Source organism: Apodemus sylvaticus, chromosome 12 (genome assembly GCF_947179515.1).
Source record: "Apodemus sylvaticus chromosome 12, mApoSyl1.1, whole genome shotgun sequence".
NCBI lineage: Eukaryota > Metazoa > Chordata > Mammalia > Rodentia > Muridae > Apodemus > Apodemus sylvaticus.
This window is the reverse complement of record NC_067483.1, coordinates 79622267-79906225: the sequence shown is the minus strand read 5'-3', so window position 1 is coordinate 79906225 and position 283959 is coordinate 79622267. Positions and strand designations below refer to the sequence as shown.

General features: G+C 46.8%; 10 protein-coding genes and 1 long non-coding RNA gene across 17 annotated transcripts; 7 read left to right on the top strand and 4 right to left on the bottom strand.

The window, feature by feature from the left end:
- The first annotated feature begins 8770 nt into the window (after positions 1-8770).
- Kcnj9 (potassium inwardly rectifying channel subfamily J member 9) lies at positions 8771-12721 on the top strand. The gene is made up of 2 exons (XM_052200669.1): positions 8771-9620; positions 12273-12721. Exons 1-2 carry the CDS (start codon positions 8771-8773, stop codon positions 12602-12604), a joined length of 1182 nt encoding a protein of 393 aa, XP_052056629.1. The 3' UTR covers positions 12605-12721.
- A 3012-nt stretch (positions 12722-15733) lies between these two features.
- Igsf8 (immunoglobulin superfamily member 8) lies at positions 15734-23509 on the bottom strand. Its single transcript, XM_052200675.1, has 7 exons — positions 23274-23509; positions 19417-19794; positions 18174-18635; positions 17109-17516; positions 16586-16999; positions 16154-16284; positions 15734-15990 (listed from the first exon to the last, which is right to left on the bottom strand). The coding sequence occupies exons 1-6, from the start codon at positions 23329-23331 to the stop codon at positions 16169-16171; spliced, it is 1836 nt and encodes a 611-aa protein (XP_052056635.1). The 5' UTR covers positions 23332-23509; the 3' UTR covers positions 15734-15990; positions 16154-16168.
- A 15106-nt stretch (positions 23510-38615) lies between these two features.
- On the top strand, positions 38616-62726 carry LOC127697461 (sodium/potassium-transporting ATPase subunit alpha-2). Its single transcript, XM_052200633.1, has 23 exons — positions 38616-38779; positions 43206-43310; positions 43492-43551; positions 45541-45744; positions 46228-46341; positions 46556-46690; positions 47539-47656; positions 49225-49493; positions 50307-50505; positions 50630-50739; positions 50928-51062; positions 51755-51944; positions 52037-52212; positions 56073-56209; positions 56678-56828; positions 56936-57104; positions 57305-57459; positions 57797-57920; positions 58111-58256; positions 58485-58615; positions 60589-60690; positions 60822-60913; positions 62040-62726. Exons 1-23 carry the CDS (start codon positions 38768-38770, stop codon positions 62066-62068), a joined length of 3063 nt encoding a protein of 1020 aa, XP_052056593.1. The 5' UTR covers positions 38616-38767; the 3' UTR covers positions 62069-62726.
- Positions 62727-114328: 51602 nt separating this feature from the next.
- Casq1 (calsequestrin 1) lies at positions 114329-124734 on the top strand. Its single transcript, XM_052200352.1, has 11 exons — positions 114329-114712; positions 116639-116723; positions 117652-117752; positions 118409-118520; positions 118854-118927; positions 119250-119380; positions 120617-120662; positions 121081-121135; positions 121344-121444; positions 122603-122677; positions 124134-124734. The coding sequence occupies exons 1-11, from the start codon at positions 114434-114436 to the stop codon at positions 124290-124292; spliced, it is 1218 nt and encodes a 405-aa protein (XP_052056312.1). The 5' UTR covers positions 114329-114433; the 3' UTR covers positions 124293-124734.
- A 3528-nt stretch (positions 124735-128262) lies between these two features.
- On the top strand, positions 128263-138021 carry Pea15 (proliferation and apoptosis adaptor protein 15). The gene is made up of 4 exons (XM_052200173.1): positions 128263-128411; positions 134456-134629; positions 135733-135888; positions 136055-138021. Exons 2-4 carry the CDS (start codon positions 134458-134460, stop codon positions 136117-136119), a joined length of 393 nt encoding a protein of 130 aa, XP_052056133.1. The 5' UTR covers positions 128263-128411; positions 134456-134457; the 3' UTR covers positions 136120-138021.
- Positions 138022-138344: 323 nt separating this feature from the next.
- Positions 138345-184993, bottom strand: Dcaf8 (DDB1 and CUL4 associated factor 8). 6 transcript variants are annotated; one of them, XM_052200166.1, is made up of 14 exons: positions 184852-184986; positions 183706-183778; positions 167284-167351; positions 160111-160763; positions 159047-159187; positions 157517-157611; positions 153771-153881; positions 148033-148105; positions 147322-147379; positions 146779-146886; positions 145128-145258; positions 141345-141464; positions 140703-140819; positions 138345-140105 (listed from the first exon to the last, which is right to left on the bottom strand). In XM_052200166.1, the coding sequence occupies exons 3-14, from the start codon at positions 167330-167332 to the stop codon at positions 139989-139991; spliced, it is 1773 nt and encodes a 590-aa protein (XP_052056126.1). In that variant the 5' UTR covers positions 167333-167351; positions 183706-183778; positions 184852-184986; the 3' UTR covers positions 138345-139988. The 6 variants fall into 6 exon arrangements, with proteins under 6 accessions (XP_052056126.1, XP_052056127.1, XP_052056129.1 ...); XM_052200167.1 differs by lacking the exon at positions 184852-184986 and adding an exon at positions 184682-184845; XM_052200169.1 differs by lacking the exon at positions 184852-184986 and adding an exon at positions 184532-184626.
- LOC127697206 (uncharacterized) lies at positions 140816-144305 on the top strand. Its single transcript, XR_007980424.1, has 3 exons — positions 140816-140932; positions 142787-142947; positions 143384-144305. It is a non-coding gene; the product is annotated as an uncharacterized LOC127697206 (long non-coding RNA).
- Positions 184994-191435: 6442 nt separating the features above from the next.
- Pex19 (peroxisomal biogenesis factor 19) lies at positions 191436-203563 on the bottom strand. The gene is made up of 8 exons (XM_052200172.1): positions 203472-203563; positions 201645-201754; positions 201077-201242; positions 200423-200508; positions 199820-199981; positions 197062-197238; positions 196182-196226; positions 191436-196019 (listed from the first exon to the last, which is right to left on the bottom strand). The coding sequence occupies exons 1-8, from the start codon at positions 203539-203541 to the stop codon at positions 195936-195938; spliced, it is 900 nt and encodes a 299-aa protein (XP_052056132.1). The 5' UTR covers positions 203542-203563; the 3' UTR covers positions 191436-195935.
- A 5868-nt stretch (positions 203564-209431) lies between these two features.
- Positions 209432-251834, bottom strand: Copa (COPI coat complex subunit alpha). Its single transcript, XM_052201095.1, has 33 exons — positions 251697-251834; positions 246014-246127; positions 244747-244820; positions 242769-242849; positions 240574-240650; positions 239279-239388; positions 233557-233666; positions 231169-231268; positions 229907-230042; positions 229337-229419; positions 227231-227381; positions 226230-226296; positions 225129-225204; positions 223130-223212; positions 220876-221015; positions 220360-220445; positions 220120-220258; positions 219125-219287; positions 218884-219030; positions 217999-218188; positions 217784-217879; positions 216163-216251; positions 215838-215961; positions 214373-214462; positions 214096-214205; positions 213328-213405; positions 213099-213167; positions 212526-212662; positions 212130-212316; positions 211937-212047; positions 211463-211624; positions 210143-210337; positions 209432-209858 (listed from the first exon to the last, which is right to left on the bottom strand). Exons 1-33 carry the CDS (start codon positions 251734-251736, stop codon positions 209799-209801), a joined length of 3675 nt encoding a protein of 1224 aa, XP_052057055.1. The 5' UTR covers positions 251737-251834; the 3' UTR covers positions 209432-209798.
- Positions 251835-251894: 60 nt separating this feature from the next.
- Positions 251895-268502, top strand: Ncstn (nicastrin). 2 transcript variants are annotated; one of them, XM_052201096.1, is made up of 17 exons: positions 251895-252044; positions 253318-253422; positions 258792-258915; positions 259368-259489; positions 259887-260032; positions 261367-261517; positions 261709-261818; positions 262226-262378; positions 262914-263018; positions 263145-263222; positions 264207-264379; positions 265585-265687; positions 265790-265885; positions 266164-266251; positions 266470-266624; positions 266887-267099; positions 267733-268502. In XM_052201096.1, exons 1-17 carry the CDS (start codon positions 251963-251965, stop codon positions 267853-267855), a joined length of 2127 nt encoding a protein of 708 aa, XP_052057056.1. In that variant the 5' UTR covers positions 251895-251962; the 3' UTR covers positions 267856-268502. The 2 variants fall into 2 exon arrangements, with proteins under 2 accessions (XP_052057056.1, XP_052057057.1); XM_052201097.1 differs by lacking the exon at positions 251895-252044 and adding an exon at positions 258464-258559 and having other exon boundaries at positions 253327-253422.
- Positions 268503-280341: 11839 nt separating this feature from the next.
- Nhlh1 (nescient helix-loop-helix 1) lies at positions 280342-280743 on the top strand. The gene has a single exon (XM_052201225.1). It carries the CDS (start codon positions 280342-280344, stop codon positions 280741-280743), a length of 402 nt encoding a protein of 133 aa, XP_052057185.1.
- The last annotated feature ends 3216 nt before the right edge of the window (positions 280744-283959 follow it).

The window sequence follows — 283959 nt, the reverse complement described above, 5'->3', positions numbered from 1 at the left end:
CAAGGAAGCGTTCCCAGGTTGGCTGACCCCATAGCTGGCAACAAAAGCGACTGCTGCTGGGGTGAGCACAAGGCTCCAGTGCACTCATCCTGCGCCCAAACTCAGAGCTGCTGGGGGAGGGAGAGGGAATGACCCTTCCCTCCCCTCAAACCAGCACCCACAAAATGCAAACCCCGCTTCTTCTGTAAGCTACCTGCAAAAACTGAGATATCTGAAGGGAGCTGGGGTTTTTTTCTAGTTTGCACCGAAGTGTGTGTGTGTGTGTGTGTGTGTGTGTGTGTGTGTGTGTGTGTGTGTGTGTGTGTTTGCTTTCACTGTGTGTGCATATGTGGAGATCAGAGACCAATGAGGAGATTATAGACATACACGGTCACGCCCAGCTATTCTGTAGATGCTGGGGATTCAAACTCAGGTCCCCACATTTGCTCAGCAAGTCCTTTGCCCACGAAGCTATCTCCCCAGCTCCACACCTAGGCTCTTTATGGGACCAGCAGTGTGGCCTCACTGCCCTCTATTTCCTGCCTCTGTTTATTACAATGCCACTGACATATTGGGGTTGATTTCTTGGAGGGCTGCTTTCATTCTCTTGGTGATATAAATCTAGGATCTTGGTGGGTAAATCTAGGATCTTACCCATTTTTCTGTGCACCGATGGCTTGTGAAATTTTCTTTTTTCCTGCCTCAGCTCCAGCCACACAAACAAGGAACTGAGATTAAGTTTAACATGTAAAGCCCAGGACCTGGAGGATCTGGAAACCAAGTGAAAGAGTTGTCGTCTGTTAGCTAGGTTAGGTTCTGGTCAGCCAGGATGGAGTCAGAGGGCTGGCTGACAACACCCAGAGGCCACTGTCAGCTCTGTGACTCTCCCTCCAGACAAAAAAAAAAAAAAAAAAAAAGGGCCAGCTCTGTGCAAACGTGTTCTTGCCCAGGAGTTTGGTTTCTTCTCTCTGGGCACCTGGCACCGTGGGACCAACGTGAGCAGTCACTTGGCAGGGCAGAGAAAAGCAAGCTAGCAGTCCCCAGGCTCAGGTGACAGGGCCAGGCCCAGGAGACAGGGATGTTGACTGGGGCTTTAACAGCACTGTTGATGCCAATCTCGGGCAAAAACCTGATATTTCCACTTGGAATGACAAGAAACAGCCAAGAGGACTGGAGAGAGGTCAGTGGACAAGGAGAGCCCTCTGCAGGTCTTGCTGAGTGATGCCAGAACAGAAGAGGGCAGCCCCTGCTGGACAGAGTTCTCCTGAAATGGTGGGGTGACAGTGGGTGAAGGTGACAGTGACAGTGCTAATGGCAGTGGGAGTGGCAAGGAGAAGGAAAAGGAAGAAAGAGAAAAACACAATGTCAGGCTTTAAATAACCCACCCTCTTGAAGTAGATACCATTTATTGTGGTTTTGATATGAAACAGCCCTCCCCAAAGGCTCAGGTATTGGAGATTTGGGACCTGGCGTGTGGTGAGAGAGGTGACTTTGTTGCTGGGTTAGGCCATGCAGGGACTGTAAGGAGGTGAGAGCTGTCGGAGGATGTAGGTCACCAGTGGCATTCTCTCAGATGTAGGTCTCAGCCTTCCCAGTGCTGCGACCCTTTAACACAGTTCCTCATGCGGTGGTGACCCCCAACCATAAAATTATTTTTGTTGCTACCTCATAACTGTAATTTTACTACGGTTATGAATCATAATGTAAATATGTTTGGAGCTAGAGGTTTGCCAAAGGCATCATGACCCACAGGTTAGGAACCACTGCTCTAGAAAGAAGCCACCTCCTCTTCCCTCTCCCTCTCTCCTTGCCTCTCTCTTTTCCCCTCCCTTGCGCTCCCCTTCTTCTCTTCTGTCTCCTACTCCCTGCCTCTCCACTCTCCATGAAGTCTGCAGTCCCCTGCTATCTACCACAATGCTTGATCTCATATGACCAGAGGAAAATGGAGGCAAGCAACCCTGGACTGCATTCCTCCTCTTTTAAGTGTGGCTTGGGTGTTCTGTTACAGCAATGAAAAGCTGGCGATACAACATGACTTGGCTAGTGTCTTAGATTTAAAAAACTAACATTTTCCAAACATAGCGACTTATGTCTGTAACCCCAGAACTAGGGAGGCAGAGGCAGGAGGATCCACTACAGGTCCGAGACTGGCCTGGACTATGTACTAAACTCCTGGCCCATTAGGGAGTCATAACAAGACTCTGTCAAGAAAGAAAGGAAGAAAGGGGGGTGGAAGGAAGGAAGGAAAGAAAGAGAGAGAGAGAGAAAGAAAGAAAGAAAGAAAGAAAGAAAGAAAGAAAGAAAGAAAGAAAGAAAGAAAGAAAGAAAGAAAAGAAAATGAAAGAGTGCAGGGGATGGAGAGAGGAGGGAGAAAAGAAAGAAAAATATATGAAGTTATTTGCTCAGTCATGCATCTGCTATCAGACAGAGTAGGATTTGAACTCAAGTCATTGCCTCTGAAGCTTATATTACCCCATACACCTGTCATAGCTCATGAGCACATTTCAGAAGCTTCTAGTCTTCTAATGTGCCATTGCTTCTTCCTGTCCTTTCTAGTGTGTCCTTGCAATGTTAAGGCTTAGGGGAATGGATAGAAAATATCTTGTGCATAGCAATATTGGCAATAGTAATAACACCAGCTTGAATTTATTTTTTATAGTTTTAGTTATTTAATTTTTGTATATGAGTACACTGTAGCTGTCTTCAGGGCTTCAGATCCCATTACAGATGGTTGTGAGCCACCATATGGTTGCTGGGAATTGAACTCAGGACTTCTGGAAGAGCAGTCAGGGCTCTTAACCACTGAGCCATCTCTCTAGGCCCTAGCTTGAATTTATATATCACTCTTTGCTTTTAATTATTTCCCTGGGGCTAGTGGCTGAAGGCTGGGGATGTAGTTCTGTGGTACAGTATTTGCCTAGCATGCATAAGGCCCTGGGTTCTATCCACAGCACTGACAATAAATAAATTAATAAATCCTGGAGGAAAATTAATATTAAAATATTTCTATTTTTCCAAAATGTTTCTGTACTGGCTGGTGCTGTGTGTCAACTTGACACAAGCTAGAGTCATCAGGGAGAAAGGGGCTTCAGTTGAGGAAATGCCTTCATGAGATTCAGTTGTAAGGCATTTTCTCAATTAGTGATCAATGGGGGAGGGTCCAGCCCATGGTGGGTGGTGCCATCTCTGAGCTGGGCATCCTGGGTTCTTGAAGAAAGCAGGCCGAGCAAGCCCTGAAGAGCAAGACAGTAAACAGCACCCTCCATGGCCTCTTGTCCTGACTTCTTTCAGTGATGAACAGCAATGTGGAAGTGTAAGCTGAATAAATTTACTCCGTGACCGGCGTTTTGGTCATGGTGTTTTGTCACATCAATAGAAACCCTAACTGAGATAATTTCTTAATTTGTATCAGTCATTTTGCAGTTGTTTTCAAATAACCATAATCACCTTGTACAGACATTTTAACAATTTGTTTATTTTATGTATATGAGTACATTATTCAGAAACATCAGAAGAGATTATCAGATCCCATTATAAATGGTTGCAAGCCATCATGTGACTGCTGAGAATTAAACTCAGGACCTCTGGAAGAGCAGCCAGTGCTCTTAACTGCTGAGCCATCTCTCCAGCCCCCTTGTTTGAATATTTTGTCTTGATTTCCTTCCTTCCTTCCTTCCTTCCCTCCTTCCCTCCTTCCCTCCCTCCTCCCATTCTTCCTTCTTTTCTTTCTTCCTGCCTCTCTCCCTCCCTCCCTCACATCCTCCCTTTTGTCCTTTCTTCCTTCCTTCCTTCCTTCCTTCCTTCCTTTCTCTTTTTCTTCCTTTTCTTTCAAAGACAATTTTCTCATGTGACCACAGCTAGCTTTGAACTTGCTGTGTTTGTTAGCCCAGGTTGGCCTCGAACTCCTGTCCTTGGACTCTGGCTTTTGTTCCGCCTTTTCTGCAGCAGCACTCTGCACCCGCACACATAGCACACATAACTCAGGAACCTTGCTGGATGCCACAGATGCTGCATTCCCGCATTCCCGAGGTGATGTAAAGCTCTTGAAGCTGACAGTACCAAATGCTGGCAAGGACGCAGAGCAGTGGCAACGGGAACATGTCGCTAGTGAGGCTGCGAAGTGGCACAGCCACTCTGGTAGACGGTTTGGCAGTCACCTGAGAAACTAAACATATCCTTCCCATATGATAGTGCAACCGTACCCCTTGGTATTTACCGCCTCCCCCAAAAGCTGAAAACTTGTCCAAATAAAAACCCTGCACACAGATGTTTATAGCAACTTTATTTGGAATAGACAAAAACTGGAAACAAAATGACTTTCCGTGGCTCAATGGACAAATGAATTGTGGTACTTCCCGGCTATGAGTTGTGGAGCTATAAAAAGACGCGGTGCAACGTTAAATGCGCAAGAGAAAGGAGCCAATCTGAGGAGTCACATACTGTATAATTCCAGCTCCATGACACCCTGGGAAGGGCAGAACCATGGAAACTGTTTTTTTAAAAAATCAGAGCTTGCCAAAGGCTAAGGGGAGAGTGGAGCAACTGAGGGAGGCAGAGAGGAAAACACACCACACTGTCATGGTAGACACACGTCCTTGTGGCCTGGTCCAGGCTTACAGCAAGAGAAACCACACCAAGAGAAAGCTCAGATGTGAACTGGAGGTCCGTGAGCATGCTATGCCACGTTGGGTTTGTAAGTTGTAAACAAGTTGAGAGTGGGGGAGACTGTAGATGCTAGGCAGAAGACATACGGAAACTCTTAGTGCCTTCTCTCATTTTATGTGTGTTTGTGTGTGTGTATACATTGTGTGTCTGTGCATGTACACGTGTGTACACACAGAAGTCAGAATCAGTGTGTTCCTACATCACTCTCCACCTTGGTTTTTGGGACAGGGTCTCTCATTCAACCTGAAATTCACCAGTTTGGTGGGGTTAGCCAGCTAGTGAGCTCCAGGCCGCCTCATGTCTCTGCCTTCTCAGCTGGGATTGTAAGTGTTTGCCACCATGTCCTGCATCTTCCATGGGTGCTGAGAATCCAAACTCAGGTCCTCAGTAATAAATAGGGCAAGCACTTTACTGATGGGACCGTCTCCCCAGGCCCCTCTCTTAACTTGTTCCTCTTGTTGTACAATTAAAACTACTCTTCTTTATATGTGTATGCGGCCTATGTTCCCAGCACTGAGGAAGTGGAGCCAGCCTGAGCTAGACAGTAAGGCCTGGGGTTGGAACACCTAACAAACAAAACATCACAAGTCTTTTAAAGGAAGAGCCAGGGCAGTGACAAGACACGTGACTCACCTTGTCTCAATCCAACTCTGGAATTCAATATGGCTCCCTCACCCATAAAAAGAAAAAAAAGAATAACTGTCTCACAGGATTGTCACGGGAATTAAATGAGATGCTACCTGACGATGGATTAGCAGTAGTTGCGTGTACCAGCAGTCCTGTGCAACTCTGCGCCTTTCCACCGACCATAAGCTGCTTCTGGGCAGGGACCTATTCATTTCATAATCCCCTCTACCTAGCACAGTGTGTGGCCTTCGAGCCCCCTGAGTCTGTTGGGTTGATAGTAAGAGATAGCCTCGACTTTTCTCTTCGTTGGACAATTTGAGGGTTTTCTCAACTTTTTGGTATTAGCAAAATACATCTCAAAACCCTTTTATGTACAATGCCTAATTTGGTCTGCATCCCAGGAGAAGCAGGCAGGAGAGGGCTGTTTCCCCGTGCCCACACTCTGAGACAGACAGAATTACTACGGCTTAGAGAAGTGAAGGGACCTCTACGGGTCACATGTATATCACTGACAATGACAGAGCCTCTGGCCCTGCCTCTGACCCCTACCTCCGCAGACCTCTTTCTCTCTGGCTGCTGCTTTCTGCATCAGAGATCTTTTCAAAAATGCAGTCTAGTCATGCTGGGCCTGGTCCATCCGAGAGCAGTACCTTCATCCAGTGGTCCTTGCTGGGGGTCATGCACTGAAAACTCTGAGATGGCCCCTGAAATCAAATATTTTATTTCCAATGCCTCTATTTTCCCAGAATGGGGAGCATGCCAAGGTTTTTTCCCCCCTTGCTTTCCTCCCTATAAAGAGGTGAGGAGATGACTCTTGATGTCCAGGAGGAGGGACTTTGGCTAAAAATAGCTGTGGCGTGTGGATTAGCCAGAGTGGTACCCAGGACTGGGAAAGGGAGGGGGGAAGCTGTGGAGCTGTAGCCAGACTGGTTGCCATAGAAACGAGAGAGGAGCAGGGGAACCTGGGAAGTGGGGATGACACAGATACCAAGTCCTAGTCTGAGCTGCCGTTACATTCAGGAGAAACAGCAGTGTCTGCGGCTCCCAGTCTCAGAGGGAACCTAGGGTATTGGGGGAGATGGTGTCAGGAACATGGACTCCAGCCCCCAAGGGTCTCTGCCGCCGGCTACTCTTCTCTCCGGGCTCTGTGAGTTGAGTTGTGGGACTTGGGGTTTGGGCCCCTATTTCTGAGCCAAGAGGGGTTTGGGTGGAGCTGGTTCCTGAGGGAGTTTTCACCAGACAGACCTCTTTGCAAAAGATAAGCCCCCTGTGCTGGCCAGCACTCTCTAGAGGGAGGAGGAACACTCCAGGAAACTGTGATCCTGGAATCTTACTGAAAGGGGTCACCGCATGCCCAAGACCCGTGGTCGGAAGAACTGGACTTATTTGGAGGGAAGAGGCAGAAATGAAGACATAGCTCTTCAGGTGGTGAACATTGCACACACCTTTCCTGTCCCGTGAAGAAGAGACCCTTTCTCGGGATGGCAACAGCTAGGGTGCAATCAGTAGGTTCCCTGGGCAGTGTTCTGGGGGTGACCAGACACTGTGGATCCTTCCCCATTCCTGGGCATAGATGGAGGTCAGATTACCTAAGACCCTATGAAGAATGTCTAGAAGCCCACCTGAAGCTAATACTAGGATGAAAGAGACCTGGGCTCTCAAGGTACTGAAAACTCACGGAGCAGTTGCAGAGGACACTCTGGACTGCACAGAGGGAAAAGCAGGCTGGCTGTTGGGGGAGGGGAAGATCTTAATCAGCCATTGCCAAAGTGTTCCTGGGGCCATGTCTCCTGACTTCCATGGAAAATAAGTGTGTGGGTCTCCTTAGGATACAAACTAGCTTTCTGTGGTCTCTCTCCTTCTACCTTTGATTTTATGGACACACACCCTCCAAAGGTCTGGTTACCACACACTTGGCTCCAAAATTTAAAAATTGGAATGTCGGGTTTGTGTTTACACATTCAGGCAGTTTCTCCCTAGGATCTGGTCAAACATCCAAACCATCTGAGATCCTTATGTCATATTTCTGCCCCTCCCATGCCTTCCATGCCTCCCCCGCCTGCCCTCCTGCCCCACCCCTCACCCCAAATGAGAGGAGAAGACAAATCCCAGGAAAGAGAAAGGAAGGTTGATGAGTCCTAAATCCTTGCTCTACAGACTTCTGTTCGTGTGATCCATATCTCTTAGGGGACCCTGTGCACCTAGGGTGGGACTCTGGACACCCAATCTCCGGGAAGATTATAACGCAGAGCGCTTCTCTGGGGGAAGAACTTGAAGCAAGGCCAGGTGGGTTTTGCTTGGAATCTGGGCTTTGTGTGGAACGTGGGCTTCGGGACATATGGCAGGAGTGGGCGGGGTTGGTGGTAGAGGAGTATATGCAAAACAGTGAACTGGGAGGGGCCGACGTGGGTGTTCGATCGATCGGTCTGATTTCTCATCTCTTAGGAAGAATAGGGTTTTGAGAGAGACTAGACTAGCGTAACTCTGGATGGCCTGATGTGTCCTTCGTCTTTGCTGTGGGCAGTTGTCCTCACGTGTGGCCCCCCAGTCTCCTACTGCCATCCCTTTTCCCAAAGCGTGTCTCCTTTGGGAAAGAGCCCCTGGGGGAAATGGGCTGGTATCAGAGAATCAGTGACCATGGTAAAGCAGTTAGAATTGCCAGCAAGAATTTCCTAACGCTGGGGACAGTCCACCTTTGCACGCCGGAGGTTTTCTGTGCAGTCTGCATTTCTTTCTCCTTGATAAGTCCAGGGTGGAGAAAACATGTAGCAGGAGAAAGAGTGAGGCCAGGGAGAAAACTGAGTGAACAGTCCTGGTATGACTTCAAAACAGTCTTCAGGTGGGCCCTCTGGTAGGATGCTGAAAAGTTCGGGGGGGGGGGATAATAGCCGAGGAAAGGGGTGTGGAAGTCCCCAAGGCAGAGAGGGCTTTGCATAGAGAAGGAACTGCAGAGAAGTCCACGTCTTCAGAACCCCAAGTGTCTGATCCGGGGTGCCTGTGAGGTGCTACATACACCGGCTTGAGGTAGTGATGCTGAGATCTAATATCTAATGCCTCCGTCTTATCGAACTGTGACACCCAGCTTGTGTCCTTTACCCTGTGTAATCCGTACAACTTTTTCTTAACTTTTGTTTTTATTTTACGCGTAAGCCTGTTTTGCCCTCATGTACGTCTGTGCATTACCCTCGGAGGCCAGAAGAGGGCGAGAGACTGGCGTTACAGCTGGTTGTGAGCCGACTGTGGGTGCTGGGAATCGAAGTCAGATCCTCCGCTGGAAGAGCAGCCTGTGAGCGCTTGAGCCATCTCTCCAGTCCCCCACCCCACCCCACCCCCGCCCCGGGGATGTTAGGGTTGTCGTTCCCAATCCACCAGTGGGGGAGGAAACTGAGGCTAAGAGACAGGAAGGGAGATTCGCTCACACCTCGGCCCTGAGTTCGGGCGGATCCATCAACTCGGCACACCTTTATTAAGACCCCGCAGGATCCCCGCTGCGGCCGCCATGGCGCAGGAGAACGCCGCCTTCTCTCCCGGGTCGGAGGAGCCGCCGCGACGCCGCGGTCGCCAGCGCTACGTGGAGAAGGACGGGCGCTGCAACGTGCAGCAGGGCAACGTCCGCGAGACCTACCGCTACCTGACCGACCTGTTCACCACGCTGGTGGACCTGCAGTGGCGCCTCAGCCTGCTCTTCTTCGTGCTCGCCTACGCGCTCACCTGGCTTTTCTTCGGCGCCATCTGGTGGCTCATCGCCTACGGCCGCGGCGACCTGGAGCACCTAGAGGACACCGCGTGGACCCCGTGCGTCAACAACCTCAACGGCTTCGTGGCCGCCTTCCTCTTCTCCATCGAGACCGAAACCACCATCGGCTATGGGCACCGCGTCATCACCGACCAGTGCCCCGAGGGCATCGTGCTGCTGCTGCTGCAGGCCATCCTGGGCTCCATGGTGAACGCTTTCATGGTGGGCTGCATGTTCGTCAAGATCTCGCAGCCCAACAAGCGCGCCGCCACGCTCGTCTTCTCCTCGCACGCCGTGGTGTCTCTGCGCGACGGGCGCCTGTGTCTCATGTTTCGGGTGGGCGACCTGCGATCCTCGCACATCGTCGAGGCCTCCATCCGCGCCAAGCTCATCCGCTCGCGCCAGACGCTCGAGGGCGAGTTCATCCCCCTGCACCAGACCGACCTCAGCGTGGGCTTCGACACGGGGGACGACCGCCTCTTCCTCGTCTCGCCTCTCGTCATCAGCCACGAGATCGATGCCGCCAGCCCCTTCTGGGAGGCATCGCGCCGCGCCCTCGAGAGGGACGACTTCGAGATCGTAGTCATCCTCGAGGGCATGGTGGAGGCCACCGGTGCGGGCGGGCAGGCTGGAGGGTGGGATCAGGGATACAGGGCAAGGGCAAGAAAAAACAGCCAGGGGAGGTGCAGAAAGATGGACAGAGAGTGGAGTGGAGAGTGACAGGCGGGAGCGGGGAGCGCGGGGGAAGGAGTGGAGATGACAGGGATGGACAGGGTGACTTTGCAGAGCCAAGAAAAACTTGGAAGAGTTCTAGAAATGGCACTAGCTTGAGGCCCTGGCCTGACAGGCACGTCACTTTGAACTGCACTTTACATCTTTCAATTCATTTAAGCCCAGCAAAGCTCCCGGAGGTTACTTCTGACTGTGCTTACTTTTCAGAGAGTGAGGAGGAGCCCCACACAGCGGTCCCATAAATAGCCCGCTGTCACAAGACAATACAGAGCACAGCCCGGGTTGAACACAGGACATCTGTCTTCAGCGTTTCCTGCTACCGTGTTGAGATGAAGGTTAAGCGCAGGGTTCTTGAAGCCCAGAGGTCCATAGCTCTGGAATTTCATTGACCTAACTTATTCCCCAGGAGGCAAACTTAGGGGGAGGGGATAACTAACTGGTCTCACTTCTGCCCCCGTTACCCGGTCTGCCCCTCTTAACTTCCCCCTGGTGTTGCCATTTCTAGCCCCGTTCCAGAAGGAACGGTGACGTCAGTACCTTCACTCAGGCCTACACTGTCACGAGCTTGAGAGCAGATAGGAAAACTAGTATAGGAGCAAAAACAGGTCCTTTAAGAGGTCCTAGCCCGCAAGGAGCAGAGGGAAAATGCAGGTGAACCAAGAGGCCACTAGGAGGCGCTGCGGCGCCGCTAAGGACAGACTTGCTCCCTGCGGCTAGCCTTTGAAACCCGGTTCCTGGTCTTAGGCAAAACCAGCTTCTGCTCCGTGGCCACCTCGGGTCTTCCCACTCCCCACTCTTCCTTCTCTCCGACTAGGTTGGTCCTAACCCGTCCCCCTCGCTCTCTCTGACACAATCTCAGGCAGGTTTCTAACAGGTTCCTTTTCCTCTGCCTTCTCTTTCCCCCTCTGCCTCCACCTCCCACCCATCTCTGCTCCCCCCAAGCCCCATCTCCGCTCCTCATGCCTTCTCTCTGCAGAGGCCCTGGTGGCCTCTTCTTCCCCACCTTCGCTGAATACATCCTATTCCAGCTTTGCCAAAGAATACCAATGTCCTCAAAATGTCTCAGGGCCAGACTTCCAATGTCAGAGCCTGTCTCTGGCTAGTGAATGTTTATGCCTCTATTTCTGAGATGGTTTGGGGGAGATTCTGAGGTAGGAACAGAATGATCTGCCCCAAGGGGCAGGTGCAAAAACCCAACCGAGAAGACAGGACACAGGCCCAGGGCAAGAACTGGGAAGGGCAGCGTATGGGGGATGGGAGCTTGTTTGACTTTTCTAGAGATAAAGCTGGGCAGGATGGTAGTATTTTTGGGATTCAAACTGCTTTTGAAAAGCAAGAATAATGAGCCAAAACCCAACATGATGACATTTAAGGGGAATAAATATAAAATTCTACATTTAGGCTTTAAAAAAAAAATCACTTATGTAAGCGCAGCATGGAAAGGCTCCGGTGGAGAAAGATCTGGGGGTTTTAGTTGGCCACAGGCTTGCTGTAGCAACGTGATGCAGCTTCCAGAGGCGTTTATGTAATGTAATCACGGGCCGCTTCACTAAAGCATCTTGGTAAGAGGCTAGAGATAGTAAGCCTTCTTTTATGCTTAAGATAAGGCCACAGTTGGAAACCGTATCGCACGGACACTTACCTGGGCCTCCCGGGCCATTCTGATTTGCAATGAAGATAGTAAACCTTTGGGGAGCCGGATGAAGGAAGACATGATCAGGAGTGTTCAGTCTGAGGAAGAGAAGATGTAAGGGAACCCACATTTGCACTCAAGGGGGAGTCAGGTGGTAAGGGAATGAAACCAAGAGGCACAGGTCCTAGGAGACAGATTTTATATTTATTTCATGTATGTGAGTGCACTGTCGATGTCTTCAGACACACCAGAAGAGGGCATCGGATCCCCATTACGGATGGTTGTGAGCCACCATGTGGTTGCTGGGAACTGAATTCAGGACCTCTGGAAGAGCAGGTGGTGCTCTTAACTGCTGAGCCACCTCTCAGACCCAAGAGACAGATTTTAGTTTGTGTAAGAGACAACCCAGAGCCAGAGAGATGGCTTAGCTTGTCACCACGCCTGATGACCTGAGTTGAATTACCAGGTCTCACGTAGTGGAGTCAACTGTCTCCCCGAGTTGTCCTCTGACCCCCACATACATCCATAGAGACACACACATGGAATACACAGTTTTAAAGATCCCGTCTGTTGGCACCATCACACGAAGACCTGCACTTTTAATGAGGTGTTGAGCTTTCAATCCTGGGATGTAATCAGTTCAGCTAATTGCCCTTTGTCTGGGAAGTCTCAGGGGTGGGTGGAGGCGGCTCTGTGGGAAACGGGAAGGTTACCTTTAAGGTCAAGCTTCTCAAAGGAGAGTGTGCCTCAAAGGGGCACATAGGCTGGCAAGTGCAGAAGAGGGCTGACCAAAAAGAGGGGACTCTCGGAAAGAGAAGAGGGTTGTGGGATGGCAGACAGGAGAAGGAATCCTTTGGCAGGGCTCCCTTTGACTAATGTCTCTCCCCCCCACCCCCCCAGGAATGACATGCCAAGCTCGAAGCTCCTACCTGGTAGATGAAGTGTTGTGGGGCCACCGATTCACATCCGTGCTCACCCTGGAGGATGGGTTCTATGAAGTGGACTACGCCAGCTTCCACGAAACCTTTGAGGTGCCCACGCCCTCGTGCAGTGCTCGGGAACTGGCAGAAGCCGCGGCCCGCCTCGATGCCCATCTCTACTGGTCCATCCCCAGCAGGCTGGATGAGAAGGTGGAGGAAGAAGGGGCTGGGGAGGGTGCAGGTGCGGGAGATGGAGCTGACAAGGAGCAAAATGGCTGCCTGCCACCCCCAGAGAGTGAGTCCAAGGTGTGACTGGTTTTTCTCCAACCCCCTGTGGCAGACCAGGGGGGCAGACACAGGTACACGGAGAAGCCGCAGAGTGGAGATGGGAAAAGAGGAGGCAGGCAGGGTCCCCAAGGAATGGCTTAAGTTGGGAGAGGCCCACTGAATCCAGGATCCGGTAGGGAAGGGCGAGGTCCTTGTTTGAAGAGAAGAGAGATGGGGGTGAGGGAACATATCAGCCTGTCTGTGTTTGACCTTCGCATCTGTTCATGGGTGGATGGATGGACAGAAGGATGAGCTCATGGGGGTTGATTGGGAAGGCGGGACAGAAAAAGACAGCCAATGGACAGCTTGGGTGGCGAGCGGATTGACAGTTGGTGATCATCACCTGCAGCACACCTTTGTGAGGAATCTACAGGCACCCCTTCCTTCCGGATATAGATAGGTAGCCTCAAACCATGGCTTAGGGAGCCATGGAGTCAGGGAGTCAGGAGGATTGCAGGCCCCACGCACCCCCTCATCTGGCCTCCCTGAGTGTGATATGCCTGCCTAACTAGACAAAAGTGGCCACAAAGAAGAGAGCACTGGGTGGAGGTGGGCATAGATGTGGGTGCCCTCCCCAGCTTTACCATCCCACAGCGATGGGTCAGAAAGGTGCCAATGGCCTTAATCCTCAGGTTATTGGCAAACAAGCAGTGGGGGGTAGTTACTGAGCAGGGGCCCTGGGGCAGGACCTGCGGAGACCCAGGGACTACTTTTCGAGAGAGGAATGAAACCTTGCATGTTCTGTCACAGAAGCAAGAAGGCAGAGAGAGAGAGAGACAGAGAGAGAGAGAGAGAGAGAGTGAGAGAGGCCATGGGAGAGACTTAATAAGGGGTTTTATGAGGGAACCCAGACCCCAGATCCCTGAGGCACAGTGGCAGAGGCTCGTTCAGAATAGTGATTAAGTATCAGGTGTGATATTCAAAGACCTGGTTCCTAACACCGGAGCACTGCACAGGTGGCGGTCAGAAATCCCCGACAGCAAGACAGCAACCGAAGGAAGTATGGCTCACGTTAGGAGCCCACACACGCGGTTATAGCCACAAGTGAGACGGCATTAGCAACCCGGAAGCCAAGGATTGAGTAAGGCAGCCGGGAAGGGTGGGAAGGGTGGGAGCTAGCCGTTACAAAAGCTTAACTCACCTGGATGGGCTTGTTAAAACACAGATTACGGCCCCACTCCCAGCACTCTGACTCAATAGATCCAGGACGGAAACCAAAAGTCTGCACAGTCTAACTAGTTCCCAGACCTAACAGGTTCCCAGATCACGGTGACACTGTCTGTCTGGGGACGGATGACACTTGGATGAAGCATCTAAGCGGAGGAGAGGCTGGAGGAGCTGGAAAGCATCCCAGGATCTTCGAGGAACAGAGAGAAACACGAAGGAGCGTACTGAGGAGAGAGGACCCAGGCCCAGGCTTGAAGGGCTTAGCTTTGGAATGGAAACGTCATTGGTAACTGCCCAGTGGCACCGAGACAGCAGCAGAGACAGGAGAAGGCCGTTTGGGGACCCCTGAGGAGGCAGAGGGGAGCTGCAGCTGACCGGGCTTCACCACAAAGGACCGACTCTCTGATAAGTCTCACAAGGCAAGGCTGACTAGGGGAGAAAATGGAGCCTTTGCGTGTACGTGTCTGATGTCTGCCTCCTGTCCTGCCAGGACAGGGAACCCTGGAGACACATTCTCACACCCCACCTCCACTGCATCCTGGTCTTCTCCCAGTCATCTTGGGATGGTGAGGGGACAGCAACTGGCAAGGTATGGCAAGGGACCTGAGGCTGGCCCCCTGGAGCTAAGGGTAGCCCAAGTGAACATGTCCTCTGATGGGATTGGTTCAAACCTTAGCTTTGGCTACATCCATCCCTGCCCTTGAATAAAAGTCTGCTGCTCTGTCCCAGGCTAAGAAGCCACCGGCATCCAACGGGGCACTGCGCCTCCCTCCCAGTGGCCACCTCAGAGAGGACTCAAGCTGTCCGTTGCCTCCCCCCTTCAGTCTAGCACTGGACTCAGGTTTCAGGACCAGCTGGGTCACTCTCAAAGGCGAGGTCCGTGAACACGTATCTGCTGTACACATTGTACACAGATCTCATGCACACATATTGGACCCAACACAGGGAACGAGCAGGGTTTGAATTCAGAGAAAAAAAGTGGAGTCTAGATAAGGGGGTGGGGTGCTTGGTACCCACACACAAAGTCCTGGAATGGAGGCGTTGAAACTGCTCCTGCAAGTCACCGAGATGCCACCACTGAGGGCACCCGCTGTCCGGGGCACAGACAGGAGACCTGTGTTCTAGCACCAATGCTGATTGTCTCTAATTACCTCTAGGACTCTCAGCAAGACATTACTTCTCTGGGCCTCAGTTTCCTTCTCTGAAAAAAACAAACAAAAACAAACAAACCAAAAAAAAAAAAAAACCCAAAATATGTGGCAAACTCAATAATACTCAATAAATTTTCAATTACTGAATGAAAAAGGTAGACTGAACACCACTCAAAGTATGAGGACAGATGAGACTTTTAGGATCGGAGAGCCCTTTGGGGGGGGAGCTGCAGCTAGCCAAGAGGCAAGCCCTGGCATCAGATGTGAGCAGATGAAGCCGCTCTGTGTACACAGAGGACACAGGCCCTCCCAACTGCTGCAGTCCCTAAATAGGCAGCCCGCTCAGCTCGCTGTCAGAGAATAATTAAGGTCAGGAGGAAAAAGACTGAGGCCCCAGGGCCTGGTGGGAGGGGTCTGGTCCGAGACTAGTTCAACCAGGAGGAGACCAGAGGAGGGTGTGCCCCAGACTGGAGAGCTCAGAAAGAGTTATCCCTGGACAGCTCTGTGAGAGGGGGTCAAAACTCAGCTGGAGCGCACCCCTCCCCTTCCCACGGTCCCCTTCCCAAATAGAAGCCCCATTAGGGGCTCAGCACAGACATTGTGGGCAACAGATGGGACCCAGGCATCCCCTCATGCAGTTGGTGGGTAACAAGGCCCACGAAGGACAGATGGTGTTTATGGTGGGAAGAGAGGCCTGAGTTGTCCAGCAACCACCCCCAACTACCCTCACACCCCCTCTACCCTCCACCCCAATGCCGCCTTTATAGCTTCATGGCAAGAGAAGACACAACAGGCCTTGATTTTATAAAACCAGTTTATTCACATCTTAGAAAAACTAGTTGGAGGACAGGAACTGGCCTTCCTACGACACGGGTGTGAGTCGAATGGCGGCCAGGAATCTTGAAGGAAGGTGGGAACAAGGGAGCCATGTCCTCCCACTCTAGGTGGGGACCGGTCAAATAAATTAAAGGTGGGCTGGACGGAGGGAGAGGGTATCCAGGCAACCAGAGGAAGGGGCGGCACTGGCTGGAAGACAGTTGACACCTGCAAGAACTGGAGAGATCACGTGGAGTAGGCTGAGGAACGGACTCCCTCTGCCCCTCACCCTGCTACGATGCAGCAGGATTGTGCTGGCTGCTTCTCCACCAGACGGAGCCCAGGTACAGCTCAGCACAGGAAGCCTGAGGAAGACGGGCCTTGGGGGTTCCTTTCTCACCTGGGGTGCTACAGATCACCGCTTCCGCAGCCTCTTCATAAAACAGCAGGTGATGGTAGCGAGGACGCTGGCGCCGGTAACTAGGGCGACTCCTGTACCCACCAACAGGGGCACGAGTAAGGTATCCAGAGCTGGCGGAAAAGAAGACAGGCTCTGATCAGAGAGTGCCATGGTCCTCTGCCTGCTGTCACGCTGGTCTCTGACACTCCCCCTCCCCCCCCAACCCCTCCCCCCCCCAGACTTTCTAAACTCCGCCCTCCACGAGGGAGAGCTGACCGCCATCTTTGCCTTCCCACAATCACTTCTCAGCACTCAGGCTGGCTTGGTGTCCTTCATGCAAAGGGATGTGGAAAAAAGACAGGGAGGGAAGGCAGGAAGATAGAAATGGGGCAAACATCAGGAGCAGATGGGCAGAGGGAGGTGGTCACTCACCATGCGTGTAGGGGTAGACTGTGACAGGCCCGGAGCGCGCACTGCCTGCCTGGTACCAGCTATAGTCGGCGTGCTGCACCCAGGCACTTGGGGCACAGTGGTATACGCCTTCGTCCTCGGGCCCCAAGCTGTGCAGTCTTAGCCGATGACTTCTGGGTCCCACCAACTCCACACTGACGGGGCCCCCTCCAGGCCGGACTCCTAGCTCGGCCACACCGTCCTGACCCACTCCTCCCACAAGCTGAGCAGGGCCAGAGCTCAGTTCGCCCTCCTCTGGTCTCTCCACCCACCAGCTGGCCGCTAGTCGCAGGCCTGGAGGGCCGCCTCGCACAGAGATGTTGCATAGCAGGGAGGCGGTCTCTCCCCGATACACAGTGCCCCCTGCTAGCCACGCCACGGCTTCTAGCACCACACCTGCAGAGCAAAGAACACGGGGCTTACAGGGTGAAGGCCCAGGGGCTAAGAGGTTAGGAAATCAATTCTATAAGCTCTCAGCCCTGTCGAGGGCTCAACATCTTCTTACCTTCTTCTCTCACATGCACAGGGAGAGGCCGGGAACGCGCACTGGCCGCTTCGCGAAGCCGGGTCCCAGACCCTCGAACGTAGGCTTTGGCGAGGCAGCGGTAGGTACCTGCATCAGCGGGCCTGGCAGCCTCCAGGCGCAGTCGGTAGGTTCTGGACGCTACTTTCTCCATGGCAATGTGCCGGTCCTCATAGCCAGAGCCCAGGCTGCCTATACCTTCTGTGTCCAGCTGGGCCACCAGGCGGCCAGGCCCAGGAGCCCCTGCAGGGGCCATCTCCCAGCCCACAGAGTATGCAGCATGACGGCCTGCTGGGGGCAGAGCCCCCGACACATTGCACAGCAGTTCCAAGGGTTCGCCTGGGCCAATCCGACGTTCACCAGGTCCCACTGTCACCGCCAGCTGGCTGGCTGAAACACAGCGGGATAGGGGGAATCACAGAGATGCCTGGGTCCTCACCTGTAATTCCTCTGTGCAGAAATTTAGAGGCCCCAGGACCTGAAGTTTACCCTTCTACCATAGCCCTTGTATTTCCACATCCAAGATTTTGAGCAGAGGAGACACCGAGAATAAATATTGTGTACAAGACTGCTCATTCTCAGGGCTGGAGAGATGGCTCTGCAGTTAAAAGCACTGACTGTTCTTCCAAAGGACCTGAGTTCAAATCTCAACAACCACATGGTGGCTCACAACCATCCGAATGAGATCTGATGCCCTCTTCTGGGGTGTCTGAAGACAGCTAGTTACATATAATAAATAAATTTCTTTTAAAAAAAAGAAATAATATTTATACCAGGAGGTGGTGGCACACACCTGTAATCCCAGCACTCTGGGAGGCAGAGGCAGGTGGATTTCTGAGTTCGAGGACAACCTGGTTTACAGAGTGAGTTCCAGGACTATACTGATAAACCCTGTCTCGAAGAAAAAAAAAAAAAAAAAAAGAAAGAAAAAAAGGAAAAAAAAAGACTGCTCATTCTCCGGAAGAGGAACCCTATAGTCAGATGGTGGCCACGGGGCACCCCTGTTGCCCACTGAGATGCCCCCTCAGTGGGATATGTGGCACTCACACAGTGTCTGCACATCCACGTGAGCCAGGACTGCCCTCTTCTCTGCAACCTGGACCCAGGAGCCATCAGGGTCCTGAATCCACTCAGCAGCTGTACAGTGGTAGGTGCCTGAGTCTCCAGCATGGGCACCCCCAACCACCATGCGGTACCGATCAGTCCCTTCCTTGCTCAGCCGAAGCTCCCCGGCGGCCAGCCTCTCTGCGTAGGGTGCTCCAGCCTCCACAGCCATGTCGGAGCGCAGTCCCACCACTTCCTGTAGAGTGGCTCGCCCCACTGGCGCCTCAGGGATAGCTCTCCCAAAGGACACCGACAGGTGTGTGTGTTTCTTTGTTTTGGTCTGAGCCAGGCAGCCCAGCGCAAGCTCCTGCCCCTCGTGCACCGTGAGGCGTGAGGGGGAGGTTGCAGCCTGGCGTCCTCGGGGCCCTGGAGGGGCGGCAGATACCTGCAGCTCGTCTGGAAGAACTGGAGAGAAAGGCTTCCGTGAGAGAGGGCTGAGAGCCGGCATCCCGCCTGTTTCCTGTGTGTATCCTATTTCACCACATACGGTGTGGACTCCGGGAGGGCAAGAACTGCCTGCTCTATCTTCTGTACCTCAGAGATGCCAAGCCTGGTCTGGGCGCATCAAGAAGCCTATTGACATCTACTCTGATGTCTGAGACTGACCCTGTTTTCGATACTCAGAAATGTCATTGTCTTCCTTCTCTAAAGATAAAGAGGCTAGACCTGATCATCCCAGCTACCCAGGAAGCTAAGGCAAAGGATCAAGACCAAGGTTCGTGTGCGCTGCAGAACAAGTTCAGTGCCAGTCTGGTCACCTTGGAAAGTTTCTGCTTTATCCCCACCCCCACCCCCAACCCCGCCAAAAGTAAGAAACTTCTGGAAAGACGGGCTTGATGGCACCGGAGCTGACCCAAGAAGATTGCCTGGGCTACCCAGAGAATTGTGGGAGAATTTCCACCAGTTTCAGGCCAACCTAGGCTAGTGAGTTGTAAGCCAGCCTGGGCTACAAGAGTGAGCCTTTAGACTGCTCCCTTGCTATGGTCCACACTGTAGGTTCAGTCTCCAGTATGGAGAAGACGGGGGGGGGGGGGGGGGGGGGGGAAGGGGAGGAGCGGGGAGAGGGAAGGAAGAGGAAGACAGAGAAGGAGGAGGACAGAGAAAGAGTAGACCTGACCGAGCTGGCTTATGCCTATATCCCCAGGACCTGGGAGGCTCTCTCGCCACCCAGCTCAGAGTCCAGTACCTCTCAGCTCCACCTTGGCACTGTAGTTGCCCAGGTACTGAGTATCCGTGGAGGGGGTGTAGCACTCATAAAAGCCAGAGTCCTGGGCCTGCAGGCGAGCAATCTTGAGCACCACGGAATCTCCCGTCAGGCGCTGCACCTGCAGGTCACCAGATGCCACACGGGGCCCAAAGACAGCGTAGGAGAAGTGGCTATCCTTGGTGCTGATGATGCCCAGCGACGTAGTTGGGGCCTCTGGTCTGTACATGAACCACTCGAAGTCTTGCTGGGAAGGGCCCTCATAGTCACTCACGTTGCAGGAGATAGAGACAGCGGTGCCGGCCACCCGGTAGAGAGGCCCCTTGGGGACATGCACCTGCCGGGCGTAGCACCTGGCTCCTGTGGAGAAAGGCAGAAAGAATCGGAATCTTTCTAGAAAGGATGGCTCCCCGTCTCGATCGGGCCAGTATCATCAGCACCATCCTTGACTGCTGCCTATGAAGGAAAGGGAAACCTAGGGAAGGTTAGAACATAGCTGGGAACAAGGAAGACACAGGACGCCAGCACCTCAGCACATCAACACAGGTTCAGATCCACCGGAACAGGAATGTGCTGTCTCTAGCTAACTAGAGGCAAAGCGCCTACGGGGACAAAAGAGTTCACCTGGAGTCTGGGGGGATAGAGCGCCCAGTAAGTAAAATGCTTTCTAAGCAAGCCTCAGGACCCTAGTTCAATTCCCAGCAAGTACGTAAAAAAAGCTTGACACGGTGGCTGGTGAGTTGTCACATAAGCTTGACAACCTGAGGGAAGGGAAGAGCGGAGTCCTGACCTACACACACACACACACACACACACACACACACACACACACACACAAATCATAATAATGAATGCAGTGGACGGCTTCCAAGCAATGGTCCCTGAGGTTGACCTCTGACCTTTACAGACACTCATATATATACACTTGTGTCTATGCATACGTGTGGGCCCTCAGAGGCATGCAATTGGAAATAATAAATAAAACCATGCCTGATCCCTGACTCTCCCGTTCTTGGCTGGATCTTTACCGCTCCCGCCCCGCCATGCGTGTCTGGGGGCTCAGATGTAACTTGCAGTTAAGGGATTCTGAGACTTTTGCTGGAGGGCAGCTGACAAAATCTTCCGGAAAGGCTGCTTGGCTTAGCTCTGTCACCTGGGCTAGACAATGGAGCCAGTGGCCCAGGCTGGCTGGGGTGCTGCACGGGACAGGGCACGGGCCTAGTCAGTCCTCACCACACAATACCCGCCCCACTACAGCTGTGCCATGAGCTCACTGCTTCTCCCAGCCCACAGGGCTACACAGGCAGCTGTGGCTTCTGGGGCAAGAACCAGGCTCTGCCCAGGCCTGGGGCAGAAGATCCCTTCCCCCGCCCCCAAAGTCTGTCAACCTTCTGGCTAACCCAGATGATGCAGGAGACACACGCCCCCGAAACAAAAGCTTTCATTTACATATGATTTGCCTATGGTGTTTTACACAGAACTCCTTTCTATAAGGAGACCCTAAACACCTGCCGCCCCTTCCTCCCTCTCTCTTTCTTTCTCACTCCCTCCACCCATTTTACCCCCACCCCTATCAAAACAAACAGCCGGTTCTTCGGTTCTTCGGCTCCTGTCTCCTCTCTACCATAGCGACTTCTAGGTACGACCACAGAACCCTAGAATGCAAGGGGGGCTGTCAATCATCTCACAGATGAGGGAAATGAAGAAACTCTCCCAGAGAGCACCTCTAGGGAGCACTACCACTAGCTCTAAACCCAGACGTGAGTCTAGAGCTCTCGCCTTGCTCTCCTAGCCAACACGGAAGTCCTGGCTGTGAGGAGAACTATCTCTCTTCTAGAAGAGAAAAGTAAAGTAAAATGTGAGGGTTCTGGCCAAGTCCCTGCCCTCTCCGGAGGCCTCTACACACCCCTGAAGAGGGGCAAAACCAAGAAGGCAAGACGCTTCCAAGGAGAGCCCTGGTTTACGAAACTGTAATTTCCAAGACTCCCTGGGGGAAGTCCACAGCTTGCTACTGGACCTGGAGGAAACCACCCAGGAGCCTGAGAGCCTGCTCTACAGTCCTTGCTTCTCTTCTTCTGGCTACGTCACGCAGAGAACACATGACCACCACTCAAAGCAGAGGCTAGAGTCAGAAAACCAACATGGGACCAATCCTTCCCTCTCCTGGGTCTCAGTTTCTAACTTTCAGAACTAAGAGCTTTCAGTTCTGATGTCGAACCCTTGAGTGTGTGACTCAGGCACATATTGCTCCAGGCATATTTCATAATCAGGAGGATGGTAACGGCAGCCAAGATGACACCGTCCTGGCTGCCCATGGGTAGACGCAGCTGAGAAGGTCCCCTCCCACCCTCCTGGCTCCACACAGGCTGATGCTTGGAGATCCCCATGGGAAAGCTGTCCCCACAGCCTCAGGCAGTAGGCTGCTACAAGGTTCTCTCCTGCCAGGCCACCTCCTTTCTAACCACCAGAGGTCTGCTTTGGAGTCAGATCCGAGTTCAAATCCGACCCCTGACCTCCCTGGATACGCCTTCTGGAGCTCACGGCCCTCATCTTGAAGCGGTCACTGTGCTGGATGCAGTGGGCTAAGATGCCATCGGCTCCTCTTCCGTCCCTGGGCCACACTCGCTCTTCCCAACCTCCCCTGGGCTCATTCCTGCTCCTTCAGGCCCACTGGGGAAAAGCCATCGCTAGGCAACCAAGCCCCACAGCTCCTTCAGCTCCTCCATCACTCTGCCTCCTGCCCTGTTCCCAAAGGAGAGCTTTCACCCCGAAGCCCAAGGACCAACAGCAAGGAACCATTCTGTATGACACCATGCAGTTCTGATATAAACCAGAGAAGGCGGCTGGGGTGCCCCACAGGCGTCTGCATTGACTATAGCACTTTAGAATCCCCATATGCATCCATCTCTCTCTCTCTCTCTCTCTCTCTCTCTCTCTCTCTCTCTCTCTCTCTCTTCTTTCAAAGGGTTCAGTCTCTCCTGGCAACTGCTTCCATGTCATATCTTTCTCAGACCACCTCCTACAGGGAGCCCTCCAAGTCAGACCCCAAACAATACCATGTTGGCAACCTCCACAAGCCTCAACACACACACACACACACACACACACCAGCCATGATGCAAGGTTGGCCCAGAACACACACCATCAAAAACACCCACCAGGGCAGACATTGAGTGCTAGGAGATCCCAGGTTTCTCCCGAGGCAGGGATGTTGGGCCCAACTGAGTCTGACAACCAGGCAGATATCTGGGAGAGTGGAAGAATGGCAAAGAGGGAACTGGCCCAGGGTAGAGACATGTGAGGGAGGAAGCCTCAGATGGTGAAATGCTGTGTTGGAAGGTGGGGGGTGGAGGGGAGACTTTCTTCAAAGATCGTGGTCAGAATCAGCCCCTGGGCCTCCAGCCAACTCTGGGCAATTATGAAGACCGCCAGGCACTGCCCACGCAGAGCAAACACCCAAAACCAGGCCTTGAGCTGAGAGTGGGGCAGAAGGTTGTCACGGTATTTAGGAGCAATGACCCCAGGCGCTGGATGTAACTGATGAGAAGTGGCGCCTGCCTCCGGAGGGCGGATGGTGTCTCAGGGGATACCTCAGTAGGTCGCCAATATGCACCAGCTAGGAGCCTAAAGCGAGGGCACCACCACCCTCCTCCCCATAACTGATTGAACAGGCAGGCGCAAAAGGAAGCGAGACGCCGAGCCCGGAGACAGTGGAGATACGTCTGATGGAAAAGTAGGGTTGCAGGCACCTCTGAAATGCTAGGAAGGTGGGCTGGTTGGCTGCACGGTATCAGGCACCTACCCGGCCGGGACAGGGACGCGGCGACCACCCGGCTTACCAAGTATTAGCAGCAGCAGCAGGAGCGAACTCAGCGGCGTGGGGCTAGGGACGCCCATCCTGCGGAGGCGGTTCTGGGGAGACTCCTGGGGGCGGCGTGGGCTCTGGGGGGCCAGGGCCGCGGGGGGCGCATGCCCGGGTAGGGGGGCAGAAAGCGGAGCAGTGAGGCGTGGGTGCGCAGAGCCCAGCCGAGCGGGAGCCGCCAACTCCCCGCCCTTCTCCCTTCTTCCCCTCCTCCCGCCGCTCTTCCCGCCCTCCGCTGCTCGGGAGACCAGTCCCGGCCGCGCCCCGCGGCCCGGCCCCGCCCCCGCCTCGCCCCGCCCCGGGCCGTCGCCAGGGCCAGACTTCGACCCTGATGGTGGCTCCGCCTCTGGCCGCAGGCTGGGCGAACCGGCGGCACCTGGGCTCCTCTACCCCCCACCCACCCTCTCTCAGAGGTCACCCCGCCCTGCACCTGCCAGCCTTTCCGGGAGAATGGGGTGCTTGCAGGGCCTCTGGGGATGCATGATTGGGGTGACTGTGGTTACGCACTCAGAATCCAGTTGGGTGATGTGGGCCACCGAGTCCTGGCAGCAAACCCTGTTGATTTATGTAGCCATGGCCTGACCCAGGATTTCCTGGACGTGAAGCGGACCCAAAGGGGCTTCAGAGTCCCGGAAGATCACTGGAAATCTGTTCTAATACCCGGTCAGAATGCAAAGCAAAAGGGAAGGGGGTTAGCCGTCCAGACTTCCTAGCTGGAAGATCCTTGTTCGGCTCAACCCCTTCAACCTCACTTTTCCCCCGCCACAAACGGAACAGAGATTGTAAACACTCAAGGAGTTGCGGCGATTATTAACTGAGATCCCGCACATACGTTTCTCGCACACGGTAACTAGGAGGGTGTTTTGTTTTTGCGTTAAGCTGTTTTCTACCAATTGGAGTCTCCAAAGAGAAGATATAACACACCTCTTTGCTGGGGAGGGCGGAGCTAGCCTGGAGGTAGGAAAAAGGAAGAGAAGCCTCTTCCCGAAGCAGTCTCCTACCGTGAAAAGGGCGGAGAGTAGGGTGGGGCCAGACTGGGGGAAAGGGACGACTCAGCCCGCAAAACCAAGGCTGTGAAAGGAAGTGCCTAGAAGGCGTCTAGATCCTTCACCTCCATCCTCTACTCGTCTCCCTCACCCCTGCTCCCCAGCACACGGCTTCCTATTGAGAAAACCGAGGCACAGACAGAAAAAGAGATCCAGGCCAGCGCTGACTTCCTATTTGCAGAGGAAGTATTCGTGCCACATTCAGCGACCACAGAGAAACGCTGGGAGTGTTTGGGAATCACTGGGGAAGTCAGAACTCGAACCCTGGTCTCCCAAGACTGCCTAGCAAGAAGACCTGCTGCTTGTCACCTGGATATATCCCAGTCTGGTTTCTTCACACTATTTCTCTAGAAGCCACATTGAGCTATGTGGAAAATACAAGCTATAGGAAAACTTTGGGAGAAAGCATTCTCCCTTTAGCTGGAAGTTGAGTGGTTTGAAAGCCAATCAATCATCATCACGACCACCACCACCATCATCATCATCATCATCATAGCAGCCATTTGTAGGATAGATAGACATAACACTACCACCACCTATAGATATCCTTTCTAAACTTTACAGATTATTTTACAAGGCAAAGTCATTTAACACAAGAGAGACCTGAACTTTTAAAACAGTTACGTGTCTTGCCCAAGGCCACACAGATTTTAAGGTAGCTAAAGTGTTATTTTAAGGCTCAGGCCTGGTGTGTACACCTTTAACTCTAGCACTGACAGAGGCGGAGGCAGACGGATCTCTGTGACTTCCAGACCAGCCAAGACTACCAAGTGAGATCCTGTCTCAAAACAAACAAAAGAGCAAAACAAAACAGATCCACAAAAACCTCAGGCCTGACGGTTCCCATATCTTCCTGTACTCCTCTAGTCAGCAAGACTTTCAAGGTCCCCAACTCTCAGGGATATCCTGTGTGTGCTGAATAAACAAGTAACAGTCAGCACTCGGTATACGCATTGTGGGATGGAGTGGGAGGAGCTCTCTTCCAGGAGCTTACCTTGTAGCTCAGGACAAAGCGACTCCGGTGCCAGTACACAGGGCTTAGGGGCTGGGCTAGGAGAACGCTTACACACCCCTCCCAAAAACTGTGCAGTCTAGCAGTGGCCAGCAGAGGGAGCCAAAGTCCAGGACTGACTCACTCCTAAGCTGCTTATGTAACTGGGAAAGTTGGGGGGAGGGGAGTAAACGCCAGGCACGAGGCACGCCACACGCAGTCACATGGCCCCACTGAAACCAAGGGGCTTCGCACAGAAAGGTGTTGCGCACACACCCAGCGGGGCAATGCTCAAACACACGCACATACGGCAAAGAGGACCAGATCAACGTCAAAGACTGAAGGGCACCCCGCACTCATCACAGACCTATGCAGTATGGAGACCGGTGTCCTAGGGGTGGGGTAAAGCAAAAAGGAAGAGACCTTTCCAGAAAGTCTCAAGGTTAGACTAAATCGTGGATAGAGGAAGCCTGAGACTGTAGAGACGTGGACACTGTAGTGACCGTTGGATGGCCACAACCCCATCACACCAGGTTCCCACCCACAGTTCCATGTACTGCCACACGTGGGCAGTCGTCGGTCACCAGCCTCGTTCCAGATGGTTATTTAACTCATTCTGCCTCCAGATGGCATGTGTATGAGGCATGCAGGTGACTGCTAGGTGTCATGAGTATCGTTAGAGGTAATTAAGACCCAAGGCCTGCCCTGAGACTGTTATAATCTGGCTGAAATGTCATATGCTATAGTCACAACCAAGGGGACAAGGCCCCTCAGAGAGACGCATGTTCAAAGACAAGACGGTTGAGGTGACATGTTCTGCCCCGTGCAGACTCTGTAACACGATCTGATTTCATTTTCCCCAGAACCTGTGAGGTTAGCACTTATCATCTCTATAGAAACCTGAGGCACGTAGGAGCTAAGGCATGTTAGACTTGCTGTCCAGTGTTGGATTTCTTGGAGTTCAAATTCAGATTTGAACTGGGATCCTCTAGCCTGTTGCACTGTGAAAGCAAATATTACAGGGGGGGGGGGGGAAAGAAATATAAGTCCAGCACAAACACACTCGCTCACATACACACACACACACACACACACACACATACACACACACACACACACACACACACACGCATACAGCTATAGAGACAAACTGACTAAACTAATAAGAAAAGGGCATAAACACACACATACTAGAACCCTCCCCTCTTTAATATGTGTAAACTCCAGCTTGGAGGAATACTAAGGACTGCACACAAGAATCTCTTGTGTTTGTGTGTTTGCAAAACCTTGACCTAGACTACACTGATGAACTACAGTTTCCCACCCTCCCCAAAGGAAAAGTTCTCTCTGTTGAATTGTTGAGAGATTACAGAAAGGGTCAGAGTCAACGGAAGAGAAAAACCCTACCCATCACCTGGACCACAAATTCATGCAGGGAGTGAAGCAGGTGTGTAAGCAAATACAAACACACAAGCACCATACACACCCAAACACATTCCCCAAAATGGCCCCTCTAGCACATTCCTCTTCCTCCTTGAGCAGGGCGTGTGTAGCCTTCTCCTGCCCCCTCCCCCCGTGTGTGTGTGTGTGTGTGTGTGTGTGTGTGTGTGTGTCCATCCCTGGTCCCTCCTCTTGCCCTGACAGCACTCAACTTCTAGTTCTCAAGCCCGGTGCCAAACGGGCAGCAGAGTTGTTCAAGAATAGAGGAGCCACTATGCTACTTAGGCCTTGGCATGACCTGGTTCTGACCCACTGAGTGGGCCCAGCCATTGCTTCACTCAGAATGAGTGCCAGCTGCTGCCCACTTTGGAATTCCACACATGGATCCCTCTGAGCTGGAATCCCCCTCAGCTTTCTACCCTGCCAAGTCCTGTGTTCAGTAGTCCTATGGTGTAGGTATCTGGGCTCCACCGCCACCACCACCCCTCAAGGCCCCAGGCTCCCTGTACTTGTGCTCTGTCCCCAGCCAGCTGAGAGGAAACCACTGATTCAGAATCCCATCTGGTGGGCATCAAAGAGCAAAAGCAGGCCTCACGCTCGCTCTCACTCTCTGTGAGACCCTGAGTGGAGTAGGCAGCACCGAAGTCAGGAAATAGCAGTCTAGGAGACAGGTCTGTGGAGCGGGTGTTAGCTGGGCCTCAGGGGTAGGAGGTGGTTAGCACCAGGTGACTGGCTCTGAGTCACCAGGTTGAGCAAGAGGCAGATTTGAAGAACAGGTCATTTACGGTTTGTCTGAGGGAGGCGAGGCACACCGGCTGATGCTGACTGAAAGGCTGCTTTGTGCTGAGGGCTAAGTACACACTAGACTTGCTCATTCAGCCTTGGAGGCTAAGAGCTGTGCTTACCTCTGTGTGTGTGTGTGTGTGTGTGTGTGTATTACAGCCAGGAAACAGGCGCAGAGAGCTTGTGCAATTTATCCAAGTTTGCATAGCAAGTAAACAGGAGCACTCACAGGCAAACGTGAACTTCAGAACTTAAATGTTCTGAACATATTTCTCCCCTCATGTATAGTGACCCGCATACATTCAGAGTGTGTGTGTGTATTATGGTATATGTGTGTGTGAGAGATGTATGTGCAGTGTGTGGGGTGGTATATGTGTGTGGTGTGATGTATGGTGTGTGTGTTGGGGTGTGTGTGGTGTGATGTGGGGTGTGTGTGTGTGTGTGTGGTGTTTGTGAGAGATGTATGTGCAATGTGTGGGGTGGTATATGTGTGTGTGGTGGGATGTATGGTGTGTGTTGGGGGGTGTGTGGTGTGATGTGGTGTGTGTGTATGTATGTGTGTGGTGTATGTGATATATGTGGTGTAGTCTGTGTAGCACATAGCAGGTGTTCTGTAAATATTTCTTGAATAAACCAGTGTAGTACTAGAGGTCCTGAATAAGAGGAAATAGTGCAGCTGTGTGCTGGGACTTTGAGGGAAGGAAAGGAAAAAGAATAGGTCTCATGTGCTCACGCCAAAGACTCACTTCTGACTCTAGGGTCTCAGCCCCTCACGGCCTCCTATATGAGGAAAGAGTTTTGAGACCCAGCTCCAAAGCACCCCCAGATGGAAGGGCTCCTCTGTTCTCCGCTCTAACCAGAACAGACGGCAGGGAGGTGTGGGGGGGGTGTGGGATGCACAGCCCGCCCAGCCAGCTCACCCGAGCTCTGATGCTCCCGCTAAGACCTCCCTGGTCCCTGTTGAGCTCTTCCTCGGCCCCTTTCCCATCAGCCCTTGCCTCCTACTTGTCCACCTGGACTCTGGAGGAGGCCAGTACCCCTTGGCTATTCTGGCCGAAGAGTGGACAATTCCCTTTTTGCTTGGTCCAACTGAAACAAGGATGGAATTTTTCCAAAGGCTCTCTATTAGGAAAGTAACGGAAAAACAAAGCCAGAAATAAAAACTGCAAAAACAAAGAAACAGATGGAACAGTGGGGGTGAGGACGCTGGCCACCGGAGCGAGTGTGAGCTGGGTCCCGGTGATAGGACAATCCCCAGTACACAGGCATGCACACGCACACGCACACACACTCCCAACATCTGCCCTTGGCACTAGGATGACATTTTCCACACTGCTGTATATACAGAGCTTGTTTCAATCTCCCCCTTATTTTGACTGAGCTTCTCAAGGCCACTGCCAATTCTAATTATTCCTATTCCTCCTCATCATCATCCTCCTCTTCCTCCTCCACTTCATCTTTTGTTTTTGTTTTTGTTTTTGTTTTTCAAGACAGGGTTTCTCTGTGAAGCCCTGGCTGTCCTGGAACTTTATAGACCATGCTGGCCTCCAACTCACAGAGAGCTGCCTGCCTCTACCTCTCAAGTCCTGGGACTAAGGTGTGTGCTTTGACCCCATCATTGTCAATTCTTTTTCTGCCTGGCAAGGCCCAGAAGTTCCGCAGACATTTGCAGAGTAACTGAGCAAGGGAGTAGGCAGTATGCGTGTGTGTGTGTGTGTGTGTGTGTGTGTGTGTGTGTCTGTCTGTCTGTCTGTCTGTCTCTGTGTGTGTCTGTGTGTGTCTGTGTGGGTCTGTGTGGGTCACTGTGTGGGTCTCTGTGTGTGTGTGTGTGTGTGTCTGTATGTGTGTGTGTCTGTCTGTCTCTGTGTGTATCTGTGTGTGTGTGTCTGTGTGTGTGTCAGGGCAGGGTGGTGACTAGAGGAAATCAGTTTTTTCTCCCTGGTTACCCCATGGCCTCTGTGGTGGGCACTTCTGTTTCCTCTGATTCTATCTCACCCTGACCACTTCCACCCACAAATGAGAGTTTTCTATTTCAGAACTCAAGCATCTGTCCCTCAAAAATCAAGCCACACTGCTTCCTGGGCAACCTAGTAAGGGCAGGCTCTGTGTGCCAGAGAGGGAAGGTGCCGGAGATTACATCCAGCTAGAGAAACTGTGCCCCAAAGGCTAGGACCTTGGAGATGGAGGGCAGACAGTAATATGCATGTTCCTTGAACACGTTTGTCCTGCAGGCTGAGTTAGTGACTACATAAACAGGCTAAGGAAACATTTTGTCTGATTAGTGGTCAGCCTGAGATTTACTTTCTAGGCATCTCCATTTGTGGACAAGAAACTCGTGTGTGGGGCATGGCATGGGGATGAAGGTGTAACCAGCTGCCAGCCGTGGTGACAGGGAACTCCAGTGAGGAGATCCCGCCACTCTACGTTGGCACTGTGTGTTGGCACAGAGGACCCTTCCTCTTGATGTTCCTGGCATGAAGGGACCATACAAAACAAGCATAAGATGTATGGTGTATGTAGGTGGGGCTGGTATGTCTGAGCTAGATAGTAAGGCTTTTGGGCAGTCCTGGCTCTCACATCTTGGTGACATTCATCCTCTCATTGGCCATTCCTAACTTCAGTTCCAGTATTTCTATAAAGGGAACCATGACAACATTGACCTCACTGTTTCCTGCTCATTGTCAGGAAGATAAATTATGGTGCACGGTGTGGCACATGAGCAGTGGGGTAGGCCCAGTGGACAGGAGGAGAGTCGTCCACACAGGGCCTCAGCCCCCATCCCTCACCCTCTCTCCTCAGTCACCCTCAGTCTTCTTTTCCTTCTACTTCCTGAAGCAATCTTCTTGGAAGAAGGTGGCCTGCTTCAGCCCCGGGCTTCCTCACCACATTCCCTCGTCAGTGTGGGTTTCAGAGTTCTTTCTGGTGCTCTTATAGGGTTCCTCTCTCAACCCTAGGTCCTTGGCTTGGTCTCGCTCTCCCTGTTTCTGGCTTCTCCACTTCACCATCTTCTAGACCAGTGCTTCTCAACCTTTCTAACGCTGCAACCCTTTAATACAGTTCCTCGTGTTGTGGTGACCGCCCCCCAACCATAAAATTATGTTCTTTGTTACTTCACAACTGTGAAATTGCTAGTGTTATGAATCAGAATGTAAATCTCTGATAGGCAGGATGTCTGATGTGGGACTTCCATGAAACGGTCGTTCTACCCCCATAGGATTATGACCCACAGGTTAACAACCACTGATCTAGGCCCATCTTTGGCCTAAGTATTGAACAAAGTTCTGCCTAAGACTCTTGGCCATTTGTCCTGCAGACCCCCCCACTTTGGTGACCGCTGCCTCAGTGGTCACCTCTGTACAGGTGACTTCCATAGCCCATGCTCACTGCAGAGCTCCGGTCCGGCCTCATCTACTCAAGGAGCCCCTCCTGCAGCGCAACCATACCACCTCAGTCAGACTAACTCATACCATAGTGAAGGTATAGCTTTTTTTCCCAAGCAAATTCTTCTTTCCTTCCTTCCTTATCTAATTTTCATAACTATGCAACACCTCCCACTCCTCAAGTCCTTCCTCCCTTGCCCTGGCAAGCAACCAGCTACAGAATCCTGACCATCCTGCTCCTCCATCCCCACCTCCTCCCCTGCCACGCCCTCTCCCTGATAGCTCCTATCTCTTCCTTCCAGCCCCACACCTCACGCCCATGCACACGCACACACCCCCCTTCAATCAAAGGAGTCTACCCAGGGTGCAATTTGAATGAGATTATTTCTCTCCTCAAAAACTTTAAATGTCTCCATATTGTTTATAGCAATATTTCTCAAACTTTCTTGGTGGTAAAAATACAGACTCCCACTCCCCACCCCCGCCCTCATGAATCAGAATCTTTGAGCCAGGCCCCGCTGTTCTGTATTTTTAACAGGCATCCAGGTGACTTTTAGCATCACAGGTTTTTATTTTTCTTTCTTTCTTTTTTTTTTTTTTAAACAGAACGCTGGCATTTAGGAAAACGCTTGGTCTGGCATTCAGGGCTCTCTGTACCCACTTCCAGGATCGACTTCACAGTCTCTATATTTTGGGTGCTTCTGTGGCCTCCGATGCCTGAACCCACAGGATTCCGTCTCGCTGAGCCAGACCTCTCCTATCTATCAAGACTCAACTAAAAGGCCACCTTCTCCATGAAGATCTTCCTGATTCTTCCAGCTGAGAATCATCTCTCTCATCTTGGAGCTGATGTCACCCTTCTGTCTAACCGTGTGCAATTGGCAGCCCTTAGAGCCGAGCTAACTTGGCCCTTTATCCTCTATGTTCTTCCTTGTCACCATTGCAGCCACTAGAACCAAATAGACTAGGTCTGAGTTCCAGATACCCCACTTGTGCCTCAGTTTCCCTATCTGTAAAACAGAGTTGGTACGAGGACTGAATTCACATGCATTGTCTTTACTTTGGAATCTGGGGGTTCCAGTCTCAAGGTACCTACAGATGCCACATCTAGTGAGAACCTGTTCCTGATTTGCACATAGATACTGCAGTGCTGCCCCTCCACATGGCAACAAGCAGAGGGAGAGGAAACAGGCTATCCACATCTCTTCTTACAAGAGCACTAAACTGCCTCTGGACGACCCCGTGCTTATAATCTTAGTATTCTGGCAATCGAGGTGATAGTCCCACAGATTAGAAACCTACATAGGGAGACTCCAGTTCAACAAAAACAGTAGTAAGCTCATGATGTAGCACCCCCATTGATTGTGTGATGATCTCCCAGGGGTCCCTACCTCCTAACCCTCTCACCCTGGAAGCTGAGATGTTAGCCTGTGGCATGGTGAGGCTCAGTGTATTAATTCCTTTTTCCTTTGCTCTGACAAAATGCCTGGCAGAAGCAACTTATTTTGGCTCATTGTTGAGAGAGAGAGAGTCTATCATGGTGGGGAAGATCTAGTGGGAGCGAGAGAGCTGCTCACGTTGTGCTCACAGTCAAGAAGCAGAGGGTGACAACGATGACGACATGCCGGTGTTCAGCTCACATTCCCCTCCCCCACCCTGCCCGTGTAATGGTGCAGCCCAACTTTACAGTGAGTTGTCCCACTTCCACGAACCTAACCTAGAAACTCCCAGGCACGCCCAGAAGCCTGTCTCCTAGGTGACTCTGGATCCAGCCAAACTGGCAATCACATACTGTCATGCACTTACACAGCTAGTGGCTGCAGTCTGGCTCAACTCTAGCTGCCCATTGGATAGCTCTGGGCAATCCAGAAGCCTGGGCCTGACCTCAAACCAGCAATCCTTGGGGTAAGGTCCAGACCTGGTACAGAAACATAAAACTAGGATAAAGTTCCTTCACTTATCCAGTCAGTGGGAGTAGAGGACTTATCCAAGTATTCTTGGTAAGTCCAGTAAGTTTCTACATTGAAACCCTCTCTTCCTTCCCTCGCAGACAGTCCAACACAACTTCTAGCATGAAGGCAAGTCTTTGCTCTGGTACTTGTGGGATAGGAGCATCCCCTGAGCATTCCCCACGTGGAAGGCAGAGCATGGGGCCATGGGGCTGGAGGAGTTGGAGTTGTAGGAAGATTAGGCAAATGGAGAAATCACAAAGCCTTGTCTAGCACCGACTCTGGGAAAGTAGGGTCAAAGGCTGGAGTGGGGGGATTTGGAGACTAAATGGCCTGGGGTTCGAAGCGAAGGGACCATACGTGTGACAACTGTGGCTCTGGGTCATGGTGGTCTTTCCAGGACTGGCGCAGAATGGGGCATACAGTAAGATCTCAACAAGTGCGGGTTGTGTCAGAAGGAATGCACACTGCTGACTGTACCGCATTCCTAGAGGGAAGAGATCCTGGACTTTAAGAGAACTCCCTAGAACTCTGAAAGTGCATTACATAGGAGAGCGGCCATGCATGGCTCAGTGTGCCAGATGTTTACAGGGCGCCCTGTCCTAGTTGGGCATACAGGATGCCAAAGGGGACAAGCAGACAAACGGAACTCTGTGCTGGGTGAAGAGGAAGGGCATGGTAAGGGAAGAAGGAGGCAGGCAGGAAGGAGGAGGCTAGGGGCCAGGCCAGGCTGCCTCTTGATAGGGAGAATGGGAGGGTGGGGAGCTCTGGGCCAGTGGCTGGGTCAGATCCTCAGCCAAAGCAAACCTACCTCAGGGGGCTGGGGGACCATTCCTTTCCCCACACAGATGGAATCAAAGGCAAACAGGAACCCTGCAGGGCCCAGCTGTGACCCCTGGCCCCAAACTCAGCAAGCCCCATTAACCCTCTCCTCCCCAACACCTTTCATATTTCCACAGTCCAAAAGATCTCTGGAAATAGGCTCACCTGTTACGTGCTCCCTGAATACCACCCACAAGATGCCAGATTCCCCAGTCCAGAGGATACCCAGACCCTGCCCCCCTCTATGGTCAATACCCCCTCTGTGCAAAATACAGAGGTCATCTTTGCTAATAAGAAAACAAGCAGGCCTTTCCTTGTTTCTATGCCAAGAGCTAAAGGGTTCAGACTCATTCCCTATACTCACACTAATTGAAGTAGACATACCTGTACCTACTAACAGACTAGGCAGATTTACTGCCCCCTCATCTCCTCTCAGCCCAGAGCAACTGCAGGCTATTGCTCCCCTAAACTAGGCATGAATAAGAAAATGTAGCCCAGAGTTTGGGGAGTACCAGAGGTGAAAGTAGTGTTCACGGGCTTTCTGGCACCCCTTGTTACCCAGGAGACAAATTAGGTGACAGCCTGTCCAAGGTCATACAAGTGGCTGGTGGGCCCACTGGGACCTGACTTTTAGGCAAGTGTCTATGACCCAGACACTGAGAAAGGCAGTTACACCACCCAGCCTGAGACAGCAGACACGAAAATCTTTTCTTTTTTAATATCCTTAACACCTCTACCTGTGTGTCCTGATAAGAACCCAATATGAACCTTTCTGGATCCAGAGAAGCAAGGAAAGCGAAAAGACAATGGGTCAGATGCAGGAATCTTCCTCTTTTCCAAATTCTATACAACGTATTTTGAATAATCCAAAAAGGATAACAAAACCATCTGGTGGGAAGATTAAAGATGGCAGACAGCAGGGGAGTCCAAGGAAAAGAGCTTTTAGAAGCTACACCTGAGTACACCAAAAAGACAGACCATGAGGAAGATAGAGGAACCAATATCAGGGAAGAGATGAGAAGAAAATCCACACTGTCCCTGTACTTCAGTGGGGAAACTGAGGTAGTAGCAGGCCTAGGGACAGCTACATCTGTGATGGGGAGTCCAATATTCCCACAGCCAGGTCACTACTGCCTGAGGGGATGTAGGCAGAGAGGTAGGAAGAAAGGGAACACAAAATAAGGACACCCTGGGCCTTTTAGACTCCCAACTAATTTTTTACCCCATGATGGTCTTTCTTTGAAAGAAAAAAAAGTCACCCACACCCCAGAAGGCTCCAGAAGTCTGTCAGCCGAGACAAGACTGCATTGGAAGGGAAGATGAGAGGCACAGGAACCGGGAGAGACAGGACAGCCCAGGGGGTTGGCAGCAGGAGAGGCAGGCAGGAGGGATGGAGCTGAGGAGTGGGGTGAGGGGGCGGGGGCTGGGGAGGGAGGGGGAGGGTGGGGCCTCTCCCATCTCTTCTTTCCCACCCTCTGTCCCTCCCACTCTCTCTTTCACGATCTTGAAACAACCTTCAAATCTGGGCTGGAGGCCCCAGGAGACCAGTCACTTAGGAAACAAAACTGTTCCGTTTACAAGTCCATCTGCAGCTGAGCGCCCACCCTCCCCCTTACACACTCTCCCATGGACTCTCACGTACACCCACAGTAATGCACAGCTTCCCCCATAGCACGCGCACGCGAACGCCTGCACACGGGCACGTGCACGCCACACACTCCTATGCAGGCGAGTAATTCGTAATAGATGGAGCACACGTCCAAGCAAGCACCGCCCCTGCCCCATCAACTTACAGGGGGAGGGCAGGCTCTCTCATCTTGTCTGAGTTGGCTTCTCAAACTTGCTGGGTAGCTTACGGTGGCCTTCTGATCCTCCTGCCTCTGCCTCCCAAGCATGTTCTACAACCCTCAATGTTAGGGGTCTTTAGGATAAAACCCAGGTTTCCATGCTTCCTAGGAAGTCACCCAACTTGAGTCACTTGCCCAGCTTGAAGCTCCTTTGGAATTAGTACTTGGTACATTCTTACCCACAGAATCGCAGACACGAGTGTCCCCTTCGGTCATAACTAAGCACTCCACTTACAAGCTAGTACATTCTCCTAGCTCTCTCGGCTCCCTACCCCGTACACACATCCTGACTTCCCAGATCTCTGCCAACCAAACACAGCTTGGGCTTTTTCCATCTTGTCCCTGGTGACCTCTTTCTACTACTCTTAGTTTTCTCTCAAGACCACTCCCACCTTCCCTTCCTGCCTCCCCTTTCTAGCCTCCTGATCTCAGGTCTTTCTGGTTTCCTCCTTTGATCCTTTCTTGACTCAAATGAGTCCCCCTGTCTGAATCCCCAGTTAGGAAACATGGGAACCAGAGATTAAAGGGCCAGAGGTCTATCTCCACTGTGATCTGGAGCCTGAGACAGACTCCCATAGTCCGTGAAGGGAGTGGTCAGGGAGGTGTGGGTGACAAGCAGACTGTAGGTGTTCTGCCTGCTGTCCGCTTGTCGCTGCTCAAGTACAGGAGCACAGTGTCCTTGGGGCTGTGGTCACCCAAATGCAGGGCATGGCATGGAGCCCTAGGAGGCTTTGCAAGCAGAGGAAGGACACAGCCCTTTCCGTTACTGAGCCTGGTTGCAGACAGCAGAACCAGGGTGTGGGAAGGCCTGGACAATCCTGGAAGGTGCCAGCAGGGGTGCGAGGAGGGGCAGAGGCCAGGAGCTCAGAGCCTTTCTCTTCAGTCTTACCTTATATCTTGAAGAGGCTAGGGCGATTACTCAGGAACTCTAGCCCAGGCCTATAGATGCTACTTACACCCCCCCCAAAGGATCATCTGTTCACCCCTGAACCCCACAGTTCTCCTAGCCTGTGGGTAAATCTTCTAGAGCCTTCTTCCCTAGCTTTATATCTTCAGCTGCTCTCTGTGCCCTTGACACATGGGGCCTGTGTTTATTTCCTTTCATGATTTTTCCACTCTCATCTACTCCAGACCCAGACCATGAGAATGGATCACAGACCCTGAGAAAAATCCATGCGTGCTTATAGGGCCTTCCTGCCTAGGCCCAGGAGGAAGCTGTAGGGGCAGGTAGGAGCTGACCCTCTGATGCCTGTAATGGAAAAACCTCAGCTGCAGAGCCGGAGGTGGCCGGCTATTTAGGGAATTCAGATGTGAGCCCTGTGCTCTGAGAGTAGATTTCCTGGACAAGAGGTCCATAATCCCTCTACAGGGAGCTCCCTCCAGGGCCAGAGGGGGCTCAACCCAGCCAGCCCAGCCAGCGGGTACCTTAGGCCTCCTGCCAAAGCCCCATTCCCTTCCTCCTCCTTCCCAGTCAGGGTTCTCAGACCTGCCCCCAGCTCAGCGGGTGTCCACTCGCTCCATCTCTCTGCCTTGAGAAATGGGGACACTGCAGGAGAACCTTGTCCTCTAACTGTTCCTAGCAGCAGAAATTTTTCTTCTCTCTGTCCCCTGCCCCCATTCTTCCGCTATTCATCAGATGAATGATACCAGCGCCCCCAGAGCAGCTGGTCTGGTCATGAGCTATCTGCTCTGTTCCTGTTTCCATTGGGAATAATGTTGAAGACATCTTCCCAGCTGGAGGTGGAACCCATCTCTCTCCCCAGGCCCAAGTTCCAGGGTCTCCCATGTCATCAATACAGGTCTGTTGCTGTGGAGCCTGCCTGTCCACTTCTTCCCAGAAGGAACGGAGGAAGGCTTTGTTCTTTCTAGTCCAGGCCTTGGTATCGGAGGTGATAATGACTTCTGCACTCTCCTGCTGCACCTTCCAGATTTGACTTCTCATAGCGGTCACCAGCCTCCAACTCAGACTCATCTAGAGCTCCTCTGTAGCAGCAAGGGAGGACTCATCTGCTCCACACACAGAATGGCAGCGACGCTACCCCAATGCCCGCTGTGCCAGGACTGGGGCTGCCTGTCCTGGCTCTTTCTCGTACCTTCTGTCCTTCACCTTTCCAACTGCTTCTAAGTGCCCAGACACTCTCTGGCCTTGAACACTGGGTTGCAGGTGTGTCAACCCATTAAAAGGCGCGTCACAACGTTGTCATCAACACCATTCATGTCATCTACAAACCACACTGGACAGCTATGAGATCACATTATCCAAAAAAAAAAAAAAAAAAAATCACGCTGGTTGGTGGTGGCACACTCTCTTAATCCTAGCAGAGGCAGGGGGAATCTCTGAATTTGAGAATAGCCTGATCTGTAGAGTGAGTTCCAGGACAGCCAAGGCTACACAGAGAAAGCCTGTGTGGAAAAACAACCCCCACCTCCTCCACACCCCCTCCCAACCCCGCTATAAAGTTATAAAGTATCGCAATGTTTGAAGTTTAGAATGTATTAGGCCAAATTCATAACTATGGCGGTGGGAGTGGGGGCGTATGTGGGGCAACAAGTTGGACATGCCTGGCTCAGCATCTCTGAGCTTTGGTCCCTGCAAGGAGCTTCAAACGCAAGAGTCATCTGTGTTCCTGTTCTAATTCTTTCTTGGTCACAACGTCCTTGCAGCCTCTACGGCAGACGAAGCAGGCTGTTGCTTTCTCTGGGAACTTGAATGTGAACTCAGGAAGAATCTGTCTCATCCAGTAAGATTGCTGAGTTCTCATAACCTTGCTTCCTCACCTGGAAATACAGGCATTTAGTCCTAAGACCCAGAGTTGGTGGCTCGAGGGGCCACTGCTTCTCTTTGCTGCTACCCCCTCCCCATTCCTTTCCCCTTGCCTCTCTCTTGGCTGTAGCTGTCATGGGATGGGGAAATGCTGAGAGGAGCGGAGGGGGACACACCAGGGACAAAACAGGACCATCAGCTGAGCCAGTTGCAAAAGGGGCGGGAGGGGAGGGGAGGAGTCCTCGGGGATCCAGTTTCAACAAACGTTTCTTTCCCCAGAAGGGGAAGGCGGGAGCGAGGGGGAGAGGGACCTATTTAAAGCTACCCTGTTGCTCAGACTGTCTCTGTCTGTCTGCCAGGGTCTCCAGCTGCCCCAGACAGGCGGTGTGGTCTTGGGATCCTCCTGGTGACCTTTCCAGCCTAGGTACCCTCAGCCACTCTGCCCCAAGATGGGTCGTGGGGTGAGTATCTCTCCATGATCAGGGGCCACTCTCTGGAGGGTGGAGTAGAAATGGGTAGTGGAGAGAGGGTGAGAGACGCTGACGGACTGTGGACTGCGTGGGATGGTTTGAACTTGGAGCTAGTCTCCCCACTGCACATGCATGTGGCCTCATTCCACGGTGCTCCTGAGCCTAGGGACTGCCAGGTCCTGCAGCCACCCTGCTCTCTGCCTCTCTCACAACTAGTCCAGAAACTACCCAAGTGCCCTTCTAGATCTCTCTGCTCTTCGCCCACTCATCCTCTCTCCCCAGATCCCTCCTCTCTCTCTCCACAGACCCTAACTTCCCTGCTGAAAAGATCTCTGGCACTGTTAGTTTTCTGCCGTTCTTGTTACCCACTGAAAATATCTGTTGCTCTGAGGTCCTCAGCCCAAGAGCACAGGGGCCAGCCTGTGGGCTGGAAAGGAGATGTGGAGCACCCCAACTCCCAGAGCCACCTAGCAGTTCATCACACCAGTTCTCAGAGCTTTGCAAGCCAAAGTCAGGTGGGACAGAGAAAGAGTATCCCCAGCCCTCACCCCAGCACTCCTCCGGATGTCCCCAGCAACACTGTCCTGGGCTCCAGGCCACAAGTTTTGGGGACCTTTCCAAAGGCTGCTGAGAACTGCCCCTGCCCATGGCATTCTGAAGCAACAGATTTGCCAATGAAAAGATTAACAGCCATGTCTGGGCGAGCAAAGACAAGGCTTCCAATTCTTGGAAATGAAATTCCCATATGAAGAAAAGGGACCCAATCCCTTCCCATCCTGTGCTTGGCAGCTTTCCTCTTGTGGAATACTGGCGGAAGAGGGGACGGAGGGAAAGGGCTTGACAGGCCATTGCAAAATGTGAGGAAGACAGTGCCACAGGGTGCCGTGGGCCAACTTCTGGGTCCAAGGAGGAGTCAGGCAAGGACATGTTATTGCACTAAGCTGAACAGCTGGAAAAACTCTGATCCTGGACACCAGGGGTCCAGAGCTAGGGTGGGAACTGGAAACAGAAGAGAGTCTCGAGTATGTGCATACATGCGTGTGTGTGTGTGTGTGTGTGTGTGTGTGTGTGTGTGTACAAGTGTCCACAGCCTTACAACAGCGTGCTCCCAGGAAGCTGATAGTGTTGCAGGCATGCACGGGTGAACCAGCACTATATTTCAGCAGAAAACTTTGTGAAAAGTCTACAGGGTCATGGGTGGTGGAGGGTAGGGTGAGGGCTGTAAGCCCGCCCTTAGGAACCTATCTACGGGCAATGGGTTTCCCTGAAGAGGTGTCGTAGTCAAAAGAAGGCACACTGTCCTGGCGCATTCAGCAATATCTTACCTGCTCCCCATGGAAAGTGCAGCTCCAGGTGGAGGGGCAGAACCTCTGAGAGGTTAAGGCTAACTAGGTCAGGCAAGCCCTAACTCCATCTAAGTGGAAAGAAAGGAAAGAGCAGACACCCCTGCACTCTGCTCTACCGTAGAGTAAGGTGGGCCCAGCTCACAGAATTCTTCCTACTTAGAAAGTAATTTGACCTTGACTTCCCCATTCAGAACACCTCCCCGGCATCCTTGCTGGGTCCATGACCTATGGCACCCCTAACCTAGTGGCTGTGCGTGACTCTGCTGGTCTGGTCTGGTCTGTTTAGCATGAAAAGCTGGGTTAGGTCTGGCAGCTCAGAGTCCCTGCCTACAAGAAAAGCCCTGCAGAAAGCAGTCCCACTCCCCACACTCAACTCCGGGTCTGCTTCACCTCCATTCCAGCCCACGGCTATGTGGCTGTGAAGGGCAGCGTGGGAGCAGGGAAGGAATCACACTGGTGGGAGGGTGCCAAGCCTCCTCCAGAGGCTGGGCTGGGGGTGGGGTGGGGTGGGGGGAGCATTGGCTGGTTTCCAACTACCCCCACTTTGTCCTAGTCTCTGGCTTTCTGAAAAAGAACTCTCTGTTCTACAGTATTGAAGAACCAAAGAGAGGGACTTGTGCTAGGGGAGGGAGGGAAGACCAGAGGGGGAGAGAGGGGTCCCCACTTCCTCTTTCTTTCTTCCCTGGGCAGCCACTGGCCCCAAATCTCCGCAGGCTCTTGGCCATGGAGCCTGAGATCCTCGCCAGGACAGGAGGAGGGGGGAAGGGCAGCGTAGCCCAAGCTTTGCACTTATGGGAGAACAGGGTGGGATCTGGGAAGAGAAAGCACCACATGGTGTTATTTAGCCCAGCCACAATTCCACATGTAAGAGCCAGCGCATTTCTCAGAGACGTGCATTTGTTTGTTTGAGACAGGATCTCACTCTATAGCCCAGGCTGGACACAAACTCCCAATCTTCCTGCTTCCACCTCCCGAATTATGGGAGTACAGATGTGCACACCACCAGTCCCAGCTCCATAAGGGGGCCTTTGATTCTCGTTTTCATGTTTGTTGTTTGATATCAAATGTGCAGAGGTTTTCCTGGACTCTGCTGCTTGGCCTCTGGCCGAAGCCCCCCACCCCTCAAGCCCCCAAGGACCACACTGGAGCCTGAACAGATGCTTTCTCAGATTCAATCCCAGTGTGGTTTCCTATCCTCTACTCAACCCTGCCTCACCAAGAGCGTTAGAGGACAGAACATTTCAATTCACCCAACTTAATGAAGCCTCTTGCATCACCCGGGGAAGGGAGAGGTAGAACTATTTCTGAGCTCTTCTCAGCTGTCCCGATGGCCATTTCAGTTTCCCCACGATGCTTGGCCTTCAGAAACTCATGAGCGGATTGCAGTCATGGGGATTTCAGATACGGATGAAAGCATGGCGGGTCGGTTACTTTCCTAAATGGTGCATGTCTGAGCAAGTCTCCGAGAGCACATCTTCTAGGTCATTGCATCTGGGGGGAAAAAGTGCTCTCCCCTCCTCCCTCGCCCCCCCCCCCGTATTGTATGCCCCATGCCCAGCACTGCACTGAACGGAACTCTGTTACCCAAGGTGCTAAGTTCCTTATGATCACAGCAGCTGTCATATCCCCCAGACTGCTCTGACTCTGACAGGTGAAAACCCATTATTCTGAGTACCGAGGACTCAGAGGACCACAGCTGCATGCGGGCGAAACGGCAGGTCCACACATGATCTGCATGTGCCCGAATCCATAGAACAGACACTCACTTCAAGAGTGTCAGCCCTGGCCACTGGGAGATAGTGCTGAAACAATGTACCACTCTAATGATGTGGGAGAGAGGCTGTCCCTGGGTCGAGGATTCATGAGAACTTCCTCTTCTTTCCACTCACCTTTGTGGCCAGCCAAAAAGCTGCTTAAAAAAATACTAAAAGCAGTATAGGGCAAAACCAGAACAGGGAAGTGGGAAGGGGTGGGTGGGAGAACAGGGGGAGGGAAGGGGGCTTATGTGACTTCCGGGGAGTAGGGGGGGGCAGAAAAGGGGAAATCATTTTGAAATGTAAATAAAAAATACATCGAATAAAAAAATAAAATAGAAATAGAAATGCAAAAAAAAAATACTAAAAACAAAAACACCCCCAAAATACACAATCTTGAAAAACAAAGTAAACAAGCAGCCTCCCCTTCCACCCACTCTCCTTTCTACCAGGTATTCATTCATTCTTTATGGAAAACACAAATCATAACCACGACACCAAAAACCGACTCCTAAAAACTCAGTGTAGACTTTAGGGTCCAGAGAAGAGCAAGAGGGGCCAGGCATAAACTTAGGTACCTCTGTATCCCAAGGGAGGTGGAGAGATATGGAGGGAGAGGACAGTATTTCGCATGCTATCAATAACCCCAGACCTTTCCTAGCTGCCCTCTCTCGCTTGCTACAAGGCTGCCTCCATTTGAATGGAGAATCCTCACCATCTCCCCAAAGAAGTTCCTATGCAACCCTGAAAACCTGTAGTGGCCCTAAAGAGAAGGGAAGACGGAGGCCTCAAAAGATCACTATTAAAAACATGGTGCTGAACTGGACACATGACCCAAGACTGGCCCTGACTTGCATGACTTCACATCTCTATTTACTCTCATATGAATTTCTTGACAAAGGGAACTCAGTTTTGCTTTGGGGTTGCCTGTGTTCAGTCCCAGGCACACCAGCCCAGCAGGTTGCTGAGGGTTCCCAGAATACCCTGAGCTCTCATTTTATAGACGTACTTGAACCTGTCCCTCCTATCCTCTCTCTGTCCATCATCTCTACCCATTCCATTCCCACCAAGCCTGCTTCTCCTCTTCCCTCCTGCGACTTTTAATCTATTCAGCACTCCTCTCTAAATGAAGCAGACAGTCCTATAAGGTACCCTACCCATCAACACAATCCCTGCTTGCTCCTAGAGCCCCCTCAGAAAACACAGGATGATGCTTTTCAAATGTGCCAATGGCAGGCCGTCCTCGGTGGTGACTGGTGTGAACAGGCTCCATCCAGTCTCCCTGATGGAGATCTGTGCCCTCCCTTTGTTTTCCAGGCAGGGCGTGAGTACTCGCCTGCCGCCACCACCGCGGAGAATGGGGGTGGCAAGAAGAAGCAGAAAGAGAAAGAACTGGATGAGCTGAAGAAGGAGGTTGCCATGGTAAGGACCGCAGGGCTTTCAGCAGGGTTGTGGAGCAGCAGCTCTGCTCTGCCGGTCACACACCAGCAGCCACGAGCACCCAAAGGAGCTTTGTACCCAGGCCCGTGCTCCTTACTGCCCCCTGTGCCCCGAAGTGTGCCTAGCCTCCTCTCCCAAAGTGTCTCCATTTCCCCTTCCCCAGGATGACCACAAGCTGTCCCTGGATGAGCTGGGCCGAAAATACCAAGTGGATCTGTCTAAGGTGAGTGGATCCATGAGGTGAGAGAGGCAAGCAGCTTCAGGAGGGAGAATCCCCTCCCCCCCCCAAACTAGAACACAATGCTTTTTGCAAGTGAGGGGAGCAGCCCAGAGATGAAAGACTTACCTATCATGGGATTAGTTGGTGGCAAAGCCACAAGTAGACTTGGGACCCCTGCTTCCTGCTCTTTCCCTGTGTATCTGGAATCTAGAATTCCCTAGAACCCAGGGCCCAGACTCTGGCAAAGCTCCGTGCTCCTCCTCCTGCAACTGCTCTCAGAGATGACAGGCATGGACCAGCAAGGTGACTCATCCTGTTATATACTTGCTGGCTCCTGCTACACCAGTGACTCTGTAATAAGATGCGGTGCCGACATTTCTTTAATCCTCACCATAGCTGTGTCAGGCATTGTCAACCTGTTTATTAAAGCAAGGAGAATCAGAAAGGGAGAATGACTTGCCGGATCTGTACCCGGGGGGGGGCCGTGCTCCCCACTTAACCCTGTGCCCCAAAGTGTGCTCAGCTTCCCTTCCCAAGGTGTCTCCATTTCTCCTTCCCCAGGATGACCACAAGCTGTCCCTGGGTGAGCTGGATTATATAAACAAATACAGGCCACATCAGATTGCTGAACTCCGTCATTAAAATTTATTTTACATTGTTCCTCTAAACTAGGTTCTCTGGCACACACCTGCTACCCTGGCTACTTAGGAAACTAAGGCAGGGAAGATTGCCAAGTTCAAGGCTGGGGTGGACAATTTAGAGTCTCTGTCACAAAATCAAATTGAAGAGGGCTACAGATGTAGTTCAGCGGTAGAGTGCTGTGTAGCTTGTGTGATGCCCTAAATCCAATCCCTAGTTTTGTTTTGTTTTGTTTTGTTTTGTTTTGTTTTGTTTTGTTTTGTTTAAATCTTCCAAGAGCTGTGGTAGTCAACTGTAGTTTTAGGTACTTAGGAGGCTAAAACAGAATAAACACTTGTGCCCAAGAGCTCAAGACTATGGTAGACAAACTATCAAGATCTTGGCTCAAACAAATAAAAACATTGTTGAGGGTAACCGGCAAGCCCAAGGCCAGCTTGGGCTATAAAGTAACTTCCAAGCTAGAACAATACCATCTCAAAAAAAAAAAAAAAAAAGATACAATGTTATGGTCAATATCCCTGACCCAATCCTTTCTGTCTCTTCTTAAACTGCTAGGCTCCGATTCTTTAGCCTTGTTTATTTTCTGTGACAGGCTTTCAACTCTCTGGCATCACTGTATATTTATTATGGTAGTTTCCTCTTTAGATTATGGGTGGGTGCTTTGATGATCTTGCCTGTCTCTCCATCCTTCCCAGTGCCCGGCATGCAGTCGGAGCTCAAGGTTCACTTACAAAGTAGCTGAGCCCAGGGCATGAAGATCAGTAACAAGTGATTCCTGCTTCAAGTCAGTAGCAAAAATTTCAAAAAGCAAAACACATACACACAAAATTCCAGTGCAATATGGTAAGCAGCACTCTAGAATCAAGCATGGGGGAAGAACCTGGATTCAGAAAGCGGCCTTTGATCTAGCCTGGTGAGATCAAAGAGAAGCAAGCCTGGCTGGGCTCTCTTTGGAAAGTGGTAGGTGATTGCCAAAACTGGGTGACACTCAAGGTCAAAGCTGGTTGGCTTTCCCAGGAGACCCGGAGAAAGGAAGGATCTGCAGGAAGAAAGGAGGGTGGTCAGACAGGGAATCTTTCCGGTGTGCTATTGCATGCTGTCCCAACGAAAACATCTATCAACCCAAGAATAACCAAGGTGGAGCCACAGGAAGGGTCCATTTTAGCCTTCAAGGCCCAGGTCTCATTATAGACACCCGTTTCTCTGTGTGGTCCTTCTCGGTGTTCCCACCCCTTGCAACCAAAGGAGAATTTCCTCCCTCCAGCTGAAAATGATCCTCGGGGATGCAGAGAGATGCAGTGAAGGTCGGGTTTGTTCCTTATGCCCACCCCCACACCTATCCTCACTCCCCAGGGCCTCACCAACCAGCGAGCTCAGGATATTCTGGCTAGAGATGGACCCAACGCCCTCACTCCACCCCCCACAACTCCTGAGTGGGTCAAGTTCTGTCGTCAGCTTTTTGGGGGCTTCTCTATCCTGCTGTGGATTGGGGCTCTCCTCTGCTTCTTAGCCTATGGTATCCTGGCCGCCATGGAGGACGAACCATCCAACGATAATGTAAGCCACTCGCCTGACCCCTGGACCGGCTCACAGCCCTGCCCTTCACCTCTCAACCCCAAACAAGGTGGGAGGCGTTCAGGGAACAAGATCACAGACCCAGTCAGTACCTCAGGCTGAAGAGAAGTAAGGCTTCTGGACATAGCTGTGAAGCACCCCCCCCCAACACATGCGGGTAGCAATCAGCAAGACAGTCCTCCCATATTCCTTCCGCTAATGGGCTGGTCTGTATCCCTGGGTCTTCACTCCTAGAAAAGACAGAGCCATGGGAACTCCCTTCATTGCTCCTTCCGTGCTAGGAGTGTGTGTTGGGAGACTGGGGGAGGTTGTCGATAAAGACTCCTCAGAACCAGTCTCACACTTGAGCTCAGCTGAAGGATGGGGATCCCACATAGGGTGACTCTGGGTGCTCGCCGCCACCAACTGTCACCCACCCCAGAAGGTGACAAACAGCAGGTCCCTGAAACTCTCTCTCCTTACCAGTTATATCTAGGCATCGTGCTGGCAGCTGTGGTTATTGTCACTGGCTGCTTCTCCTACTACCAGGAGGCCAAGAGCTCCAAGATCATGGATTCCTTCAAGAACATGGTGCCTCAGGTAGGTGCCAGGGACTGGCTCCATCCAAGTTGGGGCATAAGGTTTCTGAGATGGCCTACCTCTTTCTGTCTTGTGGTCTGAGGTGGAAGAAAGACGGGCAAAAATAATACCCTTGCCAGGACGCGCAGTTTTGTGGCTAAAGGGGTGAGGGTTTCTTCTTAGAGAGCAAAGGTAGAAATGAATGGTTCATGACGGGCTCTCGGCCTTTGCACAGCAAGCTCTGGTCATCCGGGAGGGCGAGAAGATGCAGATCAATGCGGAGGAGGTGGTGGTGGGAGACCTGGTGGAGGTGAAGGGTGGAGACCGTGTCCCCGCCGACCTGAGGATCATCTCTTCCCACGGTTGCAAGGTGAGGAGGTCACCTGGAGCAAGTGGTTGAGTCTGTACAGTTAAGAGAGGCCCATTTGAAAGTTTAAAAGTTAAAAAAAAAATTTACAAACATTAAGGTCTCCCCTGTACCTCCCAGCTATTATACGATCCTTCTAGCGTATAATGGCTACCCGCTACCTCTGTGTATCTGTGTTAGGAATGCTCTATGCCCTGGGATTTCTTTGACCTAGCCATTTTATAGCCATTTCCATGATAGAAGGCTTTACATACACTATCTAATTTCACTCTGAAAGATTCCAGGCCAGTCTGGGCTACAGAGATCCCTGTAGAGTAAATTAAAGCTTAAGGAAAGATAGATGAAGGAGCTGGGTGTGGTGGGTCACACCTATAATCTTAACCCTCCACAAGCGGAGGGTGGAAGCAGGAAGATGGAGAGTTCAAGGCCCACCCAGGCTGCCCATATAGAGAGGGTGTCTGGAAAAAGATGACGTACTTACGAGGGCCGCTATCTGTCGCAGCCTGATAACCCTGGGAGGTAGCATTTTTATAGACAGCCTTGGTGACGTCTCTGGAGTTGTGCAGAGCAATGACCCTGCTAACATTCCCCACTTTACAGGTGAACAGAGGCCTTGCGGGTTACGTAAACAGCCCAAAGGCATAAAAAAGTCAGGAAGACTCAGTCATCCAACGCAAAGGCGGGGTGATGGCTGAGTAACCCCATAAATATGTGATGAGAGTGAGTGTAATTTTGTCCCTCTTGTCATGAAGATTGACTGGCGTTGAGTCTGGCTCAGGAGAAGGCTGGCTGTATGCACACAGAACAGAACGGCTGCTGCCAGTTCAATGACCACACCCCTTCCTCCTCAGGTGGATAACTCATCCCTAACGGGGGAGTCGGAGCCCCAGACCCGTTCCCCTGAGTTCACCCATGAGAACCCCTTGGAGACCCGCAATATCTGTTTCTTCTCTACCAACTGTGTGGAAGGTGAGAAGCTAAGCCTCCCAACAAAGCTCCTCACCCCAGCACCGTGCAGGGAGGGGCTGACTCCTGAAACTGTACTTATTTGGCTAAAGCTCTGCATATACAGATCACTGAGGGTACTGGATGTTTCAGTAGTAGTCACCTCTGGAGAGCAGGACATTGGCCAAGGGCAGACTGACTGGAATTCACCTCTCTGCAGGAAGCTCTCAGTTCTGTTGATCCCCAGACTGAAAGCCTTCCACAAAAAAACGCTCAGATGGTGAGTCAGGATGCCCCTCCCCCAGCTGTTAAGCATGTGGGAGTCAAGTAAGTTCTAGCCGGTGGTTCTGGACCAGCCAGCGGGCTGAGTCAGGACTGACTCTGGGAAGGCATCCAGGGTCACAAGATGGTAGGAGAGGGAGTGTGCCTGGACCACAGACCTCTCCCAAGGTGATAACTTCTTGCATCCCAGCTCCGTGCCTTTCCTTCCCTGGCCCTCCTCCTTAGTACGTTGGTTCTTTGGGCTTGTTTCCTTCCTTCAGAGAATTGGAGTTACAATAAAAATCACGATACATTACATTTCCTAAATGTTTAATGTGCTGGGATTCTGATTTATCATGCCTTTCCCATAACTGAATGCATTTGAAAGGTCAGATAAGGTATCCCGACTGCTTATGCAGCAACTAGCTCTGAAGAGAGGACAGGGAAAGAATGCAAGTCACATTTGTGGCGTCCTTGCTGTGTAGCAGATGATAGTCAGAGTTAGCCCGTTTAACTACTGACTCCTCGGTAGGAGTTCAAATGGCATTTGAACCCAGATTTGGCTGACTTCAGCCTGCATGCTCTCCCCAGGGTACCACACATCCTTTCCCAAAGACCTCTGCAATGTCACATATTTTAGATAATCACAAGATTATTTTAAAGATTATAAATATATAGAGTAAATATATAGATATAAATATGTAGAATAAAAGATTGTTTTATTCTACATTGAGAAGATCTTGTTTTCTTTTAATTAAAAAAGTGTGTGTGTGTGTGTGTGTGTGTGTGTGTGTAAGGGAGCACATTCATGCCACAGTGCACATGTGGAAGACCTGCAGAACTTGGTTCTCTCTGTCCACCCTGTGGGTTCTAGGGTCATCAGGATTGGCAGGTAGGAACCCTTCCACACTGAACCATCTTACTGTCCCAAAAAAATCTTAAAACTAAACCAACCAACTGACAAAAAACAATAAGAAATTTACTTCTATTTATCATATGCTTTTGAAAAATATCTAGTATAAGATTGATTGCCTAAAACATTGTGAGCAACTTTTATTTCATTTATTAAGTCTCTTCTATTTGAATGTCAGTGGTACTTGCAAGATGTCTTCTCAGGCCCAAATATGAATGAAAATAATTTGCTATTGTAGTAAATCTAAGATTGGTGGTCTATGCAGGGAGGGGAAGCCCTGTTTACTAAAAGTAGTCTCCAGGGTCCGAGTCTTTGGCTTATTTACTTTGTGATGGTTTTATTTCCATAGAAAATATGATGAGACGTCAGTCACTGGCAAGCCCGGGGCGCTCACCCCCTGTTCTTCCCTTCTTGGCAGGCACTGCCAGGGGCATTGTGATTGCCACAGGTGACCGGACAGTGATGGGCCGCATAGCCACTCTGGCCTCTGGCCTAGAGGTGGGACAGACACCCATCGCCATGGAGATAGAGCATTTCATCCAGCTGATCACAGGGGTGGCGGTGTTTCTTGGTGTCTCCTTCTTCGTCCTGTCCCTCATCCTGGGCTACAGCTGGCTGGAGGCGGTCATCTTCCTCATCGGCATCATCGTAGCCAACGTGCCCGAAGGGCTTTTGGCCACTGTTACTGTGAGTGCAAGAGGCTGAATTGCCACCAGTGCCTCGGGCCTTCTCCCTGTTCGATACAGACAGTTGCTTATTGCTTTTTGGCCATGTTCAGCCCTTCAGGTCCCTGCAGTCACATAGCAGATGCCGTACACAGAAATTGCTCAGGGCGTGCCTGGGAGTTTTAAGTTGAAAATTTGGAGGTTGAGCTGCGTCTGAGCATTCAGTTTCTCTTTGGGGGCTTGTCGTGGTCGTGTTCGTCACCATCTGTGGGTTTATCCCCCGATGCCGGCTGGGGTTCATCCTGCCTCCTGTGCTAAAAAGACTCTTTCAAAGGTCACCAGGGACTAACTAGCAAATCCACCGACATTTCTCAGCTCTCATCCATAACTCTGCAACTGAAATGAATACTTCTGTCTACCCTCCTGCCCTCTGTCCTTCATCAGCCGCTGTGAAGTGTCACCTTCCTGGTTCTCCTGCCCTCACAGTAGCTCAGTGGCCGTCAAGCCCCAGCCTCAGCTTTCCTCATTGCTGCCCTCTGAAGAACCCATTTTCTTCTACAGATTCTGTTGTCCTTTCCACGTGGGTGGTTGTCACATCTCTGTACCTCCTCTGGAGTCAGATAGTTTCAATTCTCTCCCAGGCAGTTACCACAGATACGGTCTCAGAACCTATTTAACATGGCTAAAGTTGAACTATTTCCTGCTAGGTCCCACCCAATCCTTCAGGAATGGGATTAATGGAAAGGGATTAGATCTTCAGAATAGAGAAGGGTCATAGACACCTGTCCCTCTGGACTTGACCCTTTTAATTCTTCTCTCCTTTCGGTGTCCTTAGGTGTGCCTGACGCTGACAGCCAAGCGCATGGCTCGCAAGAACTGTCTGGTGAAGAACCTGGAGGCGGTGGAGACGCTGGGCTCCACATCCACCATCTGCTCGGACAAGACGGGCACCCTCACCCAGAACCGCATGACAGTGGCTCACATGTGGTTTGATAACCAGATCCACGAGGCTGACACCACAGAAGACCAGTCTGGTAATGGGGTACTCCGGAAAGGGTGAAGGGAACGTGGATCCTCCTGAGGGCCCTTGCAGCAGAGGGAGACCAGGGTGTGAAATGCCCTAACGGAGAGCCAAGCTCCTCCCTCCTTTCTTCCCAGGGGCCACTTTTGACAAACGGTCCCCGACGTGGACAGCCCTGTCTCGGATTGCTGGTCTCTGCAACCGTGCTGTCTTCAAGGCTGGGCAGGAAAACATCTCCGTGTCTAAGGTGGGGGCAGCCAGCGAAGGCAGACACAGATGGTTTAGGGGGATGTTTCCAACACCCCCTTGCAGATACCCAGTTTTCCCTTTCTCATCCTGTAACTGCCTTGGTGACCTCAGCGGATGCTCCGTCTCCTCCATCCTCCATCCCTCCCCTCCCCCACCGTGACACTGAATTCTATTTTCTCCTGGCAGCGGGACACAGCTGGTGACGCCTCTGAGTCAGCTCTGCTCAAGTGCATCGAGCTGTCCTGTGGCTCAGTGAGGAAGATGAGGGACAGCAACCCTAAGGTGGCAGAAATCCCCTTCAACTCCACCAACAAATATCAGGTCTGGCTGGGCTACTGGGACACAGAGAGGAAAAAAAAAAAGGAGACAAAAATGGGGCGTAAACAGAGACTCAACAGAGGAAAGTGAGTCCACAGAGACTCAGCAGAAAGAAGAGATGGGGTACATCTGAGGAACATGTATGCTTCTAGGTTAACCCCAGGTTGACCAGGCTACATCACCCTCCAACAGAAAACAACAGTTTATCACCTTCCTTCCTCTTCTTCAGATAGACACCCCCCCCCCCATTCACTGGTAATGGTCCTCCAACACTGCCGTCTAAATAAGTAAAGCACACCTCCATAATTCCTTACCATATCCCTCATGATGAGAATAGCCTCAGCTCTATTCTGCATACGCCATGGAGCTAAGTCCCCCAAGGCACTGGGGACTAGGGGATGCTAATGAAAGTCATCCAACCCCTAACACAAAGCCTATTCTAACTGATCGTAATGACTGTTTGTTGAATAAGTCACTGTTCTAAGAAGGGACTCTACAGAACTGCATGGATTTTAAGACTGGGGATGATAAACAAATACCCTCCACACATAGTTTCTCCTTTGTTGACAGTCTCTGGTGGGTAAGAGTTATGTTATTAAGGAGGGTTTTCCTCTAAGGAGCGATCAGACTCTGTGCTAAGCAACAGAGCCTCGCGATCATATGGCTCCCCTCTGTAAGGGCTTTTCCCTTCCCAGCTCTCCATCCACGAGAGGGAGGACAGCCCCCAGAGCCACGTGCTGGTGATGAAAGGCGCCCCAGAGCGCATCCTGGACCGGTGCTCCACCATCCTGGTACAGGGCAAGGAGATCCCTCTGGACAAGGAGATGCAAGATGCCTTTCAGAACGCCTACATGGAGCTGGGAGGACTCGGGGAGCGAGTGCTGGGTGAGGAGGCAGAAGAAAGGCGCAGGGCTAGGAAGGCGGGGCCTTGGTAGTGTCTCTAGCCGCTCTCACTCCTCCCTCTTGCTCCTCCTCAGGCTTCTGTCAGCTGAACCTGCCTTCTGGGAAGTTTCCTAGGGGCTTTAAATTTGACACGGATGAGCTGAACTTTCCCACAGAGAAACTCTGCTTTGTGGGGCTCATGTCTATGATTGATCCCCCGAGAGCAGCTGTGCCAGATGCGGTGGGCAAGTGCCGAAGTGCGGGCATCAAGGTACTGGCCTCCTTCTCACCCACCCCCCACCCGTGTCCTTGTATGCCTGGTGCCAGAGGTCAAGGGACCGACTGCAGCAGCTGCTGTCCTGAGGAGACACAGGCGCCCGGTGGCCTCCTTCCCACTGACCCAGAGGAGTGCTCCATCTGCAGGGAAAGGCGCATGCCTGAAAAGAGCACAGAGCACCTCTGTCTTTTGCCCAGCTCAGTGCTCATCTGCATGTGCCCCGCCCCCTTTCCCGTCCCATTCGAAGCACCTGTGAGCACTCCTAGCATGGAGGCTTGGTTATCTGTCTGCTCCGCTGCTGCTCAGTCTATCCATTTGGAACGGGACTAGTAAGCTCTTTGCCAGTCCAATGGGCTCCTCTCATCTCTCCAGATTCTCCTCCCTCACCCACCATCCTCCCCCACCCCCACCCCCCACGCCCACTGAATTCTTGTCCAAGTGCGGTCGGTCATTCCTTACTGACTACTCTCTTTTATTTGTTTGGTTTGTTCTTCATCCAGAAAATATTTGTTGCTTATCAGCATGCATCAGGCACTCCATCCCCGACATCTTCTTTTTCCAGTCACCAATTCTGGTGCCGTCACTTTCACTATCTTTTTTTTTTTTTAAACAATGCAACTCAGCCTGTCCCCTGAAAGCCAAGTCTTTGTATCCCACAGAGGATACAAAGATAAGTAGACACTGAACTACATAGCTCAAGATCTCTCTAGGTGGGGGAGGGGAGATGCTTCTAATCACATCACAGAGCAGTCACGAGAGTTGGGGGGGTCGTTGAGGATCGATAGGTCAGATGCCCTAATAATAAGTTATTTTAATTTTTTATACGCATTAGACATTACTCTTAGTACTATGCAGGGCTGCCTTCTGAGTAAGTAACCAGCATCTCCCTGTTGCACAGAGAGAGAAACTGAGGCACAGAGAAGCAAGGCCAAGACCACAGAGCTAGTAAGTTGCTAAGTCAGAATTTGAAAGCAGGCAGTCTATTTCTTAACCACCACAGCAGAAGACTCGGTGCTTTGTATGTGTGTGTTGTGAGCGCAATAAGAGCTCAGTATGGAAAATAGGCGTTATTACCCCCCACTGAAAAACAAGCACAGAGAAACTCAGAGTAGGTAAATAGCTTCCCCAAAATAGAAGTGTTGTAAGCGGTGAGCTGGGAGTATGAAGCCCATTTGGCTCATCGGGGAGCCGTGCTCCTCCTGCCCAGTCAGGTGCCTCTCAGCATGGTGAGACATGGCACAGAGGCTGGGCAAGGGCTCTGTGGAAAACCAACTGGGCACTGTTAATTCCGCCCCAGAGAACTAGACAGGGTTTAGCAGAGGGGATGATATTTGACCTGGGCCTTGAAGGCTGAGGAGGATTCAGTAGGCTCTAAAGGAGGGGGAGCCCTGGCCAGAACAGTACGTACCCAGATGTGCCTATACTACCAGGAGGTGTGTAGGTCAGCAGAGGAGAGATGTGGGGACTACTGGGAATTAGGACTGAGACACTGGGTCAGAGCCAGTTGGAAGGATTACCTTTAAATACCAGCTTTAGCCCGTGTGCCACAGAAAGCCACAGATGTCACAGAGAAAGCTTTAAGGCTACCTAATGGAACATGGACTAGATTGGGGCAAGAGCTGAAGTCAGGGAAACGAGACAGATCAAGACAGATTAAAGGTGCACAACAGCCCAGGCCAGGACAAGGATCCGAACAGGACAGTGACACAGGGAATGGACGGAGACACATAGTTGCATTTGAGGAGCATTTTGAGAAGTTCGTGAGCAAGGTGGACGTGGGGTACAAAGATATGGGAGAGAACAGGACAGAATGGACAGAACAGGTGGTATCTGAGAGGGGGAAGGAGCCCGAGGAATGTTGGGAGGATTGATGGGATTTTTTGCTTGGACCTTAAGTTTGAAACATTTATAAGGGGTTGGGGGAATAAACATCAAGAGACAGTTGGAATGCAGTTTAGAGTTCAAGAAAGAAGGTCAGGACTGGAGAGTTAAATCTCATTAGCACATGAGTATAAACTAAAGGTTTATTAGAGTATTTTATTACACCGTTCAGGAGGCAAACGACTCAAGGGAAAGGTTCAGAATTATACTCTAGGCTCACCAACATTTCTGAGGAAGTGGAGAGAGAGAAGGGAGGGAGACCGGGTGGTCGGACACAGCTAACATTTCTTGTCTAATAAAGCCACCCTGGGGTGGCGTGGATCACCCCCCTCCTCTGTGCTGAGACAGAAAATGGACTTGTCTAAGTTCTGACAGCTAGGAAATGTTTCCATCCAAAGCCAGGACTCGCTCCACTCTGCCACCCCGAGGAAGCTCGAAAGAGCTTGCAATGGACTAGGGGCACCACTGGGGCAGAGATGAAGGAGATGCAGAAACCAAGAGAGTGAAGGGTTTTTATACCTTAGAGAGTTGAGGTTTGAAGAGACGCTTGTTTTTCAGTAGGAAGGAACTTTGTGGGTAGGTTCAGTTAATAGTAGGGGTCGGGAGAGAAGGCAGCAGGGCCTGAAGAGGTGTGTCTTGCTTCAGACTGTGGGACTTCTTTTCCAAGCCCACATATGCAAATCTGTCCTCTCCTTGCTCGGCTCACTGTACGCTGATAATAGCCTCTTTGCAGGCGTGGGCCTTTCTCATCCCACTCCGCGTATTGTGCTACAGTGAGAAAACATTAATTATCCCGGCAAAGGCGAGCCTCGCCTCCCGGACACGATGCAGGACAGTTGGAAGCAGACGAGCGAGCGAGCGTGTCAGCAGCTGAACACCATCTCCAGCTTAGCCCTGCTCTACCCACTGCACTGCTGCAGTGGCCACTGGAGACGCGTGGGAAACCAAACCTTTGTTCTGGGTTCCTGTGACAAAACTTTGGTCTCCTTAATTGTATTCAGGGGAGCTGGTGAGGTGGCTCAACATGCAGCGACAGCTTTGAGAGGACCCACAAGGCAACTCACAGTTGGCCCTCTTCTGGCCTCCAAGGGCACCAGGCACATATGTAGTACATAGACAGACAGGCAGGCAGGTAGACAGACAGACAGACAAAATGCTCATATACATAGAATAGTAGAAGAAGGAAGAGGAGAAGGGACGCCGTTAAAAGGAGAACCTGTCCAGCTCTGTCTCGTTTCCACATAGCCAAGCTCCCAAAGCAGTCTCCCAGACAACGCAGCCATGATAATGTACACGCATCATCCCAGCACTTGACAGACATAGGCAAGAGGATCTTGGGAGTCTGAGGCTGGCTTGGGCTGCATACCTCAAGATCTTGTATCTGGGCAGTGGTGGTGCACACCTTTAATCCCAGCACTTGGGAGGTAGAGGCAGGTGGATTTCTGAGTTCGAGGCCAGCCTGGTCTACAGAGTGAGTTCCAGGACAGCCAGAGCTACACAGAGAAACCCTGTCTCAAAAAATAAAAACAGAAACAAAAACAAAAACAAAAAAAAGATCTGTCCTAGAGATATTGAATGGGGGTGGGGGAAAGGAAAGGAGGGAGGGAGAGGGAGACAGAGTCAGAGTTGGAGTCAGAGAGACAGAGAGACAGAGTAAGCAAGTGAGAGACAGACAGACAGACAGACAGATAGATAGACAGACAGACGGGCTGGGTTGGGGAAGAACAGAGACTCTCCTCTGCCAAGGGGACCCTCATTAACCTGTCAATCTGCCATAGATGTTTTTAGGCTGTTGAAACATGCCCCCTCTAACCCTGAACCCAGTTTGTTCCGTCTCTTGCCCTTACTGCCAACACACACACACACACACACACACACACACACCTAGTAGTTTAACTTTACATAATTTGGAGAGAGGATTCAGAAGGGGAGACCAGCACTGCTTTCTCTTTCCGCCTTCTCCTTCCTATCAGGTGATCATGGTGACTGGGGACCACCCTATCACAGCCAAGGCCATTGCCAAAGGGGTGGGCATTATATCGGAGGGGAACGAGACTGTGGAGGACATCGCAGCCAGGCTCAACATCCCTGTGAGTCAAGTCAATCCCAGGTGAGGCGTTACAGAGACCCATGCTGGCCAACACATCCTCGCCCAGAGAGGGCCTGGGTGTCCCTTGGAAATATCTCTGGGACCCTTAGACTAAGGTTTTCCCTCTGACAGCCCGATGGCTTGTTCCTCAGACAAGTTTGTGTTCAGGCTGTGCCACCGATGAGCTCTGTCACCGTGGAAACATCTTGCAACCCTGAATTTCCATTTTCTCAGCTACGAAATTAAGATGCTGTCCACGCTGCAGGGTTGCTATAGGGATAGCATCTGCCTAACAAACAGCACTTATGCTTGCATGGGTAGGATGTGGTCTCCTCTGAGAGGGATAGCAGGACTCAGCTACATAGGAAGGAGCAGAGAAGCAATGGTGGAGGCCCACCTCCCAGAGGAACTAAGGCACACAGGGGGCAGGAGGGGCAGCAGTACCGGCATGAGCATAGATGGTCAGCTGTTTCTGCTCCTACCCTCCAGAGAAGCCAAGGCATGTGTTGTGCACGGCTCAGACCTGAAGGACATGACATCAGAGCAGCTGGATGAGATCCTCAGGGACCACACGGAGATCGTCTTTGCCCGGACCTCCCCTCAGCAGAAGCTCATCATTGTGGAGGGGTGTCAGAGGCAGGTGAGCAAGACAGCAAGAGGCAGAGACAGGGCAAAGCCAGATGGGCAAGGACTCTGTTCTCAAGCACCTTTGGTGTCTTCCCCACCCCCACCCCCACCCCACCCTAGGGAGCCATTGTAGCAGTGACTGGCGATGGGGTGAACGACTCCCCTGCGCTGAAGAAAGCTGACATCGGCATCGCCATGGGCATCTCTGGCTCTGATGTCTCTAAGCAGGCGGCTGACATGATCCTTCTCGACGACAACTTTGCCTCCATTGTGACAGGCGTGGAGGAGGGTGAGGAAGCTGTGTGGGCTGAGTGACATCCCGGATGTCTGAGGCCAGACCTTCAGCTTCCTCTGACTTTCGCTCTAAGATTCCACCTGCTTCAGCTTTAAACCTTCCTCTTAGAAAAAGGAGCAGCCAGCCACAGCTCAGGGGCTAGGGTGGGGAGGGGTCCCTCTAACCTCCCTGATGCCCTCAGAACCTCCCCACAGGCCGCCTGATCTTTGACAACTTGAAGAAGTCCATCGCCTACACCCTGACCAGCAACATCCCTGAGATCACCCCCTTCCTGCTGTTCATCATCGCCAATATCCCCCTGCCCCTGGGCACTGTGACCATCCTGTGCATCGACCTGGGCACAGACATGGTGAGGCCAGAGGGCAGTTGAACCAGACCAGGCAGTCCCACAGAATAGGGGTGGGGGGAGCGGCAGACAAATGAGATGCACCCGGGCATCTGACTAGATCCTGACCAGTAGACAGCAGATCAGCACAGCCCTGGAGGAAAATAGGAAGTTTCTCTCTACACACCGTAGTACTGGGGACTGAACCCAAGACTCACTCATGGTAGCCAAGGACCCCTAAGCTATGTCCCTAGTGATAACAGGATCTTAAAAACCAATGCGATGAATTCTGTAGATGCTTCCCTGAGCAGTTTCACAGACCTCTTCAGATGCCTTCTCCACCCGTGTCCTCCGTGTACAGGTGCCTGCGATCTCATTAGCATACGAAGCAGCTGAGAGCGACATCATGAAGAGGCAGCCACGAAACCCCCAGACAGACAAGCTGGTGAACGAGAGGCTCATCAGCATGGCTTACGGACAGATTGGTGCGCCAGCCAGGGCTTGGGAGGGTATCCCCCAAAGGCTGCTTCTAGTTCCCGAGACACACGGGTGACTTTTCAGGAAAGAGTCCAGCTCCTCTGAAAGCCAGAGACTTCCATCTCTGTCCCCAAGGGATGGCCTTTCCCCGCCCCTTTCTCTACTCAGGTCCTGCCTTTTGCTTACAACTACTTTCAGGCATGATCCAGGCTCTGGGCGGCTTCTTCACCTACTTTGTGATACTGGCAGAGAACGGGTTTCTACCATCGCGATTGCTAGGGATCCGCCTTGACTGGGATGATCGGACTACCAATGACCTCGAGGACAGCTACGGACAAGAGTGGGTGAGTGGGGCTGCGGCAGCGTGCGGCAGACAAGAAGGGGCGGGGCTCTGTGCGAATGGGCGGGGCTCTGTGTGAAGGGGCGGGGCTCTGCGAGAAGGGGCGGGGCTGAGGCCCTGGCGGGAATTGGCTAGGAGCAGCCAAGGGGCAGAAGATAGGTTAAGTGCCGGGTTTTAACAACCGCCTAAAGCATGCCGTTTGCTGGTACCATCCCTTCTCCCTTCTGTCCAGACCTATGAGCAGCGGAAGGTGGTGGAGTTCACATGCCACACGGCCTTCTTTGCCAGCATCGTGGTTGTGCAGTGGGCTGACCTCATCATCTGCAAGACCCGACGCAACTCAGTGTTCCAGCAGGGCATGAAGTGAGCACCTACCACTACCAGTCCCTACCAGGCAGAGTCCTCTACACGTGGTCGCCAACCCACATAGGCCAGGATGCCAACACCAGCTCCCCTTAGCTCCCAGAGCTCAGGTTTGCTAAGGAAGTGTCTGATGGTAATAACGTACTTACCCACAGCCATGTTTCACACAGACCAAAAGTGAGGACCGAATGGCAAGACTCTTTCTACTGAGTTTTAAGGTTGCTCCGAAAGTTACTTTGTCATTGTTTCCTACTTTCAAGTGCATCTTCCTTGTTCTCTTCGCACCCTTCTCGCTCCTCCCTTCCTCTCCCCTTCCCTAGTTAAATGGCACCTAGACACATCCTTCCCCCAGTTCTAAATCCTGGGTCAGGTCTCCTGTTCTCCACACCAACACTCGGCAGGTAGCTGGGTTTATAGCACTAGTCTTGCGTGCTGCATCTGCCCAGGGGCATGTTCAGGCCTTCCTACAGTGTGGCACCCTATACCACGCAGTAAATCAAGTGTCTCACTCTAATCTCACAACGGCTCCTCCAGGTGGGGACCATTGTACACTGTGTGGGCAACAAGTTCCCCATGGTTAGAAGGGTAGGCCATTCAGCTGCTCGGGGCTGTCTGGGTTGGTCTCTCCACCTCGCTCGCCTGTCATATGCACATCTGCCACCTCATCCACCTGTGATTTTAACACAGATAGTGGCTGAGTACCAAAAGGGCCAGGCTCTTTTATTCCTACCATAAACAAATGCCACTACTCCCCAAATGGGTTTTTGTCCCAGGGAATCTAAGAAATTAGCCACAGTCCTGTACGAGACACGTATAAGGAAGTATGTGGGTGACACAGGAAGACAGAGACAGAGCCGAGCTGATTAAGTCAGTCCATGGAGAAGCAAATAAAAATGAAACAGCATGGCTCTGGTTAAGCACAGGAAGAAGCATTGGTACCCACAAGCCACCTCACCAGAGGCAGCCTCAGAGTGCTGGGCTTCACCCTCTCTCTCCAGACCGTTAGTAGTCCTCAGAGATACTCTCAGGAACATTTCTAAAGGAGATATGAAACCAGGCTCTTACTTGCAAGAATCTGCCAGGTTTTCTAGTGGGTTATCCTTAGACAAGCCCCAAGAAGACAGAGACGGCATATTAATCCAGTTTGGCTCGGAACCCATGAATATTTATAATAAATTTTAGTACATTCATCACTAACAAGTATAAATTGGGAGACAAAAATCAATTAAAATGTGGGCAGTGTGGAAGAGGAGCAGAGACATTCCATGTCCTCTTCATCCGTCGCCTCATACGTTTCGTAACCAAAGGAAACCTGTCTTCTTCTCTCCTTATTCTATGTATAGAACAAGTACACGGCTCCAAGAAATTAAGCACTCATCAATCACCCAAAGTCAGGCAGTGGTGAAGCCAGCCATAGGCTTGGCAGATCTGACTCTAGAAACTGCCCTCAGCACTTTGCTCTGTCCTGATTTTAAGTTCTGATGCGGAGAATATACGTTGACCATTTCCTGTGTGGTAACACAGGAGCGAGCATTGACTGGGATCAGTATCTCGCAAACATCCTCTTCATTCCGAGTCTGTGATAAGCAACCGCCCAGGTCAAAGAAGATGCTGAGAAACAGAAGGCATTCAGGAGCTTTTAAAGACATCTTGTTGGGAAGATGGTATTTTCCCAGCCCACAGGCCTATTGCACAATAACAATATTATATGTCGCCTGTGGGCAGGCCCCTGTTGACTACGACATCTTTGGCACAGAGTTACATAAGAAATAACTGTCATGAGCATGCACACACACACACACACACACACACACACACGACAGTAATCTGAGGTGAAAGGAACAAGCAGAAGAAATCTTTTGTTTCCTTTGGATAAAGAACCCTTCCTCACATTTCTTCCTGCTCCTTCCCCTTCTGCTCCAGGGGTGTCCCTTCCCATAAAGTCACCTGCCTTCTTTCCTTTGCCTTTCTAGGAACAAGATCCTGATTTTTGGACTGCTAGAAGAGACAGCTTTGGCTGCCTTCCTGTCTTACTGCCCCGGTATGGGCGTGGCCCTCCGCATGTACCCACTCAAGTGAGTGTCTATCTAGGGTTGAGGGAGTGGTAGCAGCAGAGAAATCTTGGCCCCAAGATCGACTTTAATTCTACCTTTGTGACGCTGTGCTGCCCTCTGAAGTTCCTGACCCTTCCCTCTGTTGCTTCCAGGGTCACGTGGTGGTTCTGCGCCTTCCCCTACAGTCTTCTCATCTTCATCTACGATGAAGTCCGAAAGCTCATTCTACGGCGCTATCCCGGGGGTAAGCATGTCCACTCTGCATGAGGTCTGTCTGACCTAAGGTCCAGGATCCCGAGCCTGCCCACTCTGGCCTTTTCCTGTACATCCTGCATCCCATCTGCCTTAAGGGTCTTTAAGGCCTCCACTTTCCTCTAGAGCAGTGGTTCTCAACCTTCCTGGCACTGTGACTCTTTAATACAGTTCCCCATGTTCTAGTGACCCCTCCAACCACACAGTTATTTTTGTTGCTTCTTCATAACTGTAATTTTGCGACTGTTATGAATCATAATGCAAATATCTGATATGCAGGATATCTGATATGTGACCCCTGTGAGACAGTAGCCCTTGGGAGGCCTTTGGGCCTGGCCTGGTACTTGTCTTGACTTCAGGTGGTAGAGTTTTGCTTTGACCTGTGAAAGGGTCATTTGACCCCCAAAGAGGTCATAACCCACAGGTTAAAAACTACTGCTCTAGAATCCCAGGTTTGAACTATCAGGTTAGGAGGGCCCCTCAAGGTCATCTAATCATCCACACACTGCTGATAAAAAAAAAAAAAAAAAAAGATGCACAGAGGTGATTTATTTTTTTTTAGACTCATAAGATAAGGAAACCCAAACACTGGACTCCCAACTCCCAGGCATCAACCAAGATCTGGTTGATTTTCCCTAGACACATCTTTGATCATTTGCTGGGTTGGAATGGATGGCCTACATACGGTCCATGAACAGTGTTTAGTGCTCAGTGGCCTAATATTGTGTGTGTGTGTGTGTGTTTCTAATGGGCTCAATATCTAAAGCTTTGATGTTTTCATATAAAATCTAAAATCTGATTTTTGAAACAAAAATTATTAAGGCTGTCAGTCTTTGTAGCACCAGTGGGACAGCTGCCTCCTTTGATGCTTGTTACCTGGGGAGCCCAGGAGACATTTTCAGCATCTACTGAATGAAACATAAGTCTCCCCTGAAGACAGACAGCCCACCCTGCAGGCCAGGGGCTGTCCTTCCCTCTGTCCTACTCCCCTGCCTTCTTTTCCTCTCTCACCTCTGCTATTCAAGCCCGGTTAACCCTAAGCTATTCAGGCCCTGGGCGGGGTTGATCTTTTGCCTCCTTTAAGCTCCTGCTGCAACCTTTATCCCATCTCCCAACAGGTTGGGTGGAGAAGGAGACCTACTACTGAGCTCAGCGGCAAAGGAAGAACGGGGGAGATGGGGCGCCCTGGAGGGGTTGCTGGGGTTGTGGTGAAGGGAAGGGCTGGGGAGACACAAGGAGGCAACTTCTTGAACTAAGATGGCAGGCGTGGGTAAATAAACTGAAGGAGACTGCTTCAGCTGCTCCATAGCTCACGCTGTGGACCCTAAGATCGTCCATGGTGGGATCGTCTCTTCAGATCCTTCTTATCCCACTCCCCCACGCTGTCTACGTTTCCTGAAGAACCCGGGGAGTGGGGGGGTTGCCCCAGCCCTCCCTGAGTCCCAGCCCTTCACCCTCACCTGTGTTATTCAAACGGATCAACACCCAAAAGTTAATCCTGTCTAATCCTGGAGGAAAGCCTCTCAGGGCACCAAGTGTCTGTGACCCCCCCACTCCGTTCCTCTTCCCATTCTTGCCTCCCTTCCCTTCCTACCTGAGCCTTCCCCTGCTCCTCCCCCTCACGCCTTGAAAACACAAAATTCTCCTTCTGTGAGTGCAAGAGCCTGGGGCCAGAAAAGAAAGCTGGTTGGAGAGAGTAGGTCTGTCTCCCAGCCAAGGCCAGTCAGGAACCAGAAAGGAGCTGGGGTGCACTGGCTGAGGAGGAAAGAAAGAAAGAAAGAAAGAAAGAAAGAAAGAAAGAAAGAAAGAAAGAAAGAAAGAAAGAAAGAAAGAAAGAAAGAAAGAAAGAAAGAAAGGAAGGAAGGAAGGAAGGAAGGAAGGAAGGAAGGAAGGAAGGAAGGAAGGAAGGAAGGAAAGGGTGACTGTGGGTTTGTCATCTTCAGCCTTCAGGTAGGTAGGGTAGGTTCTGGCTCTGTGTCCTGCCTTTAGAGACTAGCACACCAGCAGACCAAATTCCCATCTCATCAGAGTGGCAGTAAGGGCCAGTCTGGGGGGGGGGGGCAGTGTGCCACCCAGTGCCCCACTGATCCTTGGATAATGGTCCTCCCTGTCCGCAAGGCTCAGGTATCACAGAAGATCCGGCTATCTCAAGGGCACACTCTTGGGAACACCCCCTCTTTAGAACAATAGGTTCTCTGGGCCTCATGCTGTTCTGAGAGGCCTATTAGTTGCCACTCTCTCACTCCCTTCTGCTTCCTGAACACCTGCTGAGACCACGTCACTTCCAGGATCACCTAGCTAGTCCTGGAAAAGGATCTCTTGGCCATTGGCAGGAATCAGGGTAGAAAAGTTCCCAGGACATCCCTGCCTTTCAAGAACATGCAGAATCAGCATAGTTCATGACACTGTCAGAAACTTTAGACACAAGAGAAGTTCTTAAGAGGCCTACATGCCTTTGACCTCTCAGATGGCACAGCCGCTGTACCCAGGCAAGTGCCCACTTTCTTTGAGACAGGAAGCTGGCTTCAGGTTCCTATGGAATAGAGTTTTCGTTCCTTACTCCCTTCTCACCTAACAGACAGTTGCCCTTTGCCTAAGCCTGGCCCAGAAACCGTAGCATAGATGCACTTAGATGAATGAGGCAAGCAAGTGAGAAACAGCAAGGAAACTGGAAGACTGAGGTGAGACTATGAAGGTCAGGGCAAGCGATAGGCCAGGCCCAAGGGCCTCGAGGGCTACTGTCTCATCGCAGGGGAGTTTTGCTTTACCATAAATACCCTGAAATTTGTCAGTCTCGCGTGGCCTTCAGTTGGAAGTCTAAATAGGACATCATATTTATTTGGGCCTGACCAGCTTGAGATCGTTGACTTTGAACAAAAGTTTACCTTTCGCACAATCAATGAAGTCATCTGGTAGGCAAGTTAAGAGCATAAACAATATTGCTCGGAGCGGCATATTTAGTCCGTCTCAAAGTATGCTTTTCAAGCACTTTTAGAAATCTCCCTCTAGAATCGGCAAGTGCATAGGCTAATTATTATCAGTCCTGATATATTTGTTAAAGGAACAGCTACAAGATCCTTACTGGCGACCTGCTATGAGACGTTAGTTTGAGGCACTACATATGTACTTGAAAATAATAAAGCTGCATTTCTTTATGAAAAATTACAAGAGAAATTGCTCCCATGGTTGATTTCGATACTGCATATTGATTGGCCTTTCCCCTCAAACTGTGGTGCTGGATGTGTGCATGGACGGACTCAGCTTGTCAAGGAAACCGAAAGAAAGGGCAAATGTGGAGAGCAGCAGGGAAGTAATCCTGCCACAGACCGTGCTCTGAAGGGGAAGAAGTTAGGTTTATATGCCCTTGTCCTCATAGCCAGCCCCCCGGGGAGACAGAAGAGTTTGTCCAGGACAGTGGAGAGTAGCCACAAGTCCATGACAAGCAAGGACATTTGAACTTTTTCTGTTTCTGACCAAATCAGTCCACTCCCAATCTTAGGGCCATGGACTGGAGGGTTTGTTCTGGGGCCACAACAGCCAAGCCAGTGCTGACCACAGTGTATACTGTACACAGAACCATTTTTAGGGAATGAGGTAAAATGCATACAGCCTTGAAATCTACCAGAGTAGGTGTGGGCAACCTTCTTGCAGAGCGTGTATGTGGTGGGAAGAAGGCGAGACACTGCACTGAGTTAGGAACAACAAGATGATGCACATTCCTGAAGCAGTTGGTGGGGATGGGAGACAGGGTGACACTGGCTCTCACAACCTACACCCGAATCTCAGAGTAACCATGGAAAGTCTGCCCCAGCCCACGCTGTGTACTGGCGCCCTTATTATAACTCTCACTGCAGTCGTGGTGGTGGTGGTACTTGTCCTGGAGGCTGTCAGAGTGACTGCTGCTCACTCAGTGCCTTCAAAAACATCAGTTTTCTTTGTAACAGTGAAGAATGAAACCGGATTAAAGTTTACTTTGATCTCACCTCAGGACCTTGGTTCTTGATGAATCCTCTACTAAGAACACTTTCCCCTGTCTCCTTCAGACATTAGCTTAGACATTACATCTCCTGGGAAGAACCCGTCATAGCTACCCTCAAGATGCTAGCATTCCCGGCATTCTTTTCGGTTGTTGTTTTTATTTTTTTATTTATTTATTTTTTATTTTTGGTTTTTCGAGACAGGGTTTCTCTGTGTAGCCCTGGCTGTCCTGGAATTCACTCTGTAGACCAGGCTGGCCTCGAACTCAGAAATCTGCCTGCCTTTGCCTCCCAAGTGCTGGGATTACAGGCGTGCGCCACCACTCCCGGTTCCTTGCATTCTTTTCTATTCAGTTTGTTAGTTTGGTTCTTTTGTTTTGTTTTTGTTTTGTTTTTTGTTTTTAGGGGGGTGGGGTGGGGGTTTTTTTGATTTGGTTTGTTGTTGTTGTTGTTTTTTTTTTTTTTCGAGACAGGGTTTCTCAGTATAGCTCTGGCTGTCCTGAAACTCACTCTGTAGACTAGGCTGGCCTCGAACTCAGAAATCCCCCTGCCTCTGCCTCCCAAGTGCTGGGATTAAAGGCGTGTGCCACCACCGCCTGGCTCAGTTTGTTTTTATTCTTCAGCATTAACTCCTTATCAGTGTGGGAATTTCAACCCGCTCTGTTTCTGACCTAGGCTGGTTCACCCCTTCTTAGGCATCCTGGTGGTCCCCTGTTCCAGAAGGTTGCCATATTGATGCTGAACCTAGTGTGGACACCTGATTGGCATAGTGTACTACAGTCCAAAACTCCTAGACTCAAGTGATCCTCCGGCCTCAGACTCCCTAATAGCTGGGACTACAGGCATGTGACTCCAAGATGGATGGATGGATAGATGGATGGATGGATGGATGGATGGATGGATGGATGGATGGATGGGTGGGTGGATGGATGGATGGATAGATTGATGGGTGGATGGATGGGCAGAAGGATGGATGGATGGGTGCATGGATGAATGGATGCATGAATGGATGGATGGATGGATAGATGGATGTGTCAATGGATGGGCAGATGGATAAATGAATGGGTGGATGGATGCATGGATGGATGGATGCATGGATGGATAGAGGCATGGATGAATGGATATAATATGCTGAGTTATATGCACATAACAGTGGCTGGAGACGATCACTGGTTAAAGAGCACTGAATGCTCTTCCAGAGAGGAACAGGGTTCAATTCGATTCCCAGCATCCATGTGGTGACTCACAGCTTCCTGTAACTCCAGTCCCAGGTGAACCAACACTTTTTTTTTTTTGCCTCTCTGAGCACTGTATGCTCATGGCACACAGTCATGCATGCAAGCAAAATACCCCTTGTCTTAGTCACTGTTCTATTGCTGTGAAGAGACAGCATGACCAAAGCAACTTTTTCAAAAGGAAACATTTAATTAGGGCTTGGTTACAGTTTCAAAAGGGCAGTCCTTTGTCCTCATGGCAGGGAGCATGGCAGCACAGGGGCAGGCATGGTGTGCTGGAGAAGTAATGGAGCTCTGCCTGCAGAGAGAGATCAAGCCTAGCTTAAGCTTTTGATACACCAAAGCCTATCCCCAGCCTCTTCCAACAAGACCACACCTCCTAACAGTCCATCACTGGGAACCAAGTATGCAAACAGGTGAGCCTATAGGGGCCGTTCTCATTGGGAACACCACACCCATACACACAAAATGCATAAATAAGTAAGAAAATACATGGAGAGACACAGCGGCCTGCTAGAGGATCCTGGCCAACAGAGAAGAGAATCCGTTGGATACAACGCTGGAAAGCAGTCCAGGCCTCCACCCAGGAGGAAGAATTCCACACAGTCTGACTCCTTTACCAAGGCAACTGGAAATGTGATAATTGCCCAGATAAAGATGACAAGCTAAAGGATCAAAATGCCAAGAACACATCCCCAAATGGTAGGAAGTCAGTAGCTCAGTATCAACAACAAAGGGAGATGTTGAACAAAAAAATTGTTCTTTTTTTTTTTCTTTTCGTTTCTAAAACTGCATGGCTCTGTCATGCCTGAAACTAGAGATGTAGACCACACTAGCTTCAAACTCAGATCTACCTGCCTCTGCCTCCAGAGTTCTGGAAATAAATTTGTGAACCCAGTCAAATGAGTCTTTAAGAAGCATCACTTGAGCTAGGAAGGTCTAATGGCATATGTTAGCAATCTCTTCATATGGGGGAGGCTAGGCAGGGGGAGTGTGGATTTAAGACCAGTCTGGACCACACAGTAACGCTGCTTCTCAACAGCAAATGGGCTGAAGAGATGGCTCAGCAGTTAAGAACGCTCTTACACAGGACCTGTCTTCGCTTCCTAGTGCCCACATCCAGAGACTCACAAATACCTGTAACTCCAGATGGAGAAATAACTGACACCCTTTTCAGGCCTCTGATGGCACCTGCACACATGCAGTGTATGTACCTTCACTTGACCACACACATACCCAAATATAAAATAGTCTTAAAACAACAACAACAAAAACCCTAGTTTCAAGATTCAAGATGTTTTTCTTGAATTCTTCAAAGAATATTCTTACATTATTTAAACCCTATTTGAATACAGAAAGAAAACATTTTTGAATTGCCTAGCTTATTTTATGAGACATGTATCATTTTAATAAAATTTAATGACCTGATAATAACTCCATGGGAATTCAGGGAAGTATATGAGAAGGAAACTCTGAGGAACAATTCACATGGACTGAAAACATACAACTAAACACTGATTTCAAACAGCAGTGAGAAGGCTGTCCACAAAACTCAGTGTCCACTCCTGCCTCAGATAGTGAGGAGAAAACGTACTGGGAAATGTAATTGTGTTCAGAAAAGAGAAGAAGGGAAGAAGTCCAGAAAACTAATAACAGCACCTGTCTCAAACTCGATGTCACCCTTTGAGTCCCCGAGTAAGGAAGTAACACTTTAAAATGAAAAATGGAGCCGGGCGGTGGTGGCGCACACCTTTAATCCCAGCACATGGGAGGCAGAGGCAGGCAGATTTCTGAGTTCGAGGCCAGCCTGGTCTACAGAGTAAGTTCTAGGATAGCCAGGGCTACACAGAGAAACCCTGTCTTGAAAAACCAAAAATAAATAAATAAAATAAATAAATAAAAAATAAAAAATAAATGGAAACAGTGGCTATCTGGGAGATGTGCTGGGGAGATGTGCTGGTAAAGCGCTTGCCACATAAACATGAAGGACCTAGCTAGAACCCCGCCCCCCAAGCACACATATAAACAGCCAGGTATGATCCCAACACAGGAAGGTGTACACAGGAAGATCCTATTGCTTGCTGGCCAATGAGTCTTGCTGAATTAGGGAATTCTGAGTTCAGTGTGAGATTCTTTCTCAGAAAATAAGATGAAGAGAGATTGAGTCAGACAACCAACTTCTAACTAGGCACACACACATATACACGTGAATCCTCCTACCCACACATGCACACACACACACACACACACATGCACACACACACATACACACACATACACACACACACACATGCGCTCACGCACACACACTTTTTAAAATATTAAGCTAAGCATAGTGGCTCACATCTGCAAATCTTAGCATTTAGGAAACTGAAGCAGAAGAACCGCACATTTGAGGTCAGCCTGGGCTACATAGTGAAACTATCTTTAAACAAACATTCTCTCTCTCTCTCCCACCCCCTCTCTCTCTTACACACACACACACACACACACACACACACACACACACACACACGCAAACACACAGAGTAAAGAGACAAACAATAACCAAAAAAAAAAAAACCCAAAAAACAAAAAACAAAAAAGCAACAACAACAAAAAAAAAAACATATGTTTTTGGAAGAGCACAACTGCCTAAAACACCAAGAAAGAAGCTTGTGGTGGTTGAATGAGAATAGTCCCATAGGCTAATTATATATCTGCATGCTTGATTGCCAGCTGGTAGAACTGTTTAGGAAGGATTGGGAGGCATGGTCTTGTTGGCAGAGGCGTGTCACCGAGGACCTTGAGGTTTCAAACGATATGCTGTTTTCAGTTAGCCCTGCCCCCTCTCTCTGCGTTATGGTTGTTGTCTCAACGTGCATACATTCAGCTACCGTGCTGGCCTGCCTGCTGCCACGCTCCCCGCCATGATTATCACGGACTCTGGAACCGTAAGCCCCAATAAACCCTTCATTCACAGGTCACCTTAGCCATAGTGTCTCTTCACAGCATCAGAAAAAGTAAGGAAGAGCAGCAGCATCAACAAGCCCTGGAAGCAGGAAGCTCAAAGTCACAGGGATGCAAAATTCAGTCAAATGCATCTTCTAATTACTGGAGACAGAAGACCGCAAACAAAGGACTTACCTTTGGAACAGAATCAAAACAAACCAGGCTCGAGACTTAGTGTGTTCAGCACATTGTATTAAAGCAAATTTAAAATAAGGAGGACAAAAATAAAAATGGTCATACACAGAGAGCTACTCCTGGCTGCTGTTCAGGAAAACCAAAGGCACAAAGAGAAGCAAGTTACTCTAAAGGAGTCAGTCCAAAATCAATCAAAACCCTCACTGTATTTTTAGTGAAATATAACACAGTTTGTGGAGTTCAGCTGTAATGGTAACCATGAAGCAGCTGAAGTTTTGGGGTTTTTTGGTTTTGTTTTTTGGGGTTTTTTTTTATGTATGTGAATACATTATGTCTTCAGACACACTAGAAGAGGGCATAGGACCCCATTACATGTGATTGCTGGGAACTGAACTGAGGACCTCTGGAAGAGCAGCCAGTGCTCTTAACCACTGAGCCAGCTCTCCCCCAACCCCAGCATCTAAGTTTTTAAAAAGTAAATTAATAAAGTCTGGTGCTTAGTTTATTTAACCAAACAGATTTTAAAACACTTCTGGCCTAAGTGGCTTCATTATCGAAAAGTCTTATAAAGATGAAATCTGAAAGCTTACTCCTCATTTGACTTTGATTGGGGGATTACATGTGGACTGGCCTCTGAGCCGGCCTGCTCCATAGGCCTGGGATACAAGCCAGCAAAGGTCTTGGGGAACAGGCAATTAGCAAGTCAACAGATAAGGGGCAGGAGCATGTCAGAGGGCGAATGTCCTGTGAAGGGTATCCAGGGCTGGCCAGAGGCCCTGCTTTGTACTTAGCCATCAGAGCCCTCTCTGAAAAGGTAAGCTTTGGGGCTAAGATCTGTGGATCGGAACGAGATTTCCAAAAACAATCTGAATGATTTGTGCCGCCCTCGGCGCTGCCTCTGCACAGTACCAAAAGAGGAACGTAAACACCCTCATTTCTCAAACCCTATGATCTACGGTGCTCTCCTGCCTGCAAGATCTGCTAGGGCAATGGTAGCACAAGGTTTGTGTGAGTAGCCAATAGCTGATCTACTGTAAGGCCCACTCCATGAGGTGGGACCTATACCCAACACTGCTTGGAACTGAAGACTAGGACCTAGGCAAAGCCAAATAATACTGGTCTAAAAAAAGAAACACACACACACACACACTCACTCACAGTCACAGATCAGTTGCCTTGCTCAGGCATCATCAGAGAAGCTTCCTCCTGCAACAGATGGGAACAAATACAGAGACCCACAGCCAGACATGACACAGAGAACAAGATACCTTGGAACACTAAGCCTTAAATGGGATGTGTCTGTCAAATGCCACCCCTCAGAGCTCAGGGGAACCCGGCAGGAAGGATGTAAAAGGCAGAGGTGACAGAGGACAGGCAGCAAGGGAGCACGGGCCTCTAAATCAACATGAGCAAAGTTCATATGAACTCACTGAAGCAGCAAGCACGGGCCTGTGTGGGGTGCACCGGGCCCTCTGCATTTACACGGTGGCCTCCAGTTTAGTGCTCTTATGGGATTCCTAAGTTTGTGAACACGTGGGTGTCTGACTCTTCTGCCTTCTCCTGGGCTCTCTTCCCTCTGTTGGGTTTTCATGTCCAACTTCAATGTGATCGTTTTTTGTTTTATCTTTTATCTTTTATTTGTTTATTTTTCTTTAAAAATAGAAAAGAATGAATAGGGCCGGAGAGATGGCTCAGTGGTTAAGAGCACTGACTGCTCTTCCGGAGGTCCTGAGTTTAATTCCCAGCAACCACGTGGTGGCTCACAACCATCTGTAATGGGATCCGATGCCCAATTCTCGTGTGTCTGAAGACAGCGACAGCGTACTCACATTCATTAAGTAAATAAATCTTTTTTAAAAAAGTTTTTTTAAAAAAAATGAATAAATGAATGAAAACCTAGTCACTAGGGTGACCACTGAACTGTCATTTATACCTGCTAAGAGCAGGAAAAATCAATTTTCTCCAGTGGAATGACACTAGATATATCAGCCACACCAGGGGGAGGTCACATGTTCAGGGGTAATTAACCAACAAATAATAGATTCCATAGGTGTGTTCACGCATGTGTGTGTGTATGTGTGTATATAAGTGTATTTGTGTGTGTGTGTGTGTGTACGTGCATGTGCGCTTCTGTTTGGTTACAATATATGCTTTTTCTTTGTTTTCTTTTTGGGTGTTGATGTATTTTGCTTTTTAGCTTTAGGGGAGTTTGTTCTTATATTGTGTTTTTTTTTTGAGAAAGAACTTAAAGTTAGATGGTTACAGAGAAGGAGAATATCTGAAAGGACTTGGGAGAAAAGAAGATGATAAAAATAGATTTTAAATTGATGAAAACAATTTAAAAATTGTTTTATATAATAAAATATTTTTAAAAAGTCACAAAGACATTTACATTGTAAGTGGCAAGAAGTCCAACAACTCAATTTAAGAAAAAGAAAACTGTAAAATTGAGCAAATGATACTATAGTTAACAAAAAGAAAAATGCAACCCAGAAAACCCACCCTTTTATTGGAAAATACCTGCACAGACAATAAGGTAATACAAATTAGCTAACCCCTCCCTTCCTCAGAAGCCAAGGTCACCCTGTGTGGACCGTAGACTACGTTATCTTATTGCAGAGTTCCAGGGCAATGCCCTTTTAATAGCAGTTGGCAGAATATCTCAAGATTTTAAGTGAGCTTAACATATGATTCAGCAAAGGAAATCGATTCTACAGAAATAGAGGCTAAGGCCACCTCTAACCAGTTTGCCAGCGTGGCAATGTTTTTCACGGTTAAGAAAACAAATGGAAAATAGACTCTAGGCGTCTCAGCTTAGGGAGCGACCAACAATCCCGACTACTTACCTACTTACCGAAAGCTTCCAGGAGCTGAGCAGAGCTGGCCGGGCTGAGCAGGGAGGGGGGAACACCAAGGGACTGGGGTGGGTGCGGGGGACGGGACGGGGGGGGGGGGAAGCGGGGGGGGTGGGGACGGGGGGGGAGGGAAGACGAGGGGGGGACGGGGGGTGGGGACGGGGGACGGGGGGGGGGGAGGAAAGGCGGGAGGTGGGGACGGGGGGGGGAGGGAAGGCGGGGTGGGGGTGGGGACGGGGGTGAGGGAAGGCGGGGTGGGGGGAGGGAAGGCGGGAGGGGGTGGGCGGGGGCGCTGAGCCAGAGACTCGAGCCCCAGCACCTGCTGAGCTAACAAGTGAAAAGAGGGTTGAATGGTTGGGTGAAGATTGAGAATGCAGTTCTCCTTGGGTCTCTATTTGAATAAAGATAGGAAAAACTGGGAAGCCGGGGCAGCATATTAACTAACACCAGTTCCAGTTGCGGGGAAACTGCGGGAAGGGAAAAGGGACTTCTGGCTTTTATTTTATACATTTTTTTTCTTTTTAAATACGAGATCTCACGATGTAGCCCAGGCTGCTTGCAAGTCAAGGTTTTCTTGGTTCATCTCCTGAGTGTTGACTGAGATTATTTTGTTTTATATACAGCAGAGATGCAGAGATGTATGTGTGTTAGTGTGTCCGTGTGTGTGTGTGTGTGTGTGTGTGTGTGTGTGTGTGTAGGCCAGAGATTGAAGCAAGGAATCTTCTATTGCCTTCCACCACATTTTTTAAGGCAAGGTCTCACTGAACAGGGATCTCGCTGATTCAGACTGGCTGGCCTTGTCTCCCAGGCCTGTGAGTACAGACACCACAGTCAGTGTTTAACCTCAGTGCCGAGGATCTGTAGTGAGCTTACCATCGGATTCAAGCCTGCATGGCAAGCTCTTTGCAGATGGAGCCACCTCCAGCACCCCATTTATTTTATTCTTTTTGCAAAAGAAGGAAGAAAATCTCTGAAGGTAGAAATTGGTTTGTTTGTACGGGTTTTGTCGTTGTTTGTTTTTCTGTGTGGCCTTGGCTGTCCTGAAACTCATTCTCTAGACCAAGCTGGCCTCAAACTCAGAGAACCCACAACCTCTGCCTTCCTCGTACTAGGGGGCCACCACCACTGCCAGGAGAATAGCCTGTGTTCCATCTGGGAAGGGAACAGGTGAGACGACTCCATCAGTATGGTGACAGATGTTTTCAGGTGCCATTAGAGTCACAACCACACCCATCCAGCCAAAACACAATTAAAGAAGTATCAAATAACAGAAGTGTATGTGATCCCATAACTGAAAAAAAATAATTGACAGAAATACATATCGGCTTTAGATCCTTTTGAACAAAATGTTAAAAAATAATTACCACAAGCCAGTAATAATTAGTGAAGGGGAAAAAAGAGGCCAAGAATTTGAAAGAGAGTGGGAGGAGCAGATAGGGAAGGTTTAAAGGGGGGAAAGGGGAGGGAGAATTAAAACATAATTAGCACATAAAACTCACGGTGCTTAGTAAGAGCCTAGAGCAGGTAAACAGAAGAGCTAAATGCATCATTTCATTTTGTACATTTATTTTATCTTATTTTTGTGTATAGTGCATAGTATGGATGTGGTTAGAAGACAACTTGCGGAAGGAAGTTGGTTCTCTCCTTCTACTCCATGCATGAGTCCTAGAGATCAAACTTGGGTCATCAAGCTTTGCAACCAGTGCCCTTACATACTGAGCTATCCTGTCAGCCAATACATAGTACAGTAAGGGACTACCGTATACGGCATGGGACAGTTTTGTTTTCACTGAGAACTGCACATTTAGCTGCACGTGAAACCACTAACAGTGAATCCAAACTACTCGTTAAACACAGACGGCCAGAAGTTATTGTTTGGGTGGAGCAAGACTTCTTCAAGTGTCACCTTTTTCTCCCGAGATATTGTTATACAAATCTACATACTAATGAGATGGATGCACTTGTTTTTTACGTGTAAAGAATTAAACCTTGACTGTTTGATATTACACAGCAATATTTTTCAGAGCTGATCAATGCTTTTTATTATCAATCACCAGTGCTAACAAAGTCATTTCCCATCAACGCGTACTGCAAAATAGCAGAAGTATGTTTCAAAGATTGTTGTAAATGTTATCCTAATCCCAAGCCAAAATTCACTTACTGATATTTTTATACAATTTTAATGAAACCCAAGCCATCAAACATTCCTGCACAGTGCAATCCAAAATTATAATACTTCCATGCCAAGGAATCATGGGATGGGAATATTAGGGGTCACTTTCTGCCACATGTCTGTAAGAACAGAAAAGTTTGTTTGTACAGTGAAAACACCAGAGGGGAGGGGTGACTCAGCAGTAAAGGAAACGTGCCACACCCAAGCCTGAGGCCTGAGCTCTCAACCCCTGGGACCCAAGTGATAAAAGAGAGAATGACTCTCACAAGTTGTCCTCTGACCTCCTCACATGCACTGTGTCCTGTGCATGCATGCAACACACACACACCCCAACCACAAAACTGAACTATAGTATTTCTGGCAACATTTGTTGCACCCATACGACAGTGCCAAGTACACATGGCACGTGTTTAGAGCCAAGGCTGTGGAGAAGCTGTATGATATAACAAGAATGGGCACTGGCAGAAACTCCTCGGATTCATCACTTGCTTGATTTCAAACTAACCTTTTGTTCCTTTACGATAAGAAGAAACTTTTTATTGTTGCCAATTTCCACCACCACCACCAGCCCCGCCCTTGCACACACATTCAGCCATTTAGATGCACAACCATTTGTAGGGGGGCCGCATCCAGTTTGAGAGGCTAGGATGTAGAGAGCCTCGCTTTAATTCTGGGTACTGCTACTTTACAAGGTAGAAGGCATTATTCTAAACAGAATAGGAAAGCACAGAAAGGGCAGGGAATGTGTACAGTCACACAGATGTTAGATGAGGACTCAGTATTCAGACGCAGAGTTTATCTCCAGAGCTAAAAAAATAAAAAAATAAAATAAATAAATAAATTCAGTACTGGTCAACAGCTGAGCCTTGGTAGAACTATAAATGTCGGCTCACAGGGCTAATGCCGATGCTTAGGGGATTCGGGGACAAGAGAAGCAGCACATGCATGTTATAGATCATCCTACTACGGAGCAGATTCTAAACCAGTGAAGACTACAGTCAGGCTACATACACACACTACTGTCTTGTTTTGATTCCATTCAATTTGATTTGATTCAATTGAGACTGGAGAGTCCCTAGCCTCAAGAGTCACAAGACTTGGTTCTAAAACTTTGCTGTCTGATCTAAATTCTCTGTGAGCGAACCTGCTCTAGTCATCCCCACCCAGACCGAGGGGTTGTACATTCTTGATTAGATCTTTCATGAGCCCATTATGATGCTAGGCCTAGGCTGTTACCATAGCACCCAGAGGACCTAGGGCTGGGAGCACCAGGCCAGCCCAGAAGCTCACTCTGACCTCGGCTCCCACTGCACTTCCCACCTGCTGAGTCCCTGCATCTTCATCATTTAGGTACCCATGTACCCTCAGTGCCAATCTGTGCCCTTTACCTCACCCTCACTCTCAGAGAGAGTCTGGACTCAGTTTGGTGCTTCCTTCCCCAGCCCTGTCACCCAGACTTGCTCCCTTCTTCAACCTTTCCTTTCCCATGGTTACAGACCCCTCTCTACATTCTCACTCCTTGGCTGGCCTTTGCTCTTTCCACTACACTGGTCTCAACACCCCCCCTCTCAATCCCCCCCCCACTCACTCCCATCCCCCTTTAACCCTCTTTTGCTTTCTTTCCACCAGTTGAGCCGAGCCAGCTATATCTAGAGATCACATTATGGAGCCTGGAAAAGAAAAGGAGTCAGTGGCCCCTGGTGAGCAGAATTCAAGACGAGGCACTAGGGCTTCCGTTACGAATAGACAGCCGAAAATGAAAAGAAGGAAGAAAGATTTGGAGGAGCTGAAGAAGGAAGTGGCTATGGTGAGGACGCCCAAAGCAAACTGCTCTCGAAACCCCCTTCAGCCTTCTGCCTGATGTGTTCCAAATCCTATCTGGAGAGCCCAAGCACACTGCCAGGACTATTCCCACCCACCCCTTCCTTCCTCCCGGCACGTGACCTGAGGTCACCTGTCTCACCTTGATGACGCTTCTGTTCCCTCAGGATGATCACAAGCTAACGTTGGATGAGCTGAGCGCCAAGTATTCCGTGGACTTGACCAAGGTAAGAACGACTTGAAGTCACTGAGGTCCTCGGTGACTTGAAGCCACTAGGGCAGTGCAGATGCTGAAAGTGACCCCCACTCCCGACTCCAAATGTGACTCTGTACCTCTTACCCTCAGCCTCACAAAACCCCACACAAATCTACTTGGAAAAAATGGCCACGGTAACTGCCCAAGAAAGTTGTGATAGTGTGGATGGTTGGAAAGGTGCCTTTTGTTTTGCCCTCGAGACCTGTTAATACTCTTAGGATTTACCAAGGATCCAAGGAACTTTTGCTTAGGTATAAAAAAAAAATTACGTTCTTGGTATTTGCCATAGTAAAATTTAAACTGGCAAGTTTTAAAAGTACTTCTTAGTTCATTTATAAACAGAGTAGTTGCTGGGAATGTGCCTCAGTGGTAGAGATCTTCAGCCTGAGTTTGATCCCCAGAGTCATGAAAGAAAGAAGAAGGAAAAATGGTTGATTATAAACTAACAGCAATAATTTTTTTAAACCAATTAACTATACTTTTTCAAAAAATTAGTGCCATCTTATAGTTTACAAATCTCTTTAATACCTAACTTTCTTTCTTTTATGTTTGTTTTCTCGAGACAAGGTCTTACTATGTAGCTCTTATTAGCCTGGAATCCATGACTATGTAGACCAGGCTGGCCTTGAACTCATAGAAATCCACCGGCCTCTGCTGGGATTAAAGGTGTATGACACTACGCCCAGCATTGAATGTCTAGCTTTCTAATTGAAAAAAATCTGAATCCTCATACCTTCTGGTATTAAATCTATTGGGATATATGATGATGCCTTTGGAAAACTTGAAGAGTTAGCTTTCTATTAGTGTGACAAACTACCTGAATCTGTGGTGTTTGAATGATTGACTAAGGGTCCCCATAGATTTGTTTGGATACTTTGTCCCCAGTTGGTGGGACTTCTTGGGAAGAATTAGGGGGCGTGGCCTTGTTGGAGGATCTGTGCTACTGGGCTCTAATGTTTTAAAAGTCCAACCATCCCCAGTAAGCTCTCTCTCTCTCTCTCTCTCTCTCTCTGCCTTGTGCATGCTCTTGGCCACAGCCTGCCTGCTGCCATTCTCCCTGTCGAGACGGTCACATATTTGTTTCCCAACTTGAGCTCCCTAAGAATAAGGAACATTCTTGAATTTCATTTATTGAGTTGATTGTGAACACCTAAGCTTATGTGTGGAGGTGTGATTGTGCCACAGAATTCACATGGGGGTCAGAAGGCAACTTGTGGAATTCATTTCTCTCTACCATGTGAGTCCAAGAATTAAACTTAGGTTGCCATGCCTTGCAACCACCCTTCCCAACATGCCATCTCAGAGTCCCTTTGGGTGGAGACCATTCCTAGTAATGATATTCTCAGCTCCTATCATATGACCAAGCCCCAAGATAAAATATTTAAGTTCAAAAAGTAAACCAATCCATACATGAATGAGCAAACAAAAAAGCTCTATATAAGTAAGCATGCTGAATGAAACCCCTTCTACAATATAGATTCTAAGATCCTGCCTTAACGGAAAGAATCTTCACAAGGATGGTCCAAGGCTGCTTCAGGGCAGACGCATCCTGAGGCTGTAACCAGTAGGTCCTCTTGCTGTAACTGGTTTTTTTCATAGCTTCCTTTCCATCTTTCTTTCTTCTCCACTCAGGGTCTTAGCGTCATAGAGGCTCAGGAAATTCTGGCGATTAATGGACCGAATACACTAACCCCTCCTCCATCCACTCCAGAGTGGATCAAATTCTGTAAGCAACTGTTTGGCGGCTTCTCCCTCCTGCTGTGGACTGGTGCCATTCTCTGCTTCCTGGCCTATGGCATACATGTAACTTACTACAAAGAAAACACCAACAAAGATAATGTAAGTTTGCTTCCGCCCCCCAAACTCCAAAATTCTTCTGACCCAAATTCCTAATAGTTCAGAAGTTCCTAGGGAAGCTCTTGGTCCATCTTGGTCTCCTGCAAACTCTCTCTAGAAAGCTTCCAGTTCAGCTCCCTAAGAGGAGTTACTCTACCAGTCTACTTGCTAAGTGGCCATCACAGTGTTTTGCAGCCCCCCCACCCCACCGCTTTTGAAAGATTTATTTATTTATTTATTTATTTATTTAATGTATATAAGTACACTGTAGCTCATCTTCAGACTGTAACTGTCTTCAGACACACCAGAAGAGGGCATCAGATCCCAGTATAGATGGTTATGATCCAACACATGGTTGCTGGGAATTGAACTCAGGACCTCTAGAAGAGCAATCGGTCCTCTTAACAACTGAACCATCTCTCCACTTGCAGTCCCCGCCTTTCTCACCCAGAATGCCAAACCTCTTCATCTCTTGTGTTCCCTGGCTCATTGTCCACCTCCTGCCTATAGAGGAAGAGGAAGATTCACATCCTCTGGGAGTTTTCTGACCACTCAACACAGTAGCTTGGGTCTTCATGACCGGGAAGCCAAGTATGTCAACACTTCCCAGATCCTCTGCAGTCCTCAGTCCCATGGCTTCCTCAGCCAGAGGAAGTTGTTCCCTTGGCAACTATCTGAGGATGCAGAGGGAGAAAAGGATGTACTAATGACTCTTTCTTTCTCTATCATCAGCTGTACCTGGGTATTGTACTATCTGCCGTGGTCGTCATTACTGGCTGCTTCTCATATTACCAGGAGGCCAAGAGCTCCAAGATCATGGAGTCTTTTAAGAACATGGTGCCTCAGGTAGGTAGGACTTGTGTGGGAAGAGCTAGTGAGAGGAAGTGCAGATTGATTGTATAATCACTTGGACCCTGGAGACGGTCACACACAGTGGGTGCACTAAAGGTGATGAGGAAGCCTAAAAATTACCAGGAGAAATGTAAATAAAGCTCCAATGGTAATAGCCACAAAATGTGAGTATTGCATCAAAATCAAACCACTTGAAACCAATCACTGTGTCGTCATAGAAAAGAATAATCTGGGGGCCAAGAGATGGGTCCCCACTTAACAGCACATGAGGCTTATGTTGACTAATTTCATGTCAACTCAGCACATGCTAGTGTCACTTGGGAAGAAGGGATTCAGTTGAGAAAAATGTCTCCACCAGATTGGCATGTGGGCAAGCCTGTGGTACATTTCCTTGATTGCTCATTGATGTGTGAGGCTCCAAATCACTGTGGACAGTGCCAGCCCTCAGCTGGTTAGTCCTGGTTGCTATAAGAAAGTGTCTGAGCAAGCCCTCGGGAGGGCAAGCCTGGAAGCAGCACTAATCTGTGGCCTTTGCATTAACTCCTGCCTCCGGGTTCCTGCCTTGGGTTCCTGAGTTCCTTGGATAACGGACTGTGATGTGGAATGTTTAAGTGAGATGAATCCTTTCCTCCCAAAGTTGACTTTGATTGTGGTGTTTATCCAAGCAATAGAAACCCTATGAATCTGTTCTTGCAGAGGACCTGGGTTCCGTTCTCACATGCTAATGGTGACTTACAACTACCTGGAACTCCAGTTTCAAAGGACTCTCACCTTCCTTCTCTTTTGGCCTCACAGGCACCAGACATGAACATGGTGCATATCTATATATGTACATATATATATGTATACATATATACATGCACATACATATATGTGTGTACATGCAAATATATTCATGTATAGATATGTATGTGTATACATAAATCTTTTAAAGAGGACGAAGATTATGCAATTCTTTGAAAATGCACGCAGAAGTGTTCGGGATAAGTTATTGTGATGCATATGACTTAGAGACTGGAAAGGATGAAGCAATTGAGGTAGAAAGTTAGGGAAAGTTTTCTAGGTGTGCTTGCCATTATTATTACTGAAACTTTTCTGAAATTTACATTTTATTTTCAAATTGAATGTTTTTAAAGGTAACTGGAAATAGTATGTCAGCAGATTGGAGTTCCTAAATACAGGCCTAGAAGCTTATTTATTTATTTATTTATTTATTTATGGTTTTTCAAGACAGGGTTTCTCTGTATAGCCCTGGCTGTCCTGGAACTGACTCTGTAGACCAGTCTGTCCTCGAACTCAGAAATCTGCCTGCCTCTGCCTCCCAAGTGCTGGAATTAAAGGGGTGCGCCACCACTGCCCGGCAAGAAGCTTTTAGAAATAAATAAATAAATAAAAAGCAAGTCTCCCAAATCATGCAACGATATTATGTTCTACCCTTGTAGCCTAGGATTTTCTTCTTCCTTTGATGTCAACATAATTTAAACCTTTCTTTGAGTAAGAGTTTGGACTAGGATTTTGGAGTTTGTCAGGTGGCACAGACTGCCTAACACACCACCCAAACATGGCTTTTGTCACAGTTCTGTGTCTGTGCTGTTGCTCTGGTCTAAACTGGCTTCAGTTTGCTCTAGGGTATAAGATAACCTTATTTACTCATTGGCTGAAGGGTTGGGATACTCTGGACTCTTGCATGTTCATGGGAACAGAGGGGTTCCCAGGAACAGCAGGGCAAACCGTAACAGGAAAAACAATATTTTTTACTAATTTATTTATTTACTTTACATCCAGATGCAAAGTTTCCCATCCCACCTCTCCTTCTGGTCCTTTTCCTCTTCCCTCCCCCATCATCCACTCCTCCTCCCTTTCTCTTCAGAAAAGGGGAGGCCTCCCTTGGGTATCAAACAGCCTTGGCACATCAAGTTACAGTAAGACCAGGTGCATCTTCTCCAGTTGAGGTTAGATGAGGCAGCCACTTAAGGGAAAAGGTCCCAAAGGCAGGCAACAGAGTCCGGCCTAGGTCAGAGCCTCCCCCCCCCCCCCCCCCCCCCCCCCGGCTTCCTGGTTGTCAGTTCTGGCCCCTACCAGCCTAGGTTAGTTGATTCTGTGGGTTTTCTTGTGGTGTCCTTGACCACTCTAGCTCCCACAATCCTTCCTCCCCCTCTTCATGGGGACTCTCCAAGCTCCACCTTCTGTTTGGCTGTGGGTCTCTACATCTGTTCATGAAATAATTTTTTTAAGCCTTTATTCTTACCACATTTCTGGGCCAGAAATAAATAATAGATTACACGGCCAATTCTACATTTAGGGACAAAGAGATAGATTCCCCCACCTCTTGATGAAAAGGCCATCAAAGTCACATTGCAAAGGTTCTGCAGCCAGCCAAAGTAGAGCGAACACAGAAGGATGGAGATGGAAGGGGGTGGGGGTGGCTGGAGCAGGACAGGAAGTGAGAGAGGCTATATAACAACCCTACATTGCCTTCCTACAGCAAGCTCTGGTCATTCGAGATGGAGAGAAAATGCAGATCAATGTACGAGAAGTGGTTTTGGGAGACCTAGTAGAAGTGAAGGGTGGAGACCAAATCCCTGCTGATATCAGGGTTATCGCTGCGCAAGGGTGTAAGGTGAGGAGATGCGGAAAGCTACAGGAGGGAGCCTACAGCAATGCATGCTTCTAAGGTCTTAATCCATCTCATTATTCAGAACCTTGAGGCAGTGATGAGGATGGTTTGGGGGAAAGAAGATGAGGTGCTGGGAGGACAGATAAGGTGGTGCTGCCTTCATACATGAATCCGTCCTTTGTCCTCTGACTGCCTGTTAACCTATCCTTCCTATCCCAGGTAGACAATTCCTCCTTGACTGGGGAGTCAGAACCCCAGTCTCGCTGCCCTGATTGCACCCATGAGAACCCTCTGGAGACACGGAATATCATCTTCTTCTCCACCAACTGTGTAGAAGGTGACTATTGCATCATATGCAGCCCAGACTCAAAAATGAAGTGGAAACTCATGGCTTTTAAAAACTTGTGCTTTCTACAGGTTTTGGAGTAGGAAGATAGTATCCAGGTTGGCTTTTCCATCACTTAGGTGCTTAATGACCTCTGGCCAAAAAAAAAAAAAAAAAAAAAGTTTACATACTGTTAATACAAAAACTGATGACCATTGATTGCTTATGGATTAAATGACATAAATAAAAAAAAATGCTTAGCACAAGGTGTACTACACTGTAAGCATCCTGAAGTTGTTGACAATGGTTTGAAATGGTTAAGAAACTGGTTTATGTGTCGGAAATAGTACAAAATGGAGGACTGTTATCCATCCCTGCCAGGTCACTCTCCTATCTTATTTTACCTTCCAGAGGAAGATACCAACACCACAAACTTGAATTATCAGAGGTATTCCTCAAACTCTGCCACTCAAACACTGCCTTTGTCCCTAGAATGAAAGGAAGGCACTCCTGAGCCATCATTTATGTCCCTCTCTCCTTTGCCCTTTGCCCTTTGCCCTTTGCCCTTAAGGAAACCCAAACATACCCCAGATTACTTACAAATCATTGTTAATGCTTAAGATTAAATATCTTATTGTCTAAAGATAGGTGCTTTCTGCTGAATATATAAATGTATATAACTGTAGTATCAAGCACTACAAACATTTTTTCTGACTCTCACAATGTCACACACAAAGCTATAAAGTCCACAGAAATTATACGCTCACCACAGTTTAGAGTATGATCCAACAGAGACGAGGAAGATTATTAATTCTAATAAAAGTCTGTCTCCAAAACCCATGCTCTCGCCTCTACTTCCCATGCTGCTCTACAAGGAGTGCTAATGACCTCTCCTCATTAGGTCACTTCCCTTGACAATGTCTTAATAACAATAATGTTCAATATACATTAAGGAAGAACCCAACTAGGAAGAAATTATATCATTTGATTGGTACACAATATATAAAACGTAATTATTGAATGTACAGAAAAATGCAAATTAGCATGATTCCTCTAAAAAAAATGCTGTATTTTGGCTGGTATGTTTTATGGGAAGATTTGCTCAGGTCTATCTTTCTGAAGAAGGTTTTTCAACAGCTAAGTACGTGCTGCTGCCAAGCAGGTTAGCAAGAGTTGGTGTAGGCACTACAGCTGAGAAACAGTCTATCTGGGAGAAAAGGGATTTAATAGGAGACAAACAAAACTCAAATGTAGTCAAGAGGGTAGAACTAACTAGATTAGGCTAAGGAATTTTGTTTTGTTTGTTGAAATACATCAGGTCTCGCTGTGTAGCTCTGGCTGGCTTGGAACTTGCTGTGTAGACCAGGCTGGCCTTGAACTCATAGAGATCCTCACACACCGGCTCCTCAGTGCTGAAGTTGAAGAAGTGCTCTGCCGTGCCCACCAAGCTAAGTTTTGTACAAGTTGCTGAGTAATAGCATTTGCCTTAGACCAGTTTCCCCTTCAACCTTCACCCTAGACCAATCTACAAATTAGTAACATAAATACAATTTTAGCTTTGCCCCCACCCCAGCTGTCATTGCTGTGGTCCTTGATAGGCAATGGCACAAACCCCTCTCCTTGTGTTCCCAAGCTTCTAGGGAGCCTGATCTCTCTGATGATACAAGCAAAGTATATGAGGGAACAGTCTGTCCTAAGATACAGGATATTTGCCCTTATCAGTTTTCTTCCGGTTTGATGCCAGCCTCCCCCGAATCGAGATAGGAAGGGAGAATTTATTAAATTTAATCTTTTCTAGCTAGATATTTGCAGGGAATAGATTTAGATAACACTATCTCCTCAGCTCCGTGTTCCTTGACTGTTGCTGACGGCAATTTTAGAACTGGAGAGCACCAGCTACTCCTAGCCCCTGTGTTTGTGGGGTCTGCTCCTGCTGAGTCACGTGTATAATTTTATACTGGCCCTGTAGATAATCTTTTATTCACCCAAATGCCAGAATAAAGCTGAGTGTCTACCATATATCCAAGCTTGTTCTGGGCTTCTTTGTAGACATTTGATTTCACAGCTTTGTGGGTTCTTTGATGTTCCTCCCTCGCGTCCCCCTCCTCCCCCCCTCCTCCTCCTACTTCTCCTACTACTACTTCTCCTCCTTCTTTTTCTTCTTTTTCTCCTCCTCCTCCTCCTCCTCCTCCTCAGCCTCACAAATACTGGATTTCCAGGTGTAACTGCCAGCATCTGCACTGTGCTTCACCCCATGTTAAACACGAGGAAGTCACAGTCTCAGGACGCATGCTACTTTGACTCAGAAAAGAACTACATGTTTCAAACGTTGGTGGTTCAGCCCAGTGCCCTTCTGCTTCTGAAGTAAAACTTCTTTCCATGGGTTTCTTTCCCTGGTAATCCTCTGACTTGAATGGTGGGAATGACAGGCACTGTGGGAAAGCAGAAAGAGTGGTTTTAAACAATCTTGTTTCAAAGTTGTGGGTGAGTGTCCTGAACCACACCAACTGCCATGGTATCCTTCCCCATAGGGAGCAGAGCTGGTGGAAAGAAGGGCCCTGGAAAAGCCCAGGGCACAGGTGTTATGGCTTGTGCTACCCAGCAGAGGTCAGACTAGCTATAGTCAGAAAAGCAGGGAAGGGGGCTCCTCAGGCAGAGTTTTTCAGCTACTGACCCTGAGGACTGGAAAGGTCTTTGTTGTGAGCGAAAAGGAGCCACTGCACTGAGCCTGGTGGATGCTTAGTCTATGGCTTACACCCTCGCTTTTCCTGTCTGCGTAGAACCCTGCGTCTTACTGTAGGGATTCCCCATCAGTTTCCCCTAACTCAGTCAAATTTTTGACACTAACTACCTCAAAATAGCATCAGAGGAGGGCTCAGTCCCATGAGACTCTTCCTTCTTCGGTCTCTAGTCCAAGCAATAGGCTGTCATCCATACTTCTGACAGGGTGGCTGTAAACTGGGATTCCCATGACTTTTTCCTTAAGGCTTGCAGAAGTCAGGGAGGCACGTGGCCTACATTTTGCACGCATTACAGATGATAGGAGACAAGTGAACAGGCAGATGGGAGACATGCACGGGGCGTGGGATGTGGGCGGGGATGTGGAGTTGCTGTATCTTGAGTATGCTATCCTCCAGACATCTCCATGTGTTTGCTGGCCTGGCAGCTCTCCAAACACAGTTGTCTTGGCTTTTTAATGGGTGTTTTATTACATAGACAAGACTGATTATATCATTTGCCGTTGGTAATCAACTCAACTTTCAGCCTTTCTCCTGATCCTGGATGTTGGGTTGTAGACCTGAAAGCCCAGTCTGTGATCGCATGACTGTTTTCCCCTGGCAACTTCCCAATCCTGTGACTACCCAAGAGCCCACCAAGGGTTGCCTCATTAAATCAAAAGGTTCTCTCACCACATAGGGATTCTATGGAATTTGGAAGCTCTCTGTCCAATATTCTATCACGCCAGAAATGATAAAGTGTCAGGAACCAACCACGATAACAAAAGATTCTCCTAGCAATGCAACTGAAGGGTTTTAGAAATTCTATGTCAGTCACTGGGGTGGTAATGCCAGCCCAGGCATTTCTTACTCCACCACAGTGTGGAGTCATAACTTCTTCCTTTATTCACAGGAACAGCTCGGGGTATTGTGATTGCTACAGGAGACTACACAGTCATGGGCCGGATTGCTTCCCTGACATCAGGCTTGCAAATGGGCAAGACCCCCATTGCCATGGAGATCGAACACTTCATCCATTTGATCACAGCTGTCGCCATCTTCCTGGGTATCACGTTTTTTCTGCTCTCGATCATCTTGGGCTACACCTGGCTGGATGCTGTCATTTTCCTTATTGGCATCATTGTGGCCAATGTGCCGGAAGGGTTGCTGGCCACTGTCACTGTGAGTAAACAAGGTTAGGGAAGGGTGACCTCTGGGAGGACAAATGACCCCGGGGAAAGGAAGGTCCCTATTATCACCTTTGTTAATGAACATCTGAAGTGAGGGGTATCCCTGAGGTGCATGTAGGCCTCAGAAGCAATTGTGTTCCCACGAGCACCACACTGCCTTCCTCTCCCCATGCCTCTGTGGCTACTCTTTCCCCTCAGTGAAAGAGGAAGCAAGATGCAACGGAGAAAAGGAACATGCTCTGGTCTCGGTGCATTGGCTGTTAAACTCGGCCAGATCACTTAATATCTTCAGGCCTTGTGTGGTTGTTAATTTCTAGAGAAAGATTAATTTAGGATTGCGGATACTACTAGAAAGGACTTCAAGACCATTTAAAATTAACCTTTGAGCCAATACTGAATGTCCTCTATAAAAATCCATGAAAGATAATTGTGGTTTGTTTCTGAGGATGTCAGACACAGCTCCTCTGTCTCTGCCTGTCTTGCTCTTAGCTCACTTTAGTTAAACTGAGCAGACGTATGATTCCCTGTTTCATCCTGGTTTTCCCAACCAAAATAAGTTGGTTCTTTGCCTCCTGATGGCCAAAGCCCTCTCCCCCTCTTATGGCAGCCACCATGTCTTCTCAGATTCTCCAAGTAAGCTCTTGTCCCTTAACCATTCTTCCTGTGGCACACTCTCAGCTCTCTCTCACTAAGAACTTGTTTGGGTCTGTTCTACTTTTTCAATAGTCTAGCTATATAGAAAATAGAAATAAGGATAGCATTTAGGGTATGTTAGGACTAGTTTTAAAATGTTAGGAACTGGCGATATAATGTAAATAAAAATTGTAATTCCATAATTGGAATTCTATGCTTAATGTATCCGCGGCACAAGAGTTTGTTAATTTTTAAAAACTTTATCTTCCATTTAGGATTTCAAAAAATGGTCTGGTTTTAATGATCTCCTAAGGGCTTTTCAGTGACATCCTTTCCCAAAACCATTATAATTCCCTCCTGTCCCAACTTTCCTGAAACTATTGGCAAGATACCCCGTGCATACATAGCACTGTATACCATAGTAAAACATGACGACCCCTTGAAGAGAGTGGATCTGAAAGACAAGAAGTTGTCTGGGATGGAAAAGAGGAAGGTCTAAACGCGCCCAGGGGAAGGAGCCTATGTTCTATGACAGACATCGGAGGAAGGCACACACTGAAAACTCTTGCCATAAATCATTTCCTCCTTATCCCTTACGCAGATCACTGGTGGGATTTCTAAAGACCGGGTTAGGATAAAAGGGAAATAAAAATAATCAAATTTCCAAGGCAAAATAACCTGACCAGTCCTCCCCCTCAATCCATTCTTTCTCCTTTCGGTGGCCTTAGGTGTGCCTGACGCTGACAGCCAAGCGCATGGCTCGCAAGAACTGTCTGGTGAAGAACCTGGAGGCTGTGGAGACGCTGGGCTCCACATCCACCATCTGCTCGGACAAGACGGGCACCCTCACCCAGAACCGCATGACAGTGGCTCATTTGTGGTTTGATAAGACTGTGTACGAGGCAGACACGAGCGAGGAACAAACCACGGGTAACTAATGGCCCTGGTAACCGGGAGCAGAAGGACTTGGGGTGGGAGGGCTAGGAGAAGGATGACATCAGACAGACAGGAGAGAGGCTGGAGCGTGGGAGGGAGGAGGGGCCCTACGAAATATCACATAGTGCACACGCCTAGTCTCAGAAAACCAAAAAGAAAAGAGAAAGAAAGAGAACAGAAGAGAAGCCATCTCTGTGCAGTGTTAAGGTGAGAAAGAGAAAACGAATAAGCCCTGCTTCGTTTGTTTGGCCTTCAATTCCTTGTGTAGCTGAGAATGATCTTGACTCTTCAGTCCCCTGACTGACCTCCCTCTCAAAGTCTCTAATCCCTTGTTTTAAACTCTGTGTGTTTATAGCTCTCCCTCTTCTTTTTCTTCCCTAGGGAAAACATTTCCCAAGTCCTCGGACACCTGGTTTTACCTGGCTCGAATTGCTGGCCTCTGTAACCGGGCCGACTTTAAGCCTCATCAGGAATCTCTTCCTGTAGCTAAGGTAGCAAGTCGGAGTGGGAAGAGGGCGCCTCGGTGACTGGTATCACCTGCCCCCTTCCAGAAAAGTCTGCTTCTCAGCGATTTTCTTTTTTCTTTTCTTTTCTTTCTCTTTCTTTCTTTCTTTCTTTCTCTTTCTCTCTTTCTCTCTCTCTTTCTTTCTTTTGTTATTGTTGTTGTTGTTTTGTTTTTTGTTTTTGTTCCAAACAGGGTTTCTCTGTGTAGCCCTGACTGTCCTGGAACTCACTCTGTAGACCAGGCTGGCCTCGAACTCAGAAATCTGCCTGCCTCTGCCTCCCAAGTGCTGGGATTAAAGGCATGCACCTCCACCATCAGGCTTCTCAGTGGTTTTCTACATACACCCTTCCCTCCCCGTTCTGCCTCTCTCCTTGAGAGACAGCAGGTAAATCCGGTGCCCAGATGGTATACCCCGGGGGACTCACTGTACAATCCCTTCCTTGCAGCGGGCAACAACGGGGGATGCTTCTGAATCAGCGCTCCTCAAATTCATTGAGCAGTCCTACAGCCCCGTGCGTGAAATGAGACAGAAAAACCCCAAGGTGGCAGAGATCCCCTTTAATTCTACCAATAAGTACCAGGTACAGAACTCACAAAGGTGGAGTGGGGGGAGAACGGTGCAGGGCATGGACTCGCCAGTGGGGGGCGCTATGCTTTTGCCTCCAGCTGTACTTGGAGCAGAGCCAGCATCCCAACTAGGAGGAAGGCTCCGCCACAAGGAAAGTGACAAACGCTAAGGAGAGAGAAGTAGGTGATAAAGGGAGAGGGTCCAAGCAGAATGCTTGTCCATGTTGCCTGCAAAGAGCATGTCATAAAACGCTGGGAAGGGAGTCGCACACAGCTGTTAGTCTAAACCAGTGTCTGCTGTGAAATTCACCACAGTAGACACTAGGCTGTGTCTGCAAGGCACTTCGACGTAAATTACCCACTTTCCCTCCATGAAGTCTCTAGTGCAGCCATCATGAGACAGGGGTCGACAGCACGAGTTGTGTTTTTCTCTTTTTGTTTGTCGTTGTTTGCTTTGTTTTGTTGTTGTTGTTGTTGCTTTGAGACAGGTTTTCTCTGTCCTGGAACCCACATCTAGGCTTATATTTTTCATTTTCAAAAGCATCGATTCATTATCCAGGGAGGAGCAGGTAGGAGAGGGAGAGAGGGTGAGTGATGGTCAGGGATACAAACAATGAAATCCAGAGAAGCTGCGCATGGCATGGTGGGTCATATAACCTCAGCCTATAACCTCGCATGGCATGCTGGGTCATATAATCTCAGCCTGTAACCTCGGCAGCCAGGAGAGGGATGAGGCAGAAGGATTACTCTAAATTTCAGGTAGATTTGACCTATAGTATGAGAGACCCTGTCCTAAAGAGGAGAGAGAAGGAAGAGAAGGATGAAAAGGAGGAGGAGGAAAAGAAGAAAGAAGGAAGAGGAGAAAGAAGAGGAAGAGGAGGAAGGAGGAGAAGGAGGAGGAGATGAAGAGGAAGAAGAGGAGGAGAGGAGGAAGAGGAGAAGGAGGAGGAGAAGAAGGAGAAGAAGAAGAAGAAGAAGAAGAAGAAGAAGAAGAAGAAGAAGAAGAAGAAGAAGAAGAAGAAGAAGAAGAAGAAGAAGAAGAAGAAGAAAGAGAGAAAGAAAGAAAGAAAGAAAGAGAGGGAGAGAAAGAAAGAAAGAAAGAGAGAGAGAAAGAAAGAAAGAAAAAGAAAGAAAGTTGCAGTAGTAGTGAGGGACGGGGAGGGGGGATGAGAATCCTTCCAAGAGGATTTCAGTAGAGAGTAGAGAACAGAGGAGTTGTTGCTGAGGCTGGAGGCCGACCAGGCCAGTCTGCGCAGGCAGTGGCTCCTCCAGCTCCTTGTACTTCCATGAAGACCAGACATTTGAGTGTGCGAAACAGGGTTCCGAAATAGGACTCCTAAGTCAGTGCTGCCTTTCTGTCTTCAGGCATAAACAAAATAACAGTCTATATGGATTTTTAAAACCCAATTACTTGTACTTTCTGATGGGACACCAAGGGATAAGTAGATCCACACTTCCCATCTAAACCTGCCTTAGTCACTGATAAAGCAGAGCTCCCAGATCTGCAAATAAGCTGCAAACTTTATTCCTACTTTTTTTTTTCTGATACTCGGTGGCCTCACTAACCAGACAGGAATTTTGTGGCTTGGCAGAGTGTGGGTAAGGCCTTTGGATGAATTAGGCACCTCTCCCTCCACGTGGGTAAAAATAAAAGTCAAACGTATTCATGACATTGTTGGAATGTCTAACAAGTAACCATGTTCCCCCCAAATTACCCTATGAGTGCTTCTGAGCTACTGAATATCATTCAAGTGGCAGAACTGCTCTCTGTGGTACACCGTGTGTGACAAGCCAGCCCCACTGGACTCAGCTCTGACAGGCTTTGAGTGAACTACTAAAATTAGCTTGCTCCAAGGGCAGAGACTCCAGGCTTTGAAAGGAATGTGTCTTACTTAGCCTGTAAGTCTCTTACCATCTCTGAAATAGATTGTAGTCTGAGCATTTCTGATTTCTCTCCATCTTCTTTTTATCTTCTTTGTATAATTTTTTTGCAGGGGGTTTGGGGGTACTGGGTCTCACTGTGTACCCCTGTATGTCCTGGAACTCACTCTGTAGACCAGGTTAGCTTCAAACTCAGAGACCACCTGCCTTTGCTTCCTGAGTGTTGGGATTAAAGGCATGCACCACTACCACCCTGTTCTTTATGTAATCTTAACAACAACGACAACATTTTTTGGCCAGGTATGGTGGCATATGCCTTTAATCCCAATACTCAGGAGACAGAGCCTTGAGGTTCTCTGTAAGTTTGAGACCAGCCAGGACTTCATAGTGAAACACAGCCAAAAACAAACAAAAACCAAAACAACAACAAACCCCCACATATTTCTTTTTCCTATTTTTTTTTTCTTTTCTTTTTTTCTTGTTGAGACAATGCCTCTCTCTCTACATAGCCTGGAACTCATTATGCAAACCAGGCTGACCTTGAACTCACTGAGACCCACTTGTCTTTGCCTCCTGAGTGCTAGAATCAAATTCATTCTACCACCAGACCCAGCCAAAAATCCATTTTTGAGGGGGGAGGGGCATGTCATGGATTCCAGGCAGCAGCCAAAAGACAATCTGTGAGACTAATCAACTCCTTGTACTAGCAGTCCAGAAACCAAATTCAGGTGTTCAGGTCTGGCCTCAAGCATCTCTATTTGCTGAGCTATCTTGGAAGCCCCATCTGTAATCTTTTTTTGGAGAATTATTTATTTTATGCATATGAGTACACTGTGGATGTCTTCAGACACCCCTGAAGAGGGCATCTTATTCCATTACAGATGGTTGTGAGTCACCATGTAGTTGCTGGGAATTGAACTCGGGAACTCTGGAAGGGCAGTCAGTGCTCTTAACTGCTGAGCCATCTCTCCAGCTCCCACCCCCATCTGTAATCTTGTATCAAGATTTTTATTCCCTGTGACCAAGTTAGTAGAGAAAGGAGCTCTTATGCTTATCTAAGCCTTTTTTTTTTAATTCATTCAGCAAATACTCACTGATCACTGAGAATATTGAGCTTTGTTAATCCTTAAACAATGTTTTTTTCCCTTTTAACAACTTAAGCATATGTTGAACATAACTGGTCATTCTTTAACAAATCAGCTGTAACCACATATTACACCCAGTGGCTCACCCCACTCAACATCCAGGAAATGCAGTCTGGTCTCTGTGTTCCCACAGCTCCTTTCAGTTTGCTGATTCTGTCTCCAGCAGGGGCCATAGCAGGCAGTTCCTATAAGTCAAAAAGAGGAACTCTACGGGATGCCTTTTCATAGACCAGAGATCCAAGGGACCGCAAACCCAAGCCGCCTGACTGTTCCCTCTGGGTGCTCTAGATTCTTCTCATGAACGTGCCTCGCCTTCCATCATCAGACATCCAACCAGCAGACAGTCTCTCTGTGGCATCTCCTGTCTGTAGAAGAATGGCTACAGAGCTAAATTATTTAAAATTTGTACTTCAGTTTCAAAGCTTGGGTTTTGTTTTTGTTTTGACGCTTCCATTAAAAAACAAAACAAAACAAACAAACAAACAAACAACAATAAAGGGGGCCGGAGAGATGATTCAGTGTTAAGAACACTAGCTGCTTTCCCAGAGGACCTGGGTTCAATTCCCAGCACTCAAATGACAGCTCACAAGTGTGTGTAATCCAAGTGATCTGATACCCTCACACAGATACCTGCAGGCAAAACACCAATGCACATAATAAAAGTCAATAAATCATTTAAAAAAAAAATCAAGGAGCCAAGACAAGACATTTTTGCTCGCCATAGAATACTCTGCAGGAGTTAAGGTTTTGCAGGATCAGGTGGGCTTAGCCAGACTTACAAAGCAGATAAGATGTCGATACTGGGTCTAAAACCCTGGACCTTGAGTTCATGTGAGCCACCCAGTCAGCACGGAGTCAGGGACAAAGAGTGCCTGCTGCTCTTAGAGAACTTCTGAGAGGATAATAGATTCCTGTGCAAAGGAAGGGGCTGGGCCCAGCCTCGAGTCTGCGCTGGCCTGCTGGAGGGTGAGGAGATGGGTATGAAACCAGCTGCTGGTCTCTTAACCTTCAAACCTTCCCTAGGATTTGTGCCCCGTCCCTCCCATCCGGTTCTACCACTGCATCTCCTCTCCCTAGATGTCCATCCACCTTCTGGAAGATAACTCCGAAGCCCACGTGCTGCTGATGAAAGGTGCGCCAGAGAGGATCTTGGATTTTTGCTCCAGTTTCCTGCTGAACGGGCAGGAATACCCTATGGATGAAGAGATGAAGACAGACTTCCAGAACGCCTACTTGGAGCTGGGCGGTCTGGGCGAGCGTGTGCTGGGTGAGGACTTTGAAAGGACGCCATCCGGATGACTGTTTGTGGGGTGAGAAGTTCGTGGTGTTGGGGTTGTGTCGGGGGACACCCTGGGAGACAGCGGGGACCCTTCGTCTCTCTGCAGGGTTCTGCTTCCTGAACTTGCCTAGCAATTTCTCTAAGGGATTCCAATTTAATACCGACGAATTGAATTTTCCCATGGAGAATCTGTGTTTCGCGGGCCTCATATCTATGATCGACCCTCCTCGAACTGCTGTGCCTGACGCTGTGAGCAAGTGTCGCAGCGCGGGGATCAAGGTAAGCCCCTGCCCTCCCCCAAAATCCCCACTCATCACAAGTTGGTGGAGTAACCAGAACGCACTGTCTAGAGTAGGGCCCAACACTCTGGGTCTAACTGATTGCTGCCTCCTTGAGCTTACGGTGTCTACTCCTCAGAGATGTCAAACAGGAAGCTTCTTCCAGAGGCCTATGTCGAATTGAGTGTTAAAATCACCAGGGAAGCCTGAAAAATCAGCTGTCTAAATTAAGCCCCAGACCACAGGATGACTCTTAGGCATCAGTACCTCAAAAGTTTCTGGAAATTCTAACGAGTATACAAGTCTGAAACCACTGTCAAGGGCAGTGCTTCAGCCAATGTGTGAATGACCTTTCGGTTTCTGTGTCTCTGTCCCTGTCTCTCTCCTCTCCTCCCCTCCCGTCTTCTCTCCCTGGTACTGCTGCCTAAGCAAGCAGAGGAGGAGTCAATGCTGGGGTGTGGTACTGCAAGGCTAAGGCACCCGAGGCTGGAGCAGACAATGGTGGGATGAGGTTTAGATGGACTGGGGACCTCTCCATGGCTCTGACTCGCAGTGCACAGCTGCAATAGCAGGTATAACGTCTGACCCTCAAAGGAATACCAGAAACTAAGAGTGAAACTCTACTCCAGAGCAGACCCAGGAGTCAAAGTCTTTGATGAAGTGGGCCTTAAATGTCACAGGAAGGCAGCAGTGGGGGTTTTTCTAGTTCCAAGATTCTGTGTATCCGAATTTCTAGGTCAACGACTCATATCTTTTTTTTAAATGTTGAGTGATTGTGTATCTGTAGATATGTAAGCATGGGTACACACAGGCCACTATGCTCATAACCTTTGGAAGTCAATTCTTTCCACCTTGTGGGCTTCAGGATTCGAACTCCGGTTGTTGGGCTTGTTCAGCAAATTCTTTTACGGAGCCATCTCACTGGCCCAAGACTCATAGCGATTAGATAGTGACACTTTCCGCTCATACCTTACATTCTGGATCACCTGCATCTAAGGCTTGGGAAGAGCTGGCTAGAGCAGGGGAGTGAGAGTCACTTGGGGGAGTGGGTGCTCTCTGTCGGAACTGCTCTTATATTAGACCTGTGGCTGCTGGTGAGTTGTCTGAGTCGCCCTGAACGATGCTTAGTTAAATGATGGTTCACCTGAATGGAGACTAAAGAAGTGATATGGGGGGGGGGGGGGACTGGAGAGGTGGCTCAGTGGTTAAGAGCAGTGACTGCTCTTCCAAAGGTCCTGAGTTCAAATCCCAGCAACCATATGGTGACTCACAACCATCCTTAATGAGATCTGATGCCCTCTTCTGGTGTGTCTGAAGACAGCTACAGTGTACTTACATATAATAAATAAATAAATAAATAAATAAATCTTTTTTTTAAAGTTTTTTAAAAAAGGAAGTGATATGGGAAATTACAACGTATCAAACATTTAATCACCACCTTAGAAAACCTCTGATGCAGTGAGTTCTTTGTGGAGATGACATTGTTACAGAACAACTCCATAGAATAACTGATGTTGTTTCCCCAAAGTGCTGGAAGCCACCTTCCCATCTCGTGGAAGAAGGCATCTGACTTCTCTGAGCTTTGAGGTAGATTAGTGGAGTGAGAAGTAACATTGTGAATGTAGTCAGCTGCAGTAAAGCTTAAAATTCCAGCTAGCCCGAATAAAAGACACACAATCCAGGGATTTTATTTACACACCGTAAGCCTGGATGGGCGGGTTTGGATCTGTTCTAACTTATTTTCCCAGCTATCCTATTTTCCCTTATTACTTGCTGTCCCCCTCCCAACCCCCCCCCCCCTTGGCAGCCTCCTCCATTTCTGGCTCCTTTCTTCCTGGTATTCAACTTTATCGAAATTCCTTTCCCTCTTAGTGCTCAAGCACAGCCTCAATCATACTGCACTTGCTCAAGGAGGTCTGAGTGGCCGCCGGTTCTCCCGTGGGAGCTCCACATTTCAAGGAGACAGGCTGGCTGCTCAGAGTATCTTGAGACCCTACCTCGTGTTAGCTCTCATGAGCTTGGCGTATCATTTTCTGTTGGATAAAAGCAAAACAACTCTGCCCCACCCACAACTCCAGGTACTTACACAGGCTAGCAGAATATGTCTTTTCCTTAGGGCAAAATGCTTTTTGGCAACAGAGAAAGCATTATCTTTCAAATTAAAATTATAAATATACTTCATGTGGATAAATATACCTATATTGGTGATTTATCTCACCTGGGAATTTGTGGATCTTTTTGGCAGGAAGAGCCACAGTGCACCAACAGGTAGGGAGGCCCAGAGAAGTAGCAGGAGTGGGGAAACCTACCAGATTAGCTACAGCCCGAGGTGTAGCCAGCTCATTATAGTTTGTGAGGTCTCCGAGGGCTGGCTGGGAGCTGGTAGGCCTCAATGCTTTCTGAGCAGACCTTGTTCTGAGCCTGTTTAGGGGTCTCCGTACCATGTGTACCTCCTCCAGGATGCTCTCGCTAACCTGATGGGAAAGCTGACAGACTCAGTTGAGGAATTGTGACTCATTCTGTCTCTCTGGAGGGACGTCTAAGACAGGCGAACAGCAAGCATCCTCTTTCAAAACGTACAAAATGTTAACTGCCACATGGGAGCTTGTTCTGAAGCACGTCCTCCCCACGTGGACCCCACAAGGGCCCCGCCACGCCCCTAGTGGTGGTGATGCACAGCTGATGATGACTGTCACTGACTACAGAATAAAAGATGTCATATAATTGTGGCGTGGCCCCAAAGCCTTTTACAAGGGCATGATTACAGGACTGAGCAGGTAGCCATATGCCCATGACTTTGAAATAAATGTGATTTTAAAAACTTAAAAAAAAAATACTTCCATCGTATTTATCGCTAAGATTTCAGTAGAATGAAAATGCTTGTTGTATTATAAGCCTGGTTCCCTCTACAAAGAAACCAAGCTTTGAAAGCTGTCCTAGGGACATAGTTTCCTTACTGGCATTTGAAAGTTTCAGATGGACTGATCTGGGAGCAAAGGGTAGACAGGAACAAAAGGAAAGTTGGTACCACTCTGTGAGCATGGGAGAGGTATGGGTGGCCCCAACATATGGGAAATCAAATCCTTCCAGAACTTAATGAATTCCAAAAGCATCTGGATAGCCTTTACCTGGAAAGACGTTTTTTGTTTTTGTTTGTTTGTTTGTTTGTTTTTGCTGACCTGCACTTCTGTTGTATGAGTACATCTCTTACACGAGGATCTGAGTGTTTTGTAACATTGTGTCAGGAAGCTCACTCTCCGGACAGTTAGCACTGCATTGTTATTTCTCTGAGTACATCTCATACATGAAAATCTGAGTGTTTTGTAACATTGTGTCTAAGGAGCTCAGTCTTGGGATAGTTAGCATTGTATTTTTACTTCTCTGGCTTGGCATGGAGGTGGTATGACTGAAGCCACTAGACAACAGTCTGTGCAATGGTCAAACATGATAAGTGACTAGGAATGCATGAGGAAGACAGACATGCCTTGGGAAGCAGGTCCTAAGCCACCACTGATGAGCCCCTGGGAAGTTTGCATTGTGCTGTATCCCAGAATCACCTCACTAAGGTCACAGGTACAAGGTCCTCCTCTTATGGTTCCTCTCTAGTCCCCTACTATCAGGCAGCCCTAGCCTGAGCTCCTGGTGACGCACTGCCCTGCAGTGAGGCTGACCAATCAGCATCAGTAGGTTGAGATGCCAGCTCAGTGCAATCGCAGCTTAGTTAGCGCCTTGCTGTTGTCTTCCACCAAGTCAAGGGTGCTAGTGATGTGGAGCGATGGGGTTTGCGAAACCCCATAGTTGAGTTCTTTGAGAAAGACCACTTGAGTGTGTATTTCCACACCTTGAAAGCAAATAGCTCTCTTCTGGGTCTTTGTCCCTGAAAGCACTGAAAGCTGTTGCCACCTTCAGATGTTTCACTGATCCCTCCTATGAGAGCTTGAAACAATTGGAGGACAGGCAGGAACCTTGAGAAGGGGATCTCAGGTAGCCAGGGTCCCCTCAGTCCTCATCCCTTAATTATTTGTGGATGGCTTGTAAGTGCAGGACACTGTAGCAAGGCAGAGTGCTTCCTCCCCCCCCACTTCTCAACGCTCTCATTCCAGTGGGGAAGAGATCACTATGCGGACAAGTGCTAAGTGGTAGCCTGTGGGAAGAGCAGGATTCTAAGAAAGCTAAGAGCACAAGGACCTCATCTTTGGGTTGGAAGTGGATTCAAGGAGCTTCCCAATTGAAAGCAGGGCAGGGCAGGGCAAGGCAAGGGTCAGAGTAAGGTTCTATATGCGCTGGGTCCTAATGATGTTTAGTTAGGTGACATATTATTCTAGGCATCGCTTTGTAATATTTGGTATGTATTTCTGTGCTGATGCTTAAAAGTTGCAAACAGCTTCTGGAATGAATTCCACATGACTGGCTTCTTGCTGGGCAATCTAGAACCGGAAGCATCTGTGTCACATTAGTTGGTGTCCCTGCCTTCAAGGACTAAGCCCACAGTAGCACAGCTCTTGATGTGGATGCGTTGTGCTCGGAATTGATCTCCTAAATGAATTATTATTGGGGGAGGGGCGTAAAGAATCCAGAGCGTATCCAAAGCATTGTCCTTTCCTTCCTCCTCCCAATGCAGGTGATCATGGTAACGGGGGATCATCCCATCACAGCCAAAGCCATTGCCAAAAGCGTGGGCATCATTTCAGAAGGCAACGACACAGCGGAGGACATCGCTGCTCGACTTAACATCCCTGTCAGTCAAGTCAATACCAAGTGAGTCCCCTGAAGAACTCAGGTCTGACGTTTGCACCTCCATCCTCAGCCTGCCCTGCCGAAAATCACTTTGTGAAGTTCCTCGGGGGGGGGGGGGGGGGGATCCGTAGCAAGAAGGATTGTGGGGTTTACACTCTACCAAGTAAAATAGCACAGAAAAGTAACTAGGTAATTAGGTTATTGGGTTTTCAGAGGAAACAGGAAAAGATCTAGAGACAAAGAAGGTCGAGGATGGGATGAGTCAGTCTGGGGATGGTACACGCTGGGGGCAAGGAGAGTGGGTAGGAAAGAAACCAGAACTTAAGGAACTGGCAGAGACTGCTGGAACCTGAGGCGAGTCCTCAGCACTGTGATCTAGCCTTTGGAAACTCCTTCCCTTAGGTCTGTTAAAGCCATTGTAGTGCACGGCTCAGAACTGAAGGACATGGACTCAAAACAGCTGGACAATATCCTCAAGACCTATAAGGAGATAGTGTTTGCTCGAACCTCTCCTCAGCAGAAGCTCATCATCGTGGAGGGCTGTCAGAGAATGGTAAAGGAGCCAAGGGGCCCTGGGGAGCCCGGAAGAGTCCAGCACAAAGCCGGGGGAACACATGGAATAGGTAGAAAGGCACTGGAGGAGATCCTGTCTTGAGCCTCATTGATGGCCTTCAGTTTGAAAGCTCTCTGAAGGCTTAACAGAAGACAGGGCTGAGAACAGATAAATCAAACATGACTGCAAGATGCTGGACTTGAGTTGACCTTTGGGACTGATCTTGGTTTGTTTTTCTTTTCACTCTTGTCTGGATTTCACCAGGGAGCCATTGTAGCAGTGACTGGCGACGGGGTGAACGACTCCCCCGCACTGAAGAAGGCTGACATCGGCATTGCCATGGGCATCACTGGCTCTGATGTCTCTAAGCAAGCGGCTGACATGATCCTTCTCGACGACAACTTTGCCTCCATTGTGACAGGCGTGGAGGAGGGTGAGGAGGCGGGGTATCTAATGGTTGGATTTGATCCTTTGAGTGGGGCTTAGTGTACATTACCTTCATTGCCTATGGTCACCATTCTAACCTCCTAATCCTGTACAGACTACAAGAAATTAGAAGGCAAAGCCTTGAAAATTCCATCCACTTGGGCCGAAGGAACATGGTTTATAGACTACTCATCCAGCAGGCATAAAGCTCTAGGCCTAGGTTCCAACACCACATAAAATCCCTATTATCCCAGCACTCTGATGATGGAGGAAGGAAGATCATGAGTTGAAGGTCAGTCATCCTTGGCTACATAGCAATTTTGAGGCCTGCCTGTGTAAAATGAAAGACCTTTCAAGGAGGAAATTAAAGAAAAGGAAAAAAAAAGAAAGACCTTATATTAAAGAAAAGATTCAGCTAATACCTAAGTGTCTTTTTAAAGATGAAGTTGGAGTATTGTCCAGGTTTTCCTGGGAGGCTGAGACTCTGGTATACATCATATCTTTTTTAAGGTCTCTCTGGGAGTCAAGTGTACTTACCTCAATACAATTTTCAGAGGTAGCCATAGCCTCAGAACTGAATACTTCAGTCTTCAGCAGGGCCCAATAGAAACTTGTTTGTCTGAATGATGTAGACATGTTAAGACCAATTGGCAATTATCTTCAGATTAACTGCATGAACTCAATTACCCTCTTTCCAGAGAATTCCAAGGAGAATGCCTATTGGAACAGAACTCCACAAGGCTCCCATAAGGCTACATGCCTGGTTCCCTCATTCCTGTCTGAAGCTACCTTACTAAGACATACCAACCCATTTTATTGCAATCTGGTATGAATCTGACAGTTTGCTCATTATTTTAAATATTCAATTAATTAAAATTTTCTGAGCACCATTTACAAGATGACTATCCCCAGTTCAGGAGACAAAGACACAAATTCCTGCCCATGAACAACTTTCTTTGTAGTGGGAAGAGACGATGAACAAGAAGGTTAAAGCAATAGAAAACAAAACAAAACAAAAAAGCAAGCAGGGAGTTAGGGGAAGAAATGGCAGCCTGTGGAAGAGTAGCCAGGGCTAGACTCAGCCATCTTGTAAGGCAGGAGTAGCACTCAGAGTAGCCAAGGCTACACTCAGCCACCCTGCAAGGCAGGAGAAGTGGCACCTAGAGGGATAAGCAAGGTCAAGGCAGAAAAATCAGATTCAAACCCAAGCTTGGGTTCTTTCCATTCCGTCTTAATCTTGCAGAGACTTTAACACTGGTATTTTCAGACACCTCCAGGATTAACTCTGCCCAACTCTGCCTAATTTTCAGAGATCAGGTGACACTAGCCATGGTAAATCCAAGAACAAAAAGTACAAGGTCTGCCCGTGGCTAATAAACCGTGGCTTTACTTGACAGGCATACAGTTTGCAGACAAATCAAAGACCCCCCCACCCCACCCTCATCCCCACCCCCACTCCCACCTCCAAAGTCTGCGACTTCCCAGCATTTTTACAGACCACTCCTTTCTAGCAATTTCTCTTCCCAGGAGTTAGTTTATCAGAGCTGTGTGTCCGCTGGTTGCCTCTCCAGGTCGCCTCATCTTTGACAACCTGAAGAAGTCCATCGCGTATACCCTGACCAGCAACATCCCTGAGATCACCCCCTTCCTGCTGTTCATCGTCTTAAGCATACCCTTGCCTCTGGGCACCATAACCATCCTCTGCATTGACCTGGGCACTGACATGGTGAGCACCAGGCTTCACTCTGGGGATTCCTAAGATCCATCAAGGATAGGGGAAAATCTGTCCTGTGATGGGACAGCTCTAGAGTATCTTCTGAACACTCCTGTCATTCCCGCCATCCATCCTCCAGGTCCCTGCTATCTCCCTGGCTTATGAGACACCTGAAAGTGACATCATGAAAAGGCTTCCACGGAACCCCAAAACGGACAATCTTGTGAACCACCGTCTTATTGGCATGGCCTATGGGCAGATAGGTGAGCCTGGATAACTGCGGGAGGGCAGAGGGGTGATGGGAAGTGATGGTGGCTGGGGCTGGCCATTTAGACACCTCTATTTAGAAGTCAGGGGAACAGTGTTTCAAAAATGAGCTGTGCTTGGCTCTAGGACCACAGAAAACCGTTGATCTCTGAGCTGCCCTTACAGGGAAAAACCTACATAAAATAATAGCGCCTCTTTCCATATGTGAAACAAGGAGCAAAGAGATAACATGCTACAGTAACTCTGAAGCTCTTTTCTGACCGCTGTAGGCTCTCTGCTTATACAAATACCTGTCCCCTTGCCATGATGCAGACACATGATCAGAATTAAAAATGTTTCTAAAAAGAGTATATGATTCAAAGATGACTCTAAAGGGACCCAAAGCAAGACCAAAATCCAGTAGGGCAAACTCCAAATCCTATAGCTCTATGATTAGTGCCAGAGGGCTTAAATAGCTCTGCTCTGCAAGCTCAACACAGTTAGAAACAAATGTCAGGGTTTTGGAAGTAAGTCTCTTCAGAGATGGCAAGATCAGATCACCGATGACAAGAATCTTCATCACCACGCAGACACACACTCACCAGCCCCACCACTGCTGTGATCTGTCTGTTGACACCATTCTCTGAACAGACTCTCCTCCCTGATGACTCTGTCTCTCTCAGGGATGATACAGGCTCTGGCTGGATTTTTCACCTATTTTGTGATCCTGGCGGAGAATGGTTTTAAGCCTTTTGATCTTCTGGGTATCCGTCTATACTGGGATGATACACACGTAAATGACCTAGAAGACAGTTATGGACAGCAGTGGGTAAGTAAAAGAGGTAGGATCTGAGTGAGTCACCAAGTGTGGAAGTATAATCCCAGCACTTGGGAAAGCTATGATAGGAGCACCACAAATTGAAGGCTAACCTAGGCAACATAGTTCAAGGGTAGCCAAGGCTATATGCCATAAGACTTTGTCTCAAAAAAAGTGTGTTCAAATCTTAGTTGTTGAAAAAAAAAAGATACCTTTATACACTTGTGGCTTCTGCCAGTTGAACCCCATGGGGCTACCAGAAGAAGTTCATGTTCCCATGATCCAGTAGCCAGTGTGCCCAAGAGTTCTTACTGCTCACCATAACCAACACCTCCCAACCCTTAACTCAAGCTCTCGGTAGTTTTACATTCTATGTGTCTTCTGTACAGTCAAGGTGTAGCATGATACTAATTTATGATAGATAAAATCTATTTAAAAATAATTTTATATGACAAGAATTTCTCTCAGATACTGAAGACATATAAAGTATTCTAAGAATGGGTTGACAACAGTTGTCTGGCATGGCCACCATTTTGAGGTCCTGTGCAAATCATACTTCGCTTTAATAGCTTCATACAGTGTGGCCTCTCAGGGCTTTTCTGCATGGATTACCTTGTCACATGCCTGGCCTCAGTGGCTCTCTAACCACAGAAGAACATTCCATACTCCTTTTTCTATCCTCCATTACCTTGAAGTCAATGTCATATGAAAGACCATTAGGGACAAACCTCATCCCCCTGGAATCTCAAGTACTGCCACTTCTGTTACTGCTCTTTAGAAGCAGGAAATGCCCTAGGCCATTTCCTTTTGCAGGGCGGATGCTTCATTTCCCTGTGAGGTAACCCTGAGGGCACCCCTCCCTCTATCCCAAAGTAGATCTGGTCTCTCCTCAATCTCCATAGGGCTTTCGGTTCAAGGTGTGGAGGTCAACATTAAACTTCCTGATATTCCTTTTCTCCTTAAGCCAAACATACATTTACTATTTCTTTCCCCCCCCCCCACTTGCTCTTTTTCATTGTTGACTTACATGAGTGACTACTAATAATTACTAATAAAGTCAATATTAGGCTATCTTTAAATCTCCCCTGCCTAAGGAATTAGTCTGTTACTTTTAAATTCAGTTCTTAGGATGAGGGCAGAAAGCAGTCACATTCTTTGCCAAAATATCACAAAAACAGTCTGTGGTCCAGTGGCCTTCTCCTCTCAATCCCCTTGACTTGGGCCTCCATGATCCACATAGATTTTGACCCACTACTGTCTTCCAAATTTCTGCTAGATTGGCCCAGTAAGCTCTGCTTGCAGCATTCAACCACGTTTCTAGTCCAAAGTGCCAAAGTTTTCTTTCCTTTTGCCGCCAAGAAAACCACATGGTCAGGTCTGCCACAGCAATACCTTACTCCTGGTACCAACTTGTGTTTTAGTTACATTTCCTTTCTTTTTTTTTTAACGTTTATTTTATATGTGGCTTGGCTTGCATGGCCCATAGAAGTCAGAAGAGCTCATTGGATCTCCTGGAACTGGAGTTAAGTATGGTTGTGAACCATCACATGGGTTCTGGGAACTGAACTTGGGTCCTCTGCAAGAGCAACAACTGCTCCTAACCACTGAGCCACTCTTCAGCCCCTTAGTCACTTTTCCATTGATCCGATAAAACGCCATGACCAAGAAAACTGAAAGTGTAAAAAAAAAAAAAAGTTTATTCTAGGCTTGCAGTTCCAGAGTTAGTGTTCATGGCGGCAGAGTTGTGAACTCTCCACCTGGAAAGTGCACTACTTATGGTTTTAAAGTATTAGTCCCTTAACTTTTAAGAAACTTTCATTAATCTTACTTATCACAATCTATATCAGAAAATGATCCAGGACCTTGGGATATAACAGGAAACCAAAATGATCAAGTCATGAGCTTCTTCCCGTGTAGACCAAGGATGGCCTCTAAGTCCTCATACCTGCCTCCTGCTTCAGCCTCTCAATGGCTGGGATTAAAGGTGTGCTCCACCACACCCAGCCATGAGTGTTATGGTGCTTACTCTAGCTAAGGGAGGAGAGGGTGTGTGTGTGTGTGTGTGTGTGTGTGTGTGTAAAATACATAACAGGTTAACAGATTTTAAGTAAGTTCAAGGAAGACCAGAAAACATTGAAATTGAGATACTGGAGTGAGATAGAAGGATAAACATGGAAGATAAATATGCCTGAAATTTAAATTGCAGAAAATCTCTAGGTATAATAGAGATATTATATAGGATAATATCTAAAGCTTGTCTGTGGGAGCAAGATGCCTACTTAAAGTGTGGAGGAGAACAGAATTAGAGGGGATAAAAAAACTGGGATCCATGGCAATGGAAGATTATTCATAAATATGAAATTTAAATCTCAAAAAAAAAAATGAGGCCAAGAGCAGGAGTAGAGAAACGGTGAGCCAGACGCTAAAGTTTCCAAGCAATGGCCGGGATTGGCACAAACGGTGGTGTAGTGCTGGCGGGCCCACAAATATGCTGCTGTCTGGGCTTGGCCTGGGTTCCAGGTTTGGCTCAACCAGTTTTCGTCTGTTTGTTTTGCTTGCTTATTTGTCTGAGACAGTGTTGTACTAGGCAGAGCAGACTGGTTTTGAATGAGGCAGTCCACCTGCCTCTGCCTCCCAGATGCTGGGACTTAAGGGTGCACCCACCTTAACCTTGGGTTTCTAATCATTGAAGGCTTTTTTCATTTCTATGCCAAATACAACTTGAGGTACAACCCAAGTGATTTTAGTTAGTCTCTTAAGATTGTGCAAACCTACCTACTAATTTCTCATTGGCTATATTTAGAAATGTGTGATTTTGTTTTAGATGCGGGGTCTTTCCTACAGTTTTTCCCCAATCTGATTTAGAAGCACCTCTTCGGTGTTACTACAGGACTCTTGGCTTCTCTGTTGTAACTTATCTATTGCATTGGCATTGTGAGCACTGTTACACCTCCTACCAGATTCTGAGTCCCTTCCACGTACAATACAACCGAAAGAACCAAGGATGAACGAGGGAGTGCCTCCTGTCTGCCATTCTCGGGGGCCTTGAGCTTGTAGGCCACCTCTCTACAGCTGAGCCGCAGCCTCCGGCTTCTGTCTACCTCTCTTCCTCCCCGCTGTATTCATATTGCCCTCTGGTTCTCCCTTCCTTTCTGCCTTATGACCTCTGGACTCTGCTGGCCTTAAGTCCACCTTCTTTTAATCATATTCCTAATTCATTAAAAACTTACTGAGGTGTGCTACACAATATTTAATAGGCAAGGTATGGTGAACGGATCCAAAGAACTTTCAGTCAGGCAGGGAAACTACGCAAACATTATAAGAAAGACAGTTTATGGGCCCAGTGCTAGAGGCATCCAGACTCTGGGTCCCAAAAGGCAAGAAAGACAAGGAGCTCTCGGGTGTATCTGAACTTCTTTCTGACCCAGATGCTCCTCTTACCCCCAGACCTATGAGCAGCGGAAGGTGGTGGAGTTCACATGCCAAACGGCCTTCTTCATCAGCATCGTGATCGTGCAGTGGGCTGACCTCATCATCTGCAAGACCCGCAGAAACTCACTCTTCAAGCAGGGCATGAAGTGCGTGTCCCCGAATAGCTACCAACCCTTCCCGCGCTTAAGCACACGCCCTCTCCTTGCCTTTTCTCCCTGTGTCTATTATACTCATCGCTCTTTCTTCCCAGAAACAAAGTCCTAATATTTGGACTCCTTGAGGAGACAGTCCTGGCAGCTCTCCTGTCCTACCTTCCGGGCATGGATGTGTCCCTGCGAATGTACCCGCTCAAGTGAGTAAGGAATGGAATGCCAGCCCAGGAAGGACATTTGGGAGGAGGTGGGAGAAGATATGTGTTTGAAAAGGACAATCATCAGGTGGGGACTGTCCAGATTAGGGGAGCTACCCTCCGCAACTTGCGAGGTTATTTAGGGCGGTGTCTGAGACTGTGTCAGGAGATCACAAGCTGCTGGACTTGCAAATTCAGCAGACTTAGCAGTGTTTAACTGAGTGGAATTCTGTGATGGCATCTGACAGAACCTAGTAAGGATACATGTTTCTTGGTCCTAATATAATCATGGCAATAGTCCAATTTACCAGGTAGAGCGGCACATACCTGTAACCCTAGGAGACAGAAACAGAGGCATCAGAAATTCAAGGACGTTCTTGGTGACATTGTAAGTTTGAGGCCAACCTGAGATGGAAACCTTGTCTCAAAACAAAGAGCCAAATTTATAACTAGATCAACTAATTCTTGTGTGTGTGTGTGTGTGTGTGTGTGTGTGTGTGTGTTTTAATGTGAAAATGTTTTACTATGTGAAATTTTTTTTTTTTTTTTTTTTTGGTTTTTGGTTTTTTGAGACAGGGTTTCTCTGTGTAGCCCTGGCTGTCCTGGAACTCACTCTGTAGACCAGGCTGGCATGGAACTCAGAGCCTCTGGCTCCCAAGTGCTGGGATTAAAGGCGTGCGCCACCACTGCCCGGCCATACTATGTGAGATTTAACAACAATCTGTTTTAATATGTGAATGGACACAGTGAAAGCCCTAGTGTCTGGTTTCTTATTCAAGTCTCAGCCCTTTATCGTGCTCTGCTTTGACGTTAATACGCGCCTATGGGGTTTTCCAAGCAGGGTCTCATGCTCACCGACCCAGGCTGGCTTCGCACTTGCTGAGTAGAGAACATGATCTTGAACTCCTCTGGCCTGGGTCTCCCAAGTATCAGGATTATGGGCGTGAGCCACCATGCTCAGCCTCAGTTTGTAATCTTAGATTTTAAAGAGAGACGGAGGGTGTATAGCTCAGTGATGGGGGGCCTTGCCTAGCACTACAAGGCCCCCATTCTATCCCCAGGTTTGAAAAAAAATAAATACAAAATTTTCTACGAAAAGATAAAGTACCTGTCCTATTGCCACAATGTCACCTGCATAGGCGACCTTTGGAATGATTTAGTGTGTGTTCTTCCTATCCATTTCCTGTGTGTTCACACGCTTTGCCTACCTACCTATCCCTTGCAGTGTTATACACACTGCTTTACACAATATAGGTGCTCAATTAATAGTTAATGATGGAAAGAGCCTTAGACGTTGGCAATCCTGAGTTTGAAGCTCTCTATATTTTGAGACTTTAAAGAATTATGCTACGATTCTGAGCCTCTGCCATCAGCACACATCTGGCAGGGCTGGGGGTAGAGCGTGGTGGCAGAGCACAGGTGTAACATGTGTGTAGCCATATGAGGCTTCTTGTATATGAATACATGCTTAGGCCAATAGCTTTGGCTCTGTTCCCTGGCTAGCTCATATCTTAGCTATCCATTTGTTTTATTCTAAGTCCTGCCTTGTGGCTGGTTACCTGATCCTCAGTTTCATGTGACTGTCTTCCTCTGTGTCTGGGGGGAATCTCCCACACCTGATTATTATTCCAGAATCTCTCTCTCTCCCTCCCTCCCTCCCGCTCCCTTCTTCCCCCATCCCCCCCACCACCCCGCCTCTCTCTCTCTCTCTGCCAAACTCCCTACCTCCTATTTCTTGCCTCAGCTCATTGGCCAAAGGCTTTTTATATTGACAGGTGAGTGCTTTTACACAGTGCCCAGGAGACACAGTGCACAGTGCACAGTGCACATGTGCATTCTCTCTACACATAGGTGAGGCTCTGGGGTCATGCTCCAGCACTGGAAAAAAATGGAATCTGGCAGTGTTGAGAATTACACGAAGAACTTGGTTTTAAGCACTGGGCATATCTGGATATAGATAATGTTTTATTAATAGTATGTAATCCCAGCACTTGGGAGGCAGAGACAGACAGATTTCTGAGTTCGAGGCCAGCTTGGTCTACAGAGTGAGTTCCAGGACAGCCAGGGTTACACAGAGAAACCCTGTCTCAAAACAACAACAACAAAAAAAAAAAAAAAAAAAAAAACAAAAAAACATTATGTATGCTTTTGTTACTGAAGATGTCAATAACAGACAGAAATGAACCTTCTGCATTCTGTAGGCATCTTGGACACAGCACTTATTCCCTAGTATTGTTTTCTGTACCCATTCAGCTCCTCTGTCTGATCTCTCTGAACTCTTCAAGATAAAGGAGTATCATATCACCATTTTTATTTCCCTGATACACAGATCCAGGGTATACATAACTGTTGTTCAATGAATGGAAAGGTATTTGTATGTGAGTGGTATATGTAGGAAGCTATATTTGTGGTGTGTGTAGCAAATGAACCCTGGCCTATGTCTGTACTGTCCAATATGGTGGCTGTTCTCCATTTGTGACTACAGAGCTCTTGAATAGTATGACTATTTAGCATGAAATGTATATTTGTTATTTTAATTTTAACTCAAAGTTAAAAATTAAAGCAACAACCAGGCGGGGGGGGGGGGGGGGCATGCACACCTTTAATCCGGACACTCAGGAGGCAAAGACAGGCAGATCTCTGAGTTTGAGGCCATCCTGGTCTACAGAGTTCCAAGACAGCCAGAGCGGCACAGAGAAACCCTGTCTCAAAATAAAATAATATAGTATACCAGGTGGTGGTGGTGCATGCCTTTAATCCCAGCACTCGGAAGGCAGAGGCAGGTGGATTTCTGAGTTCAAGGCCAGCCTGGTCTACAGAGTGAGTTCCAGGACAGCCAGGGCTACACAGAGAAACCCTGCCTCAAAAAACCAAAAAATAAAAAAATAATAATAATAAAATAAAATAAAGTAACATTAAATATGTCTACAAACACAACTCTAGCTACACAGAGTGATGCTATAACCTATAATCCCGGTTTTGTAGAAGACTAAGACAGGAGAATCACGATTCTGAGGCCAGCCTCGCAACATATGACCCCATTTAAAAAAAAATTCTTTTAAAGAAATGAAAGGAAAGGATGGATAAGATAATTTTACTCCTTTAGACGGGATTTCCTTTTAGCCATTGAAAAACTCATGTTCTAAAATGGGGGGCGGGGTGCATGCCTGTGATCCCAGCACTTGAGAGATGGAGCCAGGAAGATCAGGAAGTCCTAGTCCTGCCTGGCCACACAGCGCGCTCAAGGCCAGCCTGGACGATGAGAGCCTGCAGAGCCGGCTGGGGACTCCTCGCAGCCGAGTTAGGACAGGTGAACAGAACAGGACACCCACCAGACTTCCAAGGTTCAGTGTTAAAGAAGAATTCAAACTGTCTGATTAGTCATGTTTATATTGATTAGCATGGGAGTATATGCCTGTATCTCAGCACTCAAAGGCTGAGGCAGGAGGATCTCAAGTTTGAAAGCAGATTGGGCCATATGGAAAGACTGTGTTTTAAAACCAAATAGAACAAAATAGTGTTTATAGTGATTGTACACATGTTGAAATGGTACTGTGATATATTTAGTTAAGTACATTTATATTTTTATAATTGATATATTGATTAAAATAATAAATATATATGATTTATATTGATATGTTGGAGTAAGTAAAATTATTAAAATTTATTTCTCGTGTTTCACTTATCTTAATATGGGCATTAGAGAACTTAAATTCTACACGTGGTTTGCATTATATTTTTCTTCTTTTTCATTTTCCCATGTGTGTGCATGTCCATGAGTGCGTATGATGTGTTCCTGTAGAGGACAGGTGAGCATGTACCACAGCATACATGAGAAGGTCAGAGGACAGGTGCTGGTCTTAGCCGTTACATTTGAGCTTGTTTGAGACAAGAGTCTCTCTTGTTCACAGCTGTGTGTGTGTGCTCAGCCAACTGGTCTACCTGATACTGGAGATTCTCCTGCCTCTGCCTCCCATCCCCCCCACTAGGGGCTTACAAAGGCTTGTGTTAATGTACCTGGCTTTTATACACGTTCTAGGGATCTGAACACAGGAGATCAGGCTTGTGCAGGAAGCACCTTATCCTCTGAGCCATTATCCCCAGCCATCTTCCAGCCCTTGCATTATATTTCCACTGAACTATTGAACAGTGCTATTGATTTATACCCTGCTGTCTATGTCACGCAAGGGTATAAAACTCGTTAAATCCATCTCCCTGTTCCCTAATTATAGAAGAGGCACAAAGGAAAAATTGTCTATTTTGCCATGTGGAAATACATGTAAACACACGTGAATAAATATATAGCTTGCCTTCTTTAGCCGCAAGGCTTAGAGTATGCAGGGGAAAAGCAGCAGGAGGAAGAGGTGACTCTCAGGAACTCTGTGTCCGTTGCAATATCTCTAAATGCTACCTTAAGTCTGCACATGACATTTATCATCTGGCCATTGGCATTTTAGATATCTGTCTGGTGCTTTCCTCTCTGCCCCCATCCCTTAGCACTAGGGCTCTGACCTCCTCAAAGGGAAAATCAACTGTATAGCACGCGTTTCCTCTGCGCGCGCGCTTGCTTGGTTCCCCCATTCCTCCGCACACTGCTGCTCTCCCAGTTCTCCGGTTCCTGCCTCTCGAGCCCCGCTGACGAACTTTTGCTCTCTGCAGGATAAACTGGTGGCTCTGCGCACTTCCCTACAGCGTTCTCATCTTCGTCTATGATGAAATCAGAAAACTCATCATCCGTAGACGGCCTGGTGGTAAGGCTATCTACCCTGGGGTCCCGCCCTCGAGTGGTCACCGAGCTTCGCCATCCCATCTGGACCCTCCACACCCACCCACTGGCTTTCTCTACCTCACTGTCTGTCTCTCACTCACTGCCCTTCCTGGACCCTGGTCCTCTACTCCTGACCAAACTTGTCCCTTCCAATGCTTAGGGGCCCTGCTGCACAGGGCAGCCTCTCCTGCCTGCTTCTTGTCTGCGTGGCTCTCCCTCTGCTTTCTCTCAGCTCTCTTTGTCTCTTCTCCACAGGATGGCTGGAGAAGGAGACATACTACTAACTGTGTCAGAGAAAGAACTTCACACGACCTTGGTCTCGAGAGAGCCAGGACTGAGTCTACCGATGACACCTGAGAGAAAGCTGAGCAGGGGCACATTTGTATGGGTTGAATTTTACTCTGGATGAGAGAGACAAGTTCCTGGGGCTGGAGGAAGAGCATCTGGTAGGAGACAGAGTGGCTTGAGAGAAAGCCCAGCCTGCTCTGCCTGGGGCCCAGGAGTAGGTGCGGTCTTGTTACATCCAGCAGCCTGTCTAGAGAGTAAATACATGGAACAACCCTCAGGTTACTCGGTGTGTAGAAGTCTGATTTGGAGGGAATAGACTTCAGTAAACTTCCATCCCTACACCTACATTGTAATTAGGCAAGGGGCACCTCCAGGGACCTGAGAAGAGACTGAAAATGTACTAGAATCCAGCATCTGGGGCTAGGTGTAGGGGCACATACCCTTAATATACCAGCATTTGGAAGGCAGAGACAGGTGGATCTCGGTGAATTTGAGGCTAGCCTGTCTACATGGTGAGTTCCAAGCCAGACGGGGCTACATTGTGAGACCCTGGCTTTCAAAACAGAAGATCAGGCATACTTAACCCTGAAGGATATTTCCCATTTTAAGATCAGTCTCTGGTGTCCTGTCAGTGTCAGGGGCAAAGTCTAGCTAGAACCAGATAATGCAAGGGAGACAAGAGCAGCTGAGCTACATCCTGTAGGGACACCACAGCACTCATATCTGTACCCACATGCGGGACTTGTGGGGCTAAATAATCTAGACCCTGACTTGGATTTTCTCAGACCAGACTACAGACCTGTTGTTTTAAAGGAGACCTAGGAACACAGGTCCAGCAAGCTTCAATGACTGGGGAATGGCAGGGTGTGGTGTGTGGTGTGTGTGTGTGTGTGTGTGAGGGGTCCCCTCCTCTTCATGTGTATGGAGCAGACTGTGATTCCTGACCTTTAACCCAGTCACCAACATCTCTATGCTTGTTGTCCCATCCTTTAGCCTTTTCTCTCTGGTCTAGCCTTGAAACAGGTTATGGGCATGCTAGGCAAACACTCTATCAGTGAGCTACATCCTGAGCCCTGGACCGAAGCTCTTTATTGGTCTGGTCTTAGTAAAAAGGCACAGGAAGCCACCCACTCCCACACCCACCCTCCTCTAGATTCTTCCCTCCTTGACTTGCCCCCTCGTTGAAGTCATTTCTGCTCAGTGAGCCTCTCTGCTTTGCCTATGTCTCTCAGTTCACTTCAGGAGCTTTTTAGAGATATCCGGCCAAACGATACAGAGGAATGCTGAGGAAAACTAGGGGGAAAACCAGCAGCTGTTACCAAAATACCATCCCCTCCCCCCTTGCAACTGCACACTTTCTGGCATTGGGCCAAGGACCGAACCCACCATCAGTTCTTGGGACCCGTATTTTCTCAGGGCACACTAGTTCATAGATGAAACCAGGGCTCATCCCAGAACATGTATCCTTAACCACTTTCCAAACTTAGTCTTAAAGTGGTAACTCGGACCACTGTTACAAGCAAGGCTAAATAAATAATAGATAAATGGGATACTGGTAGAGGACTGTGGCTGGCAGAAGACAAAACAAAACAAGAAGCCCTCCCACTGGACGGTGTAGCCAGCCCCTCTCTCTCCGTGTCAGGCCCCTTTCTCAGAGGTTTCCTCCCGCTCCCTCCCTCTTCTAGGACAAGGTCTCCTGGGGACAGAGCTATATCAGTGTGGGGTCCACTCTGGCTGCTGACAGGGCTGAAACAGACCCTGGAAGATGGAAGCAGGGGTGGGGAGGTGTGAGTGAGATGGGATGGGGAGGGACCAGCTCCTCAAGTTTCAGTAGTGGGGAGCTTTGAGTGTCTGGTGGGTTAAAAATACAGAGGCCCCAACTCAGGGTCATTTGATACGTGGAGCTAAGGCGTGTTAGATCCAGAGGCCTGCACTCAGGCAGCCTGGAAGGACTGAGGAGAAAGCAGAAAGCAGAGTGTTAGAGGGGAGGCCTAGAGTAATGGTGTAGGAGCTGAGGAGAGTAAGGATGGAAGTGAGGCCTTAAAGATCCACCAGAGGGGAGTGGTGACAGACAAGGAGGGATCACCCCAGAGTTCTGTCTCACTCCAAAGGTCCAGTTCACGGTGGAAGAGGCCTGGTGCTCCAGTGTCTATTCAGATATTTCCCTCTCCTCAGAACCCTGTGGAAACGAGACACCAAGGCTGGACCATCTACTGAGCAGGCCTGCCCGTCACTCCTGGCTGGCCTCTGCAGTCACCGTTGTAAGCTCTGCCTGGCACATCAGTCACTCTCCTGGGGGATGAAGAGACAGGATTCTGAGATCTCTTCAGCTTCAGTGCCATGTCTGGGCTGCCTCTGGCCTCTTCAGCTACAGTGACAGCTGTCCCTCCTGGACCCACTCCTGTCATGTTCCTAAGAATGCTAAATTAGCAATATAAGGTCTGCCCCATGGGAATGCAAGAAGTTATTCTGCTAACATAACTTTATACTTCTTCCTAGATGCAAATTAAACACCATCCTTTTAGAATGAGGAAAAAACGTTGCACTGCAGACAAGGAAGTCTGATGTGATCTCTCCCCCATGATCTCCCTTGAGCCTCAGTTTACCTATATATAGTATGAGCCCTAGAAGGCCATATTCAACTCTTTACCTCTAAGCTAGAACCCCAAAATGACAGCCTTCATACCTCCAGCTTTGCTTTGGGCCTCAGATACACAGAATTAATCCACAGCCTCCAGTAAGGACACAGGGTCCACCTCTTCCTGTTTACCTCATGTTAACTTTTTCCCATACTTATACCGGATCATCTGTGCCTTGTCAAAGACATAGGAATGAATAGTAGCTATTAGCGCTCTATTGAACCGTGCAGCCTGGGGAATCCTCCCAAGCCCCTATGCCCTAGAACCAGAGTCCCACAGGATCAGGGCAGAGCGCTCAGAGGAGGAAGCACCTCGCAGCAGTGGGCAGTAAGGCCGAGAAAGCCCAAGACGCCATAGCCATCAAGACAGGATGGAACGCGGGCCAGCCCTGTCCTTCCCCGCTGCATTCCTGAGTTGAGACTGTTGAGTAAAGCAAAGGAAACTGGCTGGAGCTAAGCCAGGCTTCTGGTCTTGGACTCTGTTCCATCTTTTATTCAGAGAATGATCTCATCCACGGTCCACGGTCTTTAAAGGCAACTGCAGGGGGTTTCTTCCCTGCAGCCTGGAATGCGCTTCCATCGCCTGCTTCTCTTCCATAAGATCAAAGAAATAGACTTTACCTATAGCAGATTGCCAGATTTTAGGAGTCAGCACTACCACATTCTCTCCCGTGTTGTCAGTTTAGCGTCTAGTCCAAACCGAGTCCTCCTCTCTCTCTACCTGTATTTCCTTCTGATAGGCCTTGTCCTGCCCTGGGATCCCTGGGTACCCTACATGTCCCCTCCTCCAACCCCAGCCTCACTTACCCCTAACTCATCTGGTCTTATTTTTAGATCCGGCATCTCTCTCTCTCTCTTTCTCTTTCTTAATATGGCGATGAGCTCTAAGGCCTGCATGGGGCCAGGGGCTAAGGAGTCCTGAACACTGGGGGGGAGGGGAAGGAACCCGCTGCTGGGGGCCTAGGAAGAGGTACAGGAGGGGAGAGGCTCCGGGCCCCCATGGAGCTGTCCTGGCCTCAGAAGGTTATCCACCTCTCCTGCCAACCACAGAGACATATTTAGACAGGACCAGGTGGGGACGGAGGGGTGCCAGTTTCAAGGGGGCAGCTCCGGTTCCCTCCCCGCCCCTGTTCCTATTCCTCCTCCTGACCCTTTTTCTCTTGGCTCTGTCGGCAGTTTCTCCAGGACCCAGCAGTGTCCTCTGTCCACTGCTCTGGGCCACTCTCTACCCCACCCCCACCTGGAGCCCCTAACTCGGGATTCTGTATCGGGGACACCTCCCTAACATCTCAGCTAACCTCCTCTGGACCAGGAGAGCACACCAGGCTGGTGCTACCTCCATGAGTGCTACTGACAGGATGGGGGCCAGAGCGGTGTCCAAGCTGCGGCTGGCACTGCTGTTTGTACTGGTGCTAGGGACGCCCAAGTCAGGGGTCCACGGGGAGGAAGGACTGGACTTCCCTGAGTACGACGGTGTGGACCGTGTGATCAATGTGAACGCGAAGAACTACAAGAATGTGTTTAAGAAGTACGAGGTGCTGGCCCTCCTCTACCACGAGCCTCCCGAGGACGACAAGGCCTCACAAAGACAATTTGAGATGGAGGAGCTAATCCTGGAGGTGAGTAGAGCAGAGCAGGCCTGAAGAGCATGCTCAGTCGCCCTCGGTGAGCCCCATGTCTGAGGGTGGGGGCTGGGTTAGGAGCAGCACGGCTGGGCCTCTGGCTTCACCAAGAACGTGACTGGAATGTGGCCTTAGCAAAAAAGAAAAAGGCTCAGGGACCAAGGTCCTACCCTTCTTTCTGTTCATGAGTTTAGGGCTGGTGCTGCAGGGGGGCTGCCCTCTCTGTGCTGAGGGAGGCAGGGGCGCCAGGTTTGGCTGGGGGCGGGGGAGGGGCGCTTACACAGCACTCTGCACCCTGCTTCATACCACTTCATACTCTTGTAGCCAAAAGATCGCCCATCTCTCTACACACTTAGTAGGGCTGTTCTCTGGTTTGCAAACAGCGGAAGCAACCGTAAACACGATGGCTCTTTTATTTGCCCGCCACTGAGTGACTGTATAGTTCAATGTCTTCTAGAGGTTTCCCACGGACATCCCCCCACCCCCAGCCCAGTCGCCGCCTTTTGTACCCTACTGCATCAAACACACGTCCTCCCTCGAAAACTCTCAAGACGCCTTCAGCATGCCTTCCCCACCTTTTCAGCCAGAGAATCTGACTCTAAGCCCAAAGCAGAGACGGTTTATACAAAAAAGAAACGAGGGGGAGGCAGCCTTCTGATTGGAGTACACAGCCACACACACATCCCTGTGGGAGCTGGGGTGTTTGCCTTTCTTTGTCTGTACTTCCCTGACTTGGTGATAGAGAGGCCCCACCTTGTACGAAACTTGGAACATTTCAGTGGAAGACACCGGCCGGGGGATTGCTTTTCTGTGTGCCCCATGCAGCTCTGGAAACCGCTGCCTGGTTAATGAGCCAAGTATGTTTATGCTCAGTGCCCAGCGGCCTCTGTGCTCCGCTCGCCCGCCTGCCCGCCTGCCCGGACCGCTGCAATCCCATCAGTGCAGGGCTGGGTGGGATACAGAATGCCCACAGCAGAAAGACTCCTCGGATGCCTGGGTGGGGAGGCCTGTGGGGTAGTGACCAGCCTAAAGACCGGCTGGAACAGCTTCCCGAAAGGAGGAAGTGGGGCCTGGGAGAAGAGGGGCTGTCCCCCCAGGGATGGTGGTGACCTCCTGACCTTCTGGCCTTCCCTCCCCCTCCCCCCACACCCCATCCCCCCCCCCCCCCCCAGCCCTCACTTTGGGAGTTACTTGATGATCCCAGGGTCCCACATTCCCCTCTGCTGAGTTTGGCCCTTGATCAGGATGGAAGGTAGGGTCCAGTCTTTCAGGGAAGGTGAGACTTGACTCCTCATTGTCCCTGCTGCGCAATGAGTCCGCGTGGTCTTTTTTTTTCCCCCCGAGACAGGGTTTCTCTGTGTAGCCCTGGCTGTCCTGGAACTGTATGTAGACCAGGCTGGCCTCGAATTCAGAAATCCGCCTGCCTCTACCCCCCCCCCCCCCCAAGTGCTGGGATTACAGCCCTGCGCCACCACCGCCCGGCTTTTTTTTTTTTTTTTTTTTTTTTTTTTTGCCGCGTGGTCTTTAAGAAGCTGAACTTAAGACAGGCTGGGGTCCTGAGGGGGGGCGGGGGAGGGAGAGTCTGCATCTTAACAGATGGTCAAGGTCAAGGCTTGGGGTTCTTGCACCTGAGCTGGCCCGAGGATGGGAGCGAACTACTTGGGGAAGGGGTTAAGAATTCTGGGGCCTGGGGCTGGGGAGATGGCTCAGTGGTTAAGAGCACTGACTGCTCTCCCGAAGGTCCTGAGTTCAAATCCCAGTAAACTCATGGTGGCTCACAACCATCCGTAATGAGATCTGACTCCCTCTTCTGGAGTGTCTGAAAACAGCTACAGTGTACTTACATATAATAAATAAATAAATCTTTAAAAAAAAAAAAAAGAAAGAAATTTGGGGCCTAATTCAATCTTGACCCCCTTCCAGTTAGCTGCCCAAGTCCTAGAAGACAAGGGTGTTGGCTTTGGCCTGGTGGACTCTGAGAAGGATGCAGCTGTGGCCAAGAAGCTAGGTAAGGAAGGGCAGGGAGGGGCAGGAAGCAGGTTGTGTGAGACCGGAGAGGCCTAGGTGGGGAGCTTAGGGGAGACTTGAGGGGCTCGGGGGCCCTTCCACCACATCTAGTCAGAGTGGGCCAGGGGCATTTGAGATTAGGGACCATTCTGTAGAGTCCCGTGCTCCGCCCCGGGCCTGAGGTGGGACGGTGGGGTGGGATGGTGGGGTGGTGGCCTTCTTTATGGTCATTGACAAAATAAGGCTGGGCAGGGGCAGGGGCGTGGTGGCTCATACTTAGGATACTCGGATTTGAAAGGACGAGGCAGGATTGTAGACTCAAAGCCTCCTGGGCTACATAGCGAAATTCTAAAGAGAGAGAGAGAGAGAGGGAGAGGGAGAGGGAGAGGGAGAGAGGAGAGATTCTTTGTATGCTACCTTAAAAAAAGTAGTTAAAACAACAACAAAACACACAGCTAGGTGTTGGAAGGAAAGGTGAAACCAAGAAATACCGGCATAGCCAGGGAGACCTTCTGCAAAATCCTTTTTCCGGCTCCTCCCCCTCCTCCCCCCTCCTTTTCCCCTTCCCCCTCTGCTTCCTCCCTTTCTCCTCTTAGCGGAGCCCAGATATTACGCCACCCGGCCACCAGGCGGCAGCACAGGCTGGACACCGGATGTGGATGGGGGAAGGGTAGTTAGCAACAAGTCATCTGGACAGCAATAGCAAAGAATCAGCCACTAGAGTCGTCAGCGAAGCTGGCAGGAATATTTGTCCCTGACTGTGTAGGCAGAGCAAGAAAGCTGCGTTGCTAGAATCTCAGTCTTCCCAGTTTCCTCTACCTCCCCCTCCCTCCCCGGCAGACCCCGGAATGAAGGGTTGGTGATTCTGTCTCCCGGTTGGACGGTTAGACGCAGGTTCATTGCTCACCACCTCGCCATGTGTCCCCTAGGACTAACTGAAGAGGACAGCGTTTACGTGTTCAAAGGCGATGAAGTCATCGAGTATGACGGCGAGTTTTCTGCAGATACTCTGGTGGAGTTTCTGCTTGATGTGAGGATTCCCCTGAGCCTCGCAGCCTTCAAGTTTCCAGTGCCCCTTGGTCCCTACTAATCTACCCTACACTCCTACACACACACTCTACACACTCACACCAGACACACACATACCACATCAGTTGCACACATACCACGTGCAACATGTAACAGATATCACATACATATATCACATAGATCAGACGCAATGTACACAAAACATACGCATACCACATATATAGGCCCATATATATATATATATATATATATATATATATATATATATATACACACACACACACATATATATCACACATCATATATATGCACCACATATACCAGACATAAAACATACATACAGTACATACTCATATGCAACACACATGATATATTGCATACATATATACATATATACATATAGCACATAAAACATGCAGCATCTACAATTTACACTATACATATACCATGCACATCAGAACCATAAATAAACCACACATACACTGCACAACACTCAGGCTATACACATACACCATTAACAGTGCACAGCATACAGGCTGCATACCCACCTTCTAAAAACGTCTAGCTTCTCCTAGTTACCTGTCTTTCCCCTGTATCTCTCTCTGGGTCCTGTCAGTGACAACAGAAATAGTCTCCTCAGTGTTCTTTTCCTTGCAGGTCCTAGAAGACCCTGTAGAGTTGATTGAAGGTGAACGGGAGCTGCAGGCATTTGAGAACATTGAAGATGAAATCAAACTCATTGGTTACTTCAAGAGCAAAGACTCAGAGCGTGGGTAACAGCTCTTCCTGACCCACCCATCCTCCCCTACATCAGCCACTGGCTAAGCACCTCTGGTTCTGACCTCTCAGGGCCTCCTCTTCTGCACAGTCAGCTCCATCATCTGCTCTGTGTCCCTGCACTCTGGGACATTCCCAAACACCCCCAGCATTCCACTGCTTCCTCTACAATTCTATTGTATTTTATTCTCAGAGAACTAGAGTTTCGAGGGGATGGGTCTCATTCTGAGACCCTCCCCCATGTCAAGGAAGATCTGCAGAGGAGCCGAGGGGAGGGATTCTCTGGCAGACCCTGACCGTGACTGTCCCTTCCCTCCCCCCTCAGATTACAAAGCCTACGAGGATGCGGCTGAAGAGTTCCATCCTTACATCCCTTTCTTCGCTACCTTCGACAGCAAGGTTCTCTTCCCTGCAGCTGCACTGGGTCTCCCCATACCCTTAAGTTCCCCCTCAGCCTCCCTACCAAAATTGATGGGGTCTTGGTCCCATTCTTCATGCTCTCCACCCCAAAGTCATGTTCCTTCTCCTATAGAATTGAAAGGAAGATGGACCTTAAACTAACCCATCTTTATCACTAAATGATGCCCAAAGAAGAGAAGACACTCACCCAGTGACCCAGAGCCATGTTTTCTGACTCCCTTTCTGCATCTAGTTCCTTTATATTGTTTCTCACTCAGCCCCTGCATCTCCTGCTCCATAACTCTTATCCACTTCCTCAAAGGTGGCAAAAAAGCTGACTCTGAAGATGAATGAGATCGATTTCTACGAGGCCTTCATGGAAGAGCCTGTGACCATCCCGGACAAGCCCAACAGTGAAGAGGAGATTGTCAGCTTCGTGGAGGAGCACAGGAGGTGGGGCTTGGGCAAGGTTCCTCCTGGGGTTAGTGCATCAGTTTGTGAGGTGGGCCGGGAAACAAGCCAACCAGGAAGCTCCTCTGCACTGGAGGTGAATACACTTGCAGGCGTTGGAGCTCACTGACACACTAGTAGTTAGTACTGTGTTTTGCAGGCACTGGAGCTCACTGATACACTAGTAGTTAGTTCTGTGTTGTATTTAGCTCTGAGCCCTACACAGAAAAAGTTCTCTGTAACCGTGTGTGGACTGAGGGGGGCTGGGTTATGACTTAGGGAATGTGTAGTACTCGTTAACCAATGGGTAGTGAGTGCCTGTGTTCTGACCAGGCACTGTGAGGTACCTTCTCTCTATTACTTAAGTTAATTCCTTTAGCATCCTCAGTGAAAGAGGCTGGGGGGGGGGGGGGGGGCAGAGAATCAGAAGTGGGACCTAAGCCTCAACTCAGTCCCTTAGCCTTTGTTATTTCTTGACACTAGCCATTGTCAACAGGGAACTGCCGGTGGGGCAAGGGTTTTGCCTTCCAGTGGCTGTTAGGCAATGTTTTCAGGACATTTTTTTTGGCCATGAGGAGTAGTGCTGCTGGTATTCAGTAATTAGAGGCCAGAGACACTATTAACCATCCTCCAGTGTGCACGACACCCCCTCCCTCGATGTCTGAAGTGCTGATGTGAGGAAACCCTGCCCTATTCTCACACATTCTCCTCCTTCATGTGACTCCACAACTAGAAACACCCACTCATCAGTCTAAATACCACTTACCCTCTTTCACTAGAGTTTGGCCTCTTTCATTGGGGGCACAATGTATTTGCATGGTCTAACTCTGCCCAATACCTAACTCAGTACTTATAACCTATACCTGCCCCCACTCCTTCCTGGACTGGGAAGGGAACCCAGGGTCTGGCATTCACTAGGCATGTAATTCTATCTTGAGCCCAGGCTGTCAGTTTTACTGAATGAGTGAATGAAAAAGTAAATGACTCTGCTGCTATCCAGTCCTTACCTTTGCCCCCAGCGTCTCTCTTCCAGCCAGCCAGCCCCTTCCTACTAGCCATTGTTTTGCAGCCATGCAATAGTTGGGCCTGATGCCCAGAGCTTAGGTTTGCTAACAGCTTTGTTCTGGGCTATAAGCTGTTTATGCCCTAGGCCTGACCCAGAGGTGGCTTCAGCTGTGGGGACCTTCTGGAGGGAGGTGTCCTCAGCCACTGAATAGGGACCCTCTCTGTCTCTCCTAGATCGACCCTGAGGAAACTGAAGCCTGAGAGTATGTATGAGACTTGGGTGAGTGGCGACCAGGACCAGGCACTCGGGGAACAGGAGTGTGTAAAGACCCAGATCTTAGAAAAAGCTGGCTCTGTTCCTCCTTGTGCCCTCTGCTAGGAAAAAAAACAGTGTCTCAGCCAAGGGGGCAAGTGGGTTGGTTTTTTTGGTTTGTTTTGTTTCTGTACAGAAGACCATGTCAGGTCTTAAGTGACAGGCATGACAATGAATATGACAAGGCCAACTCAATCCCTGGAGGTGACAGGATTACTGGAGCCGAAAGGGTGCTGTTAGAAAATTCACCACTGTGAAAACATGAGCTGCCACTCCATGAGTCAGAATCAAGCGACAGCAAGGGGCTGGACAGGAGAACCGGCTCTCTCTCCCCTTCGCCTCTCTCCCCTGCTCTAACCCTGCTCCCCTCCTCACCCTCCAACAGGAGGATGACATGGATGGAATCCACATTGTGGCCTTTGCAGAGGAGGCTGATCCTGGTGAGGAAGGGACCCTGGAGCGGCCTGGGGGAAGGTGGTGTGTTTGTTGGATCATAGGCCTCGCATGGAAGGCATTCCTGGGAATTTGCAAGCAGCCTGGGGCTTGAAGTGTGCTGGTATAGGAGGTAGGGAACCAGGTCTGGACTCCTGTTTCTTGTGTCCCGTTCCGGTCTGTCCACTTCACTTCCCCACTTCTGCTCCCTCCAAGATGGCTATGAGTTCTTAGAGACCCTCAAGGCTGTGGCCCAAGACAACACTGAGAACCCTGACCTCAGTATCATCTGGATCGACCCTGATGACTTCCCACTGGTAAGAGGCTCTGCTCAGACACTGTTGTCCGTAATGTGGGGGGACTTGGGCTGAGACACCTTCTTTGTTTCAAAATATCCATCCCCACTTCCTAGCTGGAGATCCAGGAAATTGCAGCTGCTGCGTGCTCCTAAGCAACGCAAACACAGAGGGTGTCCTGAACAAGGGGATAAGAGGGTGCAAAGAGAACAGCATGGGATAGAATATGTGATTCCCAGAGCAGAGGCAGACAGCTAATGGCCCAGAGCTGAAAAGCAGCGCTCTGGTGAGCAGTTGAGTACAGCACTGTACACAGCGTATATTCAGAGAATCAGCAGATTCCATGTTCCAGGAGATGGCTCCGTTTTCAGCTGAATCCCCAACATCTCAGGTTTATTGTTGAATGAGCAAGCAGGAATGTGGCAAACACTGGTGACTGCCAGGTCTAAGTGCTTATGTTAAGAGAGGCAGGGAGTGGGCTGGAGAGATGGCTCAGAGGATAGCACTCGCTGCTCTTCCAGAGAACCTGAGCTCGGAACTGGAGCACCCATGTTGGGTGCATCACCCTCTTCTGGCCTCTGAAGGTATGCACACATAGTAAACACTCATACAAACATACATAAGTAAAAATAATAAAAATGATCTTAAAGATAAATAGATAGGTAGGTAGGTAGGTAGATAGATAGATAGATAGACAGACAGATAGATAAAGGGAGGGATGGATGGATAGATAGATGGATAGATCAATGGATAGATAGATAGATAGATAGATAGATAGATAGATAGATAGATAGATAGATAGATAGATAGACAGAGGGAGGGAGGGATGATAGATGGATAGATCAATGGATAGATAGATAGATAGATAGACAGACAGACAGACAGATAGACAGGCAGGAACTGAGGACTTTTTTTAGAGATGTGAGTTGCTCTAAGGAATAAGGAGACTCGGGAACAAAGGAGGGGTGTCTGTGCTTCTCCTCAGAAGGGAGAGGCTGCCTTTCTCACCCTTTTCCATGGGGGTGTCTCTTTTACTGATTGGTGTCTGGTTGCTGGGCTGTCCCTCCATGCAGTTCCAGCTCCTCCTGCCTCCTCCCGTCCCTGGGTTGGCTCCCATCCTCTTAAGGACCTGTGTGCTCCTGACCTCTATTGAATTCACGTATTTGGTTCTCTCTACAGCTGGTCCCATACTGGGAGAAGACCTTTGACATCGATTTGTCAGCTCCTCAAATTGGAGTTGTCAATGTTACAGACGTGAGTCTCCTTCTCCTCATTCACGCCTAAGTATCAGATCACCTCCAACCCTAGTACTAACCAGATCGGGCAGGACTGGGCGAGGTCAGAGTGCTGCGGCCTCAGGCCCAGCACCAGTGCTTCTCAGTACAGCTAGTTCTCTGACACAACACCGCTGTCAAGGAAACAAGCACTGCCCAGAAGCAGGAGACCTGGGTCCAGTGGCTGGACCTGTGGGGTAGGAAAGCATCATCTGAGAGCCCTTGCATCATCCACTGGCTGGCTCCGCCCACCCGCCCGCCCGCCCATTCTTCGGAGTCCAGGTCAGCCTTGCTGTCCTCCGCTGCGTTTTCTTCAGAAGTATTCCCCCCTGGCCCCCTGCGAGCTCGCTGGTATTGAGAATTTGTCTTGGAGCATTCTGTCTCTTCTGGTAGATTTTGAACATTTTGTAGGCAGAAATCTTCTGGTGAGCATGTCGTAGATCCTTATCTGTTGAGTTGAACTGAGTAGTGCAGCTTTTGATTTCAGAGCATTCATAGTCTAATGGAGCAGGCAAGTATTCCATTAAGGATAAGGTGGGCTTTGGTCAATTTTATAATAAATAAAATGGCAGCAAGGTAGAGCTTTCTGCTTGAGAGAATGGGAATAGAGTTTAAGAGAAAGTAGCATAACAATGGAGAACATGGAGTCGATGAGATTTCAATGAGGGACAAGTTATGAGTCTCCAAACTGGGGGGAAGGGTGATCATCAAAGGTCAAAGGCAAAGCCAGGCATGGTGGCACACACCTCTAATTTCAGCACTGAAAAGGCAGAGGCTGGACTACCGCTGTTGAGTTCAAAGCCAGCCTGAGTTACATAGCAAGTATGAGAGGCCAGCCAAAGCTATATATATAAAGCAATATATATATATATATATCATGCTGGCCTTGAACTCAAAGATCTTCCTACCTCTACCTCAGTTGCAGGAGTGCTGGGATTAAAGGTGCAAGCCATCAAGAGCACACCTTCAAAACAACAAACAAACAAATAAATAAAAAGAACAACAAAAAGACATAAAAAAGTGAAATCAGGTTTAGGAACAGGCAAGTATCTTTCAAAACACACTTTCAGAGTTTAGAAATCACTAAAGGTAGCACTAGAAAATCATTTGATGGAAATCTGAATGTTAGAGTTTCTGGCTTGGCTGTGTTGGCCATGGGGAACCACCACTGTTTTTACATCACGGATATGGTAAAGATGAATGGCTTCGGGAGCTTAGTATGACAACAGTAAAGACGACAGACAGAAGGAAGGTCTCTAGCCAACGCCTTTTCTTCCCACTCGCATCTACAGTTCTAATGCTGATCTTCACCAGGATTGTTTCTCTTGCCACTGAAGGATGCAGTGTGGGGTGGGGTGGGGGTGGGGTGGGGTTGAGGGGCAGGTCCAGCTCTGTGTTGCCTTTCCCTTCCATCCCCTACCTGTGTTGTGACCTAGGCGGACAGCATCTGGATGGAGATGGACGACGAGGAGGACCTGCCTACTGCTGAGGAGCTGGAGGACTGGCTGGAGGATGTGCTGGAGGGTGAAATCAATACAGAGGATGACGACAATGACGACGATGATGACGACGATGATGATGATGACGATGACTAGTTGCTGTGGCAGCTATGTACCAGCCCCACCTGCTCTTGACACGTATCTTCCTACCATCCGTGCACTTCCCTGAGCTCCTTGGGACACTAGGTCATTCTCTACTATAGGGCCAACTGTGGTCTACATACAGGGTGCTTGAGATCCTGGTCTCCCTCGCTGAAGAGAAAGGAGCTGCTTTTTCCCAAATCCGACTTGCTTTTTATCCCAGACCTTATCTGTATCTGTTTCTCTTCCACCACTCACTATACTTGATTTGCAGACTCTTTTTCTACCCCTTCTATCAATACAGTCTCCCATTACTCAAATCCTAAACCTTTCTGACTGTCCTGACCCTGGCCAGGAGGAAGGGAGGTACTGTGTTAGGGGCTGTATCTTAGCCATCTCCTGTTAATGTATTTGGGTCAAATGCAAGGCCTTAATAAAGAAATCTGGGGCAGAATGAGCAAGTGTCTGTTGTTGATGAAGTCTCACCCTTATGGGAGGAGGGAGGTGACCGTGGAAGAGGAGATTTAACTGTTGGTGCCTTGTTAGGAATGAGTTAGAGGGCTGATCAGCTGGGTTGTGGCTTTCTCCCCGGGCAGTTATCGGAGGGAAGCCTGGGTATTTATCCGCCTCCAGTCAACAAGCCTTTTCTGAACACATAGTATTTGTCCAGTGCTGTTGTTGGGCTCTGGAAGAACAGAGTGCCAGGCCTGTCCCTGCTCTAGATCTGACTAGTCTGCCTGAAAAGACCAGCACCCTAAACAACTGCCCCACCAGCCACTCTTTATTTGAACACCAGGACTGAGTCCACTGTCTTTTTTTTTTTTTAATTTTTAATTTTTTATTTATTTATTTATTTTTGGTTTTCTTGGATTTGGTTTTTTTCAAGACAGGGTTTCTCTGTATAGCCCTGGCTGTCCTGGAACTCACTCTGTAGACCAGGCTGGCCTTGAACTCAGAAATCTGCCTGCCTCTGCCTCCCGTGCGCCACCACAGCCCAGCCACTGTGCTTTCTTACTGAGGTCTCCCCAGACCTTGATGGTCCTGTTGTCTCCTTTAGTGGTCCCACTGCCCTTTCTGATTAGCCCATTCTTGTACTTAATGCCTGGTTACAGTTCTTCAGTTACACAGCTGCTGAACTGAGTTCTGGGGGCAGGAAGCCAGGCTCTCTATTTTCATAAGGCCTGGCACATAAAGAACTGTTCTATATTTGTTTAAGAAAGGATGAAAAAACAAGGTAGAGGAGAGGGGTAATGGGCTTGGGAGGCTGGATGATGGTGGTGCACACCTTTAATCCCAACACTCTAGAGGCAGAGGCAGAGGTGGAGGCGAGAGGGGCGGAGGCAGAAGGGCAGAGGCAGAGGCAGAGGCAGGCAGATCTCTGTGAATTGGAGGCCAGCCTGGTCTACAGATCAAATTCCAGGACACTAGGGCTATTCAGAAGAATCCTGTCTTAGAAAATAAATAATATCAACAATAACAAAATGGGCTTGGTGACTTCTACAATGGAAACAAACCTTCTCCAGGCCTTCAACTGAAGAATGGGCTTTGACTGGAGGCAAAGGACATTCCAGTCAAAGCAAGCAAGTAAACGAAGAACCAAACCTCAAAAGCATATTAGTAGGTTATGTTTGTCACACCAGAGGTCTGAAAAGTAAAGAGAAATTCAAGTTGTGACCCTGAGGTTGGATAAGCAAAATGGGGCGGTTTTGTAGAGAGGTCTGAACAGAATCCTATGAACTGGTGGGGAAAGAAGAAAAATTTCTGGTAGCAAAAGCCAGGATAGACTTAGGCAGAGGCAGAGGAGCCCTGCTCCTCGTCAGAAACTGTTTTGATCAGAGTAAGTTTGGGAGAATCTGGCCCTGTGTGGTGGTCAGTCGTGGTAATGAGGAGGCGTTGCTGTTTGAACCAAGAGCATCGCCTAGACTTAGACCTGTCAGGTGACTGTGAAGGGCTGGCGCGCTCGCACGCTCTCACAGGTCAGGCTCTGGTGGGAGAAAACGCATACAAGCTGGGAGCAAGAAAGGACCAGACTCCCAAACAAGCTTCTAAACAAGGAGACACTGTTGTTGTTTCTAGATTACGGTATCACTATGTAGCCCAAGATGGGACCCCTCCTGCCTCAACATTCTAAGTCTTCTGATGGTATACCACCATATTATGCATTCTATTAGTTTTTGTTATGGCAGTGCAAAGTGATTGGATGTCTAAGTACAGAAAAATGAGCCCTGAGATTAGAGAGGTTTTCACTCTCCACAGTCAAATCCAGGGAGTATTCTTAGAGAAAACGGCAGAAGTATATAAAATAGAAACCAGCTGAGCAGTGGTGGCGCACGCCTTTAATCCCAGCACTTGGGAGGCAGAGGCAGGTGGATTTCTGAGTTGGAAGCTAGCCTGGTCTACAGAGTGTGTTCTAGGACAGCCAAGGCTACACAGAGAAACCATGTCTCAAAAAAAAAACAAAAAAACTAAACAAACAAACAAAATAGAAACCAGATATTTAATCAACCTATTCACATGTAATGGATAACATAGGAAATTGAGTATTAGGTTACATCATAAAAATATGGGGTTTGAGTCATACAGATCAGCAAAGATGCTAGACTGAGTACCTTCGACTTTTTTTTCCCCTACCTATCTGATGCCAGTCCCTAAAAACTTTATTATTTCTGATTCTCAGAAGAACCCTATGAAGTGAGCAGTGGTATCCTTAACTTTATGGACTTAATTTGTCTAAGGAAACAGAGCAAGTATAAAGTCCACTTTCTCTGCTGTGCTCTGCCCGACTTGTTTCATTTAAATGTTCCATGTCTGTATACAAGTATGCAGTCACTCTGGGTCTCAAAAAAAATGGGTCCAAAAGATAGATTTTTGATGCTACAGCACAGAGCAAACAGGAAGCAAAAGCAAATCCTGAGGGTCTGTTAGTTACCTTCAAAGGTGTAATGGGAGGCCATGCTGGGGGAGACAAGCAAAGAGAAGAACTACATCTGAAACCTAAGGCCCAGGCCCAGGCCCTGCTTCTCCCAGAAGTGTGACCCTAGAGAGGCTTCTGGGGGGGGGGGTGTCTCTGATCAGCTGGAACTGAAAGCAAGATGGGGTGTTCTTGGTGGTGTGCAAACACTGAAGCTGTTCTCAGGGTCAGACACTTCCGGAGTTGAGCTGAAACCCCTTTATGCTGGAGATGGGGTGAGAATCGGATGCTTCTCCAATTCTCCCTTCCCTCTTTCAGCCTGGCTGAGAATCTGGGGGAGGAAAGTCCCCGAGGTGTAGGGAAGTGAGAATTATCACACTGGGCCTAGGCAGAAAGGACAGTTAGGAGACAGCTAAGTGTGGCTTTGTTGTCTATATTTGCATGCTGAGCTCATGCCTTTTTTCCCCAGAAAATAAAATTACATCATAGTGTGTGGGGTGGGGTTGTGTGTGTGTGTGTGTAGTGGGGTACACTTGGGAAAGGCAGGAAGAGCACAGGGGTCCAGCTGCCACTACACAGAAGAGATCATTGGCTCCGGGCCAAGTCAAAGAGATTCCCCTGTTGCTGCTGCTGCCTGCCCCTGTCCCATTTCTATTCCTAGCACGGATAAACTTGATCGTTTCCTACTGATTCTCTGATCTATAAGGCCAGAAAGGAGGTTTTTCTAAACACCAAAGCAAAGTAGCTAAGAGAACCCAGAGGCTACAGGCCTTCCAAATTCCCCAATCCAAATTGATCTGCCTTCCAGGGGTCCTGGCCATCGTGATCTTACAAAGGTCATAGGGCAGGAAAGTGACCCACTAGAAAAAAAACGAGGATCTTCTCACAGTTTAAGGGGAAGAGGTAGAGTCTATACTTGATCCCAGTCCTGTCCCTGTCCTAGGAGCCTTCCAGAACCCCAGCCCCCAGTCCCTGTCCCCTCCTGCCTCCCCTCCCCCTTTCCTCGCCGCTTCCCGCCCCCCGCCCCTCCCCGGCTCTGACATCACCGGCCAGTCGGGTGGGGTGAGGCGGTGCTGGGCTCAGGCTCTGCTCCACGGGCGGAAGAGGCGGCGGCGGCAGGATCGGCGGCAGCGGTGGCAGGAGCCAAGGAGCAGGCTCCAGACGCTGCTTAGGAACCGGGGACCCGGGAGTGCCCGCACCCTGAGCTCTCAGCTCCGGAGGCGGTGAGAGGGGCAGAGGGGAGATGTGCCGTGGGGAGGAGGTAGTTTGCGGGGTCTGGGTTTGGAGGGTCACGATCCCGGACGCAGGGGACAAATAGGGGAGCTTGAGGATTCAGACAGGTCCACAGTGTCAGGCTCCGTGGGGTTCATCTCTGTCGATGCATCCAGAGACTGGAGTGTGGCACAGGCAGCGTGGCTTCATCCGCCCATTCCGTGCTGAACAGCAGTTTGGGAGTCCGATGGGGCCTGGGGATTAGGATGTAGCCTGCTTCCCGCCCAGCCGGCCGAGCCAGGCCAGCTCCCGCCCCTCCCTCCTCGCTTTAGCTTGGGACTGGCCTCTGCAGGCGTCCAGGCTCGGCTCAGCCCTGCCTCAATTCCTCCGGCAGCACAGCCGGCAACTGGTTCGGGTACTCTCAAACCCAGCTTACTGCGTCTGAGGGGAGTGGGACTGGTGGACGCTTGCCCGGAGGAAAGGAGCTGGGGGTACGATGTAGGAATGATGTAGCCAATATAAAGACTCTAATTATTTTTTTTTTAAAATAATCCGTGTCAAAACCGACAGGGACACAAACACACCTTTAAGAAAAAAAGACAGCCAACCACACAGTGACACACACCCATGTGACTTACACACATCCTTCTCATACAAACCAAATCACAACATCCCTGCGCTAAGCCTCCACCCACCCACCCACCATAACCCGTTTGTTACCTCCTGTGGGGAGTCTCCTTGACCAGCACCACCTCTAAGACATCAGCCTTAACAAGAATGTTCAGTAGTGTATGGGAAGGGCCGCTCTTCACAAACGCACCCAGATTTTACAGCCTGAGTGGGCAACACCTCAAGGACTGGAGAGCCTGCGCTCTTACCTGGGTGAGGGGCTTCTTGTGACCTTTGTTGTGGACTGCCAATTTAGAGCAGAGGAGGTACCTGGGAGTTGCTAGATTCTGGACATCAATATGGCCAAAGGATGCAGGAAGGAACAGAAGCCAGGGAGAGGGAAAAGAATGAGTCAGCCGAGGCTGGAACCCAAGTCAGGGACAGAGAGAATGAGAGGAATTTCTGAGAAGACAGAGAACCGGAAAGAGAAAAGGAAAAGGGATGGCCAGAGGAACGGGGAGAGTGCTGGAGAGGAGACTGAAGAGAAAGACTGGGGAGCTGGGGACACGAGCCTGTGAGCCTGACTGAGCGTCTTCTCTCTGGGTTGTCTGGCCCCCAGGCTATAGGGGCGATTAGTGTTAATTGTTCTTCCCTTTGCGGTTAAACACTCCCGGTGGGGAAACTGCCAGTAGGCTTCAGGCTGCCAGCTTCTGGCTGCCTACTACTTGTGTGACACCTGTGCTCCGCAGGTGTGCATGCGCTGCCATACAGAAGGGCACAGAGCCACACTGTACCTCACACACACATCTTCAGGGACAATGTCAAGACGGCCATGTCCGCCGGCTGGTCAGTAGCTGTGAACCCAGTAGACGGTCAGTTCCTCCCAATCCACCCTTTCCTTCTTCCATACGGAGGCTCATCCTTTCCTTATGGTATCTCGGGGTCTTACGAAGTTCAAATGTCTCCATGACTACCGCCAAATGGGGTGACTGAGTAGGAAGAGCCAGGAGGCCTGAATGCCCAGTAAAGGAATAAAAGGATTGGGAGGTTTAGCTCAGTGGTGGAGTGCTTCCCTGGGAAGTCCAAGGCCCTGGGTTTGGCCCTCCCAGGTGGGAGAGGGGTGGGAGACAAAATTACAAAAGAGACCCCCCCCCCCAAAAATTGGGTATCTGAAAAAGGTAGAAAAGTAAAGTAAAAACGACTAGGGAGAGGAACTTGATGAGGAAAGCCGGGGAAGATGTAAACAGCCAGCCAGCGAGTCACCAAGGGCCCATGGACCACTTACAAGCCCCGGTCTCCCTGCCTCAGCCTGGGCCAGCTATGTCTGGCTGCTTCCATCTTGGGCACAGCCCTTTCCCTTCCCAGAGGTAACCTGTTTTTCATTTTAGATGTACATTTTGGAGCCCTACTCCTAGGCTGACCTTGGAACCTGTAAAACCTTCTTCTTTGTTATGCGAAGAAAGAGTGTCTGCTGAGATACCCAAAGCTAGATTAAAAGGTCGGGAAGAAGTTGGTTAAGATACGAAAGAAACACACTGCTGGGTTTTTGGATGTGAGGCCCAGATAGCACTGCAGTTACAATAGCTATGGCCCTGCTCACGCCCTTCCCACCTGTTTCCGTTGATTACTTCCTCAAGTTCCCAACTTCAGACAAGGCTGGCTGACTGAAGTGAGAGCGTAGGAATCGCCTCCTGCTCACTGAAAGGACCGACCCTCTAGTCTGTGCATCTGTAATCCGATCGCTCCTCCCCCTCAGCCTTTGGCAGCTGTAGCAGATGTGGAGGAAGGGGTGACATCGAATCCTCAGGCTTCCTTTTTACATTTCCTATCTGGAACCAAATGCTCTGGAAAAAGAGATAATCTACCAGAGCTTGACACTACCATTAGTGTCAAAATGCTCAGGAATGACTCTGGTTCTGCCACCTCCGCCACAGGTGGTTCTCTGAGCCAGGCTGCTCAGAGCACACTGGCATCTACCCTCTTCCCGCCCCTTACCTGAAGGCCCTTCTCCAGCCTTCTCTATGGTCAAGGCTATGCCTAGAGCCAGCTTGGGAGAGGCAGGCAGGGAGGGAGGGAGGGAGGTGTGAGGAAGCAATGAACAGAATACAGAATGAGGTGGGAGGGAAGGGAGCTAACTTCCCGGCAGCGGCCTCGGCCTCGGCTCCGGCTTGCTGTTCCTGCCCTGCCTGGTATCCTGTCCCAAGAATGGCCTCAGCCCAGGTCTTACAAATCCTAAATCTTTGGTGAGGATGAAAAAAAGACAGGCTCTGTTGAGCGCCACCAGCCAGGGCTAACAGCAGCTGAGAGAGACCTGGAAGTCATGCAGAGGAGAGTCTGCACCCTAAGAAGTGTTCCTAACTTCTCTGCCCTTGTCTCTTCCACAGCCGGCCGTGGGCAAACGGTCGCTCCGATTCCTTCACTGCTCCCTCAAGAGCCCCCATCCCTATCCTTCCTGGCCCTTAGCCCTTCTCACACTTCCCATGGCAGGGTCATTGTTCTGATGACTGGGGGGTGGGGCACCCTGAACTGAGGTTGCTATGGTAACAGCTGAGTGGACCCTTCAGCCTTGTGGAATCTGTGCTTCCCCCCCACCACCACCTATTCACACACACACACACACACACACACACACACACATACACACACACACACACTCTGCATTCCTCATGTGCAGCCTTTCCCATGACCCACTCTCTCTGTCTTACTGTAGGCTCCTCTCCCCCCCTCTGGATGTGAGTCTATGTAATGTAAATGTCCGTGCATACTCTTAACTGCCTCAGATACAAACATACAACTCACATAAGCTCTCAGCTACTGCTGCTCTGATCTCCATTACCAGAACATCCAAACACACCTACGACATCTTCCACACACCTCTTCTCACAGCCCGCAACATTCAAAGAGTGTGCATCCCCGCGTGTGCACACCATCTCTCCCTAGCCACTTGGTACATTCCTGCCCACATTCCTCTCTAGGGCCTTCTTGTATGTTTTACTCTTGGAAAGCTCCTACCTACTGCCCCCAACCTTTGTGGGCGTGTGTGTTACACACATTAATCCCTTCCTTCCCGCCTACCACCCTAGTAGATCTGTGCTTTAGATCCAGAGCCCTAAATCTTAACTCCTCCCCAGAGAGTCACACACAGCGCGACACACTTCCCTCCCACAGCAGCTCTTGTATTTACAAACTCTTCTGCCCTGTGACATCAAGGCAGTGTGGCCCTCCTTTCCAATGGGGGTTTGGCCCTAGTGCTTCATTTGGGGCAGGGTCTTCCTGTCTCCATCCTATGCTACTTTTCCAGCCCCTCCCCCACTTCCCCTTTCCTGCCCTAGGATTATCAGTGGAGGCGGGACTGGATCCAGAGCTTGCTGCTGTGACCTAGATTTCCAGGCAGAGATGGTTCCTGGTGCTGACAGTCAGAGAGCATTGTCCCTGGCCCTGCCTGGCAGGACCACCGCTGGGCCCTTCTGTCTGGTGGCACCTGGGTGTGCAAGTAGAAATGTTTCCTGCCGATTCCTCTGATGGTCGTGCTGGCCCCGCTGTCTGGCCTATTGTGTGTGTGACGGTGCCTGTCAACAAGGATGGGTTGTTTATTCTGGTCCATGTAGGGGGCTGGGAATGAGGACTTCTGGGTCCATACTTACTGTGCTGTGCCCGTGGCTCTGCCTCAGTTCCCCTACAACAGAGGCTAGAATCAAGGAAATCAGGTTTGACAAGCTGGCCCCTTTGATCTGCCAGCTTCAGCTCAGGGCTGTGTGGTGCCTGGGCAGCAGCGGTCAGGCCTGAGGCCTTTCAGCTTCTTGCCCGCCTTTTTGCCCAGCCACAGAACATTTATGTGTTTACTGCTTTCGTGCTTTAATTTTCTGACTATAAGAAATACATACTAGCTGGGCGGTGGTGGTGCACGCCTTTAATCCCAGCACTTGAGAGGCAGAGGCAGGCGGATTTCGAGGCCAGCCTGGTCTACAGACTGAGTTCCAGGTCAGTCAGCCAGGGCTACACAGAGAAACCCTGCCTCGAGAAATAAATAAATAAATAAATAAATAAATAAATAAATAAATAAATAAATACTCATTGTAGAAAACAGGTCCTTATATGAAAAAAAAGGTTTTGCTGTGCTGATCTTAAACTTGCAGCAATCTTCCTGCCTCAGACTCCTGAATACTAGAATTATAGGCTACGTTACGATGCTCAGATCCCTGATTTTAGCTTACCACTGGAGTCTTACATTTTATCAAATCCATGTTCTAAATGCTTAAAAAAAAAAACACATTGGTGTTTTGCTTGCACATATATATATGTCGAAGGTGTCAAATCCCCTGAAACTGCCAGGTGGGTGCTGGGAATTGAACCCAGGTCCTATGGAAGAGTAGTCAGTGCTAACCTCTAAGCCATCTCTCCAGCCCCAGGTCCGACCAGTTGATTTTATTGTTTGTTTTTGTTTTCCATAGTTCCTATCTTGAAGGATGTCATTGGGTGTTTCCTTTCTCAACTAAGCATCATGAAAGACATGGTACAAAGGCCTAGGTCAGATCTAGCCTTGCCTGTGGGAGGCCAGACTCAAGGTAGTATCAAAGGCAACTCCCCTTGCAGCCATATTCTGAAAGCTACATCTAAAGTCCCCTTCCCCCATCACCCAGCCTGCCTGGGAACTGGGCAGGGGGCCAGAGCCAGCCGCTTGGTATTCTTGGTCGCGGGGGCTGCGGGCACAGCACAAAGGCTAGGAGAGAAGGCTGAGTTGGGGCCCAGTAAACTATCAAGGGAGAAAATGGGCTCCACAAAGGAGGGGGGTGGCCCACTGCTCCCTGCTCTCCAACACCTAATCATCCAGTGCAGGAGTAAGCACGCAGGAGCCGGGGACCCATCAGGCCACCTTAACTAGGCACGCATCCAAAATCCTCAGCGGGGCCTGGGAAGATGCAGAGGGACCCCTTTGCTTCTGGGGAAGGATGGTGGGACATGTGGGCTTGAACCAACCCTCCCTTTTTAGCGGCTCACTGCTAGGCAAGCCTGTGACAGGGGGAGGAGTTGTAGGTAGGTGGGGCAATTGAGGAGGGGGTACTTGAGAGAATGCAAGAAAGTCTGGAGCATGTTGCCATGGTAACCACCTCCTCAACAGGGGAGCTGTTGCCAGGGTTACTGTTAAGGGAGGGAAAAAGAAAAAAAAGATTGTGTATGGGGGGGGGGGGGCCATGACTTATCACTCTAAGCTCCACGCTGGCTCCTAGCTTTCCTAAAGTTTCTTCTGTTACGCAAGGTTTTCCTTTTGCCCTCCCAACTTGCTCACTCTCCTAAACCTCTAGATTTGAGGTACCCTGGCTGGACAAAGTGTGTGCGCATGTTGCATATTGCTGGGGGTGGGAGTAAGTCTCAGGTAAGTACCTGAAGGAAGTGAATCATACAGTAAGCTCAGCTTGCTCTCTCCCTCTGTCGCCTTCCCCTCCAGTCATGGCAGAGTACGGGACTCTCCTTCAGGACCTGACCAACAACATCACCCTTGAAGATCTGGAACAGCTCAAGTCAGCCTGCAAGGAGGACATCCCCAGCGAGAAGAGTGAGGAGATCACCACAGGCAGAGCCTGGTTTAGCTTCCTGGAGAGTCACAACAAGCTGGACAAAGGTTGTGGACGGCTCTGCTCACTCAGCAGTAGGCAGGAACACAAGCCTCTTAAACCACGGGAAACCCCATGACAGACAAGGCAGGGTAAAATGATCCGCTCTGAGAGCACAGGGCCCCAGGACAGGAGTTGCCAGACAGGTTTTTCTCTTATGGGCCTTATCAGTGCAACAGAGTTTCTCAGTACTCTGGTGCTAGCTATCATCACAGGCACAGCAGCACAAGAAAACACAATTTAAAAGTGGCAGAACGGGAAACCACTTTTCTAATGTTTTCTTACCTTTTAGAGACTGCCGCCTTTTAGAGGTGGGAGGGAGACACTGGCTCAGAGCAATACCATGTCAACTGGCCTGTGAGCAGGTCAAAGTACTTTCCTCGCTCGCTCGAATGCCTACCCTGAGGGCCCAGGGCTCACAGTGAAAGGGGAGAGCCAATCCCCCCAAGTTGCTGATGATAACCGACTGCCCCCAAAAGCAAATGGGATGTCTAAGAGAGCCTGTTAAGCAAAAGAATAGAGTCCACATTAGCTGGGCTAAAAACTACTGGGTCTGATTAGAGGTAGCTGAGTTAGAGGTGTGTGAGAGTGAAGTCACCCGAGTCCTTCCTATGAAGGATTCTGGCTAGAGTCTGACAGCAGGGAGGAGAGCGGGAGGAGGACCTATTACAGTCAGACCACTGCAACAGAGGACAGGAGCCAGGTGATCTGATGGCAGTCTTTAGCCAGCCTGATGGTGTCAGTGCTTTTTCTCACTTAAGTAACTTTCCCTACTAGGCTCAAAATGTCTCTTTGACCATAAATCTTATCTTCCTGTTCTGTGTGGTATCTGGGATTTCTCCCTAATGGTCATCTAGCCCCAAAGTCTGTATTTCCCATTTATACCCTAGAAGATGTCATTGGCTAAACACCTGTCCCTCTAAGAAGTCATCCTCTGAACTGCGTTTGGCTGCCTCAAGCTTCCTTTCACTGGTTTGGTAGCCCCTTCTTTCACTGCTGTCCCCTCCTGTAACCAATGTCAGCAACTGAGTCATGGTTCGAGAATACCAGTTTTGACAGGGTACAAGCTGACCTGTATAGCCCGGCTCTGACACAAGCTGCCTTCCTCCAGACAACCTCTCCTACATTGAGCACATCTTTGAGATATCCCGCCGTCCTGACCTGCTCACCATGGTGGTTGACTACAGAACCCGTGTGCTGAAGATCTCTGAGGAGGATGAGCTGGATACCAAGCTAACCCGTATCCCCAGTGCCAAGAAGTACAAAGGTGAGAGGCCATACCTTTGGCGTAGCTATACTTCTGCCTTTCCCATCTGACTGTTTTTTAGAGTGGAAAGTCTAAAAGTGGGGAGAGAAGGTCGATGCTCAGTGGGCCTGCCTGGCTACCTCCATTGCTGGGCACGCCCACACACACCCCTCTTTGTTTTTTTCAGACATTATCCGGCAGCCCTCTGAAGAAGAAATCATCAAATTGGCCCCCCCACCAAAGAAGGCCTGAGCAGGGGGAGGAAGAGGAGGAAGGTTGGATCTTCATCAGACCACTCCCTTCCCATCCTCAGTGGGAGGGGCTAGGGCACCCCCCCCTGCTCCCTACCCATTTACTAACTTGGTCCTAACCCTTACTATGCGCGTGTGTGTGCGTGTGCGCACGCTCTGGCTGTCTGTCTGTCTAGCTCATCTAGTTCTTCCTCCTCATGAGGGGATTGGAGTCAAAGGACAAGGGAGGGGGAGCTCAACTCCCCCCACTGTAGGGGAGGTGGACGCTTTTTCTATGTAAACAGAAATTGGCACATTCCTCCTCCTCCCCTTTCCTCCACTCTTCCCCCACATCTTTCAAGTATGGAAGCAGAAAGGACCTGCATTTTCCTACACTGAGGAGCTATGGTGAAGATGAGGTGTGGGAGAGATGGTTAGATTTAAAGAAAACCAGTGAGGAAGGAAGGTAAAGAGGCAACTCAACCTCTACCCGGTAAGGGGAAAGGAGAAGCCAGAATTCAGTGTTTGTATCTCTCTGCTGGACTGCCTAGAATCCAGCCTCCCACTATTTCCTAGGCTGAGGTCCTGAGTGCGGTGGGCCTCCTTTATGCCCTTCTTATGGGCCCGGGATGAGGGTGAGCCAGAAATCTTAGTGAGAAGATCATTCCATCCTTTCCTGGTCCCAAAGATCAACCCCCAATGGAGAAGCCAGCATTTAATGTCCCCCCCAACTTCTGCTCTGGAGAGACTATGCTGGGCCCATGCACTACTGAGCCTGAGCTAGGGTTGCAGGCAGAGACAGGTCCACTTTCTGCTCCTCAGTTTTTAAATACACTGTTGGCTATACTGGCCTGGAGCCTTGGGAGACTAGGGAATGGGCTCCTTAGGTTTTCACTCTAACCTGCCCACAACCTACAGAGGATTGTAGGCAACCTTCCCAACTCTCCAGTTGAGAATTCTCCAAGCAAGAAATGTTAATTATAGTGTTTCCTTTGCACGGCACTGACTACCACCCCAATTCAATCCAGGAAGGGAATTGGTGACCTTTCTCATTTGGGTTTGTGGATGCTACACAGCCAGCCAAGTCACTAGAGTACAGTGAGTGAACCCAGCCTCCTCCCTGTCCCAAAATGCCCTTCCCCATCTTGACCGTGCTAACTGTGTGTACATATATATTCTACATATATGTATATTAAACCCGCACTGCCATGTCTGCCCTTTTTTGTGGTTTTTAGCATTAACTTATTGTCTAGGCCAGAGTGGGAGTGGGAGGGGGATGCCACAGAAAGGGAGTGGTGGAGCCAAATTGTTCCATAGTCCAAACAGAAAAGAAAGCATTCAACCAGCCGATACAAACAGTACATTTATTTACATTTGAGCTAAGAGACGATTTAGAGAAAGTTGAAGGTGGGAGCTTTTAGGATATGGGAGCAAAACCTCACAGGGAGGGGAGGACTGGCTGTCGGAGAGGGTTCTGGAAGTCAGACTGACTAGAGCACCCTCAATCCCTAGCTGAGCCCAGCTTGCCCATCCCCCCTGGCCACTGCTGCAGACACCTGCCTTAACACTCACACCTTGAAGACTCCAGTTTTGCCTTAAAGGTCCTTCCCGAGTCTCCCTGGTCCTGCCTGCCTCCTGTAAGAAATCCTTGTCCAACCAGGAGAAAGGAACTATGTATGGGTAACACCTTCCATCTCGGGTGTTGCATGAGAGCAGGAGTCAGAGAGGAGAGGGGGCACTTCTTAGCAGTTTCTCTGTAAGGCAAAAACCAAACCTTAAGCAGACTCAGCTGCCCTAATCTAACAGACTCACCTACCCTGCTCCCCTCACGCTCCTGTGAGGTTGCCCCTAGCCTGTGCTCCTCTGTCTGCAGCGTGCACGGCCTTGTTCTAACCCTGGAATAAAGGTGACTGACTGTACTGTACCTGACTGATTCTAGAATCTCTGTGGGTCACTAAGATTGGGAAGCTCTGAGTGGCTGGGTGGGGATATGTAGCAATGTTTTCCCTACTATCACTCACTGAAGTATAGAACAAGGGACTAGAAAACACCCGATAATGTGCCCCATCTCTTAAGTACCACTGACATTAACAGACCTATTTCCCTTACAACATTCTTCTATGGCTCAAGCACTAGACACAGGAATAACCCAGGCCTCGGTTTTTAAGTATGAGCAAAATCAAGCATGTATCTGGAAGGAACAAAAGTACTCTATTACAAATAAATGGACCACATATCACACAAAGCAGCAGTCGGGAAAAGCTTTACTGAGAAAAAAATACAACAAATTCCAGAGTGCATGGTTTTAAGCCCACCTCATCATCCCTCTAGCAGTGAGGACGTAAGACTACTACTCAGTTACCACACACTCCCTGCTCACGAAGGACGCCCCAGAGCTGGCACCTGGTCTGCGCTGCTGGGTGGGGTCAGGAGGAAAGAGCCAAATCCAGCCATTCCTGATGCAGGCTGCCTGACTGGATCTCGGGAACCCGGGGGCACAGGAAGAGCAGCACAGGCATTTAGGGTAAGAATTCCACAGGGACTTTCATACTCAGTGGCCAGTGCTGAGGACAGGGGTCTAAGCCCCAGGCACCAGAATAAATCCTCCAATTACCGCTTGTCCCCCGATTCCCAGAAGCTCTCCCTTCATCCTTCCATTAGGAAGGGAGCTGGTGTAGAGTCGGATGCTTAAAGAATCAAGCAGCTAAAGGGGGGGGGGGGGGCGCGAGTGTGCTTTCTGTTCTACAGAGAACCAGGAGACAGTCTGTAGCAGTGATGCCCCTTCCTGAAGTCGCACTCCAGCCATGTTTTAAAGACAGGCCAGCCTCTAATGAGAGGAGCAACCTTGGAAGCCTCCACAAGACGTAAGGAAATTAGGTGACCTGAGGCAAAGTTGAGAGGAATTTGTTTTTCCGCACTGAGGCAGAGAAGGGCCCAGCTGACTCTCCTTCCCCCGTCCAGCCTTGGGAAGCTGCAGGTAAGCCCTAGGTCTGGCAGCACGCTTGGCTCTCCAGCTCTCCCACGCCCCGCCTCAGCACCGCCTGCTCACTGCCTTCCAGCCCCTTTATTGCATTGTATTCATAGAGAATATATAGGTATTTAAACTTCTGACAATAATTTTAACTTGATACATCCAAGTTTAACTTGCTTTTTAATATATTTATAGATATAAAAGTAGGCCTCTAACAGTGATAGGGACAGGGAAATTGCTGCCACTGAACAGTTAAAAACAAAACCAAGAAGTAACTTCTTCCTGTTCTTCCGCTTCTGTCCCTCCCACACCCTCTCAGTCCCCATCCCAGACCCCGTTTAGAGGGCGCTGGATGGAGAGTGAAGGAGACAGACTGCAGTGCAGAGCACTGTGGGAAAGCCGGAGAGAAGAGTGCTGGGACGGCTGGGGCTCTTAAGGATTTCCCGGAAAAACAGGATCCTGGGACTGGACTCGGGCAAAAAACAATGCAACTGTCAGACTTCTTAAAAAACAAAGGAAAAGAAAAAAAAAGGCGAAACCCTAAGCCAAAGAGAGTGGCATTCCAGGCTTCTCTTTGGCCTGTTGGTACTGTACCCCACCCCCCACAAAGGAAACAAGGGAGGTTAAAGAAAAAGAAGCCCCACTTCCTATCCAAGCCAGCTGACAAAGGCTTCAGGAGAGGCCCATTCTGAGTCCTTTGCACCTTCCATGGAAGCTCATTCGGGGTCGGTCTCATCCTCACTTCTAGGGGCTCTGCTGCTTCAGTCTCCTGTGCTCTGTCCTCCTCAGATAGCTTTCTTTTATTTAAACAAAAAGTCCAAAGTGCATTTCTGTTGAATGTAAGGGCCTGGGCCTGCAGAAGAGTTGCCCAGGCAGGATCGGGTTGGCAGCCCCAGCCCAGCCCTCCTAAGTCTGGGGCCTCAGGACGGCATGCACTGCACCCGGTCAGGGCCCTCCTCCTCGTCCGATGTGTCTGAGGAGCTGGGAGACTCATCAGAGTCCGCATCTGTGGCCCCAACCCCAGGTTCTCGCCAGCGCTGTAGGATGGGAAATCCTTGTTAGTAATGGCCCTGGATCAAGGACAAGATTGTTAGATCTAGATTGGGCCAGGGATCAGCAGAACTTATTTTTTCTTCTAAATACAATAACCTAGGGTGACTGTTTATTCTCAATCCTACCTCAGCCTCCCTGGTAGCTAGGATTATGGTGCTTACTACTGTGCGTGGCTCCATATTTCTTAAAAGGCCAGACAGTAAGTATTCTAGGCCACATGGTTTCTGTTGGAACCGTTCAGCTTTGTCTCTGCCCCACAAACAGCCACAGATAATACCAAGGAGTATGGCTGCATTCTCAACAACAGTGTGTCTGTTTGAGACTTGTTTAGCATGGTAGGGAACACAGGTCACCTGAGCAAGTATTTCTTCTCTCCTCCCCAACCCTCCAGCCTCTGCATATATGGTGACAGAGGACAAAAATCACACACCACCTCCTTTCTACTAGTTGCTCTACTGGGGATAAAGGCCAGGGGAGGGACATCCAGCCACAGAACCACTCTACTCCTCTGGAAAGCAAACTTTTTTAGCCTTCTTTAAAGGAGCACAGTCCTCCGGAGCCCACTTCCAACTGAAGCTTACCCGATGATGGCGTCTCTGTCTCAGGTGATGCATAAGGAACCACAGCATGTGACTGTCAAACAGGTCAGTGTGGTGCAAGCTGTCTTCATCCCGCTCTCGTTTGTTCTTCTTGATCACCTGGAACCCAGAAGTGTTGGGAGAAAGGATATGAGTACAAACCCTGGGCCTCCCTTCTCAACAAGACTGCTGTTGCTATTTGGATGACTGTAACCCAGCACTTGAAGACAGAGGTAGGATTACAAATTTAGGGTCAGCCTGAGCTAAGCATTGCAAGTTTTTCTCTGAAAACCAAGGATATGTAAGGCACGCGCACGCACACAGACTATGTCTTCTGTCCCAATAAATCTTTCTTTTAGTTATCAGTAAGCTAAATAGATTAGATTAGCAAAGGATGCCTAACATCGTCAGCCACTGAGAAGTTGGATGCTTTAATGTAAAACTGTTGTTCCAGAAGATACTTTCTACACTCTAAGTAGAAGCACTTCAGAGCTCAGGACTGACCCCACAGAAGCAGGCAGAAAGGCAGAAGACGTATTAGGGCAATGCCTTTAGAGAGCTGAGCAACACTACTCCTTCCTATGACAGGAGGAAGGGAAACAGACATGCACAGGCGGAAACCAGTGTCTCCAGCTAGACACTTACATCCTTCAACCCTGTCAGCTCAGTGGATGCTTCGGCTGTCGGCGCCCAGATCTTCACATCATGGTCTAGGCCACTGGTTGCCAGAACAGGTAGATGAGGATGGGGCTCAAGACAGTTTACCTGGTTTAGGAGAAAAGATAGGCTCAGTGACATAAGGGAGTATAGTTTAAAAAACAAGGGCCACCTTGAGCCTAATTGTCGCCCTTGACCTAGGCTGAAGCAGGCTCACCCACCTGAATCTAACCCAAACAGCCCTGGCAGTAGAGGAGATACAAACTGGATACAAAGCCAGCCTGTCTAAAACATTTCCGATATTTAGAGGAGGGGAGGTGGTGACTGGTCGTGCTTACTGCTGGCTTCAAACGGTAATGAGGTCCAGACCCTATTCATTACAGAATCTAAAGTTCCAACTTGCCCAAGGTTGGAAAAAACAAACAAACAAACAAACAAACAAACAAACAAACTTCCAGTGGCTTTCATCAAGTGACTTTTTTCCCCAAAAAAATTAGGAAAGCAGCAGCAGCCACTGCACAGCCAGACAAGATGCGGAGAACAATTATATGCACGCAGCACTGCTTACTAACTGGAGGATGTCAGGACTGGGACTGGGGATAGGAAGGGGAGGTTGTGTCTGTTTAAGAACTCTGTATCATAGAGGGCAGGCAACGTCTTGCTACCCTACTCAGTACAGTAAATCCAGCTACAGGAAAGCACAAGGGGACAATGAGGGTCTCCACTGAATCACTTTCAGCCACCCTCATTCACTGAACAGTAGAAAAAAGAGTTGATGGTAGACATTTGGTCTCAGACAGTTTCCTTTTGTCTGAAAGCACCTATGCCCTCTGCTGTCTGACTTGAAGGCATGAACTTCCTAACAGCAGGGCAAGGCATGGCAGAGCAGGGTGGGGCAGAGCAGTTCCCATCCCCACCGGAAGAGCCAGTCCCAGATCTAGCTGCTAAAGCATTTTTAGGCTTTTAGTCAGATGAGGAACAGATAGGAAAAGCACCCTGTCTTGCAGCTGTTCTACAGTCCTGGCCAAAAGCCTCTTGTCGTTTTCTCTGAACCAACCTTAGCTGCTGTGCCTGCTCACTCAGACCACAGCTAAGGAGAAGGTAAAGACAGGCACGGAGAATAAAGATGACTTCATTTCTTTGAGTTTACAAATAAAACAGGCTAGAGAAGGCCAAATCTAAGCCTGACTTTAAGAATTAAACAGAGGGTGGTGGTGGTGGTGACACACACCTTTAGTCCCAGCACTCGGGAGACAGAGGCAAGAGCATCTCTGTGAGTTTGAGGCCAGCCTGGTCTACAGAGTTAGTTCTAGGTTAGCCATGGTTATACAGTAAGACCCCCATCTCAAGAAATAAAATTAAAAAAGGAAAAAATAATTAAAAAAAAGAGTTAAACAGAAAGTCCTGTTTTCTTCTCCTATTTCATACAGGGCTTACTGCAGTTCTTTTTAGGCCATGTACTTGGGAGCCTGAGGAAGTACTAGAGAACAAACTCCAGTACAGAAATGGAATCAACAGATAACCTGACCTCAGCATCCGTTCATTTGCTCATGAAGCCTGTCCTCTGGAGCCGCCTCTGCATTATCAACAAGTGGGTAAAGGAACAACACTTCCTTGGGGCCTGTGCACAATGGCAATGAAAGGGGATGAAAGAGTGAACTTCATACGATACCTGAACTGGAGCCTGCAGGAGAGGCAGACAGAGAACCTCGGGGCCAGGGGGCCAAGGAGCCTGGACACTTCACCAGGCCTGTCTCAAAGCCAGCACTTATCCTGTCAGTAATGCTTGCACAGAGAAAAGAACTCTGGCCTTGGAAGACTGGGCGAGGGGTGAAGGGGATGGGATAGGACATCAAGTGCTCTTGGGAGAGTAAGGAGTTGTCCTTTTGCATCATCTCCCACTCTTGCTCCTGTGAAGATGAATGGGAACAAAGAAAGGATCCCAAAACAAGAATTAGGAGACCCGGGCAAGGCGGGCAATAACGTCTAGGCTCCCTCTGATGCTAACATTCTACTTTATGATATAGAATGCTCCATCATCTACGCCTAGACTGGAGCCTGGTAACCTCCACGGCTGGAAGGTTGTAACAAAAACAAATGGTCTCAGAGAGGACAAGGTAAGAATCATAGGGATCATTCTGCTCACGCAAAGGCAAGAACAAGTGAAGAAACCCTCCTCAGGGGTCATCACTACATCTCTTAAAATCACAAAACTCTGGCCTAGGACCTAACCTTCCCAAACAGATGCTCTTCCCCACTGAGCACTGGATTAACCAACGAATGTGCTGCCAGCGGAGCTGGATGTACACTGGCCAGCAGAACGCTGTGCTTCTGGAGCAGAGCACAAGACAACAGCTTAGGATCAACAGACTCACCAGCCCTTCTGGTCTTACTGTGTGTGAACTGCAGAACTGTCATTAAGACTCCACTGTTTTGAACTTGTTACCTACAGGTGACAGAGGAGGGACCTCTGAAGGAATGGAAGCTGAAGTAGAGAGCCTCTTACATCCAGGCTATAGAAGACAATCTATGTGTCCTCGGTCCAGACAATGTAGAGGAAACCAGAATCAAATATCAAATATCCTCAGAAGCAGATGAAGGAAAAAGAAGAAATGGGATCCTGACTGCCAAGGAAGCACTTTTGGCTCTAAACCACTCTCTGGTAAACATCATCAAATCATAGCTGGACTCTGACGTTCCAGCTGAGAAGACAGAGAAGGGTGAGAGGCCAAGCAGCTCCAGTCATTTCTTAGAGGATTTAGGTAGCCAACGCATCTTGGACAATCAGTGAAGTGGACTCTTCTAAACTGTCTCCCCTTCCCTTTCTTCAGTGGCTCCAAACCCTTTTTTAAATAGGAGGTGATTTAACTCTCTTCTGGCCTTAGAAGACTGGGTGAGAGGTATAAGAGGTAGGATAGACTCGAAATGCTCTTGGGAGAGTAAGGATGTCTTAATGCTGGAAGGGGAAGATATATTGTAATCTAGATACATCATACGAGCAGACACTCCTCAGTCCTTAATTTTCATGATTCTTTCTTGACCATTAAATACATAGGGTGCTTGCAAAACTCAAAAGGCCAGGTGGACAATAATGTGACAATATTACCTAGCAGGCTACTCAGCTGTTCTCTCCAAGTATGTATGGTCACATTTGCTTCCCTTTCTACATATACACAGGTATATTAGGTGTATCTGTATCCATTTAACAGCAGGCATGGCACTTTATCCCTAAATACAGCATGCATCTGTTAAGTACAAGAATATTCTCTTAAATAGTACATTAAATAAGTTTAATATTGAATACCATGTCATCTAACTTAAAAGCTTTACTCTTATTTCCCCAAATGTCAAAATGTTTCTTCTAAAATAAATAAAAATAAATGTGCATCTAGCTTTTATCTGCTGACCCAGGAGTCAGCCAAGGTCACTGCTTACCTTACTTAAAGAGATAAGGCACAGAGACATCTAGTTTTGACATTGTACAAGAAGGTTTGTCCCAAACTAATGTTTTCTTTTTTGTAAAAAGCCCATGCTTAAGAATTTTGCTCAGGCTATAAATTCTTCCAAAAACCCTTCGTAAGGGCAGAAGAAAGGAATGAAGTATTCCTTCAAAATCTCAGCATCCTCAAGGCATAACACCTTTAGCTTAGCTACGTAGACCTCAAACACATGGTACCATATAGCTATAGTGAAAATTTGGTGGCCTGCATAAGACCTACCTTATTGACCTGAAAAACTAGGGGGACAGCCAGTCCAGCATAGCATACTCACCACACCGCCCTTGTCCCCTTCCATGAACTGAATGATCTGGCAAGATGACTTCTCCCAGAGGAAGATGTGCCCGCAGTCACTACCGCTCACCACAAACTCACTCTTGGGGCCATAGAAATTGACGCCTTTTACTGCAATGATAAACGAGGGAAGAAACCACATACGACTTGGCACTGGGCCTGTATTTATTTACCTCAATGAGAATTTAGTAATTCCCAAACTCTGAGTCAGCCAAATGTTGAATCTTTTCATTGCTAAAGAACAACAGAGTGTATGTGTGATAGACAATCATTAGAATCTCACCGGTTCCAGAGAGCATTTGCATTCTCACAAAGTGCTCTATGAGGTGAAGGAGTCTGCTGTCCCTGGGCAACAGTCTGCTTCATTTATACTTTATTAGGCTCAGGCCTCAAAATAACAGCCTATCTGTAATTTCAGCTCTGCCTACCCTGGGCGCTAAGATTATTCTTGGTATGTATTTTTATGTATTTATTTTTTAACTTTTTAAAATAATTTATTTTTATTCTATGTACATTGGTGTTCTGCCTGCATGTCTGTCTGTGTGAAGGTGTCAGATCCTCTGGAACTGGAATTACAGACAGTTGTGAGCTGCCATGTGGGTGCTGGGAATTGAACCTAAATCCTTTGGAAGGACAGCCAGTGCTCTTAACTGCTGAGGCATCTCTTCGGCCTCCTTGGTATCGATTTTATTGGTACTCAGTCATCAGCTGATCTGAGACTGACAATATGTGGCATAGTCATGTGCACCAAAAGCATGTGGACAAGAAGTCACTACAGAACTAAGTAAAAGCGCCTAAGTCTTTATAATTTGTCAATGACAGGAGCCCACCTACTGAAGCCAGGTCCACAAACCAACCACAGCATTGACTTTTCCTTCCTTTTGCTTGCCCACATAATCAAATCCAAATACAGACCCCTGCCCATTCCTTCTTACCTGTTCAAGAGCAGTAGTAAAGGTTACTAGTGGTTCCAGATCAAATGATGACACGGAGCTGAGAGGAGGGGCACCAACAAAGTGCAGGGGTCCTTTACCTTCTCTACGTTACAACCAGTTAGGATACCTTGAAAACCCCAATGTTCCAGCTGCATCCAGCACCAATTAAATACAATGTGTGTGTGAGAAAGTGGGCATCAGCGCTGTTTTACCGAAAGACTGAGGTGAGTGTAGAGAGCCCAATGTCTGAGAACCAGACACAGAACTCAAAAACTAAACTTCACTGGAAACAGGCCAGATACTACCACCATTCCTCCTACTTTGCTTTATTCAAAAGACTCATTCCCTTCTCTCCCTCTAAAGATACATTCTTACCTATATTACATGTAATTCAGCACTGCAGCTTCCCGTGGCTTTCTTAAAGGACCTTTGTGCCTACTTGAAATTACAGAAAACAAACAAGTCTAGCTATATGCTTAAAGAAACTGGTGGCAACATCTCTGCAATGCAGATGCTACTGAGTGCTCCTGAATCACACTGAAAAAAGAAGAAAATCCCAGCCCAACTAGGGACAACCTCTCACTGCCCAAGGTGACACAGGCAGTCTACTTAGGTAGCTCCCTCTTACACAATGGAAATAAGATATTGGGTTGTCATTGTGACTTGGGTCACAGAAACACAGGAAGGCAGACTGACCTGTAGCATTATTTCTATGACCTTTATATCTCTTAATATACTGGGCCCCATCACTGTGAGAAGAGTTGAAAAGGTAAATGTCTTCATCATTGTAACTGGCCAGGAGCTCTGCCAAGAACAAGAACACAGCAATGAAGGCAAAGGCTGAAAAGTGCAGGGACCAAGAGATGTGGGGGAATGGAAGGATGGGGTCTCTTAAGTACCCAGATACAGCATCCACCTTACTTAGTTGGAACAGCAGGCATGTAAGGTCTGCGATGAACACATAGCAGCCCAGGGGTAGCAGAACACTGAGGAGACCACACCCTTTAACTTACTAAGGAGTCAAAGGTGTAAGGACAACCCTGAGCAACATCGCCAACACCTCCAAGGTCATCTGCTACAGTCTCCCACCAAAGGCTCACCCTCAGCAAGTCTCCTAGCTGTTCACTCAGAGTACAGCACAGTGGTGAGCACTGGAGGGCACAGTCCTCGCTGGCTCAGCAGCGCCCTAGACAGAGGAAGCACGCCAGCCGAGGCGCTAGGCCCTGCACACGTACGTACCTGTGCCGTCGTGGCTGTACACAAGACAGGTGATGTTTGCTTTGGACTCACTGTTCACCTGCAATAAGGAGCAGATACTGACTGATACCCCCACCCCCACCCCATTTGTTATACCACCTGCGGGAATAGGTTTTTCTAGAAAACTCCCTCTATCTTTTCCCAGAGACAGACAAGAGATAAATAGATAGAAAGAGAGAGGTAGGGAAAGGGGTGCGAGAGTGACAGTGAGGCACATCACTGAGGGAACAGATCCACCTCAAGAGCAGAGTCTTCCTGAGGCCCTGTCTTGGGTCTCTTCTGGCTGCTAGCCATTTCAGGTGCATTGTCTCATTAGGCCACATGATGGTGCATATCTCCATTTTGTTTCTGAGAACATAAGACTAACTGGCTGCCTAAGATCATAAAACTTTTTAAGTGAGAAAGCCAGGATTAAAGTCTGTCTGATTGCTGGGCGGTGGTGGCGCACGCCTGTAATCCCAGCACTCTGGGAGGCAGAGGCAGGCGGATTTCTGAGTTTGAAGCCAGCCTGGTCTACAGAGTGAGTTCCAGGACAGCCAGGGCTACACAGAGAAACCCTGCCTCGAAAAAACCAAATCTAAAAAACCAAAAGTCTGTGTGATTGAAACCTCTTCCCATTACGGCCAGTGCATCCGAAAGCAGCCCAGGGTGCAGTCAGAGAGGCCAGGAGCCATTGCCCTTCGTGACTCTTACCAAGTGGTGAGGACAGAATTTTTTCAGGACTCCGTTGTTCTCATTCTCGTCAATTTTCCTCTGGTCATAAATCCTATAATTAAAGAAGCAATCACAGTGTCAAAACTTACAAAGTGCCGGGCAGAGATGGTGCGTGCCTTTAATTCTAGCACTTGGGAGGCAGAAGCAGGCAGATTTCTGAGTTCAAGGCTATCCTGGTCTACAGACTGAGTTCCAGGACAGCCAGGGCTACACAGAGAAACCCTGTCTCAATCAAACAAACAAACAAAGTGATCCCCGCACAGTTGTGAGACAACTTCCCTACCAAGTAGGGAAGAGCCTTTGTTCTTTTTATCATCGGCGTCCCCTCTCCAATCCATTTTCAAACTCTCCCACATCCACGTATCTTCCACATTCTTTGCCCACAAGGCTCTCAGTGCCCTGGAGCTTACAGTCAGACTGGACTGGCTGGCAAGGAAGTCCCAGGGTCCTCCTGTGTCCCCTCCCTCTCCAGTGCTCTTTACAAGATCCATCTCCAAGGGTTTAAGTGTGTTCTGGGGATCAAACTCAGGCCCCGGGTCTGCGAGATGGGCACTTCGTGGGCTGAACTATCTAGCTATCTATTATGCCCCATTTAGAGCTCATTTGCACTGAAGCAACTAATATTATACTTTTTATAAAAGCATTTATCACTCATAGACAGAGGCCATGCTTTATGGAAGGCAATAGGTATTTAAGCTTTGTATTTTGTGTATGAGTGTTTTGCCTGCATGTGTATATATATATGTGTATCACACGTGTAGTATAGTACTGCAAAGGTCAGAAGAGGGTGCCAGATATCCTGAAACTGAAGTAATAGATGGTTATGAGCTGCCCTGTGGGTATGACAAACTGGACCCAGGTCCTCTAGAAGAACAGAAAATGTTCAGAGTAGTTGAGCCATTGCTCTATCCCTCCTTCCTTTAATTTTTTTCTGGCTAATTTTCTCTCTCATAAGCCGCAAAAACTATCACCAAACCTCCAATCTCCTGAAGTTATCTGTAGTCAACTACAGTCAAAACATTGAATGAAAAGGTCCAGAAAAAAAAAAAATCAATATACTAGTTTTAAATAATTTTCATTATAGTATTTCTCTAGCATTCTACTTTATTATTAGTCATTGGGCTAATCAATCACTGTGCCTAATTTATAAGCTTCCACAGGTTTGTTTCTCTCTCTCTCTCTCTCTCTCTCTCTCTCTCTCTCTCTCACACACACACACACACACACACACACACACACACACACACACACCCCTACCTACCTACCTTCCTTTTGGGTTCAGTACTATACAGCGGTTCAGCGCTAACCAGGGAATACATGTGCTACAAATCAGGGGAAGTCACTGTCCTTTCTTTTGATGGTAAAGTTCTACTACCATGCTTTAGCTGCTACATCTCCTGACATCTGGAAATCTACTTTAAATCTGTGTCTCTTACTCTGTGCTTTACACTTACATCTACTTTACAGATACTGTAATAACAGGCTGTCCAAAAGCAAACTCATTTTCCTTCCAAAACTAACCCTTCCCAAATGTATCCCTGTCCCTTCAGTCTCTGACAGTGACACCATCCTTAACACAAATGGTCAGCCCAGACACCGGTTTGTTCATGCAGTCTCTTTCATTAAGATGCTGATTTTTATGAATTTTGACAATGTCATATATGTATTCACTGTGTTTTCTACCACGTTCATTCCCCGCTCCCCCAGTATGCAGTTCTGGTTGTATCTGTTCTTCCCACTTCTCTCCATCATATTCTGTCTACACTATTGTGATATTTCTTGTGATTTTCCTGCTCATGTTGCCATCAGAATTGTATCCAAAATGCAAAACATCATGTAAGTTCCCTGCCTAAATCTCTTCACTAATTTCTGAACACTTTACTGGAAAACAAGACACAAAGTTCAAACTTCTTAGGTTGGCTGCCTATAGCTTCCTTAAGACCCTACACATTACATACCTAACAAGCCAAAGGCAACAACAAGTCTAAGATCAAGCTATGGTGGTGGCCCACACCTAGCACTGGGGACATAAAAGCAGGAGTAAGAGTTTACAGCCAGCAACAACTACACAGAGCACAGGGTTATCCTGAGCTACATAAGACACTGTCTCAAAATTTAAAAAAGGAAAGCCTCTTCCATGTTTCCTGCAACATACATTGTTATCACTTACTGCCACGCCTCTCCCTATACTGCTCTTTTTTTCTCAAATACTAATTACCCAACTGTCTTTAATACTTTCTGTGTACTAACAAAAACTACCACATAGTGAAATGTTTTCCAGTGTGTTTTAGTTTGACTTGAGTTCAAATAATTAGCCACTTGAAAAATACTATGTAAGTTACGTATTCCTTACATATTTTCCTATACCACAGATACTAAATAAATTAATCAATATATTCCTGACAATATCTAAACATTCTACATAAGGAGAATACTCAATAAAATAAGTTATCTTAAGTTTATCAACTGTCAATTTTTTTCCTCTTAACTAAGTTTAAATCAACAGCTCTTTAAAAAAAGTAAATCAACAGAGCTCAAACGCCACTAACCCATTTAAAGAGTTCAGTAAATAGCCAAGCACATGCCATTAATGTCAGAGCTCACGAGACAAAGGCAGGAAGAGCCCTCCTGTCAGGACTACGGTGAGAGCCTATCAAAACAAAATAAGCCGCCACCACCACCATCACACCAAGTTCAGTAAGTCAGCAAATTAGTGAACAGTACTAAATATTCAAGGTTTACGGGGGTGGGGAGTGGGGTGGGGGGGAGAAGGGTAGTTGTGGTGTATGGACTATTTTTTGTTCCTTAGTATACAATACTCTTTGTTGTTTTTTAAAAGGATACTTATATTTTTCTTTTTTCCTCCAATCATAAAATAGGATGTCAGACTAGGGGCTGGCAAACTGTCCAACATGGCAGGCCACCAAGCACCCCAGTTGAACTGCCACTGGAACACTTGACATGCTGGTGGGCAATATGCAAATGATTAGTGTTAGTCATGGCTATGTTCCAGTAAAAGTTTATTTTTTAAGAAGATCTTTAACTATGCATGTGTGCACACCTGTCTGTGGGTACAAGCATATGGATGCAGGTGTATACAGTGGCAAGGGCACTGGATGGCTAGAACTGGAATTATAGGCAAGTGTGAGCTACCCAACATAGGTACTGGGAATTGTGGTCCTCAAAAAAAGTGGCATTTCATTCTAACCACTATGTTGTAAAACTTTGTTTAAAGAAAAAAAAAAAAAGAAGAATAAAAAGGTCAGCACAGTTTACTGGGCCCTGTATAAGATAGTGGTATTAAAAAGATGAATACAAATTTTCTAAATATTTTCTGAACCTGGGGCTTTCCAGTTTAAGACAGCAAACCCCAGGAATCTACCTGTCTCTACCCATCCAGTGCTGGGATTCCAGGTGTCTGTCACAATGTCCACCTATTTCTATGGGAGTGCTGAGGATCTAAAGTCAAGTCCTCACTTGTGTGGCAAGTCCTTTATCAACTAAATCATCTCCCTAACATGCTCGCAAAGCCTATATGCAGCTCTCTCTGTAAGCTTTCAGGCACCCTCTGACTTGTTACCCTAGAGCCTTACTCTGCTGTTCTTCCAATGTGTTACTCTACTCTCAATCTAAGGATAGGGAGCACTATCTACCAACTGTGCCTTATGAACCAAGGCCTATCCCAAATCTTACAGCAGCAAATTTACAAGACAACCAACTAAACTACCAATTTACCACCAACGGATTCACCCCTGATACTCTTTTCTTTCTAATGCTAGGGATCCAAACCAGGGATTCAACCAGGTGGACAACTGCTCTAACCCTGCACTCCTACAAACTCTTCAGTCAATCTATACAGTTTCATCTTGGAACTCACACTCATATTGCCTCCATTTGCCAGTTTCTCCTTTGTCCACTTGTAAATTTCTTTTCTTTTTGTCTGCTTTGGCTTCAGGTAAAAAAAAAAAATATGTTTCCCTAAACCTGCCTTCAAATGCTTTTTCACATTCCTAAAATAAAATACAGCAAAAATTATGTGAAGTCTTGATGCTGAACAGGCTATTTCTCTGTATTCCTTGCTTCTTTCTTGAAAGAAAACTGTAGGTATTCCTTTAGGCCAGTAGTAAAAGGTGTTATTTTACCAAATGAGATATTTGGTATAAATTTTTTCACATTTGTACCAGAAAATAAGAGATTCCAACACCATTCAGTAAGGCTAAAGTGAAGAAGTATCAGAGAAGCTGAGATGAATATAACATCAGAGAAGATCTGGGTACCAAAAGGACTCTACTAACGTAGGATCGGTGTGGCTCAAAATGCCTATGTATGTACTCCTGTCAAGTAAACAGGCTGTCATCTGCTAAGACATTTAGGAGTGCACAAAGGGACAGGGACAGAAAACACTGAAGTTGATAAAAGAAAAGATCTGAGTATTTTCTTCCTTTGTGCACTGAAATGCTAAAAACAATTCTCAGCCTTACTTTTAACCTTGGGAAATTATAAGCTGTGGAATAGGACACTGGACTTTATTAAGATCTTTGAGTAAGTCAATAGAGCAACTTATCCATTCCTCTTTAAACATCCTGACCCCTGTGGTTAAATTCTTCTTGACAGAGACTTTTCAAGCAATCTAATTCTTCAAGGAAAAAAAATCCCAACTAGACTATGGAACAAGGTAAGCCATGTTTTCTGAAAACTTATCTCATGATTCTAATACAAGTAATTTCACAATAGTTTAAAAAAAGTGCTTTCATTACAAAAGAAGAATTTCAGCAACCAGCAGAACAGAAAAAGCAGACACTATTTTTCTAAACATGCTATCCCTCCTTTTTCAAACTGATAATTCCAAAGAAATGTAGTTGAAATACAGCAGCTGGTGAGCTAGGGAATGCAGTTCAGAAGGAAAACAACTGGTGCAGTGGGGACTGATGAATGATGTCTGTTTTCCCCAAGGATGTCTCAATAGCCATGGTTAAAAACAGATGTTCACAGTAACAAAGATATCACTACAGATAAAGAACAGTGGTTCAGAACAACAGAAGCAAAAATCCTTAGTCACAGAGTGTTCCCAAGGCAAATTCCTTCTAAATCCAACCACTGTTGCAAGTTGCTAGTGAGGAGCTGTCAAGATGATCAGCGGGCAAACACTCTTGCTGCTCAATGAAGTGGACCCCTTAACAAGTAGTAAGGACAGAGCTGACTCCAGACGTCTCTGTCATGCAGACCTACACACACTAATAGAAAATTAAACGTAAGCATTATCTGAGAAGCTTGCTAGTACAATATTAATTTATACAGGAAACAGTGGAAGGCACACATGGGTTTATGTCTTAGCCACTATGTGGGTCAATTTCATTATTCTCTAAAATGTGATTCATTTCTTTAAAACATGATAATCCCAGACTTGAAAGATGAGCCAGTGCTCTCTTCTGGCTTCCTCAAACACCACTCATGAACATGCTGCCCAGTTACACACATGCAGACAAAACATTCATGCACATAAAATAGATTATTTTTTAAAACAATAATCCCTATACTATGAAACTCCTCAGGTTGTTGTAATAGGGAACAGAATGTCTCAGAAAGTGCTTAGGCATTCCAAAAAGGTAGTTCATGGATTCCTACGATTTTCTACCTTAGCACTGAGGAGCATCTGGCAGTATACAATGTATCATAAGTCTCAAACTCTCAAACATACAAAAGGCTGCTGAACTCACCTTACATACTGATCTCTTCCACCTACTGCAAACTGGTGGGTATTGGCAGGGTTCACATAGATTGTATACAGTCCCACCTTCTTCTCCTTCTCTTTTGTCACCACTAGTTTCCTTAAAAAGGTAGAAAAACATAGTTATATTCTGCAAAAGACCCCAGACGGAGCTCAGCATGGCAGCTCAGATCTGTAATCAGCATTCAAGAGATTCACTACCTGAACTTAGGGCCAGCATGTGCTATGACTCCAAGGCCAGCCTGGGCTACAGAGAAATGTCTCAAAAACAAAAACAAAAACACAAAACACCAACAACAAAAAAAACCCCTAAAAGATCCAAGATGGTCATGAAAAGTGGAAAAGAAAAATCAACAGAGTAAATGCAGACATGGCTAGTAAGAAATCAAATTCTAATCTCTACCAAAAAAAAAGGTGTTTTTGTTTTGTTCTATTCTGAACTACAAAATAAGAAAATGCACTCTGCTATTCTGGGGACTAGAAGAAAACATGAAGAAATGTTCTAGTGTTGTCTGAGGAGCATAGGCTGGTAATCACCGTGGTGAGTAATTGAGCCAAGTCATGAAGACATCCCGCATGCTTTCTTTCACGCAGGAAATGGAGGAAGTTCCACAGGAAAGAGAAGAGGCTGCCACGGTGGCACGTCAGTAATCCTAGCACTTGGTCCCAGCCAAGCACTGCCATGACGTCACTCCTTAGCACCACTCATCTGCACAGGTGGCACATGGCTGTGATCCAGTGCTCAGAAAACAGGCAGGAAGATTGAAGCTCAAGTCTTCCTCAGCTAGCTAAACAACTAATGGCCAGCCCAGGTTACATGAGACTTGTCTTTTTAAAACAGAAGAAATAGAGGGCTGGAGAGATGGCTCAGTGGTTAAGAGCACTGACTGCTCTTCCAGAAGTCCTGAGTTCAATTCCCAGCCACCACATAACAACCAACTGTAATGGGATCTGATGCCCTCTTCTGGTGTGTCTGAAAATAGTTACAGCATACTCATATATATAAAATTAATCAAATCTTAAGAAAGAAAGGAAGGAAGGTAGGTGAAGACTGCAAGGAAAAGGATGATGTTTTAGGGGGTAAGAGAAGACTCTAAAGGTGATAATGAACAAACTATAGTATATGCAATAAACCCCCTCATCTTGTACAGTGGTTAAGAGCACTGGCTCTCCCAGAGGCCCTGACTTTCATTACCAGCAACAACATGGTGGCTTACCACACTGTAACTCTAGTTCTGGGGAATCTAATGTCCTTTCTGGCCTCCCCGGGCACTGCATATATGTGACATACAGACATACATGAAGGCAAATATCCATACACACAATAAAGTAAAATTTAAAAATGTCAGTGTAAGCTAACAGTATGTGAGTGAGTGCTGGAAGAAGAATCACAGCTATAGTGAGAGCGGAGGCTATCTCTCAATTTTTAGGGGGAGAAAAAAAAGAAGTTGATGAGACCCTGGCTTTGGGGTTAGTAGAGTGTCTGCCTTTCTACACTAAGCAGCTGAGTTTGAGCCGCAGCTCCCATTTAAAAGGCTCGACATGAAGCTGTGCACTTCTAATCCTTCTGCTGCAGAGGCAGAGAAAGGATAATCCCCAAAGCCTGTTGGCCAGTTAGTCTTGCCAGTATGGGGAGTTCCAAATTCAGTGAGACCATCTTAAAAAACTAAGATGAAAGGCTGGCAAATAGCTCTGTGGTGAGTGGGCTCCGTGCCATGCTTACCAACCCGAGTTCGAGCCAAGGAAGGAAGAGAGCAGACTCCCTTAAACGGTCCTCTGACGTTCATGTGCAAACCTCAGCACGAGAGTTGTACACATAAATAATGAAACATAGATAACTGTTTTTAAAAAATGGTTGCTAGAGCCAGGCAGTGGTGGCGCACACCTGTAATCCCAGCACTCTGGAATATCTACAGTAGGCGGATATCTGAGTTCGAGGCCAGCCTGGTCTACAGAGTGAGTTCCAGGACAGCCAGGGCAACACTGAGAAACCCTGTCTCGAAAAAAACAAATCCAAAAAAAAAAAAAAAAAAAAAAATGTTTGCTAGAGAGATGACTCAGTAGGTAAAGGCAGGCCTGACAACCTGAGTTGGATCCTTGGGATTCACAAAGTAGAAAAAAGAACCAACTCCCTCAAACTCATGTCTGATCTGCACATGTGTACTGTGCATGCATGCACATACACAAATACATGTAATCTAAAAACTAAAATGACACATGCACATTGTAAAATGAGCTACTACTTTCTAGAACACAATTCTAAAGAAAACAGCATCCTTTTCTCCTTATGTGAGGCAAATTAGGAGAGGATGGATTAATTAGGATGGCTACATGCTAACTGGAAAGTGCTTTGACATGACTGGCTGTAACACAGAAGGATGGGCTTCTGACGACCTTCATAGCATGGTCTAAGAGAACCTAGGCAACCTCAAAACCTTGGTTATAAGAATTTAGCCAACCAGCCATAATTTAGCCCACAGTAAGAGTAATTTTATAGAACGTCTCCTAGGTCTAAGTATCAATTTGTCATATATGATATTTTGAAGAATAATAAGCTCATAGGAAAGACATCAAGAAACTATAAGCTTTTATCCATTTTGGAATAATGAAAGTGGAAACAAGAAAAAGACAAGCACCATAATAAATATTTTTGTAAAGAAATAACTTCAGTATTTTCTTTGCATGGTCAAAGTCACTCCAGCTTAAAACTCTTCTGGACATGAGGTTTTGATTTTAAAATCTATACAGCTTTCCATTTAAAAATAAAATACAGATGGCAGGCATGGTGATGCACAGCTTTAATCCTAGCACATGGGAAGCAAACAGAGGATCATCAGGAATTAAAGTCAGCCTGGAATAAACTGTGAGAAAGTCTGGGCTCTATAAGACCTTATCTTAAAATAAATAAATAAAGATCATTGAAAAGCAGTCATTAGGAGAACAAAGTCACACTCACACACACACACACACACACACACACACACACACACACAAGAATAGTAAATAAAAAGGTGCTTTGTTCTTCTATGGCATTACACGGCTAAAATGGGACTTCCCATGTACAAAGATTTATAGTATAACAAACCCTACTGTAGCATCAATCTTATTTTCAAGATTCATCTTTATTTTTCTGTATGTGATTTAACTGAAAATATATGCATCTCTAAGCCAGTTGTAGAGAAATGTGCGTCTTCTGATAAGCTGAATGGTATGTAACTAAGTGAAGAACAGAAGATCATTAAATTATAAAACTCTACCTATAAAAATTCAGCTTTCTATGAGAATTAAAGGTATATTAAACATTTCACTGCCAAGAAACTGACACAGGAAGCAAGGACTCTCCAAAACCTTAAGGTATCTCTTATAATACTTCTGTGAACCTAAGAGGTCCATATTTCCATGGCATGGGGGCGATTTCAAAGTCAATGAATATAGTCTGTAAAGAAAACCTGACTGAGCTAGAATGACGGCTGGGGTTAAGAGCATGAACTCCCCTTGCAGAGAACCTGAGTTTGGTTCTCAACATCCACGCTGGTGGCTCCTAATCACCTGCAACTCTAACTTCTAGGGGATCAGATGCTCTGGCCTGTGTGAACATCTGCACTTGTATACATATCCCCACACAGACACAAAATTTAAGATAAATTCAGTCATAATGTCTAGGCCTTTGGGTTAAGACTAAGTATAAAAATAAAACAAACCTTACACAAAAGAAGGTATTATGGTTAAACTTACGAAGCTGGCCGGTCTTGTCTCAGGTCAATGGTGAAGACAACCGCATCTTCACCAGCTGACAAGAACGTACAGGGAGAGTCTGGTTCTAGGGCCAGCTGAAGGAAAAAGGGAAAGGATGTGGCTTCTAAAAATTGAGACGGAATCTATTTCATTCACTTACCTTTAAGAAGGGAAGCAATTAAAATGCCTTAGTAGGCTGGGCATTTTATGGGGTATGGGGTAGGCACATACCTTTAATCTCAACACTTGGAAGCTAAGGCAGGAGGATCTTTGTAAATTCAAGGGCAGCCTAATCTACACAGTGAGACTATATCTCAAAAAATAGTCTGAGCAAGTGAAATGTCCAACTTCTTTGTTACAAAACTATAAGCAAATTAATTTAAGCTTCACTCACTCTGACTGTGTGAATTGATAGCTCATTTATTCTATATAGGTCAAAGAACAGGTAATTTGTTATTTTAACCAAGTCCTAAAGAAATCTGAACAGACAGCAAAGGAAAAACATCAACTATTTAGAATGCACTCTAAACTGATATTAAACACACCTTTAATCCCAGCACTCCAGAGGCAGGCAGATCTCTTTGAGTTCAAGGCCAGCCTGGTCTACAAAGTGAGTTCCAGGACAGCCAAGGATATAGAAACCCTGTCTTTAAAATATTTAAAAATTTAAAAAAAAAAGAGTTCATTCTAAAATAAAATCCCTACCTTGAGGAGTACAGACAAATAACATATAAGTTCCTCTCTTTTTCAGTCCCTGTAAATTAACTCTACAAATGTGTTACCTAGTAGGTGGGAACTAGACTTAAAAATCAAAGAAGTTAGGAAGAAAAAAAAATCAAAGAGGTAGGTATTTTTTATGGTTTTTTTAAGCCGTCCTTTGCACATGGAAACTATGATGTCTATCCTGACACTGGACAGCTCTGAGCACTTCACTGGCTGCCATCTTGACTACCCATTCTGTAGTCACAGTTCTAAATAAAGCTTCTAATAACTACTATTTTTAGGCTACTAGTTGAGAGCAGGAAAATCAGGAGTTTCCACATGAGAGGATCTAGCCAACTTGGAACCACTAAAATGATCTAAAAACAATCAGAGTGAACTTCAGGGGTTTAAAAAAAAAAAAAAGACACAGGAACTCAAAGATCTCTGAACCAACCATGACTGCAGTTTGGGGCTAGGTTTATTTTTATTTTGGGGTTTAAGGCAGGCTTACTCCATAACCCAGGCTAGCTCTGATGTCATAGAAATCTTGCCTCAACTTTGCAAGTACTAGGATTACAGGTATAAGCAGCATACCTAGTCAGGGCTGGGGAGAACAACCAAGGTCTATAATTATAGGAGCTGAGGGTCTCTTAAATGTTTGTTTTCAGGAACTTTAGGGCAGCTGTTTTTGCTCCCTCCTCAACAAATCTAGGTGCTAACTGAGGAAAGGCAGGTGAACACGACACAGGGGACACGACAGAAGAGGAGGGAAGACACTGGCCAAGAGCCAAAGGACCGGGCTCACCGTCTTGGAAACAGACTCCTTACCTTGTGGGAGGCCCCCTTGTGCTGGGCCACACGCTTGGTGTTCTTGCAGCACTGCGTAGCCGACAGTTCTGCAACTCGGACCTGCCCATCCCGGGCGCACATAGCCAGGGTGGAATCACCACTGTTAGGAAGGAACTTGGCCTGCAGTAGTAAGAATGAAAGAGGGAGACACAAAAGGAATAGAAGTGAGTCTAAGAGAAAACGTGTGACGACCCCGTATCGCCTTCCTGTGTACAACTGGATGTGCCTCCCCTCCCCGTGCACATATACCAAATTCTTCCACATGTAAAAGGAAATCACTGTAACATAAAAGTGCATTCCAGATGGATCTCGAAGGATGAACATACCAGATTCAACACTATGGTAAACTACAATTATGCCTTGGGGGAGGGGGTAGGCGGAAGCAAGAACTAAGCAAGGACAGTCATTATCTATCAAAAAAAATCTAAACTTGCCACAAAAGGAAAGAATGCTTAATAACAACAACAACCAAAAATAAAAAAAAGATGAGCAGCTAGTTATCAGCATGGAATATGGGACCGAGGTGTAGTGACTCCATAGGATAACCATTATTAGCCAAATCTTATCAAATGTAGTTAAACCCCAGGAGTGAATCTATGTGCTTAGCTTCCTTCGTTGCCAGTTTCCTTTTATAGTACTGGGACAGAACTCAAGAGTGTCAGCATGGGCCGTATCACTAAGCTACAGTCCCAGTCATGCACATGCAGACAAGATGTGTTACAAGTCCTATTTTATAGATACACAAACTCAGAGCACAAATTAATTAACTGTCCAAATTCACAGCGCCAGGGTCTGAAACCTGAGCAGTTTGGTTCAGAAAGCCCTGCCTTTTGCTGACACACCTTTATAAGATTCAAGTATCCTATCCGTGCAGAGACAAAAGGCTGCCCTGGGCCTCTCGGTGTATTACTATGGAGTCACAGCTGTATCAAGTCCGCCACCTCATGCCAATCACAACTTGCTACTATCTTCTTCTCTAGATGGCAACTCAACTGTCTACCTCATGCTTGATTTTCTCACTTGCTATTATGTCTCTGCCTTACCTGGAAGACATTACTTTTGTGGCCACTCTCAAAGTCCAGTACTGGCTGCCGTCGCACCCAATCCCACACTACCACCTTCAAGTCATCACTGCCACTGGCCAGCCAGGTGCCACGCTGGTTAAAATGCAGGGTATTGACACAACCGGTATGGCCCTCAAGCCCGTGCTGCAGGCGGAAACGCTGTACAAAGACTCTTGCTCCACAAGCCTCATATACAAAGCGGGCACTTGAACCCAGTTCCCGCTCCCGAAGGGCGGGAAGTGCTTGCCAGCGAGGTCGGGGTAATGCTGTTGTCTCTGAAGATACCCAGTCTTCCAGGGCTCGCTCGTCATCTGATGAGTCCTGGTCACGGCTGGCCCGTTTGCGCTGTCCGCGGTGCCGAGGTTGCTCCTCGTCCTCTTCGTCTGAGTGGTCATGAACTCGGTTTTCATCGTTGATGGAATAATGGCCTGTGTCCTCCATGCTGTCAGAGTCCTTTTCTTCACCTGAGCTCTCAGTGTCTGTGCCACGACTTTCTGTGCTGGTGCGGTTGGGGCCACCATCATCCCCAGTCAAGCTCAAACTCAGGTCCGATGCCTCTACTTCAATCCCTGAGGATGTTTCCCTCCCCTCTTCAGCTCCAGACATCTCTTCTGGGCTGCTAGACAGGCTTCCTGAGCATTAGTGGATAGATGCAGAGAAAAATAGGGAAAAACAATTAGGTCAGTGAACAGAAAGATTTCTCCACCTTGGTCTAAAAAAAAACAAAGACAAAGAAACACATTTTAGTAACTATGCTTACTCTCCAAATGCTTATAAAGAATAATCTCTAGGCAGGCGTACTGATTCATGCCTGTAATCCAAGTACTTGGTTGATAGAAGCAGGAGGAACCAAGAGTTCAAAGTCATCTTCAGCAAGTTTAAGGCCAGCCTGGGCTATATGTCTCAAAAGAGGAGAATGGGGTTTGTTTTAAATAAAAGATTAAGATGAAAACTGCACAGGCACTAGGCCAGGAGGCACACACTGGTAACTCCCATACTCAGAAGGCAGAGACAGGAAGATTACCCCAAGTTCGTCTATACACACACAAAAAATACCCAAGTCTCAGAAGAACCAAAACTAAATCAGATGCTAAGCACTGGACTACTATCTGAGAAGCTTGCCTGTGAGGTAACTTTGGCCCCAAAAGAAACATCACGTATCTTCTCTCCATGGAGAACCTAGCTTCAAAATTTTAGATCTAGGTGCTTAGTTTGTAGTCTCTGAAGAGATCAGGAAGCTAGGAAGGATTTGTAAGGTGTGAAAAGCAGAGCGATTGACTGAGCCCTAAAGAGCGGAGGAAGGGTGGGACCTGGGCAGAGAGCCTGAAGCAGAAGGGGTGCTCACTAACACTAAGAACACATGAGTGCCTTACAGAAACTGTTTGGTAAGCTAACTAAAGTAAAATGTTTTGAATAGAGATTCCCTGTTTGAGTAAGGATTAAAAAAGTTTGTCATGGACACGGGTTATTAATGAAAATCTCACTAGGTTAAAGTCAAGGGATGATGATGACCCCAAATTCATACTGGCTATTGCTGTTGGCTATCCACCAAAACTAGATGGTAAAAGTCTACTGCTAAAGAAACCATACAGTTTCTTCACAGGACAGCAAAGTCAAGCTGGAGCTAGCCTGGCCAGTCCCTCCTTGCTGGCTGGCTGGTTTTCCCCAGTGCCAAAGGAAGAGTGGGTGCTTGGTGAGAAGAAACACCAGTGGGCTGAAGACAGCTCAGTGGCTAAGAGCGGAGAAGCTGGTTCGATTCCCAGCACCTACACACACATCTGTATCTCAGCTCCAGGGATCCAATGCCCTCTTTCAGGCACAGCATGCAAATGGTGCACAGTCATACATGCAGGCAAAACACCCACATACATACAATAAATCCCCCTTCCCCAAATTTTAAAAATATACCAATGGATTTCTATGAGTTTGAGGCCCGCCTGGTCTACATACAGTGAACGCCAAGCCAGGCAAAGATACATAGTGAGACCCTGTCTCAAATACAAAACAGAACACCATTCCTACTTTCATACAACACTGGAACATGGACGCTTCATTCAAAAACGACCACAGGCCCACCTGTGCGATAGCGACACAACTGTTGCAGGGACAACCAACTGCTTCCTGAGCCTGCTCAGAAGGGAATTACACCTAATAAGCCTAGTCAAAGGGCCAAGGCTCCCGAGGTCCATAGGCCCTAGGGGAAAACCTATTATTGTTGTTTCACAGAGAAGTAGACAAGTCAAACTGCCTTCTAAATATCTGTGTTTATAGTCACAGATACGTGTTCCTTCTTTTTTCAGACAGCTGTGGTTAACACAGACTTATAATTGGTCAACATACTAAGAATAAATGACTATTCAGACTTAATCATAGGCCGGGTGGTGGTGGCGGCACGCCTGTAACCCCAGCACTTGGGAGGCAGAGGCAGGCAGATTTCTGAGTTCGAGGCCAGCCTGGTCTACAGAGTGAGTTCCAGGATAGCCAGGGCTACACAGAGAAACCCTGTCTCAAAATAAAATAAAATAAAATAAGATAAGATAAAAATAAAATAAAATAAAATAAATAAAATAAAATATAATATAAAATAAAATAAAATAATCCACCCTCCCCCCAAAAAAACCCAGACTTAATCATAAATAGAACATTTATATAAACTCCCTACCAAGGCTCAGAGAATATCACAAAAGGGGCAGCAGGATACGAGCCCCGGAGCCTGGGGAGGACTGCTAAGAACTGTTTTCTTTGGACAAGACAACCGCTGCAGTCATGAACACAAAGCTTTGGTTACCTGCACGTGACCTGCATGAGGTAAGCCAGTCAGGATTCCAGAATACCTGGAGGAGCGCTTAGAAGGCCCGGTATTCAACAACTATTGGCAATGAGGGCTGCTGGGAAAAGGAGTCACCTTTCTTCAGGGGTACCACAACTGGTAGACTGTCCCCACTCTTGTGGTTGGTCCCACACCCATGTGACTGCTAGAAGCACAAACTAAATCTAGCAGGCTATTAAAAAAAGAAGACAAGGACAATATGAAGGCTGGAGGAAGACATGTGAGAGGGGTCAGAGGTCAGAGGAAATGGGGAAGATAGGGGTGGATATGATCAAGTTATATTTGATGCATGTGTGAAATGATGAAAAGAATAAATGTCAACAATATTTAAAAAAAAAAAGTGTGTCTGATGCAACTACCTTCGACTCTGCCCTGTTTGAGACAGGGTGCCCAATATACCCGTTAGCCTAGAACTCCTTATATAGACCAGGCATTCAACTTTTTCACGTTCTGAGTGCTGGGATCACAGGTATACATGAACACCACACCGGGCTTTAATTAAGACTCATCTCAACTGAACAATATAGGGATAATCTTTTGTCCGATGTGTAAAGGCATGGCCTGTTAATAAAGGCACAAGAGAACAGTAGGACATCCTCCTGGAGAGAAACACTGGGACAGAGAAAGCACAGGAGATTCACCACCAAGACCAGCCACATGGCAGAACTTACGATTACTATAAATGGGTTAATATGTTAAGAGCTAATTGAGAAGCAAGCCTAGCTTATGGCCACAAGCACTGTAAATAAATCTAAGGCTCTGTATTCAGAGCTAGGGCAGGCATAGAAAAAGACTGAACAGTTACAGGACTGCTGCCCCATCCTTTTGTTTGAAAGACGGTAAGTGACGAGAGAGCAGACTGGTCTCTACCACATCCCGCGTCAGGACAGGACAGGGTAGCACTGACCTTCTGCCACTTAACTTCTTTCCTTCACAAAGACTTTGTGCATTACCATGGCATTTATTTAGTTGGTGTATGTGTGCCACAGTGAACATGTGGCCATAAAAGAACAGCTTGAATGACTTCTCTCCTTCTACCATGCAGGTTTTCAGGGTCAAATTCAGTCATCAACTAGGTAGCAAACAACCTTATCCACTGAGCTGTAACTAGCCAATCTATCAGTTCTTAAACTCAGAAAAAGGAGATTTGAAGGATTTTTTTTTTTTTAATTTTTAATTTTTTGGTTTTTTGAGACAGGGTTTCTCTGTGTAGCTCCGGCTGTCCTGGAACTCACTCTGAGGACCAGGTTGGCCTCGAACTCAGAAATCCACCTGCCTCTGCCTCCCAAGTGCTGGGATTACAGGCGTGCGCCACCACTGCCTGGCCAACTTGCTGGATTTTAAATTGGTCATTATCATCACTTATGCAGGTTCTCACCCCCTTTCTAGCAAATGTATTGTAACTTTCACAAAGATTCTCCTGTTTTAGCTACTCAACTGTTAGGATTACAAGCATGAATCACTAAACCTAGTTTACTAAAAATAATCTTTTTCTTTTCTTCCACGTCAGGGATCAAACTTAATGCCTTGTACTTGCTTGGAAGAGCTCTACTACAGAAGCTACATGCCCGACCCCAGTTAAAAATTTTCATACAATTTAGACATGTATTTTCAGTCTCTTTATTGAGAGATCAAACGGTCCTATTAACACACACATGAAGCTGATGAAAAGCAGGGCCTAAGCCCTACGTGGTCTCGAGAAGCTTGGTAGTCTGGGACTGCTATCTTGGCAGTTACCTAACTGGGGGACTCTCAGTGCTTACATTTAAACGCTGCACTGTGCTCTAGCACAGAAATCCTGCAAAGAGCACTGGAGCAAGCAATGCTTATACCCAAGGTCAAGGCTTGGGAAAAGGAAGGGAAGAAGGGTTTCAAACTATTTTATCACTGCTGGATGTTGTCTCCTTTCCTCGGATGAGTACAAATTTTACCTGCTACGAGTAAAGTCATCAGAGGAAGGCAAACCAATGTGCCACCCTGGCCTGAGCTGTTGAAGAAAGAAAGTCTCTTTTCAATGAACTCTGAGGCAAAGCTCAATACAGAAAACAGAAGTGTTTTGTTTGAAGTAACAAGAGAAGGCTGAACACCACAAACCCCCCCCCCCCACACACCAAGAGCATAATAGTATAAAAACTGGGCTAGCACGTAGAAGAAAAGTACTGTTTGGGGAAGACCCAGAGAAATCTGAACTTAGGAAGCAGACATGCTGAGAAAGAAGAAGTGTGTAAGTGTAGTGGAGCCTACACTTCAGGGTAGGAAGGGGTAAAAACACCACATCCAGGGCTGAGGTACAGCTTAATGGCAGAGAACCCCTACCGTGTACAAGGCTCTGGAATACATGCCCAGCATATGACATGTAACAGAGCCCTAGACGCAAGCAAACGGAAAACCTCCAGACTCTTGGAATTGACTGTTAAAATTATGATCAACATGGGCCAGCAAGATGGCACAGCAGGTAAAGGCACTTGTCACCAAGCCTGACACCATAAATTTTGAGCTTCCAGACCCTCAGGATAGAAGAAAGAACCTGACTCTACTAAAGTACCACAGCAACATGACACTGAATATGTGAGTGTAATATAAAATTTAAAACTTGTGGCTACCAAACACAGACCTTGAAGGTGGTAGCATATTAATATAACGGACAGAGTATACTACAAACTTGAAAAGGGGGCTCAGGAGTCACTGACCAAGATCTAGCTTAAAATCTGACAAATGTTTTTCTGTACAAGCCCAGAGGATAATTTTGTTTGTTTTTTGTTTTTGTTTTTGGAGATAGGGTTTCTCTGTATATCCATGGATGTTCTAGAACTTACTCTGCAGACCAGGCTGGCCTCGAACTCAGAAATCAGGCTGCCTCTGCCTTCCAAGTGCTGGGATTAAAGGTATGTGCCACCACTGCCCGGCAAGGGTAAAAATTTTAAGTACAGAAAATCATTTAGCATTGTCTTAATTACTGACTCTCACTTGCACAAAGGTAACACAAAGATAGTACATAAATGGGTATCATTGTGTTTCAATGAACTTTTTTTACATATATGTGTGTGGTGGGTACATTTGAATATATGCCAGAGGGTCACAAACGTGTGATGAGATCTAAGGTGACATCGGGGGTCACTCACTCACTTTCCACCTTACTGAAGCAGAGTCTTGTTGATACAGTTAATCCAGCAAGCTTGCTGACTCGACTCTCCCCTATCTCCACTATCTGAGACTCTGTGACCCGTGAGCCTTCATGCCCCCCCTGGCAGCTACAGATTCTGGAGATCTAATCTCCAGTCCTCAAGCTTAGGCAGCACGAGCCCCAATAAAACTTCTTACAAAACCAAGAGGCAGGCAGATTAGGGTTTGAAAACTAGTTTGCCAATCCCCAATGTAGCTAACGGACAAGCTGCAGCTCAAAAATATACCTGTTCACTACAGATGCAGACCTGTGGCAGAGGAACCCTGCCATGTGCAAGGTTGGATCATCACAACGTGTGCGTGCATGCATGTGTATGTGCATGTGCATGCCCTCGAAAATTTCTTTAGAATCTTGTCCCTTTTAACTAAGTCCAGTACAAAGGGCCGGAAGGAAGACCCAATTCTAGATAGTGTGCATTTAACCCTTCTCTCTCTGCCTCTGTCTGCCTTTTGGCACTGGAGGCTGAACCAATGATCTCATGCACTCTATCACTAAGGCACACTCCCAGACCAGTAACTTCATTTATCATCCTCTGAAACTATCATCTAACATAGAAACAGACCTCTCAATTAACAGAGGAACCTCAACTTCCTCCAAACTCCTTCCACCTTACTTTTCTTCTTAGTAGTATTTCAAAAGTCTGCCTGTCTGTAAATAGACTTTCAAAAATTCAAACCACTTGACCTTTTAGAAACTTATCTCTGGGACTCGAGAGATGGCCCAGCAATTAAGAACATGCTAATGTTAAGGGCTGCTTTAATTCCTAGCACCCACGTGGTGGCTCACAGTTGTCTGTAACTTCAGTTCCAAGGAATCTAATGTCCTATTCTGGCCTCTGCAGGCACCAGACACGAAAGTGGTACACAGACATACATGAAGGCAAAACACCCCACACACATTAGAAAAAAAAAATGTAAGTGGAAAGAAATATATATTTGTATTGATTTTCTGAAAATAATCAGCTAAAATGTGAAGTAACAAAGGCAGCAGGCAACCCAGGGTGATCCCTGTGCACTTCCCAGACACACACAGCACACAGAGCTCCTTTGTCCCACTAGCATTCAGGTCTCCACTGTCGTAGGGAAGATGGGAGACCGCAGCTCACAGTAAAGAGTCCCACCCGTGTTTAGCTCCTTACCATTAGCTAAATCCGTTCTCCTATCCGTGTTGGGCCTTTTACTGGTCATCTTGAATATGGTAGCCAGCCTGGGTGTGAGAAGAAGAAAATAAATTAATTAGAAAAACCCCTGGGAAAGGCAGTAAAATAGAGATTTAACAGTTCATAGATTTTACCATTTTCATAAGAACGAATCTTTTTTGTGTACATTTAACAAGACTATTCAGTTTATAAACGCCACACCCTGGCTTCCCTGGATATAATTCCACAAGGAAACATACTTGAGGGAAGGCCAACTGCTGTCTCTTTACCTTCTTTACTGAGGAGAGAAATCGTGGTTTTTTTGATAGAAAGGAGGGAACTGAACTAAAGCTTGAAACAGCAGGCACACACCTAATAACATGCTGCTAGCTAAGCACTTCAAATGAACCCAGAAGCACCTCAGCACTGCCCTGCTGAGGGGGAACAGGATTCCCACTGTGGGTAACAAACATGTTCCCACAGACTGTAAAGCATGTGTTTTCACAGGGTGAACACAGGTCAAGATTCTCAAATGCACTTCACATACAATCGACAGGTGAGGGTCAAGCCATTGGGAACCCTCACCTTTGCTCACTCAGATACAGTGTCAAGCAAATATTACAAGCAGAGCCTGGCGGTGGTGGTGCCCATCTTTGATATCAGCACTCAGCGGAAGCAGAGTCCAGTAGATCACTGTGAGCTCAAGGCCAGCCTGGTCTACAGAAGGAGTTCTAGGACAGCTAGAGGGGAGGGCTATAGAAATACACCCTGCCTTGAAAAACCAAAGAAAAATTGTGAGCAAAGATGGAATTTGAACCCAGGAGAATCTTACCATTAAGAAATAACCTTAAGCAGGGCCGTGGTGGTGCACGCCTGTAATCCAAGCACTCGGGGAGGCAGAGGCAGGCGGACCTCTGTGTGCCAGACCAGCCATTCAAAGGTGCATCAGAGAGAATTCCCATTAAACCACCACAGCTCATTTTACACAGTAGCACACATCACTTCTACTCATTCTCACCAGACTTGCTAGCTAGGAAGGAAGGAACTGAACTAAAGCTTGAAGCAGCACAGCCCAGCGAGAACTGGGGAGCACGCCTTATTTCTCCAATGTCTGTCTCACTCCCTCACCCTCTCCAGGCTTCACTGCTACCTCCAGAAAACTCCAAAGAGCAAAGAATACGATTATTCAGGCCAGAGTTCTGTTTAGCCCTTTCAGTGTCTTGAACAAAAGGCAGTGGTACAAGACAAAGTATGATTATGATCCAAGACCAAGGGCCCCGGCACCGTCCTCCAATCTTTCAACAGCCCTTTCATTCCCCTAACAATTACCATAGGAGCCCATCCTTACCCACTGTCTACTTCTCTCCTTCACAGAAACCTATGCTGTTTCATTTAAAAAAAAATATTGTTCTCTGCAGAGACAACTGCCCACAACTACTGGAAGCAGACACCCCATGGGGAAGCAGAAATAATGCAAAAACAAGACCACCACCACCACCAACAGCAACAGAAAACCCCAGCCCTGAATCTGAGCAAGGCCCTGCAGAGCACTGACAGAGCAGCACAAGGCTTCTGCAGCAGACTAGCTTCTTCCTTCCACTTCTTGTTTGAGACAGGATCTCTCTCTGTACCTCAGGCTGGCCTCCATTTCACAGGAGAACCTTCTGCCTCAGATTCCCCAGGGTTTGAATAACAGCTGTGAACTACCAAATTGCTTTTCTCTTTGATATGTATGTAATTTTAAATAAAGATTTATGTATGAGTTTTTGCCTGCATGTATGTATGTATGTATGTATGTATGTATGCATGCATGTATGCATGTATTTCTGTGCACCACGTATGTGCCTGGTGCCTAAGAAGGACAGAAGACGATGCTGAATTCCCTGGAAATGGAGTTATAGATGGATGGTGAGACCATGTGGATGCTAAGCAATGACCCAAGGTCCTCTGTAAGTTGAGTAAGTGCTCTTAGCCTTAGTCATCTCTCCCACTCCATAGGTGTATGCTGGTAAAGTATTTCCCACACAGCTCTTGATTCAGTCTCTCAATAGTCACAATGTTCTTTATCATTCTAGTAATTTCCCCACTCTGAATCTACAGTTTAAAAATTGGACTATTGCAAAAGTCCTAAGAAAAAAGGAAAGTTATTGCATTAACTGGTCATAAAGCAAATCACTGTTATCATGGTGGTAAAGTAGGAGTAGGTGAGGTATTTTTCCACTTCTAGAATTAAACTACCATATCACATTCTCACTCCAGTATTATCCATTTCCAGAGGATAAACAGCAGCTCCCCAAAACTATTCTCATAACTAAACAGCATCAGGAAGTCCAGAGTATGTGGCTTGTCCTACTGCTCTAAGAAGGCTATCTGCTTTCCTAGTCTCTGTGCAGACCTGGCTCTGAGCTGTGGGGAGGAGCCATACTGTCCAACTCCATCCAGGGTGTCAACTGCAGTCTTCTGGAAACAGGCTTAAGGGTCTTTAAAAAAAAGGATCTTCTTTTTGAAGTAAACTTGACAGACCTCATTACTATGCTCAGAACCAGAAAACCCTGTGATTGCTTATGCAAACCACAGCAGACAATTTCTAAAGATTAAATTTTAACAAAATCAGTCTCAGACTGAAAAGTAGAAGACTGCAGACAGTAGTGGTGCACACCTTTAATCCCCTCACTTGAAAGGTAGATCTATGAGTTCAAGGGCAGCCTAGCCTGGTCTACAAATTGAATCCAGACAGCCATGGCTATACAGTGAAACCCTGTCTTAAAAACCCAAAACAACAAAAAGGGACATGTTCAAGACTTCAGCAGCTGAGTGAAGCCAGCAGTCCAATGCACCCTGACAAGCTCATGGCCATCACTGGACCTTGTTTTCTTCATCTGTAAATAACAGACTGAAAGCTGGACATGGAAGCACATGCCAGTAAACCCAGTGTTAGGGGAAGGCAGGCCTATGAATTCAAGGTCATCCTCAGACACATAACAAATTCAAAGTCAGTGTGGGCTACTTGAGACCCTGACCTCAAAAAAGAGAGAAAAGTAACTTTAAGTATACAGATGCCCTAAACTGTAAATCATTCTGAGAATTAACATGATCCTCGGTTTCAAATTTTAGAGCATTTCAGATGTTCATATTATTTATATGCAAACATTCGTATTGATTAACAGTAGAGTGCCTGGCCAGCACCTGTGAGCCCTGAGCTCAATGCTCAATGCTGCAACAACAAACGTCTAAAGAGTTAAACAGAGAATGCTTCTGGTCCTGACCATGTTAGGTAAGGGACATTCAACCTCCACCTATTCAAAATTTTATTAATGAACTTCAGTGTTAACTTTGAGCATTTACCCCCCATATGTATACATATATATCAGATTGCATAAAATATTAAGATTCAATAAACATGAACGCACGCATTGGTAATCCCAGCATTTGAGAAGCTGAGGCAAGAGGATTTCCAAGAGTTAGAGACGTACCTGGGTTACACAGAGTAACAGCTAGCCAAAGCTACATAATGCAACCCTGAAACTACATAATGCAACCCTATCTCAAAAGTGCAAAAGAAGGGTGTGCTGGAGGCCTGGATCAGAGCCTCAGAACCCTGGCTGCTCTTTCGGAGGATCCAGGCTCAATTCCCCCAACAACACAACATACCTGCTAGCTCACAGTAGTCTGTAACTCTAATTCTAAGGAACAGGATGCCCTCTTCTGGCCTCCACAGGCAACAAGCATGCATGTGATGCACAGGCAGGAAAAACACCCACGATAATAAAAATAAATAAATTTTAAAAATGTAAGATAGGGCTAGCAAGATAGCTCGGTAATGTACCTGACCCCACACCAAGCTTGCAAATCTGAGTTTGATCCCTGGAATGCATATGGTGGAACAACTCCTATAAATTGTCCTCAGACTTCCACAATTTCACCATAACACATACAAAAAATAAGGAAAATTTAATAATCATTTTTAAAAGGTGTGTTAATTTTTCTAGAATATATACCAAACAAATATTCCAGCATTCTTTTTCTATACACTACTGGATCATCTTATATATCCTTTAATGAGTGTATAAATTCTCATTTTAGAAACAATTTCTCTAGAAAACCAAGAAATTATGGGCTGAGGAGAGGTTTAGTGGGTAAAGTGTTCGTTCGCTGCTTCATTGTTAAGAAGGCGTTCAAATCCTCAGGCCCCACAGCCAAAGCGAGCCATGATGGCTCAATCTGTCAGGCCAGTGTTCCTAGGAGAATGGGAGCTAGGGACAAAGAGAACTCCTAGAAGCTTGAAGTCTGGTGAGCCTGGTGCACACAGGCGCAAACAACAGAGACCCTACCACAAACAAGGGGGGTGGCGAGGGCAGCCAACTGAGGCTGCTTGCCTCTGCCCACAATGTGGCATATATGTGCACGCTCTCACATGCACATGTGTGCACGTGTGCTCTCTCTCCTTCTCTCCCTTCCTCCCTCTAACACACACACACACACACACACACACACACACACACAAAAATTATGACAATATAACTACTTTTGAGAGAAGCTATAATTCTCCTAAGTTTCAGTCAAAATGAAACATAACCAATTCAACTGCAGTGCAGAAGCTACAGTAACCACCTGCAATTCTTATAATGAAAATATCCTTTCTAATGCGACAGTATTTAGAGACGGAGTCTTTAGGAGACAATCAGGGTTAGATGAGGTCATAAAAATGGCTATCCTCATGATGGGATTTGTGACACTGCAAGTTACAGGTTTGGTTTTTTATTTCTCCCTTTCTCTCTGGCATGTGAGGGCACAGTGAAGAGGCAGACACCTATAAGCAATTAGATCAGAAACCAATCACAATGCTGCCCTTACACTCTACCCTTTAGAACTGTAGGAAATGAAGCTCTGTAGCTTTGGCATAGCAGCCTGAGCCATTGTAAGACACTGTCCAAACTAAAGCAGGCAGAGACACCACAGCCGTGTATGACAACTTAAAACACCATAACCACTGCAGAATCTCTTCCATTCATCAACAAAATAAATACCATTTGAGTCCAAATCATCATTTTCTTTTTAAAATATATTAAATAACCCAAAACTCTACTGTTTCCATTCTGATCAATTAACATGTCAAATCTGGTCCAGAACAAACCATTCCAAGCTGAGAGCTGATGAGGTCTCAGAGCTGGAGGAGTTCAGATCAGCTCTACTGCCTGTACTCTAAAAATAACCGTGACTCCTGCCAAAGTGAAGGTTAAAGAGTAAACTGTCTGAGTATGAGGGGGAATAGGGTGAGGGTGGGTGGGGTGAGGGGGTGGGTATTATTTCATTAGTAAATCCCAGTGATCTGGTTGGTGTTTTGTTTTAGTAATAACACCACCTTAAATTTTTAGCTAACTATATGGCAGAATAATAACTAAAAACGAAGCAGAAAAATAACTGAGAATCTCTTATTTATAATTCCTGGGGCGCACACCTTTAGCCCCAGCACTCAGGACGCAGAGGGAGGTAGAACCTCTGAGTTAGAGGCCACCGTGGTCTAATGAGAGAGCTCCAAGATAGCCAGGGCTACACAGAGAAACTCTGGCTCAAAAACAAACAAAACAAAACAAAAAAGAAAACAAAAACAAAAAGAAAACAGAGAAAAGAAAAAACAGTCAGAGCCTCCTGGATGACGATCTGTGTAAGAAGTCGCCTGTGGCCGGGTAGTGGTGGCGCACTCCTGTAATCCCAGCACTGTGGGAGGCAGAGGCAGGCAGATTTCTGAGTTCGAGGCCAGCCTGGTCTACAGAGTGAGTTCTAGGACAGCCAGGGCTATATAGAGAAACCCTGTCTCGGAAAAAAAAAAAAAAAAAAAAAAAAACCAAAATCCAAAAAAACAAAAAACAAACAAACAAAAAGAAGCTGCCCGTGCTCTGATAACTGGATACCACAATGTAACCAGCCCCAGCCCCTACTGTCTAATACCATAGGCTGGAAACCAGGTGTAGCACGCAGATCAATGCAGGGCACATGCTTAGCAACTCTGCAAAGTTCTTGGTTCAATCCCCAACCTCTTAAAGAGTTTACACGACTTCACAAAGAAAGCACTAGAGATAGTCTTTATAAACTTTATGGTTAAGTAACTATTTCTTAGAATAGGAAACAACCACAAAGTTTTAAAATAAATAATTGGAGTTATCACCAAAATTTAGTCTCTCCAAAAGACTAGACAATGAAAAGATGAGCTTTAGACTGTTAAAGAGAAACAAACTATTAAACTATGAAATAAAGGATGACAAAGGACAGCAACCTAAATATAACTCACAAAAGCCAGGCAGGTGGGACACGTGTTTACTCACCAGGAAGGCAGACCTCAGGGAATTCAAGGAGGCTAGCCTGGTCTACATAGTAGGTTCCAAGCCAGCCAGTGCTACAGAGTGCAACCTACCTCAAAAACAAAAAATTCTACAACAATAAAAAAAAAAAAAAAGTTTTATAACATATAATGATCATCTGAGGAAAGATTCTGAACATTATCAGTAATTAGGGAAATAACAAAAACCACTACGAGACTACTCTAACCATTTTCAGAATGGTTAAAAACTTGAATAAGAAAATTTTATCTTATATCAAATACAGAAAAGACAGAAACTAACTAGAAGTTTCATAAATCCCAAATGGTATATATAATCAATTTGTAAAAAACATTTTGGCAATTTCTTAAATAAAATATAAATTTACCACATAATCCAAGAATCTCATTATCTAGGCATTAACCCTACCTCCAAAACTAAAAATGTCTGTCCACAGAACTAACAAAACCTACAGCTGTATGTATTACATACATCTAAAACACTAAAAATAATCAAATGTTCCTCACCTGGCTCAGAGACGGACATACTGAATGAAGTATGTCCACACAGCCAGACTGCTAAGAAACAATAGGCAGAAATGAGCTAATTGTTGCAAACTGCAGTGGGGATGGAGCTCAGGTATGTCATGCTACATAGAAGAGGCTACACTCAATATATCATATGCTACTGGGTTATCCGTGGGACTTTCTGTAGAAGATGAAACTGTAGGACAGACATCAGCGCAGTGTTCATCAGGGGCAGAGGAAGAGACTCTAACTGGCCACAAAGCACAGAGAAGCCTCTGAAATGATGGGGACATAATGCTCTATGCCTCAAATGCAGTGCTGTTATAGAAATGCCCGTGCTTGTCAGAACAGGTAACCTAAAAACATAAACAAATAAATTTTACTTTATGTAAATTATACTTCAATAAATTTAATATATAAAAAAGTAGGTAAAAGAGTGAAGAAAAATCATGGAACTTGCTACATAACAGGTAATCCTTAACAATCAAGCACACGAAACTTGAAGCTGGAAAGGTATCACAGTGGTTAAGACAACTCACTGCTCTTGCAGACGATCAAAGTTTAGTTTCCAGAATCCACACTGGGTTGCTGACAACCACCTAGAACTCTAACTACTGTGGGATCCAATGCCTCTGGCCTTTATGGACACCTACATTACCCAGATACATACATACATACATACATTTTTAAAAATAAAACATTTTAAGCCACTACATTCTCAAGGCTGTGTTATTATCCCTATTATTACTCTAGTGGCTTTTTCTGGAGGGAGGGGTTCATTTGTTTTGTTTCTGAGACAAGTTATTACCACAGAGCCCAGGGCGGCCTAGAGTTCATCACGTAGCCCGAGCTGGCCTCACACTTGCATTCATCTTCTGAACTAGTGTTACACACAAATGAACACCATGACTGGATATAGCTATCATTACCACCAATTTATACAAGTGCTCAATGCATCAGAGCAAATGAGTAAAATGTCCCATCTCCCAAGAATCAAAGTCCTAGAAGGATTTGTACTACAATTAAAGAACATATCCGCAACAACATAAACAGCACGATGAATCCAGAATAAAGGACTTCTGCCTTTACTGTTTTGGTGAGTACTAATACTAAGCTTAAAAATAATTCAAAGCATTTCTGGTGAAAGAGCTATTACTTTGAACTTTATTTACTGATGCTGAAGATGGAGCTCAGGGGCTCAGGCAGGCATTATAAACACACACCACCATCACGCTACACCTCCACTGCCTTCATATCGACACTCTTTGGTTTTGTTTTTAACTTCCCTTAGATTCAGTTTAAGTACTTTGGTGTCTAGAGCCTATGGAAACTAGTCTGGTAACTGCACTTTCTCTTGGGCTTGACACAGATGTCAACATCTAAGTCTTATCATGGTTGCTAATGTCCTTTTTATCCTTTTAATGAGAACTCAGTTTTCGTCAATTCTTGTGACTTACGGTTTCCCAGCATTCTCTCAGGCCAATCCATGTCTCATTCTGCTATGCAGCCGACAACTCTCCTATAGAAACTTCTATATTTAAATGAAGTACGGTTCTAAAATTTCTTCTGAAATTAAAAGGTGATTTTCCAAAAGTTCAATTACTAGTAAGACAAGTATTTGCAAGCCACAGGGTTCTCAGTTCTCACTGAGAAGAAGGATGTCCCATACTGCTCCAAACTGAACAGCTGCTCAAGGCTAATCCCATACTGCTCCTAAGTGAACAGCTGCTCAAGGCCACTCTCCACGCAAAGTACAGATTTGCTTTTCTAGACCCCATCATCATCCGGAATTAGCCCTCCTTTCCTTATTCTCAATTCTTGTTTTCAAACAAAACCAGCTCATTTAAAATTCATTGTCCAGGCTGGAGAGATGGCTCAGTAGTTAAGAGAACTGGCTGCTCTTCCAGAGGTCCTGAGTTCAATTCACAGCAACCACACGAAGGCTCACAACCATCTATAATGGGATCCAATGCCCTCTTCTGGGGTGTCTGAAGAGAGTGACAGTGTACTCACATACATAAAATAAATAAATCTAAAAAACTTTTTTCATTTTCCTCTGACTCTTACAATCTTTCCTCCCATCCTCTGAGGCGATCCCTAAGACTTCCATGCAGGAACTGCGTTGTACTTAGATCAGCTGGAGCTGGGTACCACATGGTCACTTGTTCTCTACAAGATTACGGTCTAGAAATTCCAGAAGCTACACTGTGAAGTCTCATAAGTGTGGCTGCACAAGGATGACACCAATGGCCATGGGAACACAGAATGGGAACTCTCAGCAGGGAGACACCCCCAATCCAGTATACAATACCAAGTGATCAGACCTGAGATCATAACTGTAGAAGTGATGTCTGTCTGTCCTATAAACAGACAGACAGACAGACAGGCAGGCAGACAGACAAAATGTTAACGGGAGGCAGGACTTTGGGCTACTTTCTATTAGTAAATATTTAAATGGGATGAAAAACATCATCTCCTTTGGTAGACCAGATGCAGGAACAGAAGGAAAACTGGGTATTTCAGGATCAGGAAATTAACCTCTATTTCCTATTGTCCAAAAATCTGACAGCATGAGGCAATCCAATTGTACAAAAGTGCTGGGTAACTCATTCAAAGTGTAAGCCCCATGCACCATCTACAAGTCCACTGTATACACACGCAAGCATGTACGAATGTACCAGGCTTAAAAAGAAAGTATACTGTTATTTTATTTTTTTTAAATGAGAAGTCTCAACATGTGATTCTGGCTGGGCTCAAATCACAGATCCTGCCTGCTTCAGCTTCCGAAGTACTGGGATTAAGGGCATGGGCCATCACACCTGGCAGAAGCTACAAATATAAACAATGCATCCAATCCCTTGTTTAGTCAACTAATCAACTAATCAACTAAGAAAAATAACAATACAACTATAATGCAAAAGACACAAACATCGGACTGGAGAGATGGCTTAGCACTTAAGGGCACTGACTGCTCTTCCAGAGGTTCTGAGTTCAGTTCCCAGCAACCACATGGTGGCTCACAACCATCTGTAGTGGGGATCTGATGCCCTTTTCTGGGGTGTCTGAAGACAACGAGAGTGCACTCACATACATGAAAAAAAAGATACAAACATCAAGATCGTTAAAAATAAATACAAGAGACTGAGGCTTGCAATCATAAGTCACAAGTTTGAGACCAGACTGGGCTATACAGTGAGACCCTGTCTCAAAAAGAAAACAAATTAAAATAAATAAAATTTTACCATTGAAGAAAATAAAGTGCTATTTTTACTTTTTTTTTTTTAAAGATTTATGTATTTATTATATGAGTACACTGTAGCTGTCTTCAGACACTCCAGAAGAGGGTGTCAGATCTCATCACAGATGGTTGTGAGCCACCATATGGTTGTGGGATTTGAACTCAGGACCTTCGGGAGAGCAGTCAGTGCTCTTAACCACTGAGCCATCTCTCCAGACCCCACTATTTTTACTTTTGAGAAGAAAGGAAAAGCTTCCATGGGAAAAAAAGTTTTTAAGGTACTTTGAAGGCAGAATAAAATTTCAAAGAGGAGGAAGACAAGGTTGAAGAACAGGAAGATGGCAATGACTGATATTCTGACAGTCCACAAGGGAAAACAAAATGGAAGTTACAAACCTGATAAATTCAGAAAAACATGTAATATACTTTAGCTAAATGAACAAAGAGCTGGTCAAACAGAAGGCTAACAAAGAAGAGCATAGGTCTGGGGAATGTGCGTGCCTGTGTGCGTGTGTGTGCGTGCGTGTGCGCTAGATATATCAGGTAAGTTATTTTGTCAAAAGAAAGAAGGTCTGAAATGGAAGGAGAAACAAGTTTAAAGCCATTGTACTTGCTGAGAGCCTGTCTTAGACTGGTGGCACATGGAAATAAAAAGAAAGGACATGACAAACACTGTAGAATAGACAGTGTTTAGCTTCATCAACAGTTATAAAACAAAATTTAAAAGGCCCATGTTGAGTACAGAAATCAAATGCCACAAGTGACAAGCTGGTACCTAGAAGACTAATTCTAGTATGTTTCAATCCCAGCTGACAGATTACAAAGGTAGTGAGACCCAATGCAGTAGATGTAGAACTTACAAACTAGAGGCTGGCAAGATGGATTCCAAAGACCTGCACGGCGGAAGGAGATAATCAGCTCCTGCAAGTTGTCCCTGGCTTCCACATACCATCAGGGCAAGTGTTTACTCACACACATACACACACCACACAGTAAAAACAGAATTTAAATGTTTGGAAGAAATAAATTAGAGTTAGATATACCGACTTATACATCATCTAAACAGAAAGTTCCAACCCAAATACCTTGAGAACTAAACCTTAATAAAAACAAGCCAGCCAGTACCAGCGAGTATCTATGCTCTAAGCGAGAAGTCCAAGGGTCCTTAAAAAAAGCCAGAGTGAACAGAAAGGGAGAGGGAAGTCAAGGACAGAAGACTTGTAATGATTCATGCTTCCTCTTCCACCATTCCAAAGAAACACAAAGATATCTTAAGAGTGAAGTTAGGCCAGATACTGGTGGCATTCACCTTTATTTCCAGCACTTGAGAGGCAGAGGCAGGTGGATCTCTGAGTTCAAGGCCAACATAGTCAACGAAGCAAGTTCCAGGACAGCCAGAGCTATACAGAAGAAACCCTGTCTTGTGAAAGCTATTCTCATGGAATTACCTAGGGAGCCATTTTGAGGGGGGAGATGGGAGGATGCGGAGACAAGGTCTTATTATGTAGCACACACTGACCTCAATTTGCGGACTGCCTCGGCCTCCAGGGTGCGGATTTAAGATAACAGATGCACGCCACTGTGCACAGCTAAGTGAGTCACTCTCATTCAAGGACCCAGCTATTTCTCTTCCCCATTCAAAGATCATAAAACACTAGGATTCAGTTAACTCTAGGATCCAGTTAACTCAGTCAAGTCTATACTGGTGGCTCACACTCCAGCACTTAGGAGGTGAAGGCAAAAATATTAGAAGTTCAAGATTATTCTCAAGTAGTCTGAGGCAAGACTGGGCTCCCCTATCTGGTAGGCTTGAGTAAGACCTATGTTGTCTCTTCCCAGGAAAACTTTTGTCACACAACACACATGAACATAAAATAATTTATTTTCTTGAGACAGAATTTCTCCCTTTAGCCCTGGCTTGCTCTGTAGACCAAGATGGCCTCAGACTCAGAGATCTGCATGTCTCTGACTCCCAAGTGCAGGAAATAAAGAAGACACCACCACAGCCCAGCTACAAAAAAATCTTTATAAAAATTAAACCAATATAAGTTATAAGTTCACTGTGTTGTCTCTCTGAGGAAGCTTTATTGCATATCTTAAGAAACTACAGCATACAATTCCTGTTCTTTTCTTTGTGGGGGGAGGAACTGAGGGACACTGGCCTTTAAATAAAATTCTCTTGCCTCAGGCTTCTGAGTATCAGGTATCACAGGCATACACCTACCTTTTCCTTACTGAGAATCTTGTCTTTTCACTTAAAGCAGGCATCACAACTGCTCTTATACCCTGAGTTGCTGGCATCACTATCCTTGCATTTAGTGCCTTCTACTTAACACGCACACTAACGTGTAGTAAGAGTGCTCTGCTAACCGGTAAAGTAACTAAGAAATGGCTAACAGGGACAGCTTAGACACAGCACCTGAAAAGATAGTTCAAGTCCCAGAAAGGCTGGGGTAGATCCCATCTTTCAGCTTAGAAAAGCACATAATTTAAAGCTTACAAGTTGTTTACTTTACCAAATAATATTTTTATTCCATGGTTGACAAGAAAAAAGTCCAAACTCCAAATAACAGAGGCTTACTGCACAAACAGTTATGAGACATGCAGGCTGCTGATACCTGAGTTCTAAATGGGAAGAGTGAATAACAGATTATCTCTGCTTACTGATAATCTACTTATAAAAGAAAAAGACAAGTCAGGCAGTGGTGGGGCAAGCCTGTAACCCCAGCGCTTGGGAGGCAGAGGCAGGCAGATTTCTGAGTTTGAGGCCAGCCTGGATCCTTTTTCTGACAAGGTCTCTCTTCATAGCTCTCATTATCCTAGAACTCACTTTGAAGACCAGGCTGGCATCAAACTCTGCCTGCCTCAGCCTCCAAAGTGCTGGTATTAAAGGTGTGTACCACAACACCCAATACAGGGATTCTTGTTGCTTCTTCATAATCTAGCTATTTCCTGGGCATGGTTAAAATAACTTTTATAGCCCGGCAGTGGTGGCGCACGCCTGTAATCCCAACACTCTGGGAGGCAGAGACAGGCGGATTTCTGAGTTCGAGGCCAGCCTGGTCTACAGAGTGAGTTCCAGGATAGCCAGGGCTATACAGAGAAACCCTGTCTCGAAAAAACCAAATCCAACCCCCCCCCCCCCAAAAAAAGCTTTTATAAGCACTTGGGAGGTAAAGACAGGTGGATTTCTGAGTTCAAAGCCAGCCTGGTTCCAGGACAGCCAGGGCTACACAGAGAAATCTTGTCTCAGGGAAAAAAACCAAAAAAAACAAAACAACAACAACAACAACAACAAAAAAACCTTTTATATAGCAAAAACAGTACAGCAGTAAATCTTCCGAAAGCATAGTTTAGCTAGTCATTCAATTTGAAAGGCCAGTATCAGTCAGGTGGGGTCATCCACGCCTATAATCCTAGCACTCAAGAAACTGAGACAGAAGGACACAGGCAGTAAGGAACAGTCAAGTTATTCTTTCAACATATTTCCTTTTCTCCTCCACCCTCTTCATGAAACACAAAAGCCAGATCTCATAAAATACAATGCCTAGCTCATGAAAACTGCCAAGAGTCTGGACATTACAAGAGGGAATCTAGCCCTGGATGATGGCAACAAAAGCTAATCAGCCCTCACCTTACCGATCTGAATGACATTGCCTTTATAATGCCCTGTCATCAAAACTTCAACTTTTATGAACCCTCAACTCTTCCAAAACAGATTAAAAAAAACAAAACAAAAAGAGTTAAAATTCTTTACTTGTACAGTCTTAAGATGGTGTAGTCACAAGAAAGAGATGAGTGTAATTCCTAGTTCTGATTCACGTTAGAAGCTCTGATTCACGTTAGAAAACAACAAAGTGGGCTGGAGAGACGGCTCAGTAGTTAAGAGCACTGACTGCTTTTCCAAAGGTCCTGAGTTCAAATCCCAGCAACCTCATGGTGGCTCACAACCATCTGTTAACAAGATCTGATGCCCTCTTCTGGACTGTCTAAAGACAGCTACAGTGTACTCACAATAAATAAATAAATAAATCTTTTAAAAAGAAAAAAAAAGAAAACAAAGTATTTCCTTGTCACGTTCTTAGTAATCTGTGAGGCTCACCACAGAGCCTCATATCTTGGAGAAAAATGTGCCTCTCTCTTGGTAGCAAAAGTTAAGCACACAGTGGCTACTGCAGCACCAGTGGACATTATAGGAGAAGGGAAAGGAACAAGAACACACTCTGATAAGGTATGCTAACAGACCAAGAAGAAGAAACCAACCTAGAAAGTAATAATTGACATTTAGTTTAAGGATACATTTAGAAATACACATATGTAAACATTTCCTATCCCTACACTCAGAAATCAGGTTTAAAAGGCACCCTACAGGACATTCTCAAAGCAAACAAATAATATGAACAATAAAACTGAATTTGAGGGGACAGCAATTAAAGTGCTTACTGCTCTCAAAGAGGCCCTTAGTTTAGTTTCTGGAACCCACATGACAGTTCACAACTGTAACTCCAGCTCCAAGGGGTCTGGTGCCGCCTTCTGCTCTGGCCTCCACAGACACTACCCTCACAGACATAAATTTCCACACAGACACAGGCACATAAATCTTAAAAATGAATCTGAGGGACAGAGGCTATGGACCAGTAGCAGAAAGCTTACTTAGTTTACCTGCAAACCTTGGTTTTTGTTTCTTTGAGACAAGGTCTCACATGTAACTCTGGCTGTCCTGGAACTCACTTTGTAGACAATACCTCAAACTTAGAGATCCACCTGCATCTGTTTCCAAGTGTTAGGATCAAAGGCATACACTACCACCATCAGCCTAGGCCACAATTTTTAATAAAAACAAAACCAAACAAACAAACAAACAAAAAACCTGGGAAGATGGGTACAAAACAAACAGGTGCTATGTATTGCCTATGATTGGTGCTCACGCCTGTACACCCAGTACTTGGGAGGCTAGGTGAGACAAGTTTGCAAAACCAGCCCGGTCTACATTGTGAATTTCAGGCCAGCCTGGGATAAAATGAGTTCCTGTCTCAAAAATCGAATAAACAAGCTGAAGAAATGATTCTTGCAGAGGACCCAGCACCCACATGGCAGCAGCTCACAGCTTCCTAGACCTTGTGTCCCAGGGATCCGACACAGTCTTCTGATCTCCTCCAGCTTTGGTTGTGCGCATGCTGCACAGCCAGCCATGCAGGTAAAGCACCCATATACATAAAACCAAAAGAAAATGTAAAAGCTGAGTTCTTATTCTTAGGTCTTACATATATGCACCATGCATTTCAAGTTTTTATTTTAGTTCATCATAAGCATTTTCTAGTTTGGGCACCATGGGGAGAAAAACTTAGCACAGCCACTCTCAAAACTTTTCCCAGTACAAATCCTAAAGGTACTAAGGATTGGTCAAAGCTACCTTCCGGAGTCAGGGAGTTTCTCTACTAAGTCTCGCCAGTCTCAGACCCCTCTGCTACCAGCAATCTACGAGCCTTGTCGAAACTGTACAGACAACTGTGTCCCAACTCCCTCTTTGGCCCTTGTTGCTGAAAGCACACAGTGATTCTTCTACTATCCAATACTCTGCAAGCTAGCTACAAAAGGAGCTACTCAAAAAAGAAAGAAAGAAAGAAAGAAAGAAAGAAAGAAAGAAAGAAAGAAAGAAAGAAAGAAAGAAAGAAAGGAAGGAAGGAAGGAAGGAAGGAAGGAAGGAAGGAAGGAAGAAAGGAAAGGAAAGGAAAGGAAAGGAAAGGAAAGGAAAGAAAAGAAAAGAAAAGAAAAGAAAAGAAAAGAAAAGAAAGGAAAAGAAAAGAAAAGAAAAGAAAAGAAATTTCACTACATTTTGAAAAGTTGTGCCTCTGAGGCTGACTGGACTTAGACACCAACTAAATGGAGGCTCACTCAACACTCCTAGCTTTCAGTCAGGAGTGGCTAATTACTCTCCAGATGGCATGGATGATAACTTTTGGGGTTGGGAGAAGAGATCTGACTTGACAAAAGGCTAAACAGGATTCAGGCAAACCAATTCTCAGTGTTTAACAGAGAATAACATGACCCACACAAAGACAAAATACAATGCAAAGAAATACAGGGGGGATAAAAAAAAAAGAGGCCCGCTCACTCGTGGCTTAAACCATTTGAAGTCACACAGCAACAGTTTAGGGCAGCAGGGCAAAATACAGCCAATTAGTAAGTAATCTAACCAAAATTGTAACAAAGCTACTAACAATATTCAAACTTTTGGAAGAGGGGGGAGGGGTAAAAATGTTGAGTTTAGTGGCTTGCACTGACGCATGAGGAAAGGGTCTCTTGAATTGAGGAATTAAACGCCTTCAATGCCACTCACCTTCCTGCTTTTATCGCCGACCGAAGTCTGGCCCAAGATCCTGAGAAAACTGGTCTGGAGGTTCCCTGAAGAACTGAGAAAAGTTAAAGTTTACATGGCAAATGTGTCTCTTCTGAACGTAGCCAAAACATTTATGACCACACTTTAATTTTTTTTTTTTTAAGTCTCAGAACTATTTAAAGCCGAAATAACTTACCTAACTCAATTCTGACTACTAAACAAAACCCATGCCCGTAATGGAAACACAAAGGATTAACACAAGATTTAAACACCAGGCAAGTTATCTCCCAGCTCCACCAACACTAAAAAGCCACTTATGAGGAAAACCTGTATCTTTTCAACTCTTAAACCAAACCACCCCTCTCAAGAAACTACAGAGCAGGGGGGGGAGGGGAGAATCCGCGGGAGAATGTGATAGCTCCAGTGCGGGTTTGTTTACAGACTACACCAACAATCATGAGTCAGAAATTCGAGCCACCAGATGCTTTCCAACTAATAAGGACCAAACGGGACCGTTCTAAGGTGTCCTCAAAGATTTCGGGACGCGGGGAAGTACACCAGGAGAACTAGATCACAAAGCAGTCAGGAACAGACTGCTAGTTTCTTGGACCTCGGCCTTCCGTACGAGGTGCTGGGCCTGAGAACTTGGGATGGGGGAAGGGGACACACTGCGCGGTGGCCCTGAAGTGACTAAGAGACGCAGACAGAGCCGGGTCCCCAAATTATAAATGGAGAAGAAGCCAGAGTTTACGAATGGGTCACCGGGCGAACAAGAAGTCCCTGTGAATCATGGGGGTGGCCCTAGGGGGCAACCCCGTGGACTGACCCGGGCAAAGGACGAGTAGTCCTCCCAGCACCGACTCGGGCGAAGGGAATAAGACTTAAAGTCTGGGAGTTTTAGGAAAGGGATCGGGCCTGTCCTGCGGGAAAGCGGTCGGGGAGAGGGGGGACAGGCCGAGCCGGACGAAACACGGACCCGGTAGGTCAAGGGGAGGGCGTCCGGCTGGGGCAGTTACAAGCACGGGAGCTGGCGAGGCCCGGCAGCCCGCTTCCCATCTAGGGTCATCCTTCTGCCAGCGGATGCTCCGACTGTTCCAGACCCAGCCGCCCCGTCCACTGCCGCCACCAACGCCGCCGCCATCTTACACTGGCCAGCGGCAGCCACCACCACCGTCTCGGGTCTCCGCGCTTGCGCCTGCGCCGTCACGCTTTCCGGCGAGGTTTGCGACGCTGTGCTGGAGGAGACTGAGCGAGAGAGCGGTCCCGCGAGCTCTGGGCTCCCAACCCTCCCGGTGGCCGCACAGGGGGCGGAGCCTGAGGCCAACCGAAGCCGCGAGGGGCGCGTGCGCGGGGCGGAGGAGTCAAGTTGTTTTCGTAGTTAGAGAGTGATGGCTTGTCTCCTGGTATTCAAAACACTTGCGATTTCGGGGCGCCTTAGAGTTGTGACGGAAAGTGAACACATTCCAAAGGCTCTGGCAGGCAAACTACTAGGTGTTCTCCAGGCCTGAGGTTCTAATTCTTGCCACATTTTTTTTCTTGTTTAAAGAAAAAAGAAACAAAGCAAAACCCCTTTCTCCTTCCAGGCTCAAGACTCCATTTCTTTCAGTGGCTTCTTAAGGGGCCTTCCGTCTAGGGTCTCTTCCGCCTGACAGCACCCATTTGTCCATTTGTTTAAAAGAGCCACTAAGGTTTGGGGATGCTTCCCAAGGGTCTAAAAGTTTGAAAAGTTTGATCCCCAGACCTGGGGGTGGGAGTGAGGCGGCTTAGAAACAGGGTTTATTAATGTATTCATTTGAAACTGGGTCTTTCTACATAATCCTGGCTGTCCCGGAACTGTAGATCACACCCACCTGCCTCTGCCTCCCAGATGCTGGGATTAGGATTAAAGGCGCTCAGCACCAGCTGAGTTTAATTTTTAAAATGAGCATACAAACTAAGTCACAAACTAGCACTCAGGAGGCTGAGGCAGGATATACGCAAGTTGGAGGCCAACCTAGAACAACGGACGGTAAGTTCTGGGCTAGAATAAGTTGCTAATAATCTGTGAATATTATTTCATTCTTCATAGCTGAATGATCTCACTGTATATATATTCCATATTTTCTTTATCCACTCATCTGCTAATAGATATCTAGGTTTATTCATAATGTAGCTGGTGTGAAAATGCAGCTAAAATATGGATTTGCCAAGTAGCTTTGCATTTGGTGGTTTCAGGTAACTTTTGTACATTGCTTTGAACACCTAAGGAAAACCTAAACAGGATTCTAGAATTCTAGATTACTCCTAGCTAACAGGCTGGAGCACTCTTATTTGTAGCAGAAAAATCTAGTAGAATCATTATATCCAGGGTAGACAGAATAAAATAGTTGTTTTTCACTATCTAGGGTAGACATTAGAATGAAGAGGGTTTTTTTTTTTTTCTGAAAGTAATTTAACCCTGAAAAAAAATCTATGTAGAAAACCGAGGTGTTTTTCTCTCATCTATGAGATTGTTTTTCTAAAGGGTTACAGCCTTTGAGTGACTTCTGGGTCACAAGCTGGTCCTGGTGCACCTGGAATACCTTGCATTATCAAGCACTGCAAACAGGATACAGTAAGTACACTGTAAGGACTAAAGTTGCAAGGTGTTTTTCTTCAAGAAACTGAGCTGTATAGGGTCTGCAGTATAAAGAAATGTTTTACCCCCCACGCCCAAAAAAGAACAACTTTTTCATAACAATCAATAAACATACTTTTGGGCAGCTGTTCCATATTCAGTCCACAGAGGCTGGCCCTCCTTGCTGCCTGCAAGGCCAAATTTCATCCTTCAGTGTCTCTTTGGTGTGACTCAGAACACCAAGTTGTTGAAGATGTTGTTTTAGATAGGGTCTCTGGCATCCCAGACTGTATCCTGTCTCGACCTCCAGAGCCGGGATTACAGGTAAGCATCGCAGTGCTCAGCGCTGAGCCACAGGGCTTTTGAGCATGTTGAACGAGTAGCCTAACAACTGAACTACATCTTCAGCCGTTTTCTTTTAACCAGAAGATTAAGGTACTAAGGTCAGACTCCTCAACTCTACCCCATGCCAATACCATTCCCCTCCTCCCAGTTTGTTTTGAGATAGGAACTATTGTAGCTCAGAATACCTTCAAATTCACTACAGTAACTGCTGCCTCCATCTCCTGCCACTATGTCTGATTTTATTCACTATTGGGAATCACACTGAGAGCTTCATGGATACTAGGCAAGCACTCTATAAACAGAGCTCCAGCTCAAGATACATGCTATCCCAAGCAGTCTCTTGTTGACTACTTGCTGAAGTAGACGTGGTAATTAATACTGTTAACTCAACAAGATCTATAATTAGTTAGCAGGCGAGCCTCTAGGGCATGCCTGTGAGGGATTACCTAGATTAGGCTAATTGAGGTGGGAAGACCCACCTCATTGTGGGTGACATCATTCCATAAACTGGGGGTCTTGACTGAATAAAGAGAAAGTGAACGGAGTACCAGCATTTATTACTGTTTCTTGCCTGTGAACACAATGTATCCAGCAAGCCGCCTACTCCAGCTGCCACGCTTCCCCCATCATGATGAATGTCCCCTCAAACTATAAGCTGAAATAAATTGGTTCGCTCACATAATTTGTCCAGCAATTTGGAGAGTAACTACTACAGCTAGTTTATCTATTTCCATTAGTGCCCTGATACAATTAAACATAAGACAGCTAGTGTCTTTTAAAATGTAAGTCAGGTCATAGTCCCCTACCCAAAACATCCATTACTTTCTCATCACATAAAGTCAAAATTATCTGGACTGATGGCTCAGCAGTTAAGAGTGCTAACTGCTCTTCCAGAGGCTTCTGTTTCAAGTCCCAATATCCAACATACTAGCTAACACACTCCAGTTCCAGGAGAACTGATGCCCTCTTCTGGCTTTGTAGGCATCGCACACAAATGATGGCACACAGACATATATGGAGGCAAAACACCACACACTAAACCTTTTTTTTTTTTTAACCAAAATTAGCTCCCAAGGTTCTATATTATCTGGTCCCTATCTTTTCTCTCTTCCCATGCTGCCTGGATCTGTTCTAGATTCATTACCCTTCTTGCTATCAAAAACACATTATGTTCCAACTCCAGCTCGGTGGCTTACCTTGGAATGTTCAGCTATAATGTTTATTATACTGCATCTCCTAAATCAGGTCTCTATATGAATGGAACTTTGGTATACTACATAGTTATCTATGGATACCAGTTCAGCTGGCCTTGAAATCACAGATATCTGCCTGCCTGCCTCTGGCATTATGAGATTAAAGGCATGTACCACCATACCTGGCTCGGCTTTTTTTTTTTTTTTTTGGTGTATTTATTTATTTATTTATTGTTTTTTGTTTTTTTCCAAGACAGGGTTTCTCTGTGTAGCGAGGGGGCAGGCCTCCAACTGTCAAGGGACTGAAGACAGCTACATGTATATGAGTACATGTGTGTTCTCGTATATATAATTCTTTTAAAAAAAAATAAAATAATATAAAGTTATGAAAACTGTTGTGAAGTGAGACAATGTAAAATAGGTTACCAGGGTTACAGGTTACAGGGTGGATGTGCTCTCTACCCACAGACGTTTGGAGAGACTCCTTTGCTGAGGTATCTTCTGAATAAGGACTTCGAGTGAGAAAGAGAGACATACTCATGGGGGGGAAAGTGTCCCAGCCAGAAGAATCAGCAAAGGTCCTGAGGGTCCAGTGTGCTTACAGAGGAAGCCAGGTGGTTCAAGAAAAGGGGGTTCAGATCAATTACAAACTTATGGACCAAGAAGAGAACTGATTTTTTGTTTTTGTTTTTTTGTTTTGTTTTTTGTTTTTTGAGACAGGGTTTCTCTGTGTAGCCCTGGCTGTCCTGGAACTCACTCTGTAGACCAGGCTGGCCTTGAACTCAGAAATTCGCCTGCCTCTGCCTCCCAGAGTTCTGGAATTACAGGCGTGCACCACCACAGCCCGGCTCTGATTTTCTTCTAGGTGTGTGCAAGGGAGTCATAAAAGATCCTGAATAAAAGTGGCAAGATTTGATTTATAATTGAAGAAGTTCACTATAGCTGATTTCTTTAACTGCCCTCAGGGAGGCAAAACTGAAGCTGACAGACTTGTTAGTTAGGAAGGGATTGTAAAAGACCTGCAGAACCTGAATTTCAGGGCAAGTGACCAATGGTGGCTGCTCGAGGTGCTCTCAGGCGGAATGGAGGTGAGCTTGCTAACGGACTGAACACAGTGTAAATACAAGGAAAAGGCAAGAATGTGTTGGGTTGTCTTAGATACAGTCATTCCTTCAACTGAGGTACATGTGGGAGGGGAAACACTCAGTTCTGTTTGTCAAATCCCAAAACACAGAGTTTTATGCTACAGAAATAAACAATCATTTTTTATTGGTGATTGACAAGTTGGTTGTAATGGTTCCTATTTTGGTTAGTGTGTTTGAGCCTATAGTGATTTAAAATTCACAGCCCCACACCACAATTTCTTTTGCATCAACCTAATAAAATGGACCACACTTGTATCTACCCAACCTTATGACTTAGCTGGTGTGACAATAACCAGCTGGTTAAATGGGAATTTGGTTACAGTTAGTCACCTAAGTCGTTTTTTGTTTTTTCGGAAGGAAAGATTTGTTTTGGCTTATGATTTCAGAGGATTTGGTTCATTGGTTGCTTGGCTCCATGTGCTTGGGCAGAGTAGTACAGGAGCAGGTGGGGTGGAGCTGATCTTAGCTGCTTGGTTAACAAGAAGCAGAGAAACAGGATAATACAGGGATAAGACAAGTAGGTAGACAGCTGTTAGGATAGGAAGTGACCTGCTACTTCCTCCAGCTAGCCCCAGTCCCTCGAACCTTTTGTCACCTCCTAATAATACCTTCACACTATGAATATATTAAGTAAAAACTCCAGTGATTACATCAGTGCCTCGGAATCTGTTTCTGGAAAGCCATGGTATTTCACTAACCCCTAAGATGTTTTTATTAACATTTTTTTAAAAATATCTTAATCATGTTTTCCCTTCTCAAGTCCTCCCAGATCCTCCCCTCCTGCCTACCCACCCAATTTTATATCCCCCCACTAAAACAAACTGAAAGAGAAACAAAAATACTCACAAACCGTACAAAAATTAAAATCAAAACAGTCTAAAGATCAGAAGTCAAAAACAAAAGAAGCCAAAACAAAGCAAATGAAAACAAAGTCCACAGAAATATGACTGAGTTAAATTTGCACTGGCCAGCTGTCCCTGGGCTTGGGTCTGTGTAGTGACAGTTTGGAATTTTGGTTTCTTTAAAAATACAAAAATATTATAAGAATGCACTTTAATTTTAATTCAGTTTTAATGTGTGGAGATGTGGTGCTGCTTTGGACTGACTGCAGCAGCTGAGTATGATTTACCTCAGGCTCTAGCAGATGAATGGTTCTGCCAGCTGTAGAGAGTTTCTGGGACTGTGTGACATTTGGAATTCTGGCAACTATTCAGAGGGTGTATAAATGCTAGAGCCCCAGAGGCACCGTCAGAGGATAGTCATTCACGGGACTGTTTGTGGTTTACTAGTAATTGTGCTCAAAGAAGAAACAAAAGGAAAGAAATTAGATTTGGAGATCTCTCTCCCCTCTCTTCTATCTAGTGATGGGGGGGGGGGGAGAACCAGGGGGAGAAGAAAACCCACAAAGTAGCAAAGGCCAGCTACAGGTCTGCCCTGTGTGCAGAGTGGCTGATATACCCAGAGTCACCTAATATTTTAGCTAGGTACCGAATTTCTGCTGAAGCTCAGCATGTGTTGAGATGCTCTTCAAATGGTACCTTTCTTTCCTGAAGATACAGCCTCACTCCAAAATCATGGATGTTTGGATTCTTTGAGGGCACCTCTAGTACTATAGTTTTCAGGCCGCATGTCTCATCAGAGAACTTGCTACAAAACTCTGAATTCCTTTAAGTGCAGACTATATTGTCTCCAAAAGAGTGAAGGCTAATCATAACTGGCCTTTCACTTTAACAGAAGGAGGCAGATCATCATCTCCTAAAAGTTTCACCATTGTGGCAGGTTGCATCTCCATCTCCAGTCTCACCAACAAATGGAAAGGTAGCTGTACTGTGAGGCCATCCTTTGACTAACATAGTCTTAAGATCTAATTAGCATAATCTTACTAAAACCAACAATGATGACATTCTTCAACATGATTATAGTATAGCCTAGAGTGAGAATGTCCAAGCTCAAGGGTAAGACTGTGAACATAGACTGTCACCTCTCTCTGAGAGTGCAGACACACTAAAGACGTTTGTAAACTTCAGTTACTAAATCCTAAATATTTTCGACTTTGCCAGCCAGCCAGCCAGTCACTACTTTACCTGACAAGGTAGCTAGCCAAAAAGCATTCAAAAAGCCACTGTGTAAATGACTGAGGATGTCAGTAAACCTTCCAAATGCCAAGCAATTGGGCCCATGAGTATTCAGTGGGTAGACGATGACTACTGAAGTGGAAAGACAGAATTGGCTCCACAAAGTTGGCCTCTGGACTTCCACATGTTTAAGGCTTCACCCCATCGCACACACTCACGCTCTCTCTCACACTCACTTTTCTCTTAAATTAGGCAACTGACCACATTTGAGTTACAGGCTGTAATTTGCTGACCCCCCCTGTGTACCCATCACATAACCTAAAACAGATGCTGTGCTATTCAATAAACAGAACGTCTGACAGGGCAGCACTTTGGGAACTACTACTTGTTGTTTTTGTTTTTTTGTTTGTTTTTTTGTTTTTTCAAGGCAGGGTTTCTCTGTGTAGCCCTGGCTGTCCTGGACTCACTCTGCAGACCAGGCTGGCCTCAAACTCAGAAATCCGCCTGCCTCTGCCTCCCAAGTGCTGGGATTACAGGCATGCACCACCATGCCGGGCTACTACTTGCTTCTACCTTGCAAACATGACTGGTATCCCACCAGCCAGTTTCTACAAAATCCAGAAAGATCAAACTAAATGAGGATGATATGCCCTTTAAGTGTGAACTAACTAATCCTTGCCACTTTTCCCACAAGACAGCATTATTTTTATCTTGACAGCAGTGGGGTATAGTTCCAGGGGTTTCTACTTAGTCATTCTACTAAGTGCTGGGCATCTCCCTTGACAGGTTGTACAAAGAGACACACATTTGGATATTGGGGAAACGATCAGAAGATGGAATCTGTAGATTCACTGTAAAGCAGACTTGGTCTAGCATTTCCTTGATTATGCATCCCATAGTTCCCACAATGGGGAATGTTTGAAGAGGAGACACTGCTGTGGTTTTTTCAATCTATGGGCATCAATGTCAACACAGACCTTCAATCTGTGTGAATAGTGTTATGGGTGTTTTATCTGAATGTAAGTGTACCACATGTATGTGATGTTCAGAGGCTGGAAAAGGGCATCAGATGCCCTGGAACTGGAGTTTTATACTCTACCCTTTTGATGCTAGGGCCCACATTCAAGGTCTTCTGAAAGAGTGGCTAGTACACTTGGCCTGTGAGCTGCCTCTCTATCACTGTTATCTTGACATTAATTTATTGGGTCTGGAATCAACCAAGAAACATACTAGGGTATTTCTGCAGAGGACTAATTGAGAGGGGAAGGCCTTCCCCAGAGTTAGAAGCACCTTCCACACTAGCAGTATTACCTGTCCATCTTGATTCTTGTAGACATGTCTATTCATTATCGCTGGTGCCATTAGAACCCAGATTTTTTGGTGTCCCACATGCACTGAAGACCAAGGCTCTCCAGAAATCTAAGTAGGTCTTCAACACCAGATTGGTGCTGAAGCATCTGGACTCCACCTGAACAAGCTCCCTAGTTCTTAGACTCCGTCATCAGATTAACAGCCATTGTTGGTCTACTTATCCTATGTCATGTAAAGCCACCTTATAAATCTCCATTGTAATATATTCATTCTATGGGTTTTGTTACTCTAGAAAATCCTAATGTATTTCAACTCCTTTGAATGTTTTTTCCTGCGTGTAAATGGCTGATGGTTGAATTGATAGTCTGTCAATCTTAGAACTGTTTGTGATTCAGATGCTGACCAAAACTTATGACTTTCCTTTGACTTCAATTTTGAAGGCCCTATTTATAGAACTTGACTGCCTATCTGTCCTACTCCTAGTACACCTGTGTGCTATTAGCAATCCCCACTCAAGCTGTTACCCTGTGGAAAAGCTACCAATCTGCTTCTGACTGTTAAATACTGCCTTGGCTTTCCAAAGGAATATGTTGAGCTTTTTCAGTTACACAGCAAACACTGCATGTCCACTTCCTGAGTCCTCCTTGTACATTTCTATGTATTATCTGCCATGTCTGCTAATGTGATACTGGGATGGAGGAAGGCTCAATGATTAGGGGCTATCTGCTCTTTCAGAGAACCAGAGTTCAGTTCCCAACATCCACATCTGGTGGCTCAAAACCACTTCTAACTCCAGTACAGGGACTCAGATGCCCAGCACACAGACAGACACATATACAAGCAAACTAATAATTAATCTTAGAAAAATTGTCAGATTTTTTTTTAATGTGGTCCATTTCCCCCCCAAAGTTCCCAAAGCCATCCCAATGGCCAGTTTTTAGCCTATGTGGCCTTGGAAGGATGGTCTGGGATCACTGAAAACATGTATCTTGTATGAATTAGACTCTTGTTTCACGAAACCACGTATCCAGAACACACAGAATTTTGAAAGGGCAGCTCTTGTAATCTTTGAGGCCAGCTTAAATACTTCACCAAAATGAAGCTATGCAGTTTACTTTTAGTTATCAAGAAAGAGAAGCAAGCTAGAAAAAGTGCTAGATAACCATATATAGACACATATTTTGCTAAAGACTATGTTCTCTACAGGTGACACACAGGAGAGGACTTCAAGTTCCTACATAGACATTTGCCTAGACCCTATGTAGAGACTAAGGAAAGCCCAGAGCAGCACTATCCCATGAAGGTGTTTGGTTCTAATCACTGTATCAACTTGTGACATTAGGAATCAGAAATAGACTGTCTAAAAACTTTAGTATTTGATATTGCTGTGAAATTCAGTTATGTGAGCAGTGGGCTTAACCTGTAAGAGTCTAGACAATTTAGGTGTTTTCCAATCTGCATACAGGTCGTACATAGTCTCAATTACAGACATGCCATGGGCAACAGCTCCACATATTGATGCAGAGGGACTTCAAAAGCAGAGTTTTGAAGAGGAAAACGCTGGTCCTCTACCACACACAACCTGAGGAGGACTGCCCTAGGGCACCAGGTTTTATTCAGCTACAAGTCCCAGAGTAATTCAAATGGTATTTAGAAAAAAGAGCCCAACCCGGGGTCGACTTGCTCAGGGACAACCAAATTAAAATGGAAAAAAAAAGTCTTGAAAATAAAGCCACAGGGTCGGCCGACCACAGAACCAGCAGCAGAAATGAGAATAAAGAAGAACCAGCACGGCCCTGGGCAGTCCCAGCAGCAAGTCACTCTGTGCCTGTCCCCTCACCTGTCCTTGTCAAGCTTGTGTCAGGAACATCAGTAAAATATTGGCAATTCAGGCCCCATTCATCACAACACACCAGCTGGTACTTTGTGCCTTTCTCAAGAGCATGGAAGGGTCTCCACTGCGAGCCTGAGTCTTTTGTCTGATGAGCTGTGCAGGCTGGGTAGTTCCCAGGCTGAGGCCTTTGGCACATTTCCTTCCACAGAATATGTGCCATTCTTAACTGTGGTTTTAACCCAGGGGTAATGATGTGTTATGAACTCAACATGACTCCAATGATAAATGTGAATTTGTTCTTGCCAAAGTTATTTGGATATAATCAGAATACACTGTATACATATACAAAATTCCAAAGAATAAATAAAAAATATATTTTTAAAATGTTATTTTCAAGTGAACTAGGCTAGCTAGATGGCCTAAAAAAGAATATCCATAAAATACACGGCAACCATGGTCCTTAGACCCACTAGGAAAAAGCAGGTCAATTCAAAGTTTAACATGTTAACAATGTATCATTAACATCAACTATAATGTAAAAAGTTAAGACTCAAGTGCCAAGGAGATGAAGACAGAATTCTTTTGCCTAAAGAAGTGCACCCTGAGCTGGAGGGCTGGGTCATGGTAGAGCCAAGCAACATTATACAGAACTATCTCCTAACACGCCTCACTCTGCGGCTTACAGGAACTAGGAAGATTAGAAATAGACTTGGATGAAAAATAACCCACACACTTGCTCAGAATATTTATTAGATACTGCCCCATGGGGCTTGCTGGGAAAAAGATTCTGGCTACACCCCTTTCCCAAGCACCTTCCTGAACCAAGGATTCTAGGGAATCTGATGTCCTAAATAAGCCAAAACATATCTGGGTAGAGTGGCCATTCATGTACCAGACCTGACACTACACGTATGTGTTGGCCAGGGAGGAAGGAAAGGGAAGGGTCCAGTGAGAATGGTCCAGGCACTAGATGAAAGGAAACAAGATAGGCCCTCATCACACCACTGGTTAAAAGGGCAGAATAAATAAGACTCAAAAAAGAGAGGAGGTAAGGATAGTCTAGGGGAGGGGGAGGCAAAGGAAGGTCAAGAGTTGGGTTCCCCTAAATCACAGAGTTGTAGAAAGAACCAGGGTAGCAATTTGAGTTCTCAGGAAGAAGGGGAATTAGGGTGCAGCACCTAGGGACAGGAGAAGCCCAAGGCTTTGCTTTCAACCTGACCATGGCTAAGTACAAAATTCCTTTCCCTTCAGAGAATTCCAAAGAAGGCAAGGAGATGCGGTGACGAGCCTCCAGCCCCAGCCCAGGCTATGTTTCTCCTCATTCCCAGAGGCCCTGCCTAATAGAAGCACAGAGTCTAAAGACTCAGCTTCTGCTCCCCAGACACAAGAGAGGGAGTAGAAACAAGGCACGAAGTCCCTGGGAGTCAAGGGGACATGAGTACCACCGTATGTGACATTATTTTGGGAGTGGGAAGAAGTGAAATGCCCCACAAGGGATGCCGTCCTTCCCCTGGCAGATAGTTGGCCTGTTTCTAACAGCAGAAACCACGATGGAGTAGGACTCATAGAAAAGGCCTACAGAGCAGCTGCTATGGCACAGTCTTGAATGGGATGTAGAGAGTGTGGGGCAGCCAGCTCCCACAGAAGATACTCCTGCCTCAGTTCCCAGTGACTCTGTTGACTCCAGATGTTCCCCACGGCTGGGACTCAGGGAGGAAACCGTGTTGTGTTTCACATGATCAGACACTGTTCGCCATTAGCACCTGGTGGGCCCGAGAGATTGAGGGCATCCAGGTCAAAGTTGAGGCCAGGAGGCTGGAGAAGAGACAAAGGGACTGAGAAAATCACTCCTGTTTCAGGTCAGGGCTTCGGAAGGTCCGTCCTTAGCAGCCACAGTGATCACCCTATACGGATTACCTAAGGATTACTGGTGTCTGCAAACTGGGAACTGGGTTAGGATATAGAAGACATACTCACCATCTCCCCAGCAAGTTCTTTTGGAGGATGGCCCAAGTCCTGTAACTACAAAATGAAAAGAATGAGATTAAAAAAAAAAAGAAGAAAAATTACAGAAAACACAAAAGCAACAAAAGGAATCGGATTAGTGATCTGATTTCTTCTGACCGTGGTATATAGTCTTTGTATTGAAATTTTTGAGAATTCTGGAATTTCTGGTTTGTTTTTTTTTTTTTTGGATTTGGTTTTTTCGAGACAGGGTTTCTCTGTATAGCCCTGGCTTTCCTGGAACTCACTCTGTAGACCAGGCTGGCCCCGAACTCAGAAATCCGCCTGCCTCTGCCTCCCAGAGCGCTGGGATTACAGGCGTGCGCCACCACCGCCCGGCCGGAATTTCTGTTTTAATAAAAACCACAGAAATGTTGTTGAGAGTGTGCTTTCACTTTAACCCCAGGTGTGGGAATGTGGGGCTGCTACAGACTGACTGCAGCAGCTGCCCATGACCTGCCGCCGGCTCTAGCACAGGCGTGGTTTTGCCAGCTGCAGAGAGTTTCTGGGACTGTATGAAGTTTGGAATTCCAGGAAGTTCTCTGAGGGTGCATCAAATCAAGGGCCCCAAGACGGGTTGGGGGTTAATGGTCGTTTAGGGATGTTGCCTGCTGTTTATTAGCAGCCACGACCAAAGAAGACACACAGAAAAGAAATCAGATTCAGGGATTTCTTTCCCCTCTATCCTTGCTTCTCTCCTATCTAGTGTGAGTGGGTGCAGGGGTTGCGGGGTGTGAAGGTGGAAAAAGGAAGAACCCACAAAGCAGCAAAGACCAGCTGCAAGCCTTCTTTGATTCCGTCCTTCGCGGCCGCTCCAGCGGACACCAGGGGGAAGCAGTGTAAGAGGCCTCACCTGCTGCATGAGGTCTAGCACGGCCTCAAAGCGAGCCCTGTGGGTAGCCTCGTTGTCTGTGGGCGTCTCTGCTTCAAACTGCTCACAGATTTTGCCCATGACACTGTACTGCTGCTGGTACTTCTCAAACTGCTCTGGAGGAATAGATTCCTGGTGACTCTGCAACCATTCTGGATACTAAAGAAAGAGAGGAGATGGGCGAGAGAGAAGGAAGTAAGCCAGGAGGGAGGGGACCAAGAAAAAAAAGGCTAAATAGGCAGGTTCATCATGAAAAGCACAAAGTACTGCTGACTCCACCAGCTCATCTGGACACACTGGTACTTAGTGTAACTGCAGATTAGTACACCATGTCTGCGAAAGGCAAGGAAGTCGACATTTTAGGCGCTGACGGTCATTCTAGTTTCTTTCCTGCTGCTATGATAAAACATCAGAAACAACTCGGGGGAGCAAAGGGTTTATATTTCATCTGGCACTTCCAGGTAACAGTCCATCACTGGGGGCAGGAACTCAGTCACCATAGAGGAATGCTGCATACTTTGCTGATTTTTAGCTTTCTTATATAGTCTAAGGTCACCTGCCTAGGGTTGGTGCCTCCCACAGTGAGCTACGCCCTCCCACACCAACCATCAATCAAGATAATTCCTCACACACATGGCCATGGTCCAATCTAATCTGGGCAATCCCCCAACTGAGGTTCCCTCAGATGACTCTGGGCTGTGTAAAGTTGACAGCTGCAGCTAACTAGGACAAGGGTCACATATGGTCTCTGTTAAACACTGTTGCTCTGTTGTTGTATTTCAGGAGTATTTACTTTTATTCTGTACTCATTAGTGTTCTCCCTGCATGTATGTATTTGTACCTTGTGCTAGTTGGTGTACTTGGAGAGAGAGCGTCAGATCCCCTAGAACTGGAGTTAGGGATGGTTCTGAGCTGCCATGCTGAGCCTGGGAACCGAATCTAAGTGACCCTCTGCAAGAGCAGCAAGTCTCTTTAACAAGCCCCCTCAGTTGTTGTCATTATTTGATATTTGAAAAAAAACTCTACTTTATTTGTACGAATGTTTGTCTGTCTACTATACAATTTTAAAAAACTCTATTTGTACGAATGTTTGTCTACTTATATAAGACTATATAAGCACATGTGTATTTTTAGCTTTCTTATATAGTCTAAGGTCACCTGCCTAGGGTTAGTGCCACCCACATTGGTGCTCTCAGAAGATGGAAGAAGGGGCTAGAGAGATGGCTCATCGGTTAACAGCACTGACTGCTCTTCCAGGGGTCCTGAGTTCAAATCCCAGCAACCACATGATGGCTCACAACCATCTGTAATGGGATCCAACACCCTCTTTTGGTGTGTCTGAAGACAGCTACAGTGTACTTACCTATAATAAGTGAATAAATCTTTAAGAAAAAAAGATGGAAGAGGGCATCAAATCCTCTGGACCTGGAGCCATGGGCCATTGTGAGCTGCTATGTGGGTGTTTGGAAGGAAACCCAGGTTCTCTGGAAGAGTAGCCAGTGTTCTTTACTGCTGAGCCATCTCTCCATAGCCCTGTTGTTTTTAAACTTAAAAATATAAAAAACCAGGGCTGAAGAGATGGCTTGAGTGGTTAAGAGTACATACTGAGCCAGGCATTGGTGTCACACGCCTGTAATCCCAGCACTCTGGGAGGCAAAGAGGCAGGCGGATTTCTGAGTTGGAGGCCAGCCTGCTCTACAGAGTGAGTTCCAGGACAGCCAGGGCTACACAGAGAAACTCTGTCTCGAAAAAACCAGAAAGAGTACATACTGCTTTTGCAGAGGACCCAAATTAGTTCAAGTTCCATTCCCAACACTGTTATCAGGTGGCTCACTGCCAACTGTAACTCTAACTCAAAGGTGGTGTGATGCCTGTGGCCTCCATAGGCACTTGAACTCATATGTGTATATGTATGTATATGTATATATACACATTTACACTCATACACCCCTAATTTTTTTCGTTTGTTTTTTGTTTTGTTTTTTCTTTTTCTTTTCTTTTTTTTTTTTTTTGAGACAGGGTTTCTCTGTATAGCCCTGGCTGTCCTGGAACTCACTCTGTAGACCAGGCTGGCCTCGAACTCAGAAATCTGCCTGCTTCTCTGCCTCCCAGAGTGCTGGGATTACAGCGTGCGCCACTATAGCCTGGCTCACACACACCTAATTAAAAATAGTAATAAAAATAAATCTTTTTAAAATGATGTAAAAAATACTCTTAGCTGGAGAGTTGGACTGAGGCTGTACAAATACTGGTCTTCAGACTCCTGGTCTTGCTATTCAGTCACACGCTGCCTGGGATGCTGAAGAGCTTGTATTTGTCTACTTCATTTCTCTGGTGAAACTATAAGCTCTTTGAAGCATGAACCATTGCTTAAACCACACTCAAACGATTCAAAACACCACTACAAAATCCCGTGAGTCCTTACCGGAGAAATTAGTAAAGTTAAGAATATAAGAAAGAATGAACCAGTCAACACTCAAAGTCTTGAGCTAATTTATAGAAAACTAGAGCTGAAAATTTTTCCTTTTAGCTCAGACATTCCCACTGTGGACAAAGGATCAGATCACCAATGCAGCTGAATACTCTCAGTAACGACTGTTACAAACAGGGCGTTTTCTGAAACCACACTTGTCCACTCGAATGACCCTTTTACTATTTACTATGCATGGTCTGAGCACAGGGGCCCACGCATTGATATGATGAAGTGCAGGGGAAAAGACAGAAGTGGGAGCCCACAAACCTTCTCTGTGATCTCCTTCAGGGATGGGTAGAGTACATCCTTGGACAGGAGGTTCTGCATGATGCTCTGCATGATGGGGAGGATGTTCCCCTCCCCATCTCCCTCATCCATGCCCAGCCCTTCCATGGCTCTCGTCAGTTCCTCTTCAGACATGCCCGAGTTCTAGACAAGACAATAGAGAGGTGAACGGGCACACGCCTTCCTGGACCGCTTACCACCCTTTACGGCTAAAAGAACTATCTAAATTTGCCTGTAACAAAAATCAAAGGGGGCCAGATTTGCGGAGATACCATAGAGCTTTTTTAAAAAGTAAACTTTTTAAAGTTTAATCTTATTTATGTTATCTTTTTCTTTTTGACTGTATGTACATTTGTGTAAAAATGTCAGAAGCCCTGGAATTGGAGTTACAGACAAGTGTGAGCTGCCATGTGGGTGCTGGGAATTGAACCCTAGTTCTCTGGAAGAGCAGCCAGTGCTCTTAACCCCTGAGCCATCGGTCCAGCATGCCCCCCCAAGTCCCCCCACTCCCGGGGCGGAGTGAGCATCTATTTTGTGAGAATGCTCGGGAAACACCTCAGAGTAGATTCATTCCTTTCCCTTTACCTGAAGGTCGGTGGCATTTTTGGCTAGCCCACTTAGTGTCTCCTTTAGGCAGGAAGTAAATTCTTGTTGAGAAGTTGCATCACTGCCTAGGACAGATGAAAGGGCCAGCATTATCTAGGATTTTAATTGTCAGATTGTCTACACTGATCTGATTACCAACCTGGATATAAAGCATTTACTAGCAAACTACTACCAAGTCAAAATCTTAACCGTTCTGTAGTTATCTTCATGGTCAGGCCATAAATCTATATTGATAATGTGTTAGTTTTTCTCCACAGCAACACTCCTTTAAAAGACTTGGTTTGGGAGAATCGTATTTATTTTTGAGGCAGGGTCTCACTCTGTAGTTCTAGCTGTTCTAAAGCTCACCATGTAGATCATGTTGGCCTCAAACTCACAGAGATTCGTCTACCTCTGCTTCTGGTGTACTGGGACTGAATGAATACACCATGACATCTGGCTGGAATAATCTTTTTTTATTACTTTCCAAAATATTTTACCTTTTTCTTTCAGTAAGCAAGATTCCCATACCTCTTTCTCTTGCCTTGCCCCACTCTATGGCTATGCCGTCATGACTGTTATCAATTTTACAATCCTGGTATTTTCCAGCAACTAAGAGGTGTGCCGGATGTTTTATGTTTGGGGTTTCCTCACCCACTCTCCCAGCCGCCTCCGAGAGTTTCTGGAACTGCTCCACCAGATGGGGCTCTTCTTCAGCCAGCTCCTTCATTGCCTTCTCAAACTCCGCAGTGGCTTGGGAAGCCAGCTCACTGTCAAACAGTTCCTGGAAAAATTTTTCTTGGGAGGCGAAGAGGGCATCCTGCAGGGGAGAGATAGACAAGGTTTGCCTCCTACAGAATCACCCTGGGTCTAGCCTCTGACAGGAGCTCAGCCAGTAGTAGGTTCTGGGAAACGAAACATCTCCCCTCACAAGCACCTCCACTGAGCATCCCATCTGCCTCTTCTCAGGAGGGCAGCAGAGACTGGCCACTGAAGGAATGATATGAGGCAGCATACAAATCCTGCCGCTTAAAACTGCTCTCTACTTGGTACCACAGGCCCTTGTTTCATAGGAACTGAGGCCTGGATGAACGAACACTCAGCAGTGTGAGGCAAAGGCACCCTCCCAGCCGCCCCTCCGGCCCACAGGGGCCTGCAAGCCCACCCCTGCTCTGAGCCAAATGCCCATCCTCCCCCTCCCTTAAGGGGGAAGAGTTTATACTTTGGCAGTGTCTCCTGGCGATCTCTTCTGGGGCCCTGAAGCATCGGGGGCCGAGATGGTAGGAGGGGGTGCTGGGGAGGGTTTGGCTTTATCGAAATCGTCAAGAGCACCTTTGGAGACAAGAAATATGGTGGGTATGCTGCAGATGGATAAGGCTAGACGGCTGTGTGATTTGAAGCAAACTACTACGAAAATAATGATATGGAGTGAGTGCTGGCTTTCCTGAAGTCCCAATAGGCTGCCCACCCTCCTTGAGAACCATCTATTTTAATGTGACCAATTGGGAAGGAAACCCTTTCACACAGAACCAGTGTTCATCTCAGAACTAGGAAGAAAGAATTAAATAAAAGCTGTACAGAGAGATCTCTATATGTGTGGGGCGGCGGTGGCACACGCCTTTGGTCCCAGCACTTGGGAGGCAGAGGCAGGTGGATTTCTGAGTTTGAGGCCAGCCTGGTCTACAGAGTGAGTTCCAGGACAGCCAGGGCTACACAGAGAAACCCTGTCTCGAAAACAAAAACAAAAACAAAAACAATAAAACAATAAAAAAAAAAAAACCTCACACATTTCATCTAACATGAAGAAGTTGGAGAGTCTTATTTCTTTGAAATCACTCTGAGGCCTTAGCTAATATCTTCTTGTAAAAAAAACAAGAACACACCACCCAGCTTTCCACAGGTTCAACTACTAGTATACATTCTACAGGAAGGTATTAACTCTTAAATTATGCTCCAGTTTAGTTCTTTCTCAACAGGCACCTATAGCCTCCTGGCCTCATATTGCAGTAAGCTTGGGCCAATCCAGTCTCTGGGCACTCTTCACTACATCTGTTCTTTTTCTACCTGCCTACATCGCTGTGACTGAGCAAGAGATAAAAGGTTCACCTCTGCCCTGAAAAGCCCGTGTTGTCACCACCGCTCTGCTTGCCAGGGCTAGGGAAAGGGCACTGGCCTCCCTCGGGCAGGAAACCAGAATGGCCGTGCAAGGCCAAGAGAGAAATGAAGGTCTACCATCTTCTCAGGAAGAAGAAGAAACCTTTTCCCCTGGGACTGGCTCACTTTGTTTCTCCAAGGGATTAAAAAAAGGATGTTAGGCATTGTGGTGCCAAGCTAGAATTCAGAGGAAGGGACCAGAAAAATCACAAGTTCAGGGCCATCCTGCAGTGCACAGCGGTGTGAGGTCAGCCTAGACTACACGAGGCAGTATCTCAAAACCACACTAATTTTAAAAGGAGATTTCTTTGACTACTTGCACGAAAGAACTAAGGGTCTGGTAACTGAATGAGGAAAGACTTGTGAGGTCAAAAGGCGTTTCGGGTTAATAAAGACAATAGCACGGGCATGGACCTTTGGAGCTTAAAGGTTATTTTGTTCTGTGAATCCTGCTACTGAAAGGAGAGGTGATTTCAATAATTTATTGAAGCCGATCCTGGTGGGTCCAGCCTCTGATCTCAGTACCTCGGAGGCTGAGGCAGGAAGACGGCCGTGAGTTCCAGATCAACCTAGGACACCGAGCGAGAGCCTTGCCTCAACGACAATCCGACAATGTAAAGCAAGAGAAGTTTGTAAGGGGGCTCGGAAACATCTCATTACAGTTAGTTTTCCCCTTCGCGGGGAGACGTGAGGTTTAGACAGATTAGTGACAAAGGTGAACACCCAGTCCGGCTAATAAAGAGGGCCGGGGTCGAACTCAGACCACCTCCCCCGCCAATCATCGAAGAGATTCTCCCGCCCCGCCCAGAAATCTCAAGTACATTTAAGTACATTCAAGCCCCGCGACGGATCCTCTCCCCCGATACTTCTGGACTTTCCCATCATGGGCTCTTACTTTCCAAAAGCTCCTCCAGTTCCCGGTCCGCTTCGACCCCAACACCGCAACCTTCCTCAGCAGCCGCCATCTTACTGCCTCCGACTTGCCGTAGGAGGTGGAACCACTGGCGCCACCATATGCCCCGCCCCCAACCCCGCCCCCAGGACTTGCGCAGCCAATAATATCGTTCTACCGTGCAGGACCGCCATTTTTAAAGGGACAGGAAACTGGGTTTGTTTTTGTTTTTCTTGTGTTGGGACTCAAATCTAGGTTCTTGCACGTCCTAAACAAGCACTCCACTACTGGAGCTACACAGTCACAGCAGTATGCCTTGAACTAGATAAATTGTTCAAGCTGGTCTAGAAACCGGGGTCTCCCTTCCCCGCTCCACTTCCCAAAAGCTTGACCCACCAGGCCCAGCGGTATTGAGGGGGCGGAGCAGAAGGCGTGGCAGGGTTTATTGCGTTTTTTTTTTTTAAGATTATTTATTTCATGTATGTGGGTACACTGTAACTGTCTTCAGAGACACGAGAAGAGGGCATCCGATCCATTACAGATGGTTGTGAGCCACCGTGTGGTTGCTGGGATTTGAACTCAGGACCACTGGAAGAGCAGTCAGTGCTCTTAACTGCTGAGCCATCTCTCCAGCCCTTTGTCTGTCTTTTTAATCTGGAGAGGTTTTGTTTTCAGGCAGAATTTTCTAATCCTAATGGCTCCACCTCCCAAGGACAGAGAGCTAAAATATGAAGCTAATAAACGAGCAATTTTTCGGTTGAGACAGGATTGCCATATTGAGGCAGTCTTGCTTTCATCCCCAGAGCACACATGGTAGGACTGACTTCTATCATGTGCTGGATTCTCACCTCCTCTTATGCTCCTTGACATATACACAAAACAGATAAACAAAGATTACCAAATTTATTTTTAGCATGTAGTGAGAATCTACTATTGTATACAATCGTGCTGAGCACAGTGAAATCTACAAATGAATCAGAGTTGGTCCTACTTGTAAGGATTGACTGGAGAAAGAATTAGAAATACAGATGTTACTTAAACAGACCAAAAAACAAACATGATTCTTTCTTTGAATTATGTCTTTCTGTTTTCTTTGTGTGTGGGGGGGATTGTTTTGTTTTTGTTTTATCGAGAATGTTCTCTGTGTAGCCTTGGCTTTCCTGGAACTCTGTAGACCAGACTGGCCTTGAATTTAAAAAATACTCCTCAAGGGTGGTGGTATTAAATGGGTGTACCACCATACCTGTCTCTTTTTCTATTCTATATTTCTGTATTTCCATAATCTTACTTGAATGCTTCTTTGCTCCCTGATGGATCTTTCAGCCTTCCTAATATATAGAGTGTTAGTGTTCAGTCGAAGCTCCACCCCACACCTACCTGGCAATAGCCAGGTATGCCCCGCTCCATAGATCTGGCCCACTATAAAAGGGGCTACTTGCCCCTCCTCTCTCTCCCCTCTCCCACATCCTACTCTCACCTCTCTGCCCCTTGGGCTCTCCTCCCCTCCCCCCTCTCTCCATGTGGTCAGGGCCGGCCTCCACTCTACACTCCCCCCCCCCCTCTCTCTCTCTCTCTGCCTGGGCATCCCCTTTCCCACACCTCTGTGCCACACTCCTTTAACCCTCATCCTCTCTTTTTAAGCCCCTTCATAGTGAATACTGAAAAGACAGTATTTTATAGCATCCTCCTTCCCTTTCTTGTTTGTTTCAATTGGGGGCTCATTTAGCCCAGGCTGTCTTAGAACCACTCATCCTATCGGCTATACCTCCCAAAGAGTAGGATTACAGATAATGCACACCATGCCTTATCCTGCTCAGGGGACTTAAGTCGTGCTAAGGACTTAGTGGCTCATGACTGCTTATTGATTAGTTTCAGATTCTTGATTGATATTCACAATTATTTCCACATATATCCATTCTTTTCCCCAGTTAGAAAAACTTCAAGAAGCAGAGATTGTCAACTTTGTTTACAAAACTCATATTAGAATGTTTGTGTACAATTCTAATTTAATTTGTAAACTTATAAAAAGACCCTTTTTTGGAAACAAGATGTTACTATGTAGCCCTGGCTGCCCTGGAACTCACAGAGATCTGTCTGCCAATACTTTTATTTTTTAAAAATTATTTAAAATTGTGTGTGCATGTACACATACATTTGAGGATATGTATATGTGACTGAGCATGCTCTTGGGGCAAGAAGTGGGAAATCCCTTTGGAGCTATAATCATAGGTTGTTGACAGCCACCAGATGTGGATGCTATGAACTGAGCTTGAGTCCTCTGCAAGAACAGTATTTGCTCTAAACAGCTAAGCCATCTCTCTAACCCCCAAGATAGCCATTTTTTTTTGAGACAGCGTCGCACTCTTTAGCCAATTGTTCTGCTTCAACCTTCCAAGATTCCGAATTATAGGTGTGAACTGCTGTGCCAGATTCTTGCCTGAATTTGAAGGAAGAATGAAGAGAAAATATTCTCATAGTACACAAATTTTTGAGAAAGCAGTCTTAGCTTGAGGATTATATTTAAGAAAGCAACTCTTCAAAAAATAAAAAATAAAAATAAAAAGCCGGGCGGTGGTGGCGCACGCCTTGCCTTTAATCCCAGCACTTGGGAGGCAGAGGCAGGCGGATTTCTGAGTTTGAGGCCAGCCTGGTCTACAGAGTGAGTTCCAGGATAGCCAGGGCTATACAGAGAAACCCTGTCTCAGAAACTAATTAATTAATTAATTAATTAAAAAAAGAAAGCAACTCTTAAATCCAAAAACACTGAAGTTCTTTCTGTGCTCTTTGGAGCAGCTTTTCCTCTTCAGTCAGGCACACTTCCCCACCCACACCCACACAATGTATGCTCAAGTTTATTCATTGCAGCAATGCTGATAATTGCAAAAGGTTGCAAATAACCCAGATACTATGAGAAAAACCTAAACACACACACACACACACATATACTTTAAAATGTGTTGAATGAAAAAAAAAAGATTATGTTCTTGTCATGTACAAAAGGAAGATGGGGAAGAACATAGTTATATCTGCCCATAAATATAAACTTTTTTGAAGGCCATAAGAAAACTGGTAAGTAGTTACCTGTTTGGGGAAAGGTAATAGGAACTGAGTGGCTCCAGAAAAGGATCCACAAGGCAAACTTGTCATAGTATAGGTTTGTTTTTTTTTTTTTTTAATTTTTAAATTTTTCCTCTGAGACAGGGTTTCCTGTGTAGCCCTGGCTGTCTTAGAACTTACTCTGTAGACCAGGCTGTCTCGAATTCAGACATCAGCCTGCCTCTGCCTCCCTAGCGCTGAATTTAAAGGCATGTGCCTCCACCACTGGGCAGTATAGCTGCTTTTTATTAATAAAAATTAAAAACGTGTTCTCTGAGTGTATGGGTGGAACTGCGCATACACGCTGCGATGCTTGTGTGGAGGGTCTATGACCACCTTGGGGGAAAGGTTCTCTCCTTCTACCATGTGGATTGCTAGGATCCAACTCAGGTTGTCGGTCTTGGCCTCAAATTGTGCATACTTCCTATGCCATCTCACTGGCCTGAGCATAGACTGGTGTTTGAACTTCACGGATATATTATTAGTTGAAAAAATGGATTTAAAATGGATTAAAATGAAAAATTCAAGTAATCTCAGCATGAAAGAGCTGCAAGACTGGAAGATTAAAAATTCAAGGTCATCCTTGACCACACAGTTCAAGGCCAGTCAAGGCTGTAGGAGAAGCTGTATCAAGAAACAACACAAAGAAACCAATAGATACTTTGTATATCTTTTTCCTGTGGCTATAGAGAGCTCAATAGAAGAATACTTGCCTAGCATGTGCAAAACCCAGGGTTCAATTCCCAGTAGCTAAATGTATGCATTTAGCTATTTTTAGGAAAGGGGTGTACTACCATATGTAGTGCTGGGAACTAAACCCAGAACCCTGCACATACTAGGCCAACACCCTACCAACGGAGCTGTCTCTAGCTGTGTATTTATGTGCAGTTGTGGACATAAGTGCAGGTGCTCTTGATGGACAGCAGAAAACATCAGATCCCCAGAAGCTAGAGTGGTTGTGAGCCACCTTGTCTGGGTAAGGGGAACTGAACCCAGGCCCTCTGGAAGAACAATACTTGCTCTTAACTGCGGAGCCACTAGCCTGTCTCGTTTTGTTTTTTGGAGATAAGGTCATTCAGGCTAGTCCTGAAACTAGCTGGGGTTATCCTAGGCTTAGAAAATGGTATTTTTGTGTATGAATGTTTCGATTGTGACTGAATGTGTATTATGTGCATGCAGTACCTGTGTTTACCAGAAAAGTGAGTTAGATCTCATCGAACTGAAGTTATAGATTGTTGTGAGCAGCCATGTGGGTGCTGGGGAATTGAACCCAGCTATTCTGGAAGAAAAGCCACTGTTCTTAACTGCTGCTGAGCCACCTTGCCAGTCCCTTGTCTTGAGCTTTTGGTTTTGAGACTGGGTCTCACTGTGTAGCCTGTGGACCACTAGCCCATGTAGACTGGACCAGGTTGGTCTTGAGTTCTCTGCTGCTCAACTGCTGGGATTAAAGGCCCATGCCACCATGCCTGGCTGGTCTTGAACCCTTGACCATATTTCCACCTTGTAAGTGCTAGAACAGATGGAGCTACCAGGCTGGGACTGAATTATGGGTTTTATTTATTTATTCATTGGTTTGAGACAGGGTTTCTCTGTGTATCCCTGGCTGTCCTGAACTCACTCTGTGGACCAGGTTGGCCTCGAACTCAGAAATCCACCTGCCTCTGCCTCCCAAGTGCTGGGATTAAAGGCGTGGGCCACCACCACCAGGTAAATTATGTATTTTAAATCAAAGGAATAATAAATACATCATTTATACAATTACTCTTAGAAGCAAAATGCTCTGAAAATTGTGATAGTTCTATCAAATTGACACAATCTAGAATCACCTAGTGGAAGGACCTCAGACATTGTCTATGAAGAATGATTTTGTTAATTGACATGGAAAGGCCTGCCCACTGTGGGCAGCAGTATTTGCTAGGCCTGAGGTCCTGAATTTAAAGGAGAAAGCTACCTGGCTCTGCCTCTAGAATGCTGTTATTAAAAGGAAGTAGACTTCTCCTTTTCCTCCAGTCTCATCAGTCCATCAGTCCTGGGCCACCAGGTCTACATGTCCAGCTCCACACCACCCATGTGAGAGTCTATCTCACAAAGAAAGAAAACTCTGGCTGAGGACTGGCAGGAAGGCTTGAAGTCAGTGTTCCCTGCTCTTAGCTATGGGTACAATGATGGACTATCACCTGGCACTGTGAGTCAAATGAGCCCTGTCTCCCCTAAGGTGCTTTTGTCAGGGTATTTTATCACTTCAATGGAAGAAGCTAAGAAAACTATGTACTTATAGTAAATATGTAATTTATTATATCCTCATGCTCTTTTATGTGCATATAATATGTAAAATAAATAGAATAGTGATGAACACTGATAGGTACTCAGCAAATACTGGCTATAATTTGAAATAAATAGAAAGTTTCAGTAAATACAGAATAGGGAACTCTTTTTACAAGTCCCCAACAATGTAGATGTTTCACACGTCTCTAAGAAAAACAGTATCATTTTTCCTTTTCATGAATACTAATTTAAACTGTGTATAATGCATATACTGATTGAAAAGTGATCCTGAGGCAGAGTCTGCTCTGGTGAGCAGCCTGGTGAGATGGCTACACAGATGTAAACAGGGTCAAGGGTTCAGTGTCCGTGAGGTAAAGCCAGCCAGGAGGCCCTCAGAAGTTTACTTTATTTAGTGAGAGCAAGAGAACATAAGGATGATGGTAAGTTGTAAAGGACAGAAACAAATCAATAACAAAAAGGTACACATTTTGAAAAACCAAATGATTTCCTCTCAGCCTGGAAGTGTGTGGGCCCACATAAAGATAGAACCTATTTATGACATTAAATGCCCAAGACAAATATGGGATAGTTAACAAAACCTGTGGCTGGGAAAATGGTGTTTATTGCATCTGCTGCTTTCTAGTGGAATTGAAACAAAGGTGGTAGGTGAGGGAGGAATAAGTACTAAAGAATTTGATGAACAAATGGGCAGCACAAAGTTTTCATCTGACCCTTGGAAGGCCCAGGCTGAAAGGCAAAGTCATCTATGATCACAAGCACAGTAACCTTCAAGGGAGAGGTCCGCAGGAACAAGAGAGTCAAGCTTGAAACTTCTGATTTGCCATAGCAGAGAGAGGACATGACGTCTTAGGGAGAACCAACATCAACACGCTGACCGTGGTTGTAAGGGGAGACTGTAAGGGGCTCTGAAGGACAGTATGTGATTAACATGCACGGGAAGGCAGGGCCTTAGCGAAACTGAAGAGGACTGATCCTCAGACCAATCACATCTTTGCCAATCTCTGTCACCTGCGGAAGTGGAAAACAGCATCAGGTTAGAGGACTCCACACAGCCTATACCCTCGACCTGCCTGGCAGTCAGAGGACGCCTGGTGCTGAGCCGTGAACAGTGGGAAGTGGCAGCTTCCCCAGCTCACTTGCTCAAGGAGCCCAGCCAATGCCGTGTGGGTGAGAGAACCAGCAGCATGCTTCCTTCTCCTGCCCCACCCGCCCCTCAATATCCTACACACATCCTTTTTGCTTATTGGCCCCACTCCAACCCTGCTAGACACATTCCTGAGGACAGTACTTACTGTGGTGACCCTGCAGATTTGTCCCTTGAACTCAGGGGAGTAGCAGGCCCCACTGAGTGGACACTTTTCCACTGGCTTTCCACGATAGATGGGTCGGTAAGACGCAGCACAAATGTCAAAGGGGTTGTGCATGTCATAACTGAGCTGGCAGGCATCTGTGGGGTTTTTCTCACAGGCAGACAAGATTTTTCTTGTCTAAAGGAAGGAAGGAACATTTTATTTAAGAGTACAGAAAGAAATACAATCTCTGATACAAGATGCAACTACATGCTGGACATGATGGTCTATTTCTGTAATCCCAGCACACAGGGGGATCTCAAGTTCTAGGACAGCCTGAGTTATATACTGAGACCCAGTCTCAAAAAACAGAACACGACAACTAAAGTAACTATGCTATGAGAATACAGGCCCCATCCTCTGTATAGGATGTATGTGAAAAAATGACAATTGCCACTGTGCTGGTTGTACTGCCACATCCCAGAACTCAGAAGGCAGAAGCAGGAGGCTCAGGAGTTTGGGATACACAGTGAAATCTCTCTTTTTCTCCAACATGGCTCCACTGTTCTAAAGCCAGAATTCTGTCCATATCTGGGGATTAGATTATCAGGATTGGGCCTCAGAAAGAGTTGAAACAAGTTTTAATGACCAAGAAGAATGTGTTTGGTGGCACAGATACTAAAATATGAATGAAAAATATAAGAGGTTGAGATGGATCACCTGGAGTTTAAGGACAGATTATCTGCAGGTACCCCAGCTTAAGGAAGGCTCATCACCTGCAAGTGCACTGGGGCAACTCTAGGTTGCAACGCCACAGCACAAGTGCCAGTAAGCCCAGTACAAATGTCAAACTAAAAATTAAGCTGGGTGTGGTGGTGCACACTTTTAATCCCAGCACTTGGGAGGCAGACAGTGGCAGGTAAATTTCTGTGAGTTCAAGGATAGCCTAATCTACATAGTGAGTTCCAGGACAGCCAGGGCTCCGGAGGCGGGGAAGGAAATGAAATCATAACTTGGGCAAAGTATTCTACTTCTCTGTATTGCCTTCTTACTACTAAAATACAGTCAAGTCAACTATAGGATCTACTCCATTCAAACATCTATATTTTAGAGCACCATGTACCCAGTGCCATATCTGAATAAATTATTACTCTGGTTTCAAGGGAAAAAAGATGCCTCAAGGTCAGTAAGAAAGCAGAGGGCATAATGCTATCGGCTTTCTTGGGCTGAGTGCTATTATATCGTTTCAGAGAGGGTATCAGCTTCTGCTCCTTCCATGTCAGATCTGGTTCCTCCAAAGTCACTTGTGGAATGTCCCTGTACCTGTTGGGCTACTTCAGGCTTGGGTCCAAGTTCCAGCAGGCGGCGGGCAAAGGTGGCAGCGGTCTTGAAGTTCTTGAGCTTGAAGAAAAGGTTGAGGGCCGTCCGCAGCACCAGGATCATGTGCACAGGCTGCAGGTTTGAGTGTGTGAAATAGGCTGCCATCTAGTGGACACAAAGGAACACAAAGCAGGCTGATGTTCAGCTCTTGTTCATAAACAGCTACTAATTATTAAAAAAAACCCAAAACAACACAAAGCCAACCCAACTATCTATGAGACAGGTTAGCTCTATCTCTTAAAGGACGAGAACTCATGATCTGAGGAATGACAGTGGAGAACTGGAGTACCTCTTCATGGAGACGAACTCCAATTTCTCTTCCTCCCCAAAGCCAAGAATCTTCCAAATCAAACAATTTAGATGGAATTGGAGGCTACGGGGATGGTGCCTGTGCAGTGCTGGCCTCACCGATCTTACCTCACAGATGCGCTTCTGCTGGTCGAGGGTCTCCTTAGGTAGCTTCTTCCTTTCTATCTCCATGCACAGACCCACAATGTATTCACGGCATATGGTGATGAGCTGCTGGGCCTGAAGAGGTTGCAGAAGACAGTCAGACATAGACAAGAATATGGAGGTGCCCAGGATGAGTGAGTGGCTGGACTCCTCCTACCTCTGCAATCTCCTGTTTATTGTCCACGACAAGAAGAGGCACACTGAGTAGGATGGAACGGAATTTTTCCACAGCTTCCTCAAACTTGCCAACTGTGGTGAGCTGGTAGCACAGCTGCAGTCGTTGGATCAGGTCATTAAGCTTTAGGCCCACAGCTGGTACACCATTCTTTAGCCCTGCATCCTTCCTGGAAAGGGAAAATCATGAAAAAAGCAGAATAGTCAATAGCAAAGCAGGATCCCCTCTGTTCCTATCAAACACAATCACCAACCCCCACTGTGGAAATAGCTGGAAATAGGACGGCAGCTGTGTAAAACAAACCCGTGTCACTGTGGCTATCATCTGAACTAACTATCCACTCTACTGAAGCACACAGCGAGGAGCGAGGGGACTTACCAGTTGCGGTTAGGGTAACTATACATGGAGGGCAAGCAGGGCAGTGCCTGATAGGTGGTTCGGCCTCGGGCATATGTCTGTAGGAACAGTTGCTTATAGGGGCCAAACTGGATTACTCCCACCTGGTCATGGAGAAGCTAGAACACAAGAAAAAAAAGGAACACGGGGATTTGTTTTCTACCAACTAAATATTAAATCAAACTTGGGCAAGGTATTTTACTTCTCTGTACTATAGAGCACTGAGTAGCCAACAGTGACAGCAATGCTCATGGCTGTTGCGGTCGTGACGTCATCAACATCTGGAACAGTGTCTATAATAAACGCCCCTTCAGGAAGAGGTGCTGATTTTACTAATGTGAGCAGCAGAAGTGGCTGACTGGCAAACCCGACCACCGACCAAGTGGAGAGCAGATAAAAGGCCTCTTTATCAGGGCCAACAAACGCCATGAAATACACACTTTGGCCCGAGGGTCAGATCATTCCCCGTGATTAAAAAGACAAGTCAGCCATTCTCCCTAGAACTCTGGAATACACACTCAAGGGGAAGGGCTGACGTTTTTAGGGAAAACTTACCCGCATGGCTGTTTCAAAAGAACCTGCCAGGATGTGATCAACTGGGAGCTGGGAGTTATTGCACCAGATCTAGTAAGAAATAGAAAATGTACACCGATGAAAAGTCCCCTTTCTCTTCCCAATTCTCCTCCTCTGTATCTGTTAAAAGCAGCCAATATTTTCATATACCAATCAAATATTAACCAGCCCAGAAGCACTTATCTCTATGTAATTGTGGTTTTCTGCTTACTTGAGTTGGGCTTGTTCCCTTGGTTGGGGGCACAAAGAACCCATCTTCAGCACCACCGGACACCCCAGAGGGTACATCCTAGAAGGAAAAAAGAAAAAAAAAATTAAGGCTTTATTTATTTGTTTAAACAAAGTATGACAGAGCTTCAAACTTACTCTGTAGCAAAGATTGAATTCTCCTGTCTCTACCTAAAGTGTTAGGACTATAGTCTTAGGTCGACACGCCTGATTTACATCTAGTGGGGGTCAGATCAGGGGCTTTGCACATGCTAGGAAAGCACAGTACAACTGAGCTGTGCTCTCAGCCTATTCTAGCCATCCAAGCACTGTGCTCTGGTGAAATCAACACACAACATTTAGATGCTAACCTTTGCTCCAGAAAAGAGGTGATGATTATGGAAGGACAGAATGGGAGCCACCTCACCAAGACCAAAATGACATACTATAAGATGCAGCCCAGATATTAACACTTCCCTCTTTCCAATGAAAGGTAAGCATCAGATCAGAGGGAGGCTGCACATCCCCTTCTCGTATGCTACTTATGAATTGAAACAACAAGGCAATGAACCCTGGCTCTCCCATTTCAAGTGGGAGCTGTGTATCTGATTAGGAGGCTGTTCTGGAACCTTTCCTTTATGGAGACTTCAGGATAGGCACACTACAGGGTGTGTGTGCGTGTGAGTGAGAGTGAGAGAGAGAGAGAGAGAGAGACCAAAACTTTTTTATAGGGAGGAAAGGAGGGAAACTCCAGAGTAGGAACTTCACAAACCAGCTCAGGTGGGAGCTCCAAATCTTCTTCTACATCCCAGCCGCCACCTTCTTCTTGTCCCTTGCCAAGAGCATCCTCTCCCAAACCTTCTGGAGCCTCCACAAACCCATCTGTAAGGATAATCCACGATCAAAATAAACTTGGATGGGAATCCCGCCCAAAGTCAAAATTTTAGGATCCTATTGGGTCCATGATTTAGAAGCTTGTAGACTGATCCAGAAAACATTTCTATCCGTGGAGCCCAACACCTCACCCAGTGCTAAGAGCACATTCTCACCTTCATCCAGCTGCAGCTCTGCATCCTCTCCCCAGCCTTCAGTGCCAACAGTGTCGATGTCAATGTCAGCAGCCAATGCTCCTCCCTTCCCTACCATGGGAAGGACAAAGGGAACGGGTTAGAGCCTAACGAGTCTAAGTGTGATTGATCTCTACAGGCAGGATGCACACTTTCAAAAGTTGCTCAGGGCTGTGTCCTCAGAAATACGTGCTGTCCATTTAACTGTGAAGATCAGTAAATATCTTTTATTGTATTGTTAAATCTCAAAACAAACCCCAAAAAGAATTGCCAAGGTTCTGTCCTGTTCTGCTCTGTGTATTTGCATGTGTGCATGTGAGTGTGCGTGTATGTGTGAGTGTGTGTGTGAGCGCGCGCGCACGCAACTCCACTTACAGTGCTGGAGATCCAAACTCAGACCCTCAGGCTTGCATGGTAGCCATTTTACTGACTGAGCCATCTCCAAAGTTCCCAACCATCCACTAAGAGTCATTGGTTTTGTCATATATATGTTATGCTAACTTGACACAGTTTCCACAAAGAGAGGAAATGGAAGAGAGATAGCCAGAGTTTTTTGTTGTTGTTGTTGTTGTTGTTGTTGTTGTTGTTGTTGTTTTGTTTTGGTGGCAGTGGCAAAGAGCTGGTCAAGTATGTACAAGGCTCTGGCTTTAATACCTGTTGAGTGTTCGAGACACAGGTGGCAGTACAGGCACCCACTTACTGTCATTTCCTAAATTTCTTTCTTTTTTTTTGGCAGGGGCTAGAGAGCTGAGGAAGGGTTTCACATGGGCCAGGCTGACCTTAAACTAGTTAGTGCTCTGTGGTGGCTGGCTCTGAATTCTTGTTCCACATGTTTCAACTTTCTAATTGCTGAGAACACAGGTATGTGCTATACTGGGCTCAAGTTCTCTTTAAAAAGATCTTTAAAAGCCCTGGCTAGGATTTCAGTGCTCTGTGAAACTTCACACAGAAAGAACAAACAAAGCTGGTAGTAGGACTTTCTAAACATTTTTCCCCCTTTTTCAATGTTAAATTGGTGTTCAGACCCAAGGTATGGGGGTGTCAGATCCCCTGGAACTGGAATTACAGACAGTTGTGAGCTGCCACATGGCTGCTGGGAACTGAACCTGGGTCCTTTGGAAGAGCAGCCAGTGCTCTTAACCACCGAGCCATCTCTCCAGTCTCCTTTTTTGTTTGTTTTTAAGAAATGGTCCCACGTAGTCCAGGTTGTCCAAAAACTGACTATGAAGCCAAGGATGACCTGGGCTTTTTGATTTTCTCACCACCATCTCTTTTGCTGGTATCACAGGCGTTAGTCAGTTATGTGCCAAGATGCTGGGGACTGAATCCAGAGGTTTGTACATGCTGGTAAGCAATCTGCTAACTGAGTATAACTCAGACCCATTTAGGATAGGTCTCTATAAAAACATTTTTTTTAGGAAATGCTATAGGAGAAATGCCCACTTACCCTTGCTTGCAATGGAGCCTTCAAAGAACCCTTTGGACACGGTCAACAAGGGCCAGTTGGTATCCAGTGGCAGGATAGGTGCAGGTGGCTGCAGCAGCTTGGCATTGGGGTCAATGTCTGGGATCTGAGAGGTGGAATAATAAAGGTGGTAAACATGAATAGCAATCCTGTGTCATGCACAAAGGGTCACAATGCTTCCTCTCCACGTAGCTCCCCTTCCTAGCCCCCACCCTGGTAATTAGGTGGTAGAGTAAAACTTATGATTTTAAATTATCCCAAGATGGGAATGAGTCCTGTGATCAGAGACATCTGTGTAAATACTCACAGTCTCCTTCTCGGGGTCAAATGTCTCCTTCAGGCTCTCAGCTTCTTCATCTAGGCCATGTGTAGCAGCTGTGAGATAGGCTAGGGATTCTACAGAAAAAAACAGGGTTTGTGGTATAGGTACATTTCCAAGAGAATGTTAATTGGTAGATGCCTGATAGGGGTGACCCCTATCGCCTAGTATTCAAATGCTTGCATAATACCCAACCATAAGTGTAGGCTGCCGTTGTTAATCTGCTTCTAATGGACAGAATATGTCAGAGGTGATGGAATGTCACACCCAAGACTAGCTTAGGGTAACTATGGACTCTGTTTTGGGTGTCATCTAGTTAACCTGTTCTGAAGGAAACCAAGTACTACGCTGTGAACTTTGTGAAGGAGAAGGTAACATGGCAAGATGATAGTGTTTCTCAGACAAAGGGGAACAAAGACCCAAGGAATGCCCACTTCTATGCACATGAGTGTGGAAATGAATTCTTCTCCTGTTGGGCCTCTGTGTGTCTGTAGACCTGAGAAACTTTGACTGCAGGTTACACACACTGAACAAACGCTAAGGCACACTCTCCCTGTGAGGGATGTTAGTTTTAGTTATTACAAGTTTCGTATATTTACTGTGTGTGTGTGTGTTTGTGTGTGTGTGTATTCATGTGTGAGTCTCACAGCACACATGTGGAGGCCAGAGGACAATCTGTCGGGATTTGATTCCCTTAGTTGTTTTAAAATATAACGTGGAAAGGAGCAATAGACACCACAAATGTGGCAGTCCTCTGGAACAGCCCAGGAAGTATGCCAGCAAGATGGATGAAAAGGGAAAAGAGAAGAAACGTGAGGAGCTAAGCAAAAAGCCAAAGGAAGTAAGCAACCCTAGTCTATGCAGCAGGGTCCTGGCCAACCAAGGCTTTGTAATGGGACTCTGTCTTTAAAAAGAGATTCTGGGCCGGGTGGTGGTGGCGCATGCCTTTAATCCCAGCACTTGGGAGGCAGAGGCAGGTGGATTTCTGAGTTCAAGGCTAGCCTGGTCTACAGAGTGAGTTCCAGGACAGCCAAGGCTACACAGAGAAACCCTGTCTCAAAAAGTGGAAAAAAAAAAAGATTCTGATAAAAAGAAACCTGTTTATTGTGCCTCATGACAGTGATCCTTGATTTCATACTATTTAAACATCTGAGTTTGCTGTCATAACAATCTGAAAAGATCTGAGTTCTTTTGCCACTTATCACTAGAAGCATTATAGTCTATGACACATTAAATGTTTGTTAAAAAAATAATTTTAAAAAGAACTATAATTTAAATATTCTTCTTTGGAAACTACATCACAAATGTTTCAGGTTTTAGAGATTTTCAGATTTTGTAACATTTGCATAGAAAGTACAGTCTGAGTATCCTCATCTGGAAATAGGAACTCTGGACCCTCAAGAAGGATCAACAGATAAAGATTTGCCACCATGCCTGGCAGTCTAAGTTCAATCCCAGAATATGGTAAGTGAAAGGAAAACTGGCTCTCACAAGTTGTCCTTACACACACACACACACACACACACACACACAAATACAATACAGGGAAACTCCCAGAAAATCCTTCCAGATGTCTCAAAGGAGCAGGAGGTCCTGGACAAATACTTACTCTGCCCACAGTTCTTCAGGATTCGCACTCTCTCTGACACATCACCCAGGTACAGGGCATTCTGATAATGGCCACTCATATCCTTTCGGATCTCAGCTGCATCAAGTCAAAGAGAAACCAACTTAAGCCTTCTCTCTAAAGATCTCTTTTCTCTATTTACCTTCCTCCGTCCCTACAAGTCACACACTTCCAAACCATAGTTTTAGAGAACTCACCAATCTTCATCATCTTTCGAAGTTTCTCGAGGTTGCCAGTAATGAGGTACAAGAAAGAGAGTTTGTCGAAGTTTTTGGTGCGCTGATAGCACATCTCTACAACCTGGTGGCTGCCCTGTAGCAGGGCCACTTCTCCCAGCTTCTCCCAGCAGTTCTTGTCATCCAGGGCTTTGGCTGCCTCCAGAGCAGTCTAAAGAATCCCCATGGTAAGCATTTAGTGTGGCCACGGTAACTCAAAATCAGCGGAGTCTACCAAAGCATTTGTCTCTAAACTTTCCCAAGGAATTCTCTATACTTGCAATCACTATTTTCACGCTATTTTTCTGGAGACTTCTATCTACAAGTGTGATTTGAATTCACAGATGAGGAGTCACACCATGCTGTTCTCACCCTCCAAAGTTCACCAGTACAGTCACCTATCCATTGTGTATGCCACAGAGCTAGTGTTCTGCTAGCCTATTGCCTCAGCTTTGAAGTTCCACAGTAGCTTTAGGTAGGGCAGAGGAAATAATAAAAGAAGGAAGGGCCTCAACATTTCATAAATACTTCAAGTGCAAGACCAGCAAGACCAAGTGCCAAGGAAAATGAGCAGATTCTTCGGATTTCTTGCTATCTAGCTTCTATCCTAGAAATCCTTAAATTCAGCTTGAAAATGGTAACAAGAGCGGAAATACTGGGCAGAAGAGACAGGAAGACATAGAAACAGAAATAGCAACAGAAAAACGGCTCAATTTAACTAAACCATCCAAAATTCTACTCTGGCTAAAATGCAAGCCCAGGGAAGCACTTTCTAGAGTCTAGCCTCTAGCACATTGTTAGGTTACACTGGCCCTGAGCCTCCCCTTTCTCTACAGCTATCTGGGACTGATGACACATTCCTCTCACCTCAATGTTTCCACACTCCAGGGCCAGGCTGAAACGAGTTTTCTCATCCTTTACAAAATGCAGCGCCACTTCAGGATAACCCTTCTTCTGGAGATAAGCGATGATTGACTGGCCTACTAGCTTAGCATTCCTCACCATGTGGAGCACCTAGACATTGGGTTGGGTAGGCAGGAGAGATCACTCAGGAGGAAGAAATAGCACTTCCTCCTTCATACACGCGTTAGGCCGCTGTGCTTCCTACCTCATCGTACTTCCTGTTGATCAGGGCCAGTTTGAATTTGAACTCAGTGGGGTCAATGGTGAGCACCCGGGGACGACACTCCCTGTCTAGACAGTAGACGTTACTGCCCTTTACTCTTGTCACATAGATGGGTAAATCCAGAGTTCGGATAATCCCGTGGTCCCTAGGCATAGGGGATAAAAATACAGCTTGTAAAAACTGAACAAAGTTAAGACAGTATTTTCTCCTTATCCTTTCATCAAATGCTACTTAAGCACTGATACAGATAGGAAGTGTTTCAAATGATTTTATTCTTTTCTATGACAGAACAGATGCTATGAACTCTTTTTGCAGTTTGAAGAATTGAGCCTAAAGCCTTGGGCATTCTAGGAAACCAAACTACCAATGAATAGCCTCCCTTCAGAAATAAAAGTCATTATTATATATGCATGCATACATTCTACAGTGTAGACATGCATGCTGCAGTGCATCTGTGGAGGTCCAACAACATCTCTGTGCAGTTAATTCTCTCCTTCCACCTATAAAAGGGTTCTAGGGGTCAAACTCGGGTCATCAGGCTCACACATTTTTTCTTTTTAACTTGTTGAGCTATCTCAACGGTCCCTCCCCAGTCCTTTACAATTTTTTCCCCTAAATTTTGAAGTTTTTTATTTTATGTGTGTTTGTACACAATGCAGGTATGTGTGTGGGATGGGGGCTGGAGGAAAACTCTAAGGACCTGGTTCTCTCCTGCCACTTTGAGGAATCTGAGGATTGATCTCAGGTTGTCTTACCTTTGAGAAACTGCCTCTACCCACTAATTCAACAGACACAGACAGACAGACAGACAGACAGACAGAGACACACACACACACACACAGACCTTTAGCACATATATGCCCAGTTAGCCTTTCATGAAGAAAGTTAACAGAGAACTGCAGTTATGTCTCCTCAGTTAGCTCAGTGATTTCAAGTAGCCATCTTCTCCCAGTCCTGTTCCCAGATAGTTAACTTACCCTGTGGTGACTGCATATTTGATGTGGTTGCTTGTGGTATAGATAAACACCCCACTTTCATCCCAGGCCCCACTCTTGACACGAATGTTCTCATGAATGTTACACAGAGCGTCCAGCTTGCGGTTACAGATCACAATGGCTGTAAAAGGCAAAGGGCATGAGTGCTCTGTTGGACAGGGTGAGTATGGTAAATTGGCAGGAGGAGTGGCCTCTAAGACGGCGGATATGATGAAACCTTACCATGCTTGGCCAGGAGTGCTACATGAGACATGTCTGCTGACCAGATAACATATTTCACCTTGGAAATCTTCACTGATGCCAAAGTTCTGGGATAGCAAGAGAAAGGTAATCAAGAACGGGCCTAATTCCCTTGTCTCAAGCTATGACCTATACCTTTTCCATCTCTAATTAATGCAGAATTCAACTTCTCAATGCACCATCAAGGAAACCCTGCCTACGCGCTGTAGGGCAGTGAGCTAAAGTGTTTTGGCTCACACTCTGCACTGCCCCTCCTCATTCTCTGCCTCCCCGTTCCCTCCTATTATTAGGCCTTTATCTCTATCAATTTTTTACCATTAGACCGATTAAGTCTACACAGTGGTGCACTAGCCATGGGAAGGGAAAAGGATTACAGTCTTGTAGACGAGTGTGCAAGAAGCAGGGAGGCCAAGTGGCAAGCTTAAAGCATAGCCCCTGTTAAAGATCCCCACTCTCCCTCATCACAAGTCTGTCTGTCAGGGGCATCTGTCACGTTACCGCTTCTGCTGGACGTCGAAGAGCGTGATGGAATCTGCATCCCGAAGTAGGAGGTTGCCTGTCCCAGCATAGAAGATTTCGTCACAGTTGGGCACCTGGATTTTCTTGGTGATCTCATTTTTCAGGTTTTTAATCAGAAGCTGAAATGAGTGTGGGTGGAGCAGTGAGAAGTGAGCAAGTAAGGCGACAGCTAGAGATGTCCCTCAGCAACTGCTCCTGTAGTAAAGAAGTTCCCCCTGCCGGGCAGTGGTGGCGCACGCCTGTAATCCCAGCACTTGGGAGGCAGAGGCAGGCGGATTTCTGAGTTCAAGGCCAGCCTAGTCTACAGAGTGAGTTCCAGGACAGTCAGGGCTATACAGAGAAACCCTGTCTCAAAAAAAAAAAAAAAAACCAAAAAAAAAAGAAATTCCCCCTGCCCAAGTCATTTGTATATCAGGTTGATTACTAAGACTCTCTCAACATCTGTTTATTTATATGCATGCATGTGTGTGTGCTTGTGTGTGTTGGTGCATGAGAGCATGCTTGCGCAAATGTGTGGGTACATATACTTCATGGTGTCTAAGTGTGTGGGTCAGAGGACAAATTGAAGAACTCAGTTCTTCCTCCTACACATGGGTCCTAGGGACTGAATTTAGGTCATCTACTTTGGTGATAAGTGTCTCTACCCACTAAGACATCTCACTGGCCTCTAAACTCTCTCCTTTAAGAGAGAGAGAGAGAGAGAGAGAGAGAGAGAGAGAGAGAGAGAGAGAGAGAGAGAGAGACAGAGACAGAGAGAGACAGAGAGAGAGCACGTGAGCGAGCACTGGAAAAATGACTCAGTGGTTAAGAGCTCTGTCTACTCTTCCAGAGGTCTGAGTTTAATTCTTAGCAACTACACTACATGATGGCTCACAACCCCTTCTGGTCAGTCTGAAGCTACAGTATACTCATATACATTACATAAATACATAAAATCTTAAAAAGGCGGTGGGGGCTAGAAAAATGGCTCAATAGCTGGGAGCACTAGCTATTCTTCCAGAAGACCCAGGTTTAAATCCCAGCACCTACAAGGCAGCTCACAACTGACTGTGACTCCAGCTACAGGGGATCCAACACCCTTACACAGACACACATGCAGGGGAAATACAAATGTATATAAACAGAAAAGAAATCCTGGGGCTGGAGACATGGTTCAGCGGTTAAAAGCACTGACTGCTCTACCACAGGTCTTGAATTCAATTCCCAACAACCACATGGTGGCTCACAACCATCTGTAATGGGATCTGATGCCCTCTTCTGTTGTGTCTGAAGACAGCAACAGTGTACTCATATAAAATAAATAAATCTTGAAGAAGAAGGAGGAGAAGGAGGAGGAGGAGGAGGAGGAGGAGGAGGAGGAGGAGGAGGAGGAGGAGGAGGAGGAGGAGGAAGAGGAAGAGGAAGAGGAAGAGGAAGAGGAAGAGGAGAGTAATCCTAAGAGAAGAGGCTGGGCCTCAGAGTGCAGGCCTGTAACCTCAGCCACTTGCAAGGCTGAGGATTATAAATTCAAGCCCTGTCCCAGCTGCAGACTGAATTCATTCTGCATCTAGGCAGATCCTCGGTCTGAGAGAGACCCTCAAAATCACAAACACAAAATTACACAAACAAGCTAAGTGAAAGCTGGGGTATAGCTCAGTGGTACTCAGTGGTATTCAGTGGTACTCAGTGGTACTGGAATGAACAAGGTCTTAAATTCAATCCACTGTACTTAAACATAAGCAAACAAACAAACAAAACAAACAAAAGATATTCACCTAAATCTGAGTTTCTCAGTCAACTAGAAAGAAAACTGCCAAGGTTTAAATTTCTTTGAGTATTTTATTGGAAGACCCTTGCTTATCTTATCTTGCCTTGAGAGTATCACATTTTATTAATGTCTGTCTGGGCTTACATATGCATTTCTCCTCCCAGGTCCTGGGATTAAAGGTATGTTTCACCCTCTGTCTCTCTAAATCCATTACATTTTAAGTACCAATTAGGGGAGTGGGACAAGGAGGAACCTTTCCCTCTCATCTCATCCATTTACTTAAAATCTGATGGTTGTAGCTCTTCCAGGTTCAGAAGCCAGAGGCCTAGTAACCCCAACCCTATCAAATCCCCTTTCCCTCCCCAAGGGATTAGTGTATGACCCAGGACCCAAGGACCACAACTGCCCTGGAGACTAAGGAGAAACTGTTCTTCATCATACAGTACTGACCACCATTCCTGTACTCCCTAATTGGTTTCCACTTACTGAATGCATGCGATCTAGGACGGCGAACCGATTCCGAGCAACCCAAACTGCTGTCAGGCCTGAGGATCGTTTCCCTTCAGGGGCTGAGGAGAACAAAACCAAAGTGTGGGAGCATGTGGTGAGCTGCTAGCAGGTGACAGTCAGGTGCCATGGAGCTGCCAGTGGCTTTGCCAGTTCAGCTGCTTCCTAACTAATTCAGCCATAACCTCAGGCTATTGTCAGTGACTTTTCCCCATCTACTCCCTCCCAATGCCAGCCCCTCCCCTGCCAAGCCTCTTATCTCTAGGCCAAGTGGCTGCAATTCAGCCAGCACCACACACTGGCAGAAATGCTGCCCATCTTGGGAGACAGCATACTCCATCAAGCTAACGAGCAGAGGCTTCCTAGCCAAGCTGAGGCACAGCAAGCAGCCTGTCAAAGTCTAAGACCTCCTATCTACTCGCTGGAGCAGCACAGAACCCAACCCCAGGTCGCAGCTGCTCGCTGCTTTTAACATGCTAATGCAGGCCTCCCGCTCAGGCAGGGTGGGACCAGGCACTTCCAGCTAAATCTTGACTGGCTCAGTGCTGGGCGACACAGCATCAAGCTGTTGCTCTGAGAATGTCAATTCACTATTATCGCCCAGAAGAGAGCTATAAAATGTTCCTCAGTTTGCAACTGATTAGAATTTTGAAATGGATACTCTATTCCCGGAGAAACTTGAAAAGTATATCTGGAAACAGTCTTATCTGTTTTAGCAGTGGCAAGCAGAACAGAACATGCCAGTCAGCCCTGTTTTGTACTTCTCTGGTGCCTGGAGTGCCAAAGAATTTACGAAACAAAATTTGATCACAACCCATACTATTCCAGCATCTGCTTTCTCTTCTCCAGGGTCCACCACTACACCACACCTTTATAATTATTATCCATCCCAAAGGATGGAGAACAGAAGGTCTAGTCATTGATGACAGATAATGGAAAAATAACAACAAACCCAAGCTGGACTGGACAGCATTACGTCACAGGTTTAGTCAAGGCTGAACCGACTGCCTTGTGAGGGAGACTTTGCCTTATGAATCCCCAATATAGCAGGCTGCCTGCCCCTCTCCTCATCTCTCCCCAAGCACACTTCAAAGCTTGAAATGAACTGGCATAGTGTGTAATCCATTACCAAGGGAACCGTGAGTTCTAGGCTAACCTGGTTATACAGTGAGACCTTGTTTCACACACATATATATCCTATCCGGAAAAACAAAGTAAGCAAAAGAGTACTACAATAATAATGACCTGTTGGCATTCACAAAAGGAACGGGAACTAGCAAAATATTTCATAGAACATCGGAGGGTCTACAATATCAAAATGTACTAGTAAAAGGTAGGGCCTGTGGAATAAACTTCAGACTGGGTAAGACCTGCAAACCCACTAGAAGAACTGCACTGAAAAGAACATAAATGAGATTCTAATCCATCCACAGAATGTTCTGTCAGCAAGTTCTAATAGTAAGGATGTCAACAAGGGATGGTGGTGATGAAAGAGGCAGGCAGGGGTCTCAGCTGGATCCGGGGCTCCCAGGTGGGTCATGGGGCTGTGAGCAGCCTCATCTTTTTGACAAGTGAAAGGAAGCAAATCCGATCTGGATCTAGAGAGGAGAATATAAATCCCCACTCCCGGGATGAGACATTGCAAGACTGGAGCCACATTTTTAAATAAATGAAACTACCAGGGCGAAAGTCATATCAGCTGACAATAATCTAGGGTAACATGCTGTGCTGAAAGGGAAAATGGAGAGTTTCTAATAACCAAATTATAAAATATATATATCTAGCTGGGGTAATAAAATGGAGGCAGAGCATGAATATTTCACACCACAATTGCCTCTGGTGCAACTGTCAGCAGCACCTGCCAACAGACAAGAGTGATGTAGCCACAGCCTGTAGATGGGATGTGCAAAACTTGAAAAGAAGTGATGCTACTGTGAGGAGAGCTGGAAGCAGCTCGGAGGAGACAAACAGCACCTACCGTCAGGGTTCTGGGAGTCCGCGTCTTTGGGGATGGTGTACAGATCATAGGTACTATTCTCTAGATTGCTTGCTCTCTGTAGGGGAAAAAGGAAAACAGGTTTAGTGAGGGGCACTGAGACAATGGTTTTTCCTGACAGAAAAGACATTTCTCCTACTTGCGCTACCTGCACCCAGAGGTATCTGAGTGATTTTCATAAGTAAAAACTGCAGTGCTCTTAGCCAAACAACCAAACACTGATGGTGCTGTCTTCTTTATCCTCTAAACATGTAAATATTATCTGAATAAAACCCAAGATTTCTCTCTATTCCACAAATTAAAAGATGATGAACCTGATGTCTTATTTGATTATACTTGTCACATGAAAAGTGCCTGTAATACCAGCACTATGGGAGGCAGAGGCAGGTGAATTTCTGAGTTCGAGGCCAGCCTGGTCTACAGAGTGAGTTCCAGGACAGCCAGGGCTATATAGAGAAACCCTGTCTCAGAAAAAAAAAGAAAAAAAAGAAAAAAGAAAAAAGAAACCAAACAAAACAGATCTAAGAAGACATTCAAGAAAATGGTTATGAGAATATGGTAGTGTTAGATACTAAAGGAGATTCCATATGCAAAGTTATCCAGGGAACAGTTTTCATCCAGCCACCTGGGTCCTAAAGTTAGAATGACATTGCTTCATTTTTTTGCAAACTGTGTGGCAGGAAATAGGGAGAGCTCTGATAATTCTGATGGTAACTTCACTGAGTAGACCCAGAACCGGCTTTTCAACACAGGTCTCCTATGTTCACCTAAGCAGGACAGAAAAGGCACTCTTCTACACAATAAACAAGTACCAACGATCTTTCTGATCACCTCACAACTCTTAATAGGTTATGACAACTGACGCCATCTAGTTTGAGCCTTTGAGTGTCTACCGAGTTAGCTCTTACAAAAAGTCCAGTAATAGCTCTACCAGAAAAGGAGACAACCTGCTTAGCAGGTACCAACATGTTTAATTTTCAGTACTGGGGAAAAAAGATTTTAAGAGGCCATTAGAGGGCAGTAAGGGCAGTAAAACACTAACAAAAACTAAGGAGAACCTACAAAGACTCCATAATTACTTACCGTGCACAGCAGCACTGCGTTTTCTGCTGGATTGTATGACATATTGAACACTGGAAACTTAGAACCACTACATAAAGAGGAGGAAACAGAATAGGGGTAAGAATAAAGAATTTATCCTTTCAACATCTATACACTCAGGACACATATGCTCGCCACCCCTGTACTGAGGAAATTAGATACTGTATTCTTTCTCTTTCCATTATAACTGGACTACTTAATAGTTCAAACATCAAAGCACAGCAGAAGTTACTCCGTCACAGAGGTGGTGAGCAGTGATGGTTCTGCCTAGCACAAACTGCCACACAGTCCATTGCAGTGGACACCACAGAGTAGCGTGATATGATTTCTAGGCCTGTTTTCTATCCCTGGGACTGTTCACATAAAGCCATCTTTCTGTGGCAGTGAAGCTCGCGGGTGGGTATCCACCCCCGAATGCAATGCCAGGGTTTGCTACCATGAATGTTTCAGAACGCTGCAGCTGGCATTCCGAAGCTCCTCTGGCCAGGCATCCCAGAGGTTATCGTAGCTTCAGTTAACAGTTCCAGAGACATGGTTCTGATTTTTAGGGTTGTGCTATTTTGTAGAGTCATGACAAACTGCAACTCTTCTAAAAATCTTCATTATTTTCTTATTATTCTATATTGTAGTCATTTAGGTCTATCACCCCTCTCTGCCACAAGGTTCCATAAAGTCAAAAACTTATATTACCAAATTGGGCTACTCTCTACCATTCCTTCCTGTAATCTGCAAGGGATTTTGCAGGCATCAGTAGTAGAATGTCTTCACCACAGGGTCACTAGCAGTCCCCCGAGGAGACCTCTCTTTCTCCTCATAGACACCTCTGAATCTATCATAAAGGGATTTAAATTGAGGAGGTTTATTCAATGGGGAGTCCACATCTGATAGCTGAGGTCCAAAGGGTAGTTTACAGAGCCCTGCTTGAGGACAGTGCACTATGACAACAGATGAGGGCCTGGAAAGGAGAAGTAAGCCAGACTCGCCTCCTCAGCTGCATCACAGCGACATCCTTGGAGCTGCTGAAATCCAGCTGGCGAAGGAACCGGTCCTTTACATAGTGCAGCATATTGCCATGAACAGCATAGGCTGGGCGCTCGCGTTCCAGCTTAAACACAATCATCCCGCCATCATGGCCTAGAGAGCAGAGGAAATGATCAACTGGAGGCAAAAGGATCGCTAGAAATAGGAGACTCACGAGGATGATTATATTTATATGTCAAAAGGGTAAGGGGCATCTACCATGGCTTGGAGATGGATTGCGCCTCAGGGTTCACGTGGAGAAGCTTGGTGTGTGATACTGAGGTGGCAGAATCGTTAAGAAATGAGGCTTACTGAAAGGTCAGTAGGCCATGATAGGAGCACTCTGGGATTAATGCCTTCTTAGGATCGGGTCATTAACCTGAGAAGAATGTTGATCTACAAAGAGTATCCTGAATGTTCTCTGGATTGCTGCCTGGTCATGTGATCTCTCTTGACCACTCCTTTCATGATGCTCTGTGTCATACTGTGCCTGAGCCAAAGGAACCCTTACTAAAGGACAAATACTCGGGGCTGCTCCATTTTCAATATTCAAAATGGTGAATAAAATACTGCCACCCCTTTTCAGATTTATTTTTACTTTATATCGACATGTGAGTGCCTGCATTCATGCTAGGTGTACACTGTATATGCTTGGTGCCTGAGAAAGCCAAAAGAGGGCATCAGATCCTCTGAAACTAGAGTCCCAGGCGGCTGTAAGACGCCATGTGAGTGCTGGGAACAGAGCTTTAGTCCTCTGCTAGAGCAGCAGTGACCCTGACCACTAAGCCATCTCCAGCCCTGACCTCCCACCCTCTTTTGGTTTTTCAAGACAGTTGTTTCTCTGTGTAGCCATGGCAATCCTGGAAGTTGCTCTATAGACTAGGCTGGCCTTAACCAGCCACCACCACATGGCCCAAATCCCTTTTTTAAAAGTATACAATGTGAAGCATTTTGCTACACCTATAGAAAACAGAATACAGTGAAACAGTATTCAGCAAAACCAGAACGGGGAAGTGGGAAGGGGTGGGTGGGAGGACAGGGGAAGAGAAGGGGGTTTGCGGGACTTTCGGGGAGTGGGGGGGGCTAGAAAAGGGGAAATCATTTGAAATGTAAATAAATTATATCGAATAAAAAAAAAAAAAAAAAAAAAAAAAAGAAAACAGAATACAATAGCTAACTACATTCCTAAACTCAGGGGTTTTTTGTTTTGTTTTGTTTTTTGTTTGATTTTTTTTTTTTTTCGAGACAGGGTTTCTCTGTGAAGTCCTGGCTGTCCTGGAACTCACTCTGTAGACCAGGCTGGCCTCGAACTCAGAAATCCGCCTTCCTCTGCCTCCCAAGTGCTGGGATTAAAGACATGCGCCACCACCACCACCACCCGGCTCTAAACTCAGTTTTTTTATCCTTTTCCAAATAGTTTTCTGTCACTTGTCTCCCTGGCCTTTCTTCTCCTTTTTGAACCTAGGACCTCCTACAAACTAGGAAAGCAGCCTGTGACAGCACAATCTCCCTTTCTCGCTCACATTCACGTTTCTGAACACTCAGGATAAACCTGTAGGCCATCACTGTCATCACCCTCCTTTTGCTTGACTTTTTATTCAAGGCATCTTCAAACACGTTATTACTTTCTATACTTACAGTTTATAGACCATCTCCCTCAAAGCTCCACCAAGACAGGGAATATTTATGCACTGCTCTGATACCAGCATCCAGAGTATGGACTGATATTTTATTTTGTATTTGATGAATGAATTAGACTTGGCTTCTACTTTCTCACTCTGAGAACTCTAAATGTTCAATATTAGTCTCCTATGAGCTCCTAAAGGCACATCAAAGAGAATGAGCTTAAGGTTAAACAGATCTTCGTAGTGAAGAACACCAAAAGAGCACCATCTCCCAAAAGTGAGAGAGGGAAATATGAAAAAGCTTCCACTGGGTGGCTCTGAAAATTCTGCTTCTCTTTGTTTTCCTATTATCACTTACAAGGGACAAATCTAATGAAGAATCACTTTAAAATTGTATAAACCTTCAACTAAATCTGAGGAGCGAGGAGAAGAAATGGTCCTTACCTGCTGCAAAGAGGTTAAGGTTGGGATGGGCAGCTAGGACCCAGAAGCGATCATGATCCCTACGGAAAGTCTGAACCCCAGTCCTAGGAAAACAAAAGGTACACGGAGAAAACTGTTAAGAATCTTCAGTACAGCATTCACAAGAAAAATGAATAGCAGGCCTGGAAGATGACATTAAAAGTGCATCTGAGACAGGAAATGGTGCGGGAAGCTACGGATCAGGATAACCGTGTACAGGAACCCAGTAGGAAAGCTCCTGCTAACCCAGGATGGCCACACCAGTCTCTCCCTCATCATCTCCTCCTCCCGTACTTTTAATTTATATTTCTTTTTCCTTTTTTTTTTTTTTTTTTGATTTTTTGAGACAGGGTCTTAGGTAGCCAAGGCTAGCCTCCAACTCACTCTGCAGCAGGTGACTCTGACCTGATCCTCCTGCCAACACCCTCACACTGACATTAGAAGTACGTGCTGCTATGATTGGTTTCTAATCTAAATGTCAAAGACAAAGGATAAGACAAAGAAAGGGTCCTTCTCTTGGGTTTGGGCACATGCCATAAATAATTCCCTTACCGCTTAGACATATCCCACACTCGAATACTCTTGTCCTCAGAATTGCTGAGGATCAACTCTTGGCGAGGGTGAAAGACAGCACAAGACACATTGTTGTAATGGCCCCGGCAGGTGTCAACCTCCCACGCCTTTGATTCTGAAGAACAAAAGATATTGTTACCACAATTCATAACTCTGGGATCTATAAATCCAACATCCATTCTTTAAAAAAGAAGAAAAGATTTTGTGTTTTTAGTTGTGTGTGTGTCTGTGTGGGTCTGGCACCTGAGTGTAGGGCCTGTGCAGGCCGGAGGAGCTGAAGTAACAGATGGCTGTGAGTGCCAACATAGGTGCCAGGAACCAACCTCAGACCTCTGTGGGTCCACGGAGCTATCTCTAGCCCTGATTTTTTTGAGGAGACAAGGTTTTGATATATGGCTCCGGCTGGCCTTGTACTTGTGATCCTCCTGCCTCAGCCATGCATGCTGATCCTGCAAGGCTAAACCATCATGTACAGCTGTGATGCTCTTTTAATGAAGTGCTAAGTAAAAATACTAAATTAACTTTCCCAAAATTGGACAGTGTTTTTCATGTAAGTTTCTTCCTCTTTATTTTACTATTATTTTTTTTTTTTTTTGGTTACTTGAACCTCCAAATCCTCTTTTTTTTGAGGCAAGACAAGGTTTTGCTGTTGCTCAGGCTAGCTTTGAACCCCTAGGAATGAATAATTATAATACCTCAGCCTCTTGAGTAACCAGAGCTACCTCAGCTCCAAAATTTCTATTTTTCTGTACATCTCTGTTCTTTTATTATGTACCCTTCACTGTAAATATATATATACACATATATGTATATATACAGCACATGTATGTATATACATATATATAAAATAATTCTTTATGCTTCTATTCCATTTTACCCACATAGTATATGTGTATTATTTACTGACATCTGAGAACAAATATAAACTCTACAGCACTGGAATTTTGAGTCTCAATAATATAAATATGGTCCTGCGCAAAATCTAAAACAAAGCAGTTCTCATGATTTGTCACATGAATATTTACTCTTCTTGACTATGCTCATGTCTCTCAAAATCAAGATACGGCCATGGGGGTGGGGAAGGAGAAAGGGACAATGGCCATGCCCTGAGGAGGAGGAGTAAGTAATCAACTCAGGCAGAAGGCAGAAACATGGGTCAGAGTTCTGCAACCTGGCTGCTTTCCCTTGCTGGCCAGCAGTGCCCTTGTGGGATACAGCAACGTTGCCAGTGCCTCCCTCACCATTCATACGCCAGATCTTCACTTGTCGGTCATCTGCCCCAGACACAATAAGGGGCATAGTCGGGTGGAAGGCAGCCCAGTTTACTCCACGGTCATGACCCTGTTAAAAAGAGAGAAAAAGTAGGCCTTCTAAAACAGCTTTTAAAACACAATTTGGACGGGCGGTGGTGGTGCACACCTGTAATCCCAGCACTCTAGGAGGCTGAGGCAGGCGGATTTCTGAGTTTGAGGCCAGCCTGATCTACAGAGTGAGTTCCAGGACAGCCAGGGCTATACAGAGAAACCCTGTCTCGAAAAAACCAAATCCAAAAAAAAAAATAAATAAATAAAAAAAAACCACCAACAACAAAAACAACAAAAAAAACCAACAACACAATTCAAAGAAAACCATGCTGGTGTTTATAACAAAATGTGTGTTTTTGTTTTGTTTTTTCTGTGATATGAGTAATCAAACTCAGGGACTTACAGGTGCTAAGCCAGTATTCTACCACTGCTCTATTTCCCTAGTCCTCTGAAATATTCTTCAAGTAAAAAGATTTAAAAGACTGTGCCACTGTAAAGTTCATTTGTTGTTGTTTTATTTTCATTTGATTTTGGATTTTTTTGTAATAAACATTTATTTGGTTTTGGCTTACTTTGTAAAGCCTTGAGTATTAGAATAAGCGTGTCAACATGTCCAATATTACTTCACCTTCTGGCAGGATGTTGCAAACATTTCCAGCAGGAAATTCAGCTATGTTTATAGTTAGGCTTTTCCTTACTGTCACCTGCCTCTATATGTCTTATTTCTACCAGTAACTGTACCATCTTAATATAAAGACTTAAAAGTTAATGCCTAAAGTCTCAAACTATGATCTGGAATCCCTTGAAAGAGTCCCAAGATCCCACTGGAAAATCTGCAAGTTCAAAGCTATTTTTCAAATCCTATTAAGATTTTTATTTGCTTTTACTGTTATTATCCATAACCACCCCATGCAGTTTTTCACAGTGCAGATACATTATAGGTGATGACATCATCACTCTGACAGCTAATAAAATGTATGCTGACAAAGTCCACGTTTTAAAGATTCTCAGGCTTAGGCTGGGGATGTCATCCAGTGGTAGGCCTATGCAGAAAAAAACTAACACAAGGGAATGCAAAGACGGCTCATTGGTTAGGAGTGCCGACTGCTCTTACAAATGACTCAGGTTTGGTTCCAAGCACCCAGCTATGACTTATAACTGTTTGTAACTTCAGTTCCAAGGGATATGGAGCCTCTCGTGGCCTCTGAAGGCACTAAGCAGACACTCACTGGGTACACAGACCCACATGCAAGGAAAATACTTCCATACATAAGAACAAACTAATTAAATTAAGTTCTTTTTTTTAAAGATTTATTTATTATATGTGAGGAAACTGTAGCTGTCTTTAGAAACTCCAGAAGAGGACATCAGATCTTGTTACGAATGGTTGTGAGCCACCATGTGGTTGCTGTGATTTGAACTCAGGACCTCTGGAAGAATAGTCAGTGCTCTTAACAGCTGAGCCATCTCTCTAGCCCCCTTAAATTAAGTTCTTACGATATTTAAGAGTCTAAAGGCCAAACAGTTTAAGGATGCTAACTCCACGACAGCCTCTATTCTATTTACAGTACCAAACTTCATTTCTCTGAAGGATTATGAACATGGCAGTCTTGATTAACAAGTTTTAAGGGTATTATGTTTTGTAAAAACATTTGGGTTTTGAAGTTGAAGTCCAGGATTCACTGCATACATATGGACTTTGGAGAACTGTGTAATTTTTCTAAATCTCATTTTTTTTTCAAGCGAGTAGTTTTATAGTTTAGACTTTAATTTTAGAAAACCTAGTTTCTTTTCTTAGGCTTTTCTATTTCCCACCATGAACAAGTTTCTTATATCTTATATATAATGGGTTCTCAGCACTTGTCACTGATTTCTTTGGGAATCTCTCTTTCTACACAGTCTATGAATGGCTTGGCTTTGTGACAGTGATGGAGCACACGTCCAGCTTTTTTCCTACTGGATTTACAAGATAATATAACTGTCTCTGAGATGACATGTCATCTTCCTTTCTTTGCTGGCTTACCTACAATTCTATTCTTTAAATCTCAGATGGTGTCTGACACTTGAATATTTGCAGAAAAAATTAAAAAGTTAATGTGGGTCAGTGATGGCTCAGTGGATAAAATGCTTGCTACTCAAGGTACAGTTCAAATCCTGGGACCCATAAAATGCCGGGGAGAGAAATGACCCCTTGGATTCTCACAGGTGTGTGGCACACATGCCCACACACATCACACTCATTTAGAGATGAAAATGAAATGAGTAGCATACTGAGGTTGTCCCTAGAGGCAGCACATACTCACCAACAGCGACAGAGATAAATACCTCTAGCACATGCTTCACCACTGCATCTGTAGTTCCAAACAGGTCAACCCCAGTTATTCCTCTCACGTCGGACTCCACCGCACCAGGAGACAAGTTTTTTTTCCTTAGACCTTTAAAGGGTTAAGGAGTGGGATGAAAGATGCAAATATAATGTTATCAGTAAGAGCACAGTAGCAGAATCACAGAAAGGTACACTGAGAGACTAAGATAAAATGAAATGGGAAAATACAATAGAGGGAAGGAAGACACACTCACAAGCCTGCTTAGCCCTCACCAGCTCCTTCCCTAACACTTAGGCGATCCCTTATTGGGAGCCAAGCCAACTTCTGACACAACTAAGTTCATTAAATCTCACCTTCAAGTCTATTTTAGATTAATAACACTTTCTTTAATCTTCCCAAAATGTGGCCTCAAATGGTAATCATTCAATGTCCACATTCAGGTTCATAAAATCTATACCTTTTCCATCACCTTAAATTTTTATTATTTATGATTTATTTATTTATTTATTTTGGTTTTTTGAGACAGGGTTTCTCTGTATAGCCCTGGCTGTCCTGGAACTCACTCTGTAGACCAGGCTAGTCTAGAACTCAGAAATCCGACTGCCTCTGCCTCCCAAGTGTTGGGATTAAAGGTGTGTGCCACCACTGCCTGGCCAAAATTTTATTTATTTATTTATTTATTTTTTTACCTTAACATTTTAAAAATGTATTTTATTACTCAATGTGTATAGATGTTTATCTGCATGTACATCTGTATAATACATGCACGCCTGGTGTCTGCATGTACATCTGTATAACACATGCACGCCTGGTGTCTATAGAACCCAAAAGAAAGCTACAGAGCCCCTGGAGTTACAGGTGGTTGTAAGCTGCCTAAGGGGTGCTGGGATTGAAACCAGGTCCTCCAGAAGAGTGGTCAGTGCTCTGAACTGCTGAGCCATATCTCTAATCCTCATAATAAAAAAAAAAAAATGTAAGGAAATGCTCTTGAGGAAGATCAGACTTCAGTGTTTTCCAAGTTGGAAGCAATATATTGGAAAGTTTCAGATGCACTGCAGAAATAGACATATTAAACAGAAGAGTTGTCTAGTTTGGAAGAAGTATTACAATACTATGAGAAGACATGGCAATAAGGTACTAGCAAAGGGCACCCACACTTCCTACTTACCTTCCGAAAAGGACATCAATAATTAAAAGTGTTATAATTCTTCATGTTATTGCATAAAAGGCTGATTATAGATATGAACATTTTTCCATTAAAACCTACAGAGGCTATTCTTTACTGGGAGGAATTATTAGACCATAATTTTTAAACGATAGGAAAGAAAAGGCACCAGGATAAGTGTCTTATCTGTGGGAGACCCATGCTTATGACCCATCTACACATCTTTAAAGCCTGACCACTTGAATTAAGGTGTGGTGGCTCAGACATGCAATTTCTGCACTCAGGAGGCAGAAGCAGGAGCACTGCTTTAAGTTGAGCCTGGCCTACAGAGAAAAGTCCTATTCCAAAAAGCAGGGAGGGGTAGGGAAAAGATGTCTAATTGTTTTAAAACCAGAACTAAAATTATAGTACAAGTATCAGTATCATCAGATTTGATTCTGATAACAACCCTTAAAGATAGGTAATAATCATATATAATTATATCAAATTACACAAAACAAAATTAAGACTAAATTCCTACCTTTTAAAATATCTGGAGAGAAAAATGGTAAGATAAAGTTACCTAACATTTGTTGACTCTTTAAAAAGACAGTATTTTAAAGCAAAGACTAAGTAAAACATATCATTGAAAATAAATCCCGCTGGAGAGATGGCTCAGCAGGTAAGAGCACCGACTGCTCTTCTGAAGGTCGTGAGTTGGAATCTCAGCACCCACATGGTGGCTCACAACCATCCGTAAAGATATCTGATGCCCTCTTCTGGTGTCTGAAGACAGCTACAGTGTTCTTACATATAATACATAAATTAAAAAAAAAAAGCCTCATTTTTGCCGGGTGGTGGTGGTACATGCCTGTAATCCCAGCACTCTGGGAGGCAGAGGCAGGCGGATTTCTGAGTTCGAGGCCAGCCTGGTCTACAGAGTGAGTTCCAGGACAGCCAGGGCTACACAGAGAAACCCTGTCTCGAAAAAACGAAAATCCAAAAAACCAAAAAAAAAAAAAAAAAAAAAAAAAAAAGAAAATAAATCCTAAGAAGCTCCACACTAAAATGTGTAGAGAAAGAAGTTCAAATGATTGATCTTCAGTGTTGTAAACTGTTCTGTTCTTCTGCTAGAGTAGTGCCTAATGCCAGCACTGCATATATAGTTTTAATTATTTTATGCCCAATTCAAGAGATGCCTTAGCCACAGGCATAGAGACATATGCCAGATGAAACAAGGAAGCTTCTTCCTCACGCTTCCTGAACACGTGATCACAGGGTGGATGCTTACACTCATCCCATTTGTTCCTTTAATTGCATCTGTCAACGTTTTCTATTAAGTGAAGTGTATAAAACAGGTTCAAGAAGACACAAAACCAGACAGCTGTGAGGAACTTCACCTCCAATAAGTTTCAACAAACACATTACAAGGAAAGCTGTATGACAGAACTGAAGCCTCTGTTGCACTTGCCTGCAATGATCCAGGAAAAGGGGAAGAGCGAAACAGATGAGCAGTGACAGGCAGTGAAAAGAGACTTAGAGATGAAGTGTTTGAGCCTTTGACAAGGCACTCACTAGGACTGAGCGACAGATGGAAAATTTCTACAGCAGCTACCCAAATCCAGAGGGAGAAGAGTACACTCTCAGAATGGACCAGTTGTATATGCCTCCCAGTGGGGACCAGGGGAGGCAGTAGAGAGAGAGGGATGAGAAAAGGATTTGGCAGCATATTAATATATTTTAGTGGATATTTAAAAGAGTGAGCTTGAATTACATGGGCTTGACATGCAAAGGTATAAGCATATTAAAATAATTTAACTGACAGTTTACCTGGAAGCACAAGCTAAAACAGTAACCCATCTTCCACAGCTACTTTTTAAAAGTCTTCCCCTTTAAACATGATTTTAGCCAGGCTAACAGATATTCAGGTTAAGTGAGCTCCAGAGGCCGAATCCACACGGGATAACTGTTAAGGGATTGCTCTGCCTTAAAGAGGCCTCTCTGCTCTCTCTTGGTGTTCCCCACTAGCTCAGTGTTCTTTTCAAGAGAGAGAGCCAAATGGTCAGAATTTCGCCAGTCCCCTAAATCTGGGCGTACTCACCCCTTATTTAACATGTACTTCCCTGTCTTAAAAACATTAATGTCAGTCCCTAAGAGCCCAGACAGCGGGCTTCTCTTCCTTTGTTCAGACTTATTGAATATAAAGCAAAATGAAACCCGGAAGACTATGTTAATTTTGAGGAAAAAACAATGTAAGTGTAAAAGTCTAACCCAAAAGCACTTCCACTTATTTAAATACCAAAGCATCCCCTTCCACTCTGGTTAAAGGATTTAAAGTCAACAGAGTCAGCAGAGAAACAATAAAGAACATTCACATTAGTATAGCAAGGTAGCACATCATTCTCACTGTAACATCTACGATTTATAGCAGTTGCAATACCACATAGCAATCCATGCAATTCACACATTCAAGAGCAACACGAACCCACTAAGGTCACACTCTCCCTCATACCTCTAATCTAAGACCCTTAATTTTGATGTAAACATGTTTTCTTCCTGTAGAAGATGAGGAAAGGTACTTTTTGCCTTGGGCATTTCATGGTCACAAATGAGAACCTGGCACCTTTTTGCCCAAAATGCTTTCTTATTTTAATGAACAGATTTTTAAAAAAAAAATGTTATTTCTCAAATCATTTTAGCTAGACCACAGGAATATGCTGTGCTGGTAGCAGGTGGCACAAACAGTAACTTTAAAGTGGGCAGAACAAGGGCCTTCTCAATCCAATGTTCTGGGGATGAACCCCTGGAAGCTACAAACAGCAGTTTAGGCATAAAATTAACCCATAGAATCAGCTGTACTCCATTCCTGGGAGAACTGAGAAAAGCCACTCGAAGTACTTCCTATTGCAACTTTCTCAAAGAACTCAGTCTATTCTACACAGCTTTCCCTGATTAACTGGACAACAGGAGCTAGGACCCAACCTCATTAGGGGTGTGTCTCCTGAGACAGAAAGGGTGTCTTGAATGTGTGCATGGTGAAACCCTGCGGAAAGCCACAGCTAGGTCATGGACAGAGCGAGTGCTAAGCCCCCAGTACTAGCAGTGAGGAGGGGGCACGGACTCAGTGCCTGTACCAAGCCCCTCCTGTTGGCATGGCTGGTCACATCTGGGTGAACTTAAAATAGCCTAGTCGGTCTGACGGAAAACTGCAATGGCAAAGCCCTAGAGGATGAACACCCTATCTCCAAAACAATCTTGTTTACAGCACTGTCTCGTGACCCGAAGCTTTTGGGAACTCCAGAGACAGCATGGCAAGATGCTTCCACTCTCCAACTGCCCTCCTCTCTCTTGGCTTATTTGGTTTTGTTCTTTTGTTCGGTTTTTTGAGTCTGGGTCTCATGCAGCCCAGGCTGGCCTTGAACTTATTGTGTAGTCAAGAATGACTTTGAATTCCTGATCCTGCTGCTTCTACCTCCCAAGTGCTAAGATGACAGCATGTAAGACCATGTCCACCCCTTGGTTTATTTCTACAATACATACATTGTAATTGCTATTACCACAGCTCAAATGCTGTATTCAGAAATTCAATTTTTCTACATGCTGTTCACTAATGGTTTATGAAGATAGCAAATACTAAACTGCCGAAGCCCAGCAGTGTCACAGGGAAGTTGGATGGTTACCACCTTAGCAGTACAGTGGTAAAAGTTACCTCCTTTATTTCTACAAAGCAAGTAAGGGCCTAGAAGGGCCTTCCTGTTTTGGAAAGTAACACTGATTTGTATTTATCTCCACTGACATTCTGCGAACTCAATCTCTAAGAATTTCTGAAATGGCAAATAAAGATAATTCAGAAAGTGAATTTTAAAATACTGTAATTGGGTAGAGAAGCACAGCATTGAGTCTGAGCACAGTTCCTATCCCAACACAAAGACCCTCCGTATGTCACAGATCTCTCTCAGTATGTAAACTCTTTGTGTAGCAACACTTTAGATCTGTGTATGACACTCAAATTTCAGCTCTTATCTCAAAATCACTATATGTAAACTACGACAGGAAGAATTAGCCTAATTATCTAAAGTCTATAAAGTCTTAGAAATCTTATTAAAAAATTTTCTGGATAAAATAGTTGTAACTCCTTCCTACTCTATGTTTTTTACTATGGAAAAAAATCTAATAGGTAGACTTTTCCATTTATAAATAAGGCAACAGGATTCATGAATCCCATTTACCTGTAAAAATCTCAATTTTTATTTTTTATATTTGTAAAAATGTGAGTGGAATAAATTTTGTAAAATATTTGAATGGCAAGCTTGGCTCAGATGTGCATATTTAATGAAAATCTGAGGTAACTAAAGAAGTTTAAAGTTGTTTAAATCAAATTAGCTTCCTAGATAAACCACAGAAAATGCTCTAACATGAAGAACTTTCAAAGCAGACTTGATGCCTTCAAAAATAATTATATAGGAATGGAATATTCCAATTTTTGTTGTTCTAAGCCAAATACCCTTGCTATTTTAAGCAATTGCAGTTTTGCGCTGGACATGACTAGATTGTCCCCTGAAATTGGGCAGCTCACCAGAAATATCCCAAACGCGAACAGTCTGGTCCAGGCTAGCTGATACTACCAGGTCTTCAGAGGGGTGGAACTGAGCACACATTACATAATGGTTGTGCCCCGTTAACACACTGCAAAGAAAAAAATCATATTAAATTAAAGGCTGAAATCAATATCCCTCCTAAGCTAAATAAATACATTTCTTCATAGTCAACAAATACCTATCTAATTGTATTATTTTGTGGAGGCAAGGTAAGTCATCCTAACAACTTTGAACTAGTAATAAGAAATACCACCTGTGCTAATTGCTTCTTTTAAAAACATGTATTTCTTTTTTGTCCAGGCAGTGCTGGTACATGCCTTTAATCTCAGTACTCAGGAGGCAGAAGCAGGAGGATCTCTGAGTTTAAGGCTAGCCGGGTCTACAGATAAGACCTCCAGGTCAGCTACAGCCACACAGAGAAACCCTGTCTTAAAAAATAAAACAAAACAAAGGTGTTTTTTAGTACTATTTTCTTATTAGGGAAGCAGCAGCAGTGGGTACCATGGAGTCAGTTCTCTCTTCCCCCCTTTGCAGGGATCAAACTTAGGGTGCCAGGCCTGCATGGCGCCTTTCTCCATTGAGCCATCTTTGACTGCTCCAGTAATTCTCTTTCTGACACTGATTAATATTCAAATATCATTAATTTTATGGAACTGAGATTATACAGTTCTCTCAGATTAAAGACATAAAATTATGAAGATAAATACAATCTTGGTAGTTCTTATAGGAAATATACTTTATAGAATTTAATAGGGTACCTCTAAAGGCTGTGGCTCTACATAGTCCCTACTTCTTGTGCAAATTCTAGAGGACCAGTTCAAACACGAAGTCTCATTGCCCAGACCCCAACTCAAGTTTGCTTTTTTTTTTTTCCGAGACAGGGTCTCTCTGTGTAGCCCTGGCTGTCCTGAAGCTCACTCTGTAGACCAGGCTGGCCTTGAACTCTGAAATCCGCCTGCCTCTGCCTCCCAGAGTGCTGGGATTACAGGCGTGCGCCACCACCGCCAGGCTCCCAACTCAAGTTTTATAGGACTAGAACTGAAAAGCAGCTAAACATTCTATTCTAAAAGCCTCCTTATATGCCTTTCTTCTTGTTAAGATATTACAAAATCCAGATTTATATTATTATACCGAGAAGGATCCTAAAATATGATCCGCAATAATCAGCAGAGCTGGCCCACCTGGGAGGAAGATGACTGACCTGAAAAGCAGCTGACTATAAAAATCTAGGAAGAATTAAACCCTCTTTTGAGGCTACTGCCTCTTGGTTTACCAGACACAGGTTCTAGACTGCCAGTTCCACACCCGAATGGTCTGATCATCTGAGGCGCTCAGAATCCAAGGATATTCCTGAAAGACATTTTACAGAAGGCTGAACAATCTTTGCAGTCAGGCCAGAGCCCTGGGCATGCTTGACAAGGGTTCTATCATCCCCAGGCCTTGGTTTTTCCAGACAGGGTCTCATTATGTAGTTTAGGCTAGCCTCAAAACTATGTAGTCACAAGTCTGAGGATGCTAGGTCCTTAAAAGTGTATACTACTATATGGATAACCACTTACTCTAGGCAAGCCCTACAGCAAGCCTTTTATGTAATAACAAATGAGTATTTATTATTAAATGATTCAGTTGTAATTTTTGCAATAATTTTATCCTATGCTAAGATTTTTATTCAAAAAAAGAAACAAACAAACAAAAAAATCATATCCCAGCCAGGTGTGGTGGCACATATCTTTAAGACCAGTGCTTGGGAGGCAGAGGCAGGGGGATCTCTTTGAGTTTGAGGCCAGTATGGTTTACATAGTGAGTTCCAGGACAGCCAGAGCTACATAGTGAGTATTTCAGGATATTTGGTCACACTGTGAACCCCAATATTGTGTTGTTTACTGGAAAAATCTGCTTCTAGTTGTGGTATGGTTCAGCCTTAGCACACACCACTAATCCCTCTGGCTGGAATATAGACATACTCTTAGTATACACCTTTAGTCCCAAACAATGAAGGCAAAGTGAATTTGTAGAAAGAAGCCTCATGTTTGAAAGTGATGTCAATCTGAGTGGCAGACAAAGTGACAAATCAGAAAGATTTGACAGAACAGGACATGCCCAACTCTCACAAGAAGAGAAGGGAAAGGGGTGCTCCTTCAGGGGCAGTGCAGAGAAGTAAGGAGGCAGTTTTACTGGGACAGTTGCAGAGAGATAAACTACAGAGAGAACACGCTAGACACAGGTGAAGACAGAAGAGTAGAACAGACTGCCAATGTTAGTATGAGGCCAAGCAGAGCATTTCAGGAGAGGCCCAGAGAAGCCAGATTGAATCACTGAATCAGTCAGCTTGGAGAGGAGTTTGAGTCAGAACTGCTAAGTTGAACCAGACAGCCAGATATCAGAAAGAACCAGGAAGGGTGAGCTTATTCAGCAGTAACTCTCAGAGACTGAAAACAGTCTAGACCTAGATTGGACTGTACAGAGGCTAGAAGCTTCAGGGACTAGACTTAGGTTAACAGACTGAGGCAGTTAAGTCTTGGAGACTAAATTTACATTTAGTAATCTTGTCATAACAGAATTAGGTAAGAGGTCAGGAGTCTCTCTAATTCATTCTCAAATCTACCATATGAAATCAGATAAATGGCAAGACATGGTGGCTCTCACTTTTAACCCCAGCACTTGGGAGACAAGTCAGATCCCGGAGACTTTGGGACCAACGTCACTGATCTACATAGTGAGTTCCAAGCCAGATATAACTACATAATAAGACCTTGGAGAGAGAGAGAGAGAGAGAGAGAGAGAGAGAGAGAGAGAGAGAGAGAGAAGAGAGAGAGAGAGAGAGATACTTGATAGGTTAAAGAAGGCAGTGAGCCTGAGCCTGGCTAAGAGAATAGGCTCCACCAGATTCCCAAAATCCTTAGATAGAGAAAACTGATTGTTAATACTTCAAAATGTTTTTAGATCATTCAAAAGTGTCTTAATTAAGTTAATCTTCTGGGCATATCTACTGCTTACTAGCAATACCACACATGGGATTAGCATACAAACTTTTGTTTGGTAGCTCAGTAAACAAAATAAAATCTGTACATTTCTCTATAGAAAAGCAACGACTTCCTCTTAGAGCCCATTGGATCCAATTAAACTGAATAGAACATAGCTTGTCTGGCTCTGTCTCCCCAACAGTGAGATTAGGGCTGTGTGCCACCAGGCTCGGCTTTGGGGATTGAACTCATATCTTTATACCTGTGTGGAACTGAACTACTCCCCCCAGCCCTAAAGCATGGGCTCTTGAAGATGAGGAGACTACTGCTAGGATCAATGGCAGAGTATTTTGCTGGTATTCTTAAGATAACAGGTATAAATGCCCAACATGGCCAAAAAAAAAGGCAGGGAGGCAGGGAGGGAGGGAAGGGGGGCAATAAGTATGTCAGGTAAGGCATATATGTTACTATGGAGAAATTACAATGAAGGTCAACAGCTACGTACATGATGAAAAAATGTTGTACGGATATAATCCAAGTGCCCAAGCAATGTGAACAGGCAGCGCCGAAGTTTGTAATTCCAAACCTGTAAAGACAGAAATTCAACAAGAAAGGATGTAAATGTCTCGGGCTTCTGAAAGGCTCATCAGGCTTCTTTTTGTTGCTTGTTTGAGACAGGGGTTTCACACAGCCCAGGTGGTCTTCACACTTGCTAAGTAGTCAACAATGATCTTGAATTGCTAATCCTCCTGCCTCCAAGTCCTGAGCGCTAAGAATTACTGGTATACATAGCCAGTTTTATACGGTGCTGAACTTCACAAGCCATAAGTATTCCACCTGAATGAGCCATACCCTCAGCCCCGTCCTCTGTTTTAAGAAGTCCCAAGTTGCTGCACTGTCTTTCACCTTCATTACAGCCAGGCTTCACACAACTGCCTCCGTCCTATTTAATGTCTCATCTGAGAGTAAGGAGCTCCTAACTTAGCAATCTAAAGGTTTCTTCTTAGTCTGGAGCTCATTCTGACCACTGTATCTTTCCCAAATTTCCTTCCTCCTTTGCATCTTAGGTTTTGCTTTTCCTTGGTTTATCTCCAAACTATAAAATTATTCTTTCCTATACCAATACTTCTTTTCCCCTTTAAGAGTTGGTGTTTAATAAAGATATCTTAATGCAGACTTAAGCACAAGGGTTAAGAGAGAGAGGCACTCAGGAGAACGGAAGACACTTCCAAGAGCACGAACACAGGTTTCACTAAGGTAAGTCACAGAATGGAAGACACACCCATGTGTGAGCATTGGCTCCTCACAGGAAGGCTGCCTCTCTTTTAAGATGATCGGTTCCCCTTTATTCAGACTGTTCCCTGTGCGGCAGCTTCTACACTGACTTTAGCTCCCTCTTTTATTGACAAATCCCAAATATCTTCAGTAAGTCTCTTGGGTACTTCAAGCACATCAGAGCCAATATGGAATTATCCATTTCCCCAAACTCCAGAAAACTGTACCTATTCCAGCTTTGTCTTTCCAAGTTAATGACATCCTCTTAGGGCTTCGGATGGGACTCAGTGGCCCCGAGATCCAACCCCAGCACTGAGGGGAAGAATACAGCAATGGTGTCTCATCCACTTTCTTCCTATCCCTCCAGCACTTGTCACAAGCACCCACTCTGGCTTAAGCGCTCTCTCCACTCAGATGGCACCGCCCAAGGTCAGGCTCTGCTCACTTGCCAATGCAGTTATAAGACAAATTCCTCGTGAGTATCTACGTTTCTAGTCCTTCCCAACTCATCAAATATTTCCTTTGTCTGCCAGGCGGTGGTGATCGTGCACAACTTTAATCCCAGCACTTGGGAGGCAGAGGCAGGGGGACTTCTAAGAGTTTGAGGCCAGCCTGATCTACAGTGAGTGCCGGGACAGCCAAGGCTACACAGAGAAACCCTGCGTCAAACAAACAAACAAACAAAGTTCCATATAAATCTTATAGCACGTCTATACTTAAGGCCCAGTATTGGGTCCATGTCTGGACAACACCAGCGCACTCGGGAGCACTGCAAACACATGCTCACGATCTCACCCCTCCCTATCTTCTGTTCCCCAACCCACCTTCTCCAGACTTAACTCTAAAACCAACTGGAGATTCTCAAACACATCCAGCTACGCTATATCCATCTCTGTACCTGAACTGCTGTTTCTTATTTTGAGTATTTATATCATTCACCTAACTACACATATTATGTGAGTATACATTTATCCCTTGTATTAAAGTCTCTTTGAGAAGTCACTTTGTATTTATCTTTCAATTCCCACTCAAAGTACATTTCTGATATACAGTAAGTATTCAGTAAGCATCTGCTGGGAAGTGCTCTGGATAATATTAGAAGTCTAAGTTTGTATAAATGAACTCCCGTCTTCCAGTTCTTTCCGTAATTCTCAAACCTACCACCACACTCTCTATTTATTCCTCCCAGCCATGACAGATCCCCGTACCTTAATCTTATAGTCATCTCCTCCAGAGACGAACAGTGGCTGCTGCTTATGGAAGTCGATGCCACGCACTGGACCTAGGGAAGGAGACAGGTCATGTCTGGGAAGGAAAGTCATCCTCTAACGTCTTTGTCAAAGATTTTTAAAAAATGGTTTATGTGTGTGGATGTGAGTGGGCGCATACGGATGTCAGAAGACAGGCTGCAGTCAGCTCTGCTACCACGTGGGTCCTGGGGATGGAACTAAGGGACTCAGGCTGGGCAGCACTGCTTTACCCTGGGCAACCTCACCAGTTCCTACTAGGATTCTTTCTTTTGAACAAAAACACAAATCAATTTCTTTAGTTTAAATCCAGGATAGGTACAGCATCACCCACTGGACAAATTCTGTGTCCAATGGCCTTTACAGGAAGATTGCTTCAGAATTTGGTGTGAGCCATGCCTCTGTTTCTCTGGCCTGAGTTACTTTTCCCAGATCACTCTGACTTTGCTTTGGCCTCCAGGAGACACTGCACTGATTTTTGCTTTATAGATATAAGCACATCTCCTGCCCAAGTAGAATTCAGTTTTATCTTAGGCATAAATACCTGCAATTTTAAGAAGAGCTGCGTGCTCTCTTTGGTTTCAGAGACCTCACTCCTAGCTAGCAAAAATGGCCTTACACCATAGCCTTCCAAACATTTTCGCCTTTTAGAAGTCCTATTCCCAGCAGGCCTCAATAGGTGCGTAATCTCATCATTAACATCTTCCTCTTTTTTTTTCTTCTTTCTGAGACAAGGTTTCTCTGTGTAGCCCTGGCTGTCCTAGAACTTACCCTGTAGACCACACTGCCCTCAAACTTAAGAGATTTACCTTCCTCTGCCTCTTGAGTGCTGGGATTAAAGGTAGTGCCACCAATACCTGGCCCTAATAAAACTCTTATTTGTAGTTTTTGTCTGTCTGTTTCTACCCTTTACTTCCACATTCTTTACTTTTTAGAGAGAATCCTTATCAAACTAGGATTCTTATTTGGGGGGTAATAAATACTTGTCCTTTAAAATAAATTCGCTTTTATTTTGTTCGTGTACATATATGCACATGTGTTCAAGAGTCAGTGGAGGTCAAAAGAGAGTATCATATCTCTTGAGCTATAGTTCAAAGTGGTTGTGAGCTCTGGATTGATGGTTATTTATTTGAGTTCAGGGAAGTACACTCAAGTCTTCTGAAAAGAACAGCTAGCACTTTCCACCACTGAGCCATCTCTTTCAATTTTTCCCTAGAAGTTAACTTACCATCATGCTCATCGAATTTGTCAATGAGGGTACACATGCGATAGTCCCATAACTGGATGACCCCATTGTGTAAACTGGTCAGGATCCAGGGCCTTTTAGGATGAAAACTAAGGCCTGGGGAAGGGGAAAAAGCAGAAAGTTATACAATGAGCTAAGGTTCCTGATATCTTCCTTTGTTGTGTTATGACAACAAAATCTAGGAACAACTAGATTTAGACCACACTGGCCTTGAACTCACAGAGATCTGCCTGCCTGTGCCTCCCGGAGACCTGGGATTAAAGGTGCACTGAATCACCGCCTGGCTGACAACTGGCTTTTACTTCCTTTTTTTTTTTTTTTTTTTTTTTTTTTTTTTTTTTTGAGACTGGGTTTCTCTGTGTAGCCCTGGCTGTCCTGGAACTCACTCTGTAGACCAGGCTAGCCTCGAACTCAGAAATCCGCCTGCCTCTGCCTCCCAGAGTGCTGGGACTACAGGCGTGCGCCACCACTGCCCGGCTGACAACTGGCTTTTTATTGGATATCAAATAGAGTAATTTTTTGTTAGTTATTTCATTAAATATTGCCAGACTCTGTTCTGGGGTGCAACTTAGTTGGAATCAACAGATATAGCCTGGTCTTGTCACTGTGGGTCTACAGCTGGCTGTATAGTATAGGTCTGATTGGTCTGACATGGAACCACTGTTAAAAGGAAGACCCGCTAGACAGTCTCTACAGGATGTTCAGTAATGTCAAAACATCTGTTTATCTTATAGAAGCATAGACTATTTCCAGCCTTGTGTGAACTCCAGGGATAACTGCTTTCCCTTTTTATTCTTTATTTAAAAATTGTTATTAAGAATTTTAATTTTTTAACTATGTGCAGGTATGAGACTGTGTACAGGTATGTACATATCAGTGCAGGTATCTATGAAGGCCCGAGGTGTTGAATACCTGGAACTGGAGTTACAGGTAGTTGTGAGCCACCTGGCATGAGTTCTGGAAACTGAACCTGGGTCCTCTAGAAGAGCAGCAAGTGCTCTTAACTGCTGAGCCATCTCTCCAGCCCTCAATTATTAATTTTTCTTTATAAGAAAAGACAGGCTGGGTGGTGGTGGCGGCGGCGCACACCTGTAATCCCAGCACTTGGGAGGCAGAGGCAGGCGGATTTCTGAGTTTGAGGCCGGCCTGGTCTACAGAGTGAGTTCCAGGACAGCCAGGGCTATACAGAGAAACTCTATCTTGAAAAACCAAAAAGAAAAAAAAAGAAGAAAGAAAAGACAGACTTCACTCTTATGTCTAGACTGGCCTCAAAAATCACACTCTTTCCACCTCAGCCTCCCAGTCCTAGGATTATAGGTATGCACAACTACCATAACTACCTCCTTTGTGGTTTTTGTTTGTTTGTTTGTTTTGGTTTTTTGGTTTTTTTTTTTTTTTTTTTTTTTTTTTTTGGTTTTTTGGATTTGGTTTTTTTGAGACAGGGTTTCTCTATATAGCCCTAGCTGTCCTGGAGCTCACTCTGTAGACCAGGCTGGCCTCGCACTTAGAAATCCACCTGCCTCTGCCTCCCAGAGTGCTGGGATCACAGGCGTGCGCCACCACCACCCGGCTCTCCTTTGTGTTTTTAAATATAATTTTTATGTGTATGTTTTTTTTGCCTGTATGTGTCCAAGTGTGCCTGGTGTCTGCAAAAGACAGAAGAGAGTGTCAGATCCCCTGGAAGTAGAACTACAAATGGTTATGTGGATGCTGAGAACTGAACCTTGGTCCTCTGCAAGAACAGCCAGTGTTCTTAACCACTGAGCCATCGCTGCAGACCCACAACTACCTTTTGATGTTTTTTTCCTCCTATATTTTGGATATTGTTCTCACATGCATGTAGCTATCAACACTCTGACAAAGGCTCACGGGAACACACACAGACCCATCGCTCTCTTTTTCTGGGATTTTCCTAGCATATTTTAACCATCTTTGTTCCCTAAATGCTGCGTTCAGTTCCTCAGCTGGACCACAGGGTTCTTCCCTCTTCCTTCTCTGCAGCCTGGAATCTCTCTAAGCACTAAACCTAAACAAACACAGGAGTCATCCTGTTTATTTCCCTTCCCTTGAGAAATAATTTCCAGTACTCTTTACCAATCAGTGTCTGAAACCATCGTAGTTTTGTTTAGATGTTTAGCAATTTAAGTCAGGAAAACAAATCTAGTCCTTGTTACTCCATCAGAATGACCCAAGGAAATACTAGAAGAAAGAACTGCTAACAGTCTGAAGTGTGCCCTTCAGGGTTTTAGTGCAGCTAAATATACGCACATGCCTTATTATTTAATGAACATGGAATTATACCCCTTTCTCACTTAAATATATGACATAAACCTTTTTACGCTTCATTTAACAGAAACTCATTCTTTTTTACAGATGTAAGGAACAATGGTATTACACTTAAAATTTTTAATGACATTTATTCACTATGTGTGCAAGGCGAGTTTTCTCATGGGTGCACACAAGCCAGAATGCATTATGTTCAGGTCTGAGGACAACGTGCAGGTATCAATTCCCTCCTTCTACCATATGGGCATAGGGACTTAACCCTGGTCATTAAGCTTGGTGGTAAGCACTAACCACTGAGTCACCTCACTAGTCTATCACACTTTAGGCTGTTTTGGAGACGGAGAGTTACTTCAGTGAAAGAAGGTTGGTTTACATACCTGCAATCCTGCATCTGTGAGGCTGAATAGTGAGACACTGTCTTTAAAAAACAAAACCACCACCACCACCACCAACAACAACAACAACAACAACAATAACAAAATCCTTACTCTTAGGCAACATTTAAATTTCACCTTTAGTTTCTGACTATAAAAATAATCTACTGGGCAGGGCGGTGGTGGCACACGACTGTAATCCCAGCACTTGGGAGGCAGAGGCAGGCGGATTTCTGAGTTCGAGGACAGCCTGGTCTACAGAGTGAGTTCCAGGATAGCCAGGGCTACACAGAAAAACCCTGTCTTGAAAAAAAAAAACCAAAAAAAAAAAAAGATCTACTGAAGAAGACAGGTGGTGGTAGCACACACCTTTATTTCCTTGGGAGGCAGAGGCCAGCTTGATCTATACAATAAGTTCTCGGTAAGCCAGGGCTACATAGAGAAACCCTGTCTCAAAAACAACAACAAACAAACAAAACAACAACAACAAAAAAAGCCAAAAAACCAAACCAAACCAAATCAAACCAACAAACAGAAACCTTTTAAGAATTTTAATTTTTTTAACTATGTGCAGATATATGACTGTGTACAGTTATGTACATATCAGTGCAGGTATCTATGAAGGCCCAAGGTGTTGAATACCTAGAACAGGAGTTAGGGGTGGTTGTAAGCCACCTGGCATGAGTTCTGAAAACTGAAAGGTCTACTAAAGATACTTCTATATATAATCTCAGCCAATTGCTTTAATAGTGCTTTAGGCTAAAGACTTGAAAACTGAATGGCTATATAAGACAGAACATGTACATTAAAAGTTTTGTGTTACATTTATTTGTGGGTGTGTACATATGTTTGTGTCTAAGTGCACACATATTGTGGCATCTCCTTCCATCCCGTGGTCATCGGGAATCAAGCCTTAGCGACAGGTACCTTTACCAGCTGAGCCATCTTATTGGCTTAGAACACGCACATTTAATGCTTTGGTAATTTTTTTTTCCAAGTTTTTTTCAGAGCTAGGGTTTCTCTGTGTCGTCCTGGCTGTTTAGTGCAGGCTGGCCTCAAACTCAGAGCTCTGCCTGCCTGTGCAACCACACAGGAATGTTGAGGCTTTTCACAGTATGGCCTCACCGTAGGCTAGGCTGGTCTCGAACTTGCAGCAACCCTCTTGCCCTAGTCCCCCCATGTGCTGGGGTTGCAGGTGTGAGTTACCACATCCAACTTTGGTAGCCATTCCTTAGCTGTAAAAAACATTATATGAATATGCTCTAATAGCAAGTTAATGAAGGCACTATTTTGCATGATGTTTCTCTTATTTTTATGCTATACTGTCAACGCCTTCCTGTGGAGCTGGAGTTACAGGCAGTTGTGAGCCGCATGTCATGAGCGATAGGAAGTGAACTCTGAATAGACAGTATGCCCTCTTAACTCTGATTCAGCGCTCTTAATAAGCTCTCAAACACTGATTTCTCCATCTCTTTCTAGTGCCCAAGAAGAGATCTGAAAAGAGCTCATAGGAAAACGACGACTCATTTCAACCACTCAAATACCAGAAACCGGTTTTTATTTGTTCTTTTAATTATGCACGCACACGCACGTGAGTTCAGGTGCCCACAGATCCCAGAAGAGGGGTCAGGTCACCTGGAGCTGGAATTACAGGTAGATGTATGCTGTTGAAGGGGGAACCAAACTCAGGTCTGCTGCAAGAACAGTAAATCTTGTTAACTGAGCCATCTCTCCACATCTCTCCAGCCCTAGAACCTTTTTTTTAAGAATAGGGTCTCAGTATGTAGCTATGATTGGCCTGCCACTCGCTCTGTAGACCAGGCTGGCCTCCAGCTCACAGAGATCCCCCTGCCTCTGGCTCCTAAGAGCTGGGATTGAAGCCACCATGACTGGCCCTAGAGATGATAATTCTTTTCTCTTCCTTTATTTTGTCATTTTGAGACGGGGTAACCCTGGTGGTACTAAGATTTCTTAATGGCACTCTTTCTGATCAAATTTCCCATGACACTTAGAAGCTGCTCAGAACATAGCCTCACATTAAATAGTCTCCAGTTTTTGAGTTACTAAGTCTGGCCAGGCACTGTTATGTATTTATATATTTACATTATATAGTTATATCTTTATATTACATATTTACATTTAATATACTTTCTCATTTTAATTCTCTTTATAAGAAAATGTTAATTATCCTTAGTTTTAAAGATAAGAATATAGAGATTTAGAGATAGTAAGTAAGCCACCTAAGGCAGCTTGTTAGTAGATGTTTCAAAATTCCTAAGCAAGTCTGATCGACTCCAATAAACAAATTCTAAACCACCCAACTATAATGCATATCATGAAATAGTCCAGATATATTTTTTATCAGATTTCCATAGACTTAATTTTTCTAATATCAACATTTTGAAAGAGTGTGATCTCAGGCCTTTGTCTTTCAAGATTTATTACCCAAAATGTAACTGTTTATCTGGTATTCAAATCTAATACAAAGCATCTTGTATTTCATCGGACAATCCTACCAGTCTCAGGATTTGATGGGGCAGTAGGCCTCCGTTCTCTAATTCCAAATAGACAAAAAGTCCAGCGGAAGCACTGGACATTGAAATGGTGCAGACAGGCTACTGGAGTAGCCAGAGACAGAAGCTGAGAATCAAACCCCAGTACTCCGAGGTACAACATGGTCATCCGAAAGCATACGAGGGCCTTAAGAACAGAAAGAGTCGGAACACACCCCCAGAAGATGGGAAGCTGCAAAGACTGGGAAGCGGGCCTAAGGGCTCTCCTACAATGCAGAAAGAACCATGACTCGAATAAGTCAAAGTCCCAGGACACACCAGGCAGCGCGCACCGCAGAGTCCACCATCCCTAGCCCGCCGCCCTGGGTGATTCCTCGGGGTTCTTCCAATAGGCCCAGTTCGGTCGGCGAGTCCTCCCATTCTCTCTTCCTTGGTGACAGCACCCCCACCCCAACATCCAACTTCCGTTGCTCCCCTCTTCTTCTTCACTACCTTTGACCCGCGCACTCTTGGTCTCGAATTTGGTTAGCATCCTTCAGGCCTCCGGCTCCCAGGTCAGGTTAGCGGGTCCCGCCGCTCCCGGTGGCACTCCTAAGGCTTCCACGTCAGCTACCCTAGGTCGCGGCTCCCGGAAGCTCCTCGGACAAGAACTTCCGGTCTTTGGAGCCCTGGGCCACAGAGACGATGCCAGCGGAAGCCTAGAGAGGCCGCTACGAGGCTGGAAGGGACCTGAGGCTTCCGCCCAGCGGAGAGGCAAGATGGCTACGACTAGGGGCGGCTCTGGGCCTGACCCAGGAAGTCGGGGTCTTCTTCTTCTGTCTTTTTCCGTGGTGCTGGCAGGTGAGGTCACCCTACCCCGGAGCTCTGGTCTTTAAGAGGAACCATCCGGAACGGCCCATCGCTAGTGCAGGCATTGCCCTTCTGGTTCCGATTGCCCCTCTGTCCCCCGCCCTGTAAATCCTTCTTGTCTTTCGTTCCCATGACAGAAGTTCCTCCTTTGCCTGGACCTTCATTTCTTCTCTCTATCGTTTCTCTTAGTTCTCTCCAGCCCTTTTCTGGGTTTCCAACCTGATTCTCTTCGACCTTATTCACATGCCTCGTTTTCCTTAAAGCCCAGCCACCCCACCAGCAAAAAGGGACATGTGTGAAAAGCTCAGCCTCCTTCTTACTCCTCCTTAGTATTTTTGAGATCAAAACAGTCTTGTTTTGTGATCTCCGTGTAACGTTGAAAAATGAGAGCCCTCATTTCCTTCTGTTGGTTCTAGCCTAAATTTGTGTTCCTTTTTTTCTTTGCTTCCTAAAGTGAGACTAACGTTGTTAGCTTAGCTGCTTTAAACTGTTTAATGTATATGAATATTTTCATTTTTTTCAAATCTATTGTCTATTTAGTCATCTTGCAATTATGAATTACAATCAGTAACATACCTGCAGTGATTTATGGTGTGTTCAACTAAGAGTTAAGCAAAGCTTAACATTTTTTTTTTATATGTATGGCTTTCTAGTTAAGCCCTGAAACACAACCGTTTCCTTGTATAACCGTAATTCTAACTTTCTCTCCATTCACATTGGTTTGGACTAGCTTCAAAGGAGAAACTGTAGTTGCCCCACCTCTAGGTGTCCTCAAAAATGATCTGTTTCATTTACTGAACAGGTGTGTGGCATAAGGTTTCTCCTCCTAGGTCTGTCCAGATTCTTAGGTGGTTTTTGTTGTTAATACTTTTCTTTGTTTGGTTTTGGCAATCTATATTCTTAAATCAGCGCTCTTTTGAAAACTAATTAATAATGTACATACAAGCTAGAAAAGCAGACTGGTTTACCCCTGCGACTAGACGCTGGCACATCTGAAGTCAAAGACTTTTGATAATCATCTTTTAGCTTCATAGTTAATTGATCATCATGGAGTTAAATAACTTTCTAAGATACATAGCTAAGTACTCTTTGCAACACTTATGTTCCAATAATGTGGCCAAGAAGGGAAAAGAACGATCATTAATCTCGTGTTAGACAATATGGTAATGAATGATCTACCTTAACCATGAATCGAGCTAAAGTTGATAGAGGTTAATACCAAATATCTTTCACTTTTTCCTAATACTGTTTATCTTCTGGCCAGGACTGTGTGGAGGAAACTCCGTGGAGAGGAAAATCTACATTCCCTTAAATAAAACCGCTCCCTGTGTCCGTCTGCTCAATGCCACTCATCAGATTGGCTGCCAGTGTAAGTTGAGACTGGAATTTGTATTTGTGGCCATTAATAATTCACTTTGTATCCTGGATACTCAGAAATGCTCGCGTCCTGCTCAAGAGTCTAGCATTCAAATTAGAGTGTGTGTATAGGAGGTGATTATCATCCATCAAACCAGGCAAGATAACCAAAGAACTGAAATCTAGTAAATGCTGTTTTAATGTGTGCATTTTATTTTTTATCTCTGCAACAATCCTTGTTATTAATATCGTACAAATGGTGAAACTAAAACTTGAGAAAAAAAATGATTAACTTTTCCAGCAGCAGCATGCTAGTAAGAAATCAAGCTAGGATCTGAACCTGGTGGGATTCTCAACTGTCTTACCATACAGTTCTCTAAGGGAAAAAGGAATCCCGTATTCTAGGGAGTCAAGTCATCACTCTGTCACTCTGAGTGATCTCTTTGGAACCAAAATGACCCCTTTCCCCCTTTGAGACACAGTCTTGCTAGGTACCCCAGGCTGGCTTTGGCCTTCTGCTGAGTTCTGGGACTACAGGCATGTGCTGCTGTTCTCTAAGTTTTGTGCCAAACATGTGCCACTATTTGCCATTGTTGTAATTTTGTGATGCTGTTGATCGAATCCCTATCATCAAGCTAGTGTCCCCAAACCCCCAAATCAGCCTCTTCAAGAGCAATAAACTAGTCAAAGCAAAGGCATGCTAAGGAGGGCCCAGTGATTAAGAGCACTTGCTGCTCTTGGAAAGGGCTGAGTTTTGGTTCCCAGCACCCACATGGTAGCTCTCATCCATCTATCCATCACTCCAGGTCCAGGAGATCTGAGGTTTCTAACCTCTACTGACACAGGCCCCAGCATGCACATTACATACATGCAGGCAAAACACATACAAAAAAAATACTTTTTAAAATTACTATTATTATTATTATTTTTGAATTTTTTTTCCCCCGAGACAGGGTTTCTCTGTGTAGCCCTTACTGTCCTGGAACTCACTCTGTAGACCAGGCTGGCCTCGAACTCAGAAATCCGCCTGCCTCTGCCTCCCAGAGTGCTGGCATTACAGGCGTGCGCCACCACCACCCGTCTATTTTTTATTTTTATTTTCTTAAACCAACTAAGGGCTAGGGACGTGGCCCAGTAGGTAAAAGCTCTTGGGTATGCATGACAACCTGAATTTGAATCTCTATAATTCACATTTTAAAAAAGCTATAGGCATGACGTGACATAATTCTAGCACTTCTACGGAGAGATGGGAAGCAGAGACACAAGAATCCCTGGCTACTTACAGGCCAGGTAGTCTGTTGTATACAACAGAAAAACAAAGAGATCCTCTCTCAGACAAGGTGGAAGACAAAGAACGGACGTATAGCTGAGGTCGTCTTCTGGCGGGCATTTGCACATAGGAATGTTCACACACATACACACAAATGCCAACTTAGGGCTGGGGATGTAACTAATTGGTAGTATGCATTCCTAACAAATGCCAAGTCCTGGTTTTAGTCCCGAGCACCGTATAAATTGTATACAGTAGCACTGCGGTAATAGTAACACTCAGAGGTAGGTTGCTAGAGCCAGCCTGACCTAGAGACCCTATGGCTCCTCCCAGGGATTCTGCCAAATAGTTGCAAGAAAAATGGATGAAGGGGCTGAAGAGATGGCTCAGCGGTTAAGAGCACTGACTGCTCTTCTGAAGGCCCTGAGTTCAAATCCCAGCAACTACATGGTGGCTCACAACCATCCATAATGAGATCTGACACCTTCTGGAGTCTGAAGATAGCCTCAGTTTACTTACATATAATAAATAAATTTTGGGGGTTTTTTTGGTTTTTTGGATTTGGTTTTTTCGAGACAGGGTTTCTTGGGATAGCCCTGGCTGTCCTGGAACTTACTCTGTAGACCAGGCTGGCCTTGAACTCAGAAATCCGCCTGCCTTTGCCTCCCAGAGTTCTGTGATTACAGGCGTGCGCCACCACCACTCAGCTAAGAAAAAAATATTTTAAAAAATGAATGAAGTATATGGACTTATTCTTGTGCTTTGTAAATGTGTTACAAAACAGAATACCAGGACAACACTACCATTCTCAACACTGTATAAATTGCTGGAAATGTAACTCAGTGGTAGAACACTTGCCTAACATGCACAAGGCCCTGAATTCAGCCCCTGGGTACTATACATATTAAGAAAATAGACTAGAAATCACAGCTCATTTTCTGTTTAAGCTGTCATCAGATTTTAGTCTTTTATGGATAGTAGTTCTGTCAGGATATAATTTTGCAGATAAGCAAAGTCTGATCTTGACTTTACCATCAAATTGATCAGTTCTGAATTTTAGTATCCTTTTTAGTGATGCACAAAGCTAAACCTCAAAGTAGCACTTTTTTTTTTTTTACTGTTTTTAAGACAGGATCTCATTATATAGCCCAGGCTGGTCTTGAACTTCTAGCCTTCTTGCCTCAGACTCCCTAATGTTGAAATTGTAGGCATGGTCCTCCATTCCCTGATTCAAACACTTTTTAAGTAAATGTTTGTTGTTGATGAGGAATAAAGTGTCAAACAATATTATGTGATTGCCAGGAACCTTCCATCTTGGTAAAAAGAAACCCAATTCCTGGAAAGTAAGGAATTTGCTCAGGGAGGTGGGTATTGCCTTCTACCTGTACTTCTGTGAGATATAATACAAGCTAATTGTTCCATTAGCTCTGTACGGGAAGCACTGCCGTAGATTCATTGGTTTCAAACAGCCTTAAGGTCTTTGCTGGACTTGGTTACTTCTTTCTGAGTTGCGGGTAAAGGAGAACCAGATCCAGGACAGGCTGAGATCAGACCTGACTAAGGATCCCATCCTGAAGCTGGGCGCTAAAGACTCCTGGAGAAGGGTAATTCCACTGCAGCTTCTTCAAGCAGCCCTTGGGAAGCAAAGCAGTAGCCTCTAGAGATACAGAGAGGCCAGTGCAGAGAGGAAGGGGAGGGGAGGGCGGGACTGGACTCTGCTCCTTTCCTTGCGAGGATCTTGTTTCCTTCTCAGCATACTTCTGAGTCTTGCCTCAGTATCTGTCCATTCCTTCACAGGCAACACCCTTTTTAATTAGGGTTAAGAGCATAATGAAACTAAGAAAAAAAATGGATCTCTGGATTTGATTTCCTGATTATAATGACCTCTTGTGTGGATCCTTAAAGCACTCAAAGAGATGTAACTTTGTTTTCGCTCCATCACTACTGTAGGAGGTGATAGGGATAAGGAAGCTGTTTCTTGCTGAAGGTCCAGAGAAAGCAACCAGTTACTTAACCTGCAATCCCCAGTAGGGACCTAGGTGGAAATCTACTTCTCTAGTCCAGACTCACAGTTTGCTTCTTCCTTGTCCTCCCTGGAGCCGAAGTTACCTTTATTTATTTATTTTTAACTCACCACACTAGCTTTTCTTTTTCTCATGTCTTAAGAGCTTTAGCAAATATTATTGTCTTCTTTTTATTGTTGTTTTTCTTTTCTTTTTTTTTTTTTAAGATTTATTTATTATATGTAAGTACACTGTAGCTGTCTTCAGACACTCCACAAGAGGGAGTCAGATCTTGTTACGGATGGCTGTGAGCCACCACGTGGTTGCTGGGAATTGAACTCAGGACCTCTGGAAGAGCAATCATTGCTCTCAACTGCTGAGCCAGCCCTATTGTTGTTTTTCTTAAAGCCTTTGTTAGTATCCTGATCTTAACTAAAGCTGCCCCAGGCTCTGCTATTCTTCCATATTTTGTTATTGCCACAGACATGATCCCGTTAGGTATTTACTGTGCAAACGCCATAGGCAGGCGTGTAGACCCTTCTGCTGCATTTACTTTTTAGTAGATCGCCTGGGAGAAGAATGCTATTTGGTTAGCAATTGTGAAGTACTCGGTTTTTAATCTTCGGTGAGTTACAAGTATTTTAGTGCCGTGGTCTAGAAGCCTACTTCTTAAGTCTGTCTGTGCACATCGAAGAATTACATATGCTAATTTTAGAAAATGCATGAATCCAGGAGAAGACCCAAGCGTTTATGTTTTTCTAAGGGTGTGGCTGGAGTCCAGCTCTCTGGTAGCTAGGTATTGTACACCAGGCCTTTGACTGGGTACCTAGCACCGAAAAAGCAAAACAAAGAAGACCTTCCATTGTGATTCTATCCCACAGTCTGTGTTGAAGACTAGTATCTAAAATAAGTCTTGAATAGCACATCACAGTCTTCAGTGAGGAGAAAATTCTCAGGGAGATCCTAGGATTCTCCACACGGTTCCCTGAGTCTTAAGATACTATGTTAAATTATAGACATACTGGACTGTAGCTTGTCAGTCCTCTGAGACAATATTTTCGTCTTGGTCACATCATGAGATGTATGGAATGATATAATTTAGCATCCTAACTCATATAAAAATTTTCATAGTCTATCCTATATAAAATGAGGCATGTTCTCATTTAGACAACTCAGGGTCTTTGAAATCTTAGATCAAGAAAGAACTCAGTGATTATCAGCACATCTTTGATCCATTACAGGCCTACCAGTTGGGAAACTCTGCTCTAGAGAACTCAGAGTTCTAGATTAAAATCACCTAAAACTGGCCAGGAGCAAATAGAGATATTTCCAAATGAGGCTGGAAAATGGTGGCCCAAGAAAAATTAAGGTCACAGAATCTGTGTCTTTTTGAAGGAAGATCAAAGCCGCAAGTCTGAGCTGGAAATATAGAGTCTGGCATTTTCTAGAGGAGAATGCAGATTTTGAAACTTTCATGTCTAACGTTCTAGAATCTGCATATCTATCTAAGTGTTGGAATTGGGCACAAAAGGTGAAAATTGCAGAGCCTTTCCAGCATCTGAGAAAGGCCATTGGGCCAACAAGGTGACTGAAAGCGTGGAAGTGCTTGCTATAAAGAACTGATGACCCAAGTTGAAACTTTTAAAACTTTTTCAGAAAGACCTCTAATGAATCCACTTGGGCCTTCATTCTCCTTTTCCTCCTATAATGGAGTTGGGGTAATGCAGCTCTTCAAGTCTAGAAGTGGCGGTGTTTACCCTAATATTTTGTGACATCTTTAGAGATAAAAGATCTGCAGAAGCTGGATGTGGTGGCCTTGAATCACAGGACTGGGAAAGCAGAGGCAGGAAGATCACTGCAAATTCAAGGCTAGTCAGGTCAGCCAGGGTTAAATAGTGAGATGCTGGTTTTTTGTTTTGTTTTGTTTTCTTTCTTTCTTTCTTTCTTTCTTTCTTTCTTTCTTTCTTTCTTTCTTTCTTTCTTTCTTTTTTCTTTCTTTCTTTCTTTCTTTCTTTCTTTCTTTCTTTCTTTCTTTCTTTCTTTGTTTTAAAAAAATCTGCAGACTTGTCAATTGTGGGAACTTTAATATGACCCATTTTGTCCTGGCAGCTTCAATTAGTGGGGACACGGGAGTTATCCACGTAGTGGAGAAAGAAGAAGACCTGAAGTGGGTGTTGACTGATGGCCCCAACCCCCCTTACATGGTTCTGCTGGAGGGCAAGCTCTTTACCAGGTAAGAACTTGGTGTGTCTTCCTGGGACTATATGGAAAGAAAGGAAGGAAGGAAAGAAAGAGGGGGAGGGAGGGGAAGGAAGGAAAAGAAAAGAAAAGAAAAAAAAGAAAGGAGGTGTCCTTATACTGATGAGTAGCAACTTCTGTTGCTCTAGTCTGATAGGAAGCAGGGTTTGTATTCAGAAAAGAGAGGATGCCATCAAAAGAAATCAGAAATCATCTTATTGATCTCAAAATTAAACCTTCAGGGAAGAAGCAGTGGTGTCCAAAATCCCTCAGGTAGATGAAACACTAAACTCAGGTTGGACCATAGTCCAGACTCAGAAGTTAAGCCCCAGAAAGAGAAAGAGTGAGTTGGTAGTTCTGAGTCCCTCATTCTCCAGTTGTTTCCATCCTGAGTCTTATCTGTCTGATACCTTCCTGTCTTCTCTCATGTCCTTCTCTTCATCCTAGAGATATAATGGAAAAGCTGAAGGGGAGAACCAATAGAATTGCTGGTCTTGCTGTGACTCTAGCCAAGCCCAATTCAACTTCAAGCTTCTCTCCTAGTGTGCAGTGCCCAAATGATGGGTTTGGTAAGAGCCTCAAAAGATCCTGAGAACCTTCTGTTCAAGACTAATTGTTGCTCCAGAGGCGAGGGGGGGGGGGGAGGGGGGGGGCGGGGCAGGGGCAGTCCACACCCATCTGTGTGGACTGTGAACAATTATTATCTGTACTCCCACACTCCACCCTCGCCCTTCTTTGACACATGCTCAGATCCAAATCTGCCAGCCGACTTCACTGGTACCAGTGTCTCTGTTTTGGCAGGATTGGTGGTAGATTCATGACTGCTTCTTAGAGTCTCTGCCTCCTTTTGTACTCTTAGCCTCATGCCAGTGATATCCTACACGTCCCCCTCTCCTGGTCTCTAAGTACTCGTTGCCTCAGTCAACCAACCGTTCTCTACACTGCTCCCTGCTTCCATTCCTTCAGGGGTTTACTCCAACTCCTACGGGCCAGAGTTTGCTCACTGCAGGAAAACATTGTGGAATGAACTGGGCAATGGCTTGGCTTATGAAGACTTTAGCTTTCCCATCTTTCTTCTTGAAGATGAGAATGAAACCAAGGTCATCAAGCAGGTACTGACTCCGCCACCTCTGGCATTTCCAGTGAGAATGAGGATCTTTTCCATGTTCTTGTGTCGTTTGGAGGGAGGCTTGTTCTGCTCGTACACACCTTGAAAAATGGCTCCTCAAAGCCGCCAAGCAGTTTGGTCTGGTGTGGTGGTGCATGCTTCAGTACTCAGGGGTAGAGACGCCAAGCTTCAAACCAACCAGGGCTACGGAGCAAGACCCTGTCTCACAAACGAACACCAACCTGGAAGTTCATTATCTAGTGTCCTGACATTTCCCTCTATCGTGTTTTTCTTGTCTAGTATTACAGTAATGAAAGCTTTAGACTGGTCAGAAATACATGGAAGAAGACTATGAAGCAAGGTGCTCAGCCATGGTGAAGAACCAGATTTAAAAAAAAAATTGCACCAGGCATAGGCGGGAAGATGGCCAAAAGTTCAGGGCTGTTGTTCTAGGCCAGCCTGGGCAACAGAGTAAAACCTTGTCTGATAAAGAACAAAACAAAACTAGATAGAATTGGACTTGGAGTTGAGTTTAGTAAATCCCTGAGGTTCTGCGTGTGAGTATGGGTGTGTGTGTATGTGTGTGTATACATGTGTACGCATGCATGGGAACACAGTGTCACGGCCAGAGGAGGACCTCAGATGTGCTCCTCTCTTACTGTCCACCTTATGCCCTTGAGACACTGGCTCCCTGGACCCAGGCTGGTTGCCAGCAAGCACATGCAGTCCATCCTCCTGCCTCCCCTCAGTGCTGGGCTTGCAGGTGCACGCTCAGCTTCCGTGGGGCTAGGATTGGCACATAGCTCTTCATGTTCGCTCAGCAAACACGCTTACCCACTGAGTCATCTCTCCAGCCCCTAGGATCAGTTGTTCACAGCTCTAATCTGTCCTACTTACAGCTTCTTCGTGCTCAGATCAATTAAAAGTTTTGTCTTTAGGATGACAAAATGAGGTGCCGGCTGAGCTGTTGTGAATTGTGATTTCTTCCTTCTAGCCAGTAATCCTTATAGCAAGACACACTAAGAGCAGTGACTGAACCCAGGCATGGAAACATTCTCCTCCTGTCAATGCTCGGGAGACTGAAACAGTATTATGAGTTGAAGCCATTGTAAACTGTTAGGATAAGGTTATCTGCTCCAACCAACCTGTTGAGTCCACGCCATTTGTACTGATTGAGCAATTTTTCTCTTTGATGGCTATCCCAGGACACCTGTAGCCTGGGGACTTATGTCTCCCAAAAGGGAGTGTCTTAAGAATGGAGCTGGGCCGTCCTCTTCCTGGAAAGCCAGAGAGGGCCTCCACAGCTCGCTGTCTCAGTGGGGTCCGTCTCCTCTCCAGTGCTATCACGACCACAACCTGGGCCAGAACGGCTCTGCTCCGAGCTTCCCGCTGTGCGCCATGCAGCTCTTCTCTCACATGCACGCCGTCATCAGCACCGCCACCTGCATGCGGCGCAGCTACATCCAGAGCACCTTCAGCATCAACCCAGGTAGGCAGCCTTGAGCCGAGCCGAGCTGTGCAGGACCAGGGAGCTGGCCAGGCCAGGGAGGGAGGAGGAGCCAGGAGCTGGCGCAGCCTGGGAGGGAGGAGCCATGGCCCGGGGTGTATGAGGACTGGTGACAGCCTTCTCTGCAGCTAACCTCTCCCTAGCCCATTGATCTCTGCTTGTGTCTTACTCAGAAATCGTCTGTGACCCCTTATCCGACTACAACGTATGGAGCATGCTGAAGCCTATAAATACATCTGGGGGATTAGAGCCTGATGTCGGGGTTGTGGTTGCGGCCACACGGGTGAGTTGTGTCCCTCTGCAGCCTACCTCTTTAGGTATCTGATTTCAGAATGAACATACTGGGAGGCCTTACAAGGAGAGGGAGGGAGCTGGGCTGTTGGACTCTTTTTTTGGGGGTTTTTTGGATTTGTTCCCCCCCCCCGCCCCCCGAGACAGGATTTCTCTGTATAGCCTGGCTGTCCTGGAACTCACTTCGTAAACCAGGCTGGCCTCAAACTCAGAAATTCGCCTGCCTCTATCTCCCAGAGTGCTGGGATTAAAGGTGTGGGCCACCACTTCCCCGGGTGCTGTTGGACTCCTTAGCTAATACTTGTCCTAACACACGGATTCTCTTGGAGCAGGAGGGACTTAGCCTCTAATGGTCCAGTTTTAAAGTGTGCCACCCTACCCTGTCTTCCGCTGTTCCAGCTGGATAGCCGCTCCTTTTTCTGGAATGTGGCCCCAGGGGCAGAAAGTGCTGTAGCCTCCTTTGTCACTCTGCTGGCTGCTGCTGAAGCTTTGCACAAAGCACCGGATGTGACCACCCTACCCCGAAATGTGATGTTTGTCTTCTTCCAGGGGGTAAGGGCTTTCTCCCTAGGGCAGGAAGACAATGAGGAGGGAATGGTAACAGTGGGAGAAGAATTGGTGATCTGAGCTCTGTTTCACTTTAAACCCCCCCCCCCTCTTTTTTATAGGAAGCTTTTATTTCCTGAAATTATGTCTCCCTCTCCCCTTCTCCCACACTGACAAGCTTTATCTGAGGCTTCTTTTCATGTCTTTTGTCCCAGTCCCTCTGGTGTGACAGCCTGGCTGTCCTCTAAGGTAATAGCAGCCAGAGCTGTGGAGAGCAGAAGAGTCTAGAAACAAGGCTGTGACAGCTGGTGTTTGCTCTGAGCCTTCACAAAGGCTGCTCCCCCCATGTCTAGGCCCAAGAAATGCCATGATGCATACCTGTGAGAGACAGCTGGTTACGTTGATGGTGGGGGATGGTAGAGCCCATGGCTATGAGATGACCCAAGAAAGCAGCTAGCTGTGGGCCTCAGACTGCCCTAGTCCAGCTGTGGGCCTCAGACTGCCCTAGTCCTTGGGAATTTCTCCTATCTCCACCCCTCAGGAAACTTTTGACTACATTGGCAGCTCACGGATGGTCTATGATATGGAGAACGGCAAGTTTCCTGTGCGACTAGAGAACATCGCCTCGTTTGTGGAGCTGGGACAGGTGTGTGCCTTCCTCAGCCTTTTCCTTGGGCCTCAGCTCGGTGTTCGATGGCCTGTGCCGCAGACACTGCCTGTCTCTCCCCTTGACTTCTGGAGACAGCCTGCATGTTGCTCTTCATCTTCCCAGGTGGCCCTAAGAACGTCGCTAGATCTCTGGATGCACACAGATCCCATGTCTCAGAAGAACGAATCTGTGAGAAGTCAGGTAACCCACAGATGGGAGAACTCAGTGGTATCCCAGCGGTTCCCTGGAATAGGTAATTCCCTCTGCTCATTCAGTGCCTAACATTACAGTGGTCATGGAGGGCAGGTAGGTGAGTAGACAGGGTTTCTCTATGTAGCCCTGGCTGTCCTGGAACTGGCTTTGTAGACCAGGCTGGCCTCGAACTTAGAGATCAACCTTCCTCTGCCTCCTGAGTGCTGGGATTAAAGGTGTATACCACCATTGCCTGTCGTGACTTTCTATTCCGCTGTCCCATGGACCCAGTTGCCAAGGCTGCCTGCATTAGGCTCTTGTCCAAATTTCCCTCCACTTTATTGGCAAGGCACTGGCATAAATCGATTTCGTTTTATATGTATGAGCATTTGCCCACATGTATGTGCACCACATGCATGTCTGGTGCCCAAGGAGGTCAGAAGAGGGTGGATCCCTTAGAACTGGAATTACAGATGCTCATGAAACACCATGTGGTACTGAGGGTCAAACCTGTGTCCTCTACAAGAGCAGTGAGTGCTCTTAACCGCTGAGCAGTCTCTCCAGCAGTGCCCTTGTCTCTCCTCACAGGTGGTCTAGGCTCTTACTTCCTACCAGTGCAGCTGTAGGCCTGCCTTTCCCCTTGGCGCACTCCCGTTGCCACTCCAGCCTTTGCTGCCACCCCTGCTCTGCATGCCTGTTGCACTTGGAGAGTTGTATAGTTGGCATTGCATTGATCGCGCCCCCTCTCAGTTCCACACAACAAATGATACATGAAAGACCCACCAAGGATGAGGCTGAGTCTTGAGGCCCGAGCTTGCCTATACATGTGGAAAAGCCAGGCCTCTTTGTGCCTTAATCTCCTACCATAGGAACTGTAGGAAGTTCAGAGAATCTTGCCCAAACTGTTTGAAGACTTCTGGGAGAGCGCAGGGCTGAGAGAGCTCCCCTGCCCCTACGCCCACCTCCCAGCAGTCTGCTGCTTGGTGTCCTCAGGTGGAGGACCTTCTGGTCACTCTGGAGAAGAGCGGTGCTGGCGTCCCTGAAGTTGTCCTGAGGAGACCTGATCAGTCCCAGGCCCTTCCACCTTCGTCTCTACAACGATTTCTTCGAGCTCGAAACATCTCTGGCGTAGTCCTGGCGGACCACTCTGGCCCCTTCCACAATCGGTGCGTCACCTGGCCCTGTATCCTCTTAGTTTTCAGAGGCAGTCTATTCTGTATTATAGGAGGAAGATTGCTGTCTTCTCCCACCCCGTACACTGCCTTCAAAAACTCCCTGGAAGTTTGGATTCTTTATGCAGTAGCCGATTCCCAGAAGGCCTGGAACCCTGGTTTTTAACCTTTAACACCTCCTAGTACAGTCATCCTCTGTGATGGTTCCACTTCTCCCAGGCTCTCCTGGCACCTGGGTTCCCGTGACTACCACAGAGGGCATCATCTCAAGCCAAGGCATGAGAAAATGGAGGGTAGTTTCTTGGCTGGAGGACAAGAGTGATCCCTCTCTGGGGACCACGAGCAGTGTTCTTACTTTGTAGCCTGTGACATGTCATCCTGTGGTAGATACACAGGCGGAGGAAAAGAGGGCTCTGCTGCTTACCCTCTCTGTGGTTCTGAAGATAAGAAGACTCTGCTGGTTAACTCTCTCTGGTTCTGGGTCCCCTCACGCTGCCCTAACTTGAGGCCAGGGAGGACAGGGCACCTCCTGCTTAGGCTAGATGGCTCTCCCCAGCCTCCTTGGAGCTAAATGAGCATTTTAAAAATGTTGAACTGGATTCTCTCACCCTACCAAAGATCCTTTGTCACTGTGTGACGGGAGTGACAGTTCTAGATTACTATCAGAGTTACAAATCTTGTATGGTACTTTGAGGTAAGAGATAATTGGTTGTCTCTGTGTGGGGCAGTAGTTTTTTTCCTACATAAGGGGCCTTTAAGTAGGAAAGCTAGGGGTGCTGTTCTAAAAATCTGTCCCAGTGATCCAGTGATGTGATCCAGAGTGTCTGTGTGGCTGTGAGTATGCCCAATCTTAGCTAGTACCTGCCGGTTTCCCTCTCTCACGGGTAGCACTCCTTACAACACTCACACAGGGTGCACTCACACAGGGTGCGTGTCTCTGAAAAGCCAGCCCTCCCAAACAGTCAGAGCCCCCAGTGCTTAGGGCTTGCGGACCTTTTATACTTTGTCCCTCTGCAGGGCTTCAGAGTCCTTTACCCCGCCCACATTCCTGCTCCCCATGCCCACTCCTCCTTAATAATGGATGCTAACTTTTCCCACTGGACTGTGAAGAGTAAGATAGTCCCCACCTGAAGGGCAGTTAGCTAGGACAGGAAGAAGGCCCAGCTCCACCCCAGGGCTCACGCTGACTTCCCTGACAGGTATTACCAGAGCATTTATGACACTGCTGAGAACATTAACGTGACCTATCCTGAGGGACAGAGCCCAGAACAGGACCTCGACTTTGTGACAGACACTGCCAAGGTAGCACTGAGCTGAGCTGTGTGGGAGCATGGGAAGCACAACAGAAATCTGAAGGGAGTGCTGGGAGACAGCTAAGCGCCCAGCCCTTCTCACCCGCTGCAGGCCCTGGCGAATGTGGCCACAGTGCTGGCGCGTGCGTTGTACGAGCTTGCAGGAGGAACCAACTTCAACAGCTCCCTTCAGGCCGATCCCCAGACAGTAAGGAAGGATGGCCCCGGGCTCGTCTGTCTCTGTTAACCCAGGCTGCCCCCTCCCCATGGTCCCTGCCAACTTCCTCAACTTTGGGATTTAGCATGCCCCTTCATGCCTGCGAGGATGACACCGCAGAGAGTTCTTGAGTGGGCTTTATCTACATGCTGTGAGTGGCCACTGCCCCAGTAGTAGAGTTCCTCTCTTGTAACCGGGCTCTGCGAATTGTTCCCTTGGTCTTGTGGCAAGCCGGAGCATTTTTTTTCTTTTCTATGTCCCAATCCTAGGTTACGCGTCTGCTCTACGGGTTCCTGGTTAGAGCTAACAACTCATGGTTTCAGTCTATCTTCAAACACGACCTAAGGGCCTATTTGGGTAAGCATCTGCTGTGAGAAGGGGGCTGCCCGCCTGACGAACTGCAGAGAAAAGGGCGTCTCACTTTGCCTCTCTACTTCTTCCACTGTCTTCCTTCCCCTTTCTCGATGCTGGTTGGACCCTCTTCTGACGTGCTCCCTTCTGGCCAATGCTGGGTCCTTTCTGTTCTGCCGCCTTGACCTCTCCTTCCACCTCCTCCTCCCCTGGCCTGCACTCAGATGACGGGCCTCTCCAACACTACATCGCTGTCTCCAGCCCCACCAACACCACGTACGTCGTGCAGTACGCCCTGGCAAACCTGACTGGCAGGGCGACCAACCTCACCCGAGAGCAGTGCCAGGACCCAAGTAAAGTTCCGAACGAAAGCAAGGATGTGAGTGGCGCTGGGTGTCAGAGGTGTCCCGGGGCCTCTTTCCCTCGGAGTAGTTGGGGCTCTCCTGGGCAGATGGGGGATGGACACGGAAGGGCACAGGGCTAGTCCTAGGAACAGGCGTGCTGAGGGAGCCGTGGCCTGAGGAATGTCGGGCTACCTGTGGGACACAGAGCTGCAGCCAGTTGGTGGAGGTGGTTGGAATATGGAGCAAGTGGGAAGAGCATCAGCTCAGCCCCGTGCTGTGCCCTGTCTTCCCGTGCAGTTATATGAATACTCGTGGGTACAAGGCCCTTGGAATTCCAACAAGACAGAGCGGCTCCCACGGTGTGTGCGCTCCACAGTACGACTGGCCAGGGCCTTGTCCCCTGCCTTTGAACTGAGTCAGTGGAGCTCCACAGAATATTCTACGTGGGCCGAGAGCCGCTGGAAAGACATCCAAGCTCGGATATTCCTAATCGCCAGCAAAGAACTTGAGGTAAGACTGGCCTGAAGAGAGGTGGCCCAGTCCCCACGGCTGCTCTCACGACCTTGCGTCCATCCATCTGCTGGGCTCCTTCTGCTGTTTCTCATTTGTCCCAGATCTGTAGCACTACCCATGCAGTCTGCCCATCCGTCCATGCAGTCTGCCTGTCCGTCCATGCAGTCTGCCCCGTCCGTCCATGCAGTCTGCCCCGTCCACCCACACCTCCCATTAGATGTCTCCTCTGCACTGATAGCTTGAACGCGTACTTAGGAGAGCCCTATTGGACCTCAGAAGGCCTTCTATGTAGTGCATAGTTAGGAGAGCCCTATTGGACCTCAGAGGCCTTCTGTGCCTCTCCTGCCCAGCGTCGACTGTCTGGCACAGCTGGGATGAGTCAGTCAGATAGTTGTTGAGCCCCTATTAGAAGTACAAGGACAGACAACCAAAGCCATGGGTCCTACAGAAAACAGGCACCACTCGCTCAGGAGAGCCCCGTCTCCTAACTGGGAAGTGCTGCCTGTGCTTGTTGCTTGTTCTTGGTGCTTGACTTTAGTGCCAGAGTTGTGATGGCGTTTCTCTTGAGGTTGCCAAGGCTGTGGCCCTGTGAGAACCCTTCTCTCCTTGCTCACACCTTCACCCTTACAGTTCGTCACACTGGTCGTGGGCCTCAGCACCCTCATCTTCTCTCTCATCGTCACCTACTGTATCAATGCCAAAGCGGATGTTCTCTTCGCCGTTCCCCGAGAGCCGGGAGCTGTGTCTTACTGAAGAGGACTCCACTCTCCCTGCCAGCTCAGAACTTCACTTCCCAGACCAGGTGTCTGACTGGGAACAAAGCACTAGTTTGTCACTGGACTGTCTCTGGCCTGCTTAGACTGGGACTGACACACAGAATGGAACTGTGAGCAGAGAGGTGAATAAGTTGCCTCCCTTCTCAGCCCCTCTTTCCCATTTGTTTCTCCTTCTCTAATACCAGGGATTATGGTAGAGGCTTGCTGCTCCTGTCTAACTGCCCAGCTACCCACCCTCATCTGCCCTTTCTCAGGACACCTCCTGTCTTTCCACCTGGCCTGTACTGCCCTCTGACCCCGCTGTCACCCGACCTCCACCCCTGTATGCAGTCACGGGTGCAAAAGATGGAGCGTCAGCCTCCAACTGCCCGGAGCCCTTAGGGAAGGAGCGGGTCCCCTGGCTGAGCCATGTCTCTCTCACTGCCCTCTCCAGGTGTGCAGATGGCATGTTAGTGTGGGCATGCTGTCAGGTGGGCATCCCACCTCCAACCCACAGTGCTCAGCTGTACTTTTTATTATTAAACTATAATATCTATTTTTGTTGGGGTTTTCCTTTTTTTTGTTTTGTTTTGGGTTTTTTTGTAAATATATAAATAGCAAGTTTCATTAAAATTATCCAATACAGTTTGTACTTGTTGTCTGGTGTTCTTCCCAGACCACCGTGTCCAGTGACCCTGGACTAGAACGCAGTGTGTGCCGCTTTGCTGTGCAGAAGGAAGATAGTGTTAAAGGACGGGCAACTTGGAGAGGGCTCCGACAGCCCCAGGCCCCTCTTAGGAGAACAGCGGTAGCGTAGTTCCTGCTTATTCGTTCACTCTGAGCCGGTACAGAGCTGAAGCAGACACGAACGGCCCTTCAGCCTTGGATTGCTCGGGGTTGGAGTGAGAGACAAGGGCATAGATGTAACATTTGGTGTAAGAAATGGAAGCTTCGTGGTGTGCTTCTGGGACTCAGGACACTGAAGTGACCGTGCGTCGGGATTTAGAACTCCCCACATGCAGAAGCACAGCGAGCAAAGGCACACGTTTGGGAAATGGTAAGTTCCTGGTGTGCTTAGAGGATAAGCAGGAGGTGATGAGGCGGGGGCCGCACCAGAAGGCGCTGGGACAGCACAGCATGCAAGGAGTCGGGGCCATCCATTAAACAAGCAAGCGCTTTGTGGGTGAACGTAGGGATGGTTCGGGTCTGCTTCAGAAAGAGCCTCGGCTCCCGGATAAAGATCCCACATCTTCATGGAGGCACGCAGACTAGAACGGAGCTGCTAGGGAACGTGGGCACGCACGCACGCAGAAAGCAGCAGAGATAGAGAACTGGCTGCTCAGCTGCTCGCACAGTTCAAACACTCCAAGTTCCTTGGTCGAGCAGTTCACCTTTTCGAGAATCCTGCCGAGAGGAAATGATATTCCTCTAGGTTTCTCTCCAGGCTCCCCGGAGGAGGCATGTTGGGGGTTCTGAGATAGGAAACGTACCCTGCTGCTTCCCCTGCAAGCCCACAGTTGGAGCTGGAAAAGCTGTGTGCTGTGCTGGCACTGGTGGGAGCCGAGCACAGCTGCTGCCACGGTCTGGGCCAGCTCCGTACCTCCCTCGGCCAACAGGTCTCCCAGCGGACTAAACAGTAAACTCCCTCATCCTGCTGGCAGCTTCAGGAGGCGCGGACGTGGCTGGGTACCAGAGAGGGGGCTGAACAGAGAAACAGAGGCTTGGGCAGAGGCAAGGGATCTGGGTGGGCAAAAAAACAAAACAACTACAACAACAAAAAAAACCCCAAAACCACAGAATATAAGCTTGGTCTTCTGCCTTCTGTGCTCCCTTACCCCGTATTGCACCACCACTCCCTACTTACTCCACACCAGCCCTACCCCTACCCCTACCCCACCCACCCCCCACTCCCACTCATGGGTTTTGCAGAAGTCAGGCTCCAGTGATGGAGCACAGCTACGGAGACCCACACTCCTCTCAGACTGCTGTGCTAGCCCCCCACAGCCTGCAGCATCTTAGGGGCCCGCGTACTTTGTAATGCCCATCTCTCCTTCGTCCCCTAGAAGGCTTCATCCCCTTGTGCCTGCTGAAATGCTTCATTTCCGTTCCCTAAGGGCTTCCCTCCTGCCCTGCTCTTGCCAGGTCATGTTCGCCCTTCTCTTCCAACCCCGGCAGAAAGTCATTGGACAACCACCTAAGTCTCAGTACCCGTTTCACCATCCACTTAAGTCTCAGTACTCGCTTCACCATCCACTGCGGCACCTCCGTCCTCAAGTCTAACGGGAAGGCTTTGCTCCAGCCAGTTCTTCTCCAGTTTATTTGAATAAAGAATAAAGAATCACTGGGTAACTTCTTCTAACTTCTTGGTTGCTGTCCAAACGTACACTGTAGGAGGGGATATTTACTTATTTGAGTGTACACATGTGTCACAGCATGCGTATGGTCAGAAGACAACTTTGAGGTGCCTGATTCTCTCCTCTCATGGGACCCAGGAATTACAGGTGGCCAGGCTTGTGTGGCGACACTTTTGCTGGCCTAGCCATCTATTTTAAAAATCTACATTCTTTTGTTCTGTATTGAAATCCCACCTTAGTCAATAGAACGTTGTGCCTTTGAGGGAATTTGTTTGTTTGTTTGTTTGTTTGTTTGCTTTGAGGCAGGGTTTCATGATGTAGCCCTGGCTAGCCTGGCACTTGCTATGTAGAATAGGCTGACTTCAAACTCAGAAAGCCACCTGCCTCTGCCCCTCCACTCCCTGTCTGCTTCTCCCGGTTGGAAGCTTGGCAGGATGGGTGGGTGAAATGTGGGACCTTGGTGAGCAGTGAGTGTGTCAGGAAAGAACACACACTTACCTGGGAACAGCCTCAGAGAACTGTTCCGGTTTAAGGGGAGGGGAGAAGGGGGTCTGTGTGCCCCTGGGGACGTGGGCAGGGTCTCTGGGGCAAGGTTTGTGTGGCCATGTACAAGGGTGTTGGAAGATACTCCATCTGCCTACTCTGGCTGGGGTGGTGTCTAAGGAGGAAAAAAAATCATATAAAGTTAAACAAGGAACGAGGCCTGATAACTCTCAGGGTAATAAATTCTTACTAGGGTTGATAGTGGAGATGACTTTCTGGCGCTGGGTGGGGGAGGGGAGGGAGCCAGTGCCTGCTGTCCTCGTATGAGGTATGTGGAGTTGGAGCTCTCCTCCACCCTTCTTCCCCCATTTATTCTGGGCCATGAAGATCCCACAGGCCTCTACTTTCTGAGTGGTAGGGGTTTTTATTTTTGTTTTGTTTGGTTTTGGTTTTGGTTTTTTTTTGGTTTTTGGTTTTTTGAGACAGGGTTTCTCTGTGTAGCCCTGGCTGTCCTAGAACTCACTCTGTAGACCAGGCTGGCCTCAAACTCAGGAATCTGCCTGCCTCTGCCTTCCAAGTGCTGGGATTAAAGGCATGCACCACCACTGCCCGGCTGAATGGTAGGTTTTAAGGAATGTGCCACAGCCAACTTTTTTTTTTTAAGTTAACATACAAAACAACTTAGTTATGGCATTTTCATATATATACACACATACACACACACACACACACACACACATCATCTCCCTCACATCGTATATCCAGGGACATCTAATTTCTGGCACCTTAGAAATCATGTGCTTTTTTTTTTTTTCCAGACAAGGTCTTTCTCGGTAGCCCAGGTTAGCCTCGAACTCAGTCATTCCTGCCTTAGTATCTTAAATACTGGAGCTACAGGAAGGTGCTACCATGTCCAGAGAATCCACTCATTTGACAAATGGGGAAAATAAGCACAGAGGAGTGAGGCCACTTGCCCAGGGACAATAAGGGAGAGACTGAGTTGAGCCTAGAACACGTCTTAGATCTGTGACAGCAGCCAGAGCAGTAAAAACTATTCGCTGAGCCTGGCTGTAGAAGAAGCACTTTGCCTCTGTCTGGTTAGAGCACAAGAGAGAGATGGCATCTTTTCTAAGACTCTGAGGTTTGGATGCAGGGAAGGGACGTGACCCATGATAACCCAGCAAGGCTGTGTATGCTCCACACCAGATCAGTTCTAGACAGGTTCTACCCAAGTTCAGAGGACGATGGATGGATTTGCTCCAGGCAAAGGCCACTGTGTGGAGAGGTCCGGCCCAGGGTTCTTGCTCTGCTGCTTGTGTGGCGTTGGTAGGGACATTGTCCCTCTCTGGGTCCAGTGTCCTCTGTAGAGTGTAGACTCTGACAAGGGACTGCTCTCTAGTCTGCACTGGCCCTGGCTGGTTCTATGAAGGAACAACTGGCCTTTTAGCCTCCTCTCTCTTCTCCCTAAGGCCCTTGGGGAAGGGGACCATTTGAAAAGATGATCAATCCATGAACTCTCAGAGACGGTACAAGGATCAACACCAGAAAGGCACACCATTGTCCCCTAGCCCAGGAGCACAGACATTGGCAAGTATGGCATCATTTCCTCAAAAGAAATAAAGAGGGAGGGGAGGGGGAGAAAGAAGGGAAGGAAAAAAAAAGAATAAAACAGAAGAAATAGAAGGCTGGAGAATCCGGAGCCCTTGGAAGGCCAGGGGTCCAATGGACTCCTGGATAAATTGTTTTATCCTCCGTGAACTTAAATTCAGGAGGCAGAGGAGCCTCTCACACTCCTGTGTAGAGAGGGGCAGTGGAAGCCATGAGGCCAAACCCAGAAATAGCAAGAGTGGAGGGTCATCTCAGGGGGCTAAGGAGCTGATGCAATGGTGAGCCAACATTACCATCCTCTGTCCCAACTAAGTGGTTGCTCAGGGCTTAGGGGCTGGGACCCTGGAGTCCACACTCTTCCCCAAGTCACAAGTGAGGAATGGTCGGAGATGCCAGAGGGCTGGGACTAGACAGTGAAGTGTAGGAGAAGATCCTGAAAATGCAGCTTAGGAAAGGAAACAGGAAGTAGGGTTCCTGCTAGGCCTGAAGGAGGCAGGGAAAGAGGGAACTGAGCCCAAGGGGAGGAAGGCCAGGCGGGTGTGGCCTGGAGGGGAGTAGGCCCGGTGCTGGTGGTGACAGATGGAAGGACACAAAGAGAAGAGCTTCAGGGAAGACAGATGGATGGGGGAGGGAAGAGAAGAGGCCGGGGTGGGGGTGGCACAGTGGTTGGAGGCCGAGGCTGTAATGAGATTGGAGATAGGCTCTGAGCTGAGGAGAGGTGAGTGAAGGGGAGGAAAAAAGGGAAGCCGCCTCAGGAGACAAAGGCCTGAAGGCCTAGGGGGCCAGGGGCAGAGGGCTTGGGCTGGGTGCTGAGGAGGGGGCTTCCAGCTGGGCTGGCAGCACAGAGTGACAGATTGTGCACTTAGCCAGAGTGGAGACCCGCTGTTACCTTCTAGAGGCACAGAGAGGTAGAGAGAGAGAAAGACAGACAGACAGAGACCATGTGGAAACCAAGGGCAGACACTCGAAGGTGAAGACACACTAAAGCCTGTCTGCCATTTCCAAGGGATGGTAGCTCCTGCTCAGGCTTTCCTGGCCTGCTGTTGCCTCCTGTGTCCCAACGCAACCCCAGTCACTGACAAAAAAACCACCTCGACCACAGCCACTCTCAGAGAAAGGTCAGGTGGTGCGGCGCAGCAAGGGTTAACACTGTCTGCTCTCCCTGCCAGCCAGTTTGCCTGGTTGGGTCCCCAGGGCTCCCCACATATGTCATCTCCTCTCCTGCCAAGCCCACTGCTTCCCAGCTTCTCCAGACCCTCCCCTTACCCTCAAGGACTAGCCCCAGCCCCAGTGTCTAACCTACCCTCCGATATGACATCCCTCCCCCTCCCCCCAGAACCTCACAGGCTGGGGAGAGAGAGAAATTTGTGAACCACAATCTGAAAAAAATGAATGTCTATAAAATGCAAAATAACAACCACAAAGGTATAATCGTTTTCTCTGTCCCCAAGGCCTGTTCCTCTTGTCTTCCCTTGCAGGTAAGATCTCTCTCTCTCTCTCTCTCTCTCTCTCTCTCTCTCTCTCTCTCTCTCTCTCTCTTTCTCTTTCACACACACACACACACAAGGGGGGGAAGGGAGGAGAGAGAGAGAGAGAGAGAGAGAGAGAGCGCTCCCAACATGGAGACCTCTCCTCAGCTTCCCTCAGTCATATTTTCTTACATACATATATGGGTGAAACTTCCTGGACCCTTCTCCCCACCATGCAGGCTAGGGAGTTGGGATGAACACTGTACAGTTCACTCAGCAATCTCCAGTGAACTGCTTCACTGGGTGTCACAAGAGCCCTACAGTGACGGTGACATTATGTCCACATTATAGGTGCTGAAAAGAATCTAGTATAAGGGGCTGGAGAGATGGCTCAGGGGTTAAGAGCACTGACTGCTCTTCTAGAGGTTCTGAGTTCAATTCCCAGCAACCACATGGAGGCTTACAACTATCTATAATGGGATCTGACTCCCTCTTCTGCTGTGTCTGAAGACAGTGACAGTGTACTGATAGATAAAATACCTAAATAATTAAAAAAAAAAAAAAAAAGAATCCAGTGAAAGTTACATGGCTTTCGAAGGTCATGAGGACCTGGGCCCAGGTTCCTGAGGTTTGGGGCTCAGTAGACACAGTGCTTTTTATACAATGATGCTATTAACTCCTCTGTGTTACCCTTCAGCAACTGTCCTAAGAGTTCTTGAATGAGACTTGGGACTGGGAGTCCCCAGAGCCTAAGAACTTGGGATGACAGATGCAGAGGAGGAAGAAATAGTCCCCCGAGTACATGGGACAGCTAGGGCTGGATGCTTCAGGGACAGAGGTTGTGGGGCTGAAAGTATCTGCGCTAACCAGCACGCAAGGGGAGAGAGAGGCTGGCACCGGGAGTCCGCCTCTGCCTCTGCCACTGCTTTCTGCTCTGCGCTCTCTCAGGTTCTCCTGTGTTCTTCACCTGTTGGGATCTCCCCCCACACACACACACATTTGGATGACACCTTAATACTTGATTATTGTGTCTCTGTACATTTTGGAGGGGGTATGTTTCTAGATAAGGTTTCTCTGTGTAGCCCTGGCTGTCCTGGAACTCACTTTGTAGACCAGGCTGGCCTTGAACTCAGAAATCCACTTGCCTCTGCCTCCCAAGTGCTGGGATTACAGGCGTGCGCCACCACTGCCCGGCTATGTTTCCCTACCTTATGGCCCATAATTGTTCTCTTCTTGACAACTGTCTGCTCTCTACTGCCTCCATGTCTATAGCTCCTTTCTGCTTTGGGGCTTCCCTCAGACTTTCTTATAGCTGTCCATTCCTGAGTATGTTCCTCCATCTGAATCTCCATAGCACTCTCCTCTTTTCTGGTTTCTCCCTAACTCTGTCATTGTCTGTCTGTCTGTCTCCCTTTCTCCCTCTGTCTCTCTGTCTCTCCATCTTGTCTCTCTGTCTCTGTCTGTCTGTCTGTCTGTCTCTCTCTCTCTCTCTCTCTCACACACACACACCACACACTCCTTACATCTCCACCTTCTGTAAAGAATTGCCCACCTGACCCCATCCTCCTTCCCTACCTTTCTCTCTTCCCTATGTCTCTACCACCCTGTGACCACATCTTCCCACTTCTCTGTGTCTCCTCATGTCTCCATCATTTTCCTCAGCCTCTCCCCATCTTCTCCCATCTCCCCCACGGCCCTTTCTCCCACTCTCTTGGATGGGTTGGAGGGCAGGAGGGTGGAGAAGTAGGATTGTTGTTGCTGGGGGCTCATTAGGTGGAGATTGGTTTTTAATCAGCACCATGGCAATGATGATGCAAGAACCAAGCCGCCACCTGATCCCCTGCCCCCCACCCCCTCCTCAGGCCTCCGTTCCCCTCCAGCTCAGCCCATCTGCTGGCGCCTGGGCACCTGTCTGGGCCTGCCCAGGTGGGACTTGGCACCTCCCAGGCCTGGGGGTGGGGAGAGGAGGGTGAGCTTGGGGAGGAATTATAGGACTCCCTGTAGGGAAGGCCTCACCCTGGAGAAAGCCCAGAAAAGGTTGAGAAGGCACAGGGAAGTGGCAAATCCTTCCCACTGCCTGTACTCCTACTAGGGTCTACACTACTGCAAGCATTATCTCACGTGATCGCCATGGCAACCTACACAGTCCTAATTTACCCTATTTTAAAGAAAAAGGACATCAAGGCTCAAAGATCATTACTTGTCCCGGGTCATACAGGCGACAGAGCCCCTTTCGCTGTAGCTCACTGTGCCTGGAGTCTCTGTCTCTGAGACGGAGGCTCACTGTGATGTCCTACCGCCGAATGCATGCGAGAATTCCCATGCTGAGACCCAGCCCACTATTTCTCTGTGCTTCCCTTAGCTCCAGAAACTGGCTCCCCTCTCAGGCCACACTGCAACACACCCACACAGACACAGAGCCACACACATGCGCAGGCACAGACCCTGGAGGCGGCTGAGCTATTGACGTGCACGTAATCAGTGTTCATTTGCACATAATTTTGTATCTACGTTTCTTGTTGTTCATTTGGTGGCCTGCACACGCCGGCAGCCTGCACTGCCCTCCCCTCCTGTCCTAGAGCCCCTCCGATCTCCGCCCTGCCTGTCTTGGCTCTTCACCTCCCTCTCCTATTAGCTCTTTCCTCTCAGGCCCCTGATTCCCTGTAGATCAGCTTGGACTGATCAGCCTAGAAAAACTTGTGGGGGTCTCCACCCAGAATCTGAGTCCGCTGCTGGCCTGGTGATGGGGTAGGTAGGAGAACAGAGGTTGCTCAAGTCCCAGGATGACAAGGCCTAGGAGCTGAACTGTAACAAGAGGCAGCCAGTTAAGCTGTGCGTGCTAGCTGTGTGAGAGCTTACTTAGGGGAAGGACTTTCAGATTACTGGTTACTTAGTCTCTCATAGTTTCTCTCCTAGTACTTTGGAGAACCTTTTTCCCAGGAAAAGGGAGATGGAGAAGGGGCACTCAGAGCCTCACTGGGACTCAGAATGGAACTATGACATTTAAATCCAGCGTCTTTGGAGTCTCTGCCCTGCTGCCTCTAGTGTAGGAGACTGAGGGGGTTCATCTGTGGTCCTGCCCTGGCTCCTGCCTCAGCCCCACCCCTTCCCCAGCTCTCTATTTCTTGCTTATGAAATATGCATGGGGAACAGATGTCCCTGCTCCCCCACTCCCCGCCCCCCCTCAGGGCCAGCCCCCGCCCCCAGCTCCCAAGGGGTTCCCAGATCCCTCTGCCAATGGCTGCCTGGCCTGGATGTTTAATATTGATGAGGGGGGTGTCTGGGCCAGCCAATAGAGAGCTGGGGGTGTGTGTATCTCCATATATATGTGTACACACACACACAGAAGGCTGGGCCAGCTCAGGTGTGTGTATATGTGTCTGTGAGTGTGTGAATGTGAGACTGTGAGGGCGTGTGTATGTATATATGAGTGTGGGTGACTCCAGTTCTGGACTAAGACCGTCCCTTCCGCTTGGGCCTTCCATCTCCAGTCTCCACCATGTGTACCCTTTGCATCCATCCTGGATCCTGTTCAGCCACAGCAAGCGGTCCCTAAGAGCTCTAGAAACTGCTCACTAACTTTGCAGACAGATGAGCCTCGAGCAGCGAGAAGAGACCGGGGCTGTCTACGCTGCCCCCTCCGCCCTCGCTTGCCAGCTTGGATCCCCTGGCAGAGTCCTTCTAGGTAAGAGGGGAAGGGTGGTTAGCCCCTCCTAACCTCTGACTGGAGTCCCCTCTCAGAACCTTCCTCCAGGAAGGGGCTCTCTCCATCTCCGCCCCTTTCTTACCTGCTTCTCTTGGGTTCTTTGGGCAGCCTCTGTGAGGGGCAGTCGGAGGAATCAGGGTGAGAATTCCTATTGGACGCTGGGAATTCTTGCTTCCCTGCTTCCCGGAGCCAGAGACTTTGAGAACAGAGGGAGGAAAGACTTGAGGAGAGGAGAGAAGCTGCCGCCACCCCACCGCCGGGAGTGGAGGTGGGGAGAAGGGAGGGGCAGGTGGAGATGGGTCGTGACAGATGGGGAGCAGGAGAGAGAAAGGGAGGACACCAGAGACTGATGGGGGACTCGGGGACATGGGGACTGGGCAGAGGGGGAATCTGGTTGTGATAAATGTTCTGGGAACCCCAAGGCTGAACTCTTGGTACTGGTCCACTTTGAGAGTGGGGCACTGGGGACACTGGACATGTGTGGGAAATGCTCCCCCCCCAGCCCTGCACTATTACTGTTCTCTTCTTTTGGACCCTACAGAATGGAGGATGCTCATAATGTCAGCATTCATTAGGTTGTTTTATGTCACAGTCGGTGTGTAGGTGCCTCTCCACCATCAGATGCTGGTGGTCTTGTGTGCGTCCCCCTAAGAGCTTAGTAACTGCCCTGGTCTTGAACCTGTCTTCTGTGGGGTAGGGTGGGGCAAGCCTGAGAGTGTGTGAGCTGCCAGCTGTCGAGCCAGGGCTGGGGATGGTGACTGGGAAGGACCCCAAGCTTCGATCTCTTTCTGTCTCCATCAAGGCTGAACTCACTGGAAAAGGCCCAGCGGCTCTGAGACACACAAGCAAACTTAGCTGAGCTCCAGAAGGGGCAGCAGCTCCAAGAAGCTGCCTATGGCCTCCTCCTCCTCCACAGGCCGTGTCACAGGCTACGGGTGAGTTTCCCAAGTCTTCCTCACAGAACCGTCAAGAAGGCTGGGGAATGGTAAGGGCTAAATGTGCTAAGGACAGAGTTGGGGGAGCCGGTAGTCCTGAGTAGGCGCATGTGCTGAGAAGAAATACCTCTCTTTGGTTCTGGTTGGCAGGATGATAGGGCCAATGTCCACTACAGTGGTGATGCTGAGGAAGTTGAGGGGTCCTGTGGGGCTGAACCAGGTTCCTGTGCCAAGGTCTGCCTTATATCCCAGTCCTCTCGACAATGGCCATCTCTGGGTTGACCCCTCCCTCCCTCCCTGCCTCCCTCAACAAGAAACAAGGGTGCAGAAGGTTCCAAAGCCAAGGCTTGCAGTCCCCCCCCCCCCAGTCCCCACCCCTTGGAGTTGTTGCTCTTCCTTTCCCCTTATTATTATGCAAAAAACCCCACAGAACAAAATTTGCTATCACAACAACTCAGTGTAGAACCTGAGAATATTAATATTAAGCATATTCTCATGACACGTGAAACTGATCTCCAGAACTTTTTCATCTTGTAAGTGTGAAACTCTATACTGCTTGAAGAATGGCTACCCCCGCCCCCTCGACCTCCAAGCCTCCGGGTGGGGTGAGTGCTGTCAGGCCCCTTGGTTTCTGTGAGGTAGACTACTTTAGAAACATAAATGAGTGGATTCACAGTTTTTGTCTTTCTGCCACTGTTTGCGACCCATGGTATAATGTCCTCAAGGTTTAGTCTCCATTGCAGTGACAGGAATCCTCATTCAAGGTTCTCAGTTTTATTATTGTGTATACATTGTATCTACATTGCTTGGAGCACTCCCGAGTGCTGATACATCTTGTATTTTCACTTTTAGCTTTTTGAGGTACACCCAGGCGATTGCCCTTAGCTAGTGCACCACTTCTCATTACCTCACACTTTTGGCAACGCTGATTTGGTTTTAAGGTTTTGTTTTTTGTTTTTGTTTTTGTTTTTTTTAATATATTCTCTGTCTCTAGTGGCTGTGAGGTGATGTTTCACTGTGGTTTATTTCACATTTTTAGTGATCAGTGATGGGCCATGTATTCTTCTGTGTATGTTGTCCATTTGCCCATTATTTTTGGAGAAATGTCTGCTCAAGTCCTTTTCTGCATTTTAAAATTAGGTTAGTCGATATTTTGGTTACTCTGGACTTCTCCTTTTTTGAGACTGACTGTCTAGGATAGTCTCAAATTCACAATCCTCCTGCCCCAGCCTTCTGAGCGCTGGTTACACAGGAGTCTTCTGCCACACCTGCCTAGGAACTGCTTTGCACGCTTCGCATATTAACCTATTACCCGGATCCTGTTTGTGACCCATCCCTTACTCCATGGGTTGAATTTCCACTGTGGCAATTGTCTAGTGCTCCACAGTTATTAAGTTTGGTGTCGACTTTGTTTTTTTTTTTTCTTTTTTCTTTTTGCTTATGCTTCTGTTCTCATATTCAAGAAATGACGGCCATGTCCAGTGTCTCGAAGGACTTCCCCTCTGTTTCCTTCTAGGAATTCAGCAGTTTTAGCTTTCGGTCCTCTCGCTTGGCATTTGCTTGCTTGCTCTTGTTATTCCCGAGACTTTCTATTTCCTCTGTTACTCCTCCAGCTCCTTTCCAACCTGCTGGTCTCTCTAGCCTCGGACAACTCTGAAGCCAAGTTTGGCTTTCCTTTCCCACAACTCCCAACTCACACCTCTCCGCCCCCCTCCCCCCATGCCCCACACCTTCAGCGGTCAATTCTCAATTCTTCTTTCTCTGTTTCAGGCTCCAGGCTGGAATCTTGACTATGGAACATTGAAGTAACTCTGCTTTCCAGAGCTCAGAGACAGACCCCAGCACCCCAGGCCCTTCCTGCCCTTCTCACAGCCCCGAAGGGAGGGGTGGGGAGGGGATCCGCATTTCCCTAGCTGTGGGTTTTCCACCATGATGCTCAACTCCGACACCATGGAGCTGGACCTGCCTCCCACCCACTCGGAGACCGAGTCGGGCTTTAGCGACTGTGGGGGCGGGCCGGGCCCGGATGGTGCTGGATCCGGGGATCCGGGAGTGGGCCAGGTCCGGAGCTCAGAGCTCGGAGAGTCCGGCCGCAAAGACCTGCAGCACCTGAGCCGGGAAGAGCGCAGGCGCAGGCGCCGCGCCACGGCCAAGTATCGCACGGCACACGCCACGCGGGAGCGCATCCGCGTGGAAGCCTTCAACCTGGCCTTCGCCGAGCTGCGCAAGCTGCTGCCCACTCTGCCCCCGGACAAGAAGCTCTCCAAGATTGAGATCCTACGCCTGGCCATCTGCTATATCTCCTACCTGAACCATGTGCTGGACGTCTGAACTCAGCCCGCAGCCCGCCCTGGAGTCTCCCCCTATCCCTGGGTCTCTCCAGAGCCCCCTGTTACCACGCATTTCTTAGAATGGCCGGCTCCTTCCCATCCCGGAGGACCAGGCTCACACCGCTAGTCCTGGAGGCCACTTTCTTATCACTGGCCCAGCAATGTGAAGGGTGTTCATATGGCTTCCTTCAGAGAGTTGTTCCGGCCTAGCTGGTCAGAGTTGCTTGCCAGAGTGGTCAGAATGGAGTCCTTGCTGGGTTTACTAAGCCTAGCCTCTTTTTAGCTGCTGCCTTTTCTGCCCTATGTCCAAGTTTTCAGAGACCCCCAGACCCTAACTTTCTCTCTCTTCTGGCAATGGTGGGACTCGGGCATCAGAATCGGGAGGGAACTGATGAGTGGCAGAGGCTGGAGGAGCGAATTCCTAACTCCCAGACTTGTCTGTCCCTGCCGGGGGAAGGCAAGGGCTCCCGGGATGGCAGAGAGGTGACGGAGGTGACTCCTGGGTAGCTAGGGATTATAGGAAAATCCTGCCTTTCTTTTGTCTCTCTCGGTCCTGAGGCTTAGGATACACAGACCTCAGATCTAACTCGGTAGTGAGTGCCTTGCGTTCTTAGAGCTCTCCCTTCCCACACCTGCCATCCCAGATTTGTCCCTTTCCCTGTGCCGGCTAGAAAAAGGAAAACCTCCGTCCTGGGATAAGGATGACATCTCCAAACAGCCCAGCCCAGGGCACCTTGCAGAAGGCTCAGGCTCTGGGTGGGGCAGCTCCGCAGCAGCTGCTTCCATCCCAGGGGACCCTTGAAAACACGCAAAGCCCATCAGCTCCTCCCTCAGATGCAAGGGGATGCCTGTTACTGCCCTCTGTGGATGCGCTAGGGCCTTATTACATTGCCCCTCCCCCTTCTTTTCTTAAACTGCTACAGGAAGGAAGGTGCCCCGCCTCGGGCTGCTGAGCCCCACCCACCTGCCCATTGTAAGCCTTGAGACCTGAGTCTATGGGCCTTAGACTCCCTGTAGAAGAACTCACTGCTTTTCTTTGCTCCATCCAATCTCACACCAAACTCCTAGCTCTACAAGGATATTTATTTATGTATTTATTTATTCACTTATTTATTTATTTATTTATAAATATTACTATTTATTACCGAGTTATGCACTTTGGGGTAGGGTGAGGGGGTCTCCTTGCAGCTAGCTCTAGCTGGGATCCTCTTGCTTCCTCTTGGGTCACTTCTTTTCTTCTTCCTTCTCCAGTGCAAGAATGTGTGGGAATCCCTTCCACCACCATAGTGGAATCCCTTCTTCAGCGCCATCTGTTCTTATCCCCTTTCCTCTGGAATAGTTCCCCTTTCCGGCCTCCCAGTTTTTGGGGTGTCCTCACTCAAACTTCCCCCCTCTGCCCCCTGCCCCGACAATCCCACTACAGTCCTGTCTACTCAATTCCTCTTACCAGCCCCGCTTTTCCCCAAACCACCCAGAGCCGACCCCCAGGATCTGTGTCTGGTGTCCTGTGTGTAAGTCTTTGGCTGGTTGCATTCCTAATTTCTTACAAAAAGAAAAATTAAAGTGACCTCGATCTAGTACCAGATATGGCTGTGGATCCTTTGTGTGTTGAAAAGCTGGCCTGAAGATTAGGTAGGGCAGCTATTGTCAGTCCTGGGTGTGGACTGAGCATCTGTGTCATGAGAGCTTCAGGCCGTAAGTAAATAAAGTCAGAGAAGAGGGGCTACAGAGAAAAAGAAGTTATGTATCGTCTTAGAGTTCATGGAGTGATTCTGTTTTTGAGATCCTTCTCCCCATGGTCTTGAGAGAAGGCAGCTGAGTGTCCTAATAGAACCCAAGTTAAACCCATGTCCATGGGTCTGTGCTGCTGGACATAAGACAGGGAATAACACCGAGGCAGTGCCTTTTCGTTTATCATCTAAGTCAAAGTTGCTTGGGTGTGTTCTGAGCCTCCAGCATTAGATACAGGAGAATGTGTGATGGAGAACTTGTTAGTGAGAGAACGGGGAAGAGGATGGCGCTGGGTGGCTGGGCTTGTACGACTGAAGCAGGTACTCATGGGTGAAGGTCTAGCCCAGTCTAGAATCTAACCTAGCCTCAGATCCTGCCCACAAAACACCAAAGTGGGGAAGGTACTGAGCTGGCATCAGAGGGATTCTAGGAAGCCCCTAGAATCATTTTGTAAAGACGTTTAAGCCCAGAGAACACCAATGTCACACAGCTGTTAGGGACACACTTAAAACTTGGACCCCAGATGTAGCTTCTTTTGGGGGATGGGTGGATCAATTGAAGACAGGGTCTCGTGGAGCTCAGGCTGGTCTTAAACTTGACATACAGCAAAGGGCAATCTTAAATTTGAGATCTTCTTGCCTCTTAAATCTCCCAATTACGGGTGTTTACTGCAGCAGCTGGCCTCCCTAAAATGACCCAGCCTGATGGGAGGTGCCCTTTTGGCCCCCCTGTTTTAACAGGAGGACCGATGATCAGAGAGGAGCACTGCATGGTTAAGGAGGCAAAGGACTGGAGAACACTCTACCAGGGAAACAGAAGATACATTTGGGCTTTTGTTTTATTTTTAGTTTGGTGCTGGGGATGGGACCAAAGGCCTCATACACTTGTCTGCTTTGATAAGAATATATTTAGGGGCTAGAATATATATGTGTGTGTGTATGGATAATATATATATAATATAATGTAATTATATTATATATATATATATATTATATGTATACACACATATATAATTTATAGTATATATTAAGGGCAATTTAATTGGTAAAGTGCATGCCTAGCATACCTGAAAACCTAGGTTTGTTTCTGGCATTGCATAAAAGGGGTTGTACTGACACCTCTAATCCTGGCACACTAAGGTAGAGGCAGTTGGATTTTTTTTTAAGATTTATTTATCATTATGTAATATTAATATGGAATTTAATATTGCATATTTAGTATGTAAGTACACTGTAGCTGTCTTCAGACACACCAGAAGAGGTATCAGATCCCATGACAAATGGTTGTGAGCCACCATGTGGGTGCTGGGATTTGAACTCAGGATCTTCGGATGAGCAGTCGGTGCTCTTACCTGCTGAGTCATCTCTCCAGCCCCTGGCAGTTCTCAACTACTGTTAGAGGATAATACATTTTTTTGTTTTTGTTTTTTGAATTTCTTCCCCCCCCCCCCCCCCCCCCCCGAGAGACAGGGTTTCTCTGTGACACC

Bases quoted from the DNA above. Each gene is read 5' to 3' on its own strand.
- Kcnj9 (XM_052200669.1), top strand. From the start codon at position 8,771: ATGGCGCAGGAGAACGCCGCCTTCTCTCCCGGGTCGGAGGAGCCGCCG. The intron at 9,621-12,272 runs GTGCGGGCGGGC...CCACCCCCCCAG, and splicing joins GGGCATGGTGGAGGCCACCG to GAATGACATGCCAAGCTCGA.
- Igsf8 (XM_052200675.1), bottom strand. From the start codon at position 23,331: ATGGGCGTCCCTAGCCCCACGCCGCTGAGTTCGCTCCTGCTGCTGCTG. The intron at 19,795-23,273 runs GTAAGCCGGGTG...CTTTCTCCACAG, and splicing joins GCTGCTGCTGCTAATACTTG to GAGCCAGGTGCTACGCCCGG. The intron at 17,000-17,108 runs GTAAGAAGATGT...TTTGCTCTGCAG, and splicing joins TGTGCATGTGAGAGAAGAAG to GTGTGGTGCTAGAAGCCGTG.
- LOC127697461 (XM_052200633.1), top strand. The intron at 57,921-58,110 runs GTGCGCCAGCCA...AACTACTTTCAG, and splicing joins CATGGCTTACGGACAGATTG to GCATGATCCAGGCTCTGGGC. The intron at 60,691-60,821 runs GTGAGTGTCTAT...TGTTGCTTCCAG, and splicing joins CTCCGCATGTACCCACTCAA to GGTCACGTGGTGGTTCTGCG.
- Casq1 (XM_052200352.1), top strand. From the start codon at position 114,434: ATGAGTGCTACTGACAGGATGGGGGCCAGAGCGGTGTCCAAGCTGCGG. The intron at 119,381-120,616 runs GTGGGGCTTGGG...TGTCTCTCCTAG, and splicing joins TTCGTGGAGGAGCACAGGAG to ATCGACCCTGAGGAAACTGA. The intron at 121,136-121,343 runs GTGAGGAAGGGA...GCTCCCTCCAAG, and splicing joins TGCAGAGGAGGCTGATCCTG to ATGGCTATGAGTTCTTAGAG.
- Pea15 (XM_052200173.1), top strand. From the start codon at position 134,458: ATGGCAGAGTACGGGACTCTCCTTCAGGACCTGACCAACAACATCACC. The intron at 134,630-135,732 runs GTTGTGGACGGC...GCCTTCCTCCAG, and splicing joins TCACAACAAGCTGGACAAAG to ACAACCTCTCCTACATTGAG. The intron at 135,889-136,054 runs GTGAGAGGCCAT...TGTTTTTTTCAG, and splicing joins CAGTGCCAAGAAGTACAAAG to ACATTATCCGGCAGCCCTCT.
- Dcaf8 (XM_052200166.1), bottom strand. From the start codon at position 167,332: ATGACCAGTAAAAGGCCCAACACGGATAGGAGAACGGATTTAGCTAAT. The intron at 159,188-160,110 runs GTAAGGCAGAGA...TTACTACTGCAG, and splicing joins ACAAAAGTAATGTCTTCCAG to GCCAAGTTCCTTCCTAACAG. The intron at 140,106-140,702 runs GTAAGCTTCAGT...CCCATCCTACAG, and splicing joins GACAGAGACGCCATCATCGG to CGCTGGCGAGAACCTGGGGT.
- Pex19 (XM_052200172.1), bottom strand. From the start codon at position 203,541: ATGGCGGCTGCTGAGGAAGGTTGCGGTGTTGGGGTCGAAGCGGACCGG. The intron at 201,243-201,644 runs GTATAAACTCTT...TCTCCCCTGCAG, and splicing joins CGCCAGGAGACACTGCCAAA to GATGCCCTCTTCGCCTCCCA. The intron at 200,509-201,076 runs GTGAGGAAACCC...CATCTGTCCTAG, and splicing joins GGAGGCGGCTGGGAGAGTGG to GCAGTGATGCAACTTCTCAA.
- Copa (XM_052201095.1), bottom strand. From the start codon at position 251,736: ATGCTAACCAAATTCGAGACCAAGAGTGCGCGGGTCAAAG. The intron at 223,213-225,128 runs GTAGGTGCTGTT...TGTTCTCCTCAG, and splicing joins GGACTCCCAGAACCCTGACG to CCCCTGAAGGGAAACGATCC. The intron at 211,625-211,936 runs GTAAGATCGGTG...TGTGTCCACTAG, and splicing joins AGCAGAAGCGCATCTGTGAG to ATGGCAGCCTATTTCACACA.
- Ncstn (XM_052201096.1), top strand. From the start codon at position 251,963: ATGGCTACGACTAGGGGCGGCTCTGGGCCTGACCCAGGAAGTCGGGGT. The intron at 262,379-262,913 runs GTAAGGGCTTTC...TCCACCCCTCAG, and splicing joins TGTTTGTCTTCTTCCAGGGG to GAAACTTTTGACTACATTGG. The intron at 265,688-265,789 runs GTAGCACTGAGC...CACCCGCTGCAG, and splicing joins TTGTGACAGACACTGCCAAG to GCCCTGGCGAATGTGGCCAC.
- Nhlh1 (XM_052201225.1), top strand. From the start codon at position 280,342: ATGATGCTCAACTCCGACACCATGGAGCTGGACCTGCCTCCCACCCAC.